At 40.4% G+C, this 247288-nt stretch overlaps 8 protein-coding genes and 1 long non-coding RNA gene across 22 annotated transcripts; 4 read left to right on the forward strand and 5 right to left on the reverse strand.

Annotated features, from left to right (window-relative positions):
• Positions 1 to 10851: 10851 nt before the first annotated feature.
• On the reverse strand, positions 10852 to 13172 carry foxb2 (forkhead box B2). The gene has a single exon (XM_061769293.1). The coding sequence runs from the start codon at positions 13085 to 13087 to the stop codon at positions 12173 to 12175; it is 915 nt and encodes a 304-aa protein (XP_061625277.1). The 5' UTR covers positions 13088 to 13172; the 3' UTR covers positions 10852 to 12172.
• Positions 13173 to 19732: 6560 nt separating this feature from the next.
• LOC133474957 (uncharacterized) lies at positions 19733 to 80458 on the forward strand. 8 transcript variants are annotated; one of them, XM_061767169.1, is made up of 20 exons: positions 19733 to 19944; positions 29242 to 29340; positions 31036 to 31241; positions 31373 to 31542; positions 37554 to 37670; positions 39055 to 39143; positions 51929 to 52078; positions 54374 to 54708; positions 54784 to 57837; positions 59025 to 59164; positions 59228 to 59345; positions 67306 to 67400; positions 68516 to 68860; positions 68930 to 69029; positions 69976 to 70107; positions 70847 to 70933; positions 71365 to 71463; positions 75391 to 75430; positions 76506 to 76538; positions 79002 to 80458. In XM_061767169.1, the coding sequence occupies exons 1-20, from the start codon at positions 19906 to 19908 to the stop codon at positions 79005 to 79007; spliced, it is 5454 nt and encodes a 1817-aa protein (XP_061623153.1). In that variant the 5' UTR covers positions 19733 to 19905; the 3' UTR covers positions 79008 to 80458. The 8 variants fall into 8 exon arrangements, with proteins under 8 accessions (XP_061623153.1, XP_061623147.1, XP_061623149.1 ...); XM_061767163.1 differs by having other exon boundaries at positions 59025 to 59345; XM_061767170.1 differs by having other exon boundaries at positions 19913 to 19944; positions 30267 to 31241; positions 59025 to 59345.
• A 592-nt stretch (positions 80459 to 81050) lies between these two features.
• LOC133474958 (beta-1,3-galactosyl-O-glycosyl-glycoprotein beta-1,6-N-acetylglucosaminyltransferase-like) lies at positions 81051 to 94784 on the reverse strand. Its single transcript, XM_061767172.1, has 5 exons — positions 94666 to 94784; positions 89029 to 89375; positions 85573 to 85666; positions 84436 to 84840; positions 81051 to 81932 (listed from the first exon to the last, which is right to left on the reverse strand). Exons 2-5 carry the CDS (start codon positions 89352 to 89354, stop codon positions 81417 to 81419), a joined length of 1341 nt encoding a protein of 446 aa, XP_061623156.1. The 5' UTR covers positions 89355 to 89375; positions 94666 to 94784; the 3' UTR covers positions 81051 to 81416.
• A 6934-nt stretch (positions 94785 to 101718) lies between these two features.
• Positions 101719 to 114630, reverse strand: LOC133474959 (alpha-2,8-sialyltransferase 8E-like). 4 transcript variants are annotated; one of them, XM_061767175.1, is made up of 7 exons: positions 114499 to 114626; positions 106672 to 112122; positions 104982 to 105102; positions 104229 to 104267; positions 103960 to 104101; positions 102700 to 102896; positions 101719 to 102365 (listed from the first exon to the last, which is right to left on the reverse strand). In XM_061767175.1, exons 2-7 carry the CDS (start codon positions 106781 to 106783, stop codon positions 101891 to 101893), a joined length of 1086 nt encoding a protein of 361 aa, XP_061623159.1. In that variant the 5' UTR covers positions 106784 to 112122; positions 114499 to 114626; the 3' UTR covers positions 101719 to 101890. The 4 variants fall into 4 exon arrangements, with proteins under 4 accessions (XP_061623159.1, XP_061623157.1, XP_061623160.1 ...); XM_061767173.1 differs by having other exon boundaries at positions 102700 to 102902; XM_061767176.1 differs by lacking the exons at positions 106672 to 112122; positions 114499 to 114626 and adding an exon at positions 106365 to 106622 and having other exon boundaries at positions 102700 to 102902.
• Positions 114631 to 120694: 6064 nt separating this feature from the next.
• tmem167a (transmembrane protein 167A) lies at positions 120695 to 126372 on the reverse strand. Its single transcript, XM_061767181.1, has 4 exons — positions 126259 to 126372; positions 124471 to 124580; positions 121672 to 121706; positions 120695 to 121545 (listed from the first exon to the last, which is right to left on the reverse strand). Exons 1-4 carry the CDS (start codon positions 126259 to 126261, stop codon positions 121475 to 121477), a joined length of 219 nt encoding a protein of 72 aa, XP_061623165.1. The 5' UTR covers positions 126262 to 126372; the 3' UTR covers positions 120695 to 121474.
• Positions 126344 to 163190, forward strand: LOC133474960 (DNA repair protein XRCC4-like). Of its 3 annotated transcripts, none has more exons than XM_061767179.1 (8): positions 126344 to 126462; positions 130089 to 130247; positions 132119 to 132321; positions 151187 to 151353; positions 151785 to 151937; positions 153544 to 153644; positions 157823 to 157958; positions 160016 to 163190. In XM_061767179.1, the coding sequence occupies exons 2-7, from the start codon at positions 130109 to 130111 to the stop codon at positions 157948 to 157950; spliced, it is 891 nt and encodes a 296-aa protein (XP_061623163.1). In that variant the 5' UTR covers positions 126344 to 126462; positions 130089 to 130108; the 3' UTR covers positions 157951 to 157958; positions 160016 to 163190. The 3 variants fall into 3 exon arrangements, with proteins under 3 accessions (XP_061623163.1, XP_061623162.1, XP_061623164.1); XM_061767178.1 differs by having other exon boundaries at positions 126345 to 126462; positions 162970 to 163190; XM_061767180.1 differs by lacking the exon at positions 130089 to 130247 and having other exon boundaries at positions 126345 to 126462; positions 162970 to 163190.
• LOC133474963 (uncharacterized) lies at positions 132330 to 144090 on the forward strand. Its single transcript, XR_009787680.1, has 3 exons — positions 132330 to 134247; positions 138601 to 138661; positions 142349 to 144090. It is a non-coding gene; the product is annotated as an uncharacterized LOC133474963 (long non-coding RNA).
• An 11906-nt stretch (positions 163191 to 175096) lies between the features above and the next one.
• LOC133474964 (versican core protein-like) lies at positions 175097 to 214775 on the forward strand. Its single transcript, XM_061767182.1, has 15 exons — positions 175097 to 175311; positions 176751 to 176814; positions 179855 to 180235; positions 181093 to 181267; positions 181367 to 181494; positions 183551 to 183844; positions 187336 to 188550; positions 191271 to 203561; positions 203638 to 203751; positions 203839 to 203952; positions 205430 to 205588; positions 205744 to 205826; positions 211310 to 211454; positions 212912 to 213094; positions 213164 to 214775. The coding sequence occupies exons 2-15, from the start codon at positions 176751 to 176753 to the stop codon at positions 213319 to 213321; spliced, it is 15504 nt and encodes a 5167-aa protein (XP_061623166.1). The 5' UTR covers positions 175097 to 175311; the 3' UTR covers positions 213322 to 214775.
• A 3750-nt stretch (positions 214776 to 218525) lies between these two features.
• Positions 218526 to 228403, reverse strand: LOC133474965 (hyaluronan and proteoglycan link protein 1-like). 2 transcript variants are annotated; one of them, XM_061767184.1, is made up of 5 exons: positions 228277 to 228403; positions 228062 to 228179; positions 221127 to 221468; positions 220573 to 220875; positions 218526 to 219718 (listed from the first exon to the last, which is right to left on the reverse strand). In XM_061767184.1, the coding sequence occupies exons 2-5, from the start codon at positions 228150 to 228152 to the stop codon at positions 219429 to 219431; spliced, it is 1026 nt and encodes a 341-aa protein (XP_061623168.1). In that variant the 5' UTR covers positions 228153 to 228179; positions 228277 to 228403; the 3' UTR covers positions 218526 to 219428. The 2 variants fall into 2 exon arrangements, with proteins under 2 accessions (XP_061623168.1, XP_061623169.1); XM_061767185.1 differs by lacking the exon at positions 228277 to 228403 and having other exon boundaries at positions 228062 to 228250.
• Positions 228404 to 247288: the final 18885 nt, after the last annotated feature.

Raw genomic sequence — 247288 nt, forward strand, 5'->3', positions numbered from 1 at the left:
AAACTGGCATGGCTCTATACCTTCTTCCACTAGAGGGCACACTGGGATTGACATTAATGCTTCATTCCCGCCCCACATACCGTACACTTGTACAGTGGACAGTACATTTTATATTGACGCCAGTCAGCCTAATCACCTAATGTATAAGGAAAAACCGTCAAACTTGACACAAACAGTCTCCATTCAGACACAGCTGCACCAGGGTGAACCTGCTTAGTTTCCTAGTGGATTTACTCACAGGCGGCCTCAGAACATATTTCCCCAGACATATGATCCGTGAGATGTTTTTATACGGCATAAAAGCATCAATGCAAATACAAAATAGCGGAAAATCATGTTTTTTTATGAAACACCACCTTGCTTGTGTATTCATAATAAAGAATGAAAATTTTTCATTCTGTTTAGACTTTACACCAACACCAAGCATGTATTACTGTAATTTTAGGGCTGGGTGGTATGACCTTAAAATAAATTCAGATTTTTGTTGTTCCCAAAATAATCCAATTTATGATTTCAATCTTCCCTCAGCATGAACTTTCCTCAACTTCTACAGAAATGTCGTTACATATGATGGGAAAATAGGTACTCCCAAAATATGAGCCTTAATAAATTAACATTTTTAATTGTTTAACAGTTTCACATAAAATGAGCCATCAAACGGCGTTGCTCAGCTGATACAGTACGTCTTTTGGCGAAGAGCAACACTCCTCCCCCTCCACCTCTGTCACAATCTTTTTACAAGTAGGGTTGTACAGGTGAGGCAAAGTGACCATGGCAAAATATTTGCGTCTTGAAAGCGCCTGCCTCAAGTCAAAAGTTTCCAACATGAGAATAAATCAGTGCTTTTGGATTATATAAATGGGCACCATGTCTTTGGCAATGTTCAGCACGATTGACTCTGTGATTGCTTTCCACTGGGCTCCTTTTGTGTCATACGGAAAATAATTTTGAAAATTATTCTGTTCTTGTTGTCTATCCTAGCGGGAATTACACTTGCTTGTTGTTTGTTTCAAAAATAGTCACTGAAGGCATCCGAAAAGTTGTTAAATATATTGGCGAAATTGCTAAATTGACATCACTGACTGTGCTTTTGTAAACTAAGTCCTCTCTGTTTGCAGCCCATTTGTAAGTGCAAGCAGTACATGTCAGCAAGGATGGGCTTTGAGGTATGGAAGCTGCTAAAAAAAAATCTGTTAAAAAAAATTTTGTCATGACAAAATGGAATTATTTTAAATTATATTGTGGACATGGTGTCCACCGGGCCAAAGAGGAAAAGAACCATCCGGACTGTTATGGACGCAAAGTTCAAAAGCCAGCATCTGTGATGGTATGAGGCTGTGTTAGTGCCAATGGCATGGGTAACTTGCACATCTGTGAAGGCACCATTAATGCTGAAAGGTACATACAGGTTTTGGAGAAACATATGCTGCCATCCAAGCAACATCTTTTTCATGGACGCCCCTGCTTATTTCAGCAAGACATTGCCAAACCACATTCTGCACGTGTTACAACAGCGTGGCGTCATAGTAAAATAGTGCAGGTACTAGACTAGCCTGCCTGCAGTCCAGTCCTGTCTCCCATTGAAAATGTGTGGCGCATTATGAAGTGTAAAATACAACAACTGAGACCCCGGACTGTTGAACAGCTGAAGCTGTACATCAAGCAAGAATGGAAGCTTCAACAATTAGTGTCCTCACTTCCCAAACTTTTATTGAATGTTGTTAAAAGAAAAGGTGATGTAACACAATGGTAAACATGACCCTGTCCCAGCTTTATTGGAACGTGTTGCAGCCATAAAATTTTAAGTTAATGATTATTTGCTAAAAACAATAAATTTCATTAGTTTGAACATTACATATCTTGTCTTTGTAGTGTATTCAATTAAATATAGGTTGAACATGATTTGCAAATCATTGTATTCTGTTTATATTTATGTTTAACACAATGTCCCAACTTCATTGGAATTGGGGTTGTACATCAAATGTACATATCAAGTGATTTCTCATGTATATGATACGTGCTGCTTATTGTTCACCTAATCAAACTATTAGGAATCACTCAGGTGAATACACTAATCAAAACATATTTCTCAATATTAGATCCAATTTCTGCAACACAGCGAGCCTTAATATTAACAATGTTCTGTGATAATTGACTGGTAAATACATCATGATGTGGAATAGCATTCTCATTGTGTGAGAAGGAATATGAATGTGATGAATAAATTGAAGGAGTGTGAGAAGGGCCAGAGGTCAGGAGGCTTTTTGCGCATATGAAGCTTGACTTTATTACGCTAATAAAAGCCAAAGTGCTCGCTTGTGATGCAGAGATAAATGATTGAGAGACAGAGGAGGACCTCATCTTGGACGTTACTTTGTCTTCAGGCTCCAATTAACACAAACAAGAGAAAATAGAATTGTTGCTGAACCACATTTTGCATATTGGTGCTTAAAACATGAAATATTTAAATGCTTCACATCATCCATGTCACAGTGGGGTTTTTTTGAAGGCAAGGAAGGCAAGGTAAAACGTGGAGGACAGAAGTGCAGGGAAGCAGCGAGGCAAGGCAGTAGTATAAAAAAATATTTAATACCAAAAACAAAGGAAAACAAGGATCATGGAAAAATCTAAATACTAAATTGAGAAAGTCCAAAATCTAAACACAAAGTAAATAAACACTTGAGTAAACCTAAAACTGGAAAAAAGACACTTGTGAAATAACTGAGCAACACTATGACAGGTGACAATGACATACTACAATGACAATGAACTGAACAGAAACAAAAGAAAACAGGGAACTAAATACAAACAGAGTGACGAGACCACGAGGAACACCTGAACAAGACATGAGTGGCTGGAGGGAGCTGATTCGTCGACACAAGGTAGAAGGTTGACGAGAACAGGTAGACACAATCACTAAACGAGCACACGACATGAAAAACATGAAACACAGGAAAACATGAAGCAAAACCAAACACAATCCAAACCAAAACACAGGCCATGACAATCCATTAATATTCACTTGGTGTTTCAATCAAACCTAATGCAGTGTTTCCCCTCTAAATCGTGGGAACAGTATACAGTACACGCAAATGATATTGGAAAGGCAAGTCCCAATTTAGAGTTGCGTACCGTAAGTGTAGTACCATGTTGTGCCATAAAAGGCCGGGCAGCACTGAGTTCTATTTGAAGACATACATGCGTGTTGATACTGATATAATGGCAATTGTGCAAATGATGCGGAGTCCCCAAGCAATTTAGAGCAATTGAAATGGACTAATAGTGCAATGATATGGTACAGTGACAATTGTGCAAATGCTGCAGAGAGTTCTCAAACACATAATGGCCAGTAGTAATCAACAACAGTATGCAAATAGTGCAGCATGGTAAAACAGTGAGTGTATGAATAATTTAGAGTTGTCCCGACAGAAATGTGCAAAATTGGCAGCGTGTTGCAATGAAATTGTAAGTTCACTGTTTAAGAAGTTAAGAGGGAAGAAGCTGTTGGAATGTCTGCTGGTTTTAGTTTGCATTGTTTGATAGCGGGTGGCACGGTGAATGACTGGTTAGCACATCTGCCTCACAGTTCTGAGGACTGGGCTTCAAATCCCGGCCCCACCTGTGTGGAGTTTGCATGTTCTCCCCGTGCCTGCGTGGGTTTTCTCCCGGCACTCCTGTTTCCTCCCGCATCCCAAAAACATGCAGGGTAGGTTAATTGAAGACTCTAAATTGCCCGTAGGTGTGAATGTGAGTGCGAAGGGTTGTTTGTTTATATGTGTCCTGCGATTGGCTGGCAACTAGTTCAGGGTGTACCCCGCCTCTCGCCCGAAGATAGCTGGGATAGGCTCCAGCACGCCCGCGGCCCTAGTGAGGAGAAGCGGAACGGAAGATGAATGAATGAATGAATGTTCGATAGCGCCTACCTGAGGTAAGGGGCTGGAATAGGTGGTGACCAGGATGTGGAGGGTCCAAGAGGATTTTGCACACCCTTGGTTTAGTCCTGGCAGCGTGCAAAGTCCTCAAGAGTGGGTAGGTGGGTACCGATAATTTTTTTCGTCAGCCTTGACTGTCCTTTGCGGTCTGATTTTGTCCTTCTTTGTGGCAGCACCAAACCAGACTGTGATGGATGAACACAGAACCGATTCAATGACTGCTGTGTAAAACTGCCTCAACAGCTCTTGTGGCAGGCCGTGCTTCCTCAGAAGCCATAGGAAATACATCCTCATCCTCCTCTCTCCTCAAAGTGATGTTATATGATAGTCTCCCATTTCTTGACAGTGAGAGTAAGAACAATAGGCGCTAAAGAATACTTTAAAAAGTGTGTTTTCACAAGTTAAAATGTTTTAAAAGCATGTTGGTGTACCACAGTTTTTCTGGACAGGGATTCACTCTACGTTAATAATCTGAAAGTTTAAACCAGACCAATCTACAACAATGCCTTTATAATTATATGTCGTCTGTCCTTGATGCATTACACTTCTGATTGCATTTGAAGGCTGTAATTTCATCTAGCAAAAAAAAAAACCAAAAAACAACAACAACAACAACAAAAAAGTAGCAACCCAGAGCACAGTGACCTCTTAGGGACTCGAGCAAAGAAGTCATCTCTGTGGAGACTTCAACTCTCTTTTCATGTAAGATGACTCTTGGGAGAAAGTCAGCAAAATTCTCTGTTAAAAATGGCTCGTTTTCTTTCACTCTTAAATTACAGGAGAAACACTCCTAGTCTAGTTCAACCTCTGATTGATTAATGAATGAATAGGTCTTAAATCTTTTGACCATCATAGTTTAATTTTTCTATTGGTTTTGTACACTTTGTTGACCAGAAACCTCAACTGAGACATCTCCTGGTCAGCCTCAATACTGTACATGTCAACCACTGCTTTCAATTCTGTTAACTGCTGAACATGATTAAGAATTTTGCTGTATTATTTTTACCATCTACATTTTTTGAGTAACATTTTAACATGAATTGCTAAGTTTTGGAATTTTAGGGAAAAAAAACTGTATGGACAACGAATCAAGTATTGGCACCGAATAAATACCCAAGTATAAATAAAAACAGACAATAAAAGAATGCAACTTTTTTTTCTTAAGCTTACTTACTATGTGTGTCTTCTTATTTCTACGCCATGTCCATTTTTTTCAGTGACAGGGCTTTTATTTCTGGAAGTGTTATTTTTCAATTTAAACTTCCTGGTTTTCACAAACAATTTTCTTTTTGAGTCCTTTCAAATTATATGTAGTGTATGTGTTGTATTTTGAATGGGATATTTTCAGTGTTGTTTTTGTGGTTTAGCCACGAATCACATTATACATTCATTGGTTTTGATGAACAATAGATAATAATTTGCACCTCCCAGTAACCAAATATTGTTCCTTGGGGATCAACATATTTGATGTCATGATCACGTTACCAATATTTTTGATGTTACGATAAACACATTTTGACATTTGGTATTTTTTTCTCCCCTCAAAATTCAGCAAATGTTATATATACTTAGACGGATAAATAATACTCCCACTCTCCATGGACCTAATATTGTTCCTTGGGGAACACCATTACTAACATTTTTGATGTTATGATCACATTACCAATATTTTTGATTTTACGATAAACACATTTTTACATTTTGGTACGTTTCCCCCCCTCAAATTCAGCAAATGACATTTTGGCTTCGACGGAGAATAAATAATATTCCATCCCTCCAGGGACCTAATATTGTTCCTTGGGGAACATCATTACCAACAAAATTCAGCAAATGATACATTGGCTTAGATGGGCAATGGATATAAATTTGCCACAAAAAAAAAAATGAATTTAACACAGCCTAATATTACTTGCACCTTTGTTTTGAGACTTGAGATTCAAGACAACATTTTTCATATTCACACTTTAAGCAGACTTCATTTGATATTGTGGGACTTAAAATATGTTAAAGTAAATTAGTATTTAATCTTTAATATCTCAGTGCTGGCTTGACCATCACAGTGATGCATCATGTTTGAAATGACTTGTGTGCAAAAAAAAAATGCTTTATTGATCAAATTAAGACCAAATAAATTGCCATTTTGATGTTTTTTTTTGTTTTGTTTTTTTTTTTACTAAAAAACTCATCATAATTTGGGGACGTGTTCATCCTTGCAAAATTTTGTGTGTCCCCCACATTTTGGTCTCAACGCCTAGCATTTTTTTTATTTTTTCAGCCCTGATAGCCAGTTTCACGTGTGACCATAAAATTTGGTTGGCATGTCAATCATGAGTAGACTCACAAGAACAAAATCTCCAAAATCCATGCCTAAAAAAAACCCCACAAAAAATCCACCATCTTGCTTTGAAGTGGCCATTCTTGGGTCATTTTGTCAATTTCCAGGGTGCTTCAAAGACCAACTTGTCCTTGAGATTTTTTCCAATTGCTACCAAATTGGAACCACGTACATTAGATGCAAGGGGCAATACTAAAGTGCAAAGAATTCAAATTTGCATCTTTGCAGGTGGGTGGAGCACAGCAATGAAGTTTGACTCACCAAGCTAGCTTTAACAGTTAATATTAGTCTTGCTTGTGATTATAGATTGGTGTATGAGAGTTAATAGATGCCATGCTAATGAACTTCGCAGCATGTATGAGTTATGGTGATTAAAAAAAGAATTAAGATGCTCGTTATGATGGCCTAATCATTAAAACAATTCGTGTAGAATTTACACCTCTGGCCCTAGTGAAGTGTGCTTAATTACCACTAATGCACGATTGCCCATGCAACACTGTAGTTTCACTTGTGACACTAACACACCTCTAACCTTCATGTTTTATTCAGTCAATCGTAAGACTCATATTACTCATTTTCATCTCAAATTTAATACAGTGATACGTTTATTAGAACTGCGTTATATTAATGCCACTTTATGGGAAAACAAAAGCAGATTTATAGTCAAAATTTAATTGCACTGGGGTGGCACGGTGGCCGACTGGTTAAAGCATCTGCCTCGCAATTCTGAGGACCGGGGTTCAATCCCAGGCCCCGCCTTTGTGGTGTTTGCATGTTCTCCTCTTGCCTGTGCGGGTTTTCTCCGGGCACTCCGGTTTCCTCCCACATCCCAAAAACATGCATAGTAGGTTAATTGGCAACTCTAAATTGCTCGTAGGTGTGAATGTGAGTGTGAATGGTTGTTTGTTTATATGTGCCATGCGATTGGATGGCAACCAGTTCAGGGTGTACCCCGCCTCCTGCCCAACGACAGCTGGGATAGGCTCCAGCAGGCCCGCGACCCTAGTGAGGAGAAGCGGCTCAGAATATGGATGGATGGATGGATAATTGCACTGGCAAAAATCCATGTTTGCAATTAGATAATATATTAATTGTAGATAGTATAGTCTTTAGTCATTTAAAATTGTTCTCGGGATAAAGTACTTTGGTGTGATACTCTAAAAATATTGGTTCTCAAACCTTTTACACCAAGTACCACCCAAAAAATACTTAGCTCTCCAAGTACCACCATAATGACCAACAGTAAACAAAATAAATGAGTGTAGTTGTGTTCATATAAAACAAGACAGGTTTTATTCCTAAAAGGTATATTTAATATTATTGTAAACCACTGAAACATTGTGCAGTTTGAACATTAAAATTGCATTTAAATATAGGGGGGAAAAACTTACTTAAATAATGAGTCGATTAAAATGCATTGCACATAAAAGTTAAATTAAAATTGTATCTAAATAAATGTAAAACAACAACAACAACAGTTTTTAAAGATTGAATCCAAATGTATTGAACCTGAAAGGTAAATACAACTGAAATGTACTTAGGCAGTGATTCGCTCATGTACCCCTAAAGAAAGCCTGTGTATCACAAGTGGTACACTGAGCATCACTGCTCTAAAACGTAGCACAATGGAGAGTAGAACCTCAAAATGTGACTAAAATCTTGCAATTTGAACCCCTAACAAAATTCTCAAGAGAAATATGCCTCTAAAGTTCCACACAAACCCATACCATGGGCACTAACAACCCCCATACCATCACAGATGTTGGCTTTTTAATTTTTTGCTGATAACAATCCGGATAGTCATTTTCTTCTTTGGCCTGGAAGACATGACATCCATGATTTCCAAAAACAATTTGAAATGTAGACTCATCAGATCACAGCACACTTTGACACTTTGCGTCAGTCCATCTCAGATGAGCTCAGGCCCAGAGAAGCCGGCAGCGTTTTTGGGTGTTGTTGGTATATGGATTTTGCCTTGTATAGTAGAGTTTTAACTTGTAGTTGTAGATGTAGCAAAGAACTGTTAATTGGCAATTTTTTTAAGTGTTCCTGAGCCCATGTGGTAATATACAGTACTTTATACAGTAATGCCAAGTCTTAATGCAGTGCACCCTGAGGGATCGAAGGTCACGTGAATTTAATGTTGGTTTTCGGCTTTGCCGCTTACATGCATATATTTCTCCAGATTCTCTTCATGCCTTATGTTGATTCTCGTCTTTTGATGATATTATAGACATTAGATAATGAAATCCCTAAATTCCTTGCAATTGTACGTTGAGAAATGTTCTTAAACCTTTCGAGTATTTGCTGACACAGTTGTTCACAACAGTTGCACACAACACTGTTGCCTGTAAGTTGCTGCAAATTCAAGTTTACAATAACTTATTGGCAATGGTGTTGCCAGTAAGTTACTGAAAACCCAATGAAATGTGTAACAGTGTGCATACCGAACCGTCATTATTGGACATACCGTTACACAAATATTGTTTTCACTATCAGTAGAGTGGTTAACTCCTTATTTACACTTGTAGTGGGTGCTGTTATATCATAGGAATGGAACTCTATCATAAATAGAGGACCCCCTGTGACTCATTACTTCTTCTACTACTATTGTTTACTACATTGCTGGTTTGGCCTCTTGGAATTTCTTTTTAATACTATTCCTCCTACTTGGCCTCAACATGCCCGACAACTCACCAGTTCTGGCAAACGTGTGTATCTCGGTGAAAATGCATCCATTTTAGTGCTCCCTAAACCCCCGAAAACTCCCTCAGTACTGCCCCCTGAGAAGTTAAATTTAAAAAATTGCCCCTGGCAGCAGTTTCACCGATCCACAAGACATTTGGTGAAGAAAATTTAACAGGATGTATATATATTTTAATTTACACTTTACTGCAGTTTTTACACTTTAAAATGTTACTTGAAAACATGCCTGTATGATTAATAAAGGCGTTATGATTGACAATAGTTTGACCCTGCACCCTGAGTATTTAAATTTCCATTATTTCCAATGCACACAAAAACGTTTACATTCATGGCATAAATTGCTCGACTTTGGAGGTTTCCACTGTACACAATTTAGCTGCAAGTGTCATGGTCTGTGTTTTGGTTTGGGTTGTGTTTAGTTTTGTTCCATGTTTTCCTGTGTTCCATGTTTGTCGTGTGCTCATTAGGTTGTTGTGTCCACCTGTTCTCGTCTACTTTGTGTCGACCAATCAGCTCTCTCTAGCCACTCGTCTTGTCCAGGTGTTCCTCGTTGTCTCGTCAATTTGTTTGTATTTAGTTCCCTGGTTTCTTTCAGTTCTCGTCGGTTCATTGTCGTTGTCACATGTCTTGCCATGTCATTGTCGCTCAGGTATTTCACCAGTCATGTCTTGTTTCTTGTTTTGGGTTCACTCAAGTGTTTCTTTGTTACTTTGTGTTTAGATTTTGGACTTTGTTAATTTAGCGTTTAGACTTTTTCATGATCTTTGTTTTCCTTTGTTTTTGGAATTAAATATTATTATTTTGAGATTCCCGCACTCCTGCCTTGCCTCCCTGCTTCCCTGCAATTGGGTCCACCATGTTCTTGCCTTGCGTTCCTCGCCTTCGCCCTAACCACGTACGTGACAGAAAGAGATATAACAACAAATATAATTCCAGTGTTCAGCGGCTCACTGAGGGCAATAGTGTCGGCATTATTACTTATTGTGTCTTAATTAGTGGCATTTAATTATACTGTAGTTCAGTGACCCTTATTAGAGCCTGCTGATTAATGGATTAACACACACGCACACACCTGCAGGTACATGCATACACTTGGGTCCCAACTTGAATGTATCCATCCATCCATCCATCCATTTTCTATAATGCTTGTCCTCATTAGGGTGGCACGTGCACTGTAGCCTAGCCCAGCTGACTTTGGGTCAAAGGCAGTGTACATCCTGATCTGGTAACCAGTCATTCGCAAGGTACTTATAGACAAGTGTTGACCCGCACATTAACACCTATTGGACAATGTGCGAATCCTCAATTAAACTACTGTATATAAGCATATGTTTTGGAATGTGGGGGAAACCGGAATACCTGGAGAAAACTGATGCAGGGAGAACATGCAAACCCCACACAGTAAGGCTAGGAGCCAGGATTTAAACAACGAATCTCAGAACTGTGAAGCAGACGTGCTAACCACGTGGTTACTGTGCTGCCCATTACAATCATTATTCTACATGTAATATTAATTGAAGTTTTGTTTTTTAAGTGTCATAGTGGACATACGTTTAGTACTAAAAGTTGGAACTCCTCCAAAACAATTTGTATTGTAAAAAAACAAAAAAATGAGACCAAGATTTACTTTGAATTTAACTTTCATAGGATTTTTTTTTTTAACTCAGTACAATTAAGTTGCTATTAACTGAAAATTTTAAATGGTAATTTCGGTACCCTATTGAAGCAATATGGTGGAAATGAAAACCTGTAACCAAGGAAAATCAACAACATAATTATAATACAGCCTTCTTAAATGACAGATTTTTATTGTATTTTTCATTTTAAGCAAGACAAAAAAAATATCTTAATTTTTAATCTGTAGGCCACCGTGCTGATCCTAATTCGAATTTAGTGAATGCAAAAAAGAAAAAGACGTACACATGAGGAGAAAACAGAGGTCACATGTACGTGTGTTACTGTGGATGTGTGTTTCGCTTATTATATATAAAACCAAATAGGTTTTTATTTTTTTCCACTCCCACGCCTTCCTCCTCTTCTCTTGACCGGCTGGTGCATGTCAATTATTTGTTCAGGGGCTGGTGCGACAATGGGGGAGATGCCGTCTTTGGGAGCCTTTGGGATGCTAAGTAGGGAGGATGGAGGGGCTTTTGAATATAAGTCACTCTCAGTGATGCTTTGTGCACAGAGAGGAGAGGAGGCGAGCTTCAAAGCCGCCATTTAAACGCTGTCCAACAAAAGAGGGAAAACTTGATCCCGATCCCTGTTTGAAGTGCACATCCATTTATTTAGGACATCATGCATGCATGCATCATCTCCGATGTCCATCCCACCATGTACGTGATTTATGCCATGTAATGTTGAGTGTTTGAACAAGTGTAAGGAGGGAAAAGTCTTGACTTGCATTTAATCATGCCCATTATGCTTGGATATTTTTTTTAAAGTATATAAACATTAGATTAAATGCAAAATAACCCCCAAATCAGATTGTATTAGCACATACTTACCTGCATCTGTGTTGCAGGAAAGGATTGATCATCCAGCTGTATAATAATTTTACAAACTCAAGAATATTGTCTATGTAAATCATGTCATTGAAGCAAAGTACTTCAATAAAATATAACCTAGAATTGATGTATTTTCTTAAGGAAACACAACAATATATATATTTCTTTGCCATACAGTGGACTCAAAGCTCATAAATTTCCCCCTCTATTCAATACGAGTTTGATGTCAAATCACCTGTTTTTCAAATCAAATGTAGATTTTTACATCTATGGGCCTTGTCGAGTTAATTTTCGCATAGTGTATCGTGGAATGTCCAGTATTTCTACCATGTGTGCGCACCGTCCCCAAATGTGCCCAGAAACAAATCACTGAAATGACACCCGAGGACAATCGGTTGTTAGTTCATTATAAATATTCAGATAAATAGTTATCATACAAGCAAGACACTGCTACAATTAAGCAAACAAATATGATTAATAGGGGAAAATAACATACACACATTGCAATTGTTTTAAATAAAATGTACATTGCATTTGGGGGGAAAGAGTTAAATTTCTTTGGGTTCAGCGCTTGATTGTATTTATATAGTGAATCACAAAGTTAAATCCAGTGTGCAAATAAAACGATGACTACAATTTACAAATATTTGAAACACAGTTTTCAACCCCCTCTTCTGCTGTGCAGTCAGTGATTAAGACAGAAGGAGGGCTGGGTGCAGCAGATTCCCTTTTTCCTCCAGAGCATCACCTTGGTGGGAGGAGGAGCCCGGGGTGCACATCCCGCTCAGGCCGTGTGACACGAGAGCCGGCGTGGGCTTTATCGGCACCGGCACGGCGGGTTGCGCAGCAGGGCCGTTGGCACTGTGGTGATGGTGGTACAGGCTTTTTGCCGGGACCCCGAAGGGCGCGTACTCCGGGGACGGGGCCAGAGGCTCGGACAGCATCCCGACGTGGGGCCACACGGAGGGCATCAGCTGAGGTGGCACCGGATAGCCCAGGTGGTGCATGACGGAGGTGAGGGGCATGACGCCTTTGTAGTCCCGGCTGATGATGTTCTCGATGGCGAACGGGTGTTTAAAGCCACCCGACTGGGCGCAAGCGATGCCTCCGTAGCCTTGGAAGTGCGTCGGCGTCGGGTGCATAAGAGGGAGGCGGCCGGCCGATGGCTCCTGCTGGCCCGGCTTGCCGCCCGGCTGCAGATGGTGATGGAGGTGGTGGTGGTGGAAATAGTGCAACATGGGTGAGCTCTTGCACGCCGCCAGCTCGGCGCGCAGCACCTTGAAGCGCTTACGGCGACGCAGGAAACTGCCGTTCTCGAACATGTCGCCGCAGTCCGGGTGCAGGGCCCAGAAGCTGCCCTTGCCGGGCTGGTCGGGCCGCCGCGGGATTTTGATGAAGCAGTCGTTAAAGGAGAGATTGTGCCGTAGCGAGTTCTGCCAGCGCTGCGTGTTGTCCCTGTAGTAGGGGAAGCGGTCCATGATGAACTTGTAGATGTCGCTCAGGGGCAGCATCTTGTCTTGGGAGTTCTGGATGGCCATGGCCGTGAGGGAGATGTACGAATAGGGAGGCTTCTGGTCACTGTAAGAGTTTTTCCCAGGTCGTGGCATGACTTCTTCCTCTTTTTTCTTTTTTTTTTTTTTTTTTACTTAAAAACAATTTTTCAGCCTATGCGAGTAATATCCCCTTGCACGGATAGTTTTGTCCCAAACGTCTGAGCCATTGGAGGAGCAGCAATGAATACTTTGCAAACTTTGCAACGCTCCGACATCCCTTAAGGGAGAAACCCTGGTGCGTAAAGGTGCCGTGCGTACAAGTGCGAGTCCTTGCGTAAAAGTTGCCGGATACGTCCGCTCACGTAGCCTGTTTGCAAGCCATGTATCATTGAACTTGCGTCTCTCTCTCCTCCTCATTTGCGATGCTCCCCATTGCAGTTGTTTTTTTTGGTGTGTGAGACCCCAGCAGGTCTGTGAGGCTGCTATTATCCAGACACTATAAAAATGACACGCAAGGGTGGTTGTGTGGGAGGGAGAGAGAGAGAGATAGAGAGAAAGCGCGCGAGAGAGAGACTTATGAATAAAAATCAAGAATGAAGAGGATATTGTATAAAAAAAAGATTATTAGTACATAGGCGATATAAAATACCTGCTTTTTATCATGTAAAAACCATTGCTACCACAATAAATAAATAGTACCTTGATTATTAATTTGATTTGTTCCATGACCAAGTCTGCTACTCAATTTACATGTACTGTGTAAATAATTTTCCACATTGAAATTGAAACGGCACCGTGTTTTTAATAAAGCAAAAATAGCTATGTACTGTATATAAGCATAGAAGAGAATGTAAAGGGATAAACTGGTCTTGTACAGTGCAATTACTGGATGTATAGTATTGCAGTGTGCCTTGATGGGGCGTGCCCAGTGATTGACATCTGAAGCTGGAGTCTACAGCCTCTCCTTGTGAGTGTGCTCATTTTGCATCATTTGTTTTTCTGTGTGTTCGACTGTTTGTGCCGTTCAGTAAACAACTGAAAGTGCATTGGCAACTGTGGCTCTCCTCGCCCATCTGAGAGACTGGTTAGAGACAATGACTTCCCCCGGAGGGCCGCTACGACTGTGAACCCATATAAACGAAAGATTACCTCATATAATTACATACAGTATACACAACACATTGATGAATAACCAGTTTTGAAATCAGAAGCCTGTTCTTATAGGCTTCTGATTTTTCAACTATTACATTTCTTTTCAAAGGGGGATTGGTAACAAAAAATGCTTGCAAATATCTCAGTTATTACACCAGAACACAATTTTGATTTGTTTTCGCGGGCCACATAAAATGATGTGGCGGGGCGGATCTGGCCCCCGGGCCACCAGTTTGACACCAGTGCTCTAGGAGGTGGGTTAGACACAGTGTTGATAATTTCGTGGACTGGCCTTGCATCTTATCTTTTTTAGCTTTTTGTGTGTGATACGACCGCAGATGGGTACCGGTTGTTGCAAAAGAAGAGCGGTGTAATGATAACCATGTATACCATATCCCATAAAATAAACTCCCCAAACTCACTCAGTAGTGCTCCCTGAAAAGTTAGAAAAATATCAGCCCCTGCCACCTGTTTTATCGATCAACACAAACTTGGGTGGGCATTTCTATCATAACAGGATGCACGAAAAAGTCTCAAGGACCCATGCCAGAAATTGAAGAGCAAAGAAGGCAATTTTGTTTTGAAACTGCCATTTCAAGACAAATTCCAAGCCTTATACTTCTACTCCTACTAGGGAATTCGTCAAAATGAGCCTCAATCGGAAGCAAATATCCTCGACAGATGGGTGATAGCACAATGTGAAGCTTTTTTACCTACGCCAACTATGTGGGCGAAGGGTGGTGTCAAAGTTTGATCATATTAAAAATTCGCCATGAAAAGGGGGTGTGAGAGCCCATTCAATTGGAATTTATTTTTGTGTACAGCGGTCAATTTATTTTTACACTTGTATGACAGTAACAAATGTTAAACCATAACCTGCACAGTAAATAAAGATGTAATGGTGTCTGCAACCTGGGAGAAATTATTTCAAAATACACATATCTGTGTTCAAATGCAAGGAGTAAAATAACAAAAGTCTTCAGAAAACTAAATACTCAAGTAAAGTACAGACACTTGGAAAAATCTCCTTCATTTTACTTTACTTCCCAGCATTGCTTCTAACTACGAGCACAATAATAGACATGGTTCAATGAATACCTTTCTGATACTCGTCAATCAAAAGTGAGTATTGTTATCTTTTGTTAAGGCCCAAATTCTATCAGATTTATACTTCTGCGTGCTCTTAAATTGTAAAGACACGAATGGCGCCTCGCTTAAATGTGCTCAACTGCACTTTGCGACTTTGCAAACAATAAATCATGTCTTCCTTTGCGCACCATCATCACTGTGCACGCACACACACACACACATATGCTGCTGTTGATTAATTGCATAGAGGGGCGTCCAGCGGCTGTCTGTCTGCTCAAACACTCTCTGGTGGATCCTACAAGGATGTAAACAAACTTCAGCCCAACTCTCGGTGGAGAACCACCCACAAAACCCTCGCCAACCCCCTTCCTTCCCTTAACTGTATGCATCCTTCTCTGGCCAGGTGTCATGGCTGGGGGTCCTTGACAGTGTTCTCGCTGGGTGGATGAGGGGGCCCACCCGAATACATTGCGATAATTAAGCCTTTGGTGAGTTTGGCCTCCTTGGAGAGGAAGTCCAACAATGTAATTAAGGGGCGAGCGTGGGGCTGCATCGGGTATGAATATTCAAAAAACACCCTCAGTTAATTAGCTGCCTCGTGCATGACGCCACTCAAAAGGTCAACTGAGGGAGCATATTTTAAAAACGGTGTCTTTATTGAACATTTTTCTAATGTATTCACCAGCGGTGCATGTGTTTTTTTTTTTCCTTCTCCTTTTGGTTTGTTTTTATTTTTATGCACCGTGTGGGAAGGTTTGTAAAGGCCCCATCGAAGCCCAGGCTAGTCTAAAAAAAGCTTCTCTTTATGCTCAGGAAAAATCAATATTAAATCTGTTTTCACAAAGGGGGCCGTTAAATAGACACCATGACAGATCTGCATAACAAAATTAATTAAGTAACACACACACACACGAATACGCCAACTCCTGGACAAATATCTGGTTGTAAAGCACACCTTCTGGGCATACACAACATATGTTGGAATTATCCCTAATTGACTAATTACATAAATTACTCATTAAGTTTACAGCACATCAATTATAAAAGATGTATCAATTAATTTTGCATAAATTACAAGCGGCGGTGGCAGGCTTGCACGCAGAGGGCGGTGGAGGGAATAAGGGCGTCCGGTAGGGGGTCTACGGAGGTGGAGATCGTGTCTGTTTATTTCCTATCTCCAGTAATAATAATGATGTGTTCGGCTTAAGGGCAAAGATGTTTCTCCAACCGCCGCTTTCCATTCGCACGTTGGGAAGTGAGGGGGGTAATGGCAATTATAGTGATAATAATAATCTTAAAGACCTCTTTCGCGACTCATGTTGGGTGCGTCGTGGTGGAGAGAGACATTAAAATCAATTAGTGAGGCCTATTGTTTCCAGTGGAACAGTTAAACTGATTTAGATAGCGGCGAGCAGATGTCCTAAGACTGGTAGAGCGACTTCAAGCCTCTCAGGATTGCAATAAAAGAGCCCCGGAACGAAGGTGTTAAGAGGGTTTTTATTAGACTACCTTGTGTTGAGGGCTGTTTTAAATGTGGCTTTATATTATGTACAGACTAAGTCACTGACTAACTAATTGGCTAACTAACTGGCCAAATTAATGGACCAATTGAGTAACTAAACCATAGACTGACTGACTGACTCATTGATTGAATGATTTTCTGTTTGACAAATTACCAAACTACACACATATTGACTAAATAAGTCACTGACTGACTTTTTGACTAAATAACTCAGTGGGGCTCGACGATTAATCGAAATTTAAATTCAATTTAAATTTTGGCTTCTTACGATCATAAAAACGTTAGAAATGAAGAAAAACACCGTTTGTGTATGCAAGTTGCTGCGTTGTAAAGGCAACCTGAACATGCCCTTTGTTGCTTGTAGCAAGTGTGGGACGCATGTTCTTCTGCCCTCCCTGAGCGTGCTTTAAGCTGTTTGTTGACACCCCAGTTGAAATTTACTGTAAAACTAAACGCACAACAAAACTAATTACTCACACTGAATTTTTAAATACAATACATTGTTTTACAAATCGCAAGCTTATGCTATCAGTCCAATGGAAATCCCTATTGAGGGGCTAGCTAAAATTAGTATTAGATCACGGGAGGCATTTACCTTCAAATAACGAATGCTTACACACAAACGCCATAGTAACGCATACAGACAGACAATATAAGAATACTCACCGGTATTTATTCTTCCTAATCTGAGAAAAACAAGTTTAATAAAGTTTTAATGCGAAATTCTTCTTCTACTTCTTTTTAGCTTACTGTAACATGCAACTCCATCAATGCAGCCCTATGGAGGGGCACAAGCCAGTGCAAACTGTAGGCCGGTTCCACGTCCGGATAAATGCAGAGGGTTGCATCAGGAAGGGCATCCGGCTTAAAACTTTGACAAAAAAATATGAGCGTTCATCTAAAGAATTCCATACCGGATCGGTCGTGGCCCGGGTTAACAACGCCCGCCCCCGGCACCGTTAACCTGCAGGGCGTCGGTGGAAAGTCAGCTACTGTGGGTCGAAGACGAAGGAGAGGTGGAATGCGGGTTCTGCGGCAGAAAGAGAAGAGGAAAGCACAGAGCATAGAACTGATTGTGGGGACTTTGAATGTTGGGGCTATGACAGGAAAATCTCGGGAGTTGGTTGACATGATGATTAGGAGAAAGGTTGATATATTGTGTGTCCAGGAGACCAGGTGGAAAGGCAGTAAGGCTAGAAGTTTAGGGGCAGGGTTTAAATTATTTTACCATGGTGTAGATGGGAAGAGAAATGGAGTAGGGTTGATTTTAAAGGAAGAGTTAGATAAGAATGTCTTGGAGGTGAAAAGAGTATCAGATCAAGTGATGAGGCTGAAACTTGAAATTGAGGGTGTTATGTATAATGTGATTGGTGGCTATGCCCCATGGGTAGGATGTGACCTAGAGGTGAAAGAGAAATTCTGGAAGGAGCTAGACAAAGTAGTTCTGAGCATCCCAGGCAGAGAGAGGGTCGTTATGGGTGCAGATTGTAATGGACATGTTGGTGAAGGAAACTGGGGTGATGAAAAAGTGATGGGTAAGTACAGCATCCAGGAAAGGAACTTGGAGGGACAGATGGTGGTAGACTTTGCAAAAAGGATGGAAATGGCTGTAGTGAACACATTTTCCCAGAAGAGGCAGGAACATAGGGGGACCTACAAGAGCGGAGTTATAAGCACGCAGGTGAATTACATCTTGTGCAGACGATGTAATCTGAAGGAGGTTACTGACTGTAAGGTAGTGGTAGGGGAGAGTGTGACTCGACATCATAGGATGGTGTTGTGTAAGATGACTTCTGGTGGTGGGGAGGAAGATTAGGAAGACAAAGGCAGAGCAGAGAACCACGTCACTGACTGACAAACAGGATTCATTGAGTAACTATCTAACTGACTGCCTCACTGAATGACTAAACCATTGACCAGATGACTGACAACTCATAGACAGACTGACTGACCAATCATACTGCATGGCTTATTTGTTGATTGATTGACTGACTGAATGACTGCCAAAGTGACCAAAGGAATGGACTGGCTGACTAACTGACTAAACTACACACAGACTGACTAAGTCACTAACTGACTAAATACGTCACTGACTGACTAACTACTTGACCAAATGAATGGACTAATTGGCTGACAAACCCAATGACACACACAGACTAACTGACTAGCTGAATTAATTCTATGGCATACAGTATACACAAACAAGTCTCCATGCTTTGCTTGCCATTGCAGCAGAATCTTACTATCGATTGAGTGAATCTCCAAAGTTGCGCTGGCTCCCTGCACTGTTGCTGCGCTACGGTAGCTTCCATTAACAACATAACCTTCACCGCACATGATGCTTTACAAATGCCAATATTGCCTGCTCCAGCAAAAACATTTAGGCTTCTGTATCCAAGACAGACACACAATCTAACTAAACATATAACCAATGAGATCCAGGAGAAAAGAACCCTTAAAAACATTCTTTACAATTATAATAATGCTGAGTTTTTCACAACACTGTCTAATTGAACAAAGTCTATTTCTGTGGGTGATGTTTTGGAGTTGCTTGGTCCTGTCTATGGTGCTGAAGGACACTAAATTGCTGTCTTGATGGGACTATGTTTGTACTCTACCTGCCTACCAACCTTCTTTCCTATACTTATCAACTTAACTGCCTACTTTCCTTCGTTCCTTCGTTCCTTCCTTCCATCCTTCCTTCCTTTCTTCCTTCCTTCCTTCCTTCCTGCCCATCCAACCATCTACTGTATTTCCCAACATACCATACATACATACATACATAAATACATACATACATGCATACCATAATACAAATACGACCTTTGCTACATCCGTCCTCAAATTTACTATGTCAAAATCACTGACGCGCAAGGGTCCTTAAAGCGAGTGGCGTAGTAATCCACGACGAAATCAGCGCGTGTATACCTCCGCGGCTACAACTAGTGCCAGCCGTCACCCGCACCCAGCCAGTTTACCGAGAAGGGGCGGCGCCAACACACTCAGCTGCAGAGGGACTGCTGCAGTGAGAGCGTAGCGGGGGTCTCTACGCCGCTTCACAACACACACATACGCATAGACACACGTATCGACACATTAACGCCCCTAACTGAATTGTTGTGTATCATATGTGGAACTCCACGGTGGTACAGCGCCGACGTAGGCCGACATGGACGACTATCTGCGGAGGGTGGACTGCAGACTAGGGGTGAGTTGCGAGCCTCCAAACATAACAGAAGCCCCCCCGGGTATCTATCTCTCTCTCTCTCTGTGTGTGTGTGTGTGTGTGTGTGTGTGTGCGTGTGTTTGTGAGAGAGAGAGACTTCTTTCCTGTTGCTGCACCTGTAGACACATACAGTACACCACCATTGCATGGTATGGGAGGGATGAGGGAGGCTCGTGTACCCCTTGAGTCTTTACATCAACAAGTTAATCACCACCACAGGCTATCCTAACATGCTAGCATTCCATACATTACACTCAAAAACTGGGGTCAGCAAGTTGGAGCTTGGGGATCTTTAAAATGATTAGCAATAAATTATTTCGTAGCATTAAAGAAAGTGAACCCACAGACGTCACTGAACAAATGACTGGACTACCCTTGTTTCTTGAATTTCTTGTTCATTTTAACATCTGGTACCACTAAAGCAGGGGTGTTAAACTCATTTTTGTCACATCGTTGTTATGGTTTCCCTCGGAGGGTCGTTAGGACTGTAAACTCATAAATGAATTATCGTCTCATATAATTACATATACACCACATTGATGGATAAATAGTTATAAAATCAGAAGCCAATAAAAGGTTTGCTCAAATATTCAATTTCTTTTAAAAGGGGGATTGGTAAAAAAAAAAAATTCTTGTAATATCTGAACGTATTTACAAGTGAAGACAATTTGCAATTTTTGTATTTTATATGGTATTTTCGCAAGAAACATGAAGTCGATGCATGATTTGCTTTTGCGGGCGACATAAAATGATGTGGCGGGTCGGATCTGGTCCCCAGCCACGTGTTTGACATGTCCACAAAAGGTATATTGCTTGAAGAATACAGTGGGTAGGGAATGTATTCAGACCCCCTTAAATTCTTCACTCTTTTTTTATATTGCAGCTATTAGCTAAAATCATTGAAGTTTATTTTTTCCCACATTAATGTACACACAGCACTTCATATTGACAGAAAAAAACGGAATTGTTGAAATTTTTGCAGATTTATTAAAAAAGAAAAACTGAAATATCACACAGCCATAAGTATTCAGACTCTTTGCTCAGTATTTAGTAGAAGCACCCTTTTGGGCAAATACAGTCATGTGTCTTTTTGGGAATGATGCAGCACCTGGTGTTTTTCACGCCTGGATTTGGGGATCGTCTGCCATTCCTCCTTACAGATCCTCCCCAGTTCTGTCAGGTTGGATGGTGAACGTTGGTGGGCAGCCATTTTCAGGTCTTTCCGGAGTGCTCAATTGGGTTTAAGTCAGGGCTCTGGCTGGGCCATTCAAGAAAGGTCACGGAGTTGTTCTGAAGCCACTCCTTTGGTATTTTAGCTGTGTGCTTAGGGTCATTGTCTTGGTTGAAGGTGAACCTTCGGCCCAGTCTGAGGTTCTGAGCACTCTGGAGAAGGTTTTCGTCCAGGATATCCCTGTACTTGGCCCCATTCATCGTTCCTTCGATTGCAACCAGTCGTCCTGTCCCTGCAGCTGAAAAACACCCACACAGCATGATGCTGCCACCACCATGCTTCACTGTTGGGACTGTATTGGACAGGTGATGAGCATTGCCTGGTTTTCTTCACACAATCCTCTTAGAATTAAGGCCAACATTTTTTTTTTAGGAGAGACTTCTGTCGGGCCACTCTGGCATATAGCCCTGACTGGTGGAGGACTGCAGTGATGGTTGACTTTCTAGAACTTTTGCCCATCTCACGACTGCATCTCTGGAGCTCAACTACAGTGATCTTTGGGTTCTTCTTTACCTCTCTCACCAAGGCTCTTCTCCCCCGATTGCTCAGTTTGGCCGGACGGCCAGCTCTTGGAAGGGTTCCAGTCGTCCCAAACGACTTCCATTCAAGGATTATGGAGGCCATTGTGCTCTTAGGAACCTAAAGTGCAGAAGAATTTGTTTTGTATCTTTGGCCAGATCTGTGCCTTGCCACAATTCTGTCTCTGAGCTCTTCAGGCAGTTCCTTTGACCTCATGATTCTCATTTGCTCTGACATGCAATGTGAGCTGTAAGGTTTTATATAGACAGGTGTTTGGCTTTCCTAATCAAGTCCAATCAGTATAATCAAACACTTCTAGACTCCAATGAAGGTGTAGAACCATCTCAAGGATGACCTGAAGAAATGGACAGCACCCAAGTTAAATATGAGTGTCACAGAAAAAGGGTCTGAATACTTATGGCCGTGTGATATTTCAGTTTTTCTTTTTTAATAAATCAGCAAAGATTTCAACAATTCCGTTTTTTTTCTGTCAATATGGGGTACTGTGTTTACATTAATGAGGGAAAAATATAACTTAAATGATTTTAACAAAATGCTGCAATATAACAAAGAGTGAAAAATTTAAGGGGGTCTGAAAACTTTCCGTACCCACTGTACAATGAACGTAATAAAAATGCAGCGGATTCCATAATACTTGATGTCCTATATTACATGTTTAAGCTTAATTGAATTCTCAGTGATTCTGAAAACCGACCTGCCTACCTTCTTTCCCACTGACCGACCTATTGACCTTTCTATGCTAGCAACCTACCTAACAGCCTTCTTCCCAATCTACCTATCCTTCTACCCATCTACCTTTCTACTTTTCCATCCATCCCTTGGAATATCCATCCTTAGATCTTCTATACCGCTTATCATCATTAGTGTCAGCCTGGTGTGCTGGAGCCTATACCAGCTGACTTTAGGCGTGAGGCGGCGTACACCCTGTACTAGTCGCCAGCCAATTGCAGGCCATGTGTAGACAAAACATTCACACTCACAGTCACCTGAGAACAATTTAGTCCTTAATTAACCTAACATGCATGTTTTTGGAATGTGAGAGGAAAGTACTTTGAGAAAACCCACGCCACCATGCGGAAAACATGCAAACTCTACCCAATTGCCGCGTGCCGATGAAAACCAAGAACTGAACCAATTTATTCTGTTTTGTTTTTGTCCTCCATGTATTTCAGTGTAACCACGGATAGTTTGTGCCATTGCATGACTCTCTGTCATTGCTGATGTGCTCTGTGCATGGCCACCATCCAGCGCATCCATATTCCTAATTGCACTGAGTCTTACCTCTCACTCACACAACTCTATCTGTGTGTGAGTGTGTGAGTGTGTGTGTGTGCGCGCATGTGTGTGTGTGTGTATGGCTCTGCAGATGAAACAATGTGCTGAATAGACTTCCAGCATTGTTCCCTTTTGCCTGGAGCGATCTGATTATGTCTCTGACTCGGAAGGCCTTGCGATAAGAGCGCAAGGAAGGGAGAATGTGTGGGCTCCACTCGTCACATTCATCCATGCAAACGTACAAGGCCAAGAGTCATTCCATGTAAAATCAACCAAGAATTTTTCCTTCACCACTTAGATTTTCTTGTAATCTTGAAGTTTGATGTGATATGGGAGGAAAAGACCAGAACAAAAAAACATATTGGTTCTAAACCTCTTAATTGGAGAGATATAGGATAATTAGAGATAACGTCAGGCGAGAGGCAGAGTACACCCTGAACTGGTCGCCAGCCAATCGCATGGCACATACTATATAAACAAACAACCATTTGCACTCACATTCACATTAATTGTTTTTCTTCGATTATAGCGTTTTTAGGATCATGAGAAGCCAAAATTGAAATCACGATTAAATTTTGATTAGTCGCCCAGCGCTATTGCTTGGTGTATTCATTTATTTTTTGCGATGTGTTGCAAGCCAAAATTTTAATTCCGAGCGAGCTTCAAATACGTTGCTGCTCGAGTGAAGTGAAAAACAAAAAGGAAGCATAAAGGTACTGTTGTCCTAACATCTGGGGAAGGAAAGCCAGGCATATTATTATTTATTACTATTTCCTAATCTCTGGTCTAGGATATTCCTGTTATTCCTGATTGAATGCTGACACACAAGCACACGCACACACACACATACACAGAGAAGAAAAAACACTTAGTGGAATGTTTCCCCACTAATGCATCACTTCCTCTCTCTGGCCGGCCACTATTGATTCATCCTCCATCTTACTATCTTGTCTTCTTCTTCCTCATGTTCACATTTTCAGATATCACATTTCTGCAGGCGGCATGGTGGGCGACTGGTTAGAGTGTCTGCCTCACAGTTCTGAGGACCTGGGTTCTATCCCCGGCCCCGCCTGTATGGAGTTTGCATGTTCTCCCCGTGCCTGCGTGGGTTTTCTCCGGGCAATCCGGTTTCCTCCCACATCCCAAAAACATGCATGGTAGGTTTATTGACGACTCTAAATTGCCCGTAGGTGTGACTGTGAGAGGGAATGGTTGTTTGTTTGTATGTGCCTTGTGATTGGCTGGCAACCAGTTCAGGGTGTACCCCGCCTCCTGCCCGATGATAGGCTCCAGCACTCCCGCGACCCTAGTTAGTAGAAGCGGCTCAGAAAATGGATGGATGGATGGATCACATTTCTGCATCCATTTGATAGCCTTTTGGTCACCAAGTATCTCCCCACACTTTCTCGCCTACTTTATTTTAAAAGCCTCTTTAAACTTCCTGCCCTGCTTCCTTCAATCTCAACACTTTATTCTTTCCGCTTTGATCGTCATTCGCTTTTCTCCCGCCTCAGTATCTCACTTCCTCCCTTTCCACCCTCTTTGCTGACACCTGATCAAACCAGAAAATGTGTCGTGCACGATTGATTTCTACTGATTTATTTGTTTTAACACTTGTGGCTCGTTCCTACTAAAGACCTCTAAATCAAAGTGTAGGAAAGCAGAACGTAATTGGAGAAAAACTAAACTCCAAATTGACTATGACCTCTACAGACAAAGTATTTGTAATTTTCACCAAGAGTTAGTGTTAGACAGCAACACTTTTCTGAAATAATTAGTAAGAACTTCAACAATACTCGCACTCTGTTTTCTGTGGTTGACAAGCTCACAACCCCCCCGCATTAGATAACGCCAGAACTCCTAAAATCTGATAAATGCAATGAATTTGCTTGTTATTTTAGAAAAAAATACAATCCATCAGGTTAAATATCAGCACAAATCTGCAAAATGATAAAATGATTGGACTTTACACCGATCTGATCGGCCTTATCGGTATTGGCCGATAATTAGCATTTTATGCTGATCGGCTGTTCGGCTTTAATGTCATAATTCGCCGATCCGATCAATGACGTCATTGATCGGCAAAATACATTTACTCCGTGTTGCCATCGTGTACGGTATATTTGAATCCAAAAGCTGGTTTATTTCTACCCTTGTCGCGTGTCTTTTAACGTAGTACTGTAAATATCTGACCGCCAATAAAGTTATCAAAAAATACAAAATAAAAAAAACGTTGGCGGTGTGGGACAGACAACATGTAATGCATGGATCAGACTACAAGACAAATTTGCTCTTTCACGATTGCACTATATCAGACTACTGCAACAAAATCTTGTATTCCAATACCACCGCATTCCGTCTTTACGATCATTGGGCTTTATCTTGTCAACTCAAACGTGACCGGATACACTCGTTACCATGGCCACGACAACAACAGTTGATCGCGTGGTGTGTATTATAAGAACTTAATGGGGAAAAACGTGTGTTGGTGGTCACCGGTGCTCGGGAGATGACTTTAATTCAAGCATTGCTTGAGGTATGTTCACATACTTTTGATACGATACGGCTCGCAAGCAGGCAACAAAATGTTATGTAGCCTAGGAAGCTAGTGCTAGCACTAACGGTTGTACCGCCATTCTGTCGAATCATGCTCTAAAGTTTCAGTGTGTGCAAAGTAATTTCATGACAAAAAAGTAATTTAATTACAGTAAGTTAGCACCCATTATTTCTGTCATGTTGTAATATTGGTTTGACCTGACTGATTAGATTACATGACCTGACAAGAACAGTAATTTCAAACCTTTATGGAGCCAAGGCACATATTTTACACATCACGGCACACCAACAAACATAAATGTCACAAAAAGGGGATACATTAATTACTGTATGTATTTCCTGCCATCTAATAGAAGAGCATGTATTTGTTCTGTCTGTCACTATGCCTCACTGGCATAAATAGATGAACAAAGATACATTGTTTATTGTAAATATCATTTTTTGAGCAATTAAGTAAATGAACAAGTCATTTAAATAGACACATTGCTCCATATTGTGATCGGATCGGTGATCGGTTATCGTTTTTTTTAGTCTCGCTGATCGGTCCCAAAAATCCTGATCTTGTAAAGCCTAAAAATGATACTACATCTAAAGCCACCCAGAAAAAAACTTCATTACCATGTCAGAATTTGATACAGTTAACCAAAACACTGTCGAGACAACTGTTAGGCAGCTGAAACCATCAACGAGCTGTCTTGACTCAATGCCATCTGACTTTTTCAAAGCTATTGCGAAGTCTGTGCTAGCTGATTTGCAGAAAATAATCAATTGCTCACTTCAGTCAGGCAAATTTCCTAAAGCTCTAAAAGTAGCTGCCATTAAGCCTCTTCTAAAAAATAGAACACTGGACGCTTCCATGTTAGCAAGCTATAGACCCATTTCAAATCTCCCTTTCATAGCCAACATTGTTGAGGAAGTTATTTTTAATCAACTCAGCAATTTCTTGAACTTAAATGGACTTTTTGACAAATTTCAATCAGGTTTCCGAACTCATCACAGCACAGAATCTGCTCATATCAAAGTGCTAAATGATATAAGGTTGAATACTGACTCGAGGATTGCTGTTAGTAAATACCTGGAGTCACTCTCTTTAAAAACCAAAGACCGAGTCCAAAAGTAAGTTTATAAGGATGACAATTACGTAACACAAGTACATGCCTTATTGTCTCTTATTTGTCTACTTATTGTCTTTTGAACAATGAGGGCTTCAGAAAGTTTTGAAACTCAAGATCCAAGACTACTATTACAAGCTGACCTCCTGTATTTTTTTTAAAATGAGCTGAATTGACTTAAGTGTCATTCCATCACCAAGCTTGTAACTCAATTTACACAATCAAATCAATTTTCCCCATTGCAATGACTTGAAATGCCATTAAACTTCTGAAGCTCCCCAAAACATCAATGTTTTTTATAAAGAAAAATAGCACTGTATTCCATTAAAAAAAAAAAAAAGAATACAACATAATTGAAGAGAATGTCACGAAATCAACTGGTTTTATAAAGTGTGATTGGGTAATTTTCTCATAATTTAATCAATAATGGTAAAGATGCTTGTAAAAAAGAAATCTAATTCAGCATTTTTTTTATGTCATCTGGTTTTATATGGGTAAATGTCGCCCATGCTGAAACAGAACACTTAAAGTCCCATTTTAAAAAAAGTTATTGTTTAATTAAAATTTTAGGCGTTCATTGTAAAGGCAATCATTATTGACAGAGGAAATGGTGGTGGCCCATTTAAATACACTTCTTTTATAACGGTAAAGACAAAAGTGCATAACATAAAAATTCTGTATCTGTGGATAAAAGTGTAGAAATTATACTAACTACTCATTAGACCTATTATACTGTCTTTTACAATCATAATAATGGTGCAGAAGTGCAATAGTTCTGACTCTTACACAAATTCATACATATTCATTCATATCAAAGAAATAACACCATTGATTTTGCTGTCTGCTACTGTGTGAAAAACTCTTCTTTTTTCATATGCTTTTTAGAACATTTCCATTTTTAAATGATATTTATTGTACTCTACGTTGTTTGAATTTTACTTTTATTTTTTTCTCTTTGTTTTAAATGTTTATAAGCTGTTTTTTTTCTTTGTTTTTAATTATTTTAATCATGTAAAGCACATTGAGTTACCTTGTGTATGAAATGCGCTATATAAATAATTTTGCTTTGCTTTTTCTATATTTTCATACAGTGGTGCTGTGAGATATTAATTTAATTTGTTCCGTGACCATGCTCGTAGCTCAAAACACTCGTATCTCAAATAATCTTTCGCCAATGAAACAAATGGAAATACCATTATTCCGTTCCAGCCTCCCCAAAAAACCCATCAAGTTTTTGTAGTGTGTCTTTTTAATAAGGAAAATAGCATTCTATGATATTGTGCTTTATAAAACCCTCCAGTAATAACATAAATATACAAACATTATTAAGCAGTTTGTGCATCATGACTTAATGCCTTAAATCCATTCATTATGCTTCTCCTTCTGGTGTTTGCGCCTTGGCCCATAGGGGCAGTATAGTACAGTCATACAGACAAACAAAGACTCACCACTACTCTCAGTGATTCAATATGCTGCAATAATAGTCATTTTCCCACGGAAAACAAATAATATATGGCTGTGAGTGTTGTGCTATTGTCTATCTAAATACAGTATGTTACTGCACCATTGTGTTTAAATATCATTTGCTCATAGGGTTCTAACATCACAACTATTGATGCGAATCGTAAACCTTTCAATAGCGTTTTCCATTTCATGTTAGCATTAAGATAGCAGGGTGAAGGCTAGGGGGAATTGATAAGGCAAGGTTGTTTAATTGTTTCAAATACACAAAGTGTAATTGTCTTTGTTTTACTGTAAACTTCAACTGGGAGTAGCATAAAACATGTTTAAGCCTCATTTTTTGAACAATTGTTCACTATTTTCCAAACTGTTGCTTATTGTGAAGTGAGCTAAGTTGAGGTCTTTGCCACCGGACAGCGCTTCTATCTTATGTTGGCGTTCCCAATTTAAAGCAAAAAAAAAATATTTCGGCGATTGACAGCTCGTATTTAAAACAAAACTCCTCAGCTGGGTCACTCGTATCATAAGGCACCACTCTACTTGTTGAGCCACTATACTATTATTACACTAATAATTCTTTATTAGTTCTTTATTGTGATGTGTTATTATTACACTATTGCGAACAGCAATAGACCAACCAGCGCGAATAGCATCCATGCTACTTCCTAGTAGGCCGCTAAATAACCACTTCAAAATATGTGCAAGCTTGCAACAGAGCACCATCATCCCTATGCCCTGCCCCGCAGTGAACACCAAGAAAACCAAGTGTAGAGTAGTGTGTATCCAAAAAAACTGTTTTGTGTTTGTCAGTGGAATTCATGAAAGTCATTACTTCTCACATAAACCGTTTGAAGTGTTTCTTTCTCTATATTGATTTTGCTGCTGTTTTTTTTTTTTTGTATTATTTTTTTTTTAAAATGAGTATCGATATTATTATTATTAATGCAGAGTGTTGGGTTCTCCTAACACAGTCACTATACTACATCAAAGCACAGTCAAATATTTGAGAAATGTCAGGATTGAATGTCACCCACACGCACGATTATTTACCGTAACTCATCTCTTGTGTGTGTGTGCGCGTGTATGTTTGTTTGTCTTTTCCAGGTGTGGAGTGACAAGGGTATCCATGCTGTGCTCGGTGGTCCGGAGGCAGATATGGATACTGTGGCTGCCACACTGTGCTTAGCGGTACACCTTAGCCAGGTATACATAGTGCGTGCGCTTGCGTGTGTGTGTGTGTGTGTGTGTGTGTGAGCGACTCTACTAATGACATGCATTGTGTGAGTGAGAGTGTGTGTGTGTTTTGTTTAAGTGCTTGTGTGTTGGCCTGTCATGATAATTTTTTTCCCCAAAATAAACGATAATATTGTATTTTTTTTTTGTTCCTCTGAAATCATGAAAAATAAGGGCTGGCCTCGAGCTGCAGGACTGTGTGGTTGGTCCGCTGAAGGCGCAAGAGATGAATCCTTCACCTGTCAATCAAATACTGGCTGAATAACGTGTGTTGCTATGGTTAAAGCTTGACAAACAGTTAACTTTCCTTATGTGTTAATTGCGGACTAACAACACACAACAACTCGGAGCGAGGCGCACGGTACAGGTGGGGCGAGAGGCAAATGAAAAGAAATGCAAAAGACCTCCTTTTCTGGCTGGCAGAGTCCTCGATAGACTTTAATAGGTTCTCTGCATTTTGCCACAGGTTTTTGTGAAAAACACATCTTTAAATCATATATTACTGTGCATTTCTATCCCCGTCCATACAATGTTTACATTCGTAGACAGTACCTCCAAAATGTGACTATTGCTGCAACAATCAGAATCAGAATCAGAATCTTTTCAGCAGTTTTGATTGTCCGTTGCAGTCGGAGTTTGTCCTTTTTTGTAGAAGCACCAAACCAGACTGTGATGGAAGAACACAGGACTGATTTGATGACCACTGTGTAGAACTGCCTCAACAGCTCCTGTGACAGGCCGTGCTTCCTCAGAAGCCGCAGGAAGTACATCCTCTGCTCGGCCTTTTTGAGGACGGAGTTGATGTTGATCATGCTATGCTCTATAACAAAACTGTGCATTGAGAAATTGTCTGTTCACCAACTTGACTCTTTATTGTGATATTTTTTTCTTTATAGCATTAGAAATTGGAGAGTGCCAACCAGGGGCGTTGAACAGGGGGTAAAAACTTGACACTGTCAATGGACCCTGAACACTTGGGGGGCCCCCAGCAGTCCGGCATGGGGCGCTGTGTATGTGTAATTGTGTAAGCGTGTGTACAGTATGTGTAAGAACAACTTAGCGCACGTGTTTGTGTGTGCGTGTGCGTGTGCGTGCGTGCGTGCGTGCTTGCGTGTAAAAATAGAGTTTAAAGCCATTTTCAAACTGCACTTAGCAGAGTGCAACGCACCGTCACTCAACCCATTAATTGTGTATGTGCTGCAAAGGCCAGATGATGGAATGCCGTGTCGTGTCGTGTAGAAATTTTATTAATTTGAATTGCACCTCAAGAGGTGCGTCTCTGTGACATCAGATGGCACATCCAATAGGTTGGCCGGGTTGGTCTATTGCGAACAGCAATAGACCAACCAGCGCGAATAGCATTCATGCTACTTCCTAGTAGGGCGCTAAATAACCACTTCAAAATATGTGCAAGCTTGCAACAGAGCGCCATCATCCCTGTGCCCTGCCCCGCAGTGAACACCAAGAAAACCAAGTGTGGTGTGAAAAGGCCTTAAGTCTGTGAGAGTGTGTCCATGTATTGTGTGTGCATGTCCATGATTGCGTGTGAGAGTGTCAGTGCTTTCTTGCATATGTATGTGTGAGTCTACTAATGACATGCATTACGGAACATAAAGTTTGTCCTTGACCTCCATGTCTCTTTGCTGTTTGTATGATTCCTTTCAGAGGGAACCCACCCTGGGTGTGTGTGTGCCGCTACTGTGTGGCCGGCGTGGTGATGCTGCCTCGCTGCCTGGTGAGACCCTGGGCTACCTGCACAAGATCAAAGTGTGCGAGAGCCTCTTGCTGTGGAAGGATGACCTGGACCTGATGAAAATCCATCGGGCGGGAAAACTGTCAATCACGCTGATGAGGAACGGCCTGCTAGATGGGTATACCGACACACACACACACACACACACACACACACACACACACACACACACACCAGGCAGCGTGTGGTGTGTGTGTGTGTGTGTATTAGCTAATGCATCCATTGACTGTATGTGTTAATGCAAATCAGCTCTGAGCGCCGCGCTTTGGAGTCCAGCATTCTGCGAGTGGTCCATCACCATGATGATGATGATGATGATGACGACTGCGGCCCGCCGTCCGTGGCGATGATGGTCGCCAGAGAGCTTCTTCAAGAGGCACCCGAGCGCGTCGGAGCGGCGCTGAGGGAGAGCCTTAGAGGTGATAGAGAGGCGCACATGCACCCTGGGGGAGGTAATGGGGCGACGCGCGCTCAAATCCTTGCACTCCACTCGCTTAACAGCCACCAGGGGAGAGGAAGGTTGTGAGTAAGGCACAGAGACACAATAATGTGGGACTGCTACTCTTAAGTTAAGTATCAGGAAGTTGTTGTATTGTTTCACAAACTTATGGCACCATATCCATCCATCCATCCATGTAAAGGTTGATTGAAAAGTAACTCCATATTTTAAAATACAAGTGAGCCCGCACATAGTCGTGTTTCGGCATTCACAAATTCGCAGATATTTTTTGGAACCTATATATCCTCTGTTATGCACTGAAAATCTCACCTATTCAGTGTTTTTGTGCACAGGGCAAAGCAAAAAAAATAATCCTCTCATAGCGTAAAGCACTACTTTTCAGGAAGTTTAAAAACAACAACAACAACAACAACATGCCATCTTGCTCGAGTTACTCACTACGCTGTTCAATTTGGTATCATAGGGTATATTGCTATCAGATACTGTTGCGCACCATCAACACAACATCACCCCAAAATCATGTTCAATTTCTAATTTAATAAAAATCACTAGATTATCACGCCGTCCTGAATTAAAATGATAGGACAAGCTCACTCCCCGGCCAGAAGAAAAGCCTTTCATACTGTACTTCAAGCAAACGACTGTGGTTACGTCATCTTCACAAACTCTTTCTCAAAGTTCTTAGAGCCCAGAGGTGGGAGTAAGTCACATACAGTATGTGCAAGTCACAAGCAAGTCTCAAGTCATAACCTTCAAGTCTCAAGCACCTTGGAGAAAAAATAAAGCAAGTCAAGTCGAGTCGCCACTAAATTTCAAGCAAGTCGAGTCAAGTCATGACTTGGTTTAAGCAAGTCGCAAGTCAAGTCAAGCAATCTTGCTCCAGTCGCAACATATATTGGAGTTGTAAAAAAATGTTTTAAACCTGAACTGGTCGCCAGCCAATCCCAGGGCACATATAAACAAACAACCATTCACACTCACATTCACACCTATGGGCAATTTCGAGTCTTCAATTTACCTACCATGCATGTTTTGGGGATGTGGGAGTACCCAGAGAAAACCCACGCAGGCACGGGGAGAACATGCAAACTCCACACAGGCGAGGCCGGGATTTCAACCCGGGTCCTCAGAACTGTGAGGCAAATGTGCTAACCAGTCGTTCACCGTGCCGCCTCGTCCCAAACCATCCATCCACTAGGGTCGCGGCCGTGCTGGAGCCTAGCCCAGCTATCATTGGGCAGGAGGCGGGGTACACCCTGAACTGATTGCCAGCCAATCGCAGGGCACATACAAACAAACAACCATATGCACTCATATTCACACCTACGGGCAATTTATAGTTGTCAATTAACCTATCATGCATGTTTTTGGGATGTGGGAGGAAACCGGAGTGCCCGGAGAAAACCCACGCAGGCACGGGGAGAACATGCAAACTCCACGCAGGCGGCCGGGGATTGAACCATGGTCCTCAGAACTCTGAGGCAGACGCTCTAACCAGTCGTCCACCGCCCGTCCCAAACCAAATTGAATGTTTGACCAGCTCGTCAAACTGTTAAATTAGCTTACGTCTTTGTGAGGTTTGTAGTGATGGATGAAGTTCGACGTTGTTGTGTCTTTAATGCGCGAGTTGCAAACCATGCAGGTTGCCATCCTCTTTTTGCAGACTTCATCAACATAATCCTTGAATCCAAATTGTATTATCTTTAGAGCTCTTTCCATTTTTTATCATGCAGGTGGCTACTTCACACTGGCAAGTGCGCAACAAAGCAGACGGTGTTGAAAGGTTTGCACGAATGACCCCACCCAAAACGTTTCTTTTTTTCTTTAAAAAAAGGCAAACTGTCTTAATTTAAATGGACATTTCCAACTCTAAACAAGATGACTTGGCAAGTCATGTAGTTCAGTAAGTATAAAGTCATGTCTTAAGAGTTTGGCAAGCAAGTCGCAAGTAACTGGCAACTTGAGTCGACTCGTGTCAAGTCATTTGACTCGAGTCCCCCCATCTCTGTTAGAGCCATGAGTGATGCAATAAATAAAACGATGGGATGAGTAACCAGTGAAATAGACGCAAATTAATCTACAATATACTGTATGCGCTTACCTTCGTGGCCAATGCGTTTTTACAAAATACGCTTACTCAAATGTATCTAACCCAACTATTTTCACTTGTTATTGCCTAAAAAAAACATACAGACTTTCATTTTTGAGGTGATATAATGCCGCACGGCTCCGGCGTTGTGAAGAAGAGGCAAACTTTTACGTTACTTCTTTGGCAGCTCAAGTCTCCAAGGAAGTTAAATTTGTTCTCGTGCTATTTTCAACAGTTTAGATTGGTTAGTAATGCATAAAAATAACAGAGAATGTGCGGACATACAAAAAGTATATATTTGTGAAAATATGAAACTGACCAAATTTGGAGATACAGGGATTCTGCCTGACAGCGGCAATTGCTTTGGCGCCATCTGGTGGCATCTTAGTGCCAAAGAAACAATTTAAAGTGAGTTGAGGAGCTTCATTTAGATAAAGGAAGTACATTTCCATTTGAAATTTCCACTTTAGCTGACATTTGGTTTGATTATTCATGTTGCATTGAATTGAAATGATGATTTTCAGTGACGTCATGACACATAGTGAAGTCAAACTTAACAGTAAAACTAATGAGTTGGACTTTATGTCATATTATTTCATTTTACATTCATCTTGTGGCATCTAGAGGCAATATACACCTTTAGGCCAAATTTGGGTCTTGAGTTGAAAATGTTCTGTGATCTGTGTGAAAGTGATAGAGGGAGAGAAGAGTGAATTAAGGTCAATAAAGAGCTTGAGAGGAGCACGATAACGAGCAAGTCCGCACGCACGCGTGTGCGCACACACACACAGAGGCAAAGTAAATATAGAAGGATGATAATTACGTAACACAAGTACATGCCTTCTTGTCTCTTATTTGTCTACTTATTGTCTTTTGAACAATGAGGGCTTCAGAAAGTTTTGAAACTCATGTATTTTTTTTAAAATGAGCTGAATTGACTTAAGTGTCATTCCATCACCAAGCTTGTAACTCAATTTACACAATCAAATCAATTTTCCCCATTGCAATGACTTGAAATGCCATTAATCTTCTGAAGCTCCCCAAAACATCAATGTTTTTTATAAAGAAAAATAGCACTGTATTCCATTAAAAAAAAAAAGAATACAACATAATTGAAGAGAATGTCACGAAATCAACTGATTTTATAAAGTGTGATTGGGTAATTTTCTCATAATTTAATCAATAATGGTAAAGATGCTTGTAAAAAAGAAATCTAATTCAGCATTTTTTTATGTCATCTGGTTTTATATGGGTAAATGTCGGCCATGCTGAAACAGAACACTTAAAGTCCCATTTTAAAAAAAGTTATTGATTATTTAAAATTGTAGGCATTCATTGTAAAGGCAATCATTATTGACAGAGGAAATGGTGGTGGCCCATTTAAATACACTTCTTTTATAACGGTAAAGACAAAAGTGCATAACTTCATAAAAATTCTGTATCTGTGGATAAAAGTGTAGCAATTATACTAACTACTCATTAGACCTATTATACTGTCTTTTTACAATCATAATAATGGTGCAGAAGTGCAATAGTTCTGACTCTTACACAAATTCATACATATTCATTCATATCAAAGAAATAACACCATTGATTTTGCTGTCTGTTATTGTGTGAATGCAAAGAGGTACTCTAAAGACACTAAAATGCATTTGTGTTAGTTTTCATGGAAAAGGCGTATTGGGTAATAGGAGAAAAATCCTATACAACAGAACCGGTGCATACTCGCTATTCGGCACCCGCAGATTCACCTACAACCCCAATTCCAATGAAGTTGGGATGTTGTGTTAAACATAATTAAAAACAGAACACAATGATTTGCAAATCATGTTCAACCTATATTTAATTGAATACACTACAATGACAATATAAATTAATGTTCAAACTGATCAAATGTATTGTTTTTAGCAAATAATCATTAACTTAGAATTTTATGGCTGCAACATGTTCCAAAAAAGCTGGGACAGGTGGCAAAAAAGAATGAGAAAGTTGAGGAATGCTCATCAAACACCTGTATGGAACATCCCACAGGTGAACAGGCGTGGTGGTGGGTGCCATGATTGGGTATAAAAGCAGCTTCCCTGAATTGCTCAGTCATTTACAAGCAAAGGTGGGGCGAGGTTCAATTCATCTCTTTGTGAACAAGTGCGTGAGATCATAGTCGAACAGTTTAAGGACAATGTTCCTCAACGTACAATTGCAAGGAATTTAAGGATTTCATCATCTACGGTCCATAATATCATCAAAAGGTTCAGAGAATCTGGAGAAATTACTGCATGCACAGCGGCAAGGCCAAAAACATTGAATGCCCGTGACCTTCGATCCCTCAGGCGGCACTGCATCAAAAACTGACATCAATGTGTAAAGGATATCACCACATGGGCCCAGGAACACTTCAGAAAACCAATGTCAGTAAATACAGTTCGGCGCTACATCCGTAAGTGTAACTTGAAACTCTACTATGCAAAGCAAAAGCCATTTATCAACAGCACCCAGAAACTCCGCCGGCTTCTCTGGGCCTGAGCTCATCTAAGATGGACTGATGCAAAGTGGAAAAGTGTTCTATGGTCCGACGAGCCCACATTTCAAATTGTTTTCGGAAATTGTGGACGTGGTGTCCTCTGGGCCAAAGAGGACATTCTGCACGTGTTACAACAGCGTGGCTTCATAGTAAAAGAGTGCAGGTACTAGACTAGCCTGCCTGCAGTCCAGTCCTGTCTCCCATTGAAAATGTGTGGCGCATTATGAAGCGTAAAATACAACAACGGAGACCCTGGACTGTTGAACAGCTGAAGCTGTACATCAAGCAAGAATGGGAAAGAATTCCACCTACAAAGCTTCAACAATTAGTGTCCTCACTTCCCAAACGTTTATTGAATGTTGTTAAAAGAAAAGCTGATGTAACACAGTGGTAAACATGACCCTGTCCCAGCTTTTTTGGAACATGTTGCAACCATAAAATTCCAAGTTAATGATTATTTGCTAAAAACAATACATTTTATCAGTTTGAACATTAATTTATATTGTCATTGTAGTGTATTCAATTAAATATAGGTTGAACATGATTTGCAAATCATTGCATTCTGTTTTTATTTACGTTTAACAAAACGTCCCAACTTCATTGGAATTGGGGTTGTATTAGCAGATTTTTCCCCCCTTTTTTCTTTAAAAAATTTGTAATGCTTTATTTATTTTTTCTTTTTCTTCTTGTTTTTCTTTTCTTTTATTTTACCAACCCCCAAAACACTTATTTACAGTTGATCCCCGCTCATTCAATCATTTGTTGGGGTTAAATTTTTTTTTTTTTACAAATGCAATTATAATGGGCATCAATTATCTGCGGATTTTCGGTATTCGTGGCCTGGCCTGGTTTCCATGGGCGGTTGCTGATATGAGCGACAGGCGATATAGGCAATCCCCCCCGTCCTCCTGTTGACAATTGGCCAGGGGTGCGTAATTGACATATGGCGCACAGGGCGCCTTCATTAATGGGCGTCTAGTGGGTGACATCAGGAGCCGTTAGTTCTCGTGTGAGTGAGTGTTCTCATTTTCCATTTGTGTGTTTGACTGTTTGTCAATAATTGGCTAAACGTGTATTGGCGACTGTGGCTCATCTTGGCCACATGCGAGGGAATGACAGTACCTTGATTGCTTCATTTTTAAAAATTTATTTATTTTTTACTTTACTCGAGCAACATATCTAAAGCTTGAGTTTTACAGTGGGTCTTCTTGGGGGACCCCTAAAATGCATTTGTGTTTCTATATATATATATATATATATATATATATATATATATATATATATATTATTATATATGTGTGTGTGTGTATGTGTGTGTGTGTGCGTGCGTGTGTGCGCGCGTCTATATGTGCGCTTTCAGAGGCGTTGCGGCTCCAAAAAGAAGCCTTAAGACCCGAAGAAGGCCGTCGGCACGCACGACTGGATGAGCTGGTGAGACGTTTGGAGTGGTGTGGTGACAGCAAGGGGGTGCTACAAGGTGATTATTAATTTCCTGATTTAGCATTTTTCATTTCACCAGAGATCCCAACAACACCATAAAGTGCCTTAAAAACATTTCGTCTTTGTTCCTCTATGTTATGTAGTTTGTAGTATGCGGGTGTGTGTGTGTTTATATGTGTATAGGCGTGTGTGCGTGTGTATGTTTATGTTTGTGTGAAACCCCAATTATTGTGGGTTGTCCAGACACCCCCGATGTAGAGAGAGTTTGATTTTTTTTAAAAAGAGAATTTTTACCCTTCCAACACGTTTTAAACATTTTAACTCATTAAAAGACATTTAACCTTATTAAACACTTTTCAAAAGTGTTCCTTAGCCCCTGCTCTCAATCTCTCACTGTAAAAAAATGGGAATAATCGTATAATATCACTGATCAAACGAAAGAGGACTCTTTCTCTCGCACAGTTCTACAAATAACAGGCAAAGCGTGCTTGCGTCATGCTGTTTGTGACTTTCAGTTGTGTTTCAGTTCAGTCAACTCGAAAACTGACACAACAAAAGAGAATTAAACATTTATATTCATCCATCCATCTATTTTCTTTACCGCTTATCCTCACTAGGGTCGCGGGCTGCTGGAGCCTATCCCAGCTATCTTCGGGCGGAAGGCGGGGTACACCCTGAACCAGTCGCCAGCCAATTGTAGGGCACATAGAAACAAACAACCATTAGCACTCACATTCACACCTATGGGCAGTTTAGAGTCTTCAATCAACCTACCACGCATGTTTTTGGGATGTGGAAGGAAACCGGAGTGCCCGGAGAAAACCCACCCAGGCACGGGGAGAACATGAAAACTCTACAAAGGCGGGTCCCCAGAACTGTGAGGCAGATGTGCTAACCAGTCGTCTCCCGTGCTGGCACCTTGTATATTTAAACACCAAAATGTTGAATCAATCCACATAATTCAAGATAACGAAGGTTCACCAGCCTCATGCGAATATATAATCCGAAATGCAATAGATGGGCTACTCGAAATTTGCATTGATGTTTTGGTAATTAGAAATGTTTAGACAACTGCTACTTTAACACATATAGAGCAACGACACAAACAAACAGAGCATCCAACAATACTCTCAGGCATTTGTGGGAACAACCATTACGGAAGGTAGCTGGGGACCTTCTCTGCCTCTTTTTCTTACTTTAAATTTCACAGAATATCTTCCAGTAGAGCTCAGTGCTGCCTGGCATGTTGTGGAACAGCATGGCACAACACTGAAGGCATGCAACTACTGTATACATTTTGGACTTGCCTGCATACTGCTTCAAAAACTGCGATATAGCGGGGGCGTGAACAATGAACCGCTATATTGCGGGCGTTCACTGTATAACTGTTAGTCGTCTTGTGTTGTGCTAACATGGCTTAGCTGCGGAGCACCTGCTGTCCAAGGAGCTGAAGGAGTTCTCTGACGGAGAGACGACCATCGCGCTCACCTCGGTCTCTCTTGGTGAGGAGGTAAGTTGCTCAACATAAAGGAATACTTTGGTTGGAGTAGCAGCTTAATTGTTGCCGTGGCGACAAGTAGTTTATAAGGCTCGTGGACCAGCATGTACACACCACTTTTGACAATGTACTTGTTCTATACCACCATTGGCATGTGCTATATTTTACCATGGTTCGTATAGCTCACTTTCCTTACCATTGCTGGTATGAAAATGTTCTTACAATGTAACGGTCTTTATCTGTTGCTTATGGTAAGGCCACCACGAAATTACTTTTTGTCATCAAGTATGCTTTTATGAATTATTAGTCTATACTAATGTGTGGAACTTCCATCACTCCATCCATTTTCTGTACCGCTTTTCCTCACCAGGGTCACAGGCGTACTGGCGCCTATCTCAGCAAACTCTGGGCAAGAAGCTGCATGAACTGGTCGCCAGTCAATTGCAGGGCACATATAGACAAACAATCATTTACATTCACACCTATGGGTTACATTAATAAATAGTTGATAAATATTAATCGGTTAAAAAATTAAATAGAAGACTCAATTACAATAAATACAAATAAAACAATAAATATGAATTAAAAACAAGTAAAAGTAAATACATAATTACATCAAGCAAAAACATTAAATTGAAATTTAATTAATAAAATCTAATGACTTGCATCCTTACAATAAAAACATAACATTGACAAATAATAATAAAAAATAAATAAAAAAAACACATATAACTACATAATTGCAAAACAATAATTGATAAAATAACTAAAAAAACACTTCATTACAATAAATAGTTACCTAATACATTGATAAATATTAATTAATAAAAAAATGGAAATCAAAAAACAAATAAGATGAATAATAAATGGATAGATATTAATTAACCTGCGATTGGCTGGCGACCTGTTCAGGGTGTACCCCGCCTTCCACCCGAAGATAGCTGGGATAGGCTCCAGCAGCCCGCAACCCTAGTGAGGATAAGCGGTAAAGGAAATGGATGGATGGATAATAATTAGAAAAAGATAAAGTACAATACAAGTACATTCTCTTCTTGCACAGGGAAGAAAAAAAATCCTCTAACTGGCAAAATAAAATAAGAGACAAAAAGATGATTATTTGGGAAAATATATATATATATATATTTTTTTTTTTAAGGGAAGTGTGTATTGGGGCGCTGTGCGTTGCTGTGCATTTGGATGAGGCTTCAGAGTTTCACATGTAGTAACCAGGTGTCGCGTCCCTATGGATAGACCCCCTAAAAATCCAACATGCACACACATGCATGCACGCACGCACAAAATAGTTCCCTTTCTCCCTTTTCTATCTCTTAATGTGTCCATCCAGACACGCACATTCATTAAGATGTCCCTCTTCCATGCAAAGCCCATCTCTCTACGGCTGCCTAGTGTGCGGTATTAAGGCTATGTGTAAAATAAATGATGTCTGTTGCCGGGGGGCTCGGGCTCTGTCTCCACCGAAACACTACCCAACGTCCAAGGAACATTAAACACCCACACCCTTGTTTAGTGAATAAATAACCATTCATTTCAAAAGGTTTGTGTGTGTGTGCGTGTGTGAAAGTGTGTGTGTGTGTGTGTGTGTGTGTGTGAAAGTGTGTGTGCGTGCGTGTGCTGGACTTTCTGTGCATATTTTAGCATCCAGAGTGGGGCCCCCATTAGAGACTCTATATAGAAGAAATGGCCAGCGTCCGCAGGTGTACATGGCGTCTGCCGATCATAGTGACGTGCGCAGCATGTGCTGCTCCAATCCTCGCGACTGGGGCCGTACATGCGTGTGTAGTAGAAACGAAACGAGACGAGACGAGACGAGAGCGCGCCACACCGAGCCGCTGCGGAGGGGCAGCGCAGACGCGCGCCAACGACCCACACGCGACAACACACCCACACAACAACACACACAATTACAGACCCGACCCGACGCCCAACGAGAGACGAGACGCAAGGGACGCGCGCGACGACAACAAAAGAGACGCAAACAGAAACTTTGAACAACAGCGGCACAGAGAGCAGACGAGGTAGAGCGACGCCCACCGTTTCCGAGGACCGGGTACAAACCACCCACCCGCCCGCCGCCAGTGAGATATTTGGCATTTGTTCTAAACGTCCCGTCGCCTAGCGGGTATATACATTTTCCTATCTCCATGGCACGTACATTTCACACCAACGATCCCCATCATCAATTTGGACAGGCATAGCAACGTGCGACCTGAGACATGTGTAACCTCGCACGCGTCGTGACACTTAGATAGATAAAGCGAAGGATGCAGTTTATAGGCATGCAACCACTCAGCGACTCCGCGAGAGCAAAATCAGCACCCTTCTCCGAGTGACCGCCTACACGCCAACGATCAAGCAAAACTGGATGGACTGGACCACTGCGCGCGACTAGTGAGGAAAGCGACACAGATAATATCGAAGGAGCTGGAAGACCCCTCTCTCGCATCACCGTATACACCCGATTCCGCGACACCCATTAGGCTAAATGTCCTTGATTGATGATGAAACTTGGGAATTTCTCACAGACCCACAATGGGGGTCCCTAGGGCAATGGTTGCCAAACGGTTTGAGGCCTGGTTATAACTGAGAAACCATGTACAGTGGATATAAAAAGTCTATACACCCCTATTTAAATGCCAGGTTTTTTATGATATTAAAAAATGAGACCAATATAAATCCTTTCAAAGCTTTTTCCACCATTGGAACCTATGTTACAACCTTTTTTTTTTTTTTTTTTGTCATTTCAAGAGTGGAAGTAAAAACAAACAAACAACTGAGATATTGTGGTTGCACAAAGAATGACCCAGTCACATTCAAGCTCGTGTTAAATGGGAGTCAGCACACACCTGACACCATTGCCTCTGATTAACCCTACAGGTAATACATTTCAGGTGCTCTAATAGGCTTTTCCTGACATTTGGTTTCTGGCAGAAGGCTGAGGGTTTTGTGCCAATACTGACTGGTATTTAGAACTGTTCATAATTCCCTCCACATTTACTCAGGCCCCAGTTCCAGCTGAGGAAAAACAGCCCCAAAGCATAATGCTGCCACCGACATGCTTCACTGTAGGTGTACTTAATTCAACTTTGGTTTCATCACATCATAACACATTTTTCACACTTGTGTTTGGGAGTTGTTTTTGCTAAATTTTGAAACCAAGGTTGAACTTTTTGGCCATAATTCTGAAAGGCATGTTTGGTGCAAACATCACCAAAAGAACACTATACATACAGAGATCTTCAATTATTTTCTACTGAATAGTTTATTCTTGTAAGGTTTTGACCTTTTATTCTGACAAAATACATATTTGTTCTTGTTAAGATTATAACTTTTTTTTAATATTGAATAAATATGACTTTCTTCTCATACAATTAAAAATGTATTCTCTAAAGAAAGTCGATTTAGTTTTCCAAGCAGATTTTTAAAAAATTATTCCTATGGGTTTATTTAGGGTTACACATGGTAGTTAGGTTTAATTAAGATTATGAGCGGTCTTTGGAAGAACTTCTCCCCTGTAAGAGACCCAGGACCCAAAATGTCATCTGTGGTTGTCAATTTTGGTAGTCCCCAGGGGGTGCACACCACTTTTTGTGGTCCCCAGGGGTACACAAACCATTCTTTGGGGTGCACATTCTGCACCTATCGTACCTATGGCTGCATGTACCACAGTTTCTGGTTTCCAAGGTTTAATGTCCCCAGTGGTGCACACACTGCATTTTTGGAACCTCAGTGGTGCAGCACAACAGTTTTGGGCCCTCAGGGGCCAACTTTTTGTTGTCCCCAGGGGTTCTGCGCCACATTTTTTGTTCCCTAGGGGTACATACTCCGCAGTTTGGGGTACCTAGGGCTGCGCTTACTACAGTCTTTGATTCCCAGGAGTGGGGCACTACCAGGTTTTAGCATTCTTGTGTTCAGAATAGAGAAATGTTTGTTTAAATGTTTAAAGAGAAGTTAGCTTACCTTGTAGGGATCACTGTTTGGGTCCCCAGGGTGTCACATAGTACTGCAGTTGTAGGTCCCAAAGAGGGCGCACACCACTTTTTTTGGTCCCCAGTAGGCTGTGTATCACTCTTTGGGGTCCTCAGTTATAGCGCTAAACATTATTTGTGGATCCTATTGATGTATGCACCACCGTTTGTGAATCTCTGTTTTAGATGGAGAATTTATTGATCCCATTGAAGTACAAATGAAGAAAGTGGTCTTAATTATAATACAATAGATACATCAAACAGCGTAAAGCTCAAATCTTAGTGTCGTTGTCAAGTCAGTGTGAGTTTCTGTGTGTGTGTGTGTGTGTGTCCACGCACGCGTGCGTGTGTGCATGCAAATGAGCACGAGCAGATGAAGCATTGTTGGGATGACGACTTGTCATGCTGTGGAATTGATGAACTGTAGGAGGGACAGCGCCCGCAGCCACAAACATGACTTTGTGAGTAATGTCTTGTTTTTTTTCCCCCAGTGTGTTAATATGGACATTTATGCTTTCTGAATACGCTTCCTGTTTGTCACTTCCTCTTGAGACCACTTTACCTTCTTTTGGTGTTTAGTTGCGTCCCTCTGTGTTAGACTTTTGCTGTAATTTTCATGGCTGTCAATGGCCTCTAATGTGTTGTTTGTTCTTGGTCCTGCGGCCCTTCTGTTTGCTTATGCGCAGCCACTTTTGCCACGACTCTCCTTGCACAAATAATTATGCTGGCTAATGACAGAGCTCGCAGCCACTGCGCCTTCTAAATGCCTTTCTGATGGGAGGCGCCGGGAGACAGCAGGTGCAGCCCAGGCTTCCCGGGGACTAAGATTGAAGAGGAGAACCCCCCAGCCCCCTTCATCCCCTGTACCCTCCTCACTCATTTTTGGGGATGTTTTTACAGAAACAAGAGTGCTTCTTAAGAAGTTTTAGAAGAGCATTCATGGCGGGTCATCAGACTTCGTCGCCATTCTCCGCCCACACGCAATGATGAAAACTAATGTTTCACAATTTGTGTAGTATACATGATTCAAATTTGGTAGTGCCATCCATCCATCCATTTTCTACTGCTTATCCGAGGTTGGGTCGCGGGGGCAGTAGTGTTAGCAGGGACGCCCACTTCCTTATTTTCAACCATCCATCCATCCATCCATTTTCTGAGCCGCTTATCCTCACAAGGGTCGCGGGAGTGCTGGAGCCTATCCCAGCTATCATCGGGCACGAGGCGGGGTACACCCTGAAGTGGTTGCCAGACAATCGCACGGCACATAGAAACAAAGAACCATTCGCGCTCACATTCACACCTATGGGCAATTTAGAGTCTTCAATTAACCTACCATGCATGTTTTTGGGATGCTAAAGAGAGGTTTATTTTTGAAAACCTTATAAAAATCTAATGCTGCTGCTACTTAAAATTTTTTGCTGAGCTAGTGAGCTCCCACTGATGGGCTAACAATACAGTATATCAGACAGAAGTAGAAGAACTTGGCAACCCAGTCCACAATAGCAGCAGGTTCAGTCTAAACTCAAAAACAGATTTTTATTTTGTTATTTTTTTTATTTGATTATCATATCTGCCGTTTCAGGTAATGTGTGTGAGCGTCTTTGGCAAAAGTGTCTAATGCAGTCGCTTGGTATGGAAAATACATATTCTAATGTTAGCTGATTATTTGCATTTATGTTGACCCAGCGTTTAAGTAACCGTTGAACTTGTTCATTGCCTCAATGTTGGTATTAGATGTACAGTATTTTATTGTTTCACACACCTGATTCACTTCACTGAAGTTCAGTGCACTGTAAGATGAGCCTTGGGGCGGGAGGGAGCAGACTCCTTATTACATCTACACACTGTGAAACCGCTTTTGCACAATCTAATCTTATTGCCAGTGTTACACTGAGGCAACCGGCCATTTATTTTAACAAGGTTAAGACACACATTCGAATGCCGCTGCACACTTCTTCATTGGTTTTTGGCACTTCTTCGTCATCAAAACTAGAAATTGAAATGTAAAAATTTTAACGATTCCTGGAGAATTGGAATAATAGTCCCGGTTCCAATCAATTCTGGGTACTCGATTCCCAACCCTACCCATACCTACTTCTCATTGGTGCTCATTTAGCCAAATTCCTTTGTAGGAGTTGGTGAAAGTACGAGCTCTGGAATTCACTCCAAAATGGCTGCTTCAAACCAAAATGGACAACTTCCTGTTAATTTTTTTACATAGATTTTACATGAAATTGGGTGGACATGTCTATCATAACAAGATGCAAAAAAAAAAGTCTTTAGGACCCATGGCTTAAATGCAACAAGACGTCAGACATTTTTGTGTGAAGGAGCCATTTGGGGTGAATTACAGGACCCCGAACTTTGAAGAACTCCTAGGGAATTCGTCCAAATGAGCACCAATCGGAAGCAGGTATTCTAGATAGATGGGCAATGCTAAATTACCAAGCTTTTTCTTGACTACGCCAAGTAATATGGGCAGGGCCTGGCATCAAAGTTTGATATTTCTGAGGTTTCGCACCCATACCTTGGTACTTGCCGTTTTAATCATCTTAACTTCTTGTTTTTCCCTCGTCGTCTTGCTTAATTTTCATTCTTTTCTTGTAGCATCTTTGGGGGTTTGCGAGAGAATAAACAAAACAAAACATTTGTGGACACAGCTTAGCTCAGTTGCTTGCCGCTCCCACCCTCACCAAATCCCTGCGTTGAGGGAATGAAGCATCATCATCAAGAGACCGCAAGATGGACATATGCGCTTGTTTTATGCAAACTTTTACCCCCCTCCCTCCTTCCCTCTCATGTTGATGATCCTTGTGTGTGAGTGTGTGTGTGCGCGTGCGATTGAGCGGGGTGGCCTCCGCTGTGAATGCAGACACATGTATAAATCACAGCCGCCTTGATGGATTCATCAGGGTGGCAGAAAAATGTCGACTGTCTCTCAGCGTTGTGTCGAATATGCAAAGGCACTGCAAAGAGCCTAAATGGCTAAACGCTTGATTAAGTTTTTTTCGGCGACAGCAGGTAACGCCATTTTTGACTGGGTTTGCGCGCCAGCATTCATGACTTATGATCGGAGCTTCGCATGCAGAGCTGTGCACCTGAGGCTGTGTGTGTTTGTGTGTGTGTGTGTCGCTGTGGTGGAAAAACACTTGATGCCTGTGGAGTCAGGTGTGAGTGTCTGAATGGATAGGCACGCAATAGGGTTAAAAAGTTCAAATGTTATAAGATATCACACAGTTTTTTTGTTTTTAAAAAATTCAGAAAAATGTTGAATAATTTTCCAAATAAAATGTTAATTAGGTTTGTGACAGTATGTCACATTTTTAACTTTTGAGTATTACAAAATACCAGACGATATTTCTTATTTTTAAAAATAAAGAACAATGTTGAATGATCTAAAAATAGTAAAAAAGCAACTTAATTGTGTACTTAAAAACAATAAAAAATGTTGACTGTTACAAGAGGACATTATTGTTCTAATTATAATTTTTTAAAGTACTATATGTAAAACGGTCAATTGTGACAAGCTGCACTATTTCTTTATTGACAAGAAATTACTAAAAATGTTGAATGATTAAAAAAATTAAAAAGGATATAAAGTTTAATGTTGCAGAATGTGACTTTATTGTTGTAACGGAAAATATGATTTTTTTTTTTACTTTTAATGCTACAAAATACTTTTAAATAAAAAAATAAAGACACTGAAAAATTAAAAACATTTGTAAGATATACTATGTAATTTAAAACAAAAAGCTTAACGTTACAAGATACCACACTTTTTCTAATAAAATAAATCTAAAAAAAAGGTTTCATTACCAGATAAGATTTGACAAAAATGAAAGTTTAATGTTATGTTATTCATAAATGAATATTTTTTTAAAATGTTGAATGTTTAAGAAAGAAAATTAAAAAAATGAAATACAATAATGTTGGATGTTACAAGATATCACACTATTTTTGTATTTTTTAAAATGTGAATAAAGTTTAATATAGCAATTTATATTTCATATATATCATAATTTAAACTGCAAAAATAAAACATGTACAGTACTCAAAATATGACACTTTTTGGCATTTAAAACAATAAAATCATGTTGAACATGTTGAAATTTACAAGATACAACACAGTATTTTTTAATAGATTTTTTTTAAATGAATAAAAAAAGTTTAATGTTCCAAGTTATCACACTATTTTGATGTACGTCAACAAAGGGGAAAGTAAAGTTTGAGAAGATATCAAACTGCTGTTTTTGTTTTGGTTAAATATATTTTTTTTAAATCACTAAATTCCTACAGTTTCACAATAAAATTCCCAAATTTAGGTATTTTAAACATTTACGCCCTAATTCCACATTTCTTGACCGATTTAAAACATTCCAACTTCAAGTCTCTCGCTTTACATTTCAAGTTCAATTAATTCCTTAACATTTCAGTCAATGACAGCTCTTCATCACACAATTTGAACAAAAATGTACTTCTTTAGTTATCAAATATCATTGGATCATATGACCAATCGCTTCATTTACTCCCCCTTGTTATTATCCCCCAATTACTGCGCTTTTAGAGGCGGATTAGTGCTAACATGTTGCTAATTTATAAGGAAGTGCAATCTGTGGAACTGGATGGGAGGCTAATTTATGCTGTTAAGAGCCAAATGGCGGACAGACTGTCTCCCTGCGTGTCATCTTATCCCATCTTTGCACACTCCATCTTCTCTATGCTTGTGTGTGTTTGTGTGTATTGTAACTTTAAAGCAGCAGTGGGCAACCTGCGGCTCGTGGATTGTATGCAACTTGAATAAGTGCTTTTGCGAAGCCTCATTGCACCCATCAGGATATCAGTGCTGAGAAACGGCCCCTATTAGTGTTGTGTGTGTGTGTGTGTGTTTGTGTGTGTGTGCGCGCGTGTGTGTGTGCAATGTGTGTTTATTACGGATGGGCCTGATGGCATACTGTACATATTGTAAAGAAGGATGGAGGGAAGAGGAGGAGGGATGGATTCGCTACCTCATCCTGGCAGGTTAATATTGACACAGCCCTGGTAGATACAGAGCCTGCAGCCCTCATCAATCTCACACACACACACACACACACGGGCATACACGTATGCGGGACAGAGTGGCAGCAAGAACCACAAAACATCCTCTCATTGCTGGAAAAAGAAATAACAGTTGCGATGGATCCATAGGTATTGATCCGACCTGTGAGGGAATCTTGTATCGATAACTAGAGAATGCAATTTCTCTAGGAATTGCGTCTGAATGTGAAAGAGGTGACGCTGAACTGAAACGCTGTGGAATTAATTGAATTGTTGAAAGTTCGAATGTGACATTGGGATTTGGAATAGCTTGAATCGGTCGAGAAATGTGGAAGGAGAAGGTGAATATCTCCTAAATTTCGGAATATTCATTCTAAAGTTTTGGGATTGTTATAAATATCTCTGCATATTTCTTGAATGAGCTGAACGTTTTGAATTTCAAATGATTTGAATCAATAAAGAAATGTGGAAGGAGTAGTTAAATATGTCAAATATCTCTTAATTGGGGAATTTTAGTGTTAACATTGGTGTATTTTGTTTTATCTCATACAGTGGTGCCCTAAAATATGAGTTTAATTTGTTTTGTAACCACGCTCTTCACTCAAAACACTCGTATCTCGTAACAGCTTTCCTAATTGAAATGAATGGAAATACCATTAACCCGTTCCAGCCGCCCCCCCCCCCTCCCAAAAAACAACCAACATTTTTGTAATGTTTCTTTAAAAAGGAAAAGTGCACTCTATGATATTAACTTTATACAACATATACAGTAGTACGATGGCTCGTATCTCGAAAAACCTGGAAGTCAGGTCACTCATATCTCAAGGCACCACTGTATAGCAAATCAATTTTCCCCTTTGAAATTACAGTGGACCCCCGCATATTCACGTTCGCTAGCCGCGGATACACGGATCTAAAACTTTATGCCTTCTTGGCCAGGTCACCATTGCAAAAGAGTTGTTCTATTAAACTGGTCTTTTATTATCTTAAAAAAAGCTTACATTTAATAAAATAAAAAAAAATAAAAATGTTGTAATCTTTTTTTGGGGGGAGGGGAGGGGGGAGGTAACCACCCCTGAAAATGCTTATTGGCAGGATATAATATTTTATGTTTAAAAAAATAATAAAAATAAATGTTTCAATACAATTATAATGGATGTCAATTATGCACAGATTTTTGCTCTTCGTGGTCGGGCCTGATCCCTATCCCCCACTGTAACTGAAATGCCATTAATCCATTACAGCCCCCCCCCCAAAAAAAACAACCTTTGTTTTTTTTGTTTAAAAACAAAACAAAAATAACACTAATAACAAAAATAAAATTAAATAAAAATAACAATAAAATAACAAAAACTTAACAACACATTATTTGATTATGTAAAGAAAAAAACGGTTTTATAAAGCAAGGCAAAGCAACCTTATTTATACAACGCATTTCATATACAAGGTAACTCAATGTGCTTTACATGATTAAAAGCATTTAAAAACAAAGAAAAGACAGCTTATAAACATTTAAAACAAAGAGGAAAGATAAAAGTACAATTAAAGCAGTGTACAGTTGCAAGAAATATCATTTAAAAGTAGAAATGCTCTAAAAAGCATGAGAAAAAAGTTTTTAACCTGGACTTAAAAACATTCAAGCTTGGGGCTGAATTATTCCATTCCATTTGTGTGCAACGCTGCTTCACCATGTTTGCTCTGGCCTCTGTGCTCCACTATTTGACCTGAGTCTGTCGATCTCCGAGCCCTACTGGGTTTATATGCCATTAGCATTTCTTTCATGAATTCAGGACCTAAACCATTTGGTGATTTATAGACCAGTAGCAGAACTTTAAAACTTATTCTAAAGCTGACTGTGAGCCAGTGTAGAGACTTTAGAATTGGAGTAATGCTCTGAACTCTTTGTTTTGGTCAAAACCCAAGCTAAGTAATTATAAAGTGTAATAGCGGTTCTCTAATATTTGTTTGTTACGTATGTGCTTTTAAGGGGTGTGTTTCAGTTTTATGAACTAAATAAAAATGTCAAATAAAAACAAAATATGAATTTTTGTATGTTGCGATAACACCACTTTTGTAAATTTAAATAAAGAAATTTTGGATGTTGCCACAGTTTTTCTAATTTAAAAGAAAAAAGTATGTGTCGTTACAAGATTTCAAATTGTTTTTATTGGCGACTGTGGCTCTCCTTGCCCACATGCAAGGGCATTACAGTACTGTACTTTAAATGCTCCATTTATTTTTCCACTTCATTTGAGCTGCCGTGTATCTCTTGTAACCATCTCTTGTAACTCAAATTTTAGCTTCTAACGCCAAAGCAAAAACTTGTAGGTCCAGGGACCACTATTTGAAAACAAGAGTTCCAGTGTTGCTTTCTTGTCTCATATTTAAAAATGCAAAACCAACAGTTGCACAAAAGATCCAAACAAATCGAGCAAATTTGTTTTAGGTAACTTTTTGCTTTTACACAGCAATCCGTTAACACGACTTTCTGCTGTCATCCATCAGCGCAAGAAAATTAGCATAATCTATGTGGTGCCTGTTTTAATAGCAAACACTAATTGCTGTCCTATAAATCACGTTGACAGTTTTGTCTATCATAGATTAAGCCTTCATTTTGCGAGGGAAATCATAAGAGCAGTAGTGGGAGTGTTTTGTCTCTGTAACCACAGTGGAACGCTTATTAATCATTTTTAGTCTACGACAATCACACCTGGTGATCGTTCGTCCACGTCCACTGTTAGTTATGTTATTATGCACCAAAATTCTTAATTTGTATTCATCTGGCCACATTTTTGTCTTTCCACTCCTTCTAAAATTTCTCAACTAATTCAATCAAATCTTCACAAAATTCAGGAAATTTGTGATTGTATTTTTCACATTCTTAAAATTTCCAGTTTTGCCACAAGAATAAACACGCAATTTTAGTGAATGAGACATTCAACTAAGAATTCGTCAACTTCTAAGCCATTTTACTATATCATACGATTCACACCATTCAAACGTCGTTATATTCACAAAATTTAAGTCATTCAGCCTTCTATTCTTCACATTCCAAAAATTCCTAGTTTTCCCACAATTCGAACATTTCTACACTTAGAAAAAATTCCCAGATTAAGAGAGAGATATTACATATTTACCTTAAGATTTTTTTTAAAGCTATAAAGATAAGGCATTGTTTTTATTTTAGTTTTAAGGAAGTTAAAAAATGTAAAAGGAAAGTTTAATTTTACAAGACTTAAGATAATGTTATCCTATCATATTGTATAACTTGTTTAACCGATTCAAACCATTCCAACTTTAGACTGTTCAGCTCATTCAGACAAATTATTCATCACATTCCCTAAATTCCCACAATTTCACAATAGATTTCCCAAATTAAGAGATATTTTACATTTACCTCCTCCTTTCACATTTCTCAGCCGATTCAAACCATTCCAGCTTGTAACTTTTCAGCTTACTCAGGATGTGTACGGAATTATTCATCACATTCCCAAAACATTTTCACAATAAAATTCCAAAATTATTAGACATATTACATATTTACCTTCTTTCACATTTCTTGACCGATTCAATCCATTACAACTTTGGGTCTCACATTCTACATTTCAACAATTCAATTAATTCCACAGCATTTCAGTCTAGAGTGAGCGCTTCACCATTCACTCGAAATTTCACAGAAATTGCATTCTCCAGTATGATTTTGAAAGTTTTAACAGTGAGCGTCTGTCAAGTGTTTTTGGCTACAGATGTTGGTATTTATTTACTGTTTCCCAGCGCTGGCTAGGTTACGAAGACGCCTTGAAATCCTTTTGCAGTCGGCATGGCTACGACGGGCTGACGCTTCTCTTGGCAGTAGAAGATGCAGTTTGTCCTCCTCGCCTGCAGGTGGCAGTATACTCCAACAACGTGGCGCTCCTCAACCAGGTAAATCATCTGACTGAAAGACCACCGTGATACAAACACTGGAAACTACCGCTGTCGTGAAAGATGAGAACAAAAGGAAGGGGAGGGACGGCGGCACAGTGTGCCGAGGCCACCCAGAGCCAGCCCAAGGGAAAACCAAGAGAAGGGAGACACGCAAGAGAAGGAAAAGGCGGGAGTCAGAGGTTAAATACCCAGGGGGCGTGTCTAAGGGACAGAGGAAACCGGACAAGACCACACCCATCGACTTGAATTTAGTCTACAATTTTTCCATAAAAGTTGTGTAAAAATTATGTTATGATAAAATACTCCCGACTTTGTACTCTTTACTCATAGATACAGCATATAGAGTGATTGTTTAAATTTTAGTCTTGGCAAATCAACTGTTCATGGTTCGATCACATTTCATGCTGTTTGGGGTTTCAAATCAAGACAAACAGTTCTCAAAGCCTTGCAGCTGCACCTGTAAAGTTGACACACTGACACAGAAATCAAGGCATACTTTTGGGATATCTTTGCAGAGTTCGTGAGGTATCAAAATGGACATTTTATCTTCAGTTAAAACAACCATTTCGTGTTGCAGTATTCTCAAACGCCAGTGGGTGGCACCTTGCGTGCATCAGAATCAGAATCAGAATCATCTTTATTTGCCAAGTATGTCCAAAACACACAAGGAATTTGTCTCCGATAGCTGGAGCCGCTCTAGTACAACAGACAGTCAATTTACAGAACACTTTGGAGACATAAAGACATTGACAAAAAACAATTGTGCAAAAAGATGCAGAGTCCTCTAGCACTTAGAGCAGTTCGAATGACTAATATTGCAATAGTCCGGTACAATGGCCATTGTGCAAAGGGCGCTGAGACTTCAAGGATTGTATGCGGTTTAAAGTGACGAGTAGTGCGATAATCTGGGACAATGTTGGTTGTGCATATGTTACAGATACTCCTCAATCAGTGTGCAAATGGAGCAGATGCTACTCTGGCATGAGTGGCCAGTATATGCAAATAGTGCAGCATGGCGAGACAACTACAGTGAGTGCACGAGTAATACATAATTGGCCCCACAGAAATGTGACAACGAACTCAAGTCAAAAAATTGCCAGCTTGTTGTAATGGAATTATAGGTTAGGTGTTTAAGAAGTTGATCGCAAGAGGGAAGAAGCTGTTGGAATGTCTACTAGTTCTAGTTTGCATTGATCGGTAGCGCCTACCTGAGGGAAGGAGCTGGAAGAGCTGGTGACCGGGGTGCGGAGGGTCCGAGAGGATTTTGCACGCCCTTGTCTTAGTTCTGGCAGCGTGCAAGTCCTCAATGGTGGGTAGGGGGGTACCGACAATCCTTTCAGCAGTTTTGATTGTCCGTTGCAGTCGGAGTTTGTCCTTTTTTGTAGCAGCACCAAACCAGACTGTGATGGAAGAACACAGTACTGATTCAATGACTGCTGTGTAGAACTGCCTCAACAGCTCCGGTGGCAGGCCGTGCTTTCTCAGAAGCCGCAGGAAGTACATCCTCTGCTGGGCCTTTTTGAGGACGGAGTTGATGTTGGTCGCCCACTTCAGGTCCTGGGAGATTGTAATTCCCAGGAACTTGAAGGTCTCGATGGTTGACACAAGGCAGCTGGACAACGTGAGGGGCAGCTGTGGCGAAGGATGCCTCCTGAAGTCCACGATCATCTCTACAGTCTTGAGCGTGTTCAGCTCCAGGTTGTGTCGGCCGCACCACAGCTCCAGCCGCTCCGCTTCCTGTCGATATGCAGACTCGTCACCGTCCTTGATGAGGCCGATGACAGTGGTGTCATCTGCAAACTTCAGGAGTTTGACAGTCAGGTTCGCTGAGGTGCAGTCGTTCGTGTAGAGAGAGAAGAGCAGCGGAGAGAGGACAGAACCTTGGGGCGCCCCAGTGCTGATGCTGCGTGTGGATGAGGTGCATGTTTGAATATTAAGCAAATAGTTCATTGCTGTATTTGCGTTCCATTGTCGATCTGTCCCAGCTTGGTCGCTATCTTCAAAAGAAGGAAAAGAGTCTTTTTGAAGACGGGAATCAAGATTTGACGGGAAGCTGCTAATTAGGTTAAGGTCCAGTAGGCATCTTCTAGTGGTTGTCTCAAACAGCAGGGCCGTTTGGAATAATGCAGTTTATCAAGTTGTGGGGGAGTCACTGTGACACCTCAGGTTGTGGGGCGCACGTCCGCTACAACCACTATATGTCTCCTTTAAAAACCACACCGTTCCGTCTTTATTTATTTATTTTTTTATTAGAGCAAATCAAGTATGCCAAATGGGTGGCTGTCATTGCAGATCTCCTGTCAGCTCGAGGAGACCTCCAGCTGGTCTCTCTCCAGTCAACCGGAAACCTTGGCTTGTCTGCAGGTTTACCACGTCCAACTAAATGCCTTCTCATCTTCGGGTGCATCGTTGCTGCTGCTGCAGGAGGAGGTTCGAAGACTCCTCAAGGAGTTTGTCGACCGGCGGAGCTCTGTGTTAGCTTGTCACCCCAGCAGCAGGACATCCTCCACCGAGGGGGTGGCGGGCAGCGTGGAGTTCTCCCAGGGCTCGTCCGGTATCAATGACATGGATGGCTCAGACACAGAGAGAGCTAGCAGAGGTGGTGGCGATGTGGGAGCAACAGAGAGGTGGGTCAAAAGGCCAAATATTGAAAGATCCAACTTTGGCAGGGCATCCAACCTTCCATTTTTGTGTTTCCGCAGGGTGGTACCATTGGGGGAAGGTGATCCCGGAGGAGTCCGAGCAAGCGGGGAGCTGGTGAGCCCCGACAGCGGTATGAACACCATCCGCAGCAGCCGCTCCTCCAAGGAGAGCTCAGTGTTCCTCAGTGATGAAAGCCCGGTTGGCGAGATTTTTGGGGCAGGTCCTGGGGGCCTCCTGTTGAGGAACCCCTATCCCCTTGGGTTGTCATCCCTTTCACCTCCCGTGGCGCCTGAGAGGAGGCGGCATCGGCGTTCCAACAAAAAGAGAAATGACCACTTGGATCAGTTTCATTTCGATCCGCTCCATCCACATCACGTCCTCCAGAATTCTGCAGGAAAAGCAGACGACGATCGGCAAACGGCGGGAAGCTCCAGCCTTTCAGAGTATGAAGAACTCTACATGGTGGATTTCTCTGATCCCAGTTCTTTGGGCGGTCTGGAAAGTAGGCAGTCTTCTACTGATCCAGACTGTGAAAATGTGGAGATGATTGAGACAGTGGTTCCTCCCACCCCGGTCAACAGCTTGGCTGGCGGTCACCTGTCCTGCAGTTGCGGCGCCAGGTTTTTCCCAGAAGACGTGGCAGAGAGGATCAGTGGGCTGCAGCACAAGGACAGCATCTCGTCCTCCTTGTCTGAAACCTGGGAGGAGCTTGGGTTCGACACCCCTTACTCCAATAACACCTGGAATAGAACCAGAGGGTCAGAGAGCCCTCAAATTCTAGAGGAAGCAAAGTGCAAAGAGTCTGATGGTGTGAGACCGACTAGGGAAGAGAGATCACAGAGGGAGTGGAACCAGGAACCAGAACTTAGTCTGATCATCGAACAGACAGAATCCTGTGAAAAGTGGATCCCGGATTCCGTGCTTGGTGGTAAGTGGAACCCGGTTACCGTGGCTGATCTGCAGTTGACACCGCCAGAGGAGGAAGTAGAAAATAAAGCTGGTGTCTTTAGAGTCAAAGAAACAACACGTCCATTGCAGAAGAAGAAAATGATGCTCAACACTTTAACACCAGACACATCTCAGGAGGACAATGACGAACCACAGGGGAGTAAAGCAGGTAGACAGATGCAGGCGATGGATTTCTGGACCTACTCGGCACAGAAGGGCTTTCTGAAATCAGATAGCGGAACCACCACTTCTTACCCGGAATCACTTGACATGTGGAATACAACGATCCGGAATGACAGTTTTTCTCCTCTCACGACCCCCGACAATTTGTCCGAAGACTCTGGGACCTTCGTCGGGGCGGCTCACAACATGGGAGGCAGCGCTTCTGTGGAAAGTCCACAGGGATTCTCCTATAGGGGCATGGAAATGTGGAACACAACCATACAAGAAGACAGCTCTTCATCCGCAAGCCCAGAAGGAAACGGAAATGGAAAGGACCATAGTCACCCTGGTTTAGTGGATGGAAGGGATACTCCAGCAACCAAACAGCAGGGAAGAGAAGCAGAAAGAGTAGAACAGGACAAAGAGGTCAGATGTACTGGTCAAAAGCAGAATGTCCAAATAGTCATAGAAGGGGAAGAAGGCAGAATATCAGACACGGGAGACCCTGAGCCAGCAGGGAATCTTCCTGTTCCTCACATGGTCATCTCCATCTCAGACTATGACAATGTAGGAGACTGCAGTTGGAGCATTTCGTCCTCCCCTGACATCCACTGGAGTCCTGTTGTAGATATGATACAACTGGAAGAGCAGTCCAGCCCATTCGTTGCTGTAATCAAACCTGTAGAAGACAAGACAGAATCAGATGGAAGCTCTTCAGAAAAAGTCTTTATTTTTGAGGGAAAGAGTGTCTTAAATTCAACTGAGAAAACACACTCTGTTGAGCTTCGGTCGCCATTTGTTCTGTTTGACAACTCTCAGACATTTTCAGAGGATAATCAGTCAACTTTGGTAGAAGCTTGTGGATATCAAATCCAGACTGAAGATTATTTATCTCAAAGCCCAGGTAGTTTGACTAGTCTTTTGTCCAGTAAACCAGAAAGTTCTGGACCAGCATCACCATCCAACAATCTACCGCGAAGGGTAGCACACGATGATAGCCAAAGCCAAGAGGGTTCCACAAGAGAGACGCTCAGCCCCAGCTCTGGTGTTGACGGAGATACACTCAAATTAAGCCCAGGCAGTCGAGACGAACTCAGGTCCAATTCTGACGGGGATACGTCATCGTGCCTTGAAATGGAGTACATTATTGTTCCAGGAACAGTAAAGGCAACTGATCGTGATCCCAAAGAGGCCGAAGGGAAATCAAAAGGATTAAGGAAGCCCATGGAAACTTGTAACATGCTTTCCTATGCTGTTTCACTGCTGAAATCTCAGAATCAGAAAACCACAGAGCAAAGCGGTCAGATCCAAAATGATCAGTCAACCAGTGAGGATTACAATCTCACCAGAGCCGACAGAGAAACCTTTCAGCAGTCAGAGTCGAGGCCAACATCTGGAAGTGAAAGTCAATTAGAAGAAGGCTACTACGAAGATAAAACCACCGTCAGTGGCCGAAGCATGTCACCCTCATTGAGACACCCATCAGATCACTTCCTCAGAACCAGAGAGGAGATTTATGTCCACTCCCAAATCTCCATGGAGGACTCAGGTTCAGACAGTGGGCACTCACCGGTCAATTCGACTGAGCCTCATCCTGACTTTCAAGTCTGGGGGGCTCAGTTACAGAGACGGGACACACCGCGATCATCGTGCAACAGCTCTGCCGCCTCTCACACCAGCTCCTTGGTTAGCACCCCTGCGAGCGAATCAGACGTCCCCCGCGACAAGGCCCTAGGATTACCATTTTCCGGAGATTTGATGGAGGAGGAGAACGACGAGGAAGATCAGGAGGAAGAACTGACAATGGTCCAAAGTTCTCAGGATCTGTTGAGTTTCACAGAGGAGTTGATTGAAAGTTGTCCACTTCCACCAAACAGCGGCCCGTTAGAAGAGGATTTACTGGACTATTATGATGGTCAAAATGGAAGGACTGATGATTGCTCAGTTGGACACCACGTCAGAGATTGGTGGGCATCTCGCCAAAGCTGTTCTTTGAATTTAGGGTAAGTACCGCACATCCATTCTCGAAAACATTTCCCTTTCAGGATAGTGAGTGAGCTCGAGCCTATTGCAAATTACTTTTGGGTGTGAGGCAGGGTGCATCCTGGACTTATCACCAGATGTGGGCAATTTAGAGTCTTCTGTGAACACACATGCACCTTTTTGAGATGTGGGAGGAAGTCACAGTACTCCTTGATGGAGAAAGTTCAGAACCGACATTCAAACCCAGAACTTTGACCACAAAGCAGCTGGACTATCAACATTGGTCACCATAGTTTTATTTTCGCTACCAACCAAGTTTTTGTTTTCATTGTTTATATAGTGGTCCCTCCAAAACAACCCTACCCAGGACAATGTTTCACCATTATTTTAGATTAAAAATGTATTGTCCCCTTTGGGAATAATAACAAACAATGAAAGGCAACCTATGGAACATATTTTCTTTCAAAGCCACCCATCCATTTTCTATACTGCTTGCCTTCTTTTTGAAATTTGGACTAGCCGATACATTGTTTGACCATGATCTGGATCCAAAATTCTAATTTTGATCCAAACCTTTCAAGCGTTATTTCACATTATTAAGACAGTTTTGTGAGTGTTGTTTCAATGTTAGGATATTGTATTTTAGGTGTACTCAATAAGTCTGTGACCTGGGTCTCTCGGTGTGTGTTTAGAAATGTGTTTACCCCTCATTGAATATGCATTTCCTGCCTTGCTGCAGCTGGAGTCCCACCGCAGTAAACGCAAACAACTCCACTTGCTCCCTGATGAGGCGCGTGTGCTGTTTTTTCTCCAGTCGTGTGTTGGGAATTTTAAAGTGTTTTTACTTTTTTAGAAACTTAGCAGCAGCATTGGTTACACTATGAAATGGAGCAACATGAAATTTGTTATGCAACTGTATCATGGGTAAACCTGCAAAACATGTTTCAAGAACTAATGTATGAAAAGTGCACTGGAAGTCTGTCATTTTGGTTTTAAGCGGCTATTTTAGGGTCGTGTTGGCCATTTCCAGGTGTCCTTCAAAGAGAGATTCATCCTTGAGGTTTTGTCTGATTGCTACTAAATTGAAACCACGTTTACTTGATGGAAGGGTGATTCTAAATGGCGGAAAAATTTTGTTTTTTTTTGTTCATTGCGTAGGAGCGGACCGTGATGTCAAAGTTTGACTTCTCTGTTTCTCATTTTCCAGATGCCAAAATATGACATCACGACTGTTACTCCATCGGACCAGTCAGAGCACTACACAACAATGGACAACGACTCAGGGTCCACCCCATAGTGGTTACAATTACCACCACATTGACCAAAGGACAGAAAACCTGGAAGGCTGTGAGTCTACAAGGAATATCTCAGACGTCTACGCCGAGTTTTCAACTCAAGTCCCACCTGCAGACTTTGTAGGTGAGCGGGAGAGCTACTTCAAACCTTGTCATAGCGAACACAAGCACCCCGACCAGCAGGATCATGTCCAGTATGTGCCGGAGGGATACGCCCACTTCCTCATGTCCAGGTTAGTTTTGCCGTAGAAAGACTCTTTAATGACCCAGTAAATGCTTTTTTTTTTTTTTCTAGATACATTACATACTGTATGTTTGAAGATAAGTTTGCAAACAATATAGTACTGAATTGCTGAGGTATTGCATTAAAGTCTTTTTCACTTTCTCAGTTGACTGAATCTTTGGGGGTGGGTTAAAACGGGACCAGATGATGTAAGCATTGGCATGAGTTGTCCCTCCCCCACTATATGAGTATTAAGCACCCTTATTCCATGCAGTGGCTGTACTGCGCAATTGCCACTTCCTTACTGATAAAAACTTGGGCCATTTCTACCACCACAGCATGCAATTGGCCATCAAGCTATGCATACAACCCGAAAAAATGCTCCTTTCCTGAAGTGTTATGCGTTATCTGGGCTACAGTCTCTCTGTCGTGTGCCCCCACACGCAAGTGCGTAGCGAAGCAGTGAAAAACCGGACGGCTCCGCAGCCCTGCACCAGCTCGCCAGCGGCTAGAGTAGCTGCCCGCAGTTCGGCACACTGGCGTTGGTTCCCGTCCAACTCGCCACAGCCGCGACCCACGGGGTCCCTTACAACGGAAACACTTCAAGAAAGATAGCTGTTTATTATATGCGCTAGCTCGCAAGCTAACTGGCTACCAAGCTTGCCAGTACGACATTGGCTCATTCGATGTCGCCGTCTCACTTCATTTTGTGTCGTGTGTGTGTTCACATAACAGCAACGCTTCAGGAAAGTTAACGGTTTAATAGACAGTCAGATTGCGCCTGTGTGTGGCTGGGTGAGCCGCAAAGAGGCACAGACACGTACGTGATTGACAGCTGAAGTTTCTGTGGAATGCACTCAATAGACACATCCAAACAGCCCTGCAGTTGGGGGGCTGGTTCTGTCTTTCATGATTTTGGAACCTTATTTTACATACTTGCAGATTTGTTTTATTCATTTAAATTTGACAGACTTGTTAACACTCTTCTCTGTGTTGTGTCAAATTTATAAGAATTTTTTTGGGTCAATTCTCTGAGTCCTTAAGTTAGGGGTTTCCCTAAGATGGCTGATTTGACTGAAAAGCATTCATTCAAATGTATCATCTTATAAAATAATTACATGTACCCAATTGCCTTGCATTTAATTGAGAATATATATGGCGGCACGGTGGCTGACTGGTTAGTGAGCATACTGTCATATACTGCCTGCAGTTCCATTATTGTAGCCGGGAGGGCGCTTTGCGTTCTCTCTCTCTCTCCCCTCCCTTCTCTGTTTTCAGCACCTGTCTCCAATCAGCCTTATCACCACCGGAGTATTGCAGTTACATTCAGTGGTACCACGGCCCATTTACCTCCCGTAAGTCACCCTATTCTTCGTTCCCTTTTTGACTCCTGTGTCTTCTTGTTCCAGTGTGTTTTCCCCCCGTGTTCCTAATCCATGTAATTCCTGCCGCCAAGCCTGTCCTCACCACTGCCTGCCACCTGTCCACACCGCCGCCTGCCAACCCACCTAGGACCATTACCTTTCATCAATAAACTATTCATCCTTTCACATCTGCCTCCGACTGCTCTTGGATCAAGCCACTCTCTATTCGTGTCCGAATACTTCGACCATTATGGACCCAGCAACTCCGGAGGCACTGATGAACGCAATCACTCTCCAAGGAGCCCACATAGGAAAACAAGAAAAGACTCTCCAAGAACTCACGGAATCCCTACACTCCCTCACACAACAGGTATCCCTCCTTTCTTCGACGATGCTAGCTAACCCTCCACCTGTAAGTACGCCTTCCGAGCCCGCAAGCCTCAGCGCCACCATGCCAAATGTATAAAGAACCTCATGTTCCTACTCCGGGGACCGAGGTGCATGTAGCCAGTTTCTACTCAATTGCTCACTCTTTTTCAACCTTCAACCATACAGTTATCCTACCGAACAATCCAAAGTAGCGTATGTCAGTAAGCTCCTCCGCGGCAAAGCAATGGTCCACTTCCTTATGGCTAAACTCCACTCATTCAATTCCTTTTCCGATGAACTTCGTAAAGTGTTCGATCACCCCGTTCGGGGCAAAGAAGCCACCCGTCGTCTCCTCACGCTCACGCAGGGCGCTCATTCTCCAGCGGAATATTCCGTAGATTTCCGGATATTGGCGGGTGAATGTGGGTGGGATGACGCAGCACTTCGGGGGATTTTTTCCAATGGCCTTTCCGAGCAGCTCGAGGATGAGCTAGCAGTCCGGGACGAGCCCTCCTCTTATCGGCCTTTCCATCCGTCTGGATAACAGACTGTGAGAGCGTACACGAGAGAGGGGGGTTCGCTCGCACAAAAACCCACTCCGAGCGCTGCGCCGCCAGCTTCACACCCACCTTCCACCTTTCCATCACTCCCCGTAGCCACTGAAGAGCCCATGCAAGTTGCTAAGACACGGTTAGATCCACAGGAGCGTCACCGTTGTATCGTATATGTGTATCTAGTGCGGTCAAACCGGTCACTTTATTTCTTCATGTCCCCTACGGCCAAAAGACCAGGCGCACCGCAACCTGAGAGCATCGTGGTGAGGCAAACCTCCATCCCCTCAAGCTCTCCTTCTCGCATGACCGTTCCCGCTTGCATTATAGTTTTGGCTCTTAACACCCCCATCACTGCCCTGATTGATTTCGGTGCCGATGACAATTTCATTCATGAAGCCATAATTCACCAGCTCCAAATTCCTCTCCAACTGCTTCCATCTCCGAAGAAGGTCACAGCCCTGGATGGCCGTATCATCTCGCTGTTACCCACCAAACTGTGCCATTCACCTTGCTTACTTCAGGAAATCACTGCAAAAACATTTCCCTTTTTGTTATCCCTTCTCCTGAGTCCCTGGAGGATATCATGATCTCTCTCCGGTATTTCGTAAAGACCTGGCCATTTTTCTATCCCCCTCACCGCCCGTATGACTGTGCTATTAATCTGCTGCCGGGGGCCCCTCTTCCCTCCAGCCGTCTCTACAACCTTTCCCGACCTGAGAATAGTGCTATGGAGGACTATATCCATGACTCTCTGGCTTATGGACTATTCGACCTTCCTCTTCTCCAGTTGGGGCCGGTTTCTTTTTTGTTGCACAGAAAGACACCATTCTCCGCCCATGTATTGACTTCCGTGGTCTCAATTATATCACCGTGAAGAATAAATCTCCGCTTCCCCTCATCGACCCCTCGTTTGAACCCCTCTGTGACGCCCATGTATTCACCAAATTGGATCTACGGAACGCCTACCACCTTATCCGTATCCGAGAGGGGGACAAATGGAAGACCGCTTTCAATACCCCTCTCGGACACTTCGAGTATCTGGTCATGCCATTCGGTTTAACCAACGCCCCTGCAGTTTTCCAGACATTTATTACTGACGTCCTCCATGACATGCTCAACCGATTCGTATTTGTATACCTTGATGACATCCTAATTTTCTACCGCTCCCCCAAAGAACACCGCCTCCATGTACGCCAAGTCATTCAGCGTCTCCTTGAAAACCGGTTATAGGTTAAACCTGAAAAGTGCGAATTCCACCTCTCAGCCGTACACTTCCTGGGCTACGTCATCTCCAAAGGTCAACTTCAACCCGACCCTGCTAAGATCCAAGCAGTCGTTAACTGGCTCACTCCTACCACTCGCAAAGAACTACAACGTTTCCTTGGTTTTGGCAATTTCTACCATCGGTTTATCCGTGATTACATCAAGGTCGCTATTCCCCTCACTAGCCTCAAATCCGCCAGCTCCCTCTTTCGTTGGACCCTGGCAGCATCCCAAACATTAACCGACTCAAGACCCTGTTCACCAGTGCGCCCATTCTTCGCCACCCCGACCCCTCCCTCCAGTTCGTGATCGAGGTTGACGCCTCGGACACGGGGGCAAGGGCTGCCCTCTCGCAGCAGGACCCCACGACCCAGAAACTGCACCCTGTGCCTTTTTTTCCCCCGTTGTCTATCCCCTGCCGAGACTACGATGTCGGCAAGCGAGAGCTACTGGCCAGTATATGGGCCTTGGAAGAGTGGAGGCACTGGTTGGTGGGGACTGAACAACCATTTATCATTTGGACCGACCACAAGAAACTCGCTTACCTCCATTCCGCCAATCGCCTTAACCCCCGACAAGCTCGCTGGGCTCTCTTCTTGAGCAGGTTTAATTTAAATCTCTCCTTCCGTCCTGGCTCCAAAAACGGCAAACCTGATGCCCTGTCTCGACTTTACTCACCCCCCATCAGCCCTGACAAACCGGAAACCATTCTTCCTTCTTTATGCGTCGTTGGTGCTGCCACTTGGCAAATCGAACTGGTGGTTAAGGAGGCCCAAAAAACTCACCCGGATCCCAAGACTGGGCCTCCAAACCGCCTGTTCGTACCAGATTCTGCACGCTCTGACGTTCTTCAGTGGGCTCATACCTCCAAACTCACCTGTCATCCTGGCATCACCCGCACCATTCAGTTCACCCGGCAGCATTTCTGGTGGCCCAGCCTTGTTCAAGACACCTGGGAGTTAGTCCAAGCCTGCTCCGCCTGTCCCCGAAGTCTTCACACCTGCCCCCAGCTGGGCTGCTGCGTCCATTGCCTATCCCTAGCCGCCCTTGGTCCCTTATTGCTCTGGACTTCGTTACCGGTCTACCTCCTTCTGAAGGTAACTCTGTCATTCTCACCATTGTCGATCGTTTTCAAAATCTGTCCATTACATACCTCTCCCCAAGCTACCATCCGCCTTCGAAATTACTGACCTCCTTGTCCAGTATGTCTTTAGACTCCACGGTATTCCCAAATATATTGTCCCTGACAGAGGTCCTCAGTTCTCATCCCTGTTGTGGAAGGAATTCTGTAAAGCGGTGGGCGCAGCAGCCAGCTTGTCAACGGGATATCATCCGCAGACCAACGGCCAGACGGAGCGGGCAAACCAATCTCTGGAATCAGCCCTCTGTTGTGTTGCCGCACGCAACCCCTCCTCCTGGAGCTCATTCTTCACGTGGATTGAGTACGACCACAACTCCCTCACCAGTTCCGCTAGCAGTATGTCCCCATTCATGGCTTGCTATGGTTACCAACCGCCATTATTCAAAGAACAGGAGCGGGCAGTGGCAGTCCCCGCAGTCAAGGTTCATCTCCAGCGGATCCAGGCTGTATGTAATGACGTCCGTGCGGCATTGACCGCCGCACGCAACAAACAGCTCGCGGACAGTCATCGCTCCCCGACGCCCAAATACAAGGTGGGCTTTCTGGCTCACTGGCTTTCTTCTCACAACCTCCCACTTCAGACTGAATCCCGTAAGCTCACTCCCTGTTTTATTGGTCCTTTCCCGATGACCAAAATCATCAATCCCACTTCCGTCCGGTTGAAGCTTCCACTGTCCTTGAAAATTCATCCAACCTTCCACGTCTCATTGCTTAAGCCTGTCTCCACCTGCGCCCTGAGCCCTCCGGCCGAACCCCCTCCACCCCCCTGGATTATTGACGACCATCCGGCGTTCACGGTGTCGAGCATCCTTGCGTAAGGCCTAGGGTTGGAGGGGTTTCCAGTACCTAGTCGACTGGGAAGGGTATGTGCCGGAGGAGTGGTCGTGGATTTCCCGGAAACTAATACTCGATCATACCCTTTTGGACGACTTCTACGCGGCTCACCCGGGGAAGCCTGGCAGGACGCCTGGAGGCATCCGTTGAGAGGGGGGTACTGCTTGCAGTTCCATTATTGTTGCTGGGAGGGCGCTTTGCGTTCTCTCTCTCTCTCTCTCTCTCTCTCTCTCCCCTCCCTTCTCTGTTTTCAGCACCTGTCTCCAATCAGCCTTATCACCACCGGTATATAAACCTGCCTGTTCCAGGAAATCCTTGTCGTAGTATTTCAGTTACTTTCAGTGGTACCATGGCCCATTTACCTCCCGTAAGTCACCCTATTCCTCGTTCCCTTTTTGACTCCTGTGTCTCCTTGTTCCAGTGTGTTTTCCCCCCGTGTTCCTGATCCACGTAATTCCTGTCGCCAAGCCTGTCCTCACCACTGCCTGCCACCTGTCCACACCGCCGCCTGCCAACCCACCTAGGACCACCGCCGTTCCTTTTCATCAATAAATTATTCATCCTTTCACATCTGCCTCCGACTGCTCTTGGATCCAGCCACTCTCTATATACGCTGTCACATTTGTATTTGCATTGTTGGGTAAAGGGTTCCATAATCGCAAGCTGACGGGAAATGGAAAATGTCTAACTGTGTTTTTTGTTTGCAGCTGAAGAAATTGGGTGGGACGGTTGTGTTTAAAATGTACTCCGCTGTCACTTTGAGGTTTTAAGTTGTGTTGTCTTTGTTGCGATTTCACACAAATTGAATATACCAGCTCATTGGCGTTAGTGGGATGGCTGCGTTCAACTGGCTTGAATCCAAAATGTTCCCACATCGTCGCGGAGGGATTAGGCTTTGGAACTAATTCCATTTATGCCGCTCAATTTTCTGTACCTGCAGCTACCGGCTCGCCATCAGAAAACCTAGCTTCATATACGCGAGCACGCGCACACAAACACGCACACACAAACTCTCACGCAAGCACGCACACGGCAAATAAGATGGAGGGTCCCTGCTCTCCACTATCTCTGATTGGTTTAGAGACTACGATGAAACCCATCACGTGTCTGGTTTCAAGTCGCTGAAGTTTTTTTTTTTTTTTCTTCCTCGAATGACTGTGCACCTGTACTCACCCTCTTTTTTTTTTTTTTGCCGCAACATTCAGAAATTTGGGCGCATATGCGACAAATTAGTTGCACTCTAAAGTCCTGTCCCGTCCCAAATAAATTCATACGCCGGATTTCATTTTCGTGCATCTCAGACGTGGGACGCACATCAAATGAGATCCCTGTATGTGTATATATTTTCTACACCGCTAATCCTCATTAGGGTCACGGGCGTGCTGGAGCCTATCCCAGCTAACTGCAGATGAGGGGTACACCCTGAACTGGTTGCCAGCCAATCGCAGGGCACATACTGTATAAACAAACAATCATTCGCACTCACATTCACACCTACGGGCAATTTAGAGTCTTCAATTAACCTACCATGCATGTTTTTGGGATGTGGGAGGAAACCGGAGTACCCGGAGAAAACCCATGCATATATATATATATATATATATACCATGTAATAATAATAATTTCATTTTTGTTATTAGTATATTAATATATCTTTTTGTTCGAGCTCATATTCTATAACATAAGCATTCATATTATTAATGTATGTATTTAATATTCTTAGTAGTTGTAGTAGTAGTAGTATTCTATCCTGGTAAACGATTAAAAATACTGATAATTTGAAGTACAATTTTATTATTTTTGGGTGAGGACAAGCGGTACGGAAAATGGATGGATGGATTAATGCATGGATGTATATTATGATTATTTCTGGTTTCTCCCAAGTGGTTTTATGTGTGTGTGTGTGTGTGTGTGTGTGTGTAGCTCCCTCTTTAATGATGGCTCCTCATTAACAGTTGCATCACTTGGCCACTGCTTTTGTAATTCTGATGATCAGCCCCTTCCTCTTCGGGGTATGTGTCCCTCCCCTGTCTTTCTTTGTGTGTGTGTGTGCGCGTGTGCATTTATGTGTGTGAGTGTCATTGTGATGTGGTCATGTGACCTGGTGGTGGAGAAGTTGCTTCATGCTAAGGTAGGTGTGTAAATAAGATGATCGTGCGTGTCCATGTTTCTTCTCTGTACTCCGCTATTATGCTAATGTTTGTGCACAGAGGGGCTATGTGAAAAGTGTGTTGGGGGGAGGGCAACACTGTTCCGCATTGTTCGCTTTTCCCACACGTGTAGCTCTGTCATGAAGAGTTACTTTATTTGTTCAAAAATATCTCAGCTGGTAGCTTGATTATTTTTTGTGCTCTTTGACTTTTGCGGTATCTTTTTGTGCATGCTGGTCACAGTGATAGCGGTGGTCATTTATGTCATGCATTGTGTTTCTGTGTTTCGGAGCAGGCGAGACCACACGGCAGCGGGAATGACAATGACAACTATGATGATGAGGAGGAGGACCTCCAGTGAGGAAGCTGAGGATACAGAGAACAGGGAAGGTAAAAAAAATTTGTTTTAAAAATCACATGCTTATTAAGTTAATTAAATAATTGTACGGGACTAAATCTGCATGTAACTGTGTTACTGTCCCTTTAAGAAACAGCGTGCATCATTCACTTACGACAAATAAACGCTTTCCTCAAATAGACACCCAATGAGACCATATGGAATATTAAAAAAAAAAATAGTTTTACCCTTTCCACGCGGTTTAAACACATTTAACTTATTAAAACACACCTTTAAAGCATTCCTTAGCTCCCGTTCTCCCTATTGGGCTGTCAAGAAATGGTAGACTATCATAAAACATCACTGAGGAAACGGAAAGAAGATAACTCTATAGTTCTCCAAATAAGAGTCAAAGTCTGCTTGCTTCGAGCTGTTGAAGTTAACTGTAAAACTAATACTCATAAGACAAACAAGAATTAAACATTGTATAGTTCAACACCAAAATATTTACCCAAACATCATTTTGTCTAATGAAAGTCAGCTAGATTAATGCTAAACTATAATGTGAAACACTTTTTAGGAATGAAACCTTTGCCGCATTTTTGATGAAGACTTGGGCCTACTATGCCACTGTATTTTAATATTAGTCATTTAGATTGTACCTGGAATGTCAAGTATTTTTTTAGGTTGTACTTAGGGTAAAAAGTTGGCTAACCACTGGTATAGATTTTACGGTAATTATAAACCTTCAAACAACTTCTACTTTAACACACACGGAGAAGCAACACATACAAACAGAGCATATAACAATACTCACAGACAATATTCTCCCTGCTCTGAGGGAACAACAGCCATTACTGGAGATTAGTTTGGGACCTTCTTGCTTTTAATTCGGCTGCAACTCTTCCTATTAGACTTCAGTGCTGCTCCACATATTTGCAGCACAATGTGGTACTACACAAAATGTGCTCCACTTGAAATTCAGAATTGCCTGTATACTGTAAAAACCCATAAAAATTGATTGCCTAAATATCAGCGATATAGCAGGGGCTTGAACGATGAACAGCGATACTTTGTGTAGAAATTCATGTGATGCAGCAAGAACAGTCAGCAGTAATCTACAGTGTCAATAAACAGTCTGATAAGCATTCCTTCTACTTTGTGGCAGACCCTCCCTCCACCGCAGACGTGTCGGGGGGCTCCAGTCAGAGGCGTAAGCTTGCGGCGCCGCCTATGAATGTGTCGCTGGAGCGGAAGGAAGGCTCCCTGGTCTCGGAGCACGCCCTGGACACGGACGAAGATGAGGCGGCTCTGGACACTGGAGACGACCTGGACGTCGACATCGAGCAGCTGGACACATCTGAGGAGGAGTGCGACCAATCCGTCCCTCCGACGGGGGGCCAGGAGGTGCACGAGGATAATCGGCTGTGGAGGAGCGTGGTGATTGGCGAGCAGGAGCATCGCATCGACATGAAGTGCATTGAGGCGTACAAGAGGGTCATCTCTCATGGAGGTTAAAAACAGGTGCATACTCGAAACCTTTTGACAGCTCCCTTGTGTAACACCGTGTTTTATGTGTCAGGTTATTACGCCGAGCAGAACGCCATCATCGTGTTTGCAGCCTGCTTCCTGCCTGACAGCGACTGTGACAGTTACAACTATGTCATGGAAAACCTCTTCTTGTAAGTAAAACTGCACTTACTACTACTAATATTAATACTCTGGTACCTTGACTTATGAGAGCCCTAACAAGAATTTTACAAGCCACTGTGTCGTTGTGTTTGCGTTGCGTTGCAAGCCAAAATTTGAGGTCAGAGCCATCTTCAGATATGCTGCTGCTTGAGTGAAGTGGAAAAAAAACTACTACTACTGTAATGCCCTTGCATGTGGGAAAGGAGAGCCACAGGTGCTGATGCATTTAAAAAAAATTATTTGTATTTATTTATTTATTTATTGAATACCTGCAGAACAGTAAAAACACACAAATACAAAATGACAACACTTGCAAGGAGCTGCTGTCTAATCAGCCAACCCGACTCCAGCTGCTGATGTCATTCACTACACTTGTGAATGCACACATTCAACTCACCAGTTCTAGTGTATACTGTAGTTACACTTCATAAAACCAGTTACTGTATTTCTTTACGTTCTCTTTCATTGTGTTCTATTACATTTTTGTACGCCATGGTGGATGAGTGGTTAGCGCATTCACCTCACAGTTCTGGCCTTAATTGTGTGGAGCTTACATCTTTCAAGTATTTTTGGAAAGTTGTGCTGATCAACACAAAATTGAGCAGACATGTCTATCATAACAGGACGCATAAAAAAGCCTCAAGGAACTATGCTCAGAATTAAACATTTTGTTTTGAAGAAGTCATTTTGAGCAAACTCTGACTTGGGAATACACCCAAATGAACCCACCACCCAAATGAACCCAGCCAGGTATACTACATAGCTGGGCGATGCTAAGTTGCCGAGCTTTCTTTCCGTATGTATAATGGCATCAAGGTTTGATGATCATTTCGAGATCCTCAGATTGTGAGTTCACCATGAAAAAGTGAGTGCAAGGGACTGTTCTTCGCTTCATGCAGCTTTAATGATCAATTTTATGATGTGCGTATTGTGTAGGTACGTTATAAGCACCTTGGAGTTAATGGTGGCAGAGGACTACATGATTGTCTACCTGAACGGTGCCACGCCTCGCCGCAGGATGCCCGGCATTACGTGGATGAAGAAGTGCTACCAGATGATTGACAGGAGGTGACAGTCCATTTTTTACAGATTGGGCAGGATGTATCTCCTGATGACACCTCCCTGAACTACATTGTTAGCAATGACGCTAGCAGGAGCACAAGAGATGGCCTGATTGGTCCACAGTTATCCCAGCAATGGGATTCATGGTTGCCTTCCCAGCAGGATATCAATGATTGGCCAATGTAATGTCAAAATGTGAGGGATTCCAGCCTGGCTTAAGGTTTGTAGTTAGGGTTTCAAATCATAGTTTCAAGCCAGGGTTCCTTCCCACTTTTCTTCCTTTGCCTTGCGTCCTTCCTTCCTGCTTTTATTTGTCCATTCTTCTTTCTGTCCTTTCTACCATCCATCCTCCCTCCCTGCCTTCTTTCCTTCCATCCATCCTTCTTCCCATCTTTCTTTTAATCCTTCCATTCTGCCTTCCATTCTGCCTTCCTTCCTTCCTTCCTTCCTTCCTTCCTTCAATAAGTTAATTTAAGTGTATCCATACTTTTGGCACACCCTGTACATTATTTACACCACAGTGGCCTGTATTGTTAGAACTGACGCTAGCACTAGTGTCCTGGCTGGTCCGCCATCATCCTAGCAATGAGACTCAGGGGTTGTCGTGGTATCAGATTAGCTAGGACTGGCCTATGTAATGTCACCCTGCCATTTTGAAGGTGTTACTTTCAGATCCAAATGTTACCTACTGCATTGTGCTTTCAACTCTTTGACTGCTCTCAATGATGATGTTCACTTCTTTCAGGCTGAAGAAGAACCTGAAGATGTTCATCATCGTCCATCCCTCCTGGTTCATCAGAACACTACTGGGCATCACCAGACCTTTCATAAGGTTAATTGCATTTATCCACACAGTTAATACTGAAGCACTGGGGGGAAATAACCAAGTACAAATACTTTGTTACTGTACTTAAGAAGATCTTTCAGGTATCTGTGCTTTACTTACTTTACTTTATTTTTCTGACGACTTTTTGCTTTTACTCCCTATATTTGAAAATAGATATCTTTACTTTCTACTGCTTAGTTTGTCAAAATAGGTTATAAATTTTTTTTCAACATCCACGAATGACAACACGACATAAAAAAGATGTAATTGAGAGAGATAAAATCAATTGCCGCTGTGATCTTGATTGATTTAAATCTTGAACACAAGTAACTGTACTTCTACTTAAATATAGAGCATGAGTACTTTTTCCACCTCTGGTTAATAGACATTACGCCATACACAGTTATATGTGATTGTCAAACGTGTTTTGTGTTCAGTTCCAAGTTCAGCAGTAAAATCAAGTACGTGAGCAGCCTGCAGGAGTTGGGACACATAATCCCCATGGAGTACGTCCACATTCCCCCCAGCATCGTCAAGTAAGTTTTTATAAATACCAGTGACGGGCCGTGTATTTGATACCTGGACCTTCAGTTGGGATTTACCTGACTTAATCCACCTCTTAATAGCCCCACTATCACATCACAATTACAGAAACCACCAATACTGTACAAAAACACAATGTAATAGCACACAACTGCCACATATATGATCTGGGGCTGTTCAGAATCAGTATTTAGCTAATAAAAACCAAAACCATTTAAATATAACATACAGCATATTAGGGGTGAAACTGTTTAGAGAATAATTTAATTGCAATTTTCTTTTTCTCAATGTTGCGATTGGGTGGCACAGTGGAAGACTGGTTAGCACATCCGCCTCACAGTTCTGAGGACCTGGGTTCAAATCCGGCCTCACCTGTGTGGAGTTTGCATGGTGTCTCTGTGCCTGCGTGGGTTTTCTCTGGGTACTCCGGTTGCCTCCCACATCCCAAAAACATGCATGGTAGTTAATTGAAGACTCTAAATTGCCTGTAGGTGTGAATGTGAGTGCGAATGGTTGTTTGTTTATATGTGCCGTGCGATTGGTTGGCGACCAGATCAGGGTGTACCCCGCCTCTCGCCCAAAGATAGCTGGGATAGGCTCAAGCACACCCACGACTCTAGTGAGGATAAGCAGGACGGAAAATGAATTAATGAACATATTACAGAGGCTGCGCAGAAAAATAAACCATCCTACAACATCACTCAGCGGAGGAAAAGAAACTAAGGATTCTTATGCCTTTAAGTGTGCTCCTGCGTTTGCGAAACAAGTTTGTAGTTGCCCTATGTAGTTGTGTTTGTAGCTACGGAAGAAAGACATGTTCCTTACTCAGCAGTAATCTACAGTGTGCCGCATCATCTTTCCTAAATCCAAAATAGGCCCAGACAACAAAACTACTACTCCTCTTTGACCAAAAAGTCACTTATCGGGTCTTTCTCGGTTCTGTCAAGGCTATTTTCAAGAGATATTGTAGCATGAACATTTCTCTTGTGAGTTTAGTTTCATCGGACTGCTGTGTGTTTTTTTTTTTAAGAGCTTGACTTGACTTATAAAAAAAACCTCTTGGCTGATTGTTATTTATTTATTTATTTTTTTTAAAATTGAGAACGGGGCGGCACGGTGGCCGACTGGTTAGAGCGTCAGCCTCAAAGTTCTGAGGACTGGGGTTAAATCCCCGGCCCCGCCTGTGTGGAGTTTGCATGTTCTCCCCGTGCCTGTGTAGGTTTTCTCCGGGCACTCCGGTTTCCTCCCACATCCCATGAGTGCGAAGGGTTGTTTGTTTGTATGTGCCCAGCGATTGGCTGGCAACCAGTTCAGGGTGTACCACGCCTCCCTCCCGAAGATAGCTGGGATAGGCTCCAGCACGCCCGTGACCCTAGTGAGGAGAAGCGGCTCAGAAAATGGATGGATGGATGGATAATTGAGAAAGGAGCAACAATTTGAGATTAGAGTGTGCTTCAGAACGTCACAGATAGATGGCGCTAGTAAACTTCACAACTGCCCACCATCAATTTGCTTTGGTTTGTTTCCTTGCAGTGGAAGGAAAATCAGTTGGTGGCGGAAATGTGGCATTAAAACTGTTTGCACCAAAAAAACCTAACATACGCTTACTGGAAGCAGTGCAACCAAGAGAAACCCTACAAAATTAAGAGAATGACTGCCTTGAAAGCTTACCACCACTTGTTGGTACACACCAATTGGATGTAACTGGCTACAGCCCATGTATACGGTGGGTGGGAAGTGCAAAACAATAAAACAAATTGTGAGACAATTTTACATTTCAGAAAACAAATTAACAAAAAGCTGAAACAAATTTACATTTCGGAAAACAAATGGACAAAACACGTAACAAATTTACACTTCACAAAACAAATTAACACCGGCACGGTGTGTGGCTGGTTAGAGCATCAGCCTCACAGTTCTGAGGACCGGGGTTCAAATCCCGGCCCTGCCTGTGTAGAGTTTGCATGTTCTCCCTGTGCCTGTGTGGGTTTTCTCCAGGTACTCAGGTTTCCTCCCACATCCCAAAAACATGCAAGGTAGGTTAATTGAAGACTCTAAATTGCCCGTAGGTGTGAATGTGAGTGTGAAAGGTTGTTTGTTTATATGGACCCTGCGATTGGCAACCAGTTCAGGGTGTACCCCGCCTCCTGCCCGATGATACCTGGGATAGGCTCCAGCACCCACACGACCCTAGTGAAGAGAAGCGGCTCAGAAAATGGATGCATGGAAAACAAATGAACATAAGCTGAAAAAAATTACAAGTGACCCAAACCGGAAAGGGAACGTACCATGTCACAGACTGATGCATAGGTTTCCCACATGCATTATGAGGATTCCCACGCATTTTCCTGGCAAAACACACCCTGCTCCAAAATTTCTGGCTCCAGGCTGCTGTATCCCAGTAGAACACGCCCTGCTGCTTCCAGATGGTTAAAAAAAGTATGTGACTTATTAAGTATGGTGATGTTTATATGAATGCCATTAACCCTAGAGCCTGCCGCACACTGCGCAACATAGTCGAACCCGACTGGACCGGACCATCGCATAAAAATTTGAGTTGCCAACGCACCCCACACATTGAGCCATTGTATATATGGATGCCCTGAACAGCGAGCCTGTATAGGTGTTTGATGCTGTAAATACAATGTATTGTACATTTCTTAAGCCATAAAAAGATAGATTCATCATTAAGGAAGAAGCAGGTTGATAAAGAGAGAGGATGTTGGTGAGAATTAAAGGGAAAGTGTGGATATTTGAAAGGAAGCTCGCCGGCTCCATTCATTTGTACGTACATTATGGTCACAAACTTTGCTTTTTCATCCAGAGGCACATTATACATTATGAATATAGTTTACTATTGTTGTAAAACAATATTTGATGTGTTACATACTATTTACAGTCTCCTCCAAAAGTATTGGAACAGCAAGGTCAATTCCTTTGTTTTTCTTGTATACTGAAGACATTTGGGTTTCAGATCAAAAGATGAATATGAGAAAAAAGTTCAGAATTCCAGCTTTTATTTCATGGTATTTATATCTAGATTTGTTAAACAATTCAGGACAGAGCACCTTTTTTTTGAAGCCACCCTAAACCTAACCGTAACAAACATCTTTGTTTTTTTTTTTTTGTACAAATATGAGAGATATTTGTGATGGTGAACTTGTTACATCTGCGTAGCCTCCCCTCCCCGCAATGAAGGAGCCAATCATGTTGAAGCGGGGTGCGTCTTGCCAAGAAACGGCGTGGGATTCCTAAAGCATCAATTTGTGATATGGTGCATACGCTTTCCAGTTTGTGTCACTTGAAAATTTGCTTCCACTTTTGTTAATTTGTTTTCTGAAATGTAAATAAGTTTCGTGTTTTGTTAATTTGTTTTCTGAAATGTAAATACGTTTTGTGTTTTGATAATTTGTTTAATGAAATGTAAAAGTGTTTCATCTTTTGTTAATTTTTCTTCTGAAAAGCAAGTGTTTCACAATTTGTGATGTTGTTTTGCACTTCCCACCCCTGTACATGTACCATCCATCCATTTTCAACACCGCTTATCCTGGTTAGGGTCGCAGGGCGCTGGAGCCTATCCCAGCGGACTTCGGGCAAAAGGCAGACTACACCCTGAACTGGTCGCCAGTCAGTCGCAGGGCACATATAGACACAGACAACCATTCACACTCACACTCACACCATCACTGAGTGGGAACTGAACCCACGCTGCCTGCACCAAAGTCAGGCGAGTGTACCACTACACCACCCGTGACATGTACCATCCAATGGCACCCAATACAATACATTCATCATTTGTAATTAGTTTTGAACCACAACGTCATTAGCTTGAATTTGGTTGCCCTCAAGGGACATAAAGGCATTACTTGGTAAAAAGCACTTTGTGTTTTGAGCTTGATTTTCAATGTCCCCATTGCAAGGTATGACCAGCAGAGGGCGGCACACACTTGCATGCATGAGGTAAAAAGCACCCAGCCGCCTGTACTGTACTAACCATCATCTGTTGCAGCCTGACACGAACTCATTAACTATTCTAAGGTCCAGTTGATACATTTGTGGCTTAAATTGCATTGCCTGATCTGCCCATTTGATTGCATGTGCATTCAGACATGTCTGCCACAATTCATGAATTCCCCTATTTTTATTTTTTGGCCCTCTTGAACCCTTTTTGCAGACAAACTGTATGTAAAAATATGTATACAATTATTTTGGTGGTATTTCTGAAATGCCCTAAGATGTCACAAGATGCTGCTGAAGCCCTGTCTAAATAGGAAAGTACTGTAGTACAGTAACAAAGAAGTACAGTATGTTGACTGTACTTCTTTGACTGAGGGACAACCTTTGTTTGTCGGAGAAAAGCTGAGTTTAGCCTGGGTTGTGAGTGGAAGTTAGAGAGAGTCTTCATGGGCATGTACAGGGTAACGCTGTAAGATGAGTTTGACATGATATTAAGGTATTTTGGATCATGTTTATGGTATATTTATAGATTAAACTATTAATATAGGCAATTACACTGTTACCCATGATTTTGTGGTTCATCTTTTTTTAAAGCATTCGTTTTCCCATGGGTTTTACATTATACTTACTGTAATGCCCTAACATGGGATAGGAGAGCCACAGTCACCAATGCACTTTCCATTCATTTATTAAACACTGGGAGAACAGTAAAACATCAATTAGATGAGCATACTCAAAGGGGAGCTGCTGTCAGCCACAGCCCACGCCCAGACACTCACACGCAGACCCCACCAGGCCCCGCCTCTTAAAGGTTTTTTTCTGTGAGGACACAGGGGGAACTCAAGCTACCAGGGTACCTAGGGACGTTACTGCAAAGGTTCCTGCGGTGGGAAAGCCCTTAATGTCACATCCAAAATGTAATGCAACTCTTTTGTGTATTAGTTTTAAGAAAAAAAGCTCCACTGTCCCACACCCTCCTCACGTGGCACAGTAGACACAGGCTACTAATCTACCACAAACAACAATTCCACCCAACCCCCCAATCATAAACGTATCTTCTTTGCCCTCCACACACCAGACTGGACACAGATTTAAAGGACGCCTCAGGAAAGTAAGTCTACACAAGCTATATCAAATATCACTACAGCATCACCGTACAGAAATTGCACAATAATAATAAATTAGAAGATAACAATCTACAATAAATGATAATATCAATTTAACTAAAGAAAGGGATTTTGTTTTTTGTTTTTGCAACAATTGTTTAAAAATATGACAATAAGGACAGTCTTATGATACAGTGATAATCACTAAATTGGGACAAATCTAGAAAACAATCTTCATACATGTCTCTCTATTTATGTAAAGAAAGGAAAAATGCATAGAATCAATCATTTTAAAATGTGACATAATACCAGTGCCACGATGAGTGACCGATAATGGGAGATTTTCTTCCAATACTGTATATTAATTATATCACTGTATCAGGATTCATGATACTATCATTATCATTATTTACATTTTTTAGCCATTGTTTCTGTAGAATTGTCCCTTGTTTAGTTAAACAGATGCAGTATCATGATGTTTTCCTACAATATAGAATATCGGCCCATCACTTTCTTGTGATACTGTTATTATTGCATCTCTGCTTTTTGCAAATGATTATCAAAATGTTTCTTTTTACCATTGTTTCTATAGAAATTCACTTTCTTTAGTTACATAAATATGCTGGAGCATAGCTTTTCATCCAATTTGTTGATTATAGTGCAGTCGCTGTATCGTGATACTGTTATCCTGACTTTTATGGTTTCTCTAAAATTTTAGAGCTATATAGAATGTATCGTAGATTGTTTTCTTCCAATTTGGCAATTATCGGGCTATCGCTGTGTTGTCGTTATTGTGATTTCGTTCTATTGTTTTGATAGAATTATCCCTTCTTTAGTTACAATTATGTATCGTAGATTATTTTAGATTGATTGAGAGATTGTATCATAGTTTTCGCCCAATTTATGTCTTTGTATGTGTGTTCATGTTTTTTTTTTGTGTGATTATCACATCGCCCAATACTGTTATTGCAATATTTTTTTAAACATTATTTTGATCCAATTTTCTCTTCTTCAGTTACATAGATATGCTGTATCGTAGATTTTCTTCAGTCTGCAAATTACCACGCAATTGTTGTATCGTGATACTGTCATTAGCCTGTTTTTTTGTTTTGTTTTCGTACATTGTTTCCTTCTTTAGTTAATTAGATATCCACATGCATCACAGATTGTTTTCTTCCAGTATATCAAATGTTGGGCAATAACTGTATTGTGATCGTTATGTTTTTTTTTTTTTTTTTAAATGACATGAGCTTAAGCGGGCAGAGGACTTTGAAAGTGCTTTTTCAGAAATAATTGTTTATCAACACTTTTTTAAGTGATTCATTCAAGAGCAAGTTTATATAAATTAGGGGACAGTAATTTTTCCTTTTCCAGTAATGTTTTATTGTATCCCACTTTCTTGGAAAACAATAAACACCTCACCTTTGAATACAATGAGAAACGGTGGAAATGCAGTTCTTGATCAACAGACCTAATTAATAAGACCCGACTCATGATAGTTACTTATACAGCACAGTCCTGCCCGAGGTTCGAATTCACACGACCAACCCCTAGGTTGAGAGTTGAGTGCACCTACCGCTGGGCTATTTCCAACCTGTTTCCATGGATTCTGAGGAGTGACGTTAGGCAACCGCGCGAGCTGTAGTCAGTTACGCGCTCGCTCGCTCGACTGTCCAAGCTATCTCCAAACTCTATAAACGCTGAAATCTCTCCAAACTGTAGTAGCCTATACAAACTCTAAAATATTTATCCAAACTCTGAGCAGACTGCGACTCAATTTAAGAAAATAAAAAAAAATTTGACTGGAGCCTGCATGAAGGGTCTATATTGCTGTCAAACCTCGCGGCAAAATCTGAAGCACTTCCCAAATTGGTCACGTGATACAGCCGGGCAGCGAGTTTTCAGACATCATCATTTCCGGCTCCTTCCGTAAATGAAGTAAGCCTCGATATGCGCTTTGCTGAAACGCCCCCTTCATTACTCGACACACACTTTGAAGACTTGGCGTGTCTCGTAACATCAATAATGTTGCCTAAATCAAAAACACCTCCCACCCCGTTTAAGAAACGTTGGACCCAGTAGCCACATAATGTTTTCAACGCCACTGTAATAAGTATTGTGTTAAATTCAGCACCACTCTTATCAGGGTATGCACAAACATTACTACCTGTGGAGGAGTATGTGCAATTCTCCCAAGGACTCAAATAAATGCCTATCAGACAGCAAAACACTTTGGGTGGAACTGATGACAGAGTTTTAATTTTATTTTATTTAATTAGATTTTTTTAAATAAATATTGATAAATGAAAACAAAACCAAAAAAAAGGCTGCCGCAAAAAGGGCACTTTTTTTGGCCTAGGGCGTACGGGCAGGTACTTGACCACCATATAGGGGCACATGCTTGTGTAACGTGATACGGTTTCTATCTTGATATCTTTTTTTAACCATTGTTTCTTCCCGTTTGTCAGGTCTGACAGAAAAAGGAGTTTGGCCATTTGACAAAAATGGAGCTTCACGTGAGATTGCCCATCTTCCCATCAGAGGGGAGGAGGTTGCGGTGAGGCATTAACAAAAAAACACCACGTCACTGTGTATAACGTATGGGAGGTGCTCTAAAGACTGCATTAAATGAGGTTTACATTGGAATCTATTTATTACTATTTACCACTTGACTAATACGTCTTTCCTTTGAATTTACTGTATTAGTAGATTTGTATTTGTTTTTACCATAAATAACCTCTCATACATTGTCAGTCATTCAACAATGTCGGAGTTTACAAAAAATCCACACACATAATAAATCTCTGGACTGTAATTATGGAGAGGCTAATTGAAGTCAGTGACCAAATATTGGTTTAAATCAGGGGTGGTAGGAAGACTGATATGGCTTCGACTGGGGAAAAAAGCTTCCTTGCAATTCCATGTCATTGTAATATATTACAACAATACAGCAATTGCATGATATATTGGAAGAAAACCATCGATGATACATTGCAGTGTATATGTAATAGAATGTAAAAGAAAATTATCTCAAGATTTGATGCTTGTGTAACGATATACTTTGTTTCATTCGTCCTGATAGAAGACGGTGTGTAACGATGCACCAATTGCATGATAACCGATAAATTGGAAAAGATCTGCCATACATGCTGATATCTACAGTATGTCACTAAATAAGGGAAGGTCATACACAAAAAATACTAAAAGAAATACTGCAGTAACTATTGCAAACCGTTTTAACATTTACTGCAACAGCTAGACTGGATATGTTTTGCAGATATCTTTTTGCCTAGTCAAAAAGAACATTACAGGTATCTGTAACTACATTCTTCCTACCCACAATTGGTATGTCCGATATCTGCAACATAATTTTGCCTAGGACAAATGACGTCACTTTTGCCATCTATGGGGTTTCTGATTACAGATATTTACAATTCAGTGGCAGATATGGGCTATGTGAATTAGGGATATCTGAAACGGAATTGTAGATATCTTCAACTCCCGTTTTATATGGCATGCCTTCTTAACATTTTTTTTTTTAAATTGCGATGACGACAGTCTCACGATGCATTGAGGGGGCGATAATTGCCAACCAGCCATAATATGGATATTGACGCCTGCGTAAACTATATGTTTTTGTCCCACCCCTGATTTGGAGATCAATCTCAAAACCTTCTTAGAGTCTACTAATGCATTCTATCACTGTGAAAGTCCTTAAAGGTAGCAAAATAGCACTTGAATGTGTCTGCAGTGACTTGTGCATGCCTTCTGCCTGTGTGTGTGTGTGTGTGTGTGTGTGTGCGTGTGTGTGTGTGTGAGGATTGGTGACAAATTGTAGAGGAAGTTCAGGCTTGTGTTCCTTCCATACTTTTGTTTGTGATTCGGCCTTCATCTTCTTACTGTAAAATAAAGAAAATACTCAGTTTCTCTGTTTCACTCAATATGTTTACCACTAAAAGCAAAGTCAAACTGATATGACTTGATTTCATTATGATTTGTATTGGCTGTGTCCTTTATGTGACAACAATCTCCCATATTTTTCAAATGGCCAACAAAATATGAGTGGGTTCCCGGCTTTTCTTCCGATCTTATAGACTGATCCCTTGTCTGTTTTCCCTATGACAAGTTTGTGTTGCATCAACAGGATTTACACTAGCCTCATTCTACATGTGGCAGTAATCTTTATTATTCATACGTCTAACAGGACATGTTCCTGGCTCGTCCACCAACATTGTAGAATGATCCAGTGTACTGTATATTTCCGTTATTACAAGCCAGTATAGCATCAACATGATTGATACTGGCCATGTCCTACACGTATACATACAGTACATGCATACTTCCAACAAAGGATGAAAGGATTCTGTGTGGTCCACCAATATTATGGAATGTAAATACATTTTCTGATTTCATTGAATTTTTTTATTATAACCACTGTAGCGTCATCATGATTTGTTTGCTTTTGTCGTGTCCTACACGTGACAGAAACATCCTATATTATTCATACATCTAAAGGTACATTTTCCTGGCTGGTACATATAATATTCTATAGACTGTTACCCATTGTCTTCTGGCCGTTTCCTACACGTGACAGCTATCTCCTATACTATTCATATGCCTAACAGGATATGTTCCTGGCTGGTCCACCAACAATATATACTGTGATCCAGTGTCTATTTTCCTTATTACAAGGCAGTGTGGCATTAACATGATTAGTGCTGGTCGTGTCCTCCACGTGACCACAATCTCCTGTGTTCTTCATAACGGGAACATTTGTGAATTCCTGGCTGGTCCACCGATTTTATAGACTGAAATACATTTCTGATTTCCTTATGACAAACCAGTGTAATGTCATCATGCTTTGTTAGAGTTCTCTTCTTCCTTCACATGAAAGTACTGTACCAGACATTCACTTCCTGTAGCTGGGCCAGCACTCTTTGTCGGAGGTACTTTTCGAGACAGTAGATTGCGACAGCTTCCTCGTCTGTGTCAAACTTGTTGGCAAAGAGGTGCCGCTGCTTCACTAGCCACTGTAGGTCGCCCGACCCGTACACGCAAATGCCCCTAATGTGGATGCCCTGGCACGGCGGGTACACGGCGTCAGTGGAGGACTGCTCGCCCTCGTGCCACTGCCACTTGACCAGCTTGGCCAAGGCGTTGACGTCGCTCAGGTCATACTTGGAGCTCGCCCACGTGGAGCCGGGCACGCCGGGCATACGCTGAATGGTTGCCCACAGGAATTCGTCGGGGCTGTACGTGTCCTTGGCCCAGTCTATGAGGGCGAGGATGCGCTGGTCCTCTAGAACGCTACGGACGAAGCCCCGCGTCACCAGGATGTAGGCGTTCCCCGACATGATGGGAAGTTGGAAGGGCGGTGACTCCTTTGCCGTTCCCAACGCCTGACACAAGGGAAAGTCAAATTGTTGCATGTTTTAGTACGACAAACAAAAATGCATGTTGTATTTGTCTTGGTTTTGCCTTCAGTTCATTCAACTTCATTACAATTGAGAGCACATTCTGTATGTCAACAAATTCCCTTGACAGCCCTGCTCATTACAATGTATTCAGTGATAAACAGGTGTTTAATAAATAAAAATGTTGAATGCACGTTAAAAATATATTTTGTTTTTTACAATAAAGTAATTAAAGAATTTAAATAAGATACACTTAATTCAATTAATTCATTAACTAACCAGTTTTATGAAGATTCCATTGTTTTCTTATTTTACTATTTACAACAAATTAAATGATTGAATTAGAATAATAAATAAAAATCAATAAACTCCTTTTAATTCACTAATAGGGATTTAAAGAAATGTTATAAATAATTTATCATTACCTAATTTAGGAAACTAAAACATTGAATGTATATTTTAAAAAATATGATTTTTTAAAATTATATTCACAATAAATCAGTTAACAATTATGAAAAATAAATTAAAAGAAATCTGTCTTAATTTTAATTACCCAATTTTATAGATTATAATTTTTTTTATTTCTTTGTTGTTGATTTAAGTATAGTTGATTTAATAATCAGCAATATAAAATTGTTTCTTAACCTATTTAAATTTCTACAATAAATCAATCAGCCATTTATTTAAAGAGATAAATGAATACAAAAATTTAATACATTAATTTTAATTAACCAATTCTATTAAATTTCTTCAATAGCATTATTCATAAATAATTTTGTTACAGTTAATCCACCGATAATTTAATAAAATGTACAAACCCCAATTCCATTACATTTGGGACTTTGTGTAAAACATAAGTGAAAACAGATTACAATGATTTGCAAATCCTTTTTAATCATGAATGCACTACAAAGACAAGATTTTTAAAAAATTCAAACTGATAAACTTTGTTTTGTTGCAAATATTCACTCATGTTGAATTTGATGCCTGCAACACATTCTAAAAAAAGATGGGACGGGCTTGTTTATCACTTTTCCTTTTCACAACAGTCAATAAGCGTTTTGGAACTGAGGATACAAATTGTTCAAGCTTTGTGATGGACTTATTTCCCATTCTTGTTTGATGTACAACATCAGTTGCTTAGCAGTCTGGGGTCTCCGTTGTCGTATTTTGTGCTTCACAATGTGCCATACATTTTCAATGGTGGACAGGTCTGGACTTCTGGCAGGCCAGTCTAGTCCTCTTTTACTACGAAGCCACGCTGTTGTGACACCTGCAGAATGTGGCTTGGCATTGTCTTGCTGAAATAAACACGGACTACCCTAAAAAAAAGGCATTGCTTGGATGGCAGCATTTGTTGCTCCAAAACCTGTATGCGCCTTTCAGCATTAATGGTGCCTTCATAGAGCACTAACACACCCCCTATACTATCACAGATGCTGGCTTTTGAATTTTGAATCCTCTTCTTCTTTGGCCCAGAGGACACAATGTTAATGATTTCCAAAAATGAAATTGAAATGTGGACTTGTAAAATTAAGCACACTTTTCCACTTGGCATTAGTCCATCTCAGATGAGTTCGGGCCCAGAGAACCCGGCACTGATATATGGCTTCGCTTTGCATGGTAGTTTTAACTTGCATTTGCAGATGTAGCAACGAACTGTGTTATCTGAAAATGGTTTTCTAAAGTGTTCTTTAGCCCACGTGGCAATACCCTTAACAAAATGATGTGGGTTTTTAATGTAGTGCCGCCTGAGTGATCAAAGGACACAGGCATTCAATGATGGTTTTCAGCTTTGCCGCTTACGCGAAGAGATTTCTCCAGATTCTGTGAATCTTTTGATGGTATTACAAACCGTAGATGATGGCATCACTAAATTCCTTGCAATTGTATGTTGAGAAACGTTATTCTTAAACTGTTGGAATATTTGCTCACGCAGTTGTTCACAAAGTAGTGAACCTTGCCCGATCCTTGCTTGTGAACAACTGAGCCTTTCAGGGATGCTACTTTTATACCCAAAAATGACCCTCCTCTGGTTTCAATTTTGTTGTCCCTTGTCAAGCATTTCTGGAATGTGTTGAAGGCATCAAATTCAAAATGAGAGAATATTTGCAAAACAACAACAACAAAAACAACGTTAATCAGTTTGAACATAAAAATAATTTTTGTAGTATATTCAATTGAACATACGCTAAAAAGGATTTGCAAATCATTGTATTATGTTTTTATTCACGTTTTACACAATGGCCCAACTTCATTGGAATAGGGGTTTGTATATGTAAAATAATTTATTGTACTTTTTTTTTTTTGTACTGTATCCAATAAATGAACACATTTCATTTAATGAGATAAATGGTTACAAAAATAAACTACATTTAATTAACCGATTTGAGGGATCAATAGCCAAATTAATACTGCAAATATTACAGGTATAGGTGAATTAGCCTACTATTTGTACAGGTACAATATTACTGCTCTCAAGACTTACCTGGATGTGTCCATCCACTTCGTGGTGAACCCTCTCCACCCTCCACCTCTTCTCCTTGGGTATCTTCTCTGACTCCATGCTGTTGGCGCCGTTGAGCGCCTGCAGTGCCCGCACCATCTCCAGGTTGGTTTTGAGGGGGAAGTCCTGGCCGCAGAGGTTGATGAAGTATCTCCACGCCACGCCGGTGGTCAGCAGCTCGGCCATGCAGTTGAGGTCTGCCTGCACCCGGGACCAGCCGGCGTAGACCACCCTTTCACGCCGGCCAGCCAGGAACACATTAGGGAAGCAAGAGACCACGGCCGAGACTGCAGCTAGGAAAGACGGCGAGGCCTTCAAGTCCACGTGGATGCAGTAGACATTCTGAGGAGCATAGATTGCCCGCAGGAGACGTTCAAAGTTCTGCACCTGCCAAAACAAATGCAGTGGGGAGTAGTTTGACTTTATTGGGTTTATTATATACACTGTTATCTTGACTCACGAGTTGAATTTGCTTTTTGACCAAGCTTGTAACACAATTTACTGGTACGGTTCATCCATTCCGGATTCAGCGCATTGCACATTTTTTTTTCACATTCATATGACCAAAAGAAATGCATGAAAGAAAATGTTAAAAAATAAACTACTTTTATGAAGTGTAATTTCTGTACTTCTAGTGGTGCCTACGTGTTCAGTTTGTTTCGAGACCACGCTTGTAACTCAAAACACGTGTCTCAAATAGTCTTTGATCATTGAAATGAATGGAAATGACATTAATCCATTCGAGAATTTCTGAAAAAAAGTGTATTTTCATGAGGAAAAATAGCATTCGATAATATAGTACTTAATAAAAACAAAGTAATAACCTAATTAAATACAATGCAAAGAATTAAACCATTTTGATCACACTTTGCTTCAATTCAATGGACATGACGCTGCTCCTTCTATTGTATGCGCCTTGGCCACCTGGGGGCAGTATAATAGGCATATTGATATACAGTACATTTAGACAGAGGAGACATCACAACTCCTCTACAATAATACTAGTTGTTCCTCACAGAGTTTTAAGAATATATGCCTGTGAGTATTGTTATATTTGTCTTCTATTATTTCCTTACGGGAGAGTAAATATCAACAAGATAGAGACAAGAGTAAACATACCTTATGATGCACAACCATGGCGTAAGCCAGGGGAAAGTCTTCTTCCTCCTGGCTTAGCGGGAATGTGAGATACTTCCTGCTTGACTTGAACTTCCTGCGGTTTGAGAAACACTTCAAAAAGTATTGGCACAGCTCTCTTGTTTCAATGTTGGTTACACATCTAACTATGATAATTGATAGTGTATTACTACTTTTATTTCCAGGTATTTACATTCCATCTGGACCAGAAGTAAATATCTTTTTATTTGAACCCATGCATTTTTCGTGTCGGAAAAAGTATTGGAAGATGTGATTTACTGGTGTGTTTTCTGTAAATCTGTACAATTCTTCTTCACCTCATTGAGTATTCTGTGATGAGCAGTTGTAGTCAACTTTACAGGATGACCACTCCTAGGGAGAGTAATGACAGTGCTGAAATTTCATCTGCCTACCGACAGATGAACCAAGGTTTTCAGAGATACTTTTGTGACCCCTTTACAGCTTCATCCAAGTTAACAATTCATAAATGTACAGTAGCTAAACTAAGAGCTCTTTTGTGTGAGGCGTAGTTCACATTGGGCAATAATTCTCGACAATAGCAAACTTAAACCTGTTTTCGCATCGGTCGGTTCCACATTAAGGGGCTACACATTAAGAAATACGTTGATGGACTGCCTTAGATGACGTGTTTGGTATTTTTCATAGCCATAAAATTCCTGGTAAGTGAACATAAAAATGTCATAATTTTGACATTTCACAGAGATGTGTTGTTAACAGACGTACTCCCCAGTTGTAAGAAGTTGTGGCCGTGGTGAAAACACGGCCCTCTAAATTTTCAGTTGTCACTCAGATATGTTCGTACATCTAGCATATGCTTACACGTCCCTATCAGCCTCCAGTGGATGGAATATATCACACCGAGTCGTAGCAGAGATTTTCCATGCCGCAACCAAAAGAACTAACCCGCGAGCTGGCTTGCAGAGTGGCTGCAGGGTCGTCGAATTCGCAATATGAGAATCTTTGAGAAAAAGCTTTGTGGATTTGTGAAAGATGTCAAAAGAAGGTCTTCACTAGTGTAAGTAAGTCGCGCAATGTCTCCAAACACGAACGAAAAAGACAGAAACATGGACAGTACTAGAGAGCGGGTTACCGAGGCGTCTGCTCGTTTAGGTGCCTTCTTGTGAGTGAAAGTGGAGTTGGCTGTTTTCGCGTCTTACAACCCCAATTCCAATGAAGTTGGGAGATTGTCCATCCATCCATTTTCTGAGCCGCTTCTCCTCACTAGGGTCACGGGCGTGCTGGAGCCAATCCCAGCTGTCATCGGGCAGGAGGCGGGGTACACCCTGAACTGGTTGCCAGCCAATCGCAGGGCACATACAAACAAACAACCATTCGCACTCACAGTCATGCCTACGGGCAATTTAGAGTCTCCAATTTATGCATGTTTTTGGGATGTCGGAGGAAACCGGAGTGCCCGGAGAAAACCCACGCAGGCACGGGGAGAACATGCAAACTCCACACAGGCGGGGCCGGGGATTGAACCCGGGTCCTCAGAACTGTGAGGCTGACACTCTAACCAGTCGGCCACCGTGCCGCCTATGCAAAGCAAAAGCCATTTATTAACAACACCCAGAAACGCCACCGGCTTCTCTGTGCCCGAGCTCATCTAAGATGGACCGAGGCAAAGTGGAAAAGTGTTCTGTGGTCCGACAAGTCCACATTTCAAATTGTTTTTGGAAATTGTGGACGCCGTGTCCTCCAAGCCAAAGAGGAAAAGAACTATCCGGACTGTTGTGGACGCAAAGTTCAAAAGCCAGCATCTGTGATGGTATGGGGCTGTGTTAGTGCCAATGGCATGGGTCACTTACACATCTGTGAAGACACCATTAACTCTGAAAGGTACATACAGGTTTTGGAGAAACATATGCTGCCATCCAAGCAACGTCTTTTTCATGGACGCCCCTGCTTATTTCAGCAAGACAATGCCAAACCACATTCTGCACGTGTTACAACAGCGTGGCTTCTAGACTGGCCTGCCTGCAGTCCAGACCTGTCTCCCATTGAAAATGTGTGGGGCATTATGAAGCGTAAAATACGACAACGGAAACCCCGGACGGTTGAACAGCTGAAGCTGTACATCAAGCAAGAATGGGAAAGAATTCCACCTACAAAGCTTCAACAATTAGTGTCCTCAGTTCCTAAACGTTTATTGAATGTTGTTAAAAGAAAAGGTGATGTAACACAGTGTTAAACATGACCCTGTCCCAGCTTTTTTGGAACCTGTTGCAGCCATAAATTCTAAGTTAATGATTATTTGCTAAAAACAATAAGGTTTTTCAGTTTGAACATTATATATCTTGTCTTTGTAGTGTATTCAATTAAATATAGGTTGAGCATGATCTGCAAATCATTGTATTCTCTTTTTATTTATGTTTAACACAACGTACCAACTTCATTGGAATTGGCGTTGTACATAAAGGGACTAAAAGTGCATCGGCAGCAGTGTCTCTCCTTGATAACATTCCGGTATTTGCTATAATTAGTGGGAGCCCAGCGATTGTTTTTCTTCAATATGCCGAAGCATTTTTAATGGTTTCGTTTCCTCATTTGCAAGCTTGTCACCAAATGCAACATTTGATGTGCACAAGTGATAAACTTGTATTTCAAGTAGGCCTTGAGGGCTCGCCTTTTTCTGTATCACGTGACCAAGATGAGTGTTTTGACAGAGGCACGGCCAGATGCACCAGATTTCCCAAATAAAACTTCTTTCAAGCTCACACGATAAAATCTTTTTTTGTTCAGTCTCTCTGTGCAGCCTGGTACCAAAGAACCTGCGGCTTGTTAGTCGGAGACCCGTTTGATAGGGCAGGGCAGCTTTAACCAACATCACCAATTTCGTCACTGATTGCACGGCCTTCAAAATCAGTAGTGCTGGCCGATGTACAGTATATCTAAAACTATACTGGCAACGGGAATGTTTCTTTAACCAATCAGATTTAAAATTCGTCTTCACAGGGCCATCTTGATGACATCATCAATTTGTCTGTCCTCTGATTGGATGGTCCAAGCAAAACTTGTTACAGCTAATTTTGACTAGCCAAACACACCATCGCTGTTGAGTATGATGTATTTTATTTTTTATTTTTCTTTTATTAGTTTATTTTTCATTGGATAAATATTGATTCTGAACTGGTCCAGGTCATTCACGGGGCACAGTTGCGTGGTGCTATGTTGCGTTTTTGTGTAGTATCGATGGTTTCTATATTTGCGATGTGATAGTGGTGGTATTAAGAGATTAAGATTTCATGACCAATTTCTGCAGAAATCTAGGTCATTCCAAAGGGTTCACATACTTTTTTTAGTTGTGTAACTAACATGAAAAAAATGGAGAATCAGTCAACAGCAAAACTAAAGCAGTGTAGCCTTGCTGTTCCAGTATTCTTGGATGGGAAGTGTGTATAATATACGAACACTCACCTGCAGTCTTTGCTGGCGTTCACATAAAATTGGTCTGGGACTCTGATGCGCTTGCGGAAATCTTTGCTGACGGTCAACAACTTGGCCTGCTCCAGCGCCTCCCGCTCGCCCCACAAGATGGCCGAGCAGTTGGACAACTTCTCCGGGCTGTCGTCGTACTCGTAGTCCAGCCGGGTGTAGCGGCCGAGGCTGATGGAGGTGGGATTCCAGCCCACCTTGAGACCCCCGTTGATCAGGGAGAGCATACAAATGGCAGCCAGCAGAGCAGCCAGCAGGGCAGCCAGCAGGAAGGGTCGCTTCAGACAGAAGATTTTGCGGTGTCTCATCGTGATCAGTCACTTTGTCGGCTAACAAAACGACATGTACATACGAATAACTATGAAATCCTAAAATAGTGATTTGATCAATTCGTCCCGTGTTTTCACAGTTAAAAAGTCAATATTTTTTTCAAATTTGGATTATACTTTATTTTTATGTTTTTGAAGGTTAGAAAATATTTGAAAATACTCTACACCGTCGTGGTGCCCAAAGTGCTTGACAGAGGCTTACATTCTGCTGCCATGCAAGGCACTGCCAGGCCCACTCCGAGCACTTTAGGGTACAGTGTCTTGCCTAAGGGACACTTCAACAGCAGACAGTCGGTGCTGGGATTCAGACCCTTCAGTCACTGGACCACCAGCTCTACCAACTGATCCACGATCACCCTAATTGTATTATGTATTATTTTCATCCATCCATCCATTTTCTGACCCTCTTTTTCTTCAATATGCCGGAGCATTTTTTTATGGTTTCGTTTCCTCATTTGCAAGCTTGTCACCACATGAAACATTTGACGTGTGCAAATTGCTTGTAGTGATAAACTTGTATTTCAAGTAGGCCTTGAGGGCTCGCTTTTTGTTCTGTATCACGTGACCAAGATGAGTGTTTTGACAGAGGCACGGCCAGATGCACCAGATTTCCCAAATAAAACTTCTTTCAAGCTCACACGATAAAATCTTTTTTTGTTCAGTCTCTCTCTGCAGCCTGGTACCAAAGAACCTGCGGCTTGTTAGTCGGAGACCCGTTTGATAGGGCAGGGCAGCTTTAACCAACATCACCAATTTCGTCACTGATTGCACGGCCTTCAAAATCAGTAGTGCTGGCCGATGTACAGTATATCTGATATACTTGTGATATATCACAAGGGTGGCAAGTATATATCTTCGGGCAGAAGGCGGGGTACACCCTGAACTGATTGCCAGCCAATCGCAGGGCACACATAAACGAACAACCATTCGCACTCACATTCACATCTACAGGTAATTTAGAGTCTTCTATCAACCTGTCATGCATGTTTTTGGGATGTGGGAGGAAACCGGAGTGCCCGGAGAAAACCCACGCAAGCACGGGGAGAACATGCAAACTCCACACAAGCGGGGCCGGGGATTGAACCCGGGTCCTCAGAACTGTGAGGCAGACACTTTAACCAGTCGACCACCGTGCCACCATATTATTTTCAATACAACATTTTAATTTGAAAATATTGTATTAACCCTCTTGCTATGTCGTGGATCAAGTTCATCAAGACAAATACATTTATTTTGTTCCTTTTATTTATCTTTAAATAACATGGAAACACATTTAAATAACATTTATATTTATCTAATTCTTACAAATATCTTTACAATTGGTGTAAAAAAAACGATACTAAATTATATACTTTATTCATGTTATATATGTATTTATATAAATATATTTGAGCAAGACACTGATACCCCGAAATGCTCCCCGGGTGCTTCAGCTGCCCCCTGCTCCAGTGTGTTCCACTAACATGTGTATGTGTTCACTGTGATGGGTAAAATGCAAAGAACAAATTTTGTGTGCATGCATGCATGTTCTTAACAATAAAGGTGATTCTTCTTCTTTATATAGACCGCATATCTTTTAATTTCATATTTTTCCAGTGATTAAAAATATCTATATATTTTTTTAGTCTCCTGTTATGTTGTGGTCGATTTAGCTGTTTTATATCTAGAAAAATAAGAGTTCAGCTTCTGCCGGCCTCATTTTGTTCCTTTTATATGTAAAACTACTACATTATACAATGTATTCATATTATATATGTATTTATATAAATATAGACTATATTTATTTTCATATTTTTTCAATGATTAAAAATATCTAAACATTTTTTTTTAGTCTCCTGTTATGTTGTGGTCGATTTAGCTGTTTTAAATCTAGAAAATAAGAGTTCAGCTTCTGCTGGCCTCATTTTGTTCCTTTTATATGTATATATTTTTTCATTATTTTTAAAATATTCTTTACAAATATCTTTACATTTTGGTCTAAAAAACTAAACTACTACATTATACAATGTATTTATATTATATATGAATTTATATAAATATAGACTATATTTTTTTCATATTTTCCAATGATTAAAAATCTATACATTTTTTTTGTTTCCTGTTGTGGTCGATTTAGCTGCTTTAAATCTAGAAAAATAAGAGTTCAACTTCTGCTGGCCTTATTTTGTTCGTTTTTTATGTAAATATTTTTTCAAACAATAAACGTGCAATAACAAAATTGCAATAACATTTGTAAGTATGGAATCTAATTCTTAATTAATTATTAATTATTATTCCGAAATCTAACTATTCAAAAATTCACACATTTTTCTTTTTAAAATAAATTACAGTGTATCATTAAATTTAGAAATGTATCTCTGTGTATTGAAGTTATACAGGAACATAACACAGATTTAAAAAAAAAAAAAAAAAAAAAAAAAAAAAAAAAAAAAAAAACTGCTGGCCTTTTTAAAAAAATATAAATGATCTAGCGGCACGGTGATCGACTGGTTAGAGCGTCTGCCTCACAGATCTGAGGACCGGGGTTCAACCCCCAGCCCCGCCTGTGTGGAGTTTGATCATTCCAAATATGCAGACAAGCCCAAACAACAAAGTCAAACATAGGGTAAATAATTGAACTGATTGTTAGTGGGAGTGCTGTCAAAAAGAAAATAAATACATAAGAAAGATAGTATCCTGGCCTTATTTATGATCGTTTAGGAAGTAATTATTAAGAAGCGCTTATGATTGTTATTTGGAAGGCTTTTGATGTTTTCCCCCTCATTTCTCTTAGTCCTATATAAGTTCAAGTTCAGTCAAAGATGTATTATCATCAAGTAAGTGCAAGATGGGAAAGGAATCATTTAACCATTATTTTATTTTGTCATTTTGAATATAATACACAAGCTTATGGAATCACAGCTCGGATCAAATAAGTGCCTCCAACTCCACAACTGAGAAGATGTGGTTACATAAGTGTGCACACCCTCTTACAACTGAGGATGTGGCTGTTTTCAGAATTAACCAATCACATTCAAACTTATGTTAAATAGGAGTCTGCACCAAACTTCCACCATTTAAAGTGCCTGATTAATCCCAAATGAAGTTCTGATGTTCTAGTAAGCATTTCTTTTTTTTTTTCTTTTTTTGCTTTGTAGCAGAAGCCTGAAGGTTTTGTACTAACACTGACTGCTATTTGGAACTGTTCATAATTCCCTTCACCTTGACAAAGGCCCAAATTCCAGCTGAAAGGGACTAAGCCATTTCTGTGTTTTTTTTAAATACATTAAATATTTTTGGAGTGTTGAAAATGTGTAAAGACTGAGAACAATTTAGGACTGAATTGTTGAGATTTTTGGGCCAAGCCCAAGTACAGTATGTACCGTAATTTCTCGTGCATAATGCATACCCATGTATAATACGCACCCCTAAAGTTGACCTCCGGAAAACCCTCCTACCTATGTGTAATGCATTTTTACAATCCATGATTTTGCGTCTACCCACATGATCAAAACATGAAATATCTGAATTTTTTTAAAACAATAATTCTAAAGTTCATAATACTTGTTTTTTATTTACTTACTCTTATTTTGAAATCCACAGCCCTACTTTTATTTAGTAAATTAGAAAATACACAGTTGTGCTCATATGTTTGATTACCCAGGCAGAATTTGTAAGATGGGTACAATTCTTTAAAGAAAACATGAAGGACCAGGCGAACCACCTTTTATTTTATTTTAATGGGATTCAAATTAAACAGTCAAGCATTTCAGAAAATCATAAAAAAAAACATAACCATAAAGAAATTAATGATGGTTGTTGTTCAGTCATCAGTCATGTTTAAAAAAAACAATATTTCACAAATTCTGCCAGGGTATGTAAATTTATGTGCACAACTGTACATATATGCAGTCATACGTACCCTTGTCATATTGGAATGAAAGTGTAGGCGACACCTTTTTTATAACCACTAGGAGGCGGTGGCATATTAGAATGAAAGTGTATACCTTTCTCATAACTTCTAAGTGGCGGTGGCATTTTGGAATGAAAGTGTACAGCTTTTTCATAACCACTAGATGGCGGCATACATTTATAAAATGTGAAAGTTTTTTTCCATTTGCACCTATACCTATGTATAATGCGCACTATTGACTTTTGACAATTTTGGGGGGTGGGGAATTGTGCATTATACACGAGAAATTACGGTACTTTTTTTTTTTTTTTTTTTTTTACTGTAACCCTCGGCTATTTAAGTACTGAGCATCTTCATTTCATCTGTGGGTAATCGGTGAAATCGTGAGTTACTTAGCAAAAAATAACCTGGCCCATTTCTACCATTGTAGTGCAGTTAGCCATCCAGTTATGCCTAAAATCTTAAAATCCTGCCTGAAGTGTGGAGCACAGCAATGGTGAACTCGGTCTGCAAGCCAGTAGCTCGTAAGTTAAGGCTTCCATCTTGCCACCCTCCCCCATTGCCCAGATGTATGACGAAGACAGAAAATTGTTGTCACGTGTACTAAACAGCCAGTACAACCAGAAATTCTTGGGGCACCTTCACTGTTCCTGTCAGCCTCTTTGCAACCTCTCTGACCAGTTTTTATCTCATCTTTTAATACATTTTGGAGGGATGTGCAGTTCTTGCTAATGTCACTGTTATGCCATATTTTCTTCACTTGATGATGACGGTCTTCACTGTGTTCCATGATGCCATGGAAATTCTTTTGCACGCTTCTAATGACTGATACATTTGAACAATGAGATCCCTCTGATGCTATGGAACCTCATTCCAGTTATAAGAGTGGGCACACTTGTGCAACCACATTATCTCAGCTGTTTAATTTTATTTCCCTTGGAAAGTTTTTATTCTTATTGAGTTGCACAGAGATTGAAACAATGATTTAGCTTGGTTTCATTTGTGATATCATAAAAACCTGGCATTTCTCTCTCTCTCTCTCCCTCTCACTCTCTCTCTCTCTCTCTCTCTCTCTCTATATATATATATATATAAGTAGCACATTAAATTACATAGAAAGTACAAACTAAATAAATGAAAAAAATTGAACACCAAATTGCATAATGTTTAAATATCAGACGAGGCTTACAAAAAATTACAAACTAAATTAATTAACATAAAAAGTAACTTTAAACTTCAGTTAAGGACAGGACATTACCATTAAATTACATATAAATTTAATTGATAAACAATTGATGCAAAATAAAGTTTGATTATAAAAAATGGATGAATAGTACATACTTTTTTTTCCCCAAGCGTAAATGTGTGTTTTTTTAAAAATGAATAAATAAGTCTTACCTGTGTGTCTTTCTGCTAAGATTCTGTTTCTAACCGCTTGCCTTCAGTTTTGATCCCTTTCAACACTGATGTCAATGACAAACACTTCCTGTCATTTTTTTTCAAAATAAAGTCACACACTGAGGCTACCTTTCTTTTTTATGTAGTTTGTCTTCTTGTTGCTATATATATATTTACCTTGTAACAGTGAAGTGTGATATTTGTTATAAAAAACAACATGGTTTTAATTATATAATTATTTAATAATCCATACAATATTTTGTCATTTGAATTAATTTACAGGCGGCACGATGGACGACTGGTTAGAGCGTCTGCCTCACAGTTCTGAGGACCGGGGTTCAAATCCCGGCCCCGCCTGTGTGGAGTTTGCATGTTCTTCCCGTGCCTGCGTGGGTTTTCTCCGGGCACTCCGGTTTCCTCCCACATCCCCAAAACATGTAGGGTAGGTTAATTCATGACTCTAAATTGCCCGTAGGTGTGAATGTGAGTGTGATTGGTTGTTTGTTTGTATGTGCCCTGCAATAGGCTGGCAACCAGTTCAGGGTGTACCCCGCCTCCTGCCCGATGACAGCTGGGATAGGCTCCAGCACGCCCGCGACCCTATTGAGGAGAAGCGGCTCAGAAAATGGATGGATGGATGAATTAATTTACATGTAATTATTTTCAATGATACTTTTATTTTTTGCATTACTTTGAAAAGTAATTGGATAATAGATAGTTTGCTTATGGAGGCACGGTGGTAGACGGACGGTTAGAGCGTCCCTCTCACAGTTCTGAGGACCGGGGTTCAAATCCCGGCCCCGCCTGTGTGGAGTTTGCATGTTCTTCCCGTGCCTGCGTGGGTTTTCTCCGGGCACTCCGGTTTCCTCCCACATCCCCAAAACATGTAGGGTAGGTTAATTCATGACTCTAAATTGCCCGTAGGTGTGAATGTGAGTGTGATTGGTTGTTTGTTTGTATGTGCCCTGCAATAGGCTGGCAACCAGTTCAGGGTGTACTCCGCCTCCTGCCCGATGATAGCTGGGATAGGCTCCAGCACGCCCGCGACCCTAGTGAGGAGAAGCGGCTCAGAAAATGGATGGTTGGATGGTGGATGACTGGTTAGCACATTGAAGTTCTGAGGACCTGGTTCAGATCTGGCCTCACCTGTGTGGAGTTTGCATGTTCTCTCCGTGCCTGTTTGGGTTTTCTGCAGGTAGTCCAGTTTCCTCCCACATGCCCTCACAAGGGTCGCGGGTGTGCTGGAGCCTATCCCAGCTATTTTCGGGCGAGAGATGGTGTACACCCTGAACTGGTCGCCAGCCAATCGCAGGTATTATTATTGTTATTATTATTATTATAATAATTATTACTCTAAATAAATAAACAGAAAGTCTAGACTTAGTCCCACTCCTTTTTTGAACATAGAAATCTAGAATTAAGCATTTCATTGTCTATTGTTGATTCTTCCTTTCAATTTAGTTCTATTTTCTTCCTTTTAGTTTAGTTCTATTTTCCTCTTCAAAATAAAAGTTCAAACCAATACTCTGGTTTAACTCTCAGAAGGGAATAACAATATTTGCTTTGCTGTACATACGGCATAATATGTATAAATGCATTTCCACCACACAGAATCAGACCACACATGGAGGGACTTCATTTTCGGACCATATGCTAGTTGGTACATTCCATATATTGCTATGGCATTAGGACAGAAAATTCTAACCAGAGCAGAAAACCATAATTTCATTGGTTTGTTTTTCATGCTTTTCCAAGTGCTGGAAATGCCCGCTTGTTGTCTCTGTGCTTGTGCTGAATGTTTTTGTTTTCATGCGATCCAACATCTCGAGGAAAATCCCCACAATTACACATCAAAGGGCCACGAACCACGCCACTGAGCATGGTGCAAAAAAAAAACCAAAAACCAAAAATAAAGTTTATACTCACTAACCCTCCTCACAACATGTCGGTAAAAATTCATTTTAAGTCGCAAATATATGAGCAGATTTTCGGGTACACAGATGTGGAAACTTTCAGTAGATATTGGGTGAACACCATCCCTGCTCTCTTAAAATAAAATGACACCTATACATAACTTGTTCTCTTAACCTTCAAAGACCAACACACGTATGCTTTTGTGGCAACCTGTGCAAACTCTTGGGCCTGTTTCAAGCTCCCTCTTCCACGATGTGACCACTGCACAATAGAAAAATAAATAAATGCAAAATGCACCATGCATACTATTTCAGAATTTCCACTGTTACCACTATTTTCCTAAACTTGATATCCACAGTTTCTTGCATGATTCTTTTGGTGTGTTCCTACTTATTGGTAAGCAGAGACGCTGCTATTATTGTTTAAAGTCCTCAAAAAATGGATAGTCATTTCCCGATGAAGCCTAAATGACTGGGTGTGGTAGATGATCTATTGCAGTAGGCACATACATAGCAAGTCATTTTTGTATCAAATCCGTAATACTACTGTGGATGCCGTGTCAGACGTGGCAGTGCAGACGTGACTGAAAATGCTCATGACTTCAAGCAAAGAACAATGAAAAAAAAATCTGATATTTCAAAATGAGAGACATCCTGCAAATGTTTGGCTTGAACACAATGTCCCAGACTATTATCCAAAAGTGGTCATTGTCATTGTCATGGCTAAGAATAGTCTTTTGCATGCACAGTATCTTTGTTCATTCAGCAGCAACATTTGCCTGCGTAGTAAAAATGTCTTTTCGAGGGTCTTAAAAGTTTATCGACACAGTGAACATTCATGGGATCCAAACCGAAAATGTCTAAACTTCATCAAAGTCTCATTCGTGGTACATTTCACCCAGAGCTACAAAAATCGGCTCACGCCTGTATCGACCCCAGACGTACAAAAACTTCAAAGACACGAATATCCTAAACCCAACAAGAAGTCACCTGTGACCTCGTAAATGTACAGTTGAACCTTTTACGCACGCTTGCAGATGGCATACTTCCAGTTCATCAAAGAGCTATTGGTGGTACGTCACACCTACACCCACCAAACGTGGAAGGTACGTGTATTACCCCGACACCTACAAAATTGTAATTACAACTCCCAAAAAAATAAAAATATACTAAGTTCAACAGAAAGTGTCCTAGGACCTTTTAAACGCACACTTCTGGAAAATTTACAGGTGTCACACTTGCAAATTTGTCCTACAGGTTGACTTCAAACTTGGTCAGTACCATCGCAACGCGGGGGGGGGGTGAACTACAGCCTGGGGGCTATTTGCAGCCCATCGTCCATTCTTGTGCGGCCCGCTTTTACTCAATATAACCATTGACATGGCTTTGCACTTCTCCAACAGCATTGGTGTCCAACCTACGGCCCGGGGGCCATTTGTAGTCCGTCCTCCATTTATGTGTGGCCACTGTTACAGTGCAGGAGTCCAGACTGCGCCTCAATGGTAGCATTTCAGTAGTGTCCAACCTCCGGCCTGGGGGCCATTTCTGGACCTTACTCCATCGTGCCAATACTCCAAAGTGCCAGGACCTCAAACTGCCAGTACCCCAACGGGGCCGGGCTGCGATGGCCCGATTATAGCTGCTTGCAGCTCCATTTGTCATTGTTTTTCGGAAGATACATGCTCCAACATGACTATTGACAATGATAAGACAACCAGGTCTTTATTGTGTAACATGTAACAGTGAAACACGACAGCCACTCACTAAGCAAGCCGTCGTAGAAACAACCAGAGGTGTGGACACGAGTCACAACACTTGGAATCGAGTCAGTTTTGAATCATGAATTTGATGACTTTAGACTCAACTTGACAATGTATTAAAAGACTTGCAACTCGACTTGGACTTGAACAGCAGTGACTCGTGACTTCACTTGGACTTGGACCTACTGACTATTTTGATCAGGGACCAAGATACCTAAACTCTGCAGCATTCTCTTTCTGGAGTTATCCAGTATATGCAACTTACTGATTTACGGCAGAAAACATGATAGGTGACACCATAAAACTGAATGTCTTAATGATGATATTTTACTGTCCCACACCATTGTTGCGAATGTTTCGTCAGTTCTTGTTCTTTTTTGTTACATTTGCAGCCGTATTGGCCACTCTGTGGGAGAGGAATTGACCAAGAGATCATTCTTTCACACACTACCGAAAGTAATGGTTTCATTAAAAAAAAAAGAAAACAGTACAACCTAAATCAACAATAAATGTCACAGCTAAATAAGGTATACATTCCAAGAACCCCTGTTCACATACAGTACACAGAAACGACAACGACATTTAACGTAACAATAAGGACGATAATTAGTGCGGGAAAAAAAATCAACATTGCATTGTGGGAATCGCGCGGTATTCTTTTTTTTTGTTTTTTCCCTTAGCATTAGCAGCGGTATTTGAGAGCGATCATGCAAATAGTTACACGGCGGGCTGGCCGTGCGCTGTCTGGGCTTCCTGTACATTACAGTCTGGTTTAGTCAGTGTGATGTTCTCAAGACTCAGTCTTGGACTATATTTCTTTTTACATTAATTTTATTTACCAATCGATCAGCACACAGTGAGCATCTATTTGACATGAAACTAAATTTTTCTTCGCATCCTTTTCTACGCCTCTTTTTGAAGTAATATTTTTACATTGTCCCCCCTCGTGTTCAGACTGAGATAAAATTGGATAAAATTGAAGCTTTATAATACGATGACAAACTTGTGCTCCTCTTTTTTTAAATGAATGCCTTGTTTTTGATACTTGCAATAAATGCCAAGTTTAAACCGAAATCGATTTATATTTGTGTTTGAAATTGTCTCATTAGGAATGTTTGTAGACAATAAAATGCAGTTTTCTGCTCTATGCACAATGGGAATTTAAGAATACTGTTGATTATCTAAAAGAGGAAACCAATTGTTCATTATTAAGTGAAATGTCTCATTTTCTCTTGTGTATTCACAATTGCTCTTTAACCAAGCAAAAATATATTTTATCCTTGTACTTCATCATTCCGATATATTGCCAGCAGAATACAGAACAGATTACTAATTGCAGCAATACTGGATGCAAATTCTTGTTTGTGACAGGTCTGTTTAATGTCACTTCAGAAATAAAGTCTCGGCCGAAGATAGCTGGGATAGGCTTCAGCACGCCCGCAACCCTAGTGAGGAGAAGTAGTACGGAAAATGGATGGATGGATGGTAAAACGACTCTAAAGGACCCGAAACTCAAAATGTAGGACTTGCGACTTGACTCGAGACTTGCATGTCTCGACTTGAGGGCAAAGTTTTGAGACTTGTGACTTGAAAAGCAAAGACTTGGTCCCACCTCTGGAAACGTCCTTTCCACGAAGAGGGCGGACATAGAGAAGACATAAATTTTGGGTGCAGACCGAAAGGTTTTCCGACGTCTTTTTTCAATGTCTTCTGGAGGTCAAGTAGCGAGGTCTACAGGACATCTGTGCAAAGTTCAAATCTGTTGAAAATGTGGACGTCGTATTGAAGTCTTATATAGACCAAATTTAAGCGTATTATATATATATATTATATATAAAATGTTGGCCAAATTATTGGTCTTATGAAATGTTTTATGTATGAAAATGTTTAATACTGCATTCAAAATACTTTTGAATAATTGTCTATCACTGTGAGACACAAATTGAAATGTTTATTTTTATTTTTTTCTCATGGAAGCATGTTTTCAAAACCATAATGTAATTTCAATCATGTGCTTCAACATCTACATTACAATATGGCCTTGAAAACATGACAACATTAAATTATATCCTGAGTAGGAACGTGCTACATTTATTCAAGTAATATTTTGGATGAATTATACTCGTCAGAGTAGTTTTAAATGTAGTTTAATGAATCATACTTTTTACGTTTACTTAAGTATTAAAGGGAACTTAAAAGAAAAAGAAAGGGACCTTTTACTCCCTTACAATGATCAACCCTTCTCAAATTCATGTTACTCATGTTACTGCTATTTAAATACGCTACAATACTGATAGATAACATGTGTCTTTCGACACTTCCGGGTGCTGCACTCAAAACCTTTAAGGGAACAGGATGCTGTTCGCAAACATTCTGGAACACCTGAAACAGGGCCGACCGAGAAGAGCGAGTACTCGAGACCGACCTTGACTGAATTTTTATCTTGTTGTTAAAAATATGTAATCGGACATGCTACTTTCTACTGCAGGCCTGTTGGCTTCATTAACTGTTTGGAAATAAATGTTTATTACGAATAGTGGACTGATCCTGTCACTGAGTATATACTCCACATCCAGTTGTAGTTCACTACTAATTCTCTCCGTTTTAGTTAGTTCTGAAAATGTCATTTATTTATATTTCAAATTATTTAAAATGTTGACCAAATGTCAAATAGTGTCTATTTTGGGGATGACAAGGGGGCTTTCCGAAGGCAATTAGTTATTTACCCGTTACTGCAAAATGGATTGATATTATTGGACATGACTACCAGTTTCATTTTCTTAACCAAAAAATACATAAAATCAACTTGTTAGTGAAATATGGACCATTAAGACCCAGTGCACCCCCCCCCCTCTCTCTCTCTCTCTCTCTATATACATTTTCCATACAGTTTATCCTCTTATCTTCACTAGGGTTACGGACGTGCGGGAGCCTACCGAAAAAGGTGGGACACACCCTAAACTCCCAGCCAATCGCACATATAAACAAGCAACCATTCACACTCACATTCACACCGACGGGCAATTTAGAAGCTTCAATCAACCTACCATGCATGTTTTTGGGATGTGGGAGGAAACCGGAGTGCCTGGAGAAAACCCACGTTGGCACGGGGAGAACATGCAAACTCCACACAGGCGAGGCCGGATTTGAACCCGAGCCCTCACAACTGTGAGGCAAATGTGCTAACTAGTCGGTCACTGTGTCGGAGTGTGTGCGTGTGTGTGTAAATTGTCCATTAACGATTTGTCCATTCATTCTTCAGTCTTAACATCTACAAAATAAGGGCGTAAGTTAGGCTCCTATAACTCTATACTGTTTATAATTCAGGCAGTAGTGGAAATCTCACAAACATGTTCAATGTCAAAATTAGTGATACAAGCTGCAAAACAGCCTTTACTCAGTAATGGCACATTAACAGAAATTATACAGGTTTACATTACAATATATTGAACCCCTGCAACATACATTGCTTATTACAGTATCTCAGCAGTTTACGATTATTATTATTATTATTGTGGTTGGTAGGAAAAAGATTCCTAAGGTGGAAAAGAGTCACACCCTTCCAACGGCTGGACAATCCCCGACTTGCAAGTCCTGCTCGAACAGCTCGGATAGCAGTTGATGCTCCTTGGGCATGTCATGGAAAAACGAATTGTAACGGATGTCGTCGTAGTAGTGATGGGTGAGCGTGTGTCCGTTCGGGTGTTGGCTGAAGGGCCAGAAGCCGTACAGGTGCACTTCGGCGCACAGCTCCAGCGCCAGGCTGGCCAGCATTATGCCAGTGGTTAACCGACGGGGCTTGAGGCCGTTGGCGGCCCAGAACCGGGACAGATTGCGTAGGTACTCTGGGTTCCAGAAGACGGCACGAGCAGGGCTGCCGAAATCTTGCAGGGTCTGGGCTGCCCGCGTCGACACCAGCGTGTTGAAGCTGAAGGAGAAGGCGGGAAGGATGATGTGGGCCTCCCCGTAGCTCTTGACTGCTTCCACAAATTTCTGCTTTGATTCCAAATCCAACAGAGAGTTGTACCTGCGGGGGAAAAGAGTCCGGTGGGATTAGCATCTCAAAGCTCCCCAGTGCTCCTCAGGGACAGGTTAGAAGTCTAAAATCGTTACAAAACATTACAAAGTGGCTGCTATCTAACACACAGGAAGCTTTATTTCAAACAGCTCTCTATCTGCTGGACCTTAAAGGTCACAGGCCCACTTGGCCCAAATGTAATGTGTTTTACTGGCACTTTTATCGAAAATACAACCAATCAACCCAGTCCAGTGAACCTTTAAGGATATCAACCCTGGAACAGTTTCCATTATCTCCTATGGGGATTTTTTTAGAATCAGAAGGGACATGACATCAGTATTACTTTATGAGGATGGTGGGGTTGGCTGTGACGATGTCCGTCCTGACCCCCACGTCTTTGGCGTATGTGTCGTCCAACGGCGGTAGATTGGCCCTCATCACAAACTGAGCCGAGTCAATCATTTCGCCGCACCCGCTGTCCTTCAGGATGCCTCCGTTGCCGACCACAGCGCACGTTTTGAACATCTTTTGGGAGAACGGCTGTTGCTAGAAATCAACGCAATGAAAGTCGAATGACCCGTATTTGAAGTCAACACTGGAATCTTAATTTGAGAGGTAAAAAGTGAACTAACTAACCAACTAACCAATCAACTCCCTCTTCTTCTTGCGCTTAATTGCGCTGCATCTACAGTACATCCAGGAGACCTAAGTGCTGCCTGGCATGTTGTGGGACAACATGGTAATCCACTGAAGGCATGCAATTAAAAATATGACCCATGTATATAGTGGGTGTTCACTATATAATGAATTAGGAAATACTATACCTATAGCCATGCATACCGGTAATTATGTTTATTACATGTAAGATGATAAATGTAGTAAGTAGCCTAATACACGAGAAAAAGGGTTTTGTAGCAATACATATAACTTAACATAGAACATTTTGTTGTATGTTCTGTTTGTATGTTTTGCTGCTCTGTGTGTAAAAGTAAGTTGTTTGTAATTTTATGAGTACAGTAACATTTCCGCTTATTTCCATTAGCTCATCTGTGACGTTTCATATTCTTTGATACCATTAAGCCAGCAGAATGTCGTTCGATGAAATTTTGTGGTTTGTTTGAATATTTTGGTGTGTTTGGTGTTGTTTTTTTCCCTTGTACATCACAGTTTTACAGTCAATTTCAATTGGTTACCGAATATCACTATATTGCAAATTTTCGAATATCCCGCTTTATTGGTGATTCTCAAAATATGGTATACTGTATGTACCACGAGAGGTAAGTGGTCTCCCTCTAATGTAACGCGAAAGAATGCTTGCCTCAGTACAGTTCAGTTATCCATTCATCCATCCATTTTCTTTTACTCCTTATCCTCACTTGGGTGACGGGCTGCTGGAGCCTACCCCAGCTAGCTTCGGGCAGGAGGCGGTGCCAGCCAGTCGCAGGCAGTTCAGTTATGTTAAAATTTTAGTACATTTGTATTTGATTATTAAGCCGTTTTTGTGTTTTGAAACTTTTATTTAGGTACAATTTATACTTAACTTTTATGTGCAATACATTTCAATTCAATCATATTTTTAGTAAACTTATTTTCCCCCGCGTACCTTTATGAGGGTTTTGAAGATGTCCGGCGTCACCTTCTGCTCAGTGTTGTCTCCGTCGTAGTGGAGAATGGTTCCCACGGGCATTTTGGCCTGTGAGGCGATGGCCGTCTCAAACCCTCGACACCAGCTGTTCAGGTTGGACCTGTGGGACCCACAATGGTTTTGTTTTTGTTGTTCTTTTTTTTCCAACGTTCGGCTACCTTGTATGTCAGCTTAAGTCTGCTTGTTGATGGCGAGAAAAAAAAGAGGCCGCTTAGGTCTGCACTAACCTGAATTCTGCTCGGTCATGTTTCGGAGGCGCCACCGCACTAAAATGTATCATTAAATAAAGAAATTTTATGAGTTAAAGCATAAGATACATTTCATGAAATACTGTATCGAATGCAACATTATGAGGACTTCTTCCTCTTCTTCTTCTTCTTATGATTGTTATGATATTATTATTATTAGTAGTACTAGTATATTATTATTATTATTACTAATACAACTTAATAATATTAGTAATCCATCCATCCATTTTATGTACCGCTTATCCTCACTAGGGTCGCGGGTGTGCTGGAGCCTATCCCAGCTATCTTCGGGCAAGATACACCCTGAACTGGTCGCCAGACAATCACAGGGCACATATAAACAAACAACCATTCGCACAACATTCACACCTACGGGCAATTTAGAGATCAACCTGCCACACATGTTTTTGGGGATGTGGGAGGAAACCCGTAGAAAACCCACACAGGGAGAACATGCAAACGCCACACAGGCGGGGCCGGGATTTGAACCCCGGTCCTCAGAACTGTGAGGCAGACGCTCTAACCAGTCGCCCACCGTGCCACCTAATATTAGTAGTAATAATAGTAATAATTCACGATATGTACAGTACACGTCGATGGACAAAGTTAGAACGTCTTGCTTATTTTACACACCTCACATCGCCCCTGTGCTAAGTAATGTTTTATTACCCAATAGTATAACTAGTGTTTTACTACATAAGTAGTGGAACGAAAGCGATGACTGGTACATACCTCATGTTGTTCATCAAAATAATGTACAAGATGCTGCTGATGGTCACCAGGCATAGAACAGCGATGTTCAAAGATCTGCGACTCAGCATTGGAATTGATTTTGGTGGTTGTTTCTGTCTGCCTTTTGACAAAGTCATGTTTAGAAAATACGGATAATTAACATTTTCATTTTGGCAACAAAACCAGCAAGCTATAAAATCCATCCATCCATTTTCTGTACCACTTATCAAATCATCACCTGGAAGAACAAAACTGACAGTAAAAAGTCTCTACCTACCTTTATGCCACAGGATTGGAATAATAAATGCATCTCATTGCGTTCTAACCTGTCTGACCAAGGCCATGCATGACCACTCCCATAGACGCTGATTGGAGCTATCTTTTTTCGGTGATACACAAAATGTATCAGGGGCAGGGATGCGGGTGTACTGTTGTTTGCTGAGAGGAGCGCCAGTCTTCTCTGCAACCAGCCATCCTTTTAACCGCTTATCTTCACTAGGGTCACGGGCGTGCTGGAGCCTATGCCAGCTATCTTCGGGCGAGAGACGGGGTACACTCTAAACTGGTCGCCACCCAATCGCAGGGCAAAACAACTATTCACACCTACGGGCAATTTCGTCTTCAATCAACGTACCATGCATGTTTTTGGAATCTGGGAGGAAACCGGAGTACTCGGAGAAAACCCAGGCAAGCACTTGGAGGACATGCAAACTCCACACAGACGATGCCCTGCGATTGACTGCCACCCAGTCCAGAGCGGAGCCCGTCTCTCCCCGAAAGCTGGGATAGGCTACAGCTCACCTGTTGACTTGATAGATAAGTGGTATAGGATGATGGATATTTTTCTCATTTCATCCTCTCTCTCTCCAACTAATTTAATCCCCTGCCATGAGCCTGCTCACCATTGCCTAGCTGCTTATCCTCACTGTGGTTGTGTGCGTGCTGGAGCCTATCCCGGCTGTCTCTGGGGAAGTGGCGGGGTTCACCCTGAACTGGTCGCCAGCCAATCGCAGGAAAAATATTTCATTTACAATATTTTTTTTAGAGTGATACAAGCACAGTGAGATGCTGTAGCGTAGATACGCAACTGTGGTGAGCGGTGCTGCGCCTTCGCTACCTAAAAAGGCTGCCGGCCGGTAGACTTGCAGTCCGGAGTTTTTAGAGCCGAGCGGTAGCGCACGCAGCTCTCAATCTGTGAGGACGGGGGTGGTCCATATGTGGTTGCGCCTCGTGTGACGCCCACCTTTACTCAAAGTTGTATACATATATGGATTGTTGGCTTTATAGCTTACATATAGCAAAAACACATCTTTGATGTTGCGACACTCACGTGCCAGACATGACATGCGCCACCAATTTTATAAAAAATAAAACAGGCCTCACCCATTTGTCTCAGATAAAGTTGCCAGCGCTGTATTATGAGACAGCACAATATAGTAGGGGTGCCGAGGCTGAGGCAATGAATCACTTGGAGACAATTGGCCTGAAATGATTCACTGCTTCATTCATTCATTCAGTCATCCATTCTTCATTTGACAGACTTCAAATGAGCGCCATCTGTTGGCTAAACCTGTGTATTGCTTTCAAAGGAAGCGTTGCCAAAGCTTCTTTCATGGCTGTCATGTGTCTCACTGTTACATGTTACACAATAAAGACCAAGTTGTCAATCATGAAAGCCCGAGTTACTCACCGGGGGGGCGACTGCAGTCTATGGTGCATGGAGATGGAGGCGACGTAGGGGGAACCCCGCCGGCATCCAAGTGAAGCTCCGCAAAAGAGAGGATACAGATTGGCATTTCCATCGATCCACCTTGCGAACCTACGCTCCCTACCCAACAAAATGGACGAGCTTCATCTTCTGACAAAAGACCAGTAAAGACTTCGGACGTTCCGCCGCCCTGTGCTATACGGAGACTTGGCTTTGTGAGTCTGTCCCCGATGCTTCCCGTCTTCCATCTTCACAGAGCAGACCACGTCATGGAGTTATCGGGGAAAACAAAAGTTCGGCGGGATATGCTTCTATATCAACGAAAAATGGTGTCCGGGCGTCACGGAGCTCAGCACACACTGCACCACGCATTTAGAGTCGCTGTTTTGGAACTGTAAGCCATTCTACTCGCCTCATGAGTTCGCATCTTTCATTCTCGCTGGGGTTTACATTCCGCCTCAAGCTAACACGAATGTCGCACTGCTAATGCTCGCTGAACAAGTAAACGAAATTGAAAAAAAAAGTCCGGACTCATTATTCTCGGGGACTTTAACAAAGCTAAACTCAACCACGACCTCCCTAAATAAAAGCAGCACATCGACTGTCCTACCAGGGAAAATAACATTTTAGACCACTGCTATACTACACTAAATAACACATACCGTGCCAAACCTCGTGCAGCTCGGGGCTCATCTGATCACTGCTTAATTTCCTTAATACCGACATACAGGCAAAAACTTAAATGCGCGAAGCCTACGGCAAAGATAGAACTTCAAACCTGTCTAGACTGCACAGACTGGAGTGTCTTTGAAAATTCAGCTGGCACCCTGGATGAATACACGGACACGGTCACATCCTATATCAGTTTCTGTGAAGATGTGTGTATACCATACAACAAAGTCATTTCGCACATTCAATAACAACAAACTGTGGTTCACTGCCAAACTTAAGCAACTTCGCCAGGCTAAAGAGGACGCATATCAAAGCGGGGACAGGGCCCTTTATAATCAAGCTAGAAACCAGCTGACTAAAGAAATTAACATTGCAAAGAGGAACTATGCAGCAAAGTTGGAAAAACAGTTTAGCGCTAACGACTCTAAATCAGTCTAGCATGCATTCCAATCGCTGACTAATTACAAGCGACGATCCCCCCAAACTGAGAACAATAGCACATGAGCTAACGACTTGAATACCTTCTACTGCAGATTTGAAAAGGACACTTTCACACCCCACACCCACCCAGCCACACCACCGACTACAATCACACATCTGACTTCTGCGTTGACCATCCACAAACAGGATGTGAGACGCATCTTCAAACAACAAAAGATTAACAAAGCGGCAGGCCCAGACCATGTGTCCCCATCCTGCCTCAAAGTCTGCACGGACCAGCTCGCTCCAGTCTTCACACAGATCTTCAATAGATCTCTGGAACTGTGCGAAGTACCATCCTGTTTCAAATGCTCCACCATCATTCCAGTCCCCAAGAAACCTGCAATCTCGGGTCTGAATGACCTGTCAGACAGACAGACGTATCACCTTGACATCTGCTCATGAAGTCGTAAATGGATTACTTGGGTTGTTCTCAACAGCTGGTGGAATTTTCAGGTCAATAGCACCTTTGAAAGTATATTTAGTGAGAAAAATGGTGACGTGTTAAATACTTATTTCAGCCGCTGTATATATAATTGCCCAGTAACTCGTCGTCCATTCGTTCTTAAGTCTTAACATCTATAAAATAAGGGCGTAAGTTAGGCTCCTATAATTCTTAACTGTTTATAATTCAGGCAGTAGTGGAAATATCAAAAACATGTTCAATGTCAAAATCAGTGATACAAACTACAAAACAGCCTTTACTCAGTAATGCCACATTAACAAAGAAATATACACACTTTGAAATTACAATACATTGAACCCCTGGAGCGGCACGGTGGCCGACTGGTTAGAGCGTCAGCCTCACAGTTCTGAGGACCGGGGTTCAATCCCCGGCCCCGCCTGTGTGGAGTTTGCATGTTCTCCCCGTGCCTGCGGGGATTTTCTCCGGGCACTCCGGTTTCCCCACACATCCCAAAAACATGCATGAATTGGAGACTCTAAATTGCCCGTAGGTGTGAATGTGAGTGCGGATGGTTGTTTGTTTGTTTGTTTGTATGTGCCCTGCGATTGGCTGGCAACCAGTTCAGGGTGTACCCCACCTCCTGCCCGATGATAGCTGGGATAGGCTCCAGCACGTCCGCGGCCCCTAGTGAGGAGAAGCGGCTCAGAAAATGGATGGATGGATGAACCCCTGGAAGTCACTGATGGTGTAGTGGTGCACTCGCCTGACTTTGGTGTGGGCAGCGTGGGTTCAGTTCCCACTCAGTGATGGTGTGAATGTGAGTGCGGATGTTTGTCCGTGTCTATATGTGCCCTGCGATTGACTGGCGACCAGTTCAGGTTGTCGGCCGTTTCGCCCGAAGTCAGCTGGGATAGGCTCCAGCACCTTGCGACCCTACCCAGGATAAGCGGTGTTGAAAATGGATGGATGGATGGATGAATCCCTGGAACATACATGGCTTATTACAGTACCTCAACAGTTTTATTCTGCGATTACACTGGGGAACGCAATTTTTGTTGAGTTAGGTCTGACAGCTGTTTTTAACTAATTTTTGGGTGCCGAATCAAAAACTGATCTCAGGTTTTCTCTATCACGTCAAGTTTTTGGAATATAGATTCCCTTTTTTCTTAAAAAATATGAAAAATACTGTACTTAACATATATGTGCTTGTTTTATAAAACTTTAGTTTTAATCAGGATAAAAATCTTAACGCAACAGAATTTTTTTTTCCAAATTGTTCCCCAGTGTTATGAAACAGAAGACCTTCTCAACAAAGCTGTAATAATCTTAGTAGTTTTTAGCAGAGGATAAAGAATATATCCCTGTGATTGCAGTGTTGTTGTTTGCTCTACCGTTTGTGTTCAAATAGAACCTTTTTAAAGGTTTATAATTACTCCAATAGCGATGCAAGTTTCATGAGCCCGCCTACGGCTTTTTGCATCGTGTGTTTGCGTTAAGCTAGCAGATGTGGTTTAGTTAAATCCACAATGTGTAATTCTCTGTATTTTGTTACTTTTAGCGTAAACTTCAACTGAAGTGGGAGTGCAATAAACATCTTGAAACATGCATTTGGCCCCCCTTTTAAAGAACCGTTCACTATCTGCTAAACTGCGACTTGTAAAAATCGCTGCCGCCATAGGTAGCGCTCATAATGTGATGACAATTTTGTGCAGAACGGTAACAAGGACAAAAATGTGAATCACATCATCTTTTCCTCTCCACAGATAAAGATTTCATGATAACAAGGCTTCACTGGTATTTACAAATGGATGAAGTTGTGACTATTAATGGCCCACGCACCTGATGAACTACACATTAAACAGAGTCACCAAAAGTCATACATCACCCTTCTATTTCCTTTTACACACTTAGATAGCACATTTGGAATGAAACGTCTTTCAAAGAATTAAGAATGATCGTAAATTATACAGTTTTCATGTTCAGATGTCATGGAAGCTGTAATTATATGGAGTACCTTGTGCCACGATTAGGAAAGAACATTTCTCTGAGAGAATGAATTCTCATGAGTCATCAAGTTTTATTTCTGAAGGATATCGTGTGGGGTTGTATAAAAAAATCACAGCCATCATTTGCAACACATCAAGCCAAACACATACTGTACAGTATTTCTTTCCTCTTGGGTGATCTTTTCCCAGCATGATATGTAAATGACATTGCTCATGTCCACTTCCAAGTCTCATGTTATGCACAATCAAGTTCCTTCCGCAGAGAGTGAAATGAACTGCTGCCCATCTTGGCCACATGGGGGCAGTATAAGACCTTTATACAGAATAGACTCAGCTCCTCGCAGAGATAAATAATATATGGCTGTGAGTACTGTTATATTCAATGTCTGGATGTGTCAATTGTAAATCACATTTTTGCTTGCAACACAAAGCAAAACACAACAAAACAACCCCAAAAAAAGCAAAGGCACTTAACTTGAAAAACTAAGTTGGGGCCGTGCAAAGTCAAAAGTATGTATAAAAATATAAAACTTGATGATGCAGAGGCCTCAAGAACTCAAGTATGACGTGATACATTTGGCGTCATAGGGTTTACGTTTATTATTTTAGTTATAGTATGCTGCGGTGTATAACTAACTGTAAAGCGTCATATTGAGAGGTGGTTCAAATATTACGGTTTCCTTAATTTTCAACATTCAAGAGTAAACATTTTGTCCTAGTCAAAACTCAGGATGGATGTGAAAGTAACTCCTCCAGTTCAGCAGGACTTTTCTTCTCGAAGTGGGTGTGTTATTTTCATTTCAGAGAACCAAATCGTGTGGTCATACAAGTCTTCGGCACATGGCCGCTAAACATCATTGCTTGGTTACGTCAGCCGAGCTGCCAAAACAACACTAATGATGGAACCAGTGTGTCAAAATGCCACTTAATGAAAATATGAAGAAATTATACACTTAAACTTTCAACTTTTTAATGGAGATTCATGCTTATCCCACTCTGTTATGTGGAATTCACGGATAAAAGTGTTGCTGTTGGTATTATTGAAATCGATTTTTTTCTAGTACAAGACTTTTAATGTGTTAAATACACAATTGCAGATAAATAAAGGACAGTAAATTATAGTCATGGTCAATTGAAGCTCTCCAAAGTGTGCTTTTAGAAGAAGGCTAAATTAATTACTAATACATATGAAAGTGAATGCAAACAAATATACTGATCGCATCATTACTGGTAGTTGACCGTATGACTGTATAGTATACTGTGTAAGGCGGGCACACCAGAAGGAGCAGCACAATTAATTGAATTGAAAAACTAAATAGTGATGCAGAAACAGTTTATTTAAATTCTATTTTTATTATTGTGTTTTTTATAAACTATAATATTATAGAGTTGTATTTTCGTGGCATTTGCAGTCATTTCATGGAGAAAGATGGTTTGGGATATAAGTGTTTTGAGATACAATTGTGGTCACAGAATGAATTAAACTCATATTTCAAGGCACCACTGTATGCAAAATGTCTGTGATGAAACAATATCACTATTAATATTAATAATGACAAGGAAAACATAATGAAATCATCAACGAAGTCATTTCATCAGTTATATTTGATATGTAAATTAATCATCGAGAGAGAGGTGTGAGGTGTTTCGAGGGTGCTCAAGAGCTATTTGGAATTTTAGATAATCTATAGTTATCACTTTTACTACAGCTGAAGTTGCATTTCAAGTGTTAATTTCCATCAGTTGCTAGTGTTTCTGTGGCAGCTTTGACAGATGAAGTTGAAGAAAAAGTCATGTTCCACCTCATGTCTGGAAAATTGCCTGTTAAACTCCAGAGGCCATGCGTGCTGCCAAAGTGTTTTGGTTTTCCTGGAAGTGATAGAAAAACAAACACTAATGATTGCACACACCTAAAGTAATTTTGTTTTGGGAAGAATACTATATTAGAATATACAGATTTTTATTGTGGTATGTACTACATAGGAGTATTTCAATCTAATCTAAACAGCTGCAATTTATTCAGAATGCTGCAGCTCTGGTTCAGAGCATATTAATCCAATTATTAAGTCTTTACACTGGCTCCCAGTCAGCTTTAGAATAGATTTTAAAGTTCTGCTACTGGTCTATAAATCATTAAATGGTTTAGGTCCTGAACACATGAAAGAAATGCTAATTGAATATAAAGCAGTAGGGCTCTGAGATCGACAGACTCGGATCAAATAGTGGAGCAAAGCAAACATGGTGAAGCAGCATTTAGCTATTATGCTGCACACAAATGGAATAGGTTGCCAACAGAAGTGACATCAGCCCCAAGTGTGAATGTTTTTAAGTCCAGGTTAAAAACTTTTTTCTTTTTTCATATGCTTTTTAGAGCATTTCCATTTTTAAATGATATTTCTTGCACTGTACGTTGTTTTAATTGTACTTTTATTTTTTTTCTCTTTGATTTCAATGTTTATAAGCTGTTTTTTTTCTTTGTTTTTAACTGCTTTCAATCATGTAAAGCACATTGAGTTACCTTGTGTATGAAATGCGCGATACAAATAAATTTGCTTTGCTAATCAAAGATTTACAGAATGTGTCCGGTGTTTATCCAAAAACCAGGCATTAATTCCTGCCCTTCTTTAGCCATTGGAAATATCAATACAGTAATTAGCTCTCAATGGATGCATCCAGGGGCGTCGAACAGGGGGTAAAAAATTGACACTTTCAAGGCCCCTCACGCCCCTCAGTCGCAAATCTACGTCCGAACCAATGTCAAAATGCTTTTTTCATTGCTGAAGAACTTCTTGGAGTCAAAAGTAAAGTGCAAATACTTAGAGATGAAAATGGGTGCAGTGTATTGCTTTCATGAGTATTTACAAGGACATTTGGAAGGTGCCGTATGGGGCAAAAATAACACTTCCACACACACCTAAAAAAATCTCTCACTCACAAAAAAATACCTCACATGCTAAAAAAATTCTCCCATACACCAAAAAAACCCCTCTCATGACTCCCCTAAAAACTCTCATCACATCAAAAATTCAAATTCACGACAAAAATCTCACAAAAAAAACCTGACATGCCACAAACCAAAAAAACTCATATACAAATGGCAAATGGACTGCACTTTATCTCCGCCATCACAGTGTCCAAAGCGCTTTACAAAGCCTCACATTCACCCACTCACACTCACACATTCATACACCAATGGGCGACTGCCGCCATGCAAGGCGCTGCCAGACCCACTGAGAGCAAATTAGGGTTCGGTTCAGTGTCTTGGCCAAGGACACTTCGACATGCGAACAGTCATAGCCGGGATTTGAACCAGTGCTTCGGTCACTGGACAACCTGCTCTTCCTACTGAGCCACAGCTGCCATACACAAAATATTTCTCAAATTCACCCCAAAACTCTCGCTCAAAAACTCAGACATTGAATACCTTGTTAGGCCAGAAATAACATTTACCTCTCAGTGTCACACCAAAATAACTTCTCACACTCCAAAAACGTTTCTCACACACCGAAAGACCTCACAAAGAACCTCACCTACACCGAAGAAAACCCCTTACATTTTCACCACAAAAATCTCCCACAAAACAATTCTCACGTCACTCAAAAACTACACTTATACCAAAAGATCTCACTCAGAACAAATAATCTCTCACATAAACCCCAAAACTCTCACACACACCATTCACACCCAAAAACACACACATTCACACAAAAAAATCTCACTCAAACAAAAATTGTTCACACAAAAAACTCACAAACGCCATAAACCTCTCACATTCACCCAAAAAATGCTCATGCCCACCCAAAAAAATCTGCTGTTATGCTGCACCAACTCAGTGTTTTACGGTACACTGGCTCCCTCTAGTGGTATGTGAAAGAATTACTAAATTAAATGTTCAAACTGTGCAGAAATGTTACAGTGACTTCGACTTTGTTTTAATCCTGGACGGTACACTTGTTGAGTACAGTTCAGCTGTATTTAACTTGTATGTACATTTGCATTTAATCTTGAATAACTTAGTTTTTAAACATCCAATTTTTACTTAACGTTTATGTTCCTCTCACACTGCGTCGGAGGTGGTTTGGTTTTAAATCAAAAGCAGCCGCCCAAATTAATTTGTCATCCAAGATAGCAGTAAACCAAGAAACCACTTAACATTCAAATAAACCAAGATGAAAAAATAGACCGGGATACATTGGATAAATAAAACAAACGTCGGAACGCAGTGAGTCATAACGCTGTACTCACTGACTTCTGTCCTCTCTTGAGGGCCGATGGTCCTCATCAACATCACCTTTACATTTTTCAGGCCTTCTGTTCATCTTCCCAGAGAAATAGAGAAGTGATGAGATTAAAACCATTGAGGACACTTCTGGTGGGCTCAGCAGGGAATCGTGGAGACAACTGACAGAAAGAAATAAACTACAATGGTGATTCAGGTAAGGCAAATGTTGTACACTTCAAAATGTCTTTAAAAGGAAATTCTAATAAATAGACATTTTGAATCATTTTGCAATAATCTATGTCCTTAAGGATTCCAAATTTGCTCATATGGCATTGTTTATTCTTTATTCATGTTTTTTTTACCCCTGAAAGTCTTTTATGGAAATAACGGAGAAGATAACATTTGAGACATGTATTTCTGCAGCCAGTTCAAAATTACATACATTTTTAAAACACTTACCTCATTTTATGTAACATTCACAGATGATGTTTTTTCCCATTTAACCATAAAATACAATGTTATAGTCTTGATTAAATCATATTCTTGAAAGTGTTTTAAATTATTTGCTTAACGGAAGAATCAATACATGCTTTGGCAATGACAGCCAGTTATGTAAATAAAAGAACTACATTTTTAGTTATATCAATGACACGTACAGTGGTGCCTTAATACAATGTGCATTGCTGCCACAACAGAGGGGGGAAAAAATCAGTATCATGTCATAAAGTGATATAAAAAAAGTGTTACGTTTGACTTTGGCTAAACAAAATGAAGCAATTCCTTCCGATTCAGGTCACTGACAGAGCCCATTGACGGTACTGTATGTGTGTATTCTTTCGAAAACTCTAATCTTTTTAAACAGTAGGGCTTATTTTTTCACAGTATTATAGAAGAGCAGCATAATTAGGTAGCTGGTAAATTTGATTCATGAGACACAAAGAAGACACATACCTTCGTAAGGCTCTGAAATTTACCTGGACTTGAAGGAATTGCTTGGATTTGTATTGCAGGATGCGAAAGTGAAGCAGATCACCTTATAACTTGAGAACCTATTGTGCTAACTAACATGCAGGGCTGATCAAAGCTTCTATATCTTTTCCCTTTCATCATCAACAGAGGCATGAAGGTGATTCATTGACATCAGTATCTCTGCTTACCCAAGATAGAAACAGAGAGCTGAGAGCTTCCTGCTTCTCTGTGTCTCCCTTGGCCGTGTCCTGGCCTGATAATCACGACTTTACCGGCAGGCCTCACTTGAACTCGACCTGGCAGGGCCCAAAATGAACGCACGCCAACATGGCACCCAAACAAGGCACGGAACATGTGGGAGTGATGGGATACGGACACTCAGCAGGTATCAGACTATCGAAGGTGAGTGCGTCAAGAAGTCTTCCGCTTTATTTAGGTCTCGCCACTACATGGGAAAGAGGAAATATTTGTCTGGGAGTGCTTCTATTATCTGTTCATGTAGCTAAAAGTTCTCTTACAACTGACTGATGCAAGAATGCTGCAATTGTATGCCTAAATAAGGAACTACAGGCACATAACAATGGATTATAACTGTGATTGTCAAAGTGTGGCACACGGGCTCCCTCTAGTGGGATGCGAAATAATCACTGCCCAAGTACAGTTCAGTTCAGTTGTATTTAACTTTTAAGTTGGATGCATTTGCATTTAATCTTAAACTCATTCACTGCAAGCTCTTTTCAAAGCAGTTCCCCATACTGCCATTTTGACTGATCGTTCAAGACCCACAAAATATTATGTTCTGTGACAATATCGGCACCCAACCTGCCAAAAGAAAGCTGAGACTCTCTTTCACTTGTTTGTTTCTTTTTCTGAGCTTTTTCTGCTCTTTAGTAATCAGCAGTAGAACTTGGGTGAGTTTCACCAAAAACTGATTTCTGATGTTTGTTGCTTTTGTGAACCTCAAATTATAAAACAACAAAATCAAGGCATTTTTTAAAGCACAATAATAATTTATTTACATATCTAAAACTAGGAAACACCGTGAGCAATACTGACTCACCGCATGGGTAGTGTGGCTTTGTTACAAGGCGTTCGCCATTCACACCATGAACTGTCTCATCTTTTCTTATAATCGCGACCCGCGACACGTTCTACTAAATACCTTGACAAATACTGTCTTTAATATATATATATATATATATATATATACACACACACACACACACACACACACAAACACAGTCCCCTCCAAAAGTATTGGAACGGCAAGGTCAATTCCTTTGTTTCTGTTGTATACAGAAGTCATTTGGGTTTCAGATAAAAAGATGAATAAACAAAAGTTCAGAATTCCAGCTGTTATTTCATGGTATTTATATCGAGATGTGTTAAACAACTCAAGACCGAGCACCTTTTGTTTGAAGCCACCCACTTTTCAAGTGAGCAAAAGTATTAGAACATGTGAATGACGGGTGTTTGTAGTTGCTCAGGTGTTGCCTTTTAGATTGATTGCTTACACATTAGATAGTGCTTGTTTTTGGCTTTTGGTTTCACCTGTGAAAACTGCATTTGCTGTTAAGCAATCATGAAGACCAGAGAGCTGTCTATGGGAGAAAACCAAACCATTTTCAAGCTAAGAGAAGAGGGAAAATCGATCAGAGCTATTGCACAAACATTGGGCACAGCCAATACAATAATTTGGAATGTCCTGAAAAAGAAAGAAACTACTGGGGTACTGAACAACAGACATCGAACAGGTCATCCAAGGGTATCAACAGCTGTTGATGACAGCAACATTGTGAGAGCTGTGAAGAAACACCCAAGACAACAGTCCGTGACATCACTGCCATGCTCCACACGGCAGTGGTGAAGGTATCACAATACACTGTTCGAAGAAGACTTTTAGAGAAGAATTATACAGGCCATACCACAGGATGCAAACCACTCATCAGCAAAATCAATCAGAATGCCAGATTGGATTTGGTAAAGAAGTACAGTGAGGAGCCACAAATGTTTTGGAACAAGGTTTTCTGGACAGATTAACTTCTATCAAATAAGAAGAAGAAGAAGAAGAAGAAGAAGAAGAAGAAGAATCTTTTATTGTCATGAACATGCATGCATGTACACGAAATTTGTTCTCTGCATTTAACCCATCACAGTGAACACATACACATGTTAGTGGAACACACTGGAGCAGGGGGCAGCTGAAGCACCCGGGGAGCATTTCTGGGTATCAGTGTCTTGCTCAAGGACACCACAGCCGTGAGTCTGGGGGATGGTCCAGTTGGGGTCTTGAACCTATGTCCCCCACGGTGGCAGGCGATGATCTTCACCATTGGGCCACGGCTGCCCAAGTGATGGAAAGGCCAAAGTATGGATAAAAGAAAGGATCTGCTTATGATCCAACACGCACAAGCTCATCTGTGAAGCATGGTGGAGGTAATGTCATGGCTTTCGCTTGCATGGCTGCTTCTGGAACGGGCTCACTAGTCTTTATTGGGGATGTAACTCATGATGGTAGCAACAGAATGAATTCTGAAGTCTACAAAACCATTCTGTCTGGCATTTCATACAAAAATGCATCCAAACTAATCGGGAGACGCTACATCATGCAACAAGACAATGACCCAAAACACACTGCCAACACAACAAAGGACTTCATCACGGGGAAAAAAATGGAAGGTTTTAGGCTGCCCACTTCAATCACCACACCTTCACCCAATAGAGCATGCATTTTACCTCCTGAAGACGCGACTGAAGGGAGGAACCCCCAGAAACAAACAAGAACTGAAAGGGGCTGCAGTAAAGGCCTGGAAAAGCATTTCAAATGAAGAATGCAACAGTCTGGTGGAGTCAATGGGTCGCCGGCTTGATGCAGTTATTGGAAGTAAGGGTTATGCCACCAAATATTAAATTGTATTCAGTTAATTTAATGTCTGTTCCAATACTTTGCACTCTTCAAAAGTGGGTGGGTTCAAACAAAAGGTGTTCTGTCCTGAGTTAACACATTTAGATGTAAATACAATGAAATCAAAGCTAGAATTCTAAACTTTTGTCTCATATTCATCTTTTGATCTGAAACCCAAATGTCTTCAGTATACAACAAAAACAAAAGGAATTGACCTTGCTGTTCCCAATACTTTGAGGGGACTCTACAGGTGCTAGTCATATAATTAGAATATCATGAAAAAGGTGATTTATTTCAGTAATTCCATTTAAAAAGTGAAATTTGTATGATGCATACAGTCATTTCACACAGACTGACATATTTCAAGTGTTTATTTCTTTTAATGTTGAAGATTATAACTGACAACTAATGTAAACCCCAAATTGAGTGTCTCAGAAAATTAGAATATTGTGGAGAGGTGCAATATTTTAGACACCTGGTGCCACACTCTAATGAGCTACTTAACTCAAAACACCCGCAAAGGCTTTTAAATGGTCTCTCAGTCTAGTTCTGTAGGCTACACAATCATGGGGAAGACTGCTGAACTGACAGTTGTCCAAAAGATGACCATTGACACCTTGCACAAGGAGGATAAGACACAAAAGGTCATCCCCTTTCTTGATTGGCCAGCAAACTCGCCTGACCTCAACATGGGGTATTGTGAAGAGGAAGATGCGATACGCCAGACCCAACAATGCAGAAGAGCTGAAGTCCACTTTCAGAGCAACCTGGGCTCTCATAACACCTGAGCAGTGCCACAGACTGATCGACTCCATGCCACGCACGCCACATTGCTGCAGTAATTCAGGCAAACGGAGTCCCAACTTAGTTTTAAGTAATCTTAATTTTCTGAGATACTGAATTTGGGATTTTCATTAGTTGTCAAAATTAAAATAAATAAACATTTGAAATATATCACTCTGTGTGTAATGAATGAATATAATATAGAAGTTTCACTTTTTTAATGGAATTACTGAAATAAATCAACTTTTTCATGATATTCTAATTATATGACCAGCACCTGTGTGTATATCTAAACACACACACACACACACACACATACATATATACACACACACACACGCACACACGCATACTTATGCTCCGTTCAAGTGTGAGGTGCCTAAACTTGTCCGACTTCCAACATGTTGGCTTTCTCTCCCTCATTAGGGGCGTGACAAGCCGAGAGTCAGCACCAAATCTTTATCTTCAACTCAGAATCCGTACTAATCTCAACTCCAAAGTGACGCAACAGCATCGACAGGGGTTTGTTAGTCATTACAGTGGTTTGCAAATGCAAGTTTCACAGACAAGCTGGGCGAGAACCTATTCCATGCCATATCAATGAGAAATGTACTTAATGAGTATCTTCATCAGGAGTGGTAAACGGCTGAATTTCAGTTGACAAATATAAACGTGCACGGCAGTGAATGAGTTCAGATCCGTTTGATTCTGAAACATTTATTTAGGTACAATTTTGAGTTTTATGTGCAATACATTTTGTTTAAATCTTTTCCCCCAACATTTAAGTGTGGTGTTAATTTTCAAACTGTGCATGTTAGTGGCTCACGATAGTATTAAATACACGTTTTGCAGAATAAAATGTAATTTTTAAAATGAATGCTTAGGCCTGTTACACTACTATATTTTAATGTTGGTAACGATTGTGATACTTGGCGAGATATTTTTTTAAAGATGGTACTCATAAAAAGTTTGCGAACTATTGAATTTATCAGAGAGAAGTTACTTTTGTAGTTCCGTTAGAAGGCCAATTCCTACAAATTTCTACATTAAAAAAATAAAAAATCATTTTGTTTATATATTGTAGTTTCTTGAGATGGTGAATTTTTGGTTTTCGTTAGGTGTAATCTTTAATCATAAATATAAAAAGTAAAAACAGGAAATATTTCACTGTGCGGTGAATCTGAGTTTCACTTCTGAATCAATCAACCGAAATAATGACGAAACTGTTCAACAATATTCTAATTTATTGAATTGCACCTGTTATACTGTATAGTATGAAAGATTTAAGGGCATTCAGTATAATTTACATTACTGCCCAACAAATCACTAATACTTGTAGCATGTAAAGTATTGTTGATTATCTGTCAAATGAAATGCATCAACATCTTGGCCATTTGCATAATTTAATATGATCCATCATTTCCCATTTTACAATCAGGGTACATTGCTGCTTGAATCTTTCGTTTTTCTGCGTTTGTTGTTGTTAATCGCAATAAATAAATAAAACAATTGAACACTATGGTTCTTGCTCATCTGCTATCTTTTCAAAATATAAAGTAGAATTAAAGTGGGGCATTGACTTTATTGTGTTTGGTACAGTACATTGTCATTACAAAATAACCTAAGATTTTACATGGGGTTTTTCTCTTGTGATGTGATTGTGACGTTCTTTTACAGCTCTTGTGTTGGATACCATTTGTTTGTACAGTTTTGTGAGTGTAGGACATAATGGCAACAAAATAATTGGTCTTACTGCGCATGTGCTCACATTCTGTTGTCAGCTAACAGTCGCCAAGGCAGGTGAGTGTTGACGGGAAGGTCACATCGGAGGTTATCACAAGGCCTGTCTCACTGCAACAAGCAGGGGCGATACAATTTACATCATTCTCCTTGGTCCGCTTGAGCCTACCGTGGAATATGACGGTGATTTATTTGTTTTAGATCAACAATGGGGTGATGAGATTAATAAAAGACACGTCTCCATGCCCAACCCATCTACAAAAACATAAAAGCAAACTTGAGAACAAAGATCACAATTTTGGGGGGGGGAATTGTTTGAGACGTTTCGGACAAGCATCGTTTGATCCCAGACATTGATTTGAGAATATCAATTCTCTCTGATGGAGCCCTACCCAGGTGGATCCACAAGAATGGAACAAGGACAGACCTCTGTGTCCACAGAAGAATGGACATACTCTGGTCCATGTCTACAGGGAGTGAGGGCATTTCCCTGTTTGTACATTATCCAACACTGGAGTTCTTGCTGTGCTTGTACAATAGCATTCATTGTCCATGTTGTTCTTGTTATCGCCGTTTCCTTCCTCCTCCTCCTCTTTGGATGGCTACTGTAAGAACAGGATACTAAACGCCATGACGATACAGCAGCAGGCCACCCAAGGACTCTTCCGCTCACCTGAAACAGATGAATAGTATCAAGATCACTGTAAAGTTACAGAATGATTGATTGAATTTCAAATTGGATTTAAATGCATTAGAGACAAACTGCGCTATGCAACTTTACAAAAAAAAAAAGTCTCACCTATTCTGGCACACTTCCAGAAAATCCCAAGAAGCCTGAAAGATAAAATAAAAAATTTAAATCACACTTTCCTGTTTAACTATTTGCACATGCGTCACTGAATGATTAACAGCCTTGCCAACAAATACAACTAATTAATTAATTTATTTATTATAAAACAATTTATTTATTTTCTGGTAGGAGGAGTCCCTTCCATCTTTGAAGCTGTTTGACATGCACACCACATTGCATTTGTGTTTGCTCATCAAACACATTTGTGTTTCCTATTCTGGAGCACCCTACCTATGGACATTAGAGCAGTTACCTCTGTGGAAATGATTAAATCTTGACAAACTTATTTCTACACATTCACATTTGGTTAAAGCACACCTAGTATAAAACTGGTCTCTTTTCCTGCCTCATATCCTGTGATCAGTTTTTTTTGCCTGTTATACTGCCACCCTCCTCTCCTGCCCGAAGAGGGGGTGATGAGCAAAGTGAGGCTGTTATTGTAAGAATTCAGCCCGGTTCTACAAAGAGGGGGCTCTCTCTATATGTGATCCCTTGCTAAGGTTTCTTTCGTTTTTTCCCTAAATGGGTTTTTCTCAGGAGTTTTTCCTTGCCTGGATGGAAAGGGGGAGTTGAGTTTAAGGGCTATACAAATAAACTTGCCTTTAAAAGGACTGCCAACAATAGTGAAAATGTTGTTGTGACTTTCACCTTGTCACTCGCATAATATGTTTGGCAAGTTTTTACGCCGGATAACCTTCCTGACACAACCAACCCATTTTTTATCCGGGCTCGGACCATCAGTGGGTGGGTATTGGGGCACTGATTGGGAATCGAACCTGTCCCATCTGCATGAAAGGCAGAAGCTTGCGCCACTAAACTACCAATGCAATTATATTGCAGATGTCCATCCAATGTGTGTGAGATACAGTACCGTGAAAGCGTATTGGCCCCCTTCTCAAATTATTAGATTTTTGGATAGTTTCCCCACTTTAATGTTTAAGATCATCAAACAAATGTAAATTTCAGACAAATAAACCCCAAGTAAACTTAAAATGCTGTTTTTAAAAGGTGGTTTCATTTATTAAGGGAAAAAAATATTCTAAGTTTACCAGCAAAAATAGAGGGTTTTCAAGTATGAACGGCCTTTTTAAGGTCATTTCCATCGGATTCAAGTCTGGCCTTTGATTTGGCTACTTCAAAACCTTAAATTTGTTTTTCTTAAGCCATCCAGAAGTTGACTTGCTGCTGTGTTTTGGATCATTATCCTGCTGAAGAACCCAAGTACGCTTCAGCTTGAGGTGGAAAACTGATGGCTAAACATTCTCCTTCAGGAAATCCTGGTTCCTTCAATCATAGCAAGTTCTCCAGGTCCTGAAGGAGAAAGCAGTCCAAGACCATTACACTACCACCATCCCGTTTGACTGTTGGTATGATGTTCTTTTTCTGAAATGCTGTGGTACATTTATACCAGATCTAACGAGACATACACCTTCCAAAAAGCTCAACTTTCATCTCGTCAGTCCATCTAATATTCTCCCAAAAGTCTTGGGAATCATTAACATTTTTTTTTTTTTTTACAAAGGTAAGATGAGCCTTTATGTTCTTTTTGGTCAGCAGTGGTTTTCGCCTTGGAACTCTGCAATGGATGCCATTTTTGCTCTGTCTCTTCCTTATTGTTGTGTCATGAAAACTGACATTAACTGAGGCAAAGGAGGTGTGCAGTTCTTTAGAAGTTGTCCTGAGTTCCTTTGTGGCCTCCTGGATGAGTCATTCCTGTTCTCTTGGCGTAATATTTGTCAGCTGGGAAGGTTCACCACTGTGCCATAATTTCTCCATTTGAGGTTCATTGCTCTCCCTGAGGTTTCGCTGAAATCCTAAAACTTAAGAAATGGCTTTTGTAACCCTTTCCAGATTGATACATGTCAATTACTTTATTTCTCGACTTCTGGAATTTCTTTGGATGCTGTCATTTTCTCGCAGCTTTTTAGATCTTTTGTCTGATTCGATTTTGTTGGGACAGATTGTGTTTAAGTGCTTTCTGGATTGAACAGGTCTGGAGGTAATCAGATCAGTGAAAATTAACCACAATTAATTCATGATTTAACAAGGGGGGCGGGGGGTGTAATGACTTTTGGGTGTAATGACACAGGGACAGGTAACTTTGAATAGTTTTTTTTTCCTTAATGAATGAAATCACCATTTAAAAACAGCATTCACTTGGGTTCTATTTGTCTTATATTTACATTTGCTTGATGATCTTAAACTAAATGGGGAAACTATGCAAAAATCTAAGAATTTTAGAAAGGGGCTAACACTTTTTCACAGCACTGTATTTTACTTTCATGCATGAGATAATCTTATAATAGTACAAACGGCAGATAAACTATGAGTGGGATGAACGGTTACATTTTAAATATTTGTATTGCCACACAGGATTTTCCCAAAAGCCCATTGTACACAAAGATAATCTTGCCAATTTGGAGCCTGATTCATCCCTTCCGTCCAGTCACCAACGGCCCAACTATCCCTCGTCTCTTGAGAGGCAATAAAATCAGTAGAAACAGCTTTCACTATGATGCAGTGTAGTTCTACACTACTACAATACAAATGAATTAATATCTACATTACCAATCAAAACAGTGCACTATTATCTTAGAATAGTAGTAGTGTGGGCGTACCTAATCAATTTGTTTATGTTGCACTGCTACTGGACACAAACACTGACTGCATGCTTGTGATCATTCATTCAATTATGCCACAGAATACAGTCCAAACATGTTCAAGATGTAGATTACGCGCACATAATACCCGGTCTTATTCTTGTCCAGCAGGCTGGGAGCCAGCGCTCTGATGTAGGCACAGGTACATATCAGGAGAAGAATCACTGTGAGCAGTGACTGGAAGTTGAAAATGGCTGACTGCAAAATTAAAAAGAAAGCAATCAAATTTTAAACATGATCCAGTTCAAATCATGCCAAGAAGGAAGCTGTTGGGATTTGTGGATTTACAACTTCTTACTCACACTTTTTAAAAAGTAGATACATTTACTTTCCTTTTATTATTTCATTGATGTAAATTGTACATGTCTCCTCAATGTAGAGAAGATCTCATGTCTGAAGTTTACCAAGAAAAGTCAGATATATCTTCCATCAGGACTTGGGCTTTGGAACCCAAGTGCCATAGTGCAAGTCCCGCTCCAGATAAAACAAACAAAGAAACAAAACAAACAAACAAAAAAACATAAAATAGCAACTAGTATGTTGAAATCCTAATCTGTTTGCTGATTGCTGTCGAGCTGCCCTTGAGCAAGGTACCAACCGCACCTTTTAGTTTAGTGATTCTTAAAGTGTTGTATGCGGGCTCCCTCTAGTGGTACGCAAATAATCACTGAATTAAATGTTCACACTGTGCATAACGTTACAGTAGCTTAAATATTATTATTATTATTTTTAAAATCCAGTACATTAGTCAAATACAGTTTAGTTGTCCATCCGCTTATCCTCACTAGGGTCGTGGGCGTGCTGGAGCCTATCCCCAGCTATCTTGGGGCGAGAGGCGTGGTACACCCTGAACTGATCGCCAGCCAATCACAGAGCACATATAAACAAACAACCATTTGCACTTACATTCGCACCTACGGGGAATTTAGAGTTTTCAATGAACCTACCATGAAGACAGCTGGGATAGGCTCCAGCACGCCCGCGACCCTTGTGAGGATAAAACGGTACAGAAAATGGATGGATGGATGGATGGATGCATGTTTTTGGGATGTGGGAAGAAACCGGTGTACCCGGAGAAAACCCACACAGGCACAGGGACAACATCCAAAGTCCACACAGGTGAGGCCGGGAATTGAACCCCGACCTCAGAACTGTGAGGCAGTGCTAACCGTGCCGCCACAGTTTAGCTGTATTCAACTTATAAGTACAATACAGTTGTAACATTCATGTTACAACTGTATTGTACTTACTTATAAGTTATTTAACTCGTGTTTAAAAAAACAAAAAAACAAAAAAAAGTTTATGTAGGATCTAGTTCAATGTGTTGTGTGTAACAACTGTGTAGAAAGTTGTGCCTTTTTGACCACATAGCAACTATTTGAGGCACTCTTAATACATCCATGCAGCATCTTCTTACTCGTTGCATGTGCTTTAAATTACAATTATGAGCAAGGTAGATACTTCATGAAACGGTGGTGCATGAGGTGGAAGCGTCCTCGATGGGACTGTTGCAGCTACGTGGCACAATACACTTCATGGTGCGCGCAAACCAGCAGCAAGGAAACAAGATAAATGTTCATGTGACCCATCTTGATAAGGCACGATCAGTTACAAAGTGGCGTTCATCGATGTTTCGGTCATATTTAAAACGACAACGCAAAAAGTCATCGTTTACTTTTATTGACTCGCTAAACATTTAGCATCATAGCTAGCGAAAGCCAGTTGAGTCACAAATCCGTCCAACTACACAGATAAAGGCGCGCTTACTAAGTCAGTGGGCCTGCAACAGGGACGTGATTATGCATGCACCATTTAAATCACGATTAAATGTATCATTTAGCGTGCACGTGCACTTTATGAGCGAAAATATGCTTACCATTTTGATGGTGCGTCAACGCCACATGACACTTCCGGTCTTACGTTCACGTACGTGTGATGCAATGACGCAATGCGTGACAATTCCGCTTTGGTGATTGGCTTAGGAAACAACGGCTGAAAGTGACAACTGCAACAGGGAAATTAGCACAATTTCATTTTCATAAAGCCTTCGTCTATTGGACTTCGCAGTGTCCTAATCACCGTAAGTCTTTTGAGTGTGTTTTTAGGTGTTTCATAAAGCACACACTTGGAACGTTTATTTAAAAAAAAAAAAGTTTTATTCGTAAATCACTGTCACTGTACAACGGCGCAGCTAGGTAATCTTTAATAAAGTATACACGACATGTTGTCAGCATATAGTACTTTACTGACAAAATAGTGGACTTTTGTTGCTGGTTGAGTGTTTGCAAAGTGGTTACAGGGACACGCAAAAAGGGTTTTAATACATGAATGAGGTGGACAAGCTCGGGAGGAGGAGATGTTTTTAAAGAAAATATATTTCCGGTTTGTTCTGCAGAGGTGTCAAAAATACTTATACTCTGTACTTCAATTCAAAGTGCAGATACTTGTGGGGAAAAAAAAGAAAAAAATGAGAAGTACTGGTGCCCGCATTGATAACTTTGCACTGACGAGAAAAAACACAAAACAAGCACAGTACTATCAAAAAATACAAAGATAAGAGTACTCAGTGTTGATGAGAACTTTCCAAGAGGTATCAATAGAACTTTATGTTTATCATGGTTGTAGTATAATAAACGTAAGAGGGACAAAATATTAGAACCAGATCTTGCATGCCACACAGTTCACCCACAATAATAAACATAGCCGCATTAATACCTCACTAACAGTGACAGTCATAATTTTGCATTTTTTTTTTTTTTTTTTTTTTTTAAGGCAGAATGTTATAGGCCTCTTTTATCCGATGAAGTGACTGGTGAGTGTAAGTTGGCTTGTTTGGCGTTTATTAGATTTACGAGTAGGTGCACATACCTCACATTTTTATTTCATGTATTTGTTCTTTGGGGTTGCCATCCACCTCTATTACTCTAATTTGACAAGAACTATTTCATTTAGAAGGAGTTGTCGGTAAATTTATGAGGGCAAGGGAAACAGACTTTGTCATAGTAGACATAGCGTGAACTTGACCTCCTGCTATTACATCAACAGTTCCTGGAAAACAAGGAATATAATTAGTACGGTACTAAAAGTGTCGATGGTTAAATGATTATTCTACAAACCTGTTTTTGTGGTGAGACATGCATTTGTCGGTCTGCCCCGTGATCGTTGCCATGTTTCATCTTCGTTCAATTATTTATGCTATTAAGGTTTAGGTGATGACTACCATCACGAAGAAAAGGCAGAGGCATTTAGGGATAGGCTGATTAATTTATGAATTAATCATTGATTGATTAAGTATATTAATCTAAAGTTAACACAAATAATTTTTATGGTACACTCACACTGGAACAATAATTCTCGGAGTGTAACATGCATACGACTAGTGGTACGCGAAGAGTCACAGATTTTATTGTCCAAATTGTGCATAATGTTACAGTGGCTTAGAATAATATTAAATATACTATTTAGAAATAAAGCCTCTGCCTCTTTTTGATGAACGCTTTGACCTACTTCGCTACTGTATTTTAATGTTGGGAATTATGATGGTATTTGGAGAGCTAAGTATTTTTTGAGGCAGTACTTGGTGTAAAAGGTCATTACTACAACTATCTGGCCCTAGAAAAATAAATAAAATAACTAATTGATTTAGAATTTTCTCCATAGCTGTTCAAGGAAATTTCAAGAGTGCCCACCCTGAGAGGAAATTGTTTTTTTATGAGAATGTGACAATAATCACTTTGAAACACTACCTCCCATCTTCATTTTAACAACCAGTGTTGGAGCAGCCGTAAAACGAAAGCCCAGTGAAGGGACAGCGTAATTGTCACAGCCCTTGATTGCTTTCTACTCTCCATCTTAAAGCACAGGATTCTTCATACAATAAGTGTATACTTTTCATTGTAGCCTTTTACCACAGACATTCCCTTGTTTGCTTTGTACTTCCGGAGCATAGCATTATGTTTTAATGTCGCTAGGACAACAAAAGACAATGGTTGCAGGGTGAACGGGTCAAAGGGTGTGTGTCAAAACTGTAGGGGGGCTATTGTTTGATGATTTACACACTGCAGCATTTGCGTGTATGTTTGTGTGTGCTGATGGAGCGCTTGAACAGATAGACTTCAGGATGGACTTTGAAGGTTTTTGTGCAGCTCCCCATTCCTAACAGACAGCTCTGCTTTTTTTTTTTTTTTTTTTTAAATTGGAGTGGCCTTCTGTCATTACCACAGGGTCATCGTCCTCGCAGACCAGATGTTACAGTAACTAATGACTAGCTAGGCTCCGTTTATGAGGTTAAAGTTGAACCCTTCATCTCCCCTCATCTCATTCGGTCCCTTCCTCTAGCCACACCCTTTCTTGAAGCACAAAGGGTCAACTTTAATCTGCTGCTGTAAGATTCTTGCATATGCTTCAGTATGTCTGTGTGCATGTCAGCATATACAGTAAAAAGAAAAAGAAGGGTGCTGATGCGTCATAAGTTATTGTAAGATGTCTAAAGGGATTCATGTTTCAAACATACCCAGCTAGGCTAACTGCCAATTTAGCTGCTCCTTCACCCCCCATCTCCAATTTCTTTGCCTTGTATTTAAGCATGGATGATGTCTAACTCACTTCCACTTGCAGTGGAACCAGTAATCACATATTTGAGCCTGGACATCCGCAATCAAGTAAAAGTTCTCAGATTATTTCACAGGAAAACAAAGATGTAGCCAATAACCTAAATGGACAGTTACAGGTAAATACTGATTTCATGGATTTCATTGTAATCATTTTATTACTCTTATTTGGCAATCTATTAATGTTAACAGTTGAAGTCGCTCCATTATTCGTAACATTACCTTGAGGGCACAGTGACAGTACTAAATAAGTGTGTACATAACATCTACTTCAACCACAAAATAATGATTTGGCAAGTTGAGGTAATCAGAGCTTTGCTTGTTGTGGTCAAACCTGTCCATGGATTAATTTCTTTTAAAATACATCAGCGAAAGAGAATTGGCAGTTTTTTTTATTTTTTATTTTAGTTATAGTATTTTAAACTCACATACATGATTGTACTGGCACATCACTGGCAATGTTTGGCTCTCAAATTAGGCAACAGTAAAGGCAATTTTGCAAATGTCATTTTGTTCTAACAATGTACTACAATCTGGCATGCCTGTGGAAACTATGTCGAGTCATTTCTTAAGCGCAACCTGTACCTATAAAGGTTGTTAATCAAAGTAAATCCATTACCAAGAGGTACTTGACTGTTATGGTGAAAATGCAATTCATGGCATTTAATTGACTATAAGAATATACAAAATCTGTATGTTTCATTCATTCATTCATTCATTTTCCGTACCAGTAAAAGACGTCGAACTGAGGCCCTGATTTGACTTATCTCCACATGTACGGTAATTACTTTGCTGGTGGTCAGGGAGGCCTCGATCCAATACAAAAGCCTGCCAAAACCTGATTATCTCCATGTGGTTCCACTGAATCAATGAGACCCCCATTGAAACACACACAGAGGCTTTTATTACCAAATCTGAGATGAAAACAATGAGGCATTTTGATGCAACTAAAAGATTAACACGGTGTTGGAAGTTGCAACATCAGACCGAAAACGGGGTTGATGGAACAGCAGGCCGTCAGAGTAGCTATTGGTGCATCCCGATACTTTGAACGGGAATTGTATCACACCATTCTTGTGTGTTTGGTTGTCTGCAGGTGCAGGTGACATATGAGGCATGAGCGGTGCAGTCAGACAGATCACTGTGTCCACTGACCTGGGGACCCCCTATTTCCTGCGAGTTGACTTTGCTGTCAATCTCAGTGCTGGGTTCACACTAGCTCTCTCCGATGGCATCTCTGCATGGAATGGAGAAGGTAAAAGACCACCGTTAGAACTACAGATTTCAGCCCACATCTACTGATTTACTGCACACGAGCTGTGTCCTAGTTAATGAGCTCCACCTTCAGAACACCCAACCTATGCAGTCTACAGGGGTGATGCCTTCTGAGACACTTCCAAAAGCTGTGGCAACTTGGATGTCTTCCCGAGCGATGTGCCCGAACTCAATTGAACTGTCACTCAGTGTGCAGGGTTCGGAGACTAGTTTTTAAGAGTAGCCAACCCTCGGTCGCTAGTTTTGCTCCGATTCAATATTTTAGTCGCTGGTGAGTGGCGTCGCAATTTCGCAGATGTAACGGCCATGTTGCATCACATGAGCTTTCGCAACACAAATATATGTTTCGGGAAGAAGCGAGATTCAGCCGGCTGATACAAATAAAGAATGTTGTACAGTATTTATATTGTGTTTTACAACACTACTACAGTACTTAACAATATTTATAATTTCATATGTACCCATGGGTGAAAAAGCGATGCATGGATAGTCACCTTCACCAAAATGCGCAAGAGCTTTGACAACAGAAATTACGTTTCCGGGTAGAAGTCTGGTAGTGGTGGCCCCAGCCTGTAACAAAACAGTATACACAGTATTTGTACTGTGTTTTACAATAATACTTAACTAAATTTAGCTATAATTTCACATTCCTGTGGATGAAAAAGCGAAACGTGGAGAGACTGTTGTGGAAATGCACAAGTTTAGTCAATGGATGGAGCTAACAGCCTCTCACATATGCAAACTCTGCCTTTACTCTCGCTCAAGTCAACTTTTTTTGTATTGTTCTAATACATATAATATTATGTTACATTACAATGTTATTCTCTACAGTGGCCAGGGCAATCCACTTCTTCTGTGATAGTCATGCAATGTTGTATTTGGTTCAGCAAACTGATAATATGTGGCACCTCAAAATGTTGTTTCGCCATAAGGAAAGTGGTGGTCACAGTGTTTCCGTTGCAGCAGGTTGGTTATACAGTATGTGCGGGGATGTATGTTACGGAACATCCATATTTTGTAACGAAAATCACTGAACGTTGACTCGTTACGGCTGTAACACTGATTGTTCTGGATATTGGAAAAAAATAATCCAGTGTCTGACATTACTGGTGCGTCCATATTGAACAGCTGCTTGGTGCACAATATTTTACTACGCCGCCCGGCTGTCAAGCCGCTGAGGGGTCCAGTTTGAGAGGCACTGGTCTTGATTGATTGATAGATTGATCACCTGCTCTGTCAGTCAACAGACTGGGCCAACTGTTCACTTGCACCTGGTAAAGGCCTGTCCAATAATATTGTGACTCTTTAAGCAGGGGGACACAAGTGAACCTGTTTTCCATTATCCCTTCCCTTCTGTGCTGCAGCTTACAGGTGTATAAAGTCGATGAACCTCCACAAGGCCTGTCTTTGTACATGCACGCCTGTGTTGAGAGTGTGTGTGCCCGGCATATGCACAGTAGTGTACTTTCTGTGGAAAGACACCTGGAAACATAAGTGCTCCTTGATTTTCTATTGCTGTCCATCTGCAGAGCTGACAGGTTGGGATGGGGCTATGACAGCTAACGTATGTGCAGACTTCTCGCTCGCTGTGTGTCTGCGTTTGATGTGTTAATTGGGACTCTCAGTCATTGTGTGAGCAGCTGTGCAACAGCTGATGACATTCCCTTCAGGATCCCTGCATGCTTCCCTTTAAATCGTCTTTCACATACATTCATGCCATACGACGTAATTTGTATTTACAGTTTTGTTCTCCAACCCGCTATTATTCCTTTGCTTCCTGTCCAGTTTTTCTCAAGTGTTTATCTTAGAAAATCCTGCAAAAAATGACCAAAATGCTTTCTTTCTGTCCAGTTTCAGTAGACGAACTTACGAGGCAGGCTAAAGACATGAAGGCCCCAATGGAGGGATATGTCGAGGATCTTCATCAAGCACTGATGGGAGGTGGACAGGGGAGAGAAGGCGAGAGGAGAGCCGGTGAAGGAGACATATATTCTTTTGAGCTCGCTCTGGATTGCCTTCAACTCTCATACCACAAAATGTGTGACGGCGTCTCGGTGAGTCAGTGTTTTGATATGTAAAATATTAACTCACCTAATTACAGAAACACAAGCACATAACTTTCAAGGCTTTCTTTGAGGAAGAATTTTGCGAACCAACAACTTAACAACTTTCTCATCTTGAGGAGCAATGTTATGCAGGTTAATTCTAGGGGTGTCCCGAGCCGATCTTTGAGATCGGAAATCATTCGATCTCAGCCGATCTCAGCAAAAAAACGAGTATTCGATCGGATCTGACTTGATTGAAAATCCCAGAGTTTCCCACTTTTATACAAGCACTCCATTCCATGCGCCACTCCAGCACTTTTATCCAGCTGCGCCCGGACAGTATGCAGAGCCCACGTGATCACAGCAGCAGGTTGCTAAAGTGCCACCATACTAGCAAGCAGTAAGAGTGAATGTTGTTTGCTTAAAGTGATTCATTGACACTCCAGTTAAAGTTCACTGTAAAACTAAAAACACATAGCAAAAGAATTACACTTATTAAATGTTCAAATACACCACAGACATTTCTTCATTCATTTTTGTTCACAAAAATCACTATCTCCAAGCTAACGCACCATGAATGAAAAACACCATTGACGAGCTAACAAAGATTAGCATCAAGCTCGCAGCACTCATATCTCTCAAAATAATGAATATTGGTACAAAAAACGCTATATAAACACATACAAACACAATATAACAATACTCAGACATATATTCTTCAAACTCTGTGAAAACTAGTTTTATTAACAATATTCGATCGTGACTTCTTCTACTTTCTTTGTTACTACGTGTGTATCATATTGCGTGAACCTCACTGCCCCTCAGAGGTCAAGACGTGCACAGCAGTTACTTTAAGTAACCCATTCGTTAATAATAAATGGGTAAGTTTTTCTCTCTCATACTGTTGGGGATTGTTGTTCTCTATTTGAGTAATATCACTTGATCAAGCCTTTTCTAACATTACATACTACAAAATAAGTAAAGTACGTATGATTATAACTGAAATGGGATGGTGCCGATATCAGTATCGGCCAAAATTCAAGGCTGCAATATCGGTTACAGATCGGAAGTGAAAAAGTTGGATCGAGACATCCCTACTTAATTCCACAGGGACCTGAAGCAAGGGAGGGATATATCAGGGCTTTTGTGGGGTGCAAGATGGGCAGAGACCACCTGCCAGGCCTTTGGGCCGTGTAATAACCAGGATAAACCCCTTCTTTGCTTTAGGTCTCTGTGATTAATCCATGTGAAAAGAAACAAATAAAAGCTTCAATTTGCACAAATATTTGTTTTTATTTACCAATACCATTTTTTGCCGTAGAGAACAAGCAACTAATTAAAAATCTGAAGTGCAATGTACACTAACAGTGTACTGTCAACTGCATAATTAGGACATCTGGGTCTGGTTAACTCATAACAGTTTTCAATGAAGTGGGACATACGTGTGAATTTATTAGACAGACTAGTGTCCAAGGTTATCGCAGGTACCAACACTTGCGACAGTAAGACTAGTGATTAGAAGTATGAAATTAAAATTCAGCATTACGAAGATCTTACAGTATCTTTAATTCTACATAAATAAAAGTACATCACGACAACTATACACATCAGCAATTGACCCAAACTGGATTTAAAAAAAAAAAAAAAAAAAAAAAAAAAAAAAAAAAAAACATCCACCCACCAAGTCCTCCTCCCGTTCATTTCCAGCGGACCTTTGTCCAATTTTTTTTTTCATTCCCACTATCCACACCGACCGACTGGCACTGATGACCTGCCATCGGAAGGCCCCCGCCAGCCGGCCTCGTGCCGGTGTTCAGGCGGACGGCTCCTCTGGCCCGCAGTGTCGCCTCCGACACTGCCTCCTCCCTGGCCAGCCACCCCACTCCTGCATGAGATCAGCTCAGTCACCCTCCCGGCTTTGGCTTGGCCACGAAGGTGACGAGTAAACTCAAACTTCAGACACAAACTGATATATGTGGTGCACATCTTGTATAAAGTTTCATACTGCTGAGATCTAACTGAAAAGTGACATGATATTGAAATCGTGGCCATTGTTCTTCAAATGATTTGATGAGGACACACATGTACATCACGCTTATTTTAAAAGATGTGCTACAAACCCCACATAAGTGTTCCAAGAAAGCACAGAGACCATGTTTAGAAAGCTGTCATAGATGCCTAATTAGTTTGCCCTTACATTCCTCAACATCCTGTGCCCCCCAGCTCAAACCAGCATTGTTCCCAAGGGAGAAATGCATGAAATAGCTTTGCTCCAAACAGAAAGGAAGTCTTTTTACAAGGGGGCTGTTAAGAAGATAAGGTTTATAGTCTACATTATTGCAGAAATAGGAAAGCCCTGTTCCCTCCAGGTGGCCTTGGACAAAGGCACATGATAGAAATCATTCAGTTTGTTGCCAGGAGATTGTGCTCTAATGGGCACTGGTTGTAAATGTTTCAGCAAAAAGGTTTATTGATTGAATTTTGGTTAAATAGCAAGGTTCAGATCTCTTCTAAAAGGTCCCTCACTTGAACATACACTAGCTGCGGTGGTACCAATTTAGAGGTGTGCCCAATGAGCCTTTACACGTTGGCCGCTTGTGGATAATGGAGTAGGAGGTTTGATTGAGCAGTGCGCTTTCAGTGGATCTTAGTGATATTCTTGTCGGGGGCTCTTCACTCTAGGGTGCAGGTCACCCAGGGTCTTCAGATGTCCGTCTCGGCATAGACGATCAGAAGGAGAAAGCCATGGGCTTAGGAACACTGTAAAGAACCATAAAACCCTGCTTAGTAAACAGAACACTCCAATCTCCCGCTATTATACACTAGTTGATTAAAGCTTGTTCCTGTCTAACTCCCTCTGGCCATCTCTATGAGTGTATGTGCCGTGTATGAAAGTGTGCCTGTTTATGTACGCAATGGTGCTCAGAAATGTACAGATGTACTCATAAAGACCTTCTCCTGGTCCTTTGTGTGCTGTCCTTTATTATTATACTTTAGTTGTATGGCAAGTGACCTTATCCCATCAATAATTAAAATGCAGTGGTAGGGAGAGAGAGTGGAGCGCGAGCTACAAGAAAAGACAGACTGCATTCACTTGGCCAAGAATATGCTACAGTGTTTGTGTGTGACTTTTGGTAGTATGTAGTAAGTATGTCATAAAACCAGTTAATTTCTTGACATTTTCTTTTTATTATGTTTGTATGTACAACCCCAATTCCAATTAAGTTTGGATGTTGTGTTAAACATAAATAAAAACAGAATAGAATGATTTGAAAATTATGTTCGACCTATATTTAACTGAATACACTAAAAAGACAAGATATTTAATGTTCAAACTGATCAACTTTATTGTTTTTCGCAAATAATTATTAACTTAGAATTTTATGGCTGCAACACATTCCAAAAAAGCTGGGACAGGCTCATGTTTACCACTGTGTTACATCGCCTTTTCTTTTAACAAGATTCAATAAACATTTGGGAACTGAGGACACTAATTGTTGAAGCTTTGTAGGTGGAATTCTTTCCCATTCTTGCTGGATGTACAGCTTCAGCTGTTCAACTGTCCGGGGTCTCCGTTGTCATAGTTTACGCTTCATAATGCGCCACACATTTTCAATGGGAGACAGGTCTGGACTGCAGGCAGGCCAGTCTAGTACACACTCTCTTTTACTATGAAGCCACGCTGTTGTAACACATGCAGAATGTGGTTTGGCATTGTCTTGCTGAAATAAGCAGGGGCGTCCACGAAAAAGACGTTGCTTGGATGGTAGCATATGTTTCTCCAAAACCTGTATGTACCTTTCAGCTTTAATGGTGCCTTCGCAGATGTGTAAGATACCTATCCCATTGGCACTAACACAGCCCCATACCATCACAGATGCTGGCTTTTGAACTTTGTGTCCATAAAAGTCCGGATGGTTCTTTTCCTCTTTGGCCCGGAGGACACAACATCCACAATTACTAAAAACAATTTGAAATGTGGACTTGTCGGACCACAGAACACTTTTCAACTTTGCATCAATCCATCTTAAATGAGCTCGGGCCCAGAGAAGCCGGCAGCGTTTCTGGGTGTTGTTGATAAATGGCTTTTGCTTTGCATAGTAGAGTTTTAAGTTGCACTTACGGATGTAGTGCCGAACTTTATTTATTGACACTGGTTTTCTGAAGTGTTCCTGAGCCCATCTGGTGATATCCTTTACAAATTGATGTCGGTTTTTGATGCAGTGCCGCCTGAGGGATCGAAGGTCAGAAAGAGAGCAGCATGGCAGCAATGTTAACTTTAAGAGGAATATGACACACAAGTCTGTGGAATCTAGAACATGCTCCTTTTGGTACAGTAATCTTTTTTTTGTCAGGCCGTTCATCTATGGCAACAGATTTGGAACTCTGAAGCACACTAATTCCTCACGGCTTATGAAAGCAACCCGCCTTGACTCGACTATGAGTACATCAACAATGTCACCATCAAAGCAAAGCAAAGCAAAGCAAATCTATTTATATTTCATACACAAGGTAATTCAATGTGCTTTACATGATTAAACGCATTTAAAAGCAAAGAAAACAACTTATAAACATTTAAAACAAAGAAAAAAATAAAATAAAATGAACCAAAAATACAATTAAAACAGCATACAATGCAAGAAATATCATTTAAAAGTGGAAATGCGCTAGAAAGCATGGGGAAAAAAGAAGTTTTTAACCTGGTCTTAAAAACATGCACACTTGGGGCTGACATCACTTCTGTTGGCAACTTATTCCATTTGCGTGCAGCATAATAGCTAAATGCTGCTTCACCATGTTTGCTTTGGACTCTGTGCTCCACTATTTGACCTGAGTCTGTCGATCTCAGAACCCTACTGAGTTTATATTCCATTAGCATTTCATTCATGTATTCAGGACCTAAACTGTTTAGAGATTTATAGACCAGTAGCAGAACTTTAAAATTTTGTCTAAAGCTGACTGGAAGCAAGTGTAAAGACTTTAGAATTGGATTTATATGCTTTGACCTCTTTGTTCTGGTCAGAACCCGAGCTGCAGCATTCTGAATGAGCTGCAGCTATTTAATGCTCTTTTTAGGGAGTCCAGTAAGAAAAGTCAAGTCTACTTGAGATAAAAGCATGGATGAGCTTCTCCTGGTCTGCTTGACACATGCAAGCCTTCACTCTGGATATGTTCTTCAGATGATAGAAGGCAGTTTTAGTAATTGATTTGGCTTAATGGCAGCTACTTTAAGAGCTTTAGGAAACTCGCCTGACTGAAGTGAGCAATTGATTATTTGCTGCAAATCAGCGAGCACAGACTTCACAATATCTTTGAAAAAGTCAGATGGTATTGAGTCAAGACAGCTCGTTGATGGTTTCAGCTGCTGAAGCGTTTTCTCTAGTTTTTTTTTTTTGGTCAACAGTATCAAATTCAGACATGGTAATGCAGTTTTCCTGGGTGGCTTCAGATGTAATATCATTTGATCATTTTGCTGATTTGTGCTAATATTTAATCTGATGGATTGTATTTTGTCATTAAAATAACAAGCAAATTCATTGCATTTATCTGCTGTTAGGAGTTCTGGAGCTATCTGATTCAGGGGTTTTGTGAGCTTGTCAACCACAGCAAACAGTGTGCGAGTATTGTTGAAGTTCTTACTGATGATTTCAGAAAAGTGTTACTGTCTAGCCCTGACTAACACTTGGTTAAAATTACAAATACTTTGTCTGTAGAAGTCATAGTCAATTTGGAGTTTAGTATTTCTCCACTTACATTCTGCTTTCCTACACTTTGATTTAGAGGTCTTTACCATCATTGTGCTCCTCCACGGTGTTCTAGGTTGCCTCAAGATTGTCTTAGTTTTTCAAGCACCCCAGTGTGGTAAGTTTGGATAACATTTAAAAATATCCAACATTTCTTTTTTAGATATATATTTATTGACAAAAACTGTACTGGGCGTTTTAGGCCATGAAAAAAAGTTCAAAATAATGATTTTGTACAGTACAGTAATATGGGTGCATATGGGCACATACAAGAAAAAATGCTTCAATTTAACTGATGATTGGCTGTAACGGACATATACTTTAAATGAAAAAGAGCAACCAGACCACACAAAGTATTTAGATGAGTGTGTGTGCTTTTTAAAATTCAAATATATGAATGTCAGTGTTGCTGACTGTAATCACCAGTGTTTGCAGTGTGTGGTATAGTTTTCACACTCAACTTTTGCATCAACTACAAAATACCATTCATGTTTGACACTTGCTTCTTTTCTACTCTCTTTCACTGCCTTTTCCCAACATTCAGGCATCCATTTTCTGAGCTGCTTATCCTCACAAGGTCACGGGAGTGCTGGAGGCTATCCCAGGTATCTTCGGGCAGGAGGCGGTGTACACCCTGAACTGGTTGCCAGCCAATCGCAGGGCACATATATAAACAAACAACCATTCACACTCACATTCACACCTACGGGCAATTTAGAGTCTACAATGAACCTACCATGCATGTTTTTGGGATGTGGGAGGAAACCGTAGTGCCCGGAGAAAACCCACGTAGGCACGGGGAGAACATGCAAACTCCACATAGGTGGCCCGGGATTTGAACCCCGGTCCTCAGAACTGTGAGGCAGACGTTCTAACCAGTCGTTCACCGTGCCGCCCTTTTCCCAACATGTGAGAGGTTTAAAAGCGGAACATATTTTCCCAGACAGATAATTTCAGGGTGCAGGAATTGTCAAATGTTCATCAGGTTTCCTTTCGTAATAGAAGAAAGGTGGGTGGGGACAAAACATTTGTTGAACTTGACCTGACATTAATGTTTTATGAATATGACCCCAAAAGCGGTAATGATGAATGTAATTTAGGTGTTTCTGGTTAAACTGCGACTAAGCAACTCCATCATACACAACTGCTGATGAGGCCTCTTTTAAAATCCCTGTAAAGTGAAAATAAATGTCTCCTAAATTTTGAATAAGGTTTAAAAATTGTGAAAAATCAAAGCCCTGCCTCCGGTCTCAATGGCTGTAGGTATGTGTGCCAAATGTGTGAAACCACTCCCCGACGTGCTCATCCGTGGCATCACCTTGGGAAATTAAATAACCGCATCAAGCTGTTCTCTAAATTGTGTCATCCAGGGAAGATGCATTTTGGGGGTTTAGGCAGAGCTAGCTAGCTAACTACATGGTGCAGTGGTAGAAATGGGCCTAGTAATAATAACTAAGTAAGTTACTATTAGTAACTAAGTAACTAGCAAGGCTTCTCCTCACTAGGGTCGCGGGCGTGCTGGAGCCTATCCCAGCTATCATCGGGCAGGAGGCGGGGTACACCCTGAACTGGTTGTCAGCCAATCGCAGGGCACATACAAACAAACAACCATTTGCACAACATTCACACCTACGTACAATTTAGCGTTGTCAATTAACCTACCACGCATGTTTTTGGGATGTGGGAGGAAACCGGAGTGCCCGGAGAAAACCCACACAGGCACGGGGAGAACATGCAAACTCCCCATAGGCGGGGCTGGGGATTGAACCCCGGTCCTCAGAACTGTGAGGCAGACGCTCTAACCAGTCATCCGCCATGCCGACCAGCTCCAAATACTGGAGACAAATTCCTTGTGTGTTCTTTGGACATACTTGGCAAATAAAGATGATTCTGATTCTGATGAGAACGAACATGCTCTAATATTTTTAGATTGGGCTAGGGGGACTCTTATCGGACACCCAAGTGTGTCACTGGGCGCCATTTTAGCCATGCCCCCCCAAAATCTGGAAAACTGAAATAGTCAGAATCAGAATCAGAATCATCTTTATTTGCCAAGTATGTCCAAAACACACAAGGAATTTGTCTCCGGTAGTTGGAGCCGCTCTAGTACAACAGACAGTCAATTTACAGAACACTTTGGAGACATAAAGACATTGACAAAAAACAATTGTGCAAAAAGATGCAGAGTCCTCTAGCACTTAGAGCAGTTCGAATGGCTAATATCGCAATAGTCCGGTGCAATGACCATTGTGCAAAGGGCACTGAGACTTCAAGGAGTGTATGCGGTTTAAAGTGACGAGTAGTGCGATAATCTGGGACAATGGTTGTGCAAATGTTACAGATACTCCTCAATCAGTGTGCAAATGGACCAGATGCTACTCTGGCATGAGTGGCCAGTATATGCAAATAGTGCAGCACGGCGAGACAACTACAGTGAGTGCACGAGTAATACATAATTGGCCCCACAGAAATGTGACAACGAACTCAAGTCAAAAAATTGCCAGCTTGTTGTAATGGAATTATAAGTTAGCTGTTTAAGAAGTTGATTGCAAGAGGGAAGAAGCTGTTTGAATGTCTACTAGTTTTAGTTTGCATTGATCGGTAGCGCCTACCTGAGGGAAGGAGCTGGAAGAGCTGGTGACCGGGGTGGGGAGGGTCCGAGAGGATTTTGCATGCCCTTGTCTTAGTTCTGGCAGCGTGCAAGTCCTCAAGGGTGAGTAGGGGGGTACCGACAATCCTTTCAGCAGTTTTGATTGTCCGTTGCAGTCGGAGTTTGTCCTTTTTTGTAGCAGCACCAAACCAGACTGTGATGGAAGAACACAGTACTGATTCAATGACTTCTATGTAGAACTGCCTCAACAGCTCCGGTGGCAGGCCGTGCTTTCTCGATGAATAGTTTAACATTGTATCGCAACAATTCAGTACTACTTAGTTCTGTCTGCACTTTTTCAGCAATTATCTTTAAACATGTCAGAATCAGAATCAGAATTAGAATCCTCTTTATTTGCCAAGTATGTATATGTATAATGTTAGAAATTAGAAATTCATTTATCCTGTCATTTTACAGGCTCTTTAAATTATAACTGTCCTTCTCAAAGTGGACGAGTACTAGCTCATAGTTTTTGTCCAAGCAAAAACAGTATAAAAACATCCAATATGATTTTTCCAATGTTTAATTGGAGAGTTTTCTCCCTCAATGACTGTGGGAACATCCTTGTTATCAGGCACGGCCTGGCGGCTCCCGCCCCTCGCTTCCTGCTCTTTATCTAGCCCCACGCCTCTGCATGGTGGCTGACGGCGCTGATCTCTGCTCTATACCCACACTTCCTGTCCTGAGCACGCTTGCCCACTTTCTAATACACTTTCATTCTGTCATCGTGCCACTCAGTGTTATCACACTCACTTCCCTGCTTGATGGAGATTGTGCTTAACCCTTAGATATTGTTCAGGTCAAATTTGACCTGTTTTGACATTTGACCGCAATAAACATTCCCCCACCCTGAACTTTCATACCATTTTCTAGTGACCCAAATTAAGCAAAAAAAGTAATACTTTAATGTCATTCTTTTGTACAGGTGCTAAAAAGTTTGTGTACACTAAGGCTTTTCTTGGACAAATTTAACTAAAATGGGGGATTAAATGATTTTTTTTTCATGTCCTAGGTAAAATAGACATAATATTTTTTTGATGCATGTTTTTTATACAAGAATGATTGGTTTAAAATATTTTTAAAAATACACTTCACATTTCCTCTGAAACATTGATCATGTATTAATCATCCATTTATTAATGCCAGACAGGGTATTAATACATTTGATCCATCCACTGGTTCATATTTTGATATATTCATGAGACAATTATTACCATCATTTCTCATATATAATGCGCACCCATGTATAATACGCAGCCCCAAAATTGACCTAAAAATTCTGGAAAACCCTTATACCTATGTATAATACATTTGTACAATGCATGATGTTGCTTCTACCCATATGATCAAAACATGAAGTATTATCTGTATTTTGTTAGTTTTTTTCAAAGAATTATTCTGAAGTTAAGCATTTTATTTGAACATGTAATCCTTTTTTAAATTTACTTATTTTGAAATTTGTTTGATTACCCGGGAAGAATTTGTAAGATGGGTACAATTCTTTAATGAAAACATGAAGGACCAGGCAAAATACATTTAATTTTATTTTAATGGATTCAAATTAAATGGTCAAGCATTTCAGAAACACATTTATCATAAAAAAAACATAACCATAAAGAAATTAATGATGGTTGTTTTTCAGTTATCAGTCCATCCATCCATCCATCGATCCATCAATTTTCTACCGCTTATCTGAGGTCGGGTCACGGGGGCAGTAGCTTTAACAGGGACACCCAGGGAAGAGACCCAGGGGACGACCCAGGATACGCTGGAGAGACTACGTCTTTCGGCTGGCCTGGGAATGCCTCCGGATCCCCCCGGAAGAGCTGGATGAAGTGGCTGGGGAGAGGGAAGTCTGTTTTTCAGTTATCAGTCATATTATTCTGCCAGGATCTGTCAATTTATGACCAGAACTGTACATATTATGCAGTCATACGTACCCATGTCATATTGGAATGAAAGTGTAGGCTACACTTTTTTCATAACCACTAGGTGGATGTGGCATTTTGGAATGAAAGTGCACAGCTTTTTCATAACCACTAGATCCCGGCATACATTTAGAAAATGTGAAAGTTTTTTTTCCATTTGCCCCTATATCTGTGTATAATACGCACTATTGACTTTTGACAATTTTTTTTGGGGGGGGTGCGTATTATACACGAGAAATTACGGTACATGGACATTCTTGGTCCAGGTCAAAATTGACCCGGAACATACAGTACCGTGTGTGCACCGAATATGAGCAGTTTGTAAAGGATGATGTGAGGAGATTAAATCACAACTGAACCACACTGCATCCTACTGAAATCCTTTTCTATTTATCCCGTCTCATATCATGTAGTTGAAAATTCAAATATTATGTAAGTATGTGTTTAACCACCATGTCAACTTGCGTATTGTTGATTGATCATATTAACGTTTATGTACTCTGACCCATGTGGTATGAGGTGTTAAGTATGTGTATCGGCTATTATGACAAGCAAAGCTTTGTGTCTTTGTTGCTCCTTGTGTTGTTCTAGTATCACTTACATCCTGATGTGGTCATGAGACCTTGTGTTTTGCACCTTCCGGTGCCCCTTCTGATCTCTTTTGACCTTATGGTCTGGTTTAGCTGTCTGGAGACACACACAAACAACCATCAGACCACACATCAGACCATATTGTAATTCCAAATAATGTAGAGAGTTACCGAGATTTACTTTCAGATATCATCCTAAATATCACATTTGGGGCTGGCCATAACGTTAGGTACACCTGGGCAATAATGAGCTCCAAGACAAGAATTGTATAATAATTTTGCCTTTAAAATTACAATCCTCTTTTTTTTTTTTTTTCTTAACACTGTCAAGCGGTATTCATTTAATGATGTTTTTATTGTGGTTGTTATTTTCAGTGGTGTCGAACTGCGCTCCATTATGCTGAAGATTGATGTTAATGTTATTTAGATACATTTGAAGGGTCAAAATGTTAGAAACATCTCTCTGTATGATACAGAAAACCCAACTGTTATGCATATTGTTTAGGAGTCATTGAAAGACATTGATTTCTAATGATCATGAACAAAACACTGCTGATAATGAAACTTGTCTTGAGGTATATTTGTTTCTTTACCTTTATCTTGTATTGATTAAAAACTTAGATTGATTCCAGAAAATCTTGCATTATTTTAGTTGCGGTATAGAAAACATAAAGAAGTGGCATTAAGCTGTGGATCTTTCAAGCTCATTTAGACCTCCCACACCTTGGCAGAGGCAGGCTGACCTTTTAGTTTATCCCTTTGTCTCAGGGGAGAAGCAGATGCTCAAGAAAATAAATAGAGCATTCGAGGCGCCCTTTCTTCTTTCCACAAAGAGCTAGAATCAATAATAAACAAATTCCATCTTCCTCAAGCACAGAGCGTGGTTTTTTAGCCCTCGTTTCTTCCTCTTTTAGGGTCTATATACACTACAGTATGTGTGATAAACTTGGTGATGTTGTATTCACTTGTTTGTAAGTCTTTGCAGAACCCCTAAAAGAAAGATAGTAATTGTTTACTATAGGTTGTGAAAGTTAACCCCATAAATGTATGTTTTAACACAGCTCAAACTGTTACTATTCTTTTCCCCTTATATATTATAATTTTAGTTAAGCGAACCAATCACAGTGTAAAGAAGTGTTAGCTTGTCCGGTCCGGAAGATGTATGATGTTTGACAAAATCCTGGTTATTAGTATGACAAAAAAAAAAAAAAACCTTATGTATATGTCATAATATGTGGTAAAATCGTGATGGTGTTGTCGTTTTGTCGAAACACTGTTTCAGCATGTCAAGTATACTTTGACTACAGTTGAAGTACCTTATTTGCACTGGACACTCCATTAGGTACACCAACATCTAAAATCCAGCCAAAAAGAAAAGAATGGTCTTTTGTGATTGACACTGTTGGAGAGTTACAATGCGAAGAAAAGGTATGTGAACCCTTTGGAATTTCTTAAATTTCTGCATAAATTGGTCTTAAAATGTAGTGTGATATTTATCTAAATCACAAGAATAAACAAATAGAGTCTCCTTAAACTAATACCACAGAAACAATATGTTTTCATATTTCTATTGAAAATAATATGTAAACATTCACAGTACAGAAGGAAAAAGCAAGCAAACCTTGGCATTATTAACTGGTTTGACAGAAAAAAACTGAACATTTCCTGTAGTTGATTATCAGGATGAATTTTGGACCATTCCTCTTTGTAAAACCATTGCAGTTCAGGAAGATTCCTGCGATGTCTAGTATGAATAGCTTTCTTAAGGTCATGCCACAGCATGTCAGTTGGGTTGAGGTTGGGACTTTGACAAGGCCACTTCAGAACACGTATGTTCTTCTTCTTAAGACATTCTGTTGTTGATTTGCTTGTGTTTTGGATTATTGTCCTGTTGCTGCAACACTCATCCTCTTTTGAGCTTCAACTTTTTGACAGATGACCTCAGGTTCTTCTGCAAAATATCTTGATAAGTGTGAATTCATGTTTTCATTGATTATAGCAAGCTGTCCTGGCCCTGAGGGAGCGGGGCACGCCCATACCAAAATGCTTCCGCCACCATACGTCACATTTGGTGTGCTGTCATTCTTCCTCCACACACGACGTTGTGTGTTCCTCCCAAAAAAATTCACTTTGGTTTCATCTGTCCAGATTATATTTTGCCAGGTGTGCAATGGAACATCCAGGTGCTCTTTTGCTAACTTCAAACGTGCAGCAGTTTTTTTTTTTGTTTTTTTTTTTGAGAAAGCAATGGCTTCCTCCTTTGTGTTCTCCCATGAACCCCATTGTTGTTTAATGTTTTAAGTGTCGTAGATTTGTCAACAGAGATGTTGGCATGTGCCAACAATTCTTTCTTTTTCTGTAAGTCTTCAGCTGACACTCGTTTTTTGTTTTGTTTGTTTTTTAACCTTACTGAGCATCGTGTGCTCATGCAGTCATCTTTACAGGACGACCACACTGAGAGAGCAGCAACCGTGCTGAACTTTCTCCATTTCTTGACAGTTTATCTAACCATGGACTGATGAACAGCAACACTTTTAGAGATACTTTTATAACCTTGTCCATCATTATACATGATAGATAGTTTACACACATGGACTAATAAGACAAGAAAAAAAATTAACAGTAGGCAGACATCCACAAATACATCAAACAAAGAGTGTCCTCTTGCGTTACAGTCAAGCACTTAAAAAAATGGAGCCAAATAAAATGGCTTATATTTGAACAATGCTTGAGTCTTTCTTCATCTGACTTTGCAAACAAATATACAATTCTTAATTGTAGGTCTTCCAAGAGCTCTTTTGAGGCTTGGTACACATGAGACAACGCTTCTTGACAGAAGACAATTGTAACCTGCTGTATGTTTCCGAGTGGCCAGAGCAGCTTTAAGCCACACCTCCAATCTTGTCTCATTGATTGGACTCAAATTTGGCTCAGGTTGGCTCACACCGCACTCTGATTAGCTCTTGCAGAATCTTTTTCCTCCCTGTCCTGTGAATGTGAAAGTTATTTAAAAAATATGAAAATATATAATTGATACGACACAATTATGGAGGGAGACTCTTTGTTTGTTCTTGTGATTTAGATAAAGATCAGACCACATTTAAAGACCAATTAACTCTGAAATTTAAGAAATTTGAAAAGGGTTCACATACTTTTTTCCTCCCACTGTATTCATTTAACAATATATTGATTCTTGTGGTTAGAGTTTGCAGTGGTGCTAAACTGTGCTGAATCCTACTGAGAGTTGTTTCTATAGTAATGTGTTGCCCCTCTCTTTTAACTATTTAATTAGGAACAGCCCTCAACTCTAAATGAAGGCATTAAAATGGCTGCTGTCCAAATTCACGTACTGTATTAGAGTTGTAACACACTGTACTTCACAAACCTGATTTATTGCCAAACGATTTACTTTACTATCAGATGACAGACAGCAGCAGGTTCAGGAGCAGAAGATTTAAGCAGAGATGAAAGGGCTTGAAAAAACAACTCATAAATTATAGATGCAATTATTTTCGAGACATAGTTGGCTTGCAGTAGTGTATAGCATTTAGTATATGTGAGTATAGCCTTGGTGGCTTAAATCAGCCATTCCTCTTACTGGGCTTCCACAAACCAAAGACTCATCGTTTTGTATTATTAGTGGAACATCTTGCACAAACTCTGAATCACAGCTCAGTGTCGCATGCATTTCCCCTGGAGAGTCTGCAGTGGATCAGTATGACAGTCTTATGCTGCTCTAACTTTTATGAGTTACTCTGAGCATCCTTCTTCTTTGATCTCGGGTGGTCTCCGCATGAGTTATTTCCACCAATGATACATTTTACATTTATTTATTGAATCATTTAATTTATAAAATCGCTAATCTCCTTGTTGCGTTGAGGCTCGCCAGTCACTGCAATAAAAACCATGAAAGGAAAGTAGAATATAAGAAGGACTGAATGAGGAGATTTCGTACATCCTTTGTGAATTTACTGTGAATTTGGACTGCATATCGGACTTTTTTCTCTTCTTTTTTCTTTTTAAACCTGTCCTGTTCAGCTGCATGGCCTTGCAGAATGGTGGATCGGTATGCCTTTGTGCTGGAACAGTTTTGCTGTGCAACAGTGTACAGTTTGAAATACTCACTCTGCTTATTTTTTTATTTTTCTGTTTATTAAAAATGCAGCCGGACAATAAAGGGTTTTAGGGGACAGAGTGGACAAGGGGACTAGGGATGAAAACCTAAGCAGGACAATAGTGATACAGTCTAGATATTTGAACACAAGTAACATTACAACAGTTATTTGTAGATTGCGGGGTTGGAGGACGGGGGGGACGGGCGGTGATGACATGCAATAACTAACCAAGAGAAACAGATAAGAGAGGACAGAAAAGGGCAGGACAGGATGTGGGAAAATAAGCAAGGCAGTGCTACTGCCAAGTGGTGTGTTGGGATTCTTTTTTTAGTGTCTAAACACCTGTAAGAACCTGTGGTCCGATATCTTAGTATAACCTGTGTTGGTATAAGTGATTCCAACGCAAGTAATTAGTCTATAGTGTTTTTGTCGAACTTATGAGTGAATGAACACCATATCACATGCGTGTTAGTCAACTGGTTTTCGAGTTGCTTAGCCGACACATCGAGGAAGGGTTTCTGTGCCTTGCTCAAGGACACCTTAACAGCAGTCAGGATGCAGTTTAGTATCGCTAGAAGAAAAATGTCCAATTTCGAGACGTTATCCATGACCCTCTTGTTTCAAAGTGCAAATCCCTCGAGATGAGTTAGTGCCACCCTAATTACGTTGCACCTGTAATTTCTCTTGGTGCCAGTGAAAACGGCGCCTTAGGACTGGTTCTCAACTGTCATCGGGACCCACTTTTATAGAAGATAAGAAGAATAAAGAAAATGTATCTAAAATGGCCTTTGAGCACGCATGTACAGTACATCATATTTTGAAGCATAGCTGCACACGCTTACATGTTCAAGGTGCCTTTTAGAGCACCTTACCTATTAAGAAACTGAGGATGAACATGACAACTGCATTCTTCTTTCAACAAGAGTCCAATTGCCTAGATTCAACCTTGACTTAAAATCTACACAGACCTATGTCAACCCAATGTGCAAAAATGTATATACTGTAGTTAAATAAATGCACAACCTTTTATGAGCCAAAGCACATATTTTACACAAGGAAAAAAAAATCTCACGGCACAACACCAAACAAAAATTTCACAAAACGTGGATACACAGGTTAATTATGTACCTTCAGCTATCTTGTTGAAGAGCATTTAATTGTTCTTCCCGTCAATATACATCACTGGAATAGATGAACCAGATACATTATTTGTAGTTCGTAAATAATTGTTATACAGCACACTGGTTGGGAATCACTATAAAATAATTACATAAAATAAGGCCGCAAAATTACACTGATATCTTGGGACTGATCTCTTCTTTTTAAGAAAGTGCAAGATCAATTGTTTGTCTTAGACTTCCTGCCCTTTACCTAATATGTGGGAACTTGGTATGGTAAAGAGGCATACCGAATATGAATACATTACACCCCAAGACTACCCCTTACCAATGGCATTCAGAATAATTTTATTTTCCAAATAAAAGGCAAGTCTGACCTGGGATGAATGTTAAATATTTCATTGTACTGGAGGATCCTCAGCTTATAACGGAATTCCCAAATGTGTACGTATTAAGAAAGTGGCGTACTTTATTACCGACCTACTTTTATGCAGGTAAAAAACAGAATATATAAAATGTTCTAAATATTGTCTGAAAAACACATTTAACTGTAAATATAAACTATCATAAATATAAAACTATCCAATGAAAAACAGTAACTACAACGGTAACAGAGCGTGCCTTCTTGTCCTGCGTGACACCGTATTCTTACGTTGCTGCGCAAACGAGTTAATTGCGCACTGTTCGTAACGTTGAACCATCATATGTCGGTATGGTTGTAAACAGAATCCCCTGTCATTTTTTACTTCCTGTCCACGACCCACTCATAATGAGTCTGACAAACCTTTGGGTCCCGACCCACCAGTTGAGAATCACTGCTTTAAAATGTTTACGATGACGGACAAATCAAGAGGGCGTGGGAGCAATGAAATGATGCTGACGGAAATAAACTCTAAAGGCAAAGTGGACAGATTGAGGTACACAGTTTTAAACCTGCACAAGTGATGCAAAGCAAATGTCCGTTTGTGATAACATGTTCACCAGTGAAAGGGAAAACAGATGTGTGGCGTGCCCTGGACAAAAATGACAAGTATTTTATGAGTGCTTTTGAAGATGGCAGCTTTACTACAGTGGAACTGAAACTTTTGACACAGCCCAGTTAAGATTTAGCACCTTATCACTGTCTGGTTTCCCAGTGCATCACAACCTGCACCTCATTGTGTTTATGAGTGGAGTGAACAATGTGTGCTGTTGCAGGAAGGCGGAAATCCGGAACACTATCTCCGAGACAACGAGCACCCAACAGTTAGCCAGTTCATTGAAGTGACAGCTTTGTTCAGAAAGTGATTCTCCTTTATCATCAGTTAAATGTACAGTTCAGAACAAATGTATTTGACCATGTGCAACAAAAATGAGAAGCTCAATCAAGGAAATATTTTCAATCAAATAACCATCTCTCAATTTTGTTCAAAAGTTTGGGATTTTTTCACCATCAATGCCAAAAAGTCCCCTTTTCCACTGACGCCAAATGGCACAGAAAAAAATCCTAATGAGAAATTTTTCATAAGACCCCGTCTGTATGTCTCTCGTGAAATCTTGAGCAAGAAGCGAATGGGGAGGAAACTGTGTGTTGACTATTCCAGTTCAGCCGGTTGGCTATGAATCCCTCCTGTATTTCTCCCAGACGGACAAAAACACCTCATCATCACATAAAGTCTCGCGCTTCAGAGAAAACGTGATGTAATGGTTTGTTGCACCTTCATACTGCCGATCATCTTGGGATGGCACACAAGTGCAAATGTTTGCTGAAACCAAAATGCAGATTTTGGAAGCTACTGGAAATGAGAGTTCAAATGTATTTTTTTCAAAATGACTGATTTGATCATTTCCTCTACTTTTTCCAAGAGAACACACCTCCAGCTGGCAAAGTCTTCGTTTGAGGGTCTCCATCTTTTCTAGCACGCTTTGGCCATGGCACAGTAACCTGCAGGGCTTGTACTTGTGGTAGATATAAGTAGATATCACAATATAGAGGGAGAATGCTTCAGCATTAGATTCTCCAACATTGGTGAGCACATGTTCCTGAATTCCACAATTGCAGACATATTTACAGTCGACGAAACACCCTTGCACACCTACCAACTCACTGCAATGGAAAAACTGCAACCCCAGGTTCTTATCGGGAAATAACATTTTGAGGCGCCAGTTATTTCATTGAACAATTAACAATATAGTGTGATTGTCAAGGGAAAAGTGGAGTGGCCTGGCCACTGTATCTATATTGTAATACAAAGAGAAGAAAAGGGTGAGAAATAAAAGAGAGAATGTGGCTATTTGAGAGGCTGTGCGCAATCCCGATTCATTGACAACAATCGTCGTTTCAGTGACAGAGACTGCATGCTTCGCTTTTTAGCCACAGGTACATATTTGAATTATAAATACAGTTCAATTTTATTGTAAAACATAATACAGTGTATATATATATACACTGTATTGGTATGGCTTGGCGGCGGCCAGCTGGATCTCGCTTGCTACCCAGAAATGTAATTTGAAAGCTCATGTGATACAGTACGGCATTTTTTTTTATTGGCCATTACATCTCCAACGTTGTGACTCAAATTTCAAATCACAGCAAAACTAGTTACATTCAGTCACTCATGACAACTATTTGCAGATCCCTTCACACTGCGTGACAGTTTCGTTCGATGTGCGGCAGCCCCAAGTTCCTCCCTTAGCTTTTTTCCCATGATACCGTGCTCCAAGCCTCTTTTGTCTCCTCCTCTTTTCAGGTGCGCTTGGGCTCTTTGAAGCTGCAGCCTGCTCCCCACCCGTTAGCGCTGAGCCGGGAGATGATTGGCCAGGCGCTCAAACGCAACACTAACCTGGAGAAAGAAAACTTGCTGCTATTGGAGGAGAACCGTAAACTAAAAGAGGATCATGCGCAAATACTTCAAGAGTAAGATTGAGGATTTTTAAATTTTTTTAAATTGTCCCTTCAAAGTGAAATAAACGAGGGCCAAGGAATGTCAACACTCTGGTAGATTAGTAATACTGCAGTGTTTGTTAAAAGTTAGAGCGGTTTGCTTACAAACTCGTTAAGTTTTCTTCCTCACTGCCAGCTGTTTTTATGCACAGCAGTCAACCGTTATGACATCATCACCGGCCACCCCTATGAGTGGTGAAGGTTACACCCAGTACTCCAAACTAGTCTTGTGATTTCTGGGAACCAATGCATGGTTTCAGTCCTGTTGTTTTTGTAGGTTAATTCCACGAGTAGTGATCATTCTTCTGAGCAAATTACTACAAAAAAAGTTGTTCCAATTTGTAATGTATGTGGATGTATACATTTGTGTGAAAACTTTTGTGTCTGTCTCCTTTTGTCACTAGGTTGGAATGTCAGGTTCAGGATAAGGAGACAACGACAGGGGAACTTTACACCCGTTTCGTTATGGTGCTCAATGAGAAGAAGGCCAAGATCAGAAGCTTGCAGGATGCCCTCAGTCAGCTCCAACCAACTACCAGCCGTCAGAAGAATCAAAGGTTGGTTGTAGCAAAATGATTTCAACAGATTCCTGACATAACATGTGTGTCAGAAAGGGTCCAGGACTGATATCACAATTTCACACCTATACTACAAACTACAAGTTTTCCCCATCAATATTGACGATTAACCAGCACGTATATAAAAAGATCCTGCAGTGTTTGCTTTGTTCAGTTTATGAAGAGAGACGAGTGGACGAAGAATCCTCCAGGCGTCTGGCATGAAGGTCTGGCAGAGAAAGCTGTGAAATCGCGCTAGATTCCAGTGGGATTACTTCGAGGGGAAAACTTGTTGTTCGTAGTTTGGATTTGAAATATCTATTTTGTGACACAGACTAGGGCAGCACGGTGCACGACTGGTTAGCACATCTGCCTCACAGTTCTGAGGACCCGGGTTCAAATCCGGCCTGTGTAGAGTTTGCATGTTCTCCCCACGCCTGCGTGGGTTTTCTACGGGCACTCCGGTTTCCTCCCTGACCCCAAAAACATGCATGGTAGGTTAATTGAAGACTCAATTGCCCGTAGGTGTGAATGTGAGTGCGAATGGTTGTTTGTTTATGTGTGCCGTGCGATTGGCTGGTGACCAGTTCAGGGTGTACCTCACCTCTTGGCCAAAGATAGCTGGGATAGGCTCCAGCACGCCCGCGAGCCGAGTGAGGATAAGCGGTACGGAAAATGCATGGATGGGTGACACAGACTAAATTGTCCGTAGGGGTAATGGTGAGTGTGAATGGTTGTCTTTCTATACTGTATGTGCCCTGTGATTGGCTGGCGACCAGTCCAGGGTGTACCCCACTTCTTGCCCGACGTCAGCTGGCATAGGTTCCAGCACACCTGAGGCAGAAAAAGCAGTATAGAAGATGGATGAATATTATTTTTGTCAGATACAGTATTTCATTGACCGTTATGGAGTTTACTTTAACTGAGAGGTACTAACAATTTAGATTACAAGTCTGTGTATACGGCATGTTTCTGCTCTTAGAACGAGTGCTCAAAGGGATTTACTGTAGGCAAGATTAGTTTTTTTAAAAACTTAAATTGTTATAACATGGATGGTGTAATGTGTTTCCAGTAATGAAGAAAAAGCTGAAGAATTTAACTACATTTATAAACATTACAACCAAGATAAATTAAGGGTCTGTTGTAAATTGTATTCCTGTAAAATAGATATGAGGTTGGTTGGCGAGTGGATTAAAGTACACCACATTGATTAGACTTTTTAACATCATAAATATTGTACTTTCAATTCAATAGGATAATTTATTTGTACATGTTAATATATGGAAACTATTATGGAGACTTTAGAGCCAATAAGAACCACTTGGACTCTTTATTTTCCAGAAACACGATGTCAGATGAACATTAGCCACACCTCAATGGAGTTTTCTACATGTCTGTTGAAAAGCAGCGTAATGATTCCAAGACTTTACTCTTAGTCTGTCTGGCTTCCCCAACTTTTTGAATGGTTTGTAAAATGAAATAAAGATTGCCTTAAGGCTTTGCCAACTTAGTGTGGTGGTAGTGTAATTTCAATTGTATTCAGGTATCAACTACATAATACAGACACTCATTTTTTTGTTTGTTTGTTTGTGTGTTTGTTTTCAAGAGAAAATCACATCTCTTTAGGTGACGATGTCAGCCTAGACAGCAGAGCAGAGACAATGCAGAGAAGCCATCCATCACTTGAACCAACCATCCTTACCACAGGTTTGTTTCATCATAAGCAAAATGACTGCAATACAGCATATTTAAAGGAAAATTGTGTAGTTAAAAATGGGTTTTCCCCCCCATACGTACAACAAAGATACAAACATGATCCCCGTTCAAACAGAGGTAAAAATCCAAATACAATACAATCTTTTTTGATTTACGAGCTCTTCGAGTTAGGAGCCGTGGCTTGGTTGATTGTTTTTGTGCTCTGTGTTACAACCCAAAATTTGACTTACAAACGAACTTCAGATTTAAAATGGAGACCCACACTCACCTATGCACTTTCGGCCGTTCAACCGAAATCCAGAGTAAGAACACGCAAGGAGGCTGAAGCAGATGTTAGTCGCGTGGCAAACGGCCAACTGGAGCTGGAGTCAGGGCTCCTGACGTCACTCACTAGGCACAAACGCACACACTGATTCGCTACTGTAATTGTTAGTGCGTGTGTGTGTGTGTATGTTTGTGTGTCTTATGTGAGGGACACACAAACAACTCAGCGCTGACGTTTTAAATGATGTCGCCACAGTCGAGAGAGCTGTTTAGCTCCTTAGTTTGGTAGCTCGTTAACTCGCAGGCTAGTGAATGTAATAAATAGTTAACTTTCCCTAAAGTTTCCCACTGGTGGGCATCTACGGAGCAAACGCCGTTCGGCCAGCGGCTTGCTGCATTGTGAGCGGCCTAGCGGGTATTACCACAACAATGAAAACTTATCTCTCACACACACACACGCGCACACACACACACACACACACTTCTGTAAGTCTGGTCTTAAACCATGCGTCTATAGATGCAGATTGAATATGCTTCACGAGCCCCTGCTCATTTTTATGCGTCTCAGACATTGGACGCAGATCAAATGAGATCCCTGAATAACTAATTGCCATTTTCCCCACAATACTCCTTATGATGTCTGAAGCCAAAATCTGGCTCAGTAATGATCGAGACCGTGAGTGAAACTTGAGTTTTGGCCGTCTTCCAATTCTTTTACTAGCCAATAAAGTTCAGAGTTGAAAGTGACATCCTTTTATATAAGCATAAATGTAAATTGAAAAGTACACACAAGCAGAGAGTACCCTCAGGTAGCTAAGTTACGGAAACACTTGATTGCTTCAACCCAGGCAGCTGTGAGGTGGCCTCCTACTTCCTGCGTCATACAGCAGGCGTGATGTCAGAACCCCACAATGAACCAATGGAGTCAGCATGGAACACCCTCCCATCGCTTACAAACTCCCTCATGATGCAAAATGATACAATCCCCGCTTCCCCCTGTCACTTTTCCAAGCGCCAATTGCACAATAGTCTATAAATCTACTGTTCACTTAAAGCATGTGATTGAAAATTACTCACCACTCGTGTATCAATGAAACTTTCCTATTATTCCGCGTCATTATGCAGATGTTTTTGAGAACGTGCGTGTATGGGTGTGTTTCCGCGTATGCAGCTTTGCAACAGTTTCTGGGCGTTTTTTTTTAAAATTTATTTAATTTTTTTTTCTTGGCCAAAAGCACTGTGGTGGAAACAAGCTGTGTATTCATTACAGTTACATTATGCTAACGGATGCTGTATGTTATGTTAGAGTTAGAATTACTTAAAAAATATCTAGGTGACCTGGATAAGGTTGAAAATGATTTAATATTCTTGAAAAAGGAACAACCATACAACAAAAGCAGCTTACACAGTGGTTCTCTTTTATACATTTTGTTAGCCTATGAGCATAATTGTCCAAGTCATTTTTAACTTTCTGTCACAATATCAATGAAAAAAAAATACCCATGTGCTTGCTGAAAATGTGTTTTTTTTCTGTCTGTGTAGATTCACAGTCATCCAGGCCATGATAATCTGTAAAGGTTGAATCGAGGCAGCTGGCCTGTTGTTTGTTAAATTTGTTGTGTTTTTTCTTATTTTCCGAAAACGTTCAAGGATGAATTGGGCAATTATGCTATTAGCCTAACGGTTTCTAAGTCACGCCTCATTATCGTCACTAAACATGGACTACTGTGAATCCTTTTGTCTTTTCCCATCCCAGGAAGATGGTCAAGTTTGACTTTGTCATCCACTCATTTAATCAAACAGCGACTATAACCCCCAATCACAAAATACTCAACAGACGAATTAGTCATTAGTCAGTTTTAAACAAATAGCAAATATGAGACAAGCAGTCATACAACAATATAGACAAAATAGTCTATGATTGTCTATATTTCTGTCAGTTTACTACTCTGATAAACCCAGAAAATAATTATTAATAGCCAAAAATTCTTCAAAGTGTCGATTTATGTTTACTTCTGAGGTCCCAGGTTCAAATCTAGCCTCGCCTGTGTGGAGTTTGCATGTTCTTCCCGTGCCTGCGTGGGTTTTCTCCAGGTACACGTATGGTAGGAAGACTCTAAATTGTCCATAGGTGTGAATGTGAATGATTGTTTGTTTGTATGTGCCCTGCAATTGGCTGGCGACCAGTTCATGGTGTGCCCCGCCTCTCGCCTTGAGTCAGCGGAGCACCAGCACCCCCGCGACCCTAGTGAGGAGAAGCGGTACAGAAATGGATGTTTTGTTATAGGCAGGGTTTGAGTTGGTTTAAGCTTTGTAGGGGTTTGTACAAATGTAGGCTTTCACACACAGAGATTATTATTATTATTTGGCACATAGCACAAATAAGAGATCATTTAAAAAGTCAAAATTTACTACAGACAACTTGAGATAAAAGGACCTGTTCTAATGACAATGAGGTTGCAGCTGTCCTGTGTGCATGAACTGATTAAGTCTGCTCGGATGAGAAGCGAAACATCTTCTAAGACAACCAGAATATTTCCAGTTGCGATGGATTCAGTGCCCTGAGAATGGAACCACCTGGATGAATGAGACGATTCACAGGCCTGTTGCAATGGCAATGACATTTGTGACATGCAGCCAAGTGTAAACCTTTGTCAATAAACACAAAAACAAAAGACAGAATGTTAAAGCTTAATCGTTTGTGAACCTCAATGTGTAGAACTGAAAATGACCACTGAAAAACCTCAGATATATGCATCCACCTCAGAATGTTAAGAAATAGAAATTGCGAGTGAACTCACGTTTTCAAGGATTGCTACAGTCGACAAAGTAATCATTTGTGTAGCGAGTCCATTGTGGGAACAAAAATGTTGTCTTAACTTTAATTGTAAAAAACTAAAAGAAAATAATGTTCACTTTTTTTTTTTTTTTTTTTGCTACCCCAAATTTCCATAGTAGGCTCTACATTTGCCCCTTTGACATGGTTTGCCTTTGTTGCCCCAGGCTGTGTTTTCATATTCGAGAGGCCTGATTAAAAAAAAGAAAAAAAAAAAGAAAAAAGACTGGTGACAGAGCCGAATTGGGGACAAAAGAATAAACACACCCTCTGGGTTTAGCATCTGGTAGTGGCAACATAGGAAACAAATCACTCGCAGTGAGGTGCCTCCAGATAAAAGAGACAAAGATGGAAGTAAGATAATGGTTGGGAGGCACAGGGGAGAAGAGGGTGTGGGGGACACAACAGTACGAATGGATACAATTCACTCAAAGTAATTGTTGTTAGTCAGATGCACTGTCGTGCCAATTGGTGAAGATACACCGCAAACACTTTTTGGGGTTGTTTTATCTCAGATGGTTTATCTATAGATCATCTCACTAAAGATATATTTAAAAAAGCTAAATCCGTTGATCTGATCTGAATTTGAATAGGCTATCAGCAGTGTTAAAAGGCAAAGAGGTGGGTTTGTGGCTCTGTCTGTGTGATAACATCCTACTTTGACACGCCTTGTGTGGAATGTCACATCTCTAGTTGGAATCAAATGGTCACACCACTTCAGGATTGGGATCGTGCAGTTACTCAATGTCTACGTGAGGTAAAAATGCACATAATTGCCACAAATGCGCCATGAATGATGTTGATGGAGATTTTGTTTGAATAATAAACAGTTCTGGATTTTCTATGGAATTGTCAATAATACAAAAAATGTAAAGCAAGACATCTATCTGTGTGAAATTGCTAAAAAAACAAACAAACGTTAGTTTGGAGACATTTGAGCTTCTACATTAGCAATCTGATGGATGTTTTGAAGTGTCTGAAGTCCATTTGTGTACCCATTTGTTATTGAGTAAAAATGCTTGATTTTTGATGAATGATGCTGCCTCTAAATAAGTGTTTCTGTCTGCAGGACATTATCAGGTCAGCCAGGGTTTTTCTTTGGACCACACCATGTCTCTTAATGAGATTGTTCAACCAAGATGGAAACCAACGCAAGCAGTTGATGAACAGAACCTAGGCGCTTCTGAAATGGAATGAAATCACAGGTTTGTCAGTCAACCAATTTGGTAAAACTAATTAAAGGGTATTTCATCCACAGTGTCCTCGAAGCACTGTTTTGTAGTTTAAATTACTTTTGCCTGGTACGAGGTTTCAAGTCAACACCACTGCTACGACAGCAAATGCATCAGACATGAAAAAAGAGAATAAATAAATATACGTCAATATGTCACAGTATGTATGTAATATTATGGCAATTATGGTACTGACCTCACGTACCACTGGCCTTGAGTGTGGCTACCATCATGGATTTAGCTGTGTGAAAATGTTCTTTGGAAACAACAAAATCATAAAACTAGTTCCAAAGGGTTATATTCTCCCATCAACCTTCAATATAGGACCTATGGGGTCTAAATAGTCCATATTTCACGAACTAGTTGATTTTATGTATTTTTTGCTCAAGAAATTAAACTGGTATTTTTATTTGCAATAATATATCTGTATATATCTATATCTTTTTTGGAGCAATATGTAAATAACTAGAACGTCCCTTTTTTATCGCCAAAATCGACACACGCCCATGTCAGTGTCAGCAGCAGAGACCAAATTCACTGCATAACCAGTGTGGAAAAAGGAATGTACAGTACTATAACTATTAATTGGGAGTATTTAGTCATATTTTATATATCGAAGCTGCTGAGCGTAATCCCCCCTACTTCCAAAATGACAACTTTTCAGGAAATTAAGAAAAAAAGACATCATGCTTGCGTTTCCAAACACTGCTTTGTTCAATTTGCTTATAAAATTATGCAAAATTATGTTTAATCGCTAATTTAATATGCTGAAAAATTGCTAATTTATTAGGTTGTCATCGATAAAATGGTACAAACACGGCCAGCCAGCTGCACATCAAAGTCTACCTGTGTCACACGACACCACCACCCTACAGAAAAGCCTTTAAAAGCAAACGCCTGTGTCACATTATCCATCCAAACTCTTTTGGAAGATGTTAGCGGTATTAGTGATGCAATCAATACAACTCGAGCTGACAAAACACGTTTATAATGGTGGAAATTAATTTACAAGCACTTACCTCGTGCGGGAGCATGTGGCTGGCTTTTTCTTCGAGACATTTCAGCGATTTATTTGAAAAGACAATCCTACTAAAATTTGTTAATATCAGTGTTTTCACTCGTTATTGTCTAAAAAATATATCCAGGCTTTCAATATAGGCAACAATTATACCACAAAACAGTGAGGAAATGTCTTCGCCCTCTGGACTTGACGTGTCAGGCCGTGACAGGCTGACGTGACCAAAATGTGGGTGGGCCAAAATCTGGCTGAAAATCAAATATTTTATTGGGAAAAAAAGCCTAAAATTACTACTGAGTCTATATTGGGGGGATTTTTTTCGTTTTTAAGTCCGGAACTATGGAATAAGTGCCAATGTTCACAGAATTAGAGAGTTCCTCTAAGTCTGTCATTTAACCAACCACCTTTGGCAGATATGCACTCTGATTGAAATAACCCTAAAATGTGAGCATTGCCTGTCAAATCTAGCTTTTTGCACATTCTCCCCTAGACTTAAGTACTTTGTCTTCTTACATGCGCCAGAGGCTGTACTAAATCCAACGCCCCTTGAATGTGAAACATATTGCACTTTGAGTTTAAATTCAGTTACAACATGCCTTGCCACACGTTTTAAGTGATTTCCAGAAATGTATGTAGAGAGATGATCAGAAGATATTTGTTTGAGCTGCTCAAAGAGGAGCTGTGAGTCGGCTATTACAGGATTTTATCAAACTGGTTGCAACAACAAGAAAAATCAACGAGCGAATCCTTGTCACGTGAAAAACTCTTAACTCAAGGTACCACTAAACTGTATAATCCACTATATGACTTATATAATATTATGCTGATGATGGTGATGTCAAACTTCACAGGACAAGTGGTATGAAAAATAGATTATTATTATTATAGTTATTCTAATGTTTAAAATGAAAGGCGCAATACTGTATTTTACTGTGTTTAAATAGAGCTCCAAAGGAATATCAAATAAGTGTAAAATGGTTCCATTTTCTTTGCCCTATTGCTTCTTCCTCAGTGAGATCGCATCTGGGAATCAGCATGGAAATGAACCAAGACAGTTGGAACAAAGTAGCTGCCTGTGGTGCAATGTTGCTAGCTTCTCTTTGCTGGTCAACCCCCCACTTTTAGTCCTCGAGGGAGTCCCCGAATTTGATCCAAGGTTGCTTCTCCTATTATAAAAAAAAAAAAAAACCCCAACAATTTCACATCTGGTTTGTTTTAATTGTGGCTCAGCCTGCGTGGAGACATCAGTGGTGCTATGATGCATTTGCTCACATGCGTCACTGATCATGTGATAAAGAGGAACTGAATGCTCCCCCTGAGGTCCCTTGGGATGGATGGCGTTGCCTCTAATGACTTGGAGAACGCGTTATTGAGACTTGACAAAAGGAGTATGGAAGTAGTTTTTCAACAGTTGGACATTACCTTGGACTCAGCGGCCTTGGCTCTGGGTGAGACCGACCAGAGAGCAACATCTTGCGCAGGCTACACCCAGAAAACATAGTGTCATCACCAGGCAACCAATGTAGCTTTGTTGCAGTTTATTTGTCATGGCTTGCTGAGGTTTCATTGCCTCGCCCTCCTCATTTATGGAAGGGAAATACAGTATATGCCTTAAGCCATGGTATCCAAACAATAGCCCTTTTTTTTTTTTTTTTTTTTAGCAGCTTGTGGTGTAAACTAACATGTAAAAAGAAGAAATTTGTCCTCATGTCTCACTTCATCGTTTTCTACCAATCACACATAATTTAAATAACAACATTTCTATTCATAATGCGCCGATGAATAAAGATAATTCAGTTACAGCAGCAAGTACCATGAAACACCATTGTTCTGTTCCGTGCTAAGGTCAGCTTCGCACAGATTTCTCTTCTTTTAGTTCTTAATGTGGGGAATGCAAAATTCCTGAAAAATCTATGACATTTTGATTTATCACTGTGCTGTTTTTTTTATTGTTTTTATTTTTTAAATGTACAGTGCAAAATATATACATCGATCTATTTTCTTTCCCACTTATCCTCATCAGCCTATCCCAGCTGACTTTGGGCGAGAGGCGGGCGGGGTACATACACCCTGTTTACTGTATATCATACATTGACAGCCACTGGCAATGTATGATATACAGTAACCACAGTGTTAAGGGAGTAACCATGTAACTAAATTACAGTTGCTTTTGGATATCTTCATGATAAAAATTTTAGTTACATTTGGAAAATTACAAAAGCTCAGATTTTGTTCGTATCACTTCCTCCTTCTAAAGACAACGCTTGTGATTGGCTCTCTCTTTTCATGTGCCATTCTGCAGCTGTCTCAAACATGACATATATGACCTCAAAGCGCTATCTCGTGGTGCAATCTACTAGTGTGTCTGACATTTTGAGAAGGTTAGACTCATAATTACACTTTTGAACAGTTTCATCTATATAGGTTTTGGACTTTTTTTTATGTAACATTCAGTTATCTGGGTTGTCATATGAAACAATATTGTCTAAATTGTGAACATTTGTCATTCGGTCAACGTAGTATGGTTTGGTGGTTTTCCACATCCTGTACACATATAATGCAACAATTTTTTTTTTGCGATGTATTATCATATTTTGTTAATAGTATATTATTTGTGTAAAGAGCAAATATATAGTTAATTCCAAAATAATGATCTGTGAACCTACTTTTTTTAAGGATACATCAAAGGGTCCTGTTGATGCATTCATTCGAAATTAAGAAAAGTAATCAAAATGTTATAAAATTTAATTAGTTATATTACTTTGAAACAGTAATTGAAATAGTTATACTACTATTACATTTTCCACAGGATAATTTGTAACTGTAACCAACTACATTTCCAAAGTAATTTTCCCAACACTGAGTATATAAAACAATATGTACAATACCTACATTGATGGATTGTTTTTAGTGTGGTAAATAAAAGTGAAGAATGTCAAAGTAGCCAATGCATCCTTTGAATCCCTGTATGTGTTCTGTGGAAGAAAAGGTTTGGACCTTGACCTCTTTATATTTGTTGGAGTTATTCACTTGTCTTGTGACCTCAAGAAACTGAGGTGTGTTAAACTGAGGTTAATAGGGTTATTTTCTCCACCTCCACACTTCCTCCCTCTCTTCTAACCCTAACCTCAGCCACCAGCTTGAGGTCATGGCAGTCAGTCGTCCCACTGACAGTAATGAATCAAAGAAGACTTGTGATTCCTGTATGTCTAGCCATCCTACAGTTGACTCCAGGTTGTCTCCGTCGGCCTTTAACATTCTAATTGAACACGTTTGCTGGGGGGTGTCGCACGGCCACCGAGATAATCCCTCAGGATTCTTCTTATGTCTTTATAAATGCAATCAATAAGACATTTTACATCCAGATTAGTGTCCAAGGGTAGTTTATAGATTAGTGTGGGACATGCCTAATGGTAGTGGAGACGCCTTGGAAGAACATAATGAATATTTCAGTCCCTTGATCCTTTCAGAATGTGTTGTACTGTGTGCTGTAAACTATCTCCACCTTATTTATGAAACCAAAGTTGTTTTATTACTTCATGTTCTCTGCTTTTATTCATTTTATGTGCAGTATATTTTGTTGTACTGTATTTTTTTGTTCACAGAAATATAACTATGTGTAATATGAAAGGTATGTCATATATTTGTGGTATGTATTCGTCACGAGAGTTTATGGTCCATTTGAAAAATGAGGTCAGCTTGATTTGACTCCTGGAAAAAAGATTATTTTTATTTACCTTAATAATATTTGCCTCATAAACAACGAGGAAGTCATTGCTAATGAAGCCCCATAACCGTGTTGGCAACATAAGTTGGTTCCTACTGGACACAACCACCTTGGTAGTCTGTTATAAGCTCAAATACCGTTCGTTAACTGTTTTTATTTGGCCATTTTTAATTTTGCTTATGTGAACCTGTCTGATTCCCATGATCTCGAGAAATGACAACCTTCTTCCTGTTTTCCAGCCACAGAGGTGCAGCGAGACAAAGCGAGCTTTGTGTGGTTCTGGCTCCAATGTGCTCTCACTGAGATGTCTGAAACAGTTTTGCATTTCCTAAGCAACTTTTCTAAATCAAGCAGGACTACTTATTTGTGTTAAAATCAAACATTGAACATGAATGTGCACTGTAATTAAGTACTTATGTTACTAAAATGTTCAAAATAAAGGCATTCATTCATTCATTTACCGCAGCGCTTATCCTCATTAGGGTCGCTAGAGCCTATCCCAGCTATCATCGGGCAGGAGGCGGGGTACACCCTGAACTGGTGGCCAGCCAATCGCAGGGCACATACAAACAACCATTTGCACTCACATTCACACCTTTGGGCAATTTAGAGTCCTCAATTAACCTACCATGCATGTTTTTGGAATCTGGGAGGAAATCGGAGTACCCGGAGAAAACCCACACCGGCACGGAGAGAACATGCAAACCCTACACAGACGAGGCCAGATTGGAAACCGGGTCCTCAGAACTGTGAGTGCGGATTGTTTTTCTCTCTATTGTGCTGTGAGTTAGCTCAGCCTATGCCACTGGCAAATACAATCGGCTTTGTTTCAACACCCTAATTAAAGCGACCCTTTGATCATTACAAGCAACATTTTAAGATTCTGTAGTAAAATGATCGAGCTCATTATTTGAATTAAATCAAATGTTCTGCAGGTTTTAAGAAGTTGGTAGTTGAAGAGCAGAGCTCATTCGCTTTTCACTTATTGTGACGCACATTGATTTAAAAAAAAGCTTTTTAAATATATTATTTACCCACACAAGGAAAGGTGTGCACAGCTAAAGCTTGACTGAAACTCTACATTTTTTAACGGAAAAGTTTGAACGTAATTCACTTTTGCCCATGTTAAGGTAATGGGAATGCTGGCAGACTGTTGGCATGTGTCAGCATCATTGTTTTACTTAATGCCACTGCTTACTCGGAGCAGGTTCGGAACAAACACTCACTACACACTTCATGCAAATCTAAACCAATGAGAGCCAATATAATAGTTGTATCTGCCTTTACACAGATAACTATATTAATATTACATACCGGTAATATATAAACTATTGAATGTAGTTGTAGTTTGCAGTGGAGTGCAACAGCGTTAAATCATATCAAGAGGTACAATTTCACAAAACTCTAAACTACAAGTTATCATTATAATCTTGGGGATATACAGTATACAGGATAATGACCACTGCCACATATTTAAATAGAGTGGCGCCTTGGGATGTGAGTGATGCAACTGTCGGGTTTTCGAGATACCAGCTGTCGTTTGGATGATGAGCGCTGTATGGTGGCAGTGAATTCAACTCAGCTCACTTCAGACGTTTGGCATAGTGAACTAATATCCAAAAAGAGTCTTCAAGCCATTATTGCCACTCCCAGTTTTAATCAAGTTTATTTGTATAGCACTAAAATCACAAAATTCTCACAGGGCTTCGAAGACAGGCTCACAGTTGTCTCATCTAAACGCCCCAATCAGGCAAGGAAAAACTCAAAACTCTATTTGGGGAAAACAGAAACCTTGAGAAGGGACCGCAGACAGTGTTGGACCTGAACGAGTTCAATGAACGAAACTTCATGAACTAGTTCATATTTTGTGAGAACAGAAACTGAACTTAGTTCAGTTCTGCCTAATGGACGTATTTTAGAACACGCTCATTCTGGCGTCAACGAACGGTTTACGAACAAAAGTTAATTTTCATTCAAGAGTGCCACGTTTTATCGAGGAGGACAAAATCCATCTGAATACACTATTTACGACCCTTCATATGTCAGCAGATAAACGCTGTATTTGGCAAGCGATGGGCGCCCTGCCATGGGCACCATTCATGGCAGGGACATTGCAACTGCGTTATTAGGATTCCCACTTAGTCTCGAGGCAGGACACGCCCCACTGCAACAGGAAGGGCAGGCTACGCAGATGTAACGAGATGACCATCCCAAACATGTATCACATTTGTATGAAATTAAAAAAAGTTTGTTAGGTTTAGGGCTAGGGTTGGGGTTTAAGGCGGTTTAGGGTGGGTTAAGGTTAGGATTAGGGTGGATTACGGTTAGCAGGAAACATTGACGCCGCCATAATTCTAAAACTTGATTACGAGGAAAATGATTGTTTTTCTATCAGAATGCTTTTGTTAAAACTGTACGATCACACTGTCATGATATGACATATGGTATGTGCTTCGGGAGTATGGGGTACCAAACCCTCTGAAACGGGCTGTTCGGTCCTTGTACGACTGGTGTCAGAGGTTGGTTTGCATTGCCGGCAGTAAACTGGATTCGTTTCCAGTGAGGGTTGGACTCCGCCGAGGCTGCCCTTTGTCCCCGATCCTGTTCATAACTTTTATGAACAGAATCTCTAGGCGCAGCGTGGCGTAGAGGGGGTCCGCTTTGCTGGCCTCAGTATTCCATCTCTACTTTTTGCATACAATGTGGTTCTGTTGGCTTTATCAAGCCGTGATCTCCAACTCTCACTGGAGCAGTTCCCAGTCGAGTTTGAAGCGGTTGGGATGAAAATGCGGACTTTGTATCGGTTTGTTGTGGCAAAGAAGGAGCCAAGCCGAAAGGCGAAGCTCTCAATTCACCGGTCGATCTACATTCTTACCCTCACCTATGGTCACGAGCTGTGGGTCATGACGGAAAGAACAAGTTCCCGGATACAAGCGGCCAAAATGAGTTTCCTCCGCAGGGTTTCCGGGCTCTCCCTTAGAGATAGGGTGAGAAGCTCGGTCATCCGGGAGGAGGTCAGAGTAGAGCCGCTACCCCTCCGCATTGAGAGGAGTCAGATGAGGTGGCTCGGGCATCAGAAAAAGTGGAAACAATAGGAAAATTAAATAGCAGTTTTTTTTTTTTTAAAGAGAATAACCAGTCAGCAACATGTTGAGAGAAAAAATAAAAACGAGCTATGAACTAGTTAATTTTTGGAATGGTGAACTTAGTTCCAAATTTTGAATTATGAACTGAACGTATTTGTTATGTTGACGGCGCTGGCTCGGAAACGGAGAGGGAAGGTGGAGCTCTTCGGTAGTGACGTAGATAAGCTCGAGAAATTCGAATGACCCGATTTAAAGCCTCTCGGCAGAAAAATCTCTGGATCTCAGGAATGCGTGGATGATTTTAATTCACGTCATTTAATTTCAGATGTTTACTGAGGCACCATATACTAGAAAAGGTTGGCTTGGCAAACTACGGGACGTTTAAAACAACCACATAACTTTGCCTTTAAGCATCTAGAGCACAAACAGCATCTGTGTGGTGGTGTTACAAGGAATGGACTTTAAACACAAATGGTGCATCAACTCAAGTAGACAGACAATATAAAAAAAATACTCATAGGCGTATATTCTTTATCCCCTGCAAAAAATGACAAATTATAGTAGCTTACTGAGTCACTTCAAGGAGTTTTGGAAGACTTTTTCGTTTGCGTCTGCATGACTGTATTATACTGCCACCCGGTGGCCAAGTCGTGCACACCAGAAGGAGGTGCAATGACTTCATGATGCGCAAACTGTTTAATTCTCTACATTCTGTTATGTTAACACTATATATTTGTTTATAAAGTATAATATTAAAGAGTGCTTTCCTTATTAAAAAACATGGCACTTCCGTTCATTTCAATGGGGAAAGATAATTTGCGATACGAGTGTTTCAGTTACAAGCGTAGTCACGTGACAACTCAACTCGTATTTCAAGGTTCCGCTGTACTTTGCATGCCACCCAAGCTTCTTTAGAGATGAACAAAACTAAATACTCTAAAACTGCAATTTAAACCGAAGCAAATTACATGATATAGTGCATTATTACCTGTAAGTGACAGGCTCTGGAGCGGAATAAACAGTGAACCATAGTATACCCATGTCTGCACATATGACACAAAACTTTGGTGGTAGTATAAATTATGATAATTGCCCCAATGCAATTTTAAATCTTTGAATGTCATGTAAACGGCTTGAGGTTCACTCAGTTTGCACAATGCTGTTTTATTCTAACGGCACATGGGACAGCTCCATGACGTGGGAATGGTCTGTTTCTCGTTATCGACCAATTTTCTTGGGTCCTTCTCACTCACTTCCTCTCTGTTTGTTCCTTTGCCATTCTTTCAGAAGAAGTGGTTTGCAAGACGGTGGTGGTCACAGTGATTCAGCATGCTGGCCTTTTCAAATAATCACCAGAAGACCTTAAGCTGAGGCAGGGTCGTTATAGTTAGTTGGCTGAGTCACAGTGAATGGGTGCAACATGCTCTGTGTGTATGAAGTACTCAATGTCTTAACACATCATTTACTCCCAATACAATGATCATCACTAAGATGTGAAACTTTTTAATGGAGTTCAGTTCATTTTGGAAAGGTGCACAATTTGTATGCACGTACATTGCAAACAGAAACAGTTCCTATCACACTGCCCCGTTGAAATCAATTATTGCTGCTGTATTTGGTGAAACCAAGTACCAGCAAAAAAATAAATATATGTAGGCCTACATGTTCATCAGAAACAAGGCAAAGGTTTCATTCCTAAAAAGTACATTTAATAATATTCTAAGCCAGTCTAACATCGTACTCCGTTTGAACACTAAAAACTGTGCTTAAATATAACAAAATACAAAAACACTACTTACATAATAATTAAATTAAAATGTATAACAGGCGGCACGGTGGCCGACTGGTTAGAGCGTCAGCCTCACAGTTCTGAGGTGCGGGGTTCAATCCCCGTTCCCGCCTGTGTGGAGTTTGCATGTTCTCCCCGTGCCTGCGTGGGTTTTCTCCGGGCACTCCGGTTTCCTCCCACATCCCAAAAAAACATGCATTAATTGGAGACTCTAAATTGCCCGTAGGCATGACTGTGAGTGCGAATGGTTGTTTGTTTCTATGTGCCCTGCGATTGGCTGGCAACCAGTTCAGGGTGTACCCCGCCTCCTGCCCGATGACAGCTGGGATAGGCTCCAGCACGCCCGCGACCCTAGTGAGGCGAAGCGGCTCAGATAATGGATGGATGGAAAATGTATAACAGATGAAAGTTAGATAAAAATTTTGGCTTGCATTTCAAATGAACTGCAAACATGTTGCACTAAAAGTTAAATACAACTGAACTGTATTTAACAAGTTTAGTACTTGTAATTACTCTTTTCGTCTATAATGTAGAATTTTTCAAATATATTGAGCCTTAATTTGAGGCAAGTGGCAATTATATTTAGCATAAGCAACACATGCTTTATTAGACATTTATTTAATCTTTCATACAAGGTTATCTGCAAAGTAGTTGATATTTTTACCCACCTTTAATTTTTAGTTTGACTAAGGAATCTACATATACTAAAGATCAACTCACAAGCAAATTTAGTTATGGTATATATACAGTGCTGTGAAAAAGTATTGGCCCCCTAGTTTCCCCACTTGAATGTCTAATATCATCAAACAAATGTAAATATCAGACAAATACAACCCACGTGAACTTACATTTTTTAAATGGTGATTTCATTCATAAAGGAAAAAACCAAAACTATTCAAAGTTACCTGGCCTGGCCCAAAAACTAAATATGAGGTCCATCGTCAATCACAAATGCATGACAAAAAGAACGTCTCTCTTTGAAAAATCCATCTTAAATCAGTCTATACTGTGCTTCTAGTCATAAACTTACATTTCTCCACCACTTAATGTAAACACAAAGAAAAGGAAAACATATATGGACCTGATTTTGATTTGTGAGAACACAATCAAAATTAGTTCTTATGCTGCTTACCTTTTTTGGCCTCCAAATAAAGCTTGAGGGATCATCCTCAGTGGTCTGGGCCTCCATGCTTGGCTCCAAAGGATCAAGGTTCACATCTGTCCAGAGGCAACTTAATTTTCCCACGGAATAGATGGCTCACCCGCAAAAAACACTCGTTTTTCTTGTAGCTGGAGGTTACGCTTTACGGTTCATTATGTAGCGATACAGACAATAATAATTGTCAGTTTTGAGTGACGTGAGACAGGTACGAATTTGACTTTTTTTCTTTATGATGATTTAGTTTGCAGGGAGAACTGTACTTCATCATATTGTAATATATCCATGCGGCCATTTTCTTTTGCTTATCCGGAGTTGGATCGCGGAGGCAGCAGCTTAAGCAGGGAAGCCCAGACTTCCCTCTCTCCAGCCACTTCATCCACCTCTTCTGGGGGGATCCCGAGCCATTCCCAGGCCAGCCGGGAGACATAGTCATTCCAGTGTGTCCTGGGTCATCCCCAGGGCCTTCTCCCTGTGGGACGTGTGCGAAACACCTCACCAGGGAGGCATCCAGGGGGCATTTTAACCAGATGCCCTAGCCATCTTCTCTCGATGCGGAGGAGCAGCGGCTCGACTCTGAGCCCCTCCCGGACGACCGAGCTTCTCACCCTATCTCTACGGGAGAGCTCGGACATCCTGTGGAGGAAACTCATTTCGTCCGCTTGTACCTGCGATCCTGTTCTTTCGGCGCTTGACCATAAGTGAGGGTAGGAACGTAAATTGACCGGTAAATCGAGGGTTTTGCCTTTTGGCACAGCTCCTTCTTCACCACGATAGACCGATACAGAGTCCGCATCACTGCAGACAATGCAGCGATCCGCCTATGGATCTCCCGCTTCATTCTTCCCACACTCGTGAACAAGAAAACCCCCCAAGAATGGCATCTACTAGTAAAAAAAAAAATACACTGTTGGTAACACTTGTCTAGAACATGACTACATGTAGAACCTTAATTCTAGGATCTAGAGTCACCTTCGAAATTCTCCTGATAACATTTCCATCCATCTATTTTCTATGACACTTGTCCTCAGGGTCGTGGATGAACTGGAGTCTATCCCAACTGACTTTAGGGAGAGGTGGGGTGTTACCCCGGACTGGTCACCATCCAGTCACTGGGCACATGTAAACAACCATTTACACTTATAGTCACACTAATGGACAATCTAGAGCAGTGGTTTTCAAACATTTTACACCAAGTACCACCTAAACAATACTTAGCTTTCCAAGTACCATCATCATGACCAGCATGAAATACACCATTGTAGTAGAGCTAAGTGTTCATCGACAATCCATCCATCCATCCATTTTCTGTACCGCTTTATCCTCACAAGGTTTGCGGGCGTGCTGGGGCCTATCCCAGCTATGTTCGGGCGAGAGGCGGGGTACACCCTGAACTGGTCGCCAGCCAATTGCAGGGCGCATATAAACAAACAACCATTCGCGCACACATTCACACCTACGGGCAATTTAGAGTCTTCAATCAACCTACCATGCATGTTTTTGGGATGTGGGAGGAAACCGGAGTGCCCGGAGAAAACCCACACAGGCACGGGGAGAACATGCAAACTCCACACAGGCGGGGCCGGGATTTGAACCCTGGTCCTCAGAACTGTGAGGCAGATGTGCTAACCAGTCGGTCACCGTGCCGCCTCATCAACAATGACACAGATTTTATTCCTAAAAAAGTTTGTTTCATATTTTGTAAGCCACAACATTATGCAGAACACTGTGCTTGAACAATACAAAAAAATTGTACTTAAGACTCATTTAAAATGTATTGCAAGTAAAAGTTCAATAACAATTGTACCCGAATAAGTGTTTAAAAATAAAAATGTCTTTAAAGTTGAATGCAAATTTAGTGAACTTAAGTTCCTACAACTGAACTGTACTTCTTTAGAGAATTGCTGAGCTCGAGTATCCTGCATAATATGGGAGGAAGCCAGGGTACCCAGAGAAAACCCATACAAGCATGGGTAGAAAATGCAAACCCCACACAGGAAGGCTGGAAACAGATTCAAACCCCAAACCTCAGAACTGTAAACTAGAGGTACTAACCATTAAGCCACCCACCACGCTACCCTGCTAATAGTCCTTAAATCCGTACAGTACTCGCTTATTAATGCTTATTTAAGCTATCTTCATCCACTGTGCTGTCTACATTTGGAATAAAATCCCTGGATGCCTTTCAATCTAAGCTTTTTCACAATGTGTATTTTTATCATCTAGATGTTTACTTCATTTATCTTCTGCTTTTTCAAGGACATTTTTATTTGATTTATGAAGGAAAATGTGCTGAGCGAAACTAAGGTTGGTTTACGTTTGAAACATTCATTTCGACATGCCGCCAAAGAAAACACAGGAGTTTATTCTTACTCGGGCAATGTTTTCCACAGTTGTCTTCTGACTGTAGTTTATAGTATTGGAGGGTTCCCTGGTCTCTTCAACATTGCAAACTGCAGCTTTGTCCGTTTCAATAAGACAAATCCCTGCGGGCTCAGAGAGACATTTAATGCCCCTTTAATGCTGTCTGAAGTGGCATGGGATAGACCACCTTTATGAATCATGTGATATGTGGGTCATCATGGGGCCCATGCAGCAGATCGCAAGGATCAAACATTCTTTGATTGGCTCTTTAATGCCATAATTTATGGAATCTGAGAAGCAACAGAAGATCCTGGCTTGCGCTTGCAGCAGAGACGATTCACACAGCAGTAAGTGACTTGCAAATTCATGCCGGCGACTCGTTTCAAAAGGTAAAGCCGTAAAATGATTACATGATTCCCGTAACCCCGAGTTAAGCGGTCGTTTATGAACATCCGGGTCAGGCGGTAAATTCCATGCAGAATCCAGTTCAGTCTTAGTACTGTGTCAACGTCCTCGAGAAGTGTCACCGGAAGGTCTACAGTATGCCACCTTCTATTGGGGTCAACATCACTGTGAAGTGCTTTTGGTGTCGTCATCACTATCATTCAGTCGAAATGAAAATGTACTGAAAAAAATGTGAACTCTCATTCTAAGTAGCAAAACATTCGCACGCATACAACAGTACAATGATAATGATAATCAAATGTGTTTCCTTCATTTTATACAAGTTTTTTTCATTGGGTGTACAGTGTGTGGTTAAATGATATAAGCAAATCATAAATTACATGGTTTTAATGTCCACAACAAGTTATTTGATAAAATGAGTCATTTTGATCATGTATATTCTATTTTCATAATCATATTGAACATTTGCATACTGTATGTCCCTGAAATTGCTGTCCACCCTATCATTCTAGGTTAATTGTTCCTTTTGGAAACTGTCTGAAATTTTCACTGGCGTTACTACCAGAATTTTGTCTTTCTTCACTGGAGGCTAAAACAGTGACTAGTTGCAGAATAAATATTTAAAGGAATGTTTCAGAATTTAAAAAAAGTTGAGATAGGACAATATTTTTTCAAAATTTAAAATAAAAATGAAAAAGTGTGGGGCATAAGATATCACACTTTTTGTTTTAAATGTAGAAAAAAGTCCGGCGCGGTGCGTGTTGTAATTTTGCGAGGGGGCGAGTTAGACCGGGTTGTCGTAATCTCGCAGACGAGCAGAGCCGGCGTATTTAACAAAAGGGACTGTCTGAAAAATTAGGGCGCACGAAAACTGAGGTTCAACTGTAGTTCCCCTTTGGAGATGTTCTATGTCTGTTTTTTTATTTCCATTTTTTTATCCATGTCTATAAAGCACCCTAGCTCAAATCCAGAGGTGGCAAAAATTACTCACGCTCTGTACTTAAGTACAGATTCTGGTAGAAGTACTGATTCACCCACTTTACTTAAGTAAACATTAAAAAGTACATATATTGTCAAATGGACTCGTAGAAAACTAACAAGTAAAAATGAAATGTTCTGTTAATTATAAACAGTACCTGTTTTGACACAACAAAAAAATTCTCTTGACACAAATTAATTTCCTTCATTTATCAACTTTCAAAGTGTTCGTACTGAGAGCAACAAAAGAAAACTGTACACAGCTTTGCTACTAGCTTAATTCTGACAGGATAATCGTCACTGAACTGATATCAGATCCTACATGAGCAAAAATAAATAAATAAATGCTACAACAAACAATTGTCTTAAATAAGGCCATGAGGAATATCTTCTCTGAATGTGTTGCATCGTAGTTCATGTTCACGTTCCTTCATGTCGCTGTTGTCCCTGTTTTTTTTCTGTCTTAAAGGAGTTTGATCAATAAAGACCTCAACCATGGTTGATTTTTACCTCTATTTGCGACTTTTACGACATGTCGTCATCCACGGAGGTTGAACATACAGTATAGACACATAAAAAATACACCTGATGTTTTAGCAAAATAAGTACTACTCCGTAAAAGTAAAAAGCCATCAGAAAAAGTAAAAGGCCTACTCAACCTACAGATACCTGAAAAATCTCGTAGTCTAAAACACTAACAAAGTACTTGGTTACGGTACTTCCTACCCCTGCTCAAACCTGATGTAGGCCTATCTGAGAAGAACTCCATCCCACCTGCCAGCACTGACAAAATTGTGCTGCTGGCAACAACAACAAGATGTGACTCAATTTGAAGCAAGAGACATGACTGTACCACCCTGTTTCCATTGTGCACCCATGAGCAAGTGATGCACGCACAGGACACTGATTGAAAAGGCGGACTGCTTGGATTTGCATCCTGATCAAAGCAGCAACGACTTTAATAACACCAGACTGTTTTAGATGTTTTGTTATGTTTTGGAGAAAAGCAAATAATAAACCATTACATAATCTGGTCCTCCAGCAGGCCTAGTGAGGATAAGCGGTACAGAAAATGGATGGCTGGATGGATCATTTGGTTCAAGCATTAACAGTACACTTTTTATGAGACTTTTATTTGTCATATCATATATTTTGCTTTTCGATGCTACACTGTTACAGATAATAGCTACTCAGGCACCTGAAAAAAACAAAAACATTTTAGTATTACTGTAATTAAAGGAAGAGGATTACAAATCAATGCTAATGTTAGTTTTTGATCAAGAATACGTGCTAGCTGTGGTAGCTGCTGTGCTAACTGGCCAAAAACTAACTTAGCTATATAATAAGAAAAAAAACACATTTCATATTTTCCATTCAACGGCCTTACTAAGTGGTTGAAATGTCACATGATGCTTAAAAAAATTGTATGAGAAAAAACAGGAAGAAAAGTTACTTTTTTAAAAAGAAATACACAGCTCAAAGCTTTGGGGACTGTATTTGTTTGTATTATTGTATTTGGTTTTTTTTAATGCATGGATATATTGCAGTAATATGAAATATTACCACGGTAATATTTAAGTGACGCACCCCAATACAACTGAAAACATTGAAAAATATGTCAAATTGAGGCGACGGCGTACTTATGCAACTACCCATGGTGAGAGCCATTAGTTTGATGATGTCATTTTTGCTGAGTTATGTAGCCCACTTTTATTTCCCAGTCACTTTCAAAGTACTTATACCACTGGTGGTAGGCGGGCACCCTCTAGTGGTAATTGAAAAAATAACTGACCAAGTCGAGTTCAATTGTATTTAACTTTTGAGTACATTGGAATAACATTTTAAGAACTGTTTGAATATTTATTAAGGCACATTTTTTTTTAGCCTTTTTTCTGTAATCCATTTGAATTGAATGATTATTTAAGTACAGTTCCCCCCCTCCCCACCCCCCTATATTTAAGCACAGAATTAATGTTCAAACTGCATAATCTTACAACGGCTTGCAATACTATTAAATATAGTTTTTGTCTGTGATAAAACAAAATGTTTAAACAATTACAAGGAAGAGTATAGAAACACAATCATAAAAAAAAAAAAAAAAAAAGCTGATTCAAAACTTATTTGGCCATTAAGAGGGAGGGACAAGTGACAAAAAAAAGCCATTTTTAGCGGTGCTCAAGAGCTGTTTGGAACCACCTTTACTCAAGCTGCAGTTGCAATTTTTGTCTCAGGAGAACTGTAATTTTCACAACAAGGGCATGTTTCTGTATTTTGTGCAGGGATCGTTTGAAATTTCATGGGGGTGCGCGTGACCAAAAATGTCCTCCAATTCTGGGATGCCCCATTTGTTTTAAAGTGTCACCCATAAAAGTGGCTCAGTGGGTGGGTGATAAAAAGGGGCTCACTCACCCTACTGACAGATGTTGTACCTGGAAAAGTCTACTCTGATTGGACGATGATGACACCCAAGAGGCACAGAGCCAAATGAAGAGTTCCCCCTCCCCAAGGTGTCTCCATTTACTTTCAGACGGGCACTTTTCTGCCCCTCCTCTCCAACACCAAGGAAATAACAGCGTGCGTTAAAGCTCAAGCCAGCTTGTCGATCGCCGCAGTTCGAGCCTTTCTGTCGCTCCATCCACAACCGCGACAAACTTCACGCAGCTTTGGAGCATCAATCGAGGGAGCGAGAAGGGCTGGAGTGGGCTCGTTTGGAAGGCTTTTGCGCACGCACGTTACGCACTGGGATTTACTGGATTTAAGGAAATCATTTGAAGTTTTATGGAATAATAACAGCTTCGCCGTAAGTAGTTGTGTTGCTTTTACTATTAATCCAGTATTACACGTTCTGCTTGGGAAAAAAAACAAACACACAAAAAAACGATCTTTTGTATAACAATGAACAAAATAATTATTTTACGTTTCATTGTTTATTAAAACGAACTGAAATGTTTTTGGAAACTTGTTTTTAGAAACATGACTTTTAGGGGAATTCTTAATAGGTATCATCCATAGGGAACCTGCGCGCTAGGATGCTGTGCTGTCCTCATATAACCTTGAAATTCTGTCGCGGATGTGGCTTTCAAGTGATATGGCGTGTGGTTGATAAATGTAACCATGATTGACTAATTAGTTATACCACCAATCTGATCTCTGCGCAACTAAGATTAGATTTTATTATCCCAAAAATAGCAAGTTTTTCTTAATTAAAAAAAAAAAAAAAAAAAATTTATTTTATTTTTTTTGTATGGATGGAACAGGTGAAGTTGTTATTTTATGATTATTTTTAGCACTTCACCTAAGTGTATTTTGGCATTCTCCAAAACCTAAACTAACAATTAACAACAAGTTTTTAGTGTTATTTAGTTAATTTTGATCCTTGTTTTGTTTATGTAACATGATTATTCATCATATCAGGCTTTTTTGCTCTTCAAATGTGCTTCTTAATATCTAAAATATTAGATTTCTCTGTGGTCAAGTAGAGGTTTATAGAGAGGAACATTTGACTGCTCCAATACATGCCACTTGTGTTTAAGAGTGTAAATGAGGGTGTGCGTCTGTGTCCGTGCGTGGGTGGGGGTTAGTCCTCATGTGTAGTCTGATCCCACTTTTTTTTCCTTTTCTTTTTTTTTTTGCCTTTGTGCATTTGTGTCAAACTCATTTTCATGGCTGCCCAAATTGTAGTTATGGTCTCCCTCAGATGGCTGTGTTGGGTGTGAAAATCTATAAATGTGTATTCACCTTATCATTATGATCACAAAAACACAATTGCCCGTGCATTGTTTTTTGAAAAGTAAATACTGTATCTTTTAATAACAAATTGAATTTAAAATTAGGAGTCATGGGAAAATAGGGGCGACCAAATATTTAAGTATACAACGATCGTTGGATTTGGTGAAAAATAAGGCTTGTAATAGCTGTTAGATGTTTACATTTTAGTACAGATTTTCAGCCAAAATAAAAGAACAAATCCATTTAACAAGAAACATGAAGTAGACGTTTTATTTGCCTTAGTGGGCGACATAAAGTGATGTGGTGGGCCAGATCTGGCCCCAGAGCCTTGAGTTTGACACCTGTGCCTTAGCACAGCCATCCATAAAATTGACTGAACATTGAAATTTCTCATATTACTTCTCTATGCCAACTAAGCTGGTCTGAACATGATTATTTTGAATGAGAATAACGTGTTAAAAACCACAAAAACAACAACAAATGCCTCTGTTTCTGTGTTTTTGTCAACAGATGATACTAAATATAAAGCAGATCCTGTGGTTATATTGTCTCTGTGAAGCAGCAACTGCAAGCGGTAGGTTTCAAACCAGCTTTCTGAAAGCTCTTTTCAGGCACTCCCCTTTCTCCCCGCTCATCCACCAGTCTACTCTGTCTCTCTCAATCATTCTGACAAGGTCACATTGAACCATGTGTTACTGAGTGACGTGTGAGCAGCGACGCCTCGCAGTGTAAAAGTTCCCCTTCATTCTTTAAACCGGTGGTGTCAAACATATGACCCGTGGGCCAAAACTGGCCCCCCGGGAAGTTCAATCCGGCCCACAGAATGCATTTGAAAGTGAAAAATACTGTAGCGACCCTACATTAAGAATTATATAATTTTCAACTGTCTGTGAGCTAGTGAATGTGAATAGGCAGAATCCTGACTTGTGATTGGATGAGAAAGCCAAAGGGAAAATTGCACATTTTTCTTGATAAATTTGATGTTGTTGTTAATGTTTCGTACATGGATAGTTCATTAAATGTAAAGATTTTATTAAGGTGCTTTTATAGCTTTGCATTAAATAAAAGGGGAAAACAGCAACTTATTGTTATTTATATTTAACTACTGTACCTGCTCAGCCAATCAGTAGAGTACATTAAAGAAAGCAAATAATCTGTTTTAAGGACCATAGATGCAAGCTCAACCATTTATTACAGCTTGTTTTTAAAGGAATGATTTAACATTTATAAAACATTTTGTTATTGTAGAGGTAAAAATAAATGAGACGACAATAGAAATAATCCCTTTCTGCAATATTTTTAAGCATTGAAAAAAACAGCAATGAAATAACGCCCCCCCCCCCCCCCCCCCCAATTTATATATATATATATATATATATATATATATATTTGTATTGGTTGTTAAAAGATGCCCTGGGTTCCCTGGTCGGGCCCACTTGACATCAAATTAGGCTGAATGTGGCCCCTGAACTACAGTGCAATGAGTTTGACACTCCTGCTTTAAACCAACCTGTGAGATGTTTCTCAAGGTGATATGTGTCCTAAGACCTTTGCACCTGGGGGCCCCGTTGGCCCCCTAGGCTCTTCTTGGCCAGTGGTCTCTGTCTGTCTCTGAGGACGGAGGGACACCTTTCAATTAGAGCGAGTTCCCAGTCTGGAAATAACAGCTGGTTTCACCTCTCATCCTAATAAGGCCATCCGTTAAAGGGCGCACACTCATGCCTGGAAGGCAGTCTCACTGCTGTTTCCAGACCATTCCCTACATTATTCCTCTTCAATACTCCCCCATCCCCTTCTTATCCCCACTTGGAACCTCTTCGCAAAAAAAAAAAGAAGCAAAATCCCGCCTCACCACATGAGTCAGCGTGATTCAGCCTGTTGCCATGTTGTGTTTGGTTGTCTGTCTGTGTCCTTTTCCTCCCGACTCCGAAGTGGACTGAGATACAGTCAGCAGAAGAAAAGTAATGGTCACCCTGTCTAGTTCAGGACAAGGCCTTGTTTAGTTCTTAACTGTGTGCAGAAATAGATACAATATTAAAAAAAAAATAAAAAATAAATAAATAAAACTACCCATGTGCAGCAATGAAAAAACTGCGGCCACTAGTGTTCTCATCTGGAAAAAAAAAAAAAAACATTTTAAGGTGCTGCATATACTGTACAGGATCATTTCTTTAATTGAACCACAAACAACTTAGCACAATTGTCAAGAAAGAAGCAGATTGCCCTGGCTGCTGTAGCTATATTATAATCATACAAAGACAGTAAATGTGTGAGAAAAAAAGGAAAGTGTGACTATTAGAGAGGATGTTGGCAACGACCGTCCCATTCATTTCGGAGACAGTGACTCTCCACGCTTCACTTTTTAGCTGCAGGTACATATGAAATAATACAGATATATAGATTATGTAGATATATTTACGTATTATTGTAAAACTCAAGCGGCACGGTGGGCGACGAGTTAGAGCATCTACCTCACAGTTCTGAGTAGCGGGGTTCAATCCCCGGCCCCACCTGTGTGGAGTTTACATGTTCTCCCTGTGCCTGCGTGGGTTTTCTCCGGGCACTCTGGTTTCCTCCCACATCCCCAAAAACATGCATGCGAGGTTAATTGACTACTCTAAATTGCCCGTAGGTGTGAATGTGAGTGCGAATGGTTGTTTGTTTGTATGTGCCCTGCAATTGGCTGGCAACCAGTTCAGGGTGTACCCCGCCTCCTGCCCGATGACAGCTTGGATAGGCTCCAGCACGCCCACGACCCTATTGAGGAGAGGCGGCTCAGAAAATGGATGGATGTATGTAAAACTCAACTATATACTGTACATACAGTATTGGTATGGCTTATGCGATACAACATTGTATATTTGATTGGCTGTCACAATCGATGTTGCAATATCAAATTTCAAATTGCAGAAATTTTTTTTGCTGATGGTTCTTCACTCATGCAACTATTTGCAGAACTCCCCACATTCAGTCACGTCACTCAGTGTGCGGCGGCCTTTAGACACACTGTATAGTCTGTATGAAATGGGGCATAATTTAGAAGCTGAGTTGAGACTTTCCAAGGGTAATTTTCAGACTCATGATGTTTCTGACAGTTTAGGTGGATTTCTCACACCCTGCCAATTCAACTGAGTCTGGCAATAGTACATATCAGACCTTTGGCGGTACAATGGCTCGTCACTCGGGTGGTACCACTAAAGATACGGTAGCCTTTTAGCCTTAGCACACTATGGGGTGTGTTAGTGTAGTGATTCTCAACTGGTGGGTTGGGTTGTGTTACATGAAGTTATGTACATCCTCAGTTTCTTAATAAGGTGCTCTGAAAGGCACTTGAAACATGTAAACATGAGGAGTTATGTTTAAAAATATGGTATTTATAAGTTTTCAAAGACTGTTTGTGAGCGGTGCATGTTCTTTATTGTTCCTAACTTCTGTAAAAGTGGGTCCCGACAATAGAACAATAGAAGGAGGCAGGTCCATGGGTGACAACAGTTGAGGACCACTGCGTTAGTGTGTTTACTCAGACCAGAAAAAAAATTCATGCTATAACATATCCGTATTTTTTTCTTGATGATGAATTTACTTAACCTCTTTTGTTTTGTTTTCTCTTTCAGTCGCCAACTCATTATCCATCATGAAGCCAGTCACTGGTTCCCTCTCCGGGAAGGTTAACCTTCCCTGTTTCTTCTCAACTATTCCAACCTTGTCACCAGTAAACGCCAACGCCACCGCCGCTTTTTCCGTAGACTACTTACGTATCAAATGGACAAAAATAGAGGGAGAAGTCGAGTCAACAGTGTTAGTGGCACAAAATGGGGTCATCAAGATTGGCTCCAGCTACAGGAACCGGGTATCTGTGCCCAGTCACCCTGAGGATGTGGGGGATGCCTCATTGACAATGGTGAAGCTGCTTGCTAGCGATGCGGGCACGTATCGCTGTGAGGTCATGTACGGTATTGAGGACACCCATGATACAGTTAACCTCAATGTTGATGGTAAGAAGATTCTTGTCTATTTGCTGTGGAATCAAGCAGAGAACAGTGATGTGTCTACTGAACATACTGTACTTGCATGGACATTGTGATAGTCAATGTTAGCAATTAAACGTGTGAACTATAGACCTCCCAACTATGGCCGTCCTGTCAGCTTGCTTTCGATACTCAAAGTATATAGTCTCAACTACTAGAGCTCCATTGAGGATGATAGAGCACTCTGTGTTACAACCTGATGCTTTCCATTTGGACACTTACTAAAATGTTTGCATTCTCTTTTCATTTACCTATTATCACAATTAAACAAGATATGAACTATGATATTTGAACATAACTCACCAGCCAAAAGGTATTGGGCTCTATTTTTGCAGCGGGCGCATCTGCGGCCGGCCGCAGTTTCTGGCCTATCTTGAATTTCATGGAAGCACAAGGTTAGCTGTGCGTGTTTGCCAATTTAGCAGACCTGCAACAAGCTGGGTGTTTCAGCGCAGCGAGAGTGTGTCCTTAGATATGAACCCAGCGAAGTGACAATTTGGTGGCAGAAAGTCAGTCCAAATGTATGCCCGCTGAGACCACATCTAAGGCGTGTCGACTGCTGGTCTAACGGGATTTTGGTAAATTTGATCATGGGTGCGACTACCGTGTCATTACCTTTTGTGGTGGTTGACAATCCGCACAACTTCTTTTATACATGTTTGTGGTCAAAGTTTGATTTTTAGTTTGTCAGATTTTTTGTTTTATGACAGCGTTTCACCTTTGCAAATTCAAACCATCCCCTGGAGATTTAAATGAATTAAACAGTTCAATTCTTGACGATGTTGCAGCATATATGGACGGCATTATTCTGTTTTTGTGTCCAGGTGTTGTCTTTCATTACCGTGCCAACACCAGCAGGTACACGTTAGACTACGAGAAGGCTGTTGAGGAGTGCTACAACATCGGCGCGGCTATCGCCACATACGACCAGCTGAAAGCCGCGTACCAGGATGGTTTTGATCAGTGTGATGCTGGCTGGATTGCTGACCAAACAGTGAGGTATGTTGTACTTCAAATCTGTCTATCAAACAATTACATTCATTGGATTTGTCCACATATCGGAGAGTTGTATAATGGATCTTCCATCACTGTGTCTAGATACCCGATCATAAAGCCCAGAAAAGGCTGCTATGGCAACTTACAAAATAAACCTGGTGTGAGGTCATACGGAACCAGGAAACCCACAGAGACATATGATGTATACTGTTATGTGGACAAACTTTATGGTAAGACACAAACTTTCTAGCACATTTTCATTGAAAATGTATTGATAAAACCAACATTCGCTCACCCAAGTGGTAACCCAATAAAAAAAATGCGATAATGGTGTTGTAAAAGTATCTGGCATTGCTTCTGATGATCTTCCCTCCATGTTTTTCTTATCACTCATGTTCCAGTCTGTGACTGCTGACAAGCTCAATTCAACTCACAACAGAGCCTTTTAATGACGGTTTAAATCTTTGAGCTGAAGCCCAGTCTCCTTTCAGTTGTTCCTCTCACTGGTATTTCGACTGTTCAGCTCAGATATTCCATTGCAGCATATGATATGAAGCTTATTTAGTTGTAGTTAACAAATATAACTGCAGAATGACATTTCCATCATTAGTGTGAACAGATGCACATGGCGGTGTCAGCCAGAGAACAAAACCCAACCCTGCAGCCAGCACGGAGAAACACATAGTATACTGTATTTTCTTTTAGCTGTTGAATCCAGCAATCATATTTGTTTTAACATTCTTTCATTCATTTTCCATACCACTTCTCCTCACGCGGGTCGCGGGCGTGCTGGAGCCTGTCCCAGCTAACTGTGGCCGAGAGACGGGGTACACCCTGAACTGGTCGCCAGTCAATCGCAGGGCACGTATAGACACGGACAACCATTCACACTCACATTCCTACCGTCACTGAGTGGGAACTGAAACCACGCTGCCTACACCATCAGTGACTTTTTTTTAACATGTGTTTATATATTGACTGTTGATATATTTGTTTCTGGATCTGTGTCGGAAAAATCAGACATGGCCCTTGACTAGAAATCTGATAATAATTACATTTATTACCACACTTGATTCAACATTTACTGAAAGTCAAATTTGAAGGAAAATAAATGGTAAATATAATCAAATAAAAAATTACTAAACCATCAGTGTAACCTTCTGAACTTGTGTCATGCTTTAAGGATGGGTGACAGCTCTTGGGTGGATGTCAATACCACTGTAAATCAAAAGAATTGATATATTATGGGAGTGGTTGAAGTGTTACACCCTGGACTAAATGAAAACATGTTTTCAGCCCTTTATCCACTTTTGTACTGTAGTTTGATAAAGACCAGAAAGCAATGTGCGGGTTTGTCACCAAATGAGCAGCATATAGTTCAGTTCAGAATTGTAAACACTAATCCGACAAGTAATTCCACCGCAGGATGTTTAGACATGATGGCAATAGCTGTGTCAGCTACATAAAGTAAGCAGTGTGAAATCATAGCAGTACAATACGGTGCAACCCAAAAAATAATTAGAAAAAACAGGAGGAATGAACACAAGTACCATGATGTATGCATTATAGTTTTAATTAATAGTGTACATTCCCCCCTCCCAACCCCCCCCCCCCCCCCCCCCATTTAAAGACATAAAGTATGTCTTTATTATACTTCCCCTTGGGTGGCCAAGATAGATGCACACAGCAGAAGGAGCAGCACAATATTCATTGAATTGAAACAAAAAATGTGGCCAAAAAAACAATTTAATCCTTTACATTTGATTTGATTATGTCATTACTGTACATTCCTATGAAGTGCAAAGTTAGAGAGTGATATTTTTTTTTATTAAAAACACATTACACATTGTTTTTTTGGGGAGGCGGGGCAGAACGGATTAATGACATTTTAATTCATTTTAATAGAAAAATATTTTAAATAGGAGCATGGTCATGGAAAGAATGAAATTCATATTTATTCATTATCTATCTCTCAAGGCAACAATGTATTAAAATTAAACACGGCGTGTCATCAAAAGGTTATGAGAAAAAGGCAGTTAAAAGATAGTACACTTTTTAAAATTAAAAAAAATGTTGAACGTGACAAGATATCACAGTTTTTTTTTAATGTAAAAAATGTTGAATGCATTTTTTGGAATTGTAATTTTGAATGTGGCTATCCCTTTTTTTATTTTTTTAAATAAATTAGATATCACCCTACTTGATGACTTGCTTTGTCAATGATAACTCAAGCTTATCTGATGTTATTTGTTAATCCTTTGTTGCAATTTGTCATTGTAATTCCAGGTGACGTGTTCTACGCTCCTGTGTCCCAAAAAATGACTTTTGAGGAAGCAAAGGATGAGTGTAAGAAGAGGAAGAGTGAGCTGGCAACTCCCGGCCAGCTTCACGCTGCGTGGCGACGAGGCCTTGACAGGTGTGACTATGGCTGGCTTTCAGACGGAAGTGCACGACATCCTGTCGCTGTACCCAAAATTCAGTGCGGGGGAGGCCTGCTGGGGGTCAGAACCATGTATCGCTATAGGAACCAAACTGGATTCCCAGAACCAACGACTCAGCTTGGAGCTTACTGTTTTAAAGGTGAGCCCATCATGTTTACTGTGAGTGATGAGTGTCATGGAACATGGCATTACCTGTGTGGGGTGGCGCTTACACCGTAATGTGTTCATATTTGGCTTCATTGAAAACTGGGATTGAAAGCTCAGATGTTTTTGTAAAACCGTCCAGACGATGATCTCATTTTCTATTTAGTCCCACCCATTCACTTTTTTTCCTGTACATTCCCATGTAGGTAACAAACAACACATTTATTCCCCCTATTTTTACATGTTTTGCCACTTTCTGATATGAGTTTCAGTATGGTCAGCATTAATTAATTAATTTAATTAATTAAATTTTTTAAAATTAACACATTTACAAGTAATTATATTTATGATGTCCCAACCTCAGCCTTCTAAGAACGCAGTGTCCAGTTGACCTTGCTGTTGCGAGCTTCCCCCCCCCCCCCCCCCCCCCCCAGCTCATTGCTGTTGCTGCAAAAATTAGCCAAGGGGAGGGGTAATGGTGACAAACTATTTACCTAAAAATTATTGGTTGCACCGGCCATTAATTTATTGGGAGGGTTCATGGCCATTTTTGCTTGAGAGGCTAAATATTTCCTTCTCCTCCTTCAGGCTTATCCTACAACAAGCTATTTATTGATTGATCTGAAACACATTCACACACTCAAGTACTATTCAAACACTGTTTAAGTGTCTCTTGGCGTAGCTTCCATGTCAGATGAGAGTTAATACGTTTCAGTTTTGCCATGTCTTACGTGATCTCAGGGCCTATCCCATTGAAAAAATGCAAGTATGCGTACAAATAAGGTCATTGTTGTGCCACGGGAAAAGAGGAGACTACAGCAATACATCCCACGAAACGTCGTGGCTCACTGGAAGTTAGCAGACTGGGACAATTCTTAACTAATCAGCAACCCCAGGGCAAAGCAAACGACTGATGATAGGTTCCTTTCAGACAAGCAGCAGAATCCCTCACCTGTCAGCCCTTTTAGGCTAGGCTCACTATCTTACTCCCTTTTTGCCTTTCTCCCCTCATTTCCGCTGTCAGACTTTTTCACTCCATCATTCTCACTTGTACTTATCAGAGCAGACATTTGGATAATGGACAAAGCTACCGCTGGACTTCTAAATTCAGTCATCCTCGGTGACCCTTGACCAGGCCTTTCCATCTTTACAAACGAGAGCTTGGGCAGATAAGCCATCCCCTGCCTGGCCATTTAGTGCTCTGAGGAAGGCTGACTCTCGCGGTGATAAGTACCCGTGGAGTTCAGAGGGCATACAAACAGCCCACCCTTTTCTCCCCGCTGTGTGTTCCATGTCGCCTCGCTCAGCCATTTGTATTTACGCCCCCATCTGACTGCTTTTCAAGTGTCCTTGTTTGGTGGGATCCACTGCATCATTTCCTGCCTTCCCGCTCGCAGCCATATGTCACAAGACAAACTATTATGTAAACTATGTAGAGTTACATCATTTAGACTGATGTTTCTCAACGTGTATTGAGGCAAGGCCAGGTTTTCAGACTTAACATTTATTTTTATTTTTTATTTTTTTACTAGGAGCACAAGCACAAAATTTAATGGTTTTGTAAATCTCATATTTACATTTCCTCTCATTTTCCCTGTATTACTGATAAATACTTTGACAATAAATGCAGAAACTAGAATGTTTTAAATTCAGATTTTATTGTGCAACTTTTGACAGAACATGAGCATAAAAACAAGTTATACACCTTAGTAATAAAAATGTAAACTTAATGTTTTAGCTGGCAGTGCCAGTGTTATTATTATTATTATTATTAATATTATTATTATGTTTTTTGTTGTTGTTGTGGGTGTCGACAGCAGAATTTGAAGTTCATTAAATTTGTATCCATGAAATGAAATACCTCAGCCAAGTGAACTGAACCACTCATCCCAAAAAACAAATTTATACTGAAATAATGACGATTTTGTCTCACTTTACTCAGAAATTTACTTCCTGTGTGTGAAATCTGTTCCTGTACAGTTGAACACAGTGCTCGCGGAAAGCCATGACTTATCCTGTTGTATGAATAGCAACATGTGGATACACAGGTTGTTTCTGTCAGCTAAATTTAATTGTTCTGCCTGTGACTATACGTCACTGGTGTAGATACAGTAGATGAACAAAGATACATTATTTTTTAGTAAATAAATATTTTTACCGAATATTTTTAATAAATAAATATTGTTTTTCAGAGCAATGGCACACCTGATGATCTCTCAGCTCACGTAATGTGGTTGGGAATCACTGAGTTACACAGAAAGACCAGCTGAAATGAGGCCACACAGAGGGAAAAAGGGTGTAATTGGGATCTAATTGGTTCCTGGATTGTCTTGTACAAAACAAAGGCCTCAGTAATAGCAACTGCTCCAATGTTTCAGTGAGATAATGCACTCCCTTTATGAGCTGCCTCTGTTTTCCTGTTTGGAAAAATTGTGTCTTGCACCTTACATCAGGGATAGTTTCATGAGGAAAGAGAGACTTCATGTGTACGTAAAGCTGCGTTTACACAAGCTGTGTGCCATTGAATCAGAATCAGAATCATCTTTATTTGACAAGTATGTCAAAAACACATCAGGAATTTGAAAGCTCTCTAAAGATGTTACACTCATTTTTGTGTGAGAGTCAATGACTATGAGTCCTAGAAGGACAACGAGGAACATCTAAAAAGATGCTACAAGGATTGATAATTTACAATAACAAAGAAGATGCAAATTTGTTTTATCCCACCAAGTGAAGAAGATCCAAGAGATTCACATCTGTCAATTTGGTGTAGTTGCAGAATGGGTCACCGTTTTATTTTTATCAATTTAAATTTGTGTGCAACAGTACTAGAGATCTCAACAAAATTGTACCTCTTTCTTCAATTATGATCAAGATGTGATAGTTTTTACTCATACATTCACTCACATTCAAAAAGTTCCTTTGTTGAACAACTTTTATGGTACAAATACATATACAGTATCATAATAACGCCCAGTGGTCATCTACAACCATCGTTTTTTACTTGTGTTTGTATTTGACGATAGTAAAGAAAGGTTGAAAGGTTCAAGCACCAATGAATTGTGTAAAGCGTTTACAGAGTAAAGGGCCCGGCTGGGTCTAAATGTTTATATTCTGTTCTTCTAAGAATCACATTTGTTGTTTCAGGGGGTTTTGAGAAATTGAGTTCTTATTCAAACTGGTTCCCTTGCTCATCTCCAACAACACTGCATTTTTAAAATCACGGAAAACAAATATCATTGATGTAAATTACCCAACAGTTCAGTTTGTTTGAAAACATGATTAAATATTCTTGAGATGGCATAATCAACAGATCACACCTTAGAGAGGAAGTCCTTCACTCCAGCATTTCTTCGAAACATACAGTAGTTTAAGTTGCATCTTCATTACTAAGCATTGTTTCTGCTTTGGAAACTGGCAAATGCCTCCACTGTAATATTTCTTAAAGATTCGTTGTCTTATATTTATAATGTGTGTATTTTACAGGAAGGAAACTGATGTTCAACCAAACTTCTTTTGTGGACATATCAGTGGCCAACATTACAAGCATAACCTTCGGTTCCTCCACCTTTCCTTTACTTGAGAGTAGTGTGGTTACTCAAACCCAAACTTCAGAAACTGGATTAGAGGCTGAAGCAGACTCTGTAGTTCCTCCAAATCTTCCATCTATGTTTTCTACTAGTATGGTTCCACCTCAACCGACTCCAGTAGGCAAAGAAGAGGAGTTATTCACTACTGTGGCACCGACCATTATGGAAGACCATGAAGACATTGATGAGCTAACACCAGTAGACCCGGACTTTGATGTTGATGACTTTATACATGAGAAGGTAACATATGCTGAATCCGTTCCCCAACGTGGTGACACATTGCCAGAGCTCCACTTCACAACTGGAAGTGCTGACGCAACAGAGTCTGTGTTCAAAACAATGGGAGAGCCAGACGATCATTCAGTAATTGAGATCAGTACCATTGGTCCTGATGTAGTACTACAAGATGCTTCTCCCAGTAGAGAGCCCATGTTTGCTGGGGGGGAAACAGAGGAAACTATTCTGAATTCTAATACCACCGACAAAGTAACAGAATCATCTGATGTGAAAAGTGAAGAAGTTTTTAGTGCATTAAAAACATCAACACCAACTGATTCCAGAGCAGCCTCCCCATTCTATGATAGCAACACTGATGACATAAAGACAGATCTACTGGTAGAGGCACTGGCACCCACACAGTCACAGGACCTCTTGCTCAGCACAGATGGGACAGACAACCCAACCACCACTACCATTCTCACCAGCACCACATTTATGTGTAACACTGAGCCTGGCACTGAGGTGGACATAGGCACCACCACCCCATTGCCACTGGAAACAAACCCACAGAACAAAGTCCTAATACAACATATTATGACACCAGAAGAAAGCCTGTTTGCAACAGGGACGGGCACTCCCATTCTCATCGAAGGTCCAACATCAGATGATGTGTCAATGAGAGTCTTTGACGAGTCCGCCGATCAGGTGTCACAGCAAAGTGGTGACACCCTCACACAGGTTGACACTACAACAGACATTGACGAAGAGTTCTTCACAACTGCTCCAGTGATTTCAGCTGTAAGAAGCAGCACCACCATCGCCCCGGAAACAACGGTCACAAAGGAATCGTCTAACAAAGAGACCACTGTCATGCAGAAGCAGAACACATCAGGTAAGACTTACCAACAACCCTTTATCCTCGGAATTGTTATGTACCACCTTTAACAGTCAATTTCGTTGTTAAAAGTCTATACTTAGTTTTTGAGTTTGGGCTGGCATTCATTTTGTTTTTCATGCGTTCCTATTAATCAGACTGATGTTGCTGCACGGAAGGCGCCTGTTTCGTGAACCTGTTTGTATCTGTCCCTCGGCTCAATGAACAGGCGCAACATTTTCAGATGGGTACTTCACTTTATTTGCAGATTGGTGCCAATTCAGGATTTCAGCTCTGTTTCCTATTTCTGGAGCTTTGGCTTGGTTTGTCTTGAGATTTAGGACTTATGTTTGTCTGTTGTGTAAATGTATCCATTGTGTCCTGGAGCTCTTCTTTCCAAAGTCTGAGAGAGAATTAGTTTTTTGCTAGGACATCTCATCCCAATTCATCACCTTGAAAGAGTATGCCTTTTAAAAGCTGTGTGACATGGCGTGCATGTCATTTACACTTTTGGTCTTCCCGGTTTACAAATGTGACTTCGCAATAGCTTTTACATATAGGTTATCCTAAATTCTTAGTTTGTATAGTTTTATACAGATGAAATGTGGCCTTCCACCACTTCTGCTACATTTAAAACAACTTGCAGATTAGAAGCACATTCGATTATGAGCTCACTTGCAAACAGCAAGTGCATCCCTTCTCACCATTTTAATTCAGGATTCATCACAACTACTGACATTTCCACAATGACTTCAACAATGACACAATGGATTTCTGAGTGAGAAAATTCAGTCTATGATTTATTGCTTATTTGGCTTCCTTGGAAACTGTATTCCAGGTTCTCCCCCCTTGGTATGTTTAATGGAACACTAGCAGTCAGTTTCCAATTGCTGTATGTTTGGCTCTGTATACAGAGAGTCTAGTCTGTATAGACTGCTTCAATCCAATATCTCTACAATGTTTGGAGAATTTCTTTCCTTGTGAGAACATTTCCCCGAGACAAGACAGACAGACAGCACATACAGTATATGTGTGTTGCTCATAAGTAAGCACAGATGCCTGTCTTTCACTCACTCACATTGGACCAGAGATCAAGTGGTGATGTCATCTCTAACACAAAGTCTCCACTTTCTGCCAGGACAGCTGGATCCCGCATGACCAAAGTGGGCGATTACAGCTAGTTTTACTTCTACATCATGTCATGTGGCTCAGATGACACACACTTTTTGCTCTCTTAGGATTTGTGGGAAACATTTTGGAAAAATTGCATAGTAGGAGGCTAGTCTTGTCTGGTTGCATGGTAACAGTGCAAAAATAAGATATAGATAGATACGCACTTAATTGTTTGACATGTGATATGTTTGTGAATAATTACATACAAACTAATAAGTGCATAATCCAAAACTGTTTGGATTGTGATGTACTAGATCCATAACAACAAATCAAGCATTTGGTCTAGAAGAAACTTGCCCCCCAAAAAAGCCCAAAGCATTTTACATTAATTACAAAAAATTACAGAAATGTGTGTGTCCAACATGGATTTTTTATTTCTTGGACCCAGAGGTCTTATAATTGTCATAGGCAAAAACAACAACAGAAGCCAAACACAAATGCTTAGATTAAAGGGAACCAGTCTAGGAAAAAAAACAAAAACTATGCCAAGCAGTGTTTTTTGTGTCTAAACTTTGACATAGGCGGGCCCTTTAGTACAACCAGTGTGAGGGCAAGGGAGTAGTACTCGTTTGGTTCACACTGGACCTCATGTACACGGAGGAGCAACAGATGAAATGTATTACTATTTTTACCTGTCCGTGTACGCTGAACTCCAATGTGATCTAACCGAGGACGGACGAGGAGAGCGTGTTTCAATAAAGTATGTGTGAGATTCGAAAGGCACATGTCTGACTTACAAAGTTGCATGAGCGAGGTACGTAAAGCAAGCGCAAATACGAGGGGCTGTCAACGACATAATTTAGGATCACACACAAACACACATCACGCACACAACTGAAACACTGAAACACACACTACTTAAATGCACTTACACAGGACTGAAATGCTCTGAGACACTACTGAAATGCTCTCAGACATAATGAAACGCTCTCATACACACTTCTAAAACATCCATCCATTCTCTGAGCCGCTTATCCTCACAAGGGTCGCGGGAGTTCTGGAGCCTATCCCAGCTATCATCGGGCAGGAGGCAGGGTACACCTTGAACTGGTTGCCAGCCAATCGCAGGGCACATTGCACTTTGTTCAGAAAAAACATACAGCACTGATGTTCATAGTAAATCATCTGCTTCAAGCATAATGTTCATTATCCAAGGTCGTCGGAATTTGGTTTAAAAACAATAACACCATACAGTATATTAACACTGCTCATTTGCACCAATCTCACTTCTAATAATAATATGATCAGATTTGAGTTGAGGCCAGGTTATTCTATGTCAGCCATTCTTCACCTAGTATGAGTCATGTTCCCTGCTACAGGCCTGTTGTCAAAGTTTGTTTATTTGTTCAGAGGTCTGCAACTGCTATGGACAATACAAGAGCATTTAATGTTGACTAATCTGACTTTTACTCATGATATTTTGATTTCAATATTTAAATAATATGTACCATTAATCTTATTATTGTGAATATTGATTTTGTAGTTTACATTTGAAGTGTTTTGTTTTTTGTAAATTTCAAAGATCAGTACTTTTGTTTTATCTTCAGCCTTGTCTCTTTTTGCAGTTGCCCAGATCACTCAGTCAGAAACTTCTCTGTCTCCTGTTCTGCCTGACCATGCCACCGCCTCAATGGCAGATGGTGAGCCCATCCTCCAGAGTGGAAACCCAGACTTGTCCCTTGCCACTGTAACTACTGCTCCAATTATTAGCTTTATTAATGGGAAATATGAGATAACACTTGATCCACAGAGTCCAGAGGACAAAGAAGCCAAAGGTACCCAGATTATAACAAATTTGAAAAGTTTAGGAGGAAGTGAAGCGTTTGATGATGGATGGCCCGACCACCCTGTAGATAGCTTTACTCAAACGACAGAGGGGTTCCTCTCAAGCACAAAAACACTGGGCCTAGATGAGCCTGACACTGATGTTATCCCAAAAGCTGAAACTAAACCTCATCACATTTTACGTGAAAATGAAGAGGGCCCCACACAAGGAGACAAAAGCCCTGCTCCAACTACAACTTCGGGTGACACTACATCATTTGAAACCACACAAAAAGCTAGCTCTGCAACCACAGACAGGATGTGGGATATGACAGCTCCTTCTGCTCATTTGTTTCTAACCGCATCACCATCTGAGGAACATATGACCAAAATAGCAGAAGACATCCTAATAACCTTAACAGATAAGGTAGCCTCCACTGTCATCTCCACATCTCTGCAAAAAGAGGGAGACGAGTCAATGGACGCTCACACAACTACAACAAGTGACTCACAAGTCACTCAGACAGAAAAAGCAGAGGATCCATCCCTTTTTACTTTGGCAACTGATCTTCACACAGACAGAAACATAGCTAAGGCCACAGTGGAAATAAAAAGCACATCTGTGCCACCGGCTGCTGAAGATTCCTCTCAAGCTTCTCTACAGACTGTGCACACTCCCTCGTCTGATGATGCCGATGGGAAAACAACAAGCAAAAAGAGCAGCATTACAGAAGGAACGTTAAAAGAATCCGTATTACAAATGACATCAACTATTTCTTCTGACGCCAATCTAACATCAATGCCAACCTCTACATTTAGTTCCACCCCAAGTACAGTTTTTATTCACAGCACTGAGACTTTTATGGCAGCCACTGATGGAACTAAAATCAATGAGTCTAAAACATCCACAGGAGAGTCTTCTATATCTGGAATAACAATGGTCACAGATACACCGCCCAGCATGGTCTCCAGTATATTCTCTACTGTTTCAGAAACTTTGGACACAGTTCCTTTATTGTTACCTGAAGAGGAACTCAAAACTTTAGCAGATCAGACAGAAGAACAATCATTTCTGACTCCTGTTTCTGATAAAACCCATGATGAGGGCTCAGGGGACGAAACACCTGATATTTTTGTTACATCATCTTCTGTTATAGCGTCATCTTCCCAAGACAGCACTGACATATCCAAAACAACATTGTTTGTAAGAACAGAAAGTTATCTGAAAGAGCATATGAATATACCGTCAAGTTCTCGTGTCTCTAATGTTACAGAAGAAAGCTCTGTGACAGTATCTCCAACGTTATCCTCTACTCCTGGTGATATTTATGATAAAATTATAAGCAGTGAGACTATGATGGTTGATTCTGTTCCTTCATTGAGTGGATCAATCTTTACACATGGGACAAGTTCATTATTCACTACAACAGACACAGAGACGTCTGGGGATAACTCTGATGCTGAAGAGTCAAGTCTTATAACTACTATCTCTTCAATGTTTAGTACAGAAACACCAGCAATGACAACCTCACATGGTGGTGGAATAAGTGGCATTTCAAGGACATTTGTCACTGCTGCAACATCCATTTACAGTACTGGGAAGGAAAATCCAATAACTCTGGAAATGCAAACATTAAGTACAGCTAAGTCTGAGGAAGTTCAAGATGGTTCAGGTGACCAGACGCCAGATATGATCATTCAGACATCTTCTGTGACTGCCACATCTGCTCTTGGCAGTACAGAAGTATTTACTACCGAATCACCGATTGTAGCATCTACTGTTCCAGAAATTAAGGTGCAAGACGCAAGCACTGAGTCCAGTCAATCTGTCTTTGGGTCAGGTTTGACACCTGAAACAGAATCATTATCAGTCAGTACTGCTTTCATAGAAGGTTCTGTAGACATGGCCATAGAGCTCACTGCAAAATCATTTGTTTCAGCAACCACGTCCACCTCAATAATTAGCACCAACACCCAAGTAGTGACAGCATCTCATAAAATGCCTACTGAGCATCAGATGTCAGATGTGATGAGCACAAGCTCTGTGTCCCCACGTTTTTCTTCGATGGTATCATCTACAGTTCCAGATATTGAAGAAGGAGGTATGGGCACCGAGACTATGATGGTCGAGTCTATTCCTTCCTTCAGTGACTCACCTGTCCAACCTGCAATTGCATCATTTTCCGCTTCAACAAATGAAACAAAGAGTTCTGGAGACATAGCTGAGGATTTTATTGGCGAATCAAAAATCATAACACCTACTTTTTCCTCATTTTTTAGTACAGAGACACCAGCATTGACAGCTTTAACTCCAAGGTCTCTCGAAATTCAAACATCATTAAATATGGCTAAGACTGATAATGTGATATTGACAACAGATGAAACTTCTCTTATGACCCAAACAGATCAAGATGCTCCAGATATTGAAGATGAAAATGTGAGCACTAAATCCATTCCATCTGTCATTGGCTCAAGTAAAACATCAGAAACAGAATCCTTATCAGTCAGCAGAACCTTTACAGAAGGTTCTGGAGATGAGCTCACTGGAGAGTCTTTCAGTTTAGAAACCATTTCTTCTTCAGTGTTTAGCACTGATATGCTTGCAATGACATCACATAGAGTAAGCCAGAGTGAGAACTCCTCACTTACACCTGAAAAGAAATCAGCGTCTTCAGAAAAACAGGGAGAGAGTTCAGGTGAGCAAAATACTGAGGTGTCTCAAAAACTGCCTACATCTCCAACAATTTCCTTGTTGTTTAATACAGAACAAACAACAGAAAAACCTCTTGAGGATAAAGAAGCATTTTCCACAGGTTCACCTTTCACCACTGACTCCCGACAAATGATGTCACATGAAGCAACAGAAAGCCATGAACCAGAAATGCCGTCAGTTACAGGTGAACCTTCAGTTTCCTTGGTCTCTGATGTGACAAATCCAATGTCATCCATCAGTGGCTCAAGAACGAATGACAAGGCATCCTTCTACACTACCATATATACAGAGAGCTCTGGAGATGGCCCAGATGTTTATAGTGAAGAGTCAGAAATCACAACAACTTCTGTTTCTTCAATGTTTAGTACTGATACTCTTGCAGTGACAACATCACATGGAACAAGCCAGACTGAGGACAGATCCCTTACACCTGAAAACAATTCAGCTTTCCCAGAAACAGAAACAGAGAGCTCAGGTGAACAAATAACTGAGGGGTCCCAAAAACTGCCACCATCTCCTACCGTTTCATCATTGTTTAGCACAGAAAAAACAACAAAACTGCCTTTTGAGTATAAAGAAACGTTTGTCACAGGTTCACTTTTCAACATCACTGACTCCCAAGAAGTAATCTCACATGGAGTAACAGAAGTCTATGAACCAGTTACAGGAGAAGGATCAGTTACCCTTGTCTCCGATGTTACAAATCCAATGCCAACTATGAATGTATCAACCATGAAGAGTGTAGCGGCATCATTCTATACTACCACATATACAGAGAATTCTGGAGATGGCACTGATGTTTTTAGTGGTCAGTCAAAAATCATAACAACTTCCGTTTCTTCAATTTTTAGTACAAAAACACCAGAAGTGACAACATCACATGAAGATGTGATGAAAGACAGTTCAAACAAACCTGTTACTACCACTTCATCCCTCTCCAGTACTGAAAAAACAACTCAAGAGGTTCCTGAAACTTCAGGTAAAACTGAGGAAGCTTTGGCTGTAACCCCACTAGATCGAGATGGTTTAGGTGAACAGACCCAAGACATGCTCCATCAGACATCTTTTCTCAACGCCACATCTACTCTCGACTTCACTGAGGCGCCACCTGCAGAATCTCCTCTGAGATTATCGACTCTTCCAGAAAATCACATTGAAGTTGTAAGCGCTGAGCTAACTCCATCTGTCCCTGAACCTAGGATTACACCTGAAACAGAATATTTTGAAGATATTGATGATGGATTTATCGGCAGTGTGCTCATTGAGTCTTTACCTTCCTTACATGGAACAACCATGACGCTTGGAATGGCAACAGCCACAGAAGGTTCTGGAGACATCATCAATGAGTTTACAGGAGAGTCAAAAATCACACCAACTGTTGTCTCATCAATGTTTAGTACAGAGACACCCCCTGTGAGAGTATCACATAAAGAAGTTACAGATGATATTTCAAAAATCTCAGGTACTGTTGCATCGTCCGTGCATAGTATTTTGAAAACAACTCATCAAACATCATTAATCACAGGTAATTTTCACGAAGTGATGTTGACTACAATGAGTCCGGATCAAGATGGCTCAGGCGACCAAACCAAAGACATGTTCATTCAAACATCTTACATCACTGCTGCTACTCTGTCCACTACTGAAGCACTAACAAAGCCTCCTACTAGTTTATCTACAGTCACACATATTGAGATTGAGGATGTGAGCACTGAGTCAATTTCATCGGTAACTGGATCAAGTATAACACCTGAAACCGAATCACTATCATTTATCAGTAACACTTCAAGCAAAGGTTCAGGAGACAATATTGATCTAACTGAAGATTCATTAATTTTAGCAACCCCTTTCTCATCCATGTATAGAACTGACACCCCAGCAACAACAGCACACGGAACAGATTCTAAACCCCCGGCACGCACAAGTCAGACTAAGGACTCTTTAGTCACCAGTTTTACTATGAAGGCCTCAAATGAAGAAATTACCGAGATGCCCAGTAAAGTCACTGCATCTCCAGAATCTTCACCCTTGTTTAGCACAGTGAAACCTACAAAACTGCTCCTTATTGAAGAGGACATGGTTTCTTCAGGTGGATCATCTCTTTACAATACGGAGTCTCGCGGAGCAATGTCACATGAAACCACAGAAAGCCATGGAGCAAAAACGTCATCAGTTACAGAGAACACTTCTACTTCTGTGACCTCTGACCTAATCAACACAATGGCAGTGTCTCCAATGCTTTCGTCTATTGAATTGTCTACTGTTTCAGATGATGATGAGTCTTTTCCTTCTCTCAGTGGTTCAACCACCCAATCTGGACTGTCATCATTTTTCACTGTCACAAACATATATGGTTCTGGAGAAAGCATTAAGGATTTTACTGAAACAATTAAAACAACTACTGGTTCAATATTTAGTACTGATACACCAGTAGTGACAGAATCACATGGAAATGAAACAAAGACATCCATTGCTGTGTCATCCCTCTACAGTACTGAAGCACCAACAGCCGAACCTCTGATTGTGTCATCTACATCTGTACTTGGAACAAGTGTGATGCCTGAAACTAAATTGTTAATCACTAACATTGATGGATCGGAAGCTCTGGTTGACTCGACTGGAGAGTCAATCATTTCAGCAACAACTTCCTCTTCAGTGTTTAGCACTCACACCCCAGCGAGGACAGAATCACATGAAACATCTTCTGAGCCCCATACACATGTAAGTAAGAATGAAGACTCATCATTACCACTAGAGACAATTCAGACTTTTCCAGATATTGAGGAAGAGAGCTCAGGTGAACAAATTACTAAAATGCCCCAAAAAGCTCCTTCACCTCCTACAGAATTCTTATTGTTTCACAAAGAAAGACCAAGAGAATTACCACTTCAGGAAAAAGAGACTTTTACCGAAGGCAGTGCTTTGTACAGCACTAACTTCCCAGAACAAGTGACAAATAAAACAACTTTGTTTCATGGCTTTCTGGTATCATCAGTTGCCACTGCAGACTCTAATGGTTCTGGCGACAGCAGTGATGAGTTAACTGGGGAACCAAAAATCACAACACCTACACCTTCTTCCACGTTTAGTACAGGGTCATCTGCAGTGACTGCATCACATGGTTATGGAACCAGTGACATTTCAAAGATGTCTGGTACTGCTGCGTCATCCTTTTTTAGTACTGAGAAACCTACTCCAACTGTATCGTCTGCTCTTCCAATTATTGAGGACATTGATAATGAAGAAATTACCAGTGACATTATGATGGTTGAGTCTATTCCTTCCCACATTGGATTAACAATCAAACCTGGAATCGTACCATATGTCACTATGACAGATTATGACAGTTCTGGTGACAGCACAGATAGATTAATGAAGGAGTCAACAATAACAACTGTTTCATCACTATTCAGTACAGAGACACCAGCAATGACAACATCACAAGAATTTCAAAACAGTCAAGTCTCAAAGGCCTCAGTAACGCTGTCATCTCTCTACAGTACTGATAAACATACATCAGTGTCTCCTGAAATACAAAAGTATGTGACTACAGCTAAGATTGATGGAGTGCTGTTCACAAGTGGGACAAAACCAATCCCTGGTCATCCTGAAGGGTCAGGTCATCAGACCCAAGAAACACATACACAGACATCTTCTGTCTCCTACACCGAGATGCCTGAAGGAGTAGAACGTGATCAAACAACCAAACCCAAGATGCTTTCATACTCACAGCTACCAACAGCTTCTCCTCCTTCTTCTGGGACAAGGACTAGTACCAAATCCTTACTAATAGTCTCTTTTCTGTCATCCACTCTTGCAGACATTCAGGATGACATTAGTAGCCAGGCACACATGGTGGAATCCATTCCTTCCTTCAGTGGGACAACCATAAAATCTGAAACTATTCAGGTTATGGATACCTCTGGTGACCACACTTCAGACTATGCGAAATACCAGTCAAGTGAAACAACCACTGTCCCTTTAATGTCTAACACACTTATTCCAGTAACCACAGGATCAAATGAAAATGTCACAAGACATGTCTCAAAGGATGCTGTTACTGTAGGATCTTCATACAGCACAGAGAAACTAAATCGAATGTCACATGAAACGCAAGAAACTGTTAACATAAGTCATACAGAGAAACCTATGGCTACAGTTGAGGCAAAGTCTATAGTATCAACTGTAGATGACGAGAGCAACAATGATGCATCCATCAAGGAGACCGTTAGAATTATAAGCGTTGCTTCTTCCCTCAGCCCTGAGAAACAAACACTGGAGTCAGAGATGCACACTTCTAATCAAGTAGAAGGCTCTACTGCAGCAACACCTAGTTCCAATCACTTTAGCCAATCTGTAATACCAGGAATAACTGCTACAACACCTGGACAGTTGATAATCACACAAAATCAAAAACTACACAGCACGGAAAAACCTTCAGATATTCCGATCATCAATGAATTTGATGAAGGTTCTGCAATCATTCTTACAGAACAGGACAGCTCAAATGGACATACAACTGAAATTTTAACAAAAGAATCATCTAGTTTGTCTTTTTTGCCAACTACAGACAGAATAATGGAACATAGCAGCCACTCAGCTGTTTTGATTGGCACCTCACAGGAGACATTTACTAAATCTCCATTCTCCCCAAAGCCTTACATTCAAATAATTGACGACACAGAGTTTATTGAGCAAACCCCTGAATTGTCTACAAAAGTCACAGGGAAGACATCTGCAACCATCTCTTCAATGTTTAGTACAGAGACACCAGCCCTATCAACATCCCATTCAACAAGAGGAAATGGCAGAGATTATTCTCATTATAGCATTGAGACTCCAGTTTCAAGCTCAGGAGATGTCGTATCTGCTGTCACAACTGAATTCAACCTAGCAACACCAAAACAAGAGTCATCTACAGAACAAACGACCTTGTCAAAAACCACCATCAGCCCATCAGTCACAGTTGAAGAAAGTTTGGGTGATAGAATATTTGCTGTTTCATCAAGTTCCCTTATATTTGAAGGGACTCAAACAATCGTAATCCAGAGTCCTTCAAAAGAAACCTCCACTTATGATGACATGGAGATCTCTGGGCTTTCACCCGAAGAGGATGATTTAGAGACAAGTTCAGATGGATCAGGTGGAGAAATATCAATTGATACAACCGATGAGACAGAAATAGACAAGAACACAAATAAATCGTCAACTCAACCGAGCAGACAGTCCACGCCGGAATCTGTGTTATCAACCCAACCTCCCCAAGCGACTCACAATGAGATTTACTTAACTGAGCAAGGAAGTGGTGTCTTCTTTGATGATTCAATAACTGAAGATGAGAGTTCAGGTACTGACATTTTTGACATATCAACAACATTCCAACCAAAAGCAACATCATCTGTGCTTGACACCACTACGGCAGCCACAAGACAAATCACTCTCTCACCCAGTACTCTTGCTGTCTCTGAGGATACTTCAACTGACAAGAACTCTACAGAAAAAGTTGTAACACGAAATCCTGCTTCTCCCCTGTACATCACTGTGGGCTCAAAAGTGTTTACACCAGAGACACAAACAAGATCCGAGAATAAAGAAGAGGATGAGACACGTGAACATTCCACAACCATGGTAATTTGGAGTACCATGTCAACCTCTCATGAAATTACATCTACTGAAAGTGAAACAATTACAGCCTCTTCTCCCCAAGAGACAGCAGCAACATCAGAAAATCTAAAATCTGCTTTTACTGAAGCATCTTTTTTCGACCGTACATCGAAGTCTACTGCGACTGCAGTTCCTTCTCTCTTCAGCACAGTAAAACCAAACCTCAAAACATCATCTGTGGTGGGATCTGCCCAGTCAGTTGTTACACCTGTAACTGATGAATCAACACAGATTTTGACAAAAGGTGAGAGTTCTGGTGAACAAACCACACAGATGTTCCCTGCTGAGCCATCTGTGATTATGAATGTTACATTTGGAGAGGCAACTAGTGAAACTGAAACATTTGTTCCAGTCACTTCAACCACAGATGAGGTTTCCTCACAGGAGAGGGAAACGACTCAGGATACAAAAACTCCGAACACCACTGAGATTACACAGTCTCAGATTTCTAGCACTGGTACTGATGCATCTACTATACCAGAGAAGAAAACACAATCATCTTTTACAACTCTTCTCCCCCACATAATTAGTGGTTCAATGGATGTTCACAGTAAGGGTGACCTAACCACAGTCCACTCAAGCAGTGAATATAAACAAGCTGAAGTCACAACTCTCCCAACCCCTATTCCTTCAGTTATATATCACAGCATTTCAGACCAACAGGCAGTCATTGTTACTCCCAGTGGCCAGGCCAAGACTGATTTAAAAGAAAAAACATCCACCACGGTGCTGCATGTGTCAAGACCATCAACCAGCAAAACAATTTTATTTACAGAAGATACAAAGAATGAAGATGAACTATTTTCCCCAGTTACTCACAGCTTAAGAGAAGAAAGCCCGTCTCCTGAGCTCCTCCCGGGCACTGATATTATTATTGATGCTGATACCATTTCCATCATCCCCTCTTCTCCATTTTACACAACCATTCAGACAGAAGAGGCAGGAGGTCTCACACCAGTTACAATGATGAAACAATTGGAGGTGACAGAAGAACCAGAGGCTTCAGGAACCGATGCTATAAACCTCTTCACTCCTACGCATGCATCAGCATCCTCTTCTGAATATTCTCCATCTATGTCTGAAACATTGCATGTGGAAAGTGAAACATTGTCATCACAAGCCACCCTAGCTTTGACTGTTGCAACCAAACCAAGGCAGGGAGTATTATATGATGTAACACCATCACAGCCATCTTTTTCACTTGATACTCATACACCGCTAGTTCCGAAGCACGTGGATGGATCACCCACAGCCAATACAATCACAAGTGTGGCTGATGAAACATCAAGTGTATCCTCACAAATGTCTGTCCCAACCAGTCGAGTATTTAATCAGGAGTCGTCAAATCCATATGACTCAGATGAAGGCTCTGGAGGAGAAAAAGTGTTCAGCCCTGAACCCACAGCAACAATAGCATCATCCTCTGAATGGACAGCATCTGATATACGAGTAACATCGTCAACGTCTTCACTGTTCAGCACTAAAAAGCCTGAAACTATTACTGGAGCTGCTACAGAAAAAGGTATAAAATCATCAAGCCCTTGGTCATCTCTATACAGTACTGTGAAACCAATGCCCAATTTTGTATCTGATGTTACTGGCACCGCAAATAATGAAACGCTGACCGTTTCAACAGTGAAGCTTGAAACAATATCACATCTAAGTGCTTTGCCTGAGCCTGGTAGTGGGGAGGCTGAAATAGTTCTATCAAATGCCGCTTCAAGACTCTACAGCACTGAGAAGCCAACACATAAATACATTCATGTAACAGAGCGTCCAACACAAACATCTGCTACTCTTAAGTGGCTCTTCACAACATCATTACATCCTGCAGCTGTGGAGGGCTCTGCTGATGAGATCTCAGATGGCACAACTGCTTCAGCAATCATAGTACCTTTTGATAGTAAAAATACTTCTGGCAATGTAATATCAACTCTTTTCAGAACAGATAAAGCCGTAAAGTCCCAAGAGGATGGAATAAATGATGTAACCACAATGCTAGATGAAGCAGTATTTTTAGAAACTGTTTCCCCTTTCTCTGACAGGATGATAGTCAACCCATCACAGAATGAGAGCACATTAGACCACATTGCATCTTCATTTACAAAGGACTCATTTTCTACATCAACAGTGCCTTCTGTAGAAAGCACCTCTCAATTTGACCCACTTGTCCAATTTGTTACCACTTTTGTTCCAGAATTAGACACATCCCCATCTGAGATATCCTTGCAACATGCAATGTCTGAGATTGCATCTACTCATCATTCCAGTATTGCTCAGAGTGTCATAGCCACCACAAGCCCAATGTTTCCCATTGAAGGGTCAAGTCAGTATTTCAGACCTAGTGGCATGCTTACTCAGACTAAAGTAGAGGATAATACATTTGAGCCCTCACCAACTATTGTTTACATAACTTCCCCTCATTCCCCTGAAATGCTATATTCCAAAGCAACAGCCTTTCCTGATGTTGTATCTGGAACACCTCCACAATCTATTCAGTCTGAAAAACCACAGGAAGAAGCTTCTCAGACAGAATCTGATTCAGTCTCATTTGACACAACTCCTGAACGCCACAGTGAAAAAATCCTACATGGAATAACTGAATCACTTCCAGTGCAACCAGAAAATACCTCATCACCAATGTTCTCTTCACTGTCAAGCCCTACAACTCCACCAGCAGCTACCATTTTAGATGTTACTCAACAATTATCTTCTGATGAAACTGTGAATTCAACTACAGGGGCACCACATACAGCTGCTGAAAGTTCAGGTTCCTCAGAGAGTGAGGATGCTTCTGCATCAACAGAAAAAAGTCTAATCACATCAACAGAAGAAATGGGTTCAGGGTTCACAATATCAAGCGTTTACAATGCAGACATTGCTAGTCCAACATCAACTCAGACAGGGTTATCTTTATATGAAGAAACATCTGGTTTTAGATCTACTGAGACTTCCATGACAGAGGGTTATTCAACGCAGTCCCCTGATATGTCCCTAAGTTCTATTAAGTCAGGCTCACAGGATGTTGAGAATAAGGAGACACAATACACTGAGATAACAAGCACACCAGAACCTACTAGTATAACAGGTACTGAAGAGACCTCTACCAACTACCAAGTGATGGCTACGCAAATACCAGCAGAGCACATTTCAGATATCCCTTTTGGATCAATACCTTCACAGGAAGGTATTTTGGTACAATATGTCTCAACCTTTCCTCCCAAACCAAATCTTACACCCCCCCAGAATCATTATGTCACCACTATGTCACCCTCCATCTTTACAACTGGAGAAGGGAAAGAAATAGTCACTTCTGAGGGTCTGTCCAGAAAGTTGATCACCACAACAAAACCAGGATCAGATGAAATTCAGACAGTGTTCAAGGTAGCTGCTACCACCACTGCATCAAAAGTGGAGTCAGCTAAAGTTCAAAGCACTGGTACAGAGGAGGTTGCATACAAGACAGAACGATCTACAATACCCCCACCAGACCAGGCGTTCACAACATTGACACCAGCTGAAACTCCAAGCCAGAACATACTATCAGGCGTATCAGTGGCCCCCACCCAACTGCTCTCTGGCAAGGATGACAAACCCGACATAAAAGCACCTCCGTCGCTCACTGGAGGAGAATCACATATCACAGGGGAGGGCAGTACTTTGCTTCCTGATACGGAACGTGACCTGGGGCTGACCATTGTAGGAGAGATTCTAGGTAGGTTTCTTAATTTGAATGAATGTTTATAAACAAATACAATTAAATAGACCCTTGTTAATTTTTTTTTTTCCAGGAATTGACACCTGTACTGAAAACATTTGTCTGAATGGAGGATCTTGCCTCATGAGTGGCAGCATCCTAACATGTAGCTGTGCACCTGGTTATGGCAGTGATCACTGTGAAACAGGTAGGAAACTGTCTTAGAAATATCTCTGCGTAATAATGAACATTTGGAGAGGTCTGTGGTTTGTGAATAATGTATCTGTTTGTCTAGACATTGATGAATGCCAGTCCAACCCTTGCCGCAATGGAGGTACATGTGTAGATGGGATGGCTTGCTTCACATGTGTTTGCCTCCCGAGCTACTCTGGGCTGTTTTGTGAGGAGGGTACGTTTTTGGTGAATAATATTTATACGACATTATGTGAAAAAAAAACCTTGTTTGGGTGATTATTTTGTGTAAGTTGGCTCAAGTTTCAAGCACATTTCAAAGAAATGAAGTAGTTCTAGTTCATAGCATGAAATAAACTGAAAAAGAGTAAAGGACTGTAGAGACACATTGGAACCTCGGTTTAAGAATACCCCTGTTCACAAACAAATTGGTTTAAAAACTACATTTTTGGACAAATATTGCTTCAGTTCAAAAACTATGCTTCACAGCAGCCACGTGGAATTCTCAGTTTATGCTTTCTCTTACGCAGCGTGAACGTTGTTACCTCAGTATTGCACATATTGCACATACATATCTTTTTGTGTTATGCTCCAAATTAGCCCTCAGTAGTGCTCACAAGAAAGTGAATAGTACAAGTAATTGTGCTATTCGGAAGCCCTAGAAACTAAGTTCCTGGGGGGTAGCCACTGTTCTATGGCAGGGGTCCAGTGGCTTGGCACAGATTTCTCACCCACACACAAGTGTGTCTGCGTCAGTCATGCACGTGTAGCCGAAATGTTTTCTGGGACTGGAATGGAATAATTCCTTTTTTGGGGTAAATTTGCTTCACTTACAGAGGCACAGAATAAATAAGGTGCGTGAACTAACGTTCCACTGTATTAATGAATTTTTTTTTTTACATTTCATAAATTATATATTACAATCTTTTGTCACTTCATTGCATCACCTCAAGCTTTTTATCAATGTAAAAAAAAAACACGCACAAATTGGAAGTAGTACAAATAATTTGGGGCTTAACTGTACAACTAGATATTGCTGTACAACTAGATATCGCCAAGTGCCTATACCCTCCCAAAAATACCATGGGTTCAGAATGAAATGGAATTGCTGTCATTTTTTCAAGAAATGACAGCAATTCCATTTCATTCTGAACCCATGGTATTTTTGGGAGGGTATAGGCACTTGGCGAGTGTCTATTCTACACCTTTTGTTTCTTTCATCAGTGAATTACACTCAGATTGTATACTTTAAGCACCTGCTGTCTTAGAAATACTTGGTTAAACAGTGGCCCAGAGAGATATTTGCCTTTGTATTCCTCTTTTACTGCAAATGAAAGGAGGTTAACTAACAGAAAAAGTGGTTTTGTGTTGTTAATATTTAGACACAAGGCTCACCATCAGTGTGATCAATCGTACTGTGTAATCAATTAAGGATGGGCAAAATCTCAAATCTTTGGTCAAATACCCATTTGACTACACATTTTCTTACCTTCTAGAACTCTTATTGTGCTTGTAGAGGAACTATCCAAACACATTGTTCTTCCTTCACCCTTATTAGAAGTACTAGCCAGAGATAAGGAAAGCCTCTAGGGTCAGGTGTTAACACTGTGTGAGGTCGAAAAGATACTTGCATGGAACAGAGTAACTCAATTATTTGTGTGTTCCTCAAGCTCTCTCCCTTTCTTTCCTTACAGATACAGAGGCATGTGAATATGGCTGGCACAAGTTTCAGGGCCAGTGCTACAAATATTTCCCCAGCAGAAGAAACTGGGATACAGCGGAGAGAGATTGTCGCATGCAAGGGGCTCACTTGACCAGCATTCTCTCCCATGAGGAGCAACAGTTTGTCAACCGTAAGTCTTAAAAGCAAAGTACCTGTATATTATTTGAAAAGCACAGGGACATCTAAAAATATAGATTCATGCATAAAAATACTATTGCTTCTTTTGTTCATAAACAGTACTAATATGGGCGAGAACTGTAATATGTTGTCTATTCTGGTTGATAGGTCTTGGACAGGATTACCAGTGGATTGGCCTGAATGATAAAATGTTTGATAGTGACTTCCGCTGGACTGATGGGAGCCCCACGGTAAGATAGGTTGCTCTCTCACACAGCTCTTTTCTCCCCCCTCAACAAACATGGCAGAGCGACAGTCTAAATATTTGGACGTCATGTCAGTGACAGGTGCACTTATGTAGAGAGGAACACCCTTTATTCGGGGGCTCTGTTGGTTTTCTCATGAAGTTCTACGCTGTCAAAAGTATTCCCAGTGTGAGCCTAAGAACATATGAAAGCATTCAAAGTTTGTAAAAAGGAGCACACAAGTGGAAACCTGTTAGTAGTGTACAGTGTTGGGAAGTAACTAAGTAATAAATAATAAACACAAATTGGATTGTTCCTTGACAACGCTTGAATCTCAAAAGACTCGTATCTCAAAGCATTTTTCCCTATTAAAATGAATGGTAATCTAATTAATCTGTTCCAGCCCCACCCAGAAACAACGTTATTTTGTTGTTTAAACTTTTTTTTGTTTGTTTTTTTGTTTTTTTAACAAAAAAATTGTACTTGACAGTATAGTACTTTTTTTAAAAACACAATAACATTTGCACTCCACATAACCTGCAAACACTGAAAATGCGAGCACGAAACATGAGTGTACCTAATGTACTGTCCTTTCTTATTCTTCTTCTGTGGGGCTATTGGTGGTTGGCAAACCATCTTAATGGTGCTTTACCACCACCAACTGATATTGTCTTTTCACTGCAAGGAAAGCAATGTGAATTAATGGTGGCCGAATGTTGTGAAGTTTGCTGCCGCTATCTAGCAGTGGGGGACTGATGTGCACTCATATCTCAAATATTTGATCTTATCTCGAGACAAAAAAAACCCAAAAACGATCAAGCGACAGCTTGTATATCGAAAACTCCGAAGTCAAGGTACCACTTTATCTGTACTTTTTATGTCTTACGTTGTCAAAATAGGGTCGTAACTTTTTCCAACATCTGCGGCTATGACACGATGTAAAAAAGACAAAGGTCAAGTGCTGTTGAGATCTTGACTGATTGAGTCATTGAGATTTTGGGGTTTTATAAGATGTAAAAAACAGGGACAAATTAAATTTTCCATACAAGCACTATGTAAGATAATGAAGGAATTTGAATGAGCGAGGATTACCGACGATGGCAACAGATTCAGAGAAGCAGAATACTCCCCATATTTGGCCTTATTTAAGAGAATTGTTGGATGTTGTTGACTACAGGAACAATTTGAAGCAAATGTATTGTGTCTTGTGCCAGCCTGAAAACCACAGGTTTGTAATCTGAAAAAACATATACAGTATGTGGGTTTCAGTCATTAGCTAATTCAGCATTTTTAGTTAGTCAATTTATAACATTAGCAAAGCTATTGGGATGTTGTTTTGATAGGATAAAAGTCGAGCCAATGCTAGGTATTTCTTGATCTAAAATAATGTGAAATTAAGCTATTATGCATTTTTTAAAATTTTCCATACAAGCACTATGTAAGATAATGAAAGAGGGAAACTCTTTTGTGTTCCCCTGTTATGCCAAGTTATCAAAACAGGTGTTGTATTTACTGTAATTAACAGGAAATATTTTTTTTTACTTTTTACTGTTGTACTTAACTATAAGTGCATTTTGAGTACTGAAGTACAGGAGTTGAATTACTTTTACCACCCCTGGTAATATAGCGGAAGCTGTTGAGGATACATGTCACAAGACAGGAAAGTGACTAATTGCCATGTGCATCAGTGCTGTACAGAATGATGTCCTCACTTCAAAGATTATTCAACAGACGGCAGTTTAAAGATAAGCACAAGCCACCTTTTGAGACCCTTTCTCAGCTGAGGGGTGAGTGACACTTTTTGGGGAGGATGCAGTCTGGCAGGCGTGGACAGGTATGGTCTAGTGTGCCACCCCCCCCCCCCGTCCCTGGCTTCCACGGCAGGCAGCCGCTCGCTAGTGGAAGGGCCACCAGGCAAGGAAAACAACACAGATGGACAGCACCTGTGCCCGCCTGCAGAAAGACAGAGAAATGGATAAAGCAATATGGGGGGTCTGCATGGGTGGTCACACAAACCCCGTGGATTCACATTTGCTAAAAATACTCCACTTGTTTACATTTTTTCTTTACCATCATGACAAATGTTAAAATACAGTAGTAGCATAGTAAGCCTAAGGGTTCATCAAATAAATACATAAATAAATAATAAATACATTTTAAAAAATGAGGCAGAGGCTTTATTGCTACAAATATATTCAATATTATTTTAAGTCTCTGTCACATTATCCACTCTTTAACCAATAATGCTGCACTTAAATATAGGGGGAAATCCCTGTAGTTAAAAATGATTACATTAAGATATATAGCACATAAGTTACATTTAAAATTTTACCTTCATAAATGTTTGAAAGCAAACAGTTGTAAAAGGTTAAATGCAACTCTATTCTACTTTAAAGGTAAATATAAATGACCTATAGTTAACAAATATGATGTACTGGATTAGGAAAATATAATAAATCACTGTAACATAATGCACAGTTTGAACAATTTCATATATATATATATATATATATATATCCATCCATTTTCTTTACCGCTTATCCTCACGAGGGTCGTAGGCATGCTGGAGCCTATTTCAGCTATCTTCGGGTGGGAGGCGGGGTACACTCTGAACTGGTCGCCAGCCAATCGCAGGGCACATATAAACAAACAACCATTCACACTCACATTCACACCTACAGGCAATTTAGAGTCTTCAATCTACCACACATGTTTTGGGATGTGGGAGGAAACCTGGAGAAACCATTTTCTGAGCCGCTTCTCCTCACTAGGGTCGTGGGCATGCTGGAGCCTATCCCAGCTATCATCGGGCAGGAGGCGGGGTACACCCTGAACTGGTTGCCAGCCAATCGCAGGGCACATACAAACAAACAACCATTCGGACTCACAATCACACCCAATTTAGAGTCTCCAATTCATGCATTTTTTTGGGATGTGGGAGGAAACCGCGCAGGCACGGGGAGACCATGCAAACTCTACACAGGCGGGGCCGGGGATTGAACCCCGGTCCTCAGGACTGTGAGGCTGACGCTCTAACCAGTCGACCACCGTGCCGCCTGCGTACAACCCACTTTGAGAATCACTGTTTTAAGTGAAAAGTTTTTTTTTTTCTACAAACATGCTTTATTTTACTTGGATAAAGTAGTATTTAAGAAGAATGGTAATCGTATGAGAATAAAGTCCTACTATTAGAATAATTATACATGATCAACATCGGCCTACAGTATATCTGTGTTAAGGTGAGCACTGTTGATGATCTTTGCCCAGTTACACTGCAGCGTACACAAACTAAAAATTGTTTTGTCACTTCAACACCATTATCGATATGAAAAGTTTAATATGACTGTACAAATGTTTGACATGGACGGAAATCAACTCTTTTTTTTAAATCAACAACCAGAAGTGTTTTAATAATTTGATGCATACATAAAATATGGCATGAAGAAAGACAGCAGCTGCTGGTTCCAGACTGCAGCATTGAGGTTGTTTGGGGAATATTGACATTTTAAAACGAATGTACTTTTTGTTCTCAATAATACATAATTATTGGACATCTTTTTCCTTATCTTTTTCCTTTTTTTTATTATTACTTATAGTGTGGCCCTCAACACTTTTTCCGAATTTCTAAACCGAGAGTAATGAAGTGTGTTTGTGTTGTGAACTTGTGTGGCTGATCAGTTTGTTTGATTATTTTGAAGAAGATGAGATGAAGTCTACAGCCGATGATATTTCTTAACGTAGCAGTGAGGCGAGCAGGAAGTGACTGCGTTTGTGAAACCTAATTACAGAGTAGCACGGCCCAGGGACAAGACATGTAGTAGAGTCGGGGGTTATGTTGTGTGACGGCGCACGTAGGGGTTAGGGGTGGGGAGGTCGCATCTTTGAAGAGGTCGTTTGAACCCACAATGTGCTGAAAGACTGCAGGTCGCATCAATTGCATGTTGAATACCCCGCAGCACGACAGCTGTGTGTATGTTGTAGAAATGTGTAAATGAGCAGTAACATTTGTAATGCTAAGTATGCAGACTGTGTGATGTCATGTTATGTCAACGCTTTAGGCTGATCCTCATTTACATGGATACCTGTTATCAGCTACTGTATGTAGTTCATTTTAAAATCTTGTTAAACAATTCACTGGACAACAATGTGTTTCAAAACTTGTATTAGTGTTAAGGCTGAATCATGAAGCCTTTTGAGGCATCTCAGTTTAGGCACAAACATTTTTGAAAAAAAATTATCATTTATTTTTTTAGTTTTTGTTATTTTTTCAAGAAAAAACATCATATAATTGTACTGTCCAGCGCAAAAATATATTTACAAACATTTTGCTGAATAAATGATTTACAATTAAATTAATTAAGGGAAATTGTATTTCAATATCACTTGAATGTTTTATGTCACTCTGATTACAGTAACCAGGTTGGAAACGACAGGGATTTTGCGCAAGGGCACATGCTAGCTGTGTTAGCTGCTATGCTAACTGGTCAACAACAAATTTGAGTATATAATAAAAAGGAAAACCTTTGATATTAATATGTTTTTCTGATAATATGAGTAACTGGGTAATTGCGTTGGTTTCGGTGACACACTCCATTACGGTTGAAAACATTGACAAAATATGAAAATTGGAAGAGGTTTACCCATGGTCATAGCAATTAGCTTGATGATGTTTTTTTTTCTGCTGAGTCATGTAGTCATGTTTTTCCATCTGCATCTAGATGCCTTTAATGGTTGAGTACATGTTGGGAGACACAACTTCAGACTATAATTACTGTTATTCAAAATATCATGATCTTGTTCATGACAGAAAATGTCTTCCAATCTTGGAATGTCACTTTTGCGTCTTTGGTTATAAGTGGGCGGGATGGTGCCGACTGGTTAGCACACCCGCCTCACGATTCCACGTGCCTGCGTGGGTTTTCTCCGGGTACTCCGGTTTCCGCCCACATCCCAAAAATATGCGTGGTAGGTTGATTGAAGACACTAAATTGCCCGTAAGTGAGAATCTGAGTGCGACTGGTTGTTTGTTTGTATGTGTCCTGCGATTGGCTGGCGACCTGTTCAGGGTGTACCCCGCCTCTCGCCTGAAGATAGCTGTGATAGGCTCCAGCACACCCGCGATCCTAGTGAGGATAAGCGGTACGGAAGATGAATGAATGAATGGTTATAAGTGGTTATAATTTATGGTTTGTTAGGGTCACATACAGGTCACCTGACCTACTCAGAATCAGAAGCAGAATCATCTTTATTTGCCAAATATGTCCAAAAAACACACAAGGAATTTGTACCTGGTAGTTGGAGCCGCTCTAGTACGACAACAGACCGTCAATTGACAGAGAACACTTTTGAGACATAAAGACATTGACAAAAACAAAAACTCACGCAGAGGCGACCTCGTGTGGGCATTTATGAAAATTGCAACTGAATGAAAAATATTTTCTATTTACATGACATCATGTCTTACACGCCCTGTGCTTCTTGAATTGCAGCACTATGAAAACTGGAGGCCCAGCCAGCCTGACAGTTTCTTCACTGCAGGAGAGGATTGCGTGGTGATGATCTGGCATGAAGACGGCCAGTGGAATGACGTTCCGTGCAACTACCACCTAACATTCACTTGCAAGAAGGGCACAAGTAAAAGTCACACAGACAAGGCAGAATATCTAATGAGGATCAGATCAGTAGCACACCGTATACCGTCATAGATTTGTACATTTTACACATACCTGAATTTTGTAATAAATAAATAAACATAAACGCACTGAAATTAGGGTAAATATCAATTACACCAGTGCAGTAAACCAGTTCATAGATATTTTCTAAATGTTTCTTTTTAATGGTTTTCCCTTGATTATTTGTGTTTCCCTTTATGTTCCACACAAGTGTACAAGCTGAAAATCACAACAACAACAATCACACCCTCCATATGCAGAAATTGGTTTATGATCCTATTACATGTACATTTATTGACATTAACCTGCCCAAAAATGAAAAAGTAATTGCTTGATTCAGGTCAGTTTCCTCCACAGTTGAGTGAATATTAACTAACTAGTCTTGCTAAATGAAAACGCTGAAGTAATGATATTTTTAGTAATTTGATATTGTTTTACTTGACTTTGATATTACTTTACTTGTTTACTTGATTACATAATTTTTACCAACTGACATGTACCTGTTTCATTGTTACCCTAAATGGACATAGCTTTTTTTTCCCCCCAAGTATCTGCACTTTTACTTAAGTACAGTGTGAGCACATTTACTTTTGCTTTACTTTTTACACACTGCTGGAACACTCACACACTACTGAAAGACTCATGAACCACTGAAATGCTCATAGACACTACTGAAAGACTCATTCACTAGTGAAACGCTCTCACACACTACTGAAAGACTGATACACACTATTTAAATGCTCTCATACACACTACAGAAACACTCAAGCACTACTGAAATGCTCACACACACAAGTGAAATGCTCTCACGCTCAACTGGAACGCTCTCATACACTACTGAAAGACTGTCATACACACTTGAAATGCTCTCATACACACTACTGAAAGACTCTCATTCATACTTCTGAAATGCTCTCACACACAACAGAAACACTCATACACACTAATGAAACACTCACACACACTACTGAAAGACTCATAAACACCACTGAAATGCTCTCACACTCAACAAGGAATTCTCTCTCACACACTACTGAAAGACACTACTGAAATATACTCACACACACTTGAAACTCTCATACACACCACTGAAACACTCTCATGAACACTACTGAAATTCTGTCACACACACTTCTGAAATGCTCTTAACACTACTGAATTTTGTTTTGATCACACACACAACTCAAACACTTTCATACAGACTATTATAACACTCTCACACACACTACTGACTCTCATTAACAGCCCTGACATACTCTCATACACACACACGACTGAATCACTCTTACAAAATAATGATTTTTTTATTTTCGCTCACACACAAAACAGATTTAAATGCTCTCACGCCCCACATATTTTTTCTTTCTTTCACGCAACACCTTTTGTAGTGTATATTAATTTGTAGTTTGTGTTCCTCAGTTGCCTGCAGCCAGCCTCCACAGGTGGTAAATGCACGGACCTTTGGGAGACAACATGAACGCTATGAGGTAAACTCATTGGTCAGGTACCGTTGCAGCACAGGATACATTCAGAGGCACATCCCAACTATCCGTTGTCGTGGCGATGGACATTGGGACATTCCTAAAATTACCTGCATGAACCGTAAGTAGAATTCACCAAAATATTAAATTAAAAAAAAGCTACTGTAACTTTTCACATTTCTCATTGCAGCATCCAACTATCAAAGAAGCTTCTTTAGAAAACATCAACACAAAAATCTGTACAGCATCAACAACTTCAGGCAATTGCCAGATCACACCTTCCACTTCTACCATCAGCGCTACAGGGGACGGAGAGACAAGCCGGAACAGAAAAGGAAGCGAGTGTGATTACCAATACAGTATACTGTATGCGGTTCTAGAACAAATCAATTACTTGTGTGTGGAAAATAAGGAACAAGCACAAGAGTATATGAACAATCTAAGAGGACCTGCATTCTGGAAGACAACGGAATCTAACGAAGTGCGTTTTAAAGGAGAGAACTTTTTCTATTGAGAGACAATGTTTTCTAATGTTGCCTACGTGGAGAGAAACTTTGAACTAGCTACTGGAAATATTTTAAAAAGTAGACTTTTTTTTAGGTTATCAAACAATGCAACGACTGTTGCATTCTGACATGACTGTTACTCAATTCCATCTGAGCTATTTCAAATTGCCATAAGGGGTCCTTGATCAAAGAAAAAAAAGATGTTGTGAATATATAGCGCTTACGTTATGTAAATGAAATTTTTATGCTATCGTGCTGTTTTACAATGTTGACATTTCGGAGCATAGTTAGCAGTGTCAGTGGTGATTAATCATACAAAGAAGTTGGTGTTGCCTTCTTATAACTGTCAACCAGTCTAATAATTTTGAATTAAAATCAATTGACCTCTTTTATTTTGAACCAAATAGTGGAGGCAGCTTTCAAAGGTACCAACCGGACCCCCAACATTTTTTTTCTTCTATTGAACAGACTTCTATATAGAGAATAAATGATATTTTTATTTTGTAGGTATGGTCTGAGCAGCCTTGATAGAGCAGTTGCACACCAATAAAGCCATTTGAAACCAATGGGCATCGATACCTACCAGTGGCTTTATATAAAGGACGGTGCAGAATTGATGCATTTTTTGTGCACAACGTCTCGCTAGGACATGTTTACAGTAAACATAATGCTGTTTAAAAGTACACACCACAAAACTATGCTCTCATCTGCTGCTTCTGAGCTACACTCTGGGAGAGTTTATGCCTTTTATTGAGAGAATGTATTTTGTGAAACGCTCCGAACGACTTGTACGTTTAAGCAGGGATGCATATAATTTATTTTTCATATGCTCCTCACCTCCTTAAATGTTTCTACTCTATTAACAAATCAATCACACTAATGGTGTTGACACTATATGATGGGAGCTTTAATATCAGCAGTGGACCAAATAATATGGAGGGCCACGTCGGCTTCAATAATGCTGTTATATACCATTACTTCATTCATTTTCCGTACCGCTTATCCTCACTAGGGTCGCGGGTGTTATATACCAAAGACATAATAATATACCAGTGGATGCATTTTATTATTATTTTTTTTTTTATAAAGGGAAAACGTGTTTTTGTTTTGTCTGCCTGTGAATGTCCAAGTGAGTGTCTCAGCCTTAATGTGCACATAATATTCTTTTATATTTATAACATTTTGTTTTATTGTGTCACACTGTGAATGTCTGGGATGTTTGTGTTTCTAGTTTTTTGAAAAACAGGTAAGCCTGTTCACTCTCTGTCACAAAAGAAATAAAATGGAATATATGAATATGATGAGCAGATTTCATTTCCTTAGAGAAAATGAGAAAATGACTGAAGAGAAGGAATTGAGAGACACTGTTGTGCTTGTACCAGCAGGTAGCACTGTTAATCAATTCTTTGTCTCGCCATTGAGGGTGAGAAAGGTTTTTCATTTCTGGCAGTAGGAAGCATAAATCATTACATTGTCTTTAAAATGGCCACGAAATCCATTCAGAATGTCATATTATTCTTCTGGTTCTGAAGAAACACATCAGACATACTTGACAAGACCCTGCGGATACATACACGACATTCCAGTGAGCTGATCATGGGAATTATAGCAAACATATGGAGTAAGAAAGTTTGCCTTGAGAAGCCGACGACTGATTCAGGAAGCTTTTGCAGCATAATTGCATAGCAGAAGAGTCTACACCAGGGATGGGGAATCTTGCATAAGGGGCCCATATGTTTTATCCATACACCCAAGGGCTAAGATTGGGAAAGCCTCAAAAGTGATTTATGACATTTAATAAATGAAAAACAAACCTTATATAGTATATACTTTATTATTATAAATTGTTAGGTATTTTTCATTCCATTGGGCTGCAAGTGGACAAGTCGTTAGCAATTCCAGCGGTTTCCCCATGCTTGCGTGGGTTTTACACTACTGAAACATTCTCACGCACACTACTGAGAGACTCACACAGTTGATATTTTTTGCTTATGTACACTACTGAAATGCCCTCACAAACACTACTTAAACACTCTCACGCTACTAAAAGGCTCTAACAAACACTATTATTGTTCATTTTGTTCACATAAACTACTGAAACACTGATTTTCTTTTGCTCACATACACTACTAAGATGCTGTCACACATTAATGCAACGCTCGCTATCAGTATTAGATAGTCACGTAGTGTAGTGCAAAACATCAATTTCTATAACGTCTCATGCACTTCAATTGAACTGTCAATAGCAAAAGTTTTAAAGTTAGTATCAATAACATCTTTGCCAATTTGATGTATTTGCGCGTGGTATTATGCAGTTGTGGCAAATTGCTCAAACGTTCTTCTTTTGGCTTTACGCAAAGACAGGCGGAAGGCGCACATTGCCCTGCAGGATGGATGACTCCCACCCAGATCAGATCGTTCTTGTTCGCCGGCTTCCTCAGCTTCTCCCGCTGTGAATGAGTCAAATCATTAGAAGTTGGACCTTATTCACATGGCTTCCTCACAGGCCACATTGAGCAAGAGTGGGGTCAGGGGTCGCCAGTCACCCCATGTGGTCTACGCAGCAGAAGAGTGATTGAATTTTGTATGGCTTGTCATTGGGGGCAGTATGTGGCAGGAGGGACTATTCCTAGAAAAGAGGGTAGTACAGTGAAACTTCAATATTCCTGGGGGGCTAGGGTCCTTGCCCAGATTTGAATAGTGAAAATTTGCGAGTAATGGCTGCGCAATGTTTAAAATTAAACCCTAAATATGCCCCCAGAACTATGATCCCAAATTACTTTAATATAATTTCAAACATTTCAATCATTTTATATTACCGTGAAAACAAAATGCCTTACAGATTATTTGATTTCAAAAAAAAAAACGCCTAATACTCTAGGGCCTTGTCTCTCAGGTTTAATTCAAATAAACTCGAAAAAAAAATATTTGACTTGATTAAATTAGTAGTATTGCTGTTCGACTTGGTATACCATGATTGTGTTTTTCATGAGTAATAGAAAATTGTTTAACACTGACATATTTCATAAAACACCATTATTAGTGGATATCCAAAATTACAATATATTCCAAGATATAGTATAACAGGTTGATTGTACCTGCTAAATAAGCCACAATGCGGCCCAAAAACATGTGGTGTAACTGTTATTATACTGGCATGCTTTTATTTTGAAGCGCTGACTTTTGACAAGATGTTACGGCAATTTTGCCCCAACTAGTACGAGTGTGCTCAAGCATACAGGGAGGTTTGTTATTGCCTCGAGTTGTTCATAATAGGATGCAATAAGTGATATGCCTTTTTACACCATATGACAGACAGTTCTGACTGCCAGTGATTTGATAAAAAGGTGAAAAACATGAGCAAGAAAAAAATAAAACTGGCTCCCCTCTTTTACCTCCTCGCTGTATATGCCATCAACATTTTTAAATTAAGGTGAAAGTGATGTTAAAAGTTAATTTATCCACTGCATTAGTCATTTATATTTATTTTACACTGTTTTTGTATGTAAAAGCTATAGTTATTCTCTGTAAAATGTATTTTTTGTTCATATGTTTGGGTTTCAGGAACGAATGATTGGATTTGCATCATGTCCTATGGGAAACATTGCTTTGGGTTTCAGATTCAACTTTAGTCAGACTGTCTGGAACAGATTAATCACGAAAACCGAGCTATGTTGACATGAGTTAAGGAGTTTCATTTGGACAAAACTCCACCTTTCTTCTGCGTCTATGTACAAACGTGTGTAGATGAATCACTTCTACATTGACCTTCACCGAAATTCCCCAGTACCCATCCAAGCAAGTCACCTGAAGTCTACTGACACTAATATTGCAAAGCATCATTAATGAAGTTTCACTATGCAGTGTCTGTTGATTTCCATGGTTTTCACTGGGATTCCCTGTTCTGTCATTATGCTGATGTGATTATAGCTCCTGGAAGCCCTGACCTGCGGTCTTGCCTTGCGAAATGCAGACCTCTCAGGTGTCCAGTCAATAAAACTTGAACCTCTTGCTTTCAAACAGGCCTTTTCAGTTTTTACAAAAAGGAAATGAACTCTGGCTGGTCCTGATTTCTTTAGAGAGGCACCTTGGTCTTTGCAGAGTGACAGCGCGGATTATTTTTAACCTACTTCAACCGTTTAAAGTGTAATATCATACTAATGGGTCACTGAAATTTGTTTATTGGTGTGACTCCTACTGCAGTAAAATCATTGAAACAACACAAATGAACACTAAGTGTGTCACTTTTAAATCAATAGTATCTATAGTAGCTATAGTAGTATATCAATAGTAAAGTCATGAAATTTGTATATCAACCAACATTTTCTGGAAAATACGCCTTGAAAGTTCAATCAGCATGTTTTATATGCTTATTTGTGTTGTGATGCCACTAGAGAAGAGTAACAATGACGCCAAAGAGGAAAAATGTGTGGATTACTTTAGGACTCCACATGGAGCAGTACAGAAAAGTGACTGTTGGGTCTGGGTTTATATTAAAGGAGGGTTGTATTGGGTTATAGAAGGAAATCCCAAATGATTTGTGTTGTCTGTGAGATTTATATCATTGCCATTGGAATCATTCTTTGAATGTAACATACCAAAGTGGTTGGTGCACACTTTTTAAAGATAAAATGCCACTGAGTATATTTTGAGTTAAATCTCATTTCTATACATTGACCATACATAGACTTTGCATCAATGGACCTTTCACTAACCATTTCATATTTAGCTGGCATTTCACTGCTGTCGCAGCCTAAATCTGACCCCATTCCCATGCGTTGCAATAGACTTCCTTTGAGACAGACCACGGTTCCTTTTGTCTGACTTGAGGGGCTTCCCTGCCAGCTTAGTGCAAACTCAAAAAAAGCCAAAGAATAAATAAGTGCATTGGGGTTAGGTTGGTGTTAAATGCAATGGGTCCATGCCAGATGTGTGGCCTCTAATTTGGCAGTTTCGAGAATTCTAAATTTTTACTGCATGTTTACGTTTGACTACAAACACAAATGTTAATTGTGGGAAGAAAAACTCTACACATTGACAAATCACTTAGGTTTTTATATATTTTCTTTTATTTCAAATGGTTATGTAGGAAAATGCACCCAGAATTGAAAAAAAAGTGAAATATACAAAAATACAAAAATGTTAACATTTTTTTCTGATTTAGATACACTGCTCTGTAAAACACTCAGAGTGCACCAGAAGACAATATTTGTGATGTAAACAGTCTGATTCCTGACTCAGGAATGCCAGGATTGTCAAATATGAGTTTGTTAATTTGGGATTATTATTTTCATTTTTCCCCCCCACGTTTTATTCCAGGCATAAATTGATTAGAAGCATTATTTGTAATCATGACTATTTAGATGAATGTGCCAGACGTTATTGTCTCAAGACATATGTTAAGTATTTAATATTACTAACTGCAAGTGAAATAAGTGTTTTATGTTTTATTTTTTTTACATTTTTTTTAAAAGCACAAAGATTGCAAAAGTAAAAGTGTGTATTTGTTATGGAGGCTGATTTAATCGGTGCTCTCTATTCAGAAGAAATCACAGTCTAAGTTGTTTACATTCATTTTACCTGCGAAATGATACATTTAACACTACACCATCTGATTGAAATGAAAAAAGGCATTCAGCATTGAAGCAGCAATATAAAATGGTAACTGCAGACCAAAAGTTGTAGTAAAGTTTTAGTTTTTGTGCAAGGGGACATTTGCTAAACATAATGCATAGTTTTGTTTTAAGGAAAACAACAATGGTTTCAATTTTTGCACTATGTTCATAGTATTACTGAAATGGGAGTGATATGTCCAGTAGGTTGTTCTTAAGGTAACCATGATTTCTAGATGTTATAATGTTCATTCTACTCAATATCCATAGACTTTATCATAATTTTTTCGGGGTGGTGGTTGTAGCTCTTTGGTGGTCATGGCTTCTACTGGGCTCCTCAGGGCTCAGGCCTAAAGCAGTAGACACCGTAGAGGTTTTCTTGCTTGTCTGGAAATCCAACAAAGCGCACTGCAGCCTCTGTGGGGCTGCAGTTCCTGCGGGGCCTGGAGATCGGGTAGCGGACGCTACCGTCAGCCAACCAGCCGGCGTCGCAGCGATCGTAGCCTTCTAGCTTCCAAGCGGCGAACATGTGACCAACCTTGGCAATCTCTGCGCCATCATCGAAGCAAGCCTGGACGGCCTCATCGAAGTTGAGCCTGTCGGGCTGCGTCAGCCAGTAGAAACGTCCTGTGTGGCGCACACAAATTAGAACATTTGGCTGAGACAAAGTTTCAATCCCATAAACTAAAGTTAATGTCGGAACTGTCCTGCTACAAATTACACAGACAACTAAGAAATTACACTCAAATACACAGCAGTGAATTATGGTCCACATGTGGGCTGAATCTGTTGGCCAAATGTATGCTCTTTCCCTGTCTCCTCCATCCCAGTAACAAATCAAAAGTGGTGGGAAATAATGATGTACATTACAAGTACAATTTAACATTTTTTGTTACTCGGTTCACAACGTTAACAAAGCTATGGGATCACATTGTTTTCATAGTATAAAGGTCGTGCCAACGCTAGCTTGCTCTTAAACACGCAATATATAACTTTTTTCTTCTTCATCTCAGTACAAGCTCTATAAGTTATTTAAAGAGGAAACTAATTTGTGTGTAATTTCTTTTTTCCATTGTGCAAAGTTAACGAAACGAGTATGAAATATACTGTAATTCACAGAAAAAAGTAATTTTTACTTTTGCACAGTCTGCACTTTTTAATTCTGTTTTTCCTTTTCTTTTTTATTATTATTATTTTTTTTTACACAAGTGTCTGCACTACTTAAATACTTAAATACAGAGTATGAGCACTTTTGCCAGCTCTGCTAATCAAACATCTTTCATGGTTCTGATAACCATGCCAATACTGTTTATGGTGACAGAATAAAGCAAAACATGGCAACCAACCAGAGTAGGACCATCTGTCGACCATAATTCTTCGCTTGGTACAGTATTTGGACTTGCAGTACTTGCCTGGAGACTAGGCTTAATGATTTTTCTCTTGCTGAATCAAAACACAGAATGTACCAACTAAACACCTACCCTTCAATGCACTGGCAAAACAGAACACATCGAAGCGGCTCAGGTACTTGTCACGCCTGCCGTAGGTTCTGAGGCCGGGACTGATGTTGGCGCCACCACAGGGTCCTCTGGGCTTTGTTATGGGATACTGCACGGTGCCGTCTTCCAGCCAGCCAGCATTGCACCAGTCCAGGCCTTCCTTCCAGGCTTCGAACAGGTGGTCAAAGGTGGCAACCACCGCATCCTGCTCCAAACAAGCCTGCGCAGCCTCGTCGAAGTTAAAGCTGTAGCGACCAAGAGGCGGAGAGTAGGGAAACACCACACCTGAGACAGAGGAGATCCACACAAGAATGAGGGAATGCTGGTAAGTTATCAGATAAGCCAATCAGATGTTTTACACACAGATCCAAAAAGATGGAAATGAGTTTCAGTTTACTGATGATGAATTCCAAAATATATTTGTTTGAATACACAGGGTATGATGTGTATATACAGATGTGAACATGTTATATACTGTCGTAACACCATTCATTTTCGATATGACCAAGAAATTATGGAAATCTAGAACACTTTACCATCAGTGAGGCCACTTTGCACCTCCAAGCCAATGTCTAGTATGGTATCTACCATCCCGTTGATGATCTCACAACGGTACGTTCCACTGTCATCCATGGAAACGTCAGTAATCACCAAGGAAGCGTCATCACTATCCAGCTCCTGCAGGAAGACGCGACCCTCGAAGCTCCCATAGGTTTTCTTGTGGAAGCCCATGGAAAGCAGCACATCCTCATTCAGAGCCTCGTCATATGCTAGCTTGGTCCATTTGACCCGGATGCCAACGCTAAAGAAACTGCGGCTTTTTTGTGGGAGATGGCACGGTAAAGTGACATTGGCTCCGAGCTGGGTGATCACCTTAACTAGAAAGGAGCACAGGGTGGTTAAAAGTTGTCAATAAATGCATCTGCCGTACTGTATAAAACAGTAAAACTACCGTATTTTCACGACCATAAGGCGCACTTAAAAGTCTTAAATTTTCTCCAAAATGGACGGGCCGCCTTATAATGCGGCGGGGCTTATGTGTGCACCGAGTTCCAAAATCTGTAAATGTTGTTGTGTGACTTTGATGAGCACTCCACTTGACTGACTGGGAGCACTTCCTGCCGACACGCTGCTTATATAGAGGAAAGGCGGACGTGACTGAGGACAGCATGCGGACGTTAAAGGGGGAAGGGTGTGTGTGACAGAGGACGCTAAAGGCACGCCCCCAGTAGGTATATAGTTCCGGTACATGCATCGGTTTGGCTAAGGACCCCCGAAAATGGCACCTACGAAGAGACGCTTACAAAGCACAGTTTAAACTGCAAGCTATTAGTTACGCGGAGGAACATGGGAATAGAGCAGCCGCGAGAGAATTCAAGATCAACGAATCCATGGTTCGCAAGTGGAGGAAGCAGGAAAACGAGCTTTGCCAAGTCAAGAAGAAGAAGTTGATTTTCCGCGTAAACAACTCCAACCGCTGGACATCCGTGTAAACAGGGCGTTCAAAGTGAAGTTGCGAGCGGCATGGGAGCCATGGATGTCAGATGGCGAACACAGCTTTACTAAAACTAGGAGGCAGCGCCGGGCGAGTTACGCCACAATTTGTGAATGGATTGTGGATGACAGGCTAATGTGTCTGCTTGCACTGTTGTTCGAGCTTTCGTAAAAGCCGGCATCATTTCTGAGGAACCGCACGCCAACCAGACTGACTCCAACAATGACGAAAGGGAACTTGGCGTGTTTGATGGAGAACTTGCCCAGCTGTTAATTTCGGATACAGAACATGAGGACTTTGATTGATTTGTGGATGATGATTGATCAAAAAATAACATGAGTACATTGTTAAATTTTTGTTTGTTTCAGTTTTGCTCCTGCTGGCTTTTTAAAAACATTGTTTTAGCGTGCATGCATGCTACCGTATGTTTTAAGCTAGCATATGTTTTACCATGCCTGCGCCCAATAATACGGTGCGCTTTTTGTATGTGTTAAATACAGAAATAGACCCCGTAACTGAGACTGCGCCTTTTAATGCGGTGCGCGTTATGATCGTGAAAATACGGTACCAAAGCTGGAGAAAAAACAGCTATAAATAGGGCTGATGACAAACATAGTAAGTAGACAAACTAAATATCCTCTTTTTCTGTGCTACAAGCAGCAAACCCTCAAAATGTTAGCTAATTTATTCTTATTGCATTACCTCTGGCGGCACGGTGGCCGACTGGTTAGAGTGTCAGCCTCACAGTTTTGAGGACCGGGTTTCAATCCCCGGCCCCGCCTGTGTGGAGTTTGCATGTTCTCCCCGTGCCTGCGTGGGTTTTCTCCGGGCACTCCGGTTTCCTCCCACATCCCAAAAACATGCATGAATTGGAGACTCTAAATTGTTCATAGGTGTGAATGTGAGTGTGAATGGTTGTTTGTTTGTATGTGCCCTGCGATTGGCTGGCAACCAGTTCAGGGTGCACCCCGCCTCCTGCCCGATGATAGCTGGGATAGGCTCCAGCACGCCCGCGACCCTAGTGAGGAGAAGCGGCTCAGAAAATGGATGGATGGATGGATTAAATTACCTCTGTGATCACCATTTTTAGACCTCACAGGGCTTGGATAAGCAGCAAAGTAGTAGTGGCCCCGTCGAGGCAATAATAAACCCCAGATGGACACAACCCCTTGACCCTCGTCTCCACAGGTACAACCCTTGAACCAGCCTAGTATCAGGAACTGCAGTGAACGTTCTGAAACAGTGTGTCTTAGATTTCTGACAGAAAAGTTGTGAAGGGAAATTCCAAGCCGAAGCACTGCTTGCAATACTGGATCTTACGCATAATATTTCCTCCACTGGGCATACAGGGAATAACTGGCGCCTCCCGTATGCTTGAACTCATTCATACATAATCTGCTCGAATAACACATTAACACTTAAAAGACTGAGACTGGAAACTCATACAAAGGAGTACAGTGCTTCATTCTAACCACACAGTAGACTTATCTTGACTTTTTCCTTCATTGGGTTTACAAGGAATGACTGGAGCCACCCGTATGCTTGAACCCATTATGCTGTTGATAGTCTGCCTCATGTGCATTAACATTTAAATGATTGACACTGCAAATGCATCCAAAGGAGTCCAGTGTTTTCTGGACTTTGTTCAGAGGCTGTCACATTGTCAATATTGAGCTGTCGTGTGGAGGCAATGCTCACAGACCTTATCTGGCCCAAATCAAACCAGAACATACTGCACAAAACTCTCAAGGGTAACTTGACTGGTCAACAGCTATCCAAGTATTTATAAGAGCTCAAGGAAACACCATTTTGTGGGCAAAATTACAAGCTTCTTTGAGTATTTTATTTATTTCTTTTTGTCTGTGTTGACAGGAATGACTCAAGGTTTGCCAGGCCTCATAAATACTCTGCACGAGTACCCGTTTGATGAGGTGTGCTTAGAACCTGAGGGATTCAGATTGACGAACCAGTGATTGAAAATGCCTGCCATAAATGACCTTGACGTCAAGATTGAGTCTCCAGTTGTGATTGTCGTTTACACATTTAGGCATGGAATTTTGCAAATCTCATTTTCCTTTATTAATTATTCATTAAACAGCTCAATGAAATTGAGTGTTTTTCCTTAATTTGGAAAAATTGAGCACTCTTTCAGTGTAAAAAAACAAAACAAAACAAAAAAACAGCTACGGCAAGAATTTAGGTAATTACTCTATGCTCAAAGTACACTCATTGTATAATACTGGCGTAGGGGGTTACTTAAAAAGCTTTCATGCCTAAACCATGTTAAATTGTAGTAATATGAATTAATAGTATACATTCTTATGATTCATGGCAAGTAATGTGGATTTGCAACACTATTGCACGTTGTTAAACAATGGTTACATAGTGAATGTCCAAATAATACGACTTCAATTCTGATGAGAACACTGATGAATAACCTCGTAGCAGGAACAATTAGGAGTTGATTAAACATCATAATATAGAAACCTAAATGGTCAACAGTGCTTATTCTGTACATACAGTAATATAAGACTTAAAGACTTTGAGACTGCTGAATCATTGTCAGCGCCAAAGTAGTCCCAATTGTAACATCGCTCACAATGGACGTGTGAAGAGACACATGTATGTGTGTATTTGGGATTTTTGTTGTTTTTGGCACCCCATCACCACACACCTTAATCCCAAGTAGGGCCTTTGCTAGCCTAATATGCAAAGAATTGTCAAACGGCTACAACTTTCTCCATGACATCTTGGAAAAACACATCTGTGAATGAAAATATATCATGTGCGAATGAAAAAAAAAAACAACTGGAGCCACTACCTTCTGCAATTTTACAGCACGCCACTCTCCAGTGATAAAAAGTCGAATTAGAAAGTGATTGGAACCATATGCTTCTTTGTTATACAGTGCCAGACTTTAGCGTATCATTATTGCATTAGTACAAATCTGCAAATTGATACAAAATTTGAGTCTTTTGAAGCCTGTGAAAATTTGAAAACATTTGACTCTTGCATATCGTTGATTTCCCATGCATACATACATACATACTGTAATATGTTTGACCATTGCCATGACTCCTCATAATAATTGTCGATATCAAATTAGGAACCACAGATCATTTGAAAATGTATTACCGGCCTGTCAGACATTAATAAATGGATGATTAATCCATAATTAATGTGTCAGAGAAAAGGGAAAATGTATGTTTCAGGTTTTGCAAAACTCATTTGTGGAAAAAAATTTCAAACAATGTCATACGGGTACAATCTTATATTGTACCTAACACATGAGAAAATAACAGCCATGATGATTTTGGCATGCTCACTGTTTCAGAATTGCCCCATGACTCTTCAAAGACCATTCATGAATGCATGAATTTGTGCAAATGTGGTCAAACCCAGAAAGTTCTTGGGATTGTCTCAAGATCAATCTTGTACACTGTTAGCACAGTCCTATAAAACAAAACAAACAAACAAAAAAAAACATTTATGGCATGTACCACCGTTTCAAGATTTCCACCATTACCACCATTTCCTTTGATTTAAACACTGGTCAATCTAAAATCCATTTTGATAGACACAGGTCAAATTTGACCTGGAACACCAAACTTTGTAGCACCTGTAAATGAACAACAACAATAACAAAAACATTAAACAAATATTGTAATCTTTGTGTATTTTGGGTCACTTTAGGAAAACTCATCAAATGTAGAGAATTACATTTAGGGTCAGAATTGACCTGAACACTATTTAAAAGTTAATATTGTAAAGTAACAAACGCAGTTTAAAATGTATCGATGTGAACAATGGAGGATTCAGCATGTTCATAACCGGGCCACACCCATTCTCCAAGACGATGCTTGAATAATGCATCTCACAACTATTTTCTCCCCTGTTGACAGCCTGTTTGTGTCAATATGGTGGAATATTTTACAATCCTAGCTGGGGCAAAAACTTATTAATTATAATAGTGTACAAGCTTTGTTGTTTATTGCACTGAATAATGAGCCAAAATCTAGAAAATGGGTAGAGCACAGTTAAATGGGTGCGTATGTATAAGCAAACCCTGGCACACCAACCTGTCATGTTAGATTTAACTCAGTAAATGCGGCGAGATCACTGTCTGATCTTGTAACCTGAACACAATTTAAGCCCCTGCTTTGGAGAGAGGCTATTTCCAAGGCAGCCCCTTCCCCAACGCAGCCCCAGCAACCAATGAGCAGCACACAAAGCTGGAATCACACTTAACAGACTATTACCTCACAGGGAAAGGCATAGTCATTTGGCTGCTATTCAATATAAGGCTCTATGCATTTGTGATGTGAGTCGTTAATCTTAACTCGGCTCCGGTCAGGATGCCCGTTACCTTGGCAGATTGCCAACATGGTTCTAGTGCAGGAGTGAATCCCTGAATGTAGGACAGCCAACATCTTGGGAGCATACAGACAATAAACTGTTCACAGGACTTATAAAACGCTGTTGTGTACTCTACCACACTGGAGGCTCTGCATTAGGGGGAGTGTCTCACACGATGGTGTTTTTTTTGTAATATGCCATTTTCTATCTAATACAGAGCAGTGATTAAATTGCCAGCGGCACGGTTAGAGCGTCTGCCTCACAGTTCTGAGGACCAGGGTTCAATCCCCGGCTCCGCCTGTGATGACTTTACATGTTCTCCCTGTGCCTGCGTGGGTTTTCTCCAGGTACTCCGGTTTCCTCTCACATCCCAAAAACATGCATGGTAGGTTAATTGAAGTCTCTAAATTGCCCCGAGGTGTGAATGTGAGTGTGAATGGTTGTTTGTTTATGTGTGCCCTGTGATTGGCTGGCAACCAGTTCAGGGTGTACCCTGCCTCCTGCCCGAAGATAGCTGGGATAGGCTCCAGCACTCCCGCGACCCTTGTGAGGATAAGCGGCTTGGAAAATGGATGGATTAAATTGTCTCGTTAATATATATATATATATAAATCCTTGTAGTCCAATTTATGAATAGTTTTCATTGGACTATAGTATAGCAAGATGGGCCAATGCAAGTGCATGACTTGTGTAGGAAAATAAAGCAGATTATTTCTGTTGAGCTACATTGGTTGGCAAGCCAATGAATATTTGCACTTCAAAGATTCCTAGGTAGTCTCCAGCTGTGCAAATCCTTCCACACAGTGCAATCAGTGAGGTCAGGATTGAAATACACACATGCACACAATTCAGTGGTCATTGTGGGAACAATTCCAACATTTGAACACTTCCCAGTGTTGACACTTGAACAGTCAGCATGCAGGGGATGCTGAAATTGCATTAAATAAAACTCGCTGCCTCAATGAGTTATAAAGTGTGATATGGAGGTTCCATCGAGTGGTATGCAAAAGAATCACTGCCCAAGGACAGTTGCATTTAACTTGTAAGTTCAATATGTTTGCATTTAATCTTTAATAAATGATTGTTTTTAAACATTTATTCAAGTACAGTTATTATTTAACTTTTATATGCAACACATTTTCATTACATCATGATTTTGGTTCTTTTTGTTCTGTCTTTTATATTTAAGCAAAGTGGTAATGTTGCAACTGTGCATAAGGTAACGGTGACCTACAATGGTATAAGATACACTTTATAGGAATAAAACCTCTGTCTTGTTTTTATAACTAACTAACTAGCTAACTAAAAAGCAGACTTAGAAGTACAAGACGTCCCACCAGACTTAATGGCCCCTGTCAGACAGTTCCCCAGGGCAAAATAGTAGCATGGTTCTGTCTGACTTTGGGAGCGCTGGCAGCAAGGCTGATTTATTGCTCCACAATTTGGTGGTCTGTTGGCAGAAAGTCAATGAGCCAATGTCTGTGTGTTACTACCCCAGAAACCTCTGCTCCAATGACCCTCATGCTGTGTGGAAGCACTCTGCTCATTACATGGGTCATATATCAATGATTTAAAATAAGAAAGTCATCATTTTTAATATGATAAAAATTGGAATCTTACCTGCATATGACCCGGGAGTGCCTGTCAGCTGACTGTGTACAATGCCAGCCAGCGTCAAGGAGAATAAAGTGATGCACAGCAGACTCGTCATTTTCTCTTTTTTCACACAAAAGGCGTTCTTCAGTGGTAATATGAATCAAAGTGTTAAAAACAGGATTGTTAACAATTTTTTTCTCTATTCTTTTTATGAATTTATTTATTTATTTATTTTTTACCTTAGCCTCTTTCTTTCAGTGCAGCAGGCGCCTTTGATGCTATTGGAAAGTTTGGGCTCCTCAGAGGTCCACACAAGTGGCTTTTATTGAAGCCTTGTACGGTCGAGACCACTCCCCTTACCATCAGCCCATCATCATGCATGGCTCTATTGGGGCTCCTCTTTGGCACATTCTCTGGAACCCCCTCCTCCATCTTGGCTGAATGGAGACTTGCCTTGGTTTGTTCTCAACAGCCAGAACGTAGACAATGTATGTAATTGTATGGGATAGTAGGATTCATGGAATTACTCTAGTTTTGTTAGAAAAAGCTACAACATTGAATAATAAAATTGAGAATGTTTTAAAAGCAATTTAATTTAAAATATAAATAAAATGCAATAGAACAATTATTCTCAGTGTGGTACGTGTACAACTAATGTACAGTTCAGTTGTAGTTAGCTTTAAAGTCTCATTTTGATTAAAACACTTATGCCTACAACACTGTAACTATTCTTATAGGTGGTATTTTGTGTGAAAAGTTTGAGAACCACAGTAGAAAATACATTATCTACTGTAGAGTCAAATACAGTCAGAAATAGTCTAGACTAGAGAAAACCCAACAAATGTATCAGTTGTCTTATGTTTGATACAAGGCAACACCCAAAATATTATAAGCATCATAAGAATCAATTATTTGTCAGTATAAAAGACAAACAGTGGTCCCTTCAGATATGAGTTAAATTAATTCTGTGACCATTTCAAATCATCTCTCCCCATTGAGATTAACAGAAATACCATTAATCTGTTCCAGCCTCCTCCCAAAAACAGCAAAACATTTGTTTAATGTTTTAATAAGATATTAAGCAGTCTGTAATATTGTACTTTATAAATACTGTACATAAAGTGATGACATTAATTAAATAGAATGTAAAGAATTAGACATTTTGTCATCTTTTTTGCCTTAACTCAATGGACATTGTGCCACTCCTGATATATGCGCCTTTGCCACTTGGGGCAGTATAATGCAGACATAGAGACAAAAGACAAGTGTTTCACAACTGATTCAGGAAACTGTAATACTAGTTATTTTTGTCAAAGCATAAAGACTATATGCCTTTAAGAATTGTTATATTGTCTGTCTGCATGTGTTCAAATACCCATTGCTTTCAGATTTATAACACTGCAACACTGATGCTATTTATTAGCCCGTCTATGGCATTTTACATTGTTTGTTAACATGAAGCTAAACAGACTATAAAGGCAATGTTATATGGTTGTGTAAAATATGCAGCATGTAATTATCTTTGTTTTATGTTTACTTTGAAAGTAAACTTTAACCGAGAATGGCATTAATCAGCTTGAAGGCTCTTTTTGGAAGAATCGGTCACTATCTGCCAAACATCTGCTTCCTGTGAAGTGAGTTGAGTTGAAAGCCACCATAAAGCACACGTATTGCCAATTATATCTCGCAATTCTAAAAACAAACAAACAAACAACAAAAACAGCTGAATCACGGCTTGTATCTCGAAAAACTTGAAAAAAGTCAAGTCACTTGTATCTCAAGGCACCACTGTACTGTACTTGTGCAACATGTTCTCATCAGAACCTTTAAGATTGTATAGTAAGTAATTAGCAGAAAACTTGAAAAAAAGAATATTATAATATTATGTTCAAACTACATTTTTCAATGTGGTCAATGTTTAAGGAGATGTGGCATGGATTTGTGAGTAATGCAGCGCAAAGATTGTATGTGTGGCTCCGCTTAATGTTTTCCCCGCCACCCAGTTTGTACGTGAAAAATGGCCAATGCGGTAGTGGCGCAACATGATGCAGATGCTGCTCTCAAAAAGCCCTCCAGCCCAAATGACCATCTAAATTATTTGTATAGCCCACTTGAGTTATCACAGCTGTGATAAGCTAAACTGTTTTCTGTCGCCATCTCTCGCTTCCCTGTCTGCATCTCAGTCTATCAAACCCCGCCAAGATGACAGCGTGTGAGTCTTCATTTGTATATTCTACATTTCCAACATGCTAGAGTCTCGGATTCCCTCTTATTCTCTGTGGACCAAAGGGAAAGTTGAAAAATATGAACAAACTAAATAAATACATACAGAGAAATTACAAATGTATATGGTCTCAGTGTGAATATTACTACTACCCTTTGTACACGGTGTGCGCTTGAATCACTGACATAATCCCATAGTTCTTGTGACACAACTTTTTGCGATTCACTGCTAAACTAGTCCCCTGTTGCATCAGTTATTACATGTCAGATTTCTATTACACAAAGATGACTTTGTAAAGAACAAGCACATTTGCGATTTTTTGCAAAGTTTAAGCGGCACGGTGAACGACTGGTTAGAGCATCAGGCTCACAGTTCTGAGGTGCGGGGTTCAATCCCCGTCCACGCCTGTGTGGAGTTTGCATGTTCTCCCCGTGCCTGCGTGGGTTTTCTCCGGGCACTCCGGTTTCCTCCCACATCCCAAAAAAAACATGCATGAATTGGAGACTCTAAATTGCCCATAGGCATGACTGTGAGTGCGAATGGTTGTTTGTTTCTATGTGCCCTGTGATTGGCTGGCAACCAGTTCAGGGTGTACCCCGCCTCCTGCCCGATGACAGCTGGGATAGGCTCCAGCACGCCCGCGACCCGAGTGAGGAGAAGCGGCTCAGAAAATGGATGGATGGATGGATGCAAAGTTTAACATGCAGCCAATGTCAAAATGTTCGCCGTTCACACAGACGTGCAGAAATGAAACACTGTAAAATACATGCCAGGCTACTACTTGCATTTCCGAGTGCACTGTAAACAGTGTTGCCAGTTACCTTGAAAAGCAATCAGGTAACTAGTTCTGCTCCATTGTTGTTTCTTAGCGTGTCTCGCTCCAGTTGCCGCTTCAGCTTGTACTATTTTGAAGTGAAGCAGTGTCTCAAACAGAGGTATCGTGCAGCGGAATAGCAATTAGCATTTGAAAATGTAATTTTTTTTTCTACCCATTAAAAAAGACACATTTTTAACAACTTAACATTTTCAAGAACAGAAATAGGGAGAAAATTAATATAATATACCTTGTAAACACATGGTAGTATACATGAAAGCAACAAATAAATAAATAAATGACTAAATAATGGTGCCATTGACACCAAATTAAAAGCACGGTATGAACAAGAACTTCAAAAAAAAATAAATAAATAAATAAAAATCTTGAACCTTTTTTGGGCATATAAAATTTGAGTTCAAGTTAAAATGATCATGCTAAAACAGGACATTAATGATATGACCACATTACCTACTATTAAGTACTTGGTTGCAAGGAAAGTTCACAAATATGTTCCATTTTTTAAGGAATAAATGCTAGTGGGTTTGGAAAAGTTGCAAAATTGTGAAAATTAAAAAAAAAAGAAACATTTAAGCGTACCATTGCTTCAACAAGATATATACAGACGCGAAAAGTGATGCGGTATGAAGGAAACCAGTATAAATAAAACGCATAAGGTTTTACACAGCTGGCAAATCATTTGTCAGATTTATAACTGCATAGACACATTAGCGGGCCAGAGACTGTATGTGCAGTCTGTGCAGGTTTTCTCTCATTTTGGTTTCCAATTCAGTTCTCATCGCTGAGGAAACGTAAAATATAAGATATTACATAAAGGCTACTATTATTTAAACCCTGACGGGAACACAGCTATAACAATGATCTGGAGATATTTTCTCCACATAAATCAGCACTGTGTTAATTTTCCATTTGGTTTTCTTTGACTGTGTCTTTTATTTGTACAGTTTACTTTGGCATTTGTTGATTTGTTGAAGATGACCAAAACAGCTCAAGAAAAAAAGGATTGAGGTTAAATTAGTGGACTTTATGTATAATGACATTCACCAATAAGGTGTTGATATTGCATGTTAGAGTTTCATTTATAATGATATTTATAATAATTTAAGTATTTTTCATTCATTCATTCATTTTCATTCATTCATTCATTCGCTTCTCCTCACGGGCGTGCTGGAGCCAATCCCAGCTATCTTTGGGCGAGAGGCACACAAATATAAGAAAATAATTTAACTGCTAACCTTATTGTAGGAAATGAGCAAGTATAAACAATTGAAAATAACACAGGCAAAAATCCTGCTCACAGGCGAAAATCCTGCTCATCCCACCACAAAACATACACAACATAAATAATATGTTGCATTTTGCGCATGATGGGAGTATGCGCTTAAGCCGAACATATCAGAAAACATTACTCATCCAAATGTTTTAATGTTGCGGATTCAATTTTAAACTGTAACAGTTAAAGCTTCCATCTCATCGATTCTTTTTTCGTCATCTTTGATTTCCTTTAATCGGGTTCGCAAGATAATTTGTGTTGAAAATGCCCATGATGCCTTTAGTCAAGTTATTCTAGTTGGTCTTTTATGCCTGACAATTGAGACTGTCAGATTTCTCATTAATATTCGATACAGTATGTAAATACTTTTTGCTCAGATTTGATCACTGTTACTGTTAATTTAAATATGGAAAACAGCTTTGCTTTGATTGTTTTCTTGGAGTTATTTATCACAGCGTCTTGTGGCTTGTGGTTCCCAAGGATTTATAGCGACGTCGCGTTGGATCCTTCTTCGATGTGGGGGTGTTGCTATCATCTAAGCGCTGGACTGTTGGCCCACTGCTAGGTAACATGAGCTTAAAGGGGAAGTGGGTGAAAATAATAGAAAGAAGGACGCTTCGAAAGGCTGGTCCCGTGCTCCCATTCACTTGATCATAACCGGTGTGCAGTGTTCGTCGCTCGCGCACATTTTGGCAACAGTGACTGCAAGCGACTCTATTTTATACTTTATAGACTGTATTTGTATGGCTTGGCGGCAGCCTCGCTCTCTCGCTTAAAACCCAGTTGGTAGTTGGTGGGTGCCAACCGTAAAGTGTTGAATATTAATTGATGAAACTACACCACAACGACGTCGATTTCATATCCCGACGTTTTGCAAGCCTTATGCCGTTTATTGCCTTTTGCATTCAATCAAAAGACTGCATAGATGTCATACTTAAACAGACTCCATCCATCCATTTTCTGAGCCGCTTCTCCTCACTAGGGTCGTGGGCATGCTGGAGCCTATCCCAGATAAATCGGGCAGGAGGCGGGGTACACCCCGAACTGGTTGCCAGCCAATCGCAGGGCACATACAAACAAACAACCATTCGCAGTCACATTCACACCTTCGGGCAATTTTTAGAGTCTCCAATTCATGCATGTTTTTGGGATGTGGGAGGAAACCGGAGTGCCCGGAGAAAACCCACACAGGCACGGGGAGAACATGCAAACTCCACACAGGCGGGGCCGGGGATTGAACCCCGGTCCTCAGAACTGTGAGGCTGATGCTCTAACCAGTCGTTCACCGTACCGCCTGTTACAGACTCATTTTTAGTTTATGCATAAAACAGTAGAAAAAAGAACAACTGGATTTTGATGGCATGGGACCTTTAACATTTATTCTCTGAACCGCTTCTCCTCACTAGACTTGTGGGTGTGCTGGAACGTATCTCAGCTGACTTTGGGTGAGAGGCAGGGTAGACCCTGTACACCCTGAACTGGTTGCTAGCCAATCGCTGGCCACATATAGACAAACAACCATTCGCACTCACATTCACACAATTTAGAGCCTTCAATTAACCTACCATGCATGTTTTTGAAAAGTGGGAGGAAGCCGGAGTACCACGAGAGCTCCACACAGGAAGACCAGAGGATTTGAACTCACAACCTCAGAACTGTGAGGCGATTGTGATAACCAGTTGGCCCACTTGCCACCACAGTTAAACATTTAAACACGGTTTTGGTGAGTTAAAGAAAAGCTAAGAATAGACGATCAGAAAAATCTGAAAATAATCCCCATCTTTGTTTAAACTACAGGGTTTAAAGTTTAGGGTAAAAAAAACTTTTATCAAGATTTTTCAGCGTCCCTGCACATTTGATAGGACAGAATATACTGGACAGTTTTGATGTATGGCGGATGTCGAGAATTTGGAGCTCCACCCGAAGTTTCTTCCACAGGTGCGCTGCGCCAGAGCCAATTCTCAAGGCCGTGAGTGCATTCACATCTGGCTCTCAGCTTCCAGCTCTTTGCTGGCTTGTAAAGTTCCTGCTCACAACAAACAGCTCTCTTGGTCCGGGCCTTAAGAGCACCAGGGAACAGGGACAAGCAAGTCCCGTGGGAGTTACTTACATGACGTTTCCCGTTGTGTTTCAACAAGAAAGGTGGAAGCAGCGCAAGCCCGAGTTCTGAAGTGCTATCCAAATTTATAACAAAGCATGTGTTTTCCATTATTTTCATCTGCTTTTGCAAAGATGAATAGAGGATAGCGCATTGTTTGCTGCTAACAAGGCAGAGCAACTACGTGAGAGAACAGCAGCTAAAGGGTGTGTGCAGAATAAGAAAGTAAATGTGCTGACTGGATCCAAAGTTGGGCGGGCCAGCGTTGTCTTCACACAGCTGGCATGCATTTTGCTACGTGTTGTAAGAACTGGGAGGAGCAGAATGGAGGGATTTTATTAGGGTCCTCAAGATGACTCATGACATGTCGGTGGCCTGATTTGGGTTTCTTACGTCATTCTTAGTAATTATTCTGCAATGCCTGAATATTGGGTATGGTGGACGGATAGAGCAATAGCAACGAACGGGATTCAAACCCTGAACCTTTGATTGTGAGTCAGGTGTGCTTAACACTTGACAACAATGTTAAGTTATTCAAGTTTATCCAAATTCTGCACAGACTTCTTGGGCAGTCCATTATAAGTATCAAATGTGATGGTGTACAAACGAGATAACCATGCCCATGCCCAGATGAGCCTCACAAAAAGTCTTGTTGGCCTGGCAGGCGGGGCAACTGTGCCCAAGTGTGCGCATCTTCGGTGTTACTCACTGACCAACAAGTGATGTTCAACATGAGAAGAAATGGAACAATTACAGTGTAGATTATTTCTACATTTATATCACGCTAAGATTTGGGATTTTCTATCTGAATAAAATGAGACAGTGGCAGTTTTACAAGCTAATTGGCTTGTAATGATTCTATTGAAGACTGATTAGTCTAACAAATTGATTTGTCACTGTTATTTTTTAAACTCTACTCTTTTCTACGTTCATTTGTGAAATCACCTGACATGTCACAGTAGCTTGTAAGAAGACTCAAATTGCAAATTATACAGACATTGTGAACATATTGCATCAATAGAAAATTGAACTAGGTTTGAAATGAGTTCATTTCAAAAGCGGACATATATTCCTGCTCCTTTGTCTCCCTGTCTGCTAGTTCGCTTAGCTTCATGCTGCCAAGTTCTCACCCATGGGTGTGTTAGCAGCAGCTGCAGAAATATGTGGGAGAATCTCTAAAACAATTACACCCGTGAAATAAGCCCATGATATCTAATCGCATCATCAATCGGGTTCTACTCAATGTTGGATGGCTGCTGTTTGGCAAGTGGATTTACTGTCAGCTGTTTTCTTGCCGAGTCAATGATATGTAATATCTTGGAAATAAGGATACATGAAGCCAAAGGAATGTCCTGGGATGTGGTTCACATCAGTCATAAATCCTGCTGAGATCGTTGACATCGGTTTACAATTTTAACGATTCATGGTAGACGTTTAACCGAAGTCATTAGTAAAAATCACACGCAGTAGACAGATTAAGGAGTAGAACACTAACACGGAATAAAAAAACAATTAAAAAGATGATTAATAAACCATGACTCAGAACACCAAGTAAGTCTGAGTCATGCCAAAATGACAACAAAAGGTCTATGATGTAAAAGCATATTGATGTGTTACTGGAGGTTGATTCATCTGACCTGCAATGGAAGTGAGTAATGGAGTCTGCGTAGCCATAACAGTGAGTCATACATGGAGATTACCATGGAACATATACAGACCGTTACTCTAACATGCCACATACAGCTGTTTTTCTCTGAATGTATGATATATGTGGGAATTTCTAATTGCGCTGAGGACCATTTTCCTGTGTGACAGTGGGTGTGGTAGCAGTTTGGCAAGAAATACAATGCTGTGAGGATTAGGAAAATGTTTTGGGTTTGGTTGCCATGGTAACAATAACTTTTATTGGAAAACACCATTAGTCTCCACTTTCACACTGAGCACATTTTTTGCCATGTTGGTAAGAAACTTGTGTCATAGGCTTAGACATGTCAGAATTAACCCTTGCATACTGCAACAGTGTCCAACTGCCTTGTGTCAACCGTCAAGACCTTCAAGTCCCTGGCAATTACAATCTTTCAGGATCCGAAGTGGGAAGCCAACATCAACTCCACCCTCAAAAAGGCCCAGTAGAGGATGCACTTCCTGCAGCTGCTGCTCATCCACCGCAGTCTGGCTTGGTGGTCCCAACTTTAGTTGGACACCACCTTTTCTAGCTCCTTCCCTCAAGTAGGCGCTATTGAACATCCATCCATTTTCTAAACCGCTTACCCTCGCTCAGGTCACAGGTGCGCTGGTGCCTAGCTCAGCTGGGCAAGAGGCGGGGTACTCTCTGAACCGGTCACCAGCCAATCACAGGGCACCTATAGACGAACAACCATTCGCACTCACATTCACACTTACGGACAATTTAGACATTGCACTCTAAAATTAGCAGCCATTCCAATAGCTTAGTTCCCCTTCCCATTAACTTTTGAAACAAATAACTCGAAGTGACAGTTTGCCAATTTTCCGTTATTCCATTCATCGTTGTAGCCCCGTTACGCTGCGTGATTGGACAGTTGTTGTTGTTGTTCCGTATTACTGCACTACTGGACACTTTATATTGCTTAATAAGGCTCTGTACTTTGTACATTTCTCTTTATGTCCTAAATGTAAAATGCTGTAGTAAGTCTACTAGAGGGAATTTAACTAGGACAGACAAATTCCTTGTGTTTTAACATATTTGGCCAATAAAGATGATTCTGATTCTTCAATTATTACGAGGATATTCGCTTATACTGTGAGTTATTAACAGTATGTAAGGGCTTAGTAAATTTTAAACAGAGACTTGTAATGTATAGATTGACTTTAATGGAGTCTTGTTTATGGTTGCTGTAGTAAGTGATTTCAAATCTTAATTTTCCTTGTTGTAAGCTATTTAGATCTAATCTAAGAGTTTTAAACTAGTAACAGACAAAAGTAGTGATGTTTAGATTGCTTCTTTATTCAACAATGATATTTTTAATACAAAAAAAAATTAAAAATCATCGCTTTGACAATGGGTGGAACTTTCAAAATTTAAACTAAAAATGTGTTATCAAACCCATTTCATCAAAGAAATATGAATCTGAAAATGGAGTCTGTGAGCACTGTATTTTGCATTCTTGCATCCATTCGAACGGAACGCTTCTCCAGGATTACTGTGATCTGCAGAGTTACATTACACCCATAACTGAAATTATCAACACAAATATATGCAAAATAAAAACAAAAACAAAAACATATGTTTTTGCATAAGACCAAGAAGGCAAACAGTTGGCAACTCTATGGGAATAGGGATTTTTTTTCCCAGTAAAAATGACAATTAGAGCGATCATAAGGTGCCAGTTGTATTTGACAGATTTGTCATCGACAGTACTTCTAACATAATTCATCAGTGTGTGCATCAGTGCTTTTTGGACTATAATCCCTAAAATATGGCCACCCTCCAGTTCGAGGCCAAATATACTCCGATCGACCATTTGACTGATATCTGCAAAAAAGGCTTTTGAAAAAAATGGAAATGCTGTAGTAGATGCCTTAAAAGGGCGGAACAGTGGAGGGCTGGTTAGCACATCTGCCTCACAGTTCTGAGGACCCGGGTTTAAATCCGGCCTTCCCTGTGTGGAGTTTGCATGTTCTCCCTGTGCCTGCGTGGGTTTTCTCCGGGTACTCCTGTTTCCTCCTACATCCAAAAAACATGCATGGTAGGTTAATTGAAAACAAAATTGTCCGTAGGTGTGAATCTGAGTGTGAATGGTTGTTTGTTTGTATGTGCCTTGCGATTGGCTGACAACCAGTTCGGGGTGTACTCAGCCTCTCGCTAGAAGATAGCTGGGATAGACTCCAGCACGCCTGCGACCCTAGTGATGATATGTGGTATGGAAAATGGATGGCTGGATGGACATGCCTTCATCCTGTCTGAGCAGTGGAGAGGTAAATAGCAAAAGAGAGCCACAAAGGTAATTAAAGCTGCTTGTCAAATACCACAAGTTCAAATGGCTTTCACTAACCACAATGAGTGCATGGTTGTTTTGTATCATGACTATGGCCACATTGTTTAACGGAAACCTTTCTGTGTTAAGCTTTTAAATGTTCAATAAACAAACATTCTCTTTAAGACTACACTTCTTCCTGCTGCCTGCTCAAAGCAAAGTGTTCTTCTTTCTGTCTGTGAAAAGTACCGTTTACGACATATAAAACATTGAATTGAAGTCTGTTCTCCAAATAAAACTGCGTTGACCTTTTTCTTTAAGTCATCGTCTTTTATTGCTGTGAAGTGAAGTCATTATCACCCAGTTTATGGTATACATAAGGAGTCCTGTAGCTGGAGTTATAGAGAGATTAAAATGATGTCTCAAAGAGCACTTTAGCATCAAATGTCATCTGAGATCTTGAGGCATAGTGTTGGGGTACATTTTGGGTGGATTTCACACTGATATAATGAATAACAACTCAGGGTCCTTAACAATGTCAGTATTTGACCACATGTGCTTTTTACTCACCGCAGATTTAAGTGTCTATTCGGGTTTGGACAGAGAGGCAGCTAAGGACATGGGTAGGGTCATTTATTTGAAATTGTGAACAAAAGAGTTCGGTGAAATGTTTACAGTTTATTAGAAATAAACCAAACCGAATTATCATAGTCGATGAATGAAGCGTTGTTGCACTGGGAACTGGTTCCAATTGAAAACAAAGTGGGCTCTTAACATGCGTTGGCTGATTGCAAACAGATGGTGTCCGAACTTGAACTGCGGCACAATCAAAACTGACAGATGTTTTAAATTTTTAATTATGACATTTCATAAAATGATTAATCAAAAAAGCATAAAACTAGTTTCAAAGGCAGCATACATATTAAACAAACACAAAACATTTTTGTAAAAATCAGCCAATTTGGTGGGATAGTTATAGTGCAGCTGTACAGCAGTTGAACTGCAATAATGTATCCAATCCCAAGCCAGTAGTAGGGTAGAAATGTGGATACCATATGCTGTAAGAGACAGAAGATGAGGACTGCACAAGCAAAGATTCACTGCTCAGATTGGGCAAACAATTACTCACTGCACAGTAAAAAAAATGCAGTGCACGTTCTTTGTACAAACTACATATGAAGAGCTCGTGGCATTGCATACACTTACAGACTTGCACTGGCTGATGAATGGAAATGAATACGTAATGTACTTGATCAACGACATAATGTACAAAATGGTTCTGTGTGCAGGCATTTCCCCCCCATTTTATTATTCCAGAATGCACTAAAAACACTACTGCCAAAATACATGCTGTTCATAAGTATGCAATCTAATCATACAGTCTAACATTGTTTATTGTATCAAATCTTACCTTTGTCATATTGCTAAATCAAAATACTGCAAACAGTTTTCAGTATGATTCCATTCAGTTCTCTACACCACTGCAAATTACAATCAAAATAGTAAACAAATGATTAAATCAGTGCTTCACTGGCAGTGTTAAAAAACTAAGCTACAGTATTTGTAATGGCAGATTGTTCGACAATACTCTTCTACTTGGTTAAGATTGTGCAGGTCTACTTTCACCTAATGTTGGAGCTGGTGACCATAGAAAACAAATACCCCAAAACATACATTCAGAAATATGATAAATGTACTTTTCATCAAGTCCTCCAACAATGAAGTGACTGTTGCCTGTGCAAACATCAACTTCTAAAGCTAATTTTTATATCTGTGTTGACTCATGTCTGTAATTCATAAATCTCACAATTTTTAGGTGAGTATTGTAAATGTTTTTACTTATATGTATTTTCTCACATAGATAAAATGATTGAGTTGGCAGTCTGTATTTATTTTAATTTTCATTTCATTTCATTTTCATTTTATTTGGTCATTTAATATTCGATTTGCACTCTGTAAACCCGGTGTGGACTCTTTAAGCGTTTTTAGCCGTGATATTCTTTGGTGGAGAGTATTGGCGCTTGTTTTGTCCCTTCATAGTGGCTGCAGGTTTACAACAAAACCGCTTTTTATTGAGCGTAGAATTTCAGCGCTATGCAACTTCACCACTTGTCTACAACGCTACTACGGCATCGAACTGCAAGTGTCTGTTCGAGTCAGGCTATAAGTTATCGGACATCTAACGAAGGCTAAAGGTGGGCAGACCCCAAATCGGTGACGTACGAGACTGTGGTCACGTATCCTTCACACAGGGCCCAAACACAGTGTTGACTTTAACCCTTTTAGGATAAAGCAAGCTGCGATCCAAAAAACTGTGCATTCCCCAAACCCAAACACACTTCCCCCCACCCCTCCAATGACTGGCACGCAGTCTCTTCTCACAGAGGATCCTTTGTGTGATAGGCGGCAGTGTGAAAGCGAGAGAAAATGAGAGTGGAATGGATTTGTTATAACCCTTTTCTTCTCCTCAATCATGCTGCAAGACCCATGTTTGGCACGAAATAATCGAATGAAGTTATGGTTCTAAACAACTTGAATGCTTATTCATTTGGGTGAGTGATGAAGCTGAGGAGCAAAATGAAAAGAAAATTACTAATGTTCTGATCATTTGTGTGATGTCCTAAAGCTGACATCTATCCGAGCAAGATATGAATGTCTTTCAATAGACACTCACCAGCAACTTCATTTCAAAAATGAAAGATTTAATATAAAAATGTAGGCCATAACAAAGATATGAATGTTCACTTTTGATGAACACTGTCGGAGTAAATTAGCTATGTTTTCATAACAGCTTGTTTACTATTTTGAATGATTTGTAGACGGTAGAGCAGGGGCCAAATAATCAACTAACGTTTGGGGTAGAGCTGGATAATATTTTTTTTAATTACAAGATTTTTTTAATTTTGTTTTATTTTTTTACATTCTCCTAACAATTTTAGGGTGCTTTTATAACTTGCAGTCCATTTTAACCAAATTCTACAGTAGTTCTTTTCCTCACTCGGTAATGTGTGAACATTACGTCACTGAAGTTAAGTGCCTATAGTTCCAAACAAACTGTGGCGCAATTCCCTTCTCAAAACCTGATTGGTTAACTTATCAGCTTGAGCCGATCGATGTTTCTCACCACAATGAAACTGCCAGGTTTTTTGAAGCTGTATACAGACTATCTCTTCTAAGTGGCCTCAGAATAATTGGTCTGCTTCGTAGTAGTGTGATTGCTTTGTTCACAAATGAACTACACAAAGGACAAAAACAAACAAGACTGAGTTTCAGATGGATGAGGCTGTATTCACACAAGATGGTTTGACAAGATGAGTGACACAGTTCCACACACATATACACATGGAATAGGTTCTATATTTACACCTAAAAGGTAACTAAACATCATCTAAAAAAATAAAATTTTAAGCCGTATTTGTAAAGCCCTAATTAACAATATGCTTATATTTTCTCTGACTGTAGTTTGCAGTGGTGTAGATGTCGTTCATATGTTGCCATGATCTGTGTTTTTGTTGACTTTGTTTTGTCATATCATGTTTTTGCCCCGGTGTCCCTTGTCAATGTTAATGTCTTGTCTTGTTCGTTAGGTTTTTGTTTCCAGCTGTTCTCGTCAGCACTGTCCCTTGTGTCAACCAATCCGCTCCCTCCAGCCACTTGTGTCTTGTCCAGGTGCTCCTCGTTGTCAGTTTGTTTCTGTCTGCTTTCTTTCAGTCTGTGTTGGTGCATTTTCGTATTCTGTGTTTACTTAGTCCCTTCGTGTTTCTTAGTGATGAGTGTTTTGTTTCCATGTGTTACTTTGAATTTCAATTTTTGGACTTTGTTGATTTAATGTTTAGTGTTCCATGCTCCTTTGCTTTTATTTTTATTTTTATTTTTTTAATTAAATACTTTTTTTAGACTCCTGTACTCCTGCTTTGCCTCCCTGCTTCCCTACACTTGGGTCCTCCACATTTTGCCTTCACACAAACACTACTACAAAACGCTTCCCTGACAGAATGTACCAAAATGTGATGACCAAATTATTAGATACAGCTGCAATAATCTAAAAATGTACAGTTCACAGTTTTCACATATCATATTGGAATTAAAACGGCCACCTAGTCTCTGCATTATGAATTTACGAGACAAGATTATTCACATTCTACATTGTTTTTATTTTATAAACACAAATGCAAATAAAGGTGCTTCAGAGGGTAACATTTGAAGACCACCCGACAATTCTAATGCACAGGCAGGAAGTTCATCCCTAGATTTCAAACAAGGTGACAGCGTTGTTGTACAATACCCAGCTGTTGCTCTTTTTCACTAGGGTCTACTAGTAAAGAAACTCAAGTTTGAATGCTCTTCTGTAGCACCAACATCATGTTTCTATGTTTCTGGCAATTTGCAACATTTAAAAAGATTACTGTGTTTCCACTAGCAAGTCACATATGAATTACTTACAGTAACTTCCCTAATAGGATTGTAAATTATGATCCAAAAGTTCAGCAGTCAAATCCAGGACAGTTAATTTCAACTACAACAATCAAACACATTGATTCTGGGGGACTCTTTTATACAAGTCCACTGTGTAACATTATCCCCATGCAAGTTCACTCTCATACTCTCCTTTCCCCTATAACCTCCTCAACCCTTTTTCTCTCCTGATAATCACAAAAGTCTCCTCCTTTGCTAAAGACAAATTTGGTCTTTCCCGATTGCACTATAGCAGACTACTGCCATAGAATCTTGTCGTATCTCAGCCAAACAGTGGCAACACTACACGACATGTATTCCGGTAGCCCCGTATCCCGTCTTTTATGATCACTGGGCTTTCTCTTTTCAAATCAAACACTGTCGGAGAGGCGGAACCAGAAAATGTGTTACCGGTGAATGCGACTGGATACACTCGTTACCATGGCAACAACAACAACTGCGTCGTGCCAATGTATTGTGTGTGAATGGGGTGGGGGGAATGAGGAAAAAGGTGTGGTGGTCATCACCGTTGCTCGGGAGAGGACATTCATTCAAGGATTGCTTGAGGTATGTTCACGTACTTTTAATATGATACAGCTCACACGCAGGCAACAAAACGTTATGTACCCTAGCAAGCTAGTGCAAGTACTAACGGTTGTACGTTAATATGCTGGCATTCTGTCAAATCATGCTCTAAAGCGTCGGTAGACATTAGTTTGTGTGTGTGACGTGAAATGTTGACAACGGCGTGCAAGTACGTTGACAAAGGCAAGAACGGGAGGCGACCGGTCACAATATGCGATCCTATTGGTCGAAATCAAGGTGCGCTGTCGAAGAGTTGTCGTTATTTATCACTAAACGGAAGATATAAAAAAAAATCAAACATGCTAGACTTTTCATTTTGGTGTCGTAGGGCTATCGTAGAGTCAAATCGTTGTTTGTGGATTATGTCACACTACAAGACGTTTTGTCGTTCCCGACGATAGCTAATCGGGCCAATATCGGGCTTAAAATCATGTAGTCTGATCTAGGTATAAGCAGCCCAGGAATTAAAAAAAGACACTGACTAATATGCTGTGTACATTAAAAGAAATTGTGATACAAAATAATGTGGAAAGGATGCTGTATTTCATTTACAGGGGAATCATACTCCTTAGCCTCCCTGGTACAGTCTATTCAGGGTTTTAATGAGTGAAGGGTCCATCGGGAAGGCGAATCTCAGATTCAGGAGGAGTAGTGTGGTTCTCCATTACAACATCGATAAATTTGTTTCCACGTTTAAATTGAAATGATGTTCAATTCTTATTTTTTTTAGAAATAAATTGTTTTTCATTGCAAGTCAGAAAACCTTTGATCACCACAACTTCTTTACCGGTGTTGTATTATGGAGACCTGCTTTTTACGAATGCTCCTGATAAATTTCTATGCGTTTCATTACAGGTTGCAGGTTGAAACTGACATCTTATAACTCTGGGGCAATTCAAGGCAATTATAAGAGACAGAAATGAGTTCAACTGGACCTTGTGATTCCACTGTGTAATCATGTAATCCCACTCTTGTTTTTCTGTCGTGTGTATGATCCTATTTTATTTGTGTCTTGTCTGTTTGGTGTAACCATTTTGATTTTGTGCTGCCGTCACTCTTTGAAAAGAGGTTTTAAACCTCAATGAGTTTTTAACCTGGTTAAATAAAGGTTACTGATATTGATTGATTGTTTGACGAGGTACCTGAACCTTGATACAGCTGTTGGGTCCCTGTATGAACCATGTCAGAGTTTGGTCTGTATTGCCGGAACTAAATCGGATTCGTTTTCAGGAGTGGTTGAACTCCGCCAAGGCTCCACTTTGTCACCGATTCTGTTCATACATTTTATAGACAGAATTTCTAAGTGCAGCTAAGGAATCAAGGAGGTTCTGCTGGCTTCATCAAGCTGTGCTCTGTGATCTCTCGCTATAGCGGTTTACGGCTAAGTGCGAAGCTGTGGGGTTAAGAATCAAGAGCACCTCCAAGTCTGAGGCCATGGTCCTAAGTCCAAAAATGGTGGAGTGCTTTCTCCGGGTTGAGGAAGAGATCCTGCCCCAAGTGGAGGATTTCAAGTGTCTCTTTCACAACTGAGGTAAGAATGGTGCAACATCTGCACTCATGTGGACTCTGCATTGGTTTGTCGTGATGAAGAAGGAGTTGAGCCAAAAGGATAGCTTTTGATTTACCCAGTCAGTTGTTCCCACCTTTACCTATGGTCACGAGCTGTGAGTCGTGACCGAAAGAATAAGATCATGAATATAAGCAGCCAAAAGGAGTTTCCTCTGGTGAGTTTCCTGGATCTCCCTTTGACATGGTGAGATGCTCGCTCATCTGGAAGGGACTCAAGAGGAGAGCCACTGCGTCTCCTCAACGAGAGGAGCCATTTGGGGTGGCTCGAACATCTGGTTAGAATGCCTTCATAATACTTCCCTTGTAAGATATTCTGGGCACATCCCACCAGGAGGAGGCCCCAGGAACAACCCTGGACAAGAAGGAAAGACGGCTCGTGGATGGCCTGGCAATAGCTCAGGATAAGTGGAAAGAAAATGGATGGATGGATGATGATAAAGAACTGTAAAAATGACTCAAGGTTCGTGAACAGATATTTATCATTTTCATCTTCTATATCGTTATAATTTTTAATGGAATCTTCTGCTGTATCTGTCTTTTAAAAAGTCACCAACTACAGAACAATTTAAATGAGCATATACCACTAGCCGACTGGCTTTCCTGGTGGTCTGCGGTGAAAACATGACAATAGTTTCCACATGTTTTCCTGCACAGGAAGGATCTGAAAACAGGAACGATAACGAGTGGAAAGTAATAAAGGAACACTCAGTAGATCTGAAGTAGAAGGCATCATTTTATTCTAGGGTTGAACGTGATGACTCAGCTACATATGCGTATGTGTAACGTGTTATCCTTCAGTTGAAAAGAAGACACTGGAGATTGTCCCTTAGTGCTGTGAAGTTATTTCGGGAAAAATTTGTCCTTTGAATTTATTTAATTTGAACATGTACAGTGGGTTCAAATGATTAAAATGTGTTAACATATTAGATTTTCTTTTAGGAAAAGAGGGTAAAATTACGACAGTTTACCACATTTTAAACATGTGCGACTGAAAATTAAGTGCATTTTTTCAGTGTAAATTTGGAAATTCAAACCTTTTAGCCCACAGGGACAGTTTGAATCTTAAAACCTTTATAAACACTGACACACCATCAATGTGAGCTTGAGCTCGTTTCCCAAAAAGAAAATGGCCTTTGTATCTTCAATTAAAATTTAGGATGAAGCCTGAGTGGCTTCATTTTTAAAATAGTTGTCCTCAAAATTGAGATTAATTCATGCGTTTTCATCCAATAATTGGATATTTGCTTTTTACCTGTTTTTTTGTTGCAGAGATAAGGAACATAGGTCTTCCAGTAAAATCGATGACTTTTCACCATTTAAAAAGTCGGAACATAATACAGTGAACCGACAGAAGGACAGAGCCCTGCTGTGCATATAAAAAAAAAAGTTGCGTGTAATTGTTGCGTCTCTAAAAGGGGTTTGTGATTGCCTATAGATGTCACATGGCAGTGGCAAATCACTTAAAACAGAGATTAGTATTCTGTTAACATTTATGTATTTAATCTGATGTGTTTAATCTGACACAAACAACCATTATTTCTGGTGTATAATGCGTACCTCTGTATAATATGCACCTCCAAAGGTGACCTCAAAATTCTGGAAAACCCTTTTAGCTATGTATAATGCATTTTTACAATGCATGATTTTGCTTCTACCCATATGATCAAAACATGAAGTATTAGCTATGTTTTGTTAGTTTTTTTCAAAGAATTATTGTGAAGTTAAGCACTTTATTTGAACATGTAATACTTTCTTTTTATTTACTTGCTCTTATTTTGAAATTCACAGCCCTACTTTTATTTAGTAAATGAGAAAACACACAGTTGTGCTCATATGTTTGATTACACAGGCAGAATTTGTAAGATGGGTACAATTGTTTAAAGAAAACATGAAGGGCCAGGCGAAACACATTTAATTTTACTTTCATGGGATTCAAATTAAACTGTCAAGCATTTCAGAAAAGCATCATCATCAAACCAAACATAACCATAAAGAAATTGATGGTTGTTGTTCAGTCATCAGTCGTATTTAAAAAAACAATATTTCACAAATTCTGCCAGGGTATGTAAACTTACTTTTAGAAGTGACTCAACACCACACAAAAACATTAAAGGAACCAGTCAAAGATGTCGAAGCATATGTACGGCATAATTTAGCACATGTGCTAGCTCCATGCTTTGATGAAACACACACAAACACACACACACACACACACACACACACACACAGATATACATTGTCATCTACAGAGTTGGG

This window comes from Phyllopteryx taeniolatus, chromosome 3 (assembly GCF_024500385.1).
Source record: "Phyllopteryx taeniolatus isolate TA_2022b chromosome 3, UOR_Ptae_1.2, whole genome shotgun sequence".
Lineage (NCBI taxonomy): Eukaryota > Metazoa > Chordata > Actinopteri > Syngnathiformes > Syngnathidae > Phyllopteryx > Phyllopteryx taeniolatus.

What these genes read in the sequence shown, in the direction of transcription:
- LOC133474957 (XM_061767163.1), top strand. Translation starts at nt 19,906, where the DNA reads ATGGACGACTATCTGCGGAGGGTGGACTGCAGACTAGGG. An exon ending in CAGCAAGGGGGTGCTACAAG is followed by an intron (nt 37,671 to 39,054) that starts GTGATTATTAAT and finishes AACATGGCTTAG; the next exon opens with CTGCGGAGCACCTGCTGTCC. An exon ending in GATGTGGGAGCAACAGAGAG is followed by an intron (nt 54,709 to 54,783) that starts GTGGGTCAAAAG and finishes GTGTTTCCGCAG; the next exon opens with GGTGGTACCATTGGGGGAAG.
- foxb2 (XM_061769293.1), bottom strand. Translation starts at nt 13,087, where the DNA reads ATGCCACGACCTGGGAAAAACTCTTACAGTGACCAGAAGCCTCCCTAT.
- LOC133474960 (XM_061767179.1), top strand. Translation starts at nt 130,109, where the DNA reads ATGAGCGGTGCAGTCAGACAGATCACTGTGTCCACTGACCTGGGGACC. An exon ending in CTCTGCATGGAATGGAGAAG is followed by an intron (nt 130,248 to 132,118) that starts GTAAAAGACCAC and finishes CTTTCTGTCCAG; the next exon opens with TTTCAGTAGACGAACTTACG. An exon ending in AGCCGTCAGAAGAATCAAAG is followed by an intron (nt 151,938 to 153,543) that starts GTTGGTTGTAGC and finishes TTTGTTTTCAAG; the next exon opens with AGAAAATCACATCTCTTTAG.
- LOC133474959 (XM_061767173.1), bottom strand. Translation starts at nt 106,783, where the DNA reads ATGGAAATGCCAATCTGTATCCTCTCTTTTGCGGAGCTTCACTTGGAT. An exon ending in ATTTTGATGAACAACATGAG is followed by an intron (nt 104,268 to 104,981) that starts GTATGTACCAGT and finishes GATACATTTTAG; the next exon opens with TGCGGTGGCGCCTCCGAAAC. An exon ending in CATGACCGAGCAGAATTCAG is followed by an intron (nt 104,102 to 104,228) that starts GTTAGTGCAGAC and finishes TGGGTCCCACAG; the next exon opens with GTCCAACCTGAACAGCTGGT.
- LOC133474964 (XM_061767182.1), top strand. Translation starts at nt 176,751, where the DNA reads ATGATACTAAATATAAAGCAGATCCTGTGGTTATATTGTCTCTGTGAA. An exon ending in GGAGCAACAGTTTGTCAACC is followed by an intron (nt 205,589 to 205,743) that starts GTAAGTCTTAAA and finishes TCTGGTTGATAG; the next exon opens with GTCTTGGACAGGATTACCAG. An exon ending in TAAAATTACCTGCATGAACC is followed by an intron (nt 213,095 to 213,163) that starts GTAAGTAGAATT and finishes TTCTCATTGCAG; the next exon opens with CATCCAACTATCAAAGAAGC.
- LOC133474958 (XM_061767172.1), bottom strand. Translation starts at nt 89,354, where the DNA reads ATGAGACACCGCAAAATCTTCTGTCTGAAGCGACCCTTCCTGCTGGCT. An exon ending in CCATGGTTGTGCATCATAAG is followed by an intron (nt 84,841 to 85,572) that starts GTATGTTTACTC and finishes TTGTTTTGGCAG; the next exon opens with GTGCAGAACTTTGAACGTCT. An exon ending in AAGTGGATGGACACATCCAG is followed by an intron (nt 81,933 to 84,435) that starts GTAAGTCTTGAG and finishes CCCTTGTGTCAG; the next exon opens with GCGTTGGGAACGGCAAAGGA.
- LOC133474965 (XM_061767184.1), bottom strand. Translation starts at nt 228,152, where the DNA reads ATGACGAGTCTGCTGTGCATCACTTTATTCTCCTTGACGCTGGCTGGC. An exon ending in CACTCCCGGGTCATATGCAG is followed by an intron (nt 221,469 to 228,061) that starts GTAAGATTCCAA and finishes GCTCCTTTCTAG; the next exon opens with TTAAGGTGATCACCCAGCTC. An exon ending in TTTTGCCAGTGCATTGAAGG is followed by an intron (nt 219,719 to 220,572) that starts GTAGGTGTTTAG and finishes TGCGCCACACAG; the next exon opens with GACGTTTCTACTGGCTGACG.
- tmem167a (XM_061767181.1), bottom strand. An exon ending in CTGGACAAGAATAAGACCGG is followed by an intron (nt 121,707 to 124,470) that starts GTATTATGTGCG and finishes TTTATCTTTCAG; the next exon opens with GCTTCTTGGGATTTTCTGGA. An exon ending in CTGGAAGTGTGCCAGAATAG is followed by an intron (nt 121,546 to 121,671) that starts GTGAGACTTTTT and finishes CATCTGTTTCAG; the next exon opens with GTGAGCGGAAGAGTCCTTGG.